This window comes from Planococcus citri, chromosome 4 (genome assembly GCF_950023065.1).
Source record: "Planococcus citri chromosome 4, ihPlaCitr1.1, whole genome shotgun sequence".
Lineage (NCBI taxonomy): Eukaryota > Metazoa > Arthropoda > Insecta > Hemiptera > Pseudococcidae > Planococcus > Planococcus citri.
Genome location: NC_088680.1, coordinates 49,427,476 through 49,715,833, shown reverse-complemented (window position 1 = coordinate 49,715,833; position 288,358 = coordinate 49,427,476). Strand labels below are relative to the sequence as shown.

Below are 288,358 nucleotides of genomic sequence, written 5' to 3'. Positions count from 1 at the left end.
AATTGCAAGACAGAAAAATCCCACGACGAAATCATGTTTTTGAACGACAGTGATTTAACGACAGTTTTGGCCATTAAAACGACAGCATTGCACGGCAGACCTAGAACGACAAGCATAGAAAATTCACGCCGCAAGAAAGGGAATGCACGACGAACATGGGAAAGCACGACAAAATTATTTCAATTGCCCAACAACGCAAATTTTTCATCTGTCGTTTGAATTAGTGAACATGAATGAGGCAGTATTTGTGAATAATGTTGGAGAGAGTCTTTTTGCAGGGTTGGTGATTCGAAATTGGCGAGTATTTACCTGATTAACATTAATTTTTAAAACTCAAAATTAAATTTGCAAGCTGAAAGTTTGACTTTTTGGGATGAAAATAAAATCGAAAGCTACAATTCAAGAATTTGAAAAAAATTGCAGCAAAAACAGTTTTTAATCCCATTTTTTACTTACAAGGTAAGACCTAATTATCAAATAGGAATTTTAATCAAAATTCAAAACAATTTCATATCAAAGTAGCACAATGTGGCTGAACTTATTTTAGTTATTGTAATGACGAAAATATCCGCAAATGATCCAATTGAACTTATTCCATAAACCGCCTAAACCATAAACTGACTGAGCCATAAACTGTCTGAACTATAAGCAATCCACTCATGCCTATACACCAAAGCCAACTCCAGTAAGACGTACATACAGCGCTTCAAATAGATTATATGTACTATAATCTAACTCTTTAATAACTTGCAACTTATGTATCAGCTCCGATCACTTATTGTCAACACTACTTGAAAGCCCTTCACCCAAAAGTTCCATATAAAGACTACCTAAACATTGGATCATTTAATCAGTCTTCCTAATAGTTTCACCTATGCTAATCTTATATACCTTTTTCATAAGTTTGTGCTTTGTTAATTAAAGTGTATTAATTGAAAGTGTTATTTATCAATTAATCTGGTAATCAAGTCATCATTACATTATATTGAAGTTTTAGAATTTTTGCACTATCACCACCCCCCCCCCCCCTGAATATGTTCAATTTTATCAGAAAATTGATACACATTTCTGCATATTTTTTTCAAAAAAAAAAAAAGAACAGTAACAACTACATATGTATAAAGGGGGTGAAAGCCAACAAAAATTGCAAAAAATTCTCAAATGTGAATAAAAGCTACATTAAGGACTCCTAGTGCCTCACATCTTGTTTTTTAATTTTCTAATTTAAAATAAAAAAATGATCGTTGGAGAAAATTTTGGATTTGAACCGGTTCAAAAAGAATTTAAAGATATGTACCTAATGTGCCTTTATGTGCTGAATTACATTTTTACCTTTAGGAAGTTTTTATTGGAAAATCCACTGGAGGCGGAGGCTTCAGATCAGTTCGAAACCATCACCAATTGTTTTTGAAAATTTCATTTTTGTGAATAAATTCGTCGCTTTTATCATTATGTCGACGTTCATTTCCTAAAGTCGTCAATGCATTTTTTCATTCAATTTGTTGGGCATATGCTGGCGTTCACTTGATTTTTTTGGCGTGCACTTGAATTTTTGTTGTTGTGCAATGGTTGAAAACTGTTTCCGTCGTTAAAAAAGTGGTTTTGGACGTTAGCATCTGTCATGCAAAACACTACACTGTTTTTTGGTCGTTCAAATCATTTAATCTGTCGTGCCGATAAATGGCACCCTACATTTAAATATTTAATGCTTTTATTCAGTTCTTGAACACTGAATAAAAATCATGCATCAATACAGTAGACTCCCGATTATCCAACCTCCGATTATCCGATGTATTGATTATCCGATCAAAAAAGTGCATCCGAAGTCTTCCGATTATCCGACCAAAAAAGTCAGATAGTGTTTTTTATCCGACTAATGCTGAATTTTTATCAAATTCATGTCAAATTACAGTTTTTGTCTTGTATAATACATGTACTCAGCATGAACAGTCATTTCTAATGCAAGTTACAGCGAGTGTCACCAAGAACGCACTCTTTTTGATGAAAAAATTGACAAATCTGATGTATTGAATTCTTTATTTTTTCATACCTAACAGGAGTATCCACTTTTTCTGTTACCTAGGTATGTAATTTTAAAGATTTAGTTGTACTCTTTTCATGTCCAGACTTTTATTCATTAAATTTCAGTAAAAAAGCAAAGATCGATTATCCGATCGGGAGTCTACTGTAAGTACATCAAAACTGCTGTTTAGTTTTGATGATACCACTGGAATGTGAACACTGCCCTTAGAAACGCTTGAATGTCTATCAAAAATAAGTTTCATGAAAATTGCTAGAAGCATGTATACATTGTATACCTATACCGTATACCTATCTACCACCTAACCGCCTACCTACATATGTTCACCTTGAAACGAAAATTTCATAGGCCCTAATTTTTTGTTTGAACACTCACTGCCACGTATTTTTCAACACCCACCTGCGAGGAAATTTCATTTTCCACAGCTTAAAAACTTTTAACAATAATCAACAAAAAAAAAATCATAGAAGGAAACCATTTGTTCATTACTACTAACGCAAGACAGAATCATGGCGGAAAATCGAGACCGCATGAATTGAATTAATTACAATAACAGGTGTGAAAAAAAAAATGTTCCAAGTATCTATCTGAACCTAGGTGTAGATGCTAATTCGCCAGCAGTTATGTTGAAAATCGTAACTCTAGTGGTCATATGCCTTGACTTGCTATTAAAATGATTTCGCTTTTACTTCTTTTATCAACTTGCTCATTAGTTTATGGATCTCCTTTTTTACCAGATGATGAAAATGGATGGTGGAGCACTTTAACAAGTAATTTTTCTTTGTGGCGTTCAGATGAAGGAGAAAGTCCCTCTGAGAGTTCTAAAGATGTGAGATATCAAAATTAGGATTTTTCAATATAAGTATTTCATTTTTAGGCAGGTGAGTGTTTGTTAAAATTGAAAATTAACATACATTTTGGTGCTAAATTCACAGAACGATGAAGAAATTAACAGCAGTGTTAAATTAGCGGAACTCTTTCCAACTTTAAAAGAACAGGTATACGAATGCTAAAGAATTTCTGCTTTTTGAAATCATCACGAAATTTTTAAATTTATGCGTTGAATTACCTACATAACATTTGGTATTTTTAATTTTCACGATGACTTGAATCTTTTTGAAAAATATAATTAAATGCCTACCTTTTTCGCGTTTACAGCTCGAATCGTCTGATGAAAAAGAACGAGAAGAAGCCAGAGAGTTTATTAAGGTGCCTATGAATAATTTACCTTAATTTTCTTCAATCATAGAGGGGAATCAATAATCATTGAATAACTTATTTACGCGTATCTTAGGTACCCACGTTGAATAATTTGTTACTTACTCGTATACTTGAATCTTCCATTTTCAGGGAATGGATACTCAAATAAAAGAAAAGAAAAGGTACGCTAATGTAAGTACAGAACTTAGGTATATATGGGTAATAAATTAATTGGAAAAGATGCATGTGTTTTCTTACGCAAAACTATGTATAACATACCTATTGAAAATTTGGTTATGATTACCTATTTAGATATTTTGGAAAGGTGTAAAGACGATCATTGACATGGGTCGATTGGAAAGCAACGAAAGAAGAAGTAATGTAAGTATGTATACCTACTAACCGTTGGAATGGACCGCGAAAAAAATCGGCGAATTTTAACCAAATTCAACAGAAGCCTTCGTTTTGAGTGTTGTAACTTACTCATAAAAAATTTTAGCTCCAGAAGTGCCTCTGGAGAAGAGATTTGGGTCTTCAATGAAGCAGGTATTTTCGAAAAAAATCGTGTTTTTCCGCTTCTGTTGCTACATAACCTGTTTTGGGAAATGGCCCAGTCTGAAATGAAAGTATTTGAGATCTTGTGGCGATCTATGCTGTTGCCGTCAAAATCCAAGACCACTTTTAGGGTTCTACTGATCGGTTGAAAATTGACAAATCGCTCATTTTTGAATAAATTTGTATTTTGAAAATTTTTTTATGGCAAATATTTCGCGTTAATTATGTCCAAATATTAAAAGATATCATTCCTGAAATCGAGGAAAAAATTTTGGAACGCAATGGCGTCGATTTTTTGATCACTTTTGGCAATGTCAAAAAATCGAAAACGCAGAATCTCATGCAAATACTTTCATTTGAGATTGGGTCATCTTTTCCAGGGGCATCTCCGGAGCTAAAATTTCTTATGGGTAAGTTTCAACTCAAAATGAAGGGTTCTGCAGAATTTGGCAGACTTTTTTTTCGCGTTCCTCCTCAATATACATATATGTAGGTACCTACCATAGTTACAAGTTGGCCCTAAAATTTAATGCAAACCTCAAATGTGTTTTGCTTGTTTGTTTTTTTTTCTAGGAGAAAGAAGTCGGCATACTCTGTCGAATAATAAGCATTATAATAAATTTTGTAAGGATGCGTATAAATGATATTACAAAAGTTATGCATAGTTTTCAATTCTTTCTGAGGCATAATATATCATATTTTTTAGTTCAAACGGATGCTCGGAATGAAAACTGACGATGATGATGACAACCACAAATTTAAAAAAAGTAGATCAACCGATGTAAGTGAAAATTAACCAGGAAGTTACCCTACATATTTTTATAAATACTACCTAGGTACATATTATTATAATTTGGTATTTCTACCTAAGTACTAAAGATATCTCACACGAATTTCAGAGTAAAAAAGAAGGCAACGACCATTCGGATCAACATTCGACATCGCAGCACTCCACTCTTTCTGATCGTAAGGCTGGCCTGAAAGATGATTTGGACCATTTCACCGAAAATACAGAAGAATTCATCGAGGGAGATGAACCAGTATGTTCGATAAAAATATGCTCTCTTAAAATGCGCATATATTTTTATTTTTTCAATTTGATACTTAACGTTTCGTTTACTACTGATTTTCCATAGAGTAACACAGGGTCTCATACTAAAGCTAATAACAAACCTCAACACTTTGATCCTAAAGCTGGCACGAAAGGGAAACTGGATGTCATTGATCCCCATAAACCTGTGGTAGAGTTTTTACACGATGAGGTAAGTAAATTCTTTAATTTTAATTTAAAAAATACTAATTTGTTCAGAGAAAATTATCGATTGTAAATCTTGTCGATTTTCTGATCATTTTTTTTTTACAGGAAAAGAAACCCGATGACGCAGCTAATTCTAAAAAAGATTAATTTTCAGCTCCTCCCCTTACTTTCAGAATTATTTAAGCTACTAGTTCATCCGCTCGTATAATTGAATTGATTATCTATCTATAAAGTTTAAACAAAGTTGAATAAATTGATGTATTTGGAATAGGGTGGTGTTTAAATTGGTACCACTTTAAAAATCAGATAAATGCGCATCCGGCACATTCTGAGAAAATGAGAAACAACGATTCATGTGGCAATAATAGCTAGCCCATGGATTAATTTTAAGTAGGTACCTTAATCTACCTATGTGTTCAACGGTTTTTGGGCGATGAAATACTGAGGCGAGAAGTTATTGGATTTGAATTTAAGATGGTTTTTGGTCAAGTAGGTATCAACAAAACACAAACGATCGATTTCATGAATCACGAGTATTTCAATGATGGGTAATGGTAATGCTCTCAATGAAAATACATTTTTTGTCAAAATGTATTATTACAATGACCACAAAAATATTTTTATATAAATAGGTGAACGAAATTCAAGTATTGCCATCCAAGTTTTTTGTTTGGTACCTACTCGTAGTTAAAAAGCATTTACTTGCCACGTTGCCACATAATTGAACTTTGAAAAATTCTCATGACATAAAACTGGATTTTTTTAGAATCTTATGGTGAAATTGAAATCTTTAATAATTTTATAATCACTTATCTTTCAGGAAAACAAATCCGATAAAAGTGATTACCCCCTTCCCCCATTTTATAGACTTTTGGAAATATAGGTAGGTCTATGTACATTCACTTATGATTAAATTTTGTTAAATGTTTTGAAGTTGAAATAAATTAAATATATGACTGTATATGTATTACCATTGAAATACGTGTTCACTTACCTCTCGGAAGGGTTGAAAAACTAGGTATAATTTTCATTCCACTCAGAAAATAAAAAAATAAAGAATAAAGACAGTTAAGAGCACCTAAAGTTATATGTACTGATCAGGAATTTTTTTTCTAGCTGTAAGCGTTAATACCATAGTTTGCAGCTGGTAAAACAAAACAATGTAACATCTGACGAGAAGTACCTAGTACCTACCTATAATATAATATTTTTCTATAATTATGAAGTTTAACTGCAATCATCCAGTAGGTAAAAATGATTTATCGAGAATGAAAACTTGATGAATTACGATTTGAAGTGACGAATAGGTATGCAGACAATTCAGGTAGGTAGGTACATATGTACATTTAAAAAGTTCTACAATAAATAATCATTAATCACTCAATTTTCACATACCTACTTACCTTACCTATCAGCCACGGTATAAGTTACCAATTTAGAAAGGATCAAGCTGAAATTTGGCTCACTGAAAGAGCACATCACCCCAACCTCAGAACTGAATTTTCAGTCACCGAAATTGATTTTTCGATTTTTAGCAAACTTTTAAAAATTGCAGAAATGGTCTATCTATTGGTAGTGGCTGGAGTTATAGCTGGTATACCACCTCTGCATTTACACATAGCTGAGCGCAGTGTATTTTGGCTTCTTAAAAATGGCTTCCTTGTGCATAATTTCTGCCACTTCCCTATAGTGGAGTGGCCCGGTGGTAAAGGCTCTAAGTTACGTTCTACTCTTAATGCTTGTATGCAAAACTCCTGGCAAAATATCTGGAATAAGGTTGAATGCAGTCAGTGGACTCATCATCTAATTTCAAATGTAACCAAAACTGTTCCGCTTTCGGAACGCAACTTCTACCTGGGACAGGCCCTTAGCGGCCATGGAAAGTTTTGTTATCTCCTCCATAAGTTTGGCTGATCAACTCATCCACATTGCGAATGCGGTGAACTGGAAAAACCTGAACACGTTTTTCAAACCTGTCCCCTTCATACTGCAGATCACCCATACTTACCTTCCGATTAACGTTTTGGATGAAAACCATCTAAAATACCGTCGCCAAACTGTAAAGAAAATGTGGAAAGTGGAAAGCTGAAAGCTCTTGACAAAGAGGCCCAACACCTCAAATAGACCGATTATAACATTCGACTTATTATCTACATACATCATGACACTAGTTGCTACTCATCATTCTGAACCTGTTACTGAGATATCGAACTCATCATTCTATCTTGATTATTGTTTTTATTCTCTTTATTCTACCCAAGCTATAATTGTTGTAAAAATTGTAGCCTATTCATTTTATTTTTTTCCCAAATGTTTTCAATGTTCACGTAATATGTTGTTTATATTGTCGAATTTATAAGGTCTTTTCCATCGGGGTTTTCTCCTAGCATTTATCTGTATTTATCATCGCATTTTGTATTATCAATATGTTAAGTTGTCTAGTTGCTTATACCCCCCCCCCAAAAGTAATTATTCAGCCAATATTGAATAATACAGTAAAACCTCGATAAGTGCAACCTCGATAACTGCAAATTCGCGTTAAGTGCAAAAAAAATGTAATCCCCGGTCCCTACAGTCAATTTACCATGTAAATTCGGCTGTAATAGGAAAGCGCACATGATGCTCGTTAATGGGAATTGCATTGTTAGGAATGCGCACATTGCATTGTAAGGAATGCGCACATTGCATTGTAAGGAATGCGCACATTGTATTGTTAGGAATGCGCACAACGTTGGTTTAGAGATATTCAGACAGAAATTTTAAAATTCAATCTAAATTATTGTTTCAGATGAAGGATTTGAAATCTTTTTATCCACATTTTTATCACAAAACTTCAATTTTCTGCCAAAAGCAACGGTCCAGCGAAAAAAATGAGGAGAATCAAAATTTTCATTTCTCTTTACCTACTTACTTACGTATTTCGTAGGTTCCTCAATTTTTCCTTAAAATACTGGGTTTCTTGGTGAAACAATTTTTAAAAATTCAAAATTTTCATCACGATCGATAAAATTTTTGAAGAAAAATTGACTAGGTGTTTGATGAGAAAAATGAAAGGAAACAGTAAGTAGAGCTGAGAATTTTTCATTTATTGATAAGATTTTTTTACTGGAGACGATGTTTTGAGGATATTTAGGGGGAAAAGTTTTCTTGTTCAACTGGAATTATTATTTGATATGAAGAATTTTAATTTTTTTCCAAAGTAGTTCGCCAAACTCCCATTTTTGTAGGAAATAAGTAAGTAGGTAGAGGTACATACATGATGAATTATTTATAATAAACGAAAGTTTTCCATTTTTTTTGGCAATTTCGGGAAAATGAATGGGGGGGGGGGGTCAGTACATTTTTAATTTAGAAAATGTCTTTCCAAAAGGCCCTTCCAAGGTCCTTATTTTTAGTTTTGAGTTGTTAGACATCCTGTTTAATCATTTCATGTTTTTTTCATTGTGCGCAATCCTAACAAGGTAATGTGCGCAATCCTTACAGGGTAATGTGCGCAATCCTTACTTGTGCGCAATCCTAACTTGTGCGCAGAACTAGCAGTTGTGCGCAAAACTGTTTCACCGGTAAATTCACCTTCATAAGTGCAAATAGTAACCTCGATAAGTGCAACAATTTTTTGGCAGTAGAAAGCACTTTCACCTCTATAAGTGCACGTTGCTGTATGTTTCACCTCTATAAGTGCAAAACTACCTAGACAATAGAAATTGCAGGTGAATCTAACCTCTATAAGTGCAAGTAGCTCTACGTTTTGCCTCTATAAGTGCAAAACTACCTAGACAATAGAAATTGCAGGTGAATCTAACCTCTATAAGTGCAAGTAGCTCTACGTTTTGCCTCTATAAGTGCAAAACTACCTAGACAATAGAAATTGTAGGTGAATCTAACCTCTATAAGTGCAAGTTGCTGAACGTTTCACCTCTATAAGTGCAAAATTGCGTAGGCAATGGAAATTGCAGGAGAATTAAACCTTTGTGAATTGCTTACCTCGATAAGTGCAAATTGTGGAAAAATAACCTTGCTAAGTGCAAACCTTTTTAAGTGAAAAACTCGATAAGTGCAATAATTTTTCCTGTCCCTTGAGTTTGCACTTATCGAGGTTTTACTGTATAACATTTTAAACAGAAAAAAAAAGGTATAGCTCATTGCTCATCAGTAGGTAGGTAAGTATCAAAAAATTAAAATTATGTTTCAAGATAGGAACCTATTTGGTTGTTATTATTTCAATTTTTGCGGAGAGCAGAACAACTGCAATGATTCATGAAGGTAGGGTAAATGTGCCTAAGTTTGCGCGCTTCCTAAGATTGCGCAGTAACGATTTCTCAGAACCAGTGAGAGTTACAACATTGATACCACCTTTACTTGAAAGAAGAATCAAAATGACCATACTTCACGTTTTTTGGTGATGGTAGCACCAAATGTCGCGAAATGACAAGCGAAAAACTTTTTTTTCAAATTTTTTTATAACTTTTCCAATAAAAGTCGCACGTGAAAATTTTTATGAAAATGGCAGTAGAAATCTAAATAAGCTATTTTTAGATTCGTCATTGTCTGGGGATTATAACAAGCACATATTTCAAGTACTTTCTGCTTTAATTAGGTTTCAATTTTTCAATTTTTTAAAAAAACACCCCTGTGCCTAAGATTGCGATTTTTATTTTTTGCTACTTTTTTAAGACTAATAATGATACTTTTCAAAATCATCATTAAGAATCCAATTTATTTGAATGAAATGACACCTTATACACGTAAGTATATCGAGTTTACTCCTTGTCAAAAGCTAGGGAGAAATGGGGGTAATGCTGGAAATACCAGATATGAGCGCATTTCAATTGTGGTTCACTCAAAAGTTTCAAATGCACATTCGTGTGAGACATTTTGTTTGCTTTCATCATTAATTAAACAATATTGACGAATTTCTGTTTTTCACTGATGCACAATCTTGAGAAGGTGAATGCGCAATCTTAGGAAGGCATATGCCTAAGTTTGCGCATTTGACTTTTTTTGGTTTTTGGTCAAAATATCAAAAACTAAATCGATTAAAAAATTTATTTCTGGGGCAAATCATAGCCAAATGTTTGAGGAACCTTCTGTACAAATTTCAATACTCTACCTGCTTTTCATAAAAAGTAGTGGCTGTTTGAAAATCAAGTGCGCAAACTTAGGCACATTTACCCTATTTGTAATTTATCAGAACTCATATAAGTAGACAATTTTTGATAATCTATCATTTTTGTCAGTTTGATGCATTTTCTCAACTGTTCATTTATTTCATAAAATTTCCTAACTTTGTCAGAGTGCGGGAGGGGGACAAATTACCCTCTTGCCTCGCCCTTTCGCTTTGTCCCTGATCATGATCAAAAGGTACATGTTTTTATTAGAGTTTACACGATTTTGTCCAACTTCTGATATGCTACTGAGGTGGGCAATTGGACATGTAATAGATATTTACATCCATATAATAAGTCTGAGCAATATACAATATACGTACATAAAATAAATACAAAACAAACTGTATCGGACTACTTACATAATTATTTCAATTACAAATGATTCAAGATTTTTCGAGCTGTTTTGATATGTCATTAAGAGGTCGTTATTAGGTCAGATTTATAACTTGATGGAAAACATATGTACACGAAGAAGTATCGAGAATTTATCTAGCACTTTTTCAGTTGCTCTCTGTTTGTTAAAAATGCAATATCTTGAGTTCCTACCTAGCTGGTATTGTTTCGGTGTAACAGCTGGTAAATTTTGAATTAAATGACTTCAATTTACTAATTTATAACGTACTGTTGTATGAGAAATAGGACAGTGTACAGAGAGTGAGCTAGTTGGATGAGTCAGAGTAAATTCGAGGAATAGCTTGAGGAATGAAAGAATTAAAGTAGGCCACTTAAACATGACGTTTTTATATCGTTTATAAATTTAGTATCAAGCTAGACCATAAATACATTACTGAGACAGTTACCCAGTGTACAAATTACTAAATACGTCGTTTTGATTGAACCTGCCAATATTTCATACAACAAATACTTACAAATGTTGAAGTGTTCATTTTCTAAAAGTGTCACAGTAGATGGATTATTCAAGGAATATTGGTAAGTAAATAATTATACCTAAAGTCATTTTTCAGTGCCTATTCAATAGTTATTTTCACTTATGCTAAATACTCAATATTGTTCGCTAATACTTCCCCCCCACACCACCATGATGGTTTTTATTTAATTCCATTATATGTTGCACTAATCTTGTTAAGTATAGAAAAATTCCATTCTTGTACAATTTCATAATTTTTGAAACAAAATAGACAGCCAAATAATTCAACGAAGAGGGAAAAATTAATCTTGTTGCGTGTCAGAAGAATCGAACTTCAAAGTTAATTTTTCCCTTATAAATTGAAAAATTTCATTCATTATTAATCGAAGATCGAGCAGCAAAGTAATTAACGTTTTGCTCTCTCTGTTAGGGCAACATAACTGAACACTGAATAAAAGAGTACCTAAATACATAATGTGAGCACTCGTTGTCACAGAACATTCAACTACGCAGGTGCCTGATAACAATAATGATAAGTTATAATAATAATTACACCTCTCACGACGTAGATATTATTAATCCGATTTTACAGCCTGCCTACCTATACCTACTTACTGAGTGACTTTAAAGTGCAAAACACAGACAGTTAGTATGATTTGTGGTGAATTATAAACATTTAACAGTATTATTATGATACCTGTATTTACAAAAAAAAGTCATCCGTATAGTTGCCTGAATCAGAATTTTTTTCCTGAATAGGCTTAAGCAGTTTCAAATTCAACATGTTGCAAAGAATACGGTCTATGAATGGAACAGCAAAACAAGTAAGCTGACTCTCAACACAGCTTTATTCATTTATGAACTTCTTTTTTTTTTCATTTGAATGGCATAATTGCATTTTTTTGAATAATTATTTTTGTTTAAAGATATGGTATGCACTCATAACATTACTGATTTACGTTTCGATGGGAGTCAATCGTAACTATGTGGCATTTCTAAGTCATCAATTGGATCAATCGGACTCCAAAATACGTCTGAGTAATAATGAGAAAACATGGATAGGTAAAGAAATGAATTACATTTCATTTTACATACCTACTTCTACTTACTTACCTGTTTCATTGAATGTTTTCTTTTCATTGTTGATGTACGATATTTCAAATTGATTCGATCAAATAAAGAAAAAAATCACTACCTATCCTATTTTAAACCATTACCTATAAAGATTGGAAAATTTATGTAGATATGTAGAGGTACCTAAATTTGTCCATAATACCTATAGAAATATTCCTAAATAATTATACGATGATTGTTTCAAGGTTCCAGTGGTACAATGCTGGCGCCTTTTGGATGTTTAGCATCAGGATTTTTAATGGATGTGATTGGAAGAAGATCCTGTCTCTTAATCATGTTTATTCCACTAGTAATTTCATGGGCTATGATAAGCATGGCTTCGTCTTACGAAATGATTTTTGTAGCCATGATAATCAGTAGTGGAGCTTTAGGTTTGTATCTATATCTAGTTCATTGCAGGCGAAGTTCCCTTGTTGTTCCTTAATCTTGATCCTTAACATTATATTTTTCTGTTCGTATTAGGAATAGGTGGATCGATTATCCCATACATTTCAGAAATATCAACAACGAAGTACAGAGGTGTGCTGCTCTCTTTGGTCGATGTAACTTTAAATTTTGGTGTAATAATATGCAGTTTTTTAATGTATTTCCTAAAATGGAACATCGTCGCTATAATTTTCACTGTAATGTGCTCAATTAGTCTATTAATAACATTTATTCTACCCGAATCTCCAGTTTGGTTATACTCAAAAGGTAAAAAAGATCAAGCTATAAAGGTACTCGTTGCTTTAAGGTCTAAAAGCCGAGACGAGTTGGAAGACGAGATCAAAGATATGGAACTTGCTCTAGAAGCAATCGATACGAAAAGAGGAGGAATGGTGAAGAAGTGTTTTCTAGCCTGGAGGCAATTTTTAATCGCCAATTTACTTTTTTTCTTGATCACTCTAGCCGGGCCTTCGATTTTCTTATCTTATACTGTTCTCATCATCGATGAATTAAAAACCCCTTACAATGGATCGGCGTTAGCGGTGATTTACTCCTTAGCTGGATTTTGTGGTAGTTTTCTGACGCCATTTTTCATGCATAATCTTAAACGAAAAGTGGCTTTGATTGTTTCTGCAGGTGGAATGACCATTAGTATGATGGGGGTTTCTTTGTATGATTTTTTTTTCTTGGAAAGCGAATACAAGCCGTGTGTTTGGATTGTACCTGTTTTGTTGTGTCTTTATAATCTTCTAGATAACATGGCAGTTTTCCCTTTATCATTTGTTATTGGAGGAGAAATTTTTCCTTTGGAGGTCAGAGGTACGTTGCAAGGACTTTTTGGTTTTGTAGGTTGGATTGCTTGGGCCGTGAGTTTGAAGTATTATCCCAATGTTATGTTTAGTTTTGGTGTTACTTAGAACGATGTTGTGGTGTTTTACGGTGGCTTGTGCGTTGCTAGTCGTGTTTGGAATTTTTATTTTACCAGAAACGTATGGTAAGACTTTGAACGAAGTGCAAGAAGAGTATTTTAGTAAAAAGAAAATCGAAGAATGATTGCAGGATTTAGAGCCGAATTTATATGAACGTTTCTAATTTTCGCGTAAGTTATTAAGTAATACTCATTGCTCAAGATAGGTATAATAGAAATTTGAAAAAAAAATGAATTAGGTACACAACGTATTTTTTTTCGCAATAATTTCTTGCTTCCTACATCAGTATTACCAGTATTTTACCTAACCAAGAGAAAAAGGCTGTGTAGTTTTGCAAAATTTTCTATTTTTGATGCTTTAAGGCATTGTTGTTAGTATAGGTAGGTACTTCGAATGAATTACAAATGTGAATAAATAATCATGTGTAACAATAAATATTTATACCATCTGACGAGAGGTACCAAGCTATACAATATTTTTGTATTATGAATTTTCACCGCAATCATCCAGTAGGTACCTAGGTAAAAATGATTTATTGGGAATGAAAACTTGATAAATTACGATTTGAAACGATGGATACCTAGCAGATAACTCTGGCAGGTAGATACCTACATAAATCATGAGCTTCAACAATTAGAAAAAAATTGATCAATTTTTAGGTAAAAAAAATGAATTTAATCACAAAAATGATCAATGTTCGAATTATATTACAAAACCAATTAAGCATAAAGTAAATTATATATTTTCTAAAAAATGTTATGTACCTAGACCTACCTGTTAAGAAAATTATGGGTAAAATATTTTTCTGTGAAACGACTGACGAGAGATGACTTTTGAGATTTTTCAAACTAAAGATGCTGAAATTTTGCAAGAAATTCAAACACTTCAAAAAAAGTACTTTTTGAACATTTTTCAAGAGTTTTAAGTCGAAAATTGTGCCATGATTTTTGAAAAAAAAGTCATGCAACATATCTGTGGGTAATTCTCAAAAAAAAGGTCAATTTTGATGTGCATAATTTTGAAAAATAAAAATCATTTTTTTGGAAAATTTCAAGTGGGAATCATTTGTATAGGTGTCCCAGATCCCTGTTCTAGTGTTGGCCTCAATTCAATTCCCTCCCACTGTGGACCCCGGCCCCCCCCAAAACAGCGATAATTAGGATTCGACCCTCATCGATGTGTAATATGTCGATTGATATGTTTTCGAGGTCGTAGAATTCGAATCTGGAGTTATTTTTTATGTAGAGGTGGAGGGTGAGGCGTGGGGAGGGGGAAAATGTCAAATTTTGCTTATATTATCGTGTAATATGTCGATTCATGTTTTTCAGGCCGCAAAGTTCGAATCTGGACTTATTTTTTTGGTAGGGGTAGAGATGCGGTGTGGGGAGGGAGAAAATGTCAAATTTTGCTTGTATTATCGTATAATATGTCGACTAGCGCGATAAAAGTACAGCTGTGTACCGGTAGGGGATGCGCCCGCAGCTTCCACCTAGAGGGAAGTTGTGTTCCTGTCGGAGTGGCAGCACTGCTTACGAGTAGTGCACTCTATCGAAGTAGTTCGAGATGCGCCACTCCGAGCTTCGAGCTTTGAAAGCTCGCTAGGTATATTTTCACTGGTGCTAGCGTAAGGTAGCAAGTTCAGAGCTTCCGCTTGTAGTCGATACTACAAGTGTATTTTATTCAATAATGTGTAGTGTGTTTTATTATAAGTCTTCGCGTGTGTTATACCAGAGAAGTGAATAAAACATTACGAACATTTAGCGGTCTTATGATCATTTATGAGGTGTCTCAACATCAATGCAATTTGATATCTTTCGCAAGGATATCGGGCAAGTTTAGGTTCCCTGGGCTTATTATATGCACGCTGGTCTTGGCGAGGTCTCCCTCAAAGTAAAGACCTCCCAAACCACCACAGCTGTCTGAAATTTGGCCAAGTCGAAGGACAAATGGGCGCTGGACAAGCCGAAGGACAATCTCAACGTTTTTTCGTTTCTAGCCTTACCTAATGGACATTATTCGAGTTTTAACACGTAATAAATGTGTACTTATCATGTAGAATAACTTCCCTTTCTTAATTATCGTTTTTGGCGGGCTCATCAGGGTAAATAAAAAGGCAAGCCGAAGGACACAGATTTTGCGAAATATCATATTTTCAGAGACAAGTACGATCAGAACGAGCCATTGCGTAGGTTATGAGAATAGACCTGTGGGAAATGTTACAAATAGTATTCGCTGCGCCGTACATCCATGTCAAATCACCACTAACAAACCACGGAGCACCTAACGAACTTGCAACTGAGTATGGTCGGAGCAAAATTCTGTTATTCGCCGGGCATCCGCTTGGAGCGCTACTGTCGGCACCCAATCAGCGCAGGACGAAGTGGTTTGTTGATGTTTATTTGACATGGACGTACGGCGCAGCGAATACTATTTGTAACATTTTTACAAAGGTCTATAACATTGCGGGGTAACATTTTTATGAGGACAGCGAACCAGTGTAGCCACTCGCCAGAAAAAAATGTTGGATTGGGAAGCTATCAAAAATAATTGAAAATTGCTCTAAAATTTGCGCAAAAAGTGTGTGACAGTTTTCAAATGTGAAATGTGAGCTTCCTATGGACTTATTCCAATTGCAATTTGCACAATAATGGACCTTCATGTTCTATGATAATGAGAATGTGTCAATTTTTCCCCAAAAAAATGAAGTTCATGGCACTTTATAACATTCATTTTCAAAAACATGGCGTGTGACAGCCAAGTCGAAGGACATTTGGGGTATAAAATCGAATGTACACCAATGAAAGGAGGGGCTAAAAATCACAATACCATATGTGAAATGTGTGGGAGATGATCCTTGAATGGACCAAAAAAATATATATAAAATTTCATGCTAAAACCTTTGAGAAATTTGCCATGTATACGATTTTTACCTTTTTTTGAGAATTACCCCTGAATTGCTGAAATTTGGCGAGAAAATTGAATATTCTGCAAAAGAAATAACATTTTGAGCAGTTTTGAGGACGTGCCTTGTTATAATTTCTAGGATTTTTGAAAATGGCTCATGCAAAGAATCTTTTATCTAAATCAGTAAAGTTGATATTATTTTGGAAACGAATTCAAATATTTTTGGGAAATGTTCTTCACACATTCTTGGAGAATTTCAAACCCAAAATTGAACAATAATTTTTGAAAAGGTGTTGTGCAAATTGCAATCTGCAACCTATCTAAGTTTATTAAATTTTCATTATAGAAATTTCAATGAAAATATTGTGTTTTGATTACCTTTGAGGAACTTTGTCTAGAATTGAGTATTGATTTTGATACATCCACCTACTTAATTTTCTGAGTTATTGTTTTAAATTCTCAAAATAAACTCATTTCTGAAATTGACTGTTACACTTGTTAAATGTTACTGCTTCATTATTCTTCTTTGTATCAAGCAGGTAAGTACCTATGTTAAAGAATGAAAAACTTTTCAAATGAAAAAAAAAAAAAAAAAAACATGGTTGAGAGTAAAACGAATAAGTACTTGTTCTTCAGATAAATTCCCATCGGATAAATTTTATTGAAAAAATGTGCAATAGTAATTAACATGTGACGAAAGAATGGCGGTTCATTTACCGAATACAGAAAGATATAAAACAAGAATATGCTGAAAATCACAAATTATATGTATATCTTTCTGACCTTTTTTTGCCAAAATATAACACATTAATGAATACATATTTCGTCAGCATAGGCTTACATAAGTCATAGCAATAGATACATACGTAGTTCCTTCATTCTTCACAGGAAAATCTAAAGAATTCTACGCTACATGTACGTGCAAGTTCTCGAAAATACCGTTTTGCTTTTGCCTTCTGGGATCAAAGCAGAAGGTTTACACCCAGTATTCGTACGTAGTAGTAGTGTGCAGGGTACAAAAACAATCTGAGGATCTTCATAGTTTCCTTCCAATTTTACACATGTGTCATATATACCCAGCTTCAGGTTCTCTTCTATGAGAAATTTTGGCGATGACACATCTTGTTTTTTATAAAAGGAGATGGTTGGTGGTTCGGCATACACATTTGATAACAATCCTTGTTTTGCTGTTTGAGATGGTAATATGTCGCGGGTAGACATGTCTGTGCCATAACGGAATTCCATGACAACAATAAACGCATTTCTTGTAGTATTATTTGCGACTTGAAGCGTAGAACTTCTAGTTCCATTGCATGTGTTTAAATAGCAGCCTATCAAAAATACAGAAAAAATTCCGAATGTCATTGTTTGTCGTTTAACTTATTAATAGGGCTGGAATTTTCATGTGATAAAAAACTAAAAATACCTATGCGCTACAAAACCCCATTACCAAGGGTATCAAAATTAAGGATTTTTAAGTACCTATAGGTATGTACCTACTACAAGAAGAGAATCTGTTTCAACTTTTTTTTCATCAATTAATAAAATAAGTGACAACATTTGAAGTGTGAAATAAAAAAAAATTCACACGCAAAAAGAATATACCTAAAGAATTTTTTTTATTTTTGAAGCTCGAAAAAGCCAACGTTTTTTTTTCTAGGTACTAATAACAAACTTGTTCAAAAATTTAGCAAAAATTTGTTGATGGAAGAAATTTTTGACCAGCTCTTGTAAAAATATGCGCAAATGATTTCATATAAAAAGCAAATACTTACTATACAGTTTTCAGCTATTTTTTGGCAAAAATTTGCATTTTGATGCATTTATAGACTTTATGGTCAAAATATGCAAAAATATGCGCTATAAACTTTTGCATATATGTAGATTCAGAATTTCAAAAATCACAAAGATAACTTGGATATGAGCTTTCTATTATAACAAGAAAAAATATTTTGAAGCTCAACAATTTTTGATTTGCTAAAAATTTCATTAAATTTACAACATTCGAGCTTCAAAAACTTTCCAAGTTTTAGAGTGTAAGAAAAAAATTGATCATAACAAAATTAATTTTACTGTTTGACAAAGTATTCATTTATTTTTTGCATTTTTTTCATCTTGACTTTTTGAAATTAAAAATCATTTGAGGAGCTCATTGCAAAAGTAGCCCTTGTCACATGAACTTTTAGACACGTTTTACTCGATTGCACCTATTGCCAACTGCGGAGATCATGTTGTAATGATGAAATGACCGTCAAGTTAGTCTACCCTGAGTAGCCCTGAGAGGAATTGCTTTATAGAGTTTACATTCATGATACTGGGTACGCTCAAGGGAGAGCTTTGGAGATTGCATAGGTTCATGTGACAAGGGCTACTTTTGCAATGAGCTCCTCATTTGTAGCCCCTTTGATTCGCAAGTTAGGCAAAAAGTTACAATTGGTGACTTTGTTCAATTTTTAAAGTAGGTACTATAACAACCCCAGAGGTCAAAATTGGATTTTGGTTCTTAGATTTTGAAAACGTATTTTGTCCTTTTAATTTTGAAGATATGCCACACCTTCATATGATGTATAACCTTTTTTCTTATAGTTGTACCCAGTTCTATCCATCACTGGACACCCTGTATAACTGTTCTTGTTCGCCTTTGTGACTATAATTTTTCAGACTCAAGGCCAATTTCAAATTCTTCATAATTTTTTAAAATTTCAAGATTTTTTCGAATTTTTGCTTTTTAAAAAAAAAAAAAATTCATTACTAAGTATGGCAATGTATGAAGTTGGTCCGTATAACTTTTTTTTGTACACCTCGTTGTCCAATTTTTTAGAACCTTTCCATTTCCCATGGAAAATGAATTCTATAAAATTCTAAGTATAAAAAAACATTGAAAAATTTTCTATAGAATTTTATGTCTAGAATGTACCTACTACCTACCTATAAAATTTTATCAAAGCTCATATAATTTAATTTACTTGGTTAAACTTTTATCAAACTTGTATTCTTTTGTTTTGAAAAGTGATATTTAATTAGTAAAAATAGTCTAATTAACGTTAAAATGTAATTTGCGCCTAAAATGTGAAGTAGGTGTAGTAAATTTCATGAAAAAAGCGAAAAATTTTTTTAAAAATTTGACTGCCTATGATCGGGTTTGAAGCTGTAACCTCCCACACCTCAATCAGTTACCTTCGTCACTATACCACCCAGTTTCATGAGAGAGGAGGTATTAAGAAAATTTATATTCTTTTTCCCAGGGTCTGGACTTGGAAAATTTTCAGGATTGTTTGATAAAATTTTATAAAATCTGGTAGGTAGAGTTTGATTAAATTTGATCAAACTTGATCAAGATGAATATCTTGTCATACAGACATTTTTTTCAGTGAAACAGAAGTTCATAACTTTTATCCAGTTTCATGCAATTCTATAAAATTAGATAAAATAATAGTAGAGGAGAAGGTACAAATATGGACCCCCTCTAGCTTTTTGGCTTTAAAGGGTAGAAAAAATCATCAATTTTTTTTTTTCGAATATACCATTCGAAAGGCCAAAGACTCTAGTATATTGTGTAAAAAAAAAATATTTTTTTTTGTTGAAAACTCACGGAGAAATTTGAAATTTAGAAAAGTGACATAAAATGGTACAAATATGGACCTCCTCAAAAAATGAATAAAAATTTCAGACAATTGAACAAAAATTTATTTGAAGATATTTTTCAATGCTTTGGACTTGTCTTCTTTATTAATAACACTTTTCTCGATATTCTAAAAACCATTGAATCAAAATTAGATGAAAAAAAATTTAGGGGTCCACATTTAAGTATACCCATGCAAAAAATTGGCCAAGTTTATGAAAAATGAAAAATCATGGTTCCATTTTCAACATTTTGGACTTGTCTTCTTTGCTAATAACACTTTTCTCGACATTCTAAAAAATATTGAATCAAAATTAGCTAAAAAAATTTAGGGGTCCATATTTATACCCATGAAAAAAATCGGCGCAGTTTAAGAAAAATGAAAAAAATTATGAAAATCAGTTAATGTAAAGACAAATATGAAAGTATATTTTGAAAGTACACATTGTAAGCTACTTACTTCGCTAATATTTTTTTTCCAAACTTTATTTGAAGTTGATGAATTACCGAATGAAAAACTTGTAAAATTTTCCATTGTGAAGAAAATAATGCGCAAACAAAAAGAATTGCTGATGAGAGACGCCCAAGTTTGCATGGATCCAAAATAAGTACTTGGATCATCCATACTACACTACTAGTATATTTTTTAGTACCCAGAATGACTGTAGCGCTAGTGGATGTACACTAAACCATGGGGGGGGGTCCATATTTGTACCTGGGTCCATAATTGTACCTTCTCCTCTACATATAACAAATTAACTGTGATACATACTTTGATCAATTTTGATATAGCTTTATAAAAGTTGATCAAACAATCATCACACTTTATATATGTACTTAGTTAACTTGCAAGAATACGTTAGGTACATCCAACTCTATAAAACTCTAAACTACTTCATCAACTTTTACAATTACAAATCTTTATGAAATCACATCAAACTTTTTGTATTGTACTACATCAAACTTCATCAAACGTTATCAACTTTCACCAATTATTATAAAATTTAATAAAACTTTGTGTGTTTACTACATCAAACTTTATCAATTTTTACCAATCTTTATAAATTGAATAAAACTTAGTACGTGTGTATACTTCATCAAATTTCATCAAACTTCATAAAACATTATCAATTTTTATGAATCTTTATGAAATTATAGAAAACTTCACATTCGCAGTTGAAATCCACTGGATCTAATTAGATATAATTTTATAAACTTTGATAGAATTCTACAAAACTTGTTCAAATTTTTCATCCCATTTGATCAAATTTGATACATTTTTATTGAATTTTATCGAATCATTTTCCCATTGGATTTCCTCATTGGTCAACTTTAAATTTTTAGAATTTTTTTAAATGCTGAGATTTTTCGAATTTTTGATTTTTTTAAACTAAAATTTCTCATTACTACCTACGGCAATGTACTAATAAGTTAGTATATATATCTAAGCTTTTTTGTTCAACTTGGTGACTACGATTTTTAGGGTCCTTCGATTTTCTTCCTACAGGTCACTTTAAACATTTTTTTTGATTTTTTTGAAATTTCAATTAGTACATATTTTCAAACTTGGCAAAACTGCTATGACAAAACTGGAGGTTTTGGGAGTCATGGGTGAGGCCAAGTTGAAAAACTAAGGCTATATTCGTGTTTAGCGATATCGAAAACATACTACTCGTAAGTATTTCACATTTCATACGAATAAAACCATTTTTTTCAGTTTACCTCCTTTGGGGAGGTGCTGAGGGTCTTGGATGGGTCCAATCAAAAATCTGACGTCATATTCGTGTTCAGCGTCATCAAAAACATACCATTCCATGTGACGCACGAACAAAACACCTTTTTGAACTTTTACCCCGTTTTGGGGAGGCGCTGGAGGCCGTGGATGGGGTCCAATCAAAAATCTGACATCATATTCGTGTTTAGCATCATCAAAAACATACAATTCGATATATCACATGACCTAGATTTTTTTTGAAAGTTTCACCCAAATTTGGGGGAAGGGGTGCTCCCTTTCCATTGAAAGATCCCATCTCGAAAATTGAATGTTTCGGAAAAGCATCAAAAGATACATATGTGGAATTTTTTTCTGAATTTTAATGGTTGCTACCACTTACAGCAGCATTTGAAAGTTCAACTTTCAACTTTTGAAAAGTTCAAAATGCTTAAAAAGTTCAGAATGCAATGCCCTTTGGAACTGTGAAATCAATTTTGGTCAAACTATCATAGCTTTGGAGGCAGGAGCTGCTGAAGTTGAGTACCTCGACACAATGTGAAACTAATGGAAGCCACCACACCCACCCCCTGAGTGGGCTGGGACCAAACTGATTGCGGGGTTCTTACTTACTGAGTGGGTAGATATTGTGAAAAAAATTTGAGCGAAATCGAAGGACATGACTCAAAAACGTTGATTGAGTTGAGATGGCATGACCCTGGTGTTTAATAAAATGTGGGCAGTAATTTCAAAATAGATGTAACTCGAGTAATCGAACAAAAAACGTTATTATGATAAGTTGCCTATCTTGTAAAATGAAGGCGCTATGTGCTCCGCAAAACCGGTAATTTACCAATAAAATAAAAAAATTCACCAAAAATGAAAAAATTTTTAAATCATTCAAATGATGCCCCTAACCCATAGTACTCGAGCGGACAAACAGAAAATATGTTGATATTCAATTGACTGTCTTCGAAATTCAAGGCCCATTTTTTCGTGTATTCCCACGCTTCCATTTTTCCCCTCGAAATCTCTCACAGTATCTCAACACTGGCCGCGGTATCAATGAACGAGGACTACAATCGCTATCATCGCGTCATTCAAACAAATACAAATATGTATAGGTATGTATACTTACTGGTAAAACAATTTGATATGACTACTTTTGGAGACGAATATTTTCCAATCACGTCAAACCCGAAACATTGATTCTTATGTTCAATCTTTTTCCTAAATATGACGGTTCCAGGATCCTGTGCATCGATGTGTTTAAAGATCGTAACATGTAAAACATCGCTAGTGTTCGGATAACGAAAGAAACTTGATTCTCCAGCATACACGATTGGCGATCTGTATAACTTGACATCCCCAGAACTGATGATATACGAAATGAAACACTGAGGGTCTTGACCGCATGCATTAAAAAAGGTTATCAGAGAACTTAAATACTTTATGAAGGGATTGATGGGTACACTCGCGGTCGCGGGACCAGCAATAACCTTCGTATTGACTGATTGTGAGAATGCAATGATTACATATACTACTGGAATTAACATCATGATAACAGCACTAATTACACCAAAATTCTGAATATACAATATACGTGTACATTCGATGCACTGATTACAACATCTAACATCATCGGCAGTTACAGCACTCTTTGGTGAATACTTAGATTCTAAGCTATGGTTGGTGACGGACGAGGGTGTCTTCTCGCGTCTACTTAACACTACTGGACCAGACATTCCAACAAAACCGGTTTGGTAAGGAGCTTGGTTCACGATGATTTGATAGGTATACAGTATGACACAAAAGTAGTGCTCGGTGGTTTTTATTTCCAAGTTGGTAGAGCTAAGGAGATGAACGACGCGGCGTTGAGTAGGGAAAAATAAGGGCTTTCAAAAACGACCTTGAAAATTTTTGGCCCATGCACAGGGTGTCCACAAATCGAAAAACCTGTTTGGTCAAAAAATTCAAACTGGTTTTTATTGGCGCAATGTATTCTACACACTAAGGCGACAAAAACATGATATGAATTTTTTGAAACCGGTTCATTAATTTGCAACCAGTTGACAAAAAATTCCCAAAAATTGTAGATAGAGAAAAAAGCTTGAAACAAAAGTTGTAGAGCATGAAAAATTACACAACTCTGTTCAATTACATTTTGAAACCGGTTTATTGGTTCGCAATTTAGCAGGCCCGTAGCCAGGATTTTTTTCAGTCAGGGCAGATGGAATTGTAACCAGGGCATGAAAATGTACCAAAATTTATGAGTTTAAGGGGGGGGGGTGTCGCAAATTTTGTATTTGGTTAATAATTCAGGCAGTCAGAGCTCTTGGAAATCAGTATTTTGAGAGGCATAAGAATGATGGTATTTGAATGATTTTTTTTTAGAAAAAACAAAAAAGAAAAGCAAATGGGCCCGAGCGAAGCGAGGGCAAAAGCTCTCGAAAATCAGTATTTCGAGAGGTATAAAACAACGTTTATAAAAGGTTTATTATTTTGCTTAAAAATTTTGAAATTTAAATTGTGATTTTTTTTGGAAAATTTAAAATCCAAAAAAGAAAAGCAAACGGACTCTAGCGAAGCGAGGGCGAATCCCGAAAATTAGTATTATGAAGGGTATGAAAACAATGTTTTCTTGTATTATAAAGAAGTTTATTATTTTTGTTTTAAAATTTTTAAAAATCCGAAATCCGAATGATTATTTTAGAAAAATTCAAACTTGAAAAAGAAAAGCGAACAATCCTAAATGAAGCGAGGCCAACAGGCAACAGCATTCAAAAATTCAATCATGTTTTGAGAAGTGAAAATAAAAAGTTTCTTTATAGAGAGAGGAGTTTATGTTTCTGATTCAAACTTTGAACATTTCTTGAATTTGAACAAAATACCCAAGTTTTCTATGCGAGAAAAGAAGATGCAAATAGCACGAGCGAAGCTAGGGCAAAATCTCTCAAAATGTGTAATTCAAAATCTAACAAAGTCGACAAATGAGCCCTTTTCTACAAAATTTGTTCAGAATTCCGGAAAAATTGAAAATTTGAAAAAAGTAGGACTTTTGGATAAAATTGTTGAAAAATAGGACTTTAGTAGGACTAAAAGAACTTTTGAGAGAAAAAAAGTAGGACTTCAGTAGGACCAGCAGCCAGCAGGACCTGTTAGACACCTTGAATTGAATAAGGTATGCAATTATTTTGAATTCAAAATTGCAAAAAATAGAAAAATTATTTCAAAATAAAATTTGTTTGAAAGAGGAGAAATTTGCGGATTCGTCCAGCCAGGGCAAAGCGTTTTGCCAGCCAGGGCGGCGCCCTGGCTGCCCTTATGCTGGCTACGGGCCTGCAATTTAGCAAACAGTTTTTGACAACTACCTAAAAATTAGAGATAGAGAAAAAAGCTTGAAATAAAGTTGTAGAGCGTGAAAAATTGAACCTTTTTTGCGGATCAGATTTTGAAACCGGTTCATAATTTGCAACCAGTTACCAAAAAATACCCAAACATTGTAGATAGAGAAAAAAGCTTGAAACAGAAGTTGTAGAACATGAAATATTACACAATTCTGTCTAATCAGTTACTTAATCACATTTTGAAACGGGTTCATTGGTTCGAATTCAGCAAGCAGTTTTTGACAATCACTTGAAAATTGAAGATAGAGAAAAAAACTTGAAACAAAAATTGTAGAGCGTGAAAAATTGAACCATTTTTGCTGATCATATTTTGAAAATGGCTAATTACTTTGCAACGAGGTAACTTTCGATGGCTTGTTCCGAATTAATGAACTGATTTCAAAATCTGATTAGCAAAAATGGTTCAATTTTTCACACTCTTACAACTTATGTTTCATCACAATCAAACTTTTGTCTTTATCTCCAATTTTTAGGTGATTGTCAACAACATGGTGGCTAAATACGAACCAATGAACCGGTTTCAAAATGTGATTGAACAGAGTTGTGTAATTTTTCATGGCCTACAACTTTTGTTTCAAGCTTTTTTCTTGATCTTCAATTTTTAGGTAACTTTTGGTAACTATTTGCAAATTAATGAATCGGTTTAAAAAAATTCATATCGCGTTTTTGTCGCCTGAGTGTGTTTGAATTTTTTGGCCAAACTGGTTTTTAATTTGTGGACACCCCGTGCATGGGCCAAAAATTTTCAAGGTCGCTTTTGAAAGCCCTTATTTTTCCCTACTCAACGCCGCTTCGTTCATCTCGTTAGCTCTTTCCACTTTAGAAATAATAGCCACCGATCACTACTTTTGTGTCATACTGTATAGGGCCGTGTAAGACTTCGAACGTCGACCTCTCTTTTCTTTTCAAATGGAAACACTTGTCATTCATCATAGATTTATTATAAAAATCATGCTGTCGAAAAGGACCATTCTAGGTACAAGTACTTTGATCACCTACCTACATACCTATACCTACTGATCTTTTAAACAACTTTGTGTAGAATATTTCTTCATGTAATTTTATTTTATTATCATGCTGAAGTAAATGAAACTCTTCATCTACCTAAATAAGTTCGATGTAAAAAATGGCAAAAACGTAGTTCTGTCCTCGTATATTCATACCAAATTAAAGTATAAAAACATACACACTATCAGTAGGGGCAATGATTCACATCCTAACTCATCATTACATGTGTTTTAGATAGGTACGTAATATTATATCAAGTAGATATGGTTTATGCATATGCACAAGCTCCTATGGTACTTCTCAACAGATAATTCGGCTGCGAGATTCAACTAAATAATTAAATTTTCAACTTTCAGTGGAATTAAAATGGGTGTCGCGAAATTTTGTGTCGTTTTCGATAAATCGGACCCGATTTATTATCCCGGAGAAACGATGACCGGAAGAGTGGAGTTGGTACTCAATTCTACAATGAAAATTGAAGGTAAAAATACCCATATTCAACTCTCGAGGAATTTTTATGATCTTAAGCAGATGGATTACAATCAATGATATGATGGTGCGATCACGATTTGCACACAGGAATCAAACTCAAGCTCAAAGGAAGAGCTAAATGCGAATGGAGCGAATCGCATTCCAAGTCCAGAGTTTTTCGATCATCTGAAACCTATCTCAAGAATGAACAGACTTTTGTCGAAGAAAGAGGTAAAGATCTACTTACCTTATTTGTTAAAATTTAAGTATGGATTCCGGGTGAAATGAAAATTTTAATATTAATTATAGAAGCAAAGATGCTACAAGCGAAAAAATATGTCTATCCATTTGCTGTAATGATACCATCTAAAGCGCCATCCTCTTTTAAAAGTCACTATGGTGAAATATCGTATTATGGAAAGGCGAAAATAATCATTCCACATGGTTTCGATTACAAAAAAAGAACCAGATTTACCATTATCAGTCCTCTGGATCTTAATTTATATCCGCAATTAAGAGTAAGTCATTCGTATTTTTCATCATACTATTCAAGTAGGTAAGTTGTACCTACCAAGGATGATTTTACCAACTCCTCATCTCCAATTCACGATATATATCTACAGACTACATACAAAGAAGAAAAAAGTAAGATGTTTTGCTGTCTGTGGTGTGCCAGTGGTCCTCTTACTATGGTTGTGAATTTACCCAAAACTGGCTTCGCTACATCAGAATGTATTCCAATTATTGTAGAAATTGACAACGCGAGTAATATCGCCGTAAATGCGATTTATATTTCTTTGAAACGGGTTGGTAGAATCCTATTATATTCCTAATCAGTAAGTAGGTACCTACCTATCGGTTTAAAATTTTTATGATGATAATGTGTTTAGAAAATTAAATGGATAGCGGAAGGACACCATAAAACCACAGAAGTTGAGCTTCAAAAATTACGCTCGGGTGGAGTTAGAGAAGGCCAGTCGCAAACGTGGAGCGAATATTTCACAATTCCACCCACTATTTTTCCGAACTTGGAGGATTGTTCCATCATCAGAATGAGTCACGTATTACATGTGAGTGACTTTACGTAGGTACCTACATTAGTTCTATGTATTTATGACACCCAACCCAATCATATCATATCTACAGTTTATCTATAGATCACCTAATATGTTACCTATTTCAGATTGAAGCTAGAGCCGCAGGAATGCATTTAAATTTGAATGCTCGAATTCCTATCATGATTGGCGATATTCAACTAAGTGAAGATACCAATGCTCCAATCTTTTCTCTGCAAGTGCCAAATAATCCAAATAATATGGCTCCTGTTCCTGCTTCTTCGTCTCAAGGATATCCTCAGTCGGAGTATCATTTTACTGAAATAACATCTTCAAAAAGTGTAGTTCAGAGTCATCAGTCTCAACCACAACCACAAATACCACCTTCAGCATTATCATCTCAGTTCGAGTGCTCTCATAGTGCACTACATTCTCCAGTAACCTGTGATAATATTATTGTCGACGGTTCAATTATTTCTTCTTCAAGAAACACTGCGCAATTGGAGTAATCACTTTTTTTGTATGATTGTTAAAAAATTACACTGAGAAGTAAATACTTGATTATCTAATTCAAATCAGACTATGTAGTTGTAACTTTGTGCATAAGTTCTAGTTCAAGAATGGAAAATAATGACCTCTCAAGCGCGATGGGGCCACAAGCATTTGCGCTAGAGGCAAAGCAAAAAAAAAAGTGAATTCAGGACGAAAAATCAAAAAATCGTTTTCTAGCGAAATCTGGTTGGTTGACATGTGTACTACACTGTCTCGAATTCACAAATTAAAATTCGTAGATATAGGTATGTGAGAATAATTCATTTATCAATAATTACAACTTCCCAAATTTTTTTCGAAACGAAAAAAATTAGTTTTTTGATTTTATCCAAGACTTTTGATGTTATACCTTTTTTTTTTTTGTGAATTTAACGAAAATTTTGATACTCGTAGATTTAATTTTAAATTAAGTACCTACCTAGATACCATTTTCAGCTAAAATCGACTTGGAATTCAAAACGTAACAATATCATTTTTTGATTTCATTTATAAGATTTTTGTTGTGACTTTTTTTTTATTAAGGTAATTTAACGAAAATTTTGATAAATTTAATTTTAAGGTATCATTTTCAGCTAAAATTAACTTGGTTGTACGTATTTTTTTTACATTTTCACTCATTAAAAAAATGTAAAATGCAGCGATTTCCTTACGTTCTCTTTACCTTGTTTTTCATGAAACCATATAGGAATCCATTCATTTTTGTCAGTCAGTTTTTTTTTCAATAGGAAAAAGCTTCCATCATTTTCACAGGTAAAAAAAAATCAATAATTATGATATTCTGAGTTGATATAGGTAAGTTTGTAGACGAATTTTGGTGGAATGGGTGACCTGGAGGCTGGAAGGCAGTACAAGAGTTCCCAAAATAGCGGGAATCATTTTTTTCTGTAAAAATTATAAAAGAAAAATTGACAAATTCGGTAAAATTTGGGTTAATGGTGTCATTGAGCTTCTTTCATGATACATTACGTGAAAAAATTTTTTCTGCAAAAATTGACCAATTCTGAGGGGAGGGGAGCATAAAAAAATAAATTTTTCGCATTTTTGAAGACCTTTCACCAGCATAAAAAATTCTGAAAATAGAGCCTGTCCAATAAAATAAGACAGTCACGTCAATCAAACTTCTAGACAATTCGGTATACCGAGGGGAAAGGCGATTACGTCGATTCACACTACGCAACAAAAAGGTTCGCGACAAATTACAGCCATCAAATGAACGATGTTCTGCGTGGTGATGAGCAAATGTGTGAACGACAAACTTCTCTTTGATTGACGAGACTGTCTTATTTTGGACGGAGTAGGTACCTAATACACATTGTTTTAAATAATTGCACCTCTGAAAGAAGTGACCAAAAGAATCATTAAAACCTAATTTGAGGTCAGAAATATGAAATGACGAGTGGTAACCAAATGCCAGGCTTTATCTGATCTCAATTATCTATTTGACAAAACGTATGAAGCTACTGTGAAAAAATAAATTTATGACATTTTGATTTCAGGAAGCTGCTAGTGCACTGATTCGTTCAAATACATCATAATATGTGTACGTATTTTAGGTGACATCGTGTATTTATCATGACCATCATCAACCTACCTAATCTGTTTCCTATTGGCGTAGTTGGGTAGATATAATTTTTCACGTTTTCTCTGATACATAACCACTGTGTTTGGAACTGAAATTTATGTCAAACTTTAAACGACTTTCATTTTCTCTTTTTTCGCTGTTGAAATGAGTGTCCTGAAATTTCTCGTCATTTTGGATAAATCTGATAGAGTTTATCGTCCTGGAGAAACGGTGACAGGAAGTGTGAAATTTGAACTCGATGGCAAAATGCGATTCAAAGGTGATTAATTCATTTTAATAATTATCTTGTAAAACTCTACCACTAAGCAGTATCCTAAGCTACTACCTACCTACTATCACTACAGACATACATACCTAGTACCTATCAATGATAATACCTACGTGTTCCAATTTTTTCTGCAGGAGTTGTTCTTGAAATTACGTTCAATGGAATAGCTGCCTGTGAATGGACTGCTCTAAAACCATACTGGATGAAAGGTGAAATTCGTTCCAAGAAATACTGGACGGTAGGTAACATTTGTTTCAAAAAGACAAAACATGGACCAACTGAAACGTATCTTGGAAGTAAACACAAATTCATCAAAGAAACTGGTAGGTACCTTAGGAATCGAAATGATTTATTGTTGTTGTTATAAGTATGTGGAACTATGTCAAGTTCATTATTCGAATTGATTTCATGTTTACAATTCAGAGAATTTTGAGTTGCCTGCAGGAGAACATAGTTATCCATTTGCAAAAAATATACCAAATAACGCTCCATCCTCTTTCATTTCTTCTTTTGGTGATATAAGCTATTTTATAAACGTGAATTTTGATATCCCGTTGAAATACCATAAAGAAGAGAGAATGAATTTCGCTGTAATTAATCCTTTGAATTTGAATTTGTGCCCCAATTTAAAAGTAAGAATACGTAGAATATCTAATTTCAAGTACCTAATTACGCAGATTTAATTTTGAATTCAATTCATCGTGCTTGTAGATAATCAAGACTTACTTACTTACCTATTATAGCTAATCTAATTTTATTTTGTACTCAAATCGTATCCAGAGTCCCTACGAAAATGAAACGAGGAAAACATCCTGTTTCAGTTGCTTTGCCGGAGACCCCGTTATTATGGTTGTGCATTTGCCTAAAACTGGCTTCGCCGCATCTGAATTGATTCCAATTCGTCTGGAAATGACCAACATCAGTAACGTTGATGTGTACGCGGTTAATATTTCTCTCAAGCGAGTGAGTAGCCTACATTTCTATGCTAAAAAGATATTGAAGCACGTCACCATGAATGAAAAATTGACATGTTTTCATTTTTTAAATCACGCATCAGGAGATTAAATATATTGCGGAGACATCCACCAGAAACCAAGACGTAACTCTACATAAATTACCTTTGGGTGCAGTGAAACCCAGACAGCCACATTATTTGTGGGAAGAAAATTTCCCGATTCCGTCCACCCCGTTCCCTTTTTTGGAGAATTGCTCAATCATGAAAATAAAGCACGAATTACAGGTATAACTATCTAGTCTTTTAATCTCAATTGATTGATTTTTTAGTTTGAATAACGTCGAGTAATTTCAGATTGAAGCTGACATCTCAGGATTTTGTGAAAACGTCATCGTTATGAATATACCTGTGACGATTTGTGACGTCCTACTTGGCGAAGATCCTAATGCTCCAATTCTTATACCACGACACATGACGGATGAAATTTTGACCAGGGGTGATTCAAATACTCGTTCAGGGATACCCGATGCATCATTCAATGTTGATGACTTTACTTCGTTGGCTTTAGACGCCACTTTAGAAATCGCTAGTGGGATGGTAATTACTGGTATGGGTGCCACTGCAGAAATCGTGATGGAAGAGCCTTATCCTCAACATGAATCTGAAAGACACGAGTCTTCATCAGGAGACCTGAAAAAGCTGCCTCCTTCTCCTTCCCCTATTGGTATGGGCGACTCTGCAGAAATTATGATAAAAGAGCCTTCTCCTGAACCTGATACAAATGAATCTGAAAAACACGAGTCTTCATCAGGGGATCCGGAAAAGCCGCCTCCTTCTCCTTCCACTACAGCTTCAGATGCCGGGGCTGTTCCCTCAGAATCATGAGAGTATTTTGATAAATGGAATACTTACTTCATTCTAGCTTACGACAATAATATGTTTAAGCTCGAGGCAAGATGTTAAAACTAATGAAAGAAAAACTACGAATAAAAATTAAATACGTACTTATGAGATTTCGGTTTTAGTAAGGTATTTTTTTTTGCATATTTACTTAAGGAAATTTTGATAAATTGGCCTAGGTAGGTACATGTTTGATTTTCTTGATGGCCTATCGCTCCTAATCTGAATAGTTTTGCGTCTAAAATGAAAATTTTTGAATGTAATTTCAAAATTGAAGCATCGGTATTGAGATCCAGAATGATGGATTAGTGTGATTAAAATCTGGTGTGCCGGTCCAGCGATGACTTGTTCATCATTCTGCTGTGGCATTATGGTGTAAATTTACTCTTCTTGGAGTTTTGAGTCTTCAATATAGTCAACTGTCAAGGTAAATGACTGACGTTTCGAATAATTTATATTCAATAGATAATTACCTGTATGTACATACCTACAAATTCCGGTATAAATTAATGAACTTATCGTTCGATATGATCAATGTGCTGATCAAAATGTTTAGAATATTTATAAATACCATCTTATGTTAGTTTCTTAATTAGATTTCTCTTTGTTATCAATTGGAATTTCGTAACTCTCAAATAGGGAACATTACTTACTCCCAACCTTGTGTTTTTTGATTAGTTAGGTTCCTACCTATTTCTGTACATACAGGATGCGCAAAAATATCGAGAACGCCCGAAGAAAGTTTTTCATTAAAACTATAGGTTGGCAACGTGAAATAGATGCATATGATTGGTGGAATGTTATCACTTCAGTCCAACAACCAATCATGTGCTATCACCATTTCCCTGAATCTCCACGTGTTTCCTATTTTGTTTTACCTATCCGATTCCTACATGTCAAATCTCATTAAAATTCCCCTTCTTAAAGTACTATTCTTAAAACCTATACTACACCTTCTCTCTGCCTATTCCATAATCCATTCTCAATAAAATCAAATCAAATAGAAGTTTTCGTTTTTTATTAACAAAATTCAAAAGTTAAAAACTCTAGATGGATGGGATTTGACAAAGTTTGACTGAAATTCGCAAAAAAAAAACTTGCCATGAAAAGCCAATAGGTAATTGAAGAAACGGAAACACTTTCAAAAATCATTCGTTTGGTTTGGTTATTTCGTTGTGTTTCGTTCAATTTTTTTATTCGTTCCGTTTCATTTTCACAGCCTGGTATAAAATTACCTAACCTACATACTAGGTACCAACCTACTGAATTATACATAAGTATATGTAGCTGGAAATTAAATACATACATATGTACTTCATCATTTTCAGTTATCTTTACATAAAAAGTTACAGAAAACACTGTCCTTATCACAATTATTCGATAAAAGTGCCTCATATGTAGTACAATGATTCATATTCTAAATCTCCATCATACAAGTCATTAAAAACCATACCATATGCTATGCTTATTCATACGTGGGAGAAGTTAGAATGCATTCTGCAGAATCAGAATGATTTTCTTGGAGAAATTCACACTCATTAGCAAAACCGAGCAGCTTTCTATCGAAACAAATAAAAACTATGCCGAGACCTTCCAAAACATCTCATAAACACTATACAACCGTTTTTCGAGTATTTCTCAAACTTAAACTATTCGAGTAAAGCTTTTTACATCAAAAGGCACCAGAAAATTTTTTTTCAAAAATATTCGAAGTTCTGTATTATTTTTTTTTTTTTTCACTCAAAGGCTATGACATATGTGACGGAATGAGGCAAACACCATCGTGTAGCCCATCTCAGAGGGGACATTTGATGAAATTTTCAAATGAATTATATGTTAAAAATTGGAGAAAAAAATGTTTATCTACTTGCGATTTTTTTCAAAAATATTCAAACTTCAACATTCTTTTTTTTCATTCAAAGGCTATGACATGTGACTGAATGAGGCAAACGCCATTGTGTAACCCATCTTCAAGGGGACCTTTGATGAAATTTTCATAGAGTTTGTATGTTAAATATTGCGTTGAAAAACTTTTAATCAACTTGTGGTTGATTTTCAAAAATATCCAAACTTCTAGTATATTCTTCTTTTTATCACTCAAAGTCCAAGACTTGTGACATGATGACGCATACGCCATGTGGTAGCCCATTTCAAAGGGGACCTTTGACAAAATTTCCAAAGGGATCGTATGTTAAGTATTGGGTTAAAAATTTTTAATCAACTTGTGAATAAAATATTCCATAAAAAATCCCAAAATATGCTTTTATGGTGAAATATGCCAAAATATGCTGTAACAAATTAGGCTCATTTTACTTGAAATTTCATGAATCGTGGTGATAATTGAAAAATTCCCTATCCTCTATGCATACAAAAAATATGCTCTAGCATAAAAATCCGAGCCCTGCTCATAAATCTCAAATAATTTTCCGAAAAAATTTGGTAGAATAACATCACAAAAAATTTCCTCTGAGAATATGTGATTACTGATTTTGACTGATTACCATCTAGTTCCGACCAAATCGTCGTCAATGGCCCCTCTTGAAACCCTTCACAATCCTGCTTATATGGTAGGTATTTTGTCACCTCCCGTTGCCTTTAAGTAAAAGAAAAAAAGAATGACATACTTAGAATGATTTTTTTTTCTTCAAAAATTATATAGGTCCTTTGACTACAAATTTTTTCATTTGAATACTTGACAAAGGATACTTGCCAAGAAATTGGTCAAAGGTTCCTATTGAAATAGTACCCTTTGATTAAAATTTTTTTACTCCAATATTTCACATAGAATCCATCTGAAAATGTCGTCAAAGGCCACCTTTTAGATGGGCTACACGATGGCGTTTGCCTCATTCCGTCACATGTCTTAGCTTCTGAGTGAAATAAAAAAGAATATACAAGTTTGAATATTTTGAAAAAAATCACAAGTTGATTAGAATTTTTTGAACCCAATATTTAACATACAATCTATTTGAAAATTTCATCAAAGGTCCCCTTTGAGATGGGCTACAATATGGCGTTGACCTCATTCTGTCACATGTCTTAGCTTTTGAGTGATAAAAAGAAAGAATAGGTATAGAAGTTTGAATAGTTTGAAGAAAATCAGAAATTGATTAAAAAATTTTCATTCCAACATTTAACATACGATCTATTTGAAAATTGCATCAAAGGTCTCCTTTGAGTTGCGCTACAATATGGCGTTGACCTCATTCTGTCACATGTCTTAGCTTTTGAGTGATAAAAAGAAAGAATAGGTATAGAAGTTTGGATATTTTTGAAAATCAAACACAGGTTGATTAAAAATTTTTTACTCCAATATTTAACATATGATCTATTTGAAAATTTCATCAATGGTCCCCTTTGAGACGGGAAACACGATGGCGTTTGCCTCATTCCATCACATGTCTTGGCTTTTGAATAATAAAAAAAAAGAATACAGAAGTTTGAATATTTTTGAAACAAAAACCACAAGTACCCTTTCATTTAAATTTTTTTACTTCAATATCTATACTATACAGCTGCAAGAAAAATAAATACCCAAAAAATACCCGAAAAATACTCGAAAAATCGGAAAAAAATTCCCAGCCCGATCTATGGCACCTAGAGAGCTAATTTTTTTTTTAATCGACAGCTTAACTTCTCTAGAATACAGGAAAAATACGCGAGGGCAAAAATTTTGGAATTAAAGGGCCCAAATTTTGAGTTGAAGTGGGCTGTTTTTGCCGTTTTTTCGATTATTCTCAAATATATCAAGAACGAAAAAAGCTAGGAAGGTTGTTAATATCTCATTTTAAAGAGCATTAAAATCTGAACATTTCCCTCGATTACATTACCTGTCCAGGGTTTTTAGTTTTTGAGCTATTTTGAATCCAAATTTGAATTCAATTGAATTAAATTATCTCGAAAACTAAAAATGCTAGATGGGTACTGTCAACGAGGGAAATGTTCGAAATTTCATGCTCTGTAAAATGGTGAAAACAGATTAGAAAAAAGTTGCTCAGATCGCGCGATTTTGATCGTTTTTTATGGAATCTTGAAACAAAAAACCGTTAAGATGATGCGTGTACTTATACACCCACACAAGCATACACACAACCACCAACGTACAACGCATCATCGATGCCATGTCGTTGTTATTCCAGACAGGATCACGCGACATGCGCGCGCATACAAACCTCCCACTCCTCCAACTATGGAATTCTTACATGCGAGGATTATGATTTGCAAATCGATCGAGCGTGAAATTGTCAACAGAAACAGATATTATTGCTAATGTTATAAAATGTTAATCCGTCTATCTTCGGTGCTTTCATGCTTTGCTTTTGCATTTATCATCTATCATTTTAATCAAAGTTTTAATCGAAGCATATCAGTATTTATGTATGTACTTATGTACCAAATTATGTATTATTGACATACCTACCCTTAAACATTGCAAAATCCAAAATTGCTTAAAATGCCATAAAAGACGTTCAAAAATTTTTTAAAAAAACGAGCTAAAATAACAAAATGACTTAAAAATGAATGAAATATTGTAAAAATTTTAAGTACCTAAAGTTTCAAAAATGGTTGCTTGAAAATTCATTAAAAGTATTGGAGGTTGAAAAAAATTGTTCAAAGTGCTGAAAGTCGTTGAAAGTGGTATGAAAATGAATGAAGTGTAGAAATATGTAGTTTTTAAGGAAAAGTACTCGGGAGCAAACCTCATCTGAGAGTGAGCGAAGGGGGGGGGGTTTGGGGGCGCAGCCCCCAAGAGCGAGTTCCAAGGGCGAAGCCCGAGGAACGAGTATGGGGGTTGGGCCGCTAATTTAATATAGAATCCATCTGAAAATGTCATCAAGGGTCCCCTTTGAGATGGGCTACACAATGGCGTTTGCCTCATTCTGTCACATGTCTTAGCTTTTGAGTGATAAAAAAAAGAATTGGTATAGAAGTTTGAATATTTTGAAAAAAATCACAAGTTGATAAAAAGTTTTTAATCCAATATTTATCATACAATTCATTTGAAAATTTCATCAAAGGTCCCCACTCAGATGGGCTACACAAAGGCGTTTGCCTCATTCTGTCACATTGTCTTAGCTTTTGAGTGAGAAAAAAATAATGTGGAAGTTTGAATATTTTTAAAAAAAATCACAAGTTGATTAAAAATTTTTTAACCCGATATTGAACATACAAACTCTTTGAAAATTTCATCAAAGGTCCTCTTCGAGATGGGCTACACAATGGCGTTTGCCTCATTCCGTCACAAGTCATAGCCTTTGGGTGAAAAAAAAAGAATGTTGAAGTTTGAATATTTTTGAAATAAATTTACAAGTTGATTACAAATTTTTTTAACCCAATATTTAACATACGAACTCTTTGAAAATTTCATCAAAGGTCCCCTTTGAAATGGGCTACCACATGGCGTATGTGTCATCATGTCACATGTCTTGGCCTTTGAGTGAGAAATTATGTAATATGAAAGTTTGAATATTTTCGTAAAAAATTCACATGTTCATAAACATTTTTTTAACCCGATATTGAACATACGAACTCTTTGAAAATTTCATCAAAGGTCCCCTTTGAGATGGGCTACACGATGGCGTTTGCCTCATTCCGTCACATGTCATAGCCTTTGAGTGAGAAAATAAAGAATATAGAAGTTTGAATATTTTTGAAATAAAGTCACTAGTACCCTTTGGTTATAATTTTCCTAGTCCCAATAATTATTTAACATAGGATCCATTTGAAAATTTCATCAAAGGTCCCCTTTGGGATGGGCTACCACATGGCGTATGCGTCATCACGTCACATGTCTTAACCTTTGAGTGAGACAAAAAATAATACGGAAGTTTGAATATTTTTGAAAAAACATATGATTACCCTCAGCTTGAATAGTCAGAAATACTTGAAAAGTGCTTGACCGGGGAAAAGAGTTCAAACTTGGCCATACATGATCATGTATGGTGGATGAACTCGAGCATACATGATCATACATAAACCGAAGTTTCCATACATGCTCATATTACAAAATTGTCCCCCACATGATCATACATGTCATATACATATGATCATGTATGATCAAGTATGATTTAGTGTAACCATGATCATGTGTAAATGCGGGGATTTTTTTTAACATGAACATGTATGATCATACTTAAAATTCGAGAATTTATGAATTTTTATAATAAAAATATTGTCAGTATAAAATATATGGGATGATTTGCTGAGTGGTATAAGTACATAAGATGTGCTAAGAATGCAAGACAAATGTGGATAAATAAATTTCAGACATTTTTCCAGATTATAGACACTTTTCTAGATTATAGAATAAAATGTATGATATAAAACATGCAATTTCATACAAATGATCCATACATGAGCATGTGGGGGACAATTTTTTAGTATGATCATGTATGAAGTCGTCATACATGATCATGTATGGCCAAGTTTGAACTTTTTTCCCCGGGTATATACTGTTAGAACAATGTTTCAGAATGACTGCGTACTGTTTTTATGAGTTCGGACAGAATGTTGCTCAGTTTGGCTGATGTGTGTGATTTTTTTTGAAAAAGTCATTCCAATGCTACAGAAAGAATTCTAACTTCTCCCACGTCGTATACATCTGTATCATTGCCCAATTTCTGTAGGGTTACCTTATAATACGTTTAGTCGTTTACGTTGACGCAATCGTTGCTCAATTTTGTTAAAGTAAAGTTGAATGTGCGTGTGTCTACTCGAAGTTTTCAATACCTATACTTTAAGATAGGTACTCAGTACTCACTGAGTTTAAAAGTTTAATTCTGGTCTTCAATTTGCTGAAATGAGATCCAAATCATTAACTATCGTTTTTGATAGTCCAGATCGCATTTATCTCCCTGGAGGAATTGTGAAAGGAAGAGTAGAAATTGTGCTCCATTCTGAACTGAATATTAGAGGTAAGTACCTGAAATGAAATTTTCGCAAATTATTGGGTACTAATTCCGCTAAATACGAATTTCATCCTTCTATGCTAAATGCTTTGCGCTTGTGCAGGAGTTAAACTCAAGATCATAGGAGAAGCTAAATGCGAATGGATGGCAGGCAAGACTCCCGTGCGGTCAAGAGAGATCTATCTCAATAGTGAACTGACTTTAGTCGGAGGAACTGGTGAGAATATAGACTAAATACCTACATAGTACTTACCTATAATTATTCGTTCGAATTTAAAATGGAATTTTAAATCAATTTGCTGTTTATTAAATTTAGGAACGAAATTAAAATTGCCCGTGGGACAATATTCTTATCCATTTACTGCATTGTTGCCATCTGAAATTCCATCCTCTCTTGGTAGTACATATGGTGAAATATTATATTATATGAAAGCGAAAATTGATATTCCATTTGCTTTCGATTACAAACATGAAGCCAAATTTTTTGTTTTGAATCTTGTAAATTTGAATTTATATCCGAGCTTGAGAGTGAGTGAATATTTTTCTTTTTAGAAGCTTAAGTAATATAATCAGGAGATCTTCAAATTTTAAATTTGTAACCCTACAGACTCCATACTCGGAAGAAAAAAGTAGAAAATTTTGGTTCCTGCGCTGGAAAAGTGGGCCTCTCACCATGGTTGTGCATTTACCTAAGACTGGCTTCTGTTCATCAGAACGCATTCCGTTTACTATAAAAATCGATAACGCAAGTGACGTCGCAGTGCGTGCGATTCATGTTCATTTGAAACGGGTGAGTTGAGTCGAGTTCTGTAATAAGGGTAAGGTGCCCGAATGTCGACCAGTACCCTAAATCCGACCACAAGCCTATCTCGCCCACTAATGCCTTGAAAATTCGGAAAAAAATATTTTCGTATGTATTTTTCACAGAAAAAACGATTAAGACCAAAATCACAACCCAAAAGCCAAAACTCGCGAAAATATAGCTTAAAAACGAAATTCAAAAAGTCAAAATTAACTTTTCCCGCAACTTCAATCGCCTGTTGCGCAAATGTGTGATTTCTCGTGAAAAAAGTTTTAATTATTTTTTAAAGTACAAAGTTCGACGAATAAAAGCTGATAATTATTTTTTGGATAAATTACAGGCAAGTTTGAAAAGTTTCCCATCAAATTTAATTTTATAGGGTGTCCTAATTCCGACCACCAATGATTTGGCTGTATACTTAAAATTTTTATTTTCCTGGATTTTCGAAAAAAACGTCAAAACGTAATAAATGGTGTGCTGATGCAATGAACAAAGCTGTAAAAGCTGTAAGAAACTGAGAATGTGGGTATCTAAAGGCGTCCAAACAATTTTCAAGTGTTTTAAATGGGGACATGAGATTTGTGATACGACGTCAGAAAAATGTAAAAAAAATTGAATATTTGTTCCCCTTTTGCTTAAATAATTAATTTCCTTTCTATTGGTGTCATTTTAATTCATAATCAACGATGTTGAGGTATTATTTACCTTCTTTTTTTCAATTTTTTTGGGGTGGTCGGAATTAGGACACCATTTTTGCAATTTTCAATTTTCTCACTTTTTGGAAAAAACGCCATGAAAAATCAGCGGGGGGGTTTTAGGTTTAGTGACTTTAGGGCATTAAACTAGAGGCATGTGGCTATCATTTGAGCCATTGTGCGCGAACCTAGGTCAATTACAGGTCTTTTTATTCCAAAAATAAACTAGGTGGTCGACATTCGGGCACCTTACCCTTATGCGCTTCGAAAACACACGTGACTGCTGAAAGATAGCTGATTTCAATTTTTGTTTTCCAGAAATTAAAATGGACAGCGGGCAAACATTATATAGAGGAAAAAACTGAACTCCAAAAATTACGTTTTGATGGCGTGAGAGAAGGCCAATCCAACATAGTCAGCGGATATTGCTCGATTCTCCATGATATTTCATTTCCTAACTTGGAGCATTGTTCGATCATTCATATAAGCCACGAATTACACGTAGGTACTTTTTTGTATGTCTACCAGATCACATTTAATGATAGGTACTCGTAGTATCTAGTTTAAAATGAATAATTTGAATCTGTAAAATTTCAGATTGTAGCTGAATCCACAGGAGCGCATTTAAACCTGCATATTCGAATTCCTATCACAATCGGCGATATTCCTCTATCTGAAGATCGCAACTTTTCCACCAGTCCTGAGAATACGGGTTCTGTTCCTTCAAATGACGATTCCCCTTCATCTACTTCGCTACATAATATTGAACAAATGCCTCAGATTTCTGCTGATGCTCAAAGATATCCTCGGCCGAATTATCCGGGTGTTGTGAATCCATCGCCAAAGAGGGTAGTCCGAGTACAGGAGCCTCAGACTCGGTCCAGAATTGCGCATAGTGCTACTTTTGTTTGCTCGGAAAGTACTGTGTACCTATGTAGAAAATCAACCAGGGTGATCAGGAGGTACAACCAAGACCTCCTCTAGTAAAATCAACATCAACTCAGCCATCAGCCACGAATCTCGAGCATTCCCAGCAGGAAAGTCTTCCTTTTGAGACTTGTTCCACTATCGCCGATAATGTTACTTTTCTTTGTTCGGAAAGTACTGTGTACCCAATGTGGAGAATCTAACGTTTGTAAATGACTGCGTACAAATCATGTTACTGGAAAATAGTGGACAAAACTGATATGCATTAAATTTTGTTCTAAACTCAAACATTGCGGTAATTCTTTTACTAAATTTTCAAGATTGAAATTTCGGACTCTAAAAGTGAAGTTTTCAGTTTCAGAAAATGGAAATTAGGTAGTATGTATGGTAAAAATTATCTTTGCAGAGGATCGAAGTGGACTAAAATTTTATTTTTAATGCAAAACTTACAAGATTTTCATATCGATCCTAAATTTGAAAATTTTTGCACTAAAAAAGAAAATTTTTGACTGAATAAATCTGAGACTTTAACAAATTATTATTATTTTTGCAGTCTTGTGTTGAAGTTGGAAGTGGAATAATTTTTATTTTGATATCAAAACTGAAATTTTTAGCTCGAAAAATAAAATTGAGGTTTTTTTTTCGTAGGTACTTAGATACAGGTTGTCAATGTTTTAGCAAAAGTTATCAATCTGAAATTTTGAATTTTTTAGAACAATTTTTGGGATCTTAATCAATTTTTATAATCTATTGAAATACTAGGTTCAAATTTTGTGCTAAACTCGAAAATGTTAATTTTCTTGCAATTAGCCTATGTACTTTTGTATGCTGCTAAAATTCGTCAGCTGACGATTCTTCTGCACATAAATGTGATTTTCTGTGAAATTAATTGGAATAAAATTTTTGTTGCACCTACTTCAGTAATTTTATGCATTAAAAATACTCATTTTTGCAACGAAAAAATTCCAGTATATTTTTTGTTGATTATAATATGACGAAAATTTATTGTCTAATTGTTGTTTTATGAAAATAGAAATTTAATTTTTGAAGCCGACGATGGAAAAATCCATTTAATTTTTGAGCTCACAAGGAAATCTCTCGAGGTACCCGCCTATGATTTGAACGATATGAGAATGCAATTTTTGGAAAGAGCATGGTTTGAAAACCTAAACAATATTTTTAGATTCTTGCTCACAATATTGATTTTTTCTCAAGGAAAAATAAATGAATTTGGTAAAAATAAAAATTATTTCTGAAACTGATACGTATCAATTCTCCGAACCAAATTTCGTCATTTTTGAGCATTCTGGAGCCTCTAACACAATTTTCAATTTCTCCACAAGGCTTAGGAATTAAATTGGGCTGTTAGAAATCGAGTTGTGACTCATTCTTGACCTGTTCAACGAGTTTATTCACATTTGAGCAGTTTTATTTTTTAGACGGACCCTCGACTGTGTTTATTGACCAGCATATTTAAAAAAAAAATTAAATCACAAATTCTTTATATCATACAATTTCGAAGCATTCTGAAGATTCCAACGCAATTTTAAATTTCTCCCGAAGACGTGGAAATTAATTTGAGCAGCTACAAATCGACCTATTCAACGAGTGCATCTGTTTTGATCAGTTTTCAGGAGATTTGGGGCGAACAGATCCCTCAAAAAAGTTTAATAATATAACCTGACCCTGGAGTCTGGAAGATTTGTCAGCCCCCACAGTTTTGGCTCATTAACTGTTTCGTTGTTTGTCTCATACCATTTGGTGAAGTGGTAGGTGTTTTTTCTTAAGAATAGTTTCTTAGTGAAATATTGTTACTTTTTGTTCATTAAGTAAGTACATTAGGAATCGGGGAGAGAGCGGGGTGTAATTCTTTTTTGAGGAGTTTTTTTTGGAGGATTTAAATTTATTGAAACACTCGAATTTCACCCATTTTTTCAAAATGTTCGGTACTTATATCGACTTTAATTTTTGCTCCAGACATGACAATTCTGACGTCACTCCAAAACAACTAATCATGCACTATCATTATTGGATATCATTCACTGTTACTAACCGAAACGTTTAGCAAAAACTTTTTTCGAGGTACTCGATATTTCTGCGCATCCTGTTATACTTAGCTGGAAATTAAATAGGTACCCACATTATCATTTTTCAGTTATCTTTACATTAAAAAATGACAGAAAATACAATGATTCATATTCCAAATTACCATTATATGTACAAGTCATTAAAAACCATATGCTATTGAGTTTAAAAGTTTATAATTTTGGTCTGCAATTTTTTGAAATGAGTGTGACAGCATTTACTATCGTTTTTGATAATCCAGATCAAGTTTATTACGCTGGAAAAACGGTGACAGGAAGAGTAGAATTTGTGGTCCATTCTGCACTGAGTATTAGAGGTAAGTGCCTAAAATGAAATGTTCGCAAATTATTGGGTATTCCACTAGGTAAATACGAAATTGATTCTTCAAATTGCTAAATGCTTTGTGCAGGAGTTGAACTCAAGATTAAAGGACGAGCTAAATGCGAATGGTATGACGGTAAAGTTTACGCGTGGTCAAGTCAGACCTATCTCAATAGTAAACTGATTTTAGTCGGAGGAACTGGTGAGAATATAGATTAAATATTTACTTACTTACCTATAATTATTCGTTCGAATTTGAAATGGAGTCTTAAATCAATTTGCTGTTCATTTAGGAACGAAATTGAAATTGCCCGCGGGACAATATTCTTATCCATTTGTGGTATTGTTACCATCTGAACTTCCATCCACTTTTGTTGGTAAATATGGTGGAATTTTATATTATGGGAAAGCGAAAATCGATATTCCATTCGCTTTCGATTACAAACATAAAGCCAGATTTATTGTTTCGAATCCTGTAAATCTGAATTTATATCCCAATTTGAGAGTGAGTTAATACGTACCTACTTGACTATAGTTTTAATTTGAGAAGCCTAATTAGAAGATTTTCTTCAAATTTCAAATTTATAATCCTACAGACTCCATACGCGAAAGAAAAAAGTAAAAAATTTTGGTTCCTGTGCTGGAAAAGTGAACCTCTCACCATGGTTGTGCATTTACCTAAGACAGGCTTTTGTTCATCAGAACGCATTCCGTTTACTATAGAAATCGATAACGCAAGTGACGTCGCAGTGCATTCGATTCATGTTTATTTGAAACAGGTGGGTTAGTTTGAGCTCTGCAATGCTTTGAAAACACACGCGATTGCTAAAAAATTACTGATTTCAATTTTTTCCCCAGAAATTATGCTGGAAAGTGGATTCAGAGTGTAAAGAGAAAAAAACTGAACTCCAAACATTACGTTTTGATGGCGTGAGAGAAGACCAATCCAATATAGTCAGTGGATATTGCACAATTCCCAATATTTCATTTCCTAACTTGCAGTATTGTTCTATCATTCAAATAAGCCACAAATTACACGTAGGTATATTTTTTACGATACGTACGATGTCTACCAGATCACATTCAACTATAGCTACTCGTAGTAGGTATCTAGTTTAAAATCAATAATTTGAATCTGCAATATTTCAGATCGTGGCTGAAGAATCCACAGGAGTCCATTCAAATCTCCATTTTCGAATTCCGATTACAATCGGCCATATTCCTCTGACTGAAGATCATAACTCTTCTACCTATCATGATAACATGGGTTTTGTTCCAACAAATGACGATTTCACTTCATCTACTTCGCATCATAACATTGAACAAATGCCTCAGATTTCTCCTGATGTTCAAAGATATCCTCAGCCAAGTTATCCAGGCGATGTGAATCCATCTCCAGGGAAGGTAGTCCGGGTGCAGCAGGCTGAACCACAACCTCCTCCAGCTATATTACGAGTATCAACAGATCTCGAGCGTTCCCAACACGAACTTCTTCCTTTTGAGACTTGTTCCAGTATCGCCGATAGTGTTACTTTTCTTTGTTCGGAAAGTACGGTGCAATTGGGAAAAACGACTTTTTTGGATGACCTTACAAAGTTACAAATCACGGTACCTAGTGGAAATAGTGGACAAAACTGATATGCATTAAATTTTGCGCTAAACTCAAAAATTTCGGTGATTTATTTACTAAATTTTCAAAATTGAAATAGATACCGGACTCTAAAAAGTGAAATTTTCAGTTTCAGAAAATGGAAATCAGAATTGATAAATGACACGTGTAGAAGTAGAAGGAATTCTATGTATTTCTTAACCATGTCATTTAGATTTCACTTGTTGTTTTTAATGACTCAACTCAAGTAGTTTGATAGGTAAATATATTTCTGCTTCTTTGCCAATTCTTTCACATTTGCTGATACTGTGTTCTGCCTACTGTCCGCTTATATATTACTGTTAGTTAACCATGAGTCCAATTACCAAGAATTAGAATCGTAAGAAGTGCGGCCGGCGGCACAATATACCTCCTCACCCTACCATTCCTTTTAAACAGTAATTCGTCAACTATCTTACAGCTTGCTCATGCTATCGGGGAGCCTCTTCATCATCTGGACTTCCGGCTAAACGTTTCTATGCTTCAGCTGATGTCATTCCTACATTGTCATTCGATTCCAGTGATGATGGACAAGATTGAAGATATTAAATGTGTAGTTGAATAAGATAGGCCAGATCGTCTACATATACTATATGTATGCACGAAGCTGAATCTACAAAACAATGTTACCTACCACTATTAAGAATAATATAACAAGCAGACGCAGAGTCTGCTGCACTCAACAACTGCAAGTTGGATAGCAATTTTATCATTTTGAAGTTATTTTTACATAAGAAATGGCAGGAAACGATATCCATACCTATCACAATTATTCGATAAGTGCCCCATATACAATGATTCATAAGTATAAATCACCATTGAAGAAGTCATTAAAAATAAAAACCACAGGTACGCTGTGAGTAACGATGCGAAGGGAGGAAGGGCTAGGGCGGGCAGCCTGCCCCTCCGATTTTGGGACTTGACACCTCAAGAGTGGTTTTTTTACCAGCTTTTTTCATAATACGAGTAGAAATACACATATCAACAAATCAGAAGTGTCCCGTTTGCGAGGAAATTTTTGAAACGTGCGCAAATCGCTGTGTATCGGGTTCAGAACCACTCCCCCAGTCCGAATTTCGCTGTTTCGAGCCGTTTTTGGAGCCTCCAGCACGATTTTCAGAATTTGTCATGTTTTATTGCCTATGTTAAAAGTACAATTCCCGAAATCGGCTCAAATGTGAATAAACTCGTTAAACAGGTTGAGTATAACACACAACTCGATTTTTAGCTGCCCAACTTCATATTCACGCCTTCTGGAGCAAATTCAAAATTCTGGAGAAATCGAAAATCGCGCCTGGAGGCTTCAGAATGGTTGGAAATGGTGAAATTTGGATTTCTGGGCTTAGTTTTGGACGAAATACAGCGATTCGCGTAAATGTCGAAAATTTTCTCGCAAATGGGAAACTTTTGATGTTTTTGATATTTCTTTAAAAGTTTTAAGTGTCACTTCTAAAATCGGCTCAAATGTGGATAAACTCGTTAAACAGGTCGAGTATAGGTAATACACAACTCGATTTTTAGCTGCCCGACTTCAAATTCACGCCTTCTGGAGCATATTCAGAATTCTGGAGAAATTGAAAATCACGCCGGAGGCTCCAGAATGGCTGGAAATGGTAAAATTTGGATTTGGAGAATTAATATCAGTTTCAGGACTTATTTGATCATTTTTATTGATCAAGTACGTACGTTTTAAAAAGCATAAATCACCAAAAACGGTCAATTTTGAATTTTTGAACTTCGCCAAAAATCGAAAAATGAAGTTGGACGGCTGAAAATTTGGTTGGGGGGGGGGGATTAGACCATGCTCTTTCAAAAAATCGCAGTCCCGTTCAAATCAAAGTGTGACACCTCAACAGATTCTCTTGTGACACCAGAAAAACTAAATTCTTTCATGAAAAATTGTTGTTCTATAATTTTTCAATTTCAAATCACATATTTTCCAAAACTTTTGCGTTCGCTTCACTCGGGCCAATTTTGTTCTCTTCTTCACATTTTAGATTTCACGAAACTAATTGATAACATTTTTTAAAAAGTTGAGATCAGAAAAGCCGAATTCTTTCATTAAAATTTATGTCATTCTACTTTTTGAGGCTCATTTATAATGGTAATAGAAATTCACAAAAAAAAAATAAATGAAAAAGTTGAATCTATGGTTTTTAATAGGAGAATTTCAATTACCATTATAAATGGTACTATTGAAAACCACAGATTCAACTTTTTCATTTATTTTTTAAATGAATTTCTATTACCATTATAAATGAGCCTTAAAATCATGAATCATTTTATAAATCATTTGCCCTCATTGCGCTCGAGCCATTCAAAATGCTGCTTTTTGTCAGAAAAATTTCGAGATAACACACCTCCCCCCCCCAATTACCTGTTACTAAAATATGTATCCCCTTTTTTCACCGAACATGGACATTTTCAGTCGAATAAATTGGGAATTCTCAGTTAAATCAGTTGGGAATTTTATTGTTTTTGTACTCCCTTCCCCTCCAGCAAAACCACTCCGCTACGTCTCGCTGTACGCATTGTCCAATTTCCTTAATATGTTTATGTTGGCAGTTGATACACACCTAGTCGTTGCTCAATTCGATTAAAGTAAAGTTACATAAATGCGCGTGTATCTAATCGAGATTTTCAATACCTCATTATTTTAAATACTCGCCGAGATTAAAAGTTTAATTCCTTGTCTTCAATTTGTTAAAATGAGTGCCAAAAAAATTACTATCGTTTTTGATAATCCAGATCGCATTTATCTCCCTGGAGAAATTGTGACAGGAAGAGTAGAATTTGTGCTCCATTCTGTACTGAGTATTAGAGGTAAGTACCTAAAATAAAATGTTCGCAAATTATTGGGTACCTGCCTATTATGCTAAATACGAATTTGATCCTTCAATGGTAAATGCTTTGCGCTTGTGCAGGAGTTGAACTGAAGATTATAGGAGAAGCTATAAAATGCGAATGGTGGGAAGACGATGTTCACGCGTGGTCAAGAGAGACCTATCTCAATAGTAAACTGATTTTAGTCGGAGGAACTGGTGAGAATATAGACTAAATACCTATTTACCTTATTCGTTCGAATTCAAGATGGAGTTTTAAATCAATTTGCTGTTTATTTAGGAACAAAATTGAAATTGCCCGTGGGACAACATTCTTATCCATTTTCGGTATTGTTGCCATCTGAAATTCCATCCACTTTTGTTGGTGAATATGGTGAAATATTATATTATATGAAAGCGAAAATTGATATTCCATTTGCTTTCGATTACGAACATATAGCCATATTTTTTGTTGTGAATCCTGTCGATTTGATTTTGAATTTAAACCCGAACTTGAGAGTGAGTGAATATTTTTCTTTTTAGAAGCTTAAGTACGATACGAGATCTTCAAATTTCAAATTTATAATCCTACAGACTCCATACATGAAAGAAAAAAGCAAAAAATTTTGGTTCCTGTGCTGGAAAAGTAGACCTCTCACCATGGTTGTGCATTTACCTATGACTGGCTACTGTTCATCAGAACGCATTCCGTTTACTATAGAAATCGATAACGCAAGTGATGTCGCGGTGCTTGCTATTTATGTTCATTTGAAACGGGTGAGTTGAGTTCTGTAATTTATGTACTTCGAAAACACACGTGACTGCTGAAAGAGAACTAATTTCAATTTATTTTTTTTTAGAAATTAAAATGGATATCGAAATTCCCATATACGAAGAAGGAAGACACTGAACTCGAAAAATTACGTTTTGATGGCGTGAGAGAAGGCAAATCCAACATAGTCAGCGGATATTGCACAATTCCCCGTAATATTTTATTTCCTAACTTGGAGTATTGTTCGATCATTCAAATAAGCCACGAATTACATGTAGATATTTTTCGTATATGTCTACCTGATCACATTTTTAATTATACTCGTAGTATCTAGTTTAAAATGAATAATTTGAATCTGTAATATTTCAGATTGTAGCTGAATCCACAGGAGCGCATTTAAACCTGCATATTCGAATTCCTATTAGAATTGGCGATATTCCTCTATCTGAAGATCACAACTCTTCCACCAATCCTGATAATACGGGTTCTGTTTCTTCAAACGACGATTTCCCTTCATCTACTTCGCGTGATAACATTGAACAAATGCCTGAGATTTCTGTTGATGATCAAAGATATCCTCGGCCGAATTATCCGGATGATGTGAATCCATCTCCAGGGAGGGTAGTCCAGGTACAGCAGGATGAACCACAACCTCCTCCAGCTCTATCATCAACAACTCAGCCAGCCACGGATCTCGAACGTTCCCAACACGAACTTCTTCCTTTTGAGACTTGTTCCAGTATCGCCGACGATAGTGTTCCTCTTCTTTGTTCGGAAAGTGCTGTGCAATTTGAAAAATCGTCTTTTTTGGATGACTATACAAATCACGGTACCTAATGAAAAATAGTGGAAAAAACTGATATGCATTAAATTTTGCGTCAAGCTCAAAAATTTCGGTGATTTTTTTTGTAAATAATCAAAGTAGACTAAAATTTGATTCTGAATTCGAAACTGATAAGATTTTCATGTTGATCCTATATTTAAAAATTTTTGCTCTAAAAATGAACACTTCCTATTGAATATCTGAGATATTTAATAAATTATTACTATTCTTGCAGGTTCGCTTGTTGAATTTGGAAGTAGCATAATTTTTATTATGATATCAAAACTGAAACTTTCAGCTCGAAAAATAAAAGTGATTGTGTTTTTTCGTAGGTAACTAATAGGTTGTCAATGCTTTTGCAAAAGTTATCACACTAAAATTTTGAATTTTTTAATATAATTTTTGTGATCTTAATCAATCCTTATAATCTATTGAAATAAGTTCAAATTTTGCGCTAAATTTGAAAATTTTAATTTTCTTGCAATTACCTACTTTTGCGCAAAATTTTTGTTGTAACTACTTCAGTAATTTTATAAAAAAGAAGTCTATGAATTTTGTTAGAAGGGAAATTTCGATTGGAGGATTGGTTTTAGACAGACTCTACAACCACAAAAAAAAACACGTTAGCGACCAAAAGGATTAATTTTAATTAGGATTTTAAAAAAATTTCCAAATTTCGAATAATGAAATTCAATATTTGAAATTTTATCTACTTTGTGTTGTATTTTTGGATGTCATTTTGATTCATTCTTATTTCAACCGTAATTTTTTGGCTGATTGGAATATCTATGATGCCTTACTTGTTGGTAGATACAATTAACGTGAATGTTTTTTTAAATTTATTTTTAATGAGAATTATCAAAATTTTACAATAAAAAATTACCTTTTAAAACCTGTCCAAGTTTTATTCATAAGGTTACCTAGTTAGGTACATAAGTATCTACACATTTTTTTAATTTTTAAATAGGTAAGTATTATACAAACATGTTTGTATAATTTATGAGTTTTTCACCTGCCTATAATATCCGATAATCGGAGCTTTTTTGAATAAGTAAGTAGGAAGTACTAATGGTAACTTAATTATTTATCAAACATTTTCTCATTTCCTCAACGTTTCAATAAAAGGTTCTTTCTTGAAGGGACACCCAGCCTCAAAAATATACCATTACATTCAGTTCTTAATAATAATATTTTAATGATTCATTAATCATTACACGTGAATAATAATTTACCTACCTAAACTAAAAATTGAAAAAAAAATCATTTGAAAACTGATCGAAACAACTGCGTCATATCCGAACACACCATCACCATCACAATATTTCAAATACTCTTCCATAAGTTTTATCAGTTCATCAACATCCTGGTTATGTTCACAATACGCACATCCAGCCTATTTGCTCACATAAACTTAATTTTTACAACTAGTCTTGGAATTTTCATAGCATTTTGTAGTGCCTATTTTCTTCGTTTGGTGTAAATTAATCCTCAATCTTTTCGTTGTTAAAATGAGTGTAGCAAGATTTCTTGTTGTGTTGGATAAATCAGATAAAGTGTATTATTCCGGAGAAATTCTGGAAGGCAGAGTAAAGTTGGTGCTTAATTATGCAACGCAATTTAAAGGTGATTAATAAATCATAATACATAGATATAAATTGTTATCACATACCTATTTGTAATAGATAATAAGTAGGTGTACTAGGTAGATGCTAGGTGATCGATGAGTGATGAACTGATGATAACTGAACTTATGAAGACTTATTGAACCAACACAATTGTTCTTGTACCTATTTTTTGCAGGAGCTATACTCAAGGTTACCATTAGAGGAAGAGCCAGTTGTGAATGGAATGAATCAAAAATGTACATGAGTACAAAATGTAAATACAATTTCAAGCCTGTTAATCGAAAATCAACAGAAACTTATCTCGAAAGTGAACAGGTTTTAATCGAGAAAAAAGGTATTTTTTTAATTTTTAAATTTTTTTTCATAAAATGAATTCAAGTTGAGTACGATGACCTGCCTATTTAAAATTACCCAACTTGTTGTTTTAATATTTTATTTAGAAAATTTTGAATTACCTATGGGAGAACATACCTTTCAGTTCGCTGTAATGATACCATCCCAAGCTCCATCCTCTTTCAACAGTTCTTATGGAGTAATATCGTATGATATAAAAGCAGAATTTAAAATTCCGATGGACTGCCATAAAGAAGAAAGAATCAACTTTATTGTAATCAATCCTCTGAATTTAGATTTATATCCAAATTTAAAAGTGAGTTGATTTTTCTCATTTTCCTTAACGTACCCATTTCATTTTTAATTCACAATTTTTTTTTCTGGTTTCTCAACTTCTTCAGATTCCTTACAGAAGAGAAAAAAGAAAAACTTTCTGTTATCTGTGGTGCGCTAGTGGTCCTCTTACCATGGTTGTTAATCTACCTAAAACTGCCTTCGTTTCATCCGAATCGATTCCAATCATCTTAGAAATCGATAATACCAGTAATAAAATTTACGTAGATGCAGTTGATATTTATTTGAAACGGGTTAGTAAATTTTTGTATTTTAATTATGAATTTACGAGCTTACCTACTTATTTCAATTCATTTATTGCAGGAAATAAATTGGATAGCAGATGGATTCCGCATAAGTCAAAACAGTACTCTTGAAAAATTACGCTTAGGATTGAATGGATTGGGAGAAGGCCAGTCACACTCGTGGAATGAAAATTTCACAGTTCCCGATGTTGTGTTTCCATTCTTGGGGCATTGCTCTGTCATGAAGATTAAACACGAGTTACATGTAGGGTATCTTACCTATGTAGTTCCTACCTACCTACGTAGAATTTTAAATCAGCTGAATAAATTTTCAATTTTAATAACTTGGAATAATTTCAGATCGAAGCTGTAGTCTCTGGATTTTTTTCGAACCTGAGTATGCATATTCCCATCACGATCGGTAATGTCCTTTCAGACGAAGATCCAAATGCTCCGAATGTTATACCGCAATGCATCAAGGATCAAATATTCACCAGGGGTGCTTCAAGTTGTAGCTCACGGCGATCTGTCGACTCGTCGGACAGTTCTCGTAATATTTCTGGCTCGTTCTGTGGCTCTGATGGTGGTGAAAGTACATCTGATGATGATTCCGATGATTCTAATGATTCTACAGAAACAGAATGCAATAGATGAACTGGGTAGGTATATATGTAGATTAATTCCACAGAGGATCAGTGAATATGAATCTACGTGATCCACAGGCATTACAACGTTAAAAAAGACTTCAAAATGTATGTGAATTTTCAGAAATTTGTCGTAATTTGAAAATTATTTCAATAAAGCATACGAAATTTGCTTTTATAGCGTATTTCTGCGTACAATTTCGATTCAATGTTATCTACATAGACCAAAAAAAAAAATGTTCACTTGTTGAGATATCTCACTTCGTTAGCATACGTCACTGTTATGAATACACGATAATATTTCTCAGAAATTGCATAAAACTGAAACAACTGCAAAATTCGTGAGTAAATTCCTACGTTTTTAATCAAATTGAAAAAAAAAAAAAAAAGATAGTAGAAAACATTTTGGTGATTCATATCCGAACACATCAATCACATAATTTAATTTTAACCAACTTTTATTTTTATTATTTTTATCAGCATCCATACTTATGCTTATTTCCTATTTACATACTCTCGTATATCTTTTCTGTTGGGTTTTTCTAAAATCAAAAAACTGAGTACAAATAATTAATTAATTATGTTCAGAATCAAAATTTTAATCAAATCTCATGGACCTCGTTTAATTATTCAATCCATGATTTTTCATAGTCCAAAATGGGTGTTGCAGATTTTTGTGTAATTTTGGATAAACGAAATTAAGTCCATTTCTTTAGAAAAATGCTCACAGCTACTTGCGAATGAAATGAATAGGTACCTATAAAATTTTACCCCGCCAAAAAATTCAATCCAATTGGACTTATTCATCGAAAATCCACTGAGACTTCTCTCAAAAAAAACGTTTTATCAGGTTATAGTAAAATTTCTATTGTTACTTTTACCTACTTACCTTTGTGGTTTTTTTTTATTCTTTAAACATCGTATTTCAAAATCTAAAAACTTTTTCTGATTAAAAAAGAGGTAAAAATATTTTTTTTGCAAGCAGAAGAAAATTTTTTAAGCTGAATAAAAAAAAGTTTTCATTAAAAGGTCTGTTTTCAACAAAAAAAAAAAAAAAAAAAAAAAAAACTCAAAATTTGATCAAATTATTTGCTTACTTATTAAAATTTAATTTATATCCCATTTTTGCCTTCTCAAATTGAATTGATGGCGGTTTTCTTTCGCCCTCCCCCCAGTTTTTGGATTTTTGTGCACGTTTTTAAAATGTATTCCTATCGATTAAAATTTAAAATTTTTCCCCAGCTCTTAGTACATCACAAAACTAGAAACATAAAAATAATTTTAGAATTCCAAACTCAATCAGTTTTTGTTTCAAGACGTTCTGGAGTCTTTAGCAGATTGTTAGGTTTTTCAGTTTTTGAGAAATTGCTTTTAAAAGAAGGCAAAATTAAATTCAGCACTCAACTTATGAACTTGGATTTAAAGTTTTCATGACACAAATTTAAAAAAATTATTTTTGCACCTTCAAGTTATTTTTATGGTAGATATTTTTTTCGAATTGAAAAATCTACAAAATACTTACGTTGGAGGCTCCCAAAAAGACTCGAGATTGCCATAAATTAATCCAGGCAGAGAGAGCATTTTTTTTCAAAAAAAAAAAAACAAGCAAAGAAATAAACGTACAAACAAACAAACGAACCAAATGCTAACTTTTGTCTAAAATTATTTTTCAATAATGAAACAATTATTGTTTCATATTTTAAAAATGGGCAAATTCAATAAAATTTAAAATTTTACAGTGCTTAGGTACTTGAATTTTGAATTGATTAGAGCTCAATGAACTTCTAGTGGTAGTTTGGGGTCCTTTTTCTGGTGATTATTTTGAGCAGTCTCCTAAAAGCGTGTTTTTTGAAATGAATTAATTACGATGTAACCAATAATCCCCTCTTTCTTCTCATAAACACAACATTTCAGTGAGGGTAACCTAGTTAAAAAGATTAGAAACATCGTTTAAAACATGATTTTTCTCTTGCCATAAAATGTCTTCTTCATTCTTTCATAAAAAATTAAAAGCACCTAGTATCAAAACATTTAAAATTTCTCAAAAAAAAAAAGAAAGAAAGGAAATACAAAATGCAATTTATTGAAATTAGCTACCGCATTGATTGTTTGTTTGTTTTTTTAAACACCGAATTTATGACATATTAGCTAGGCATTATTAATATTATCAACTTGACAATTAATTTTGAAAAATTAGTCATTCAATTAGATTTTTTTTGAATTTGTATACTTTAAATGATATTTTCACTATTTTTGATCTATACTAAATTTCAAATTACTCCTTTTTCAAGGCTCACCTATTTTTTTAAAACTTCAATTTCAGTTTCAGTTTCAATTCCAGTTTTAGTTTTTTCATCCCTCGTTCTGTTGAAAAAACAAAAAAAAAAAAACAGAAAATGCACAAAGAAACATTATTTTTTTGATGCATTTTTACTTCTGCAAAAAAAAATCATAAAAAATTGAATTGATATACCCATGTCAGTACCTAAGTATTTAACAACTTGACAATTGACTATTTGTACTTGAGTTTTGAGAGTTGAAGAAAGAGAAGTTCAAGTTCGAATTTGAAGTACTAATATAATAAATTCAAAATTGGCACAAAGAGGAGAAAAAAATGCCCAAAAAAGGATAGTAAAAACTGATCGTATGCAAGAATTTTTCTGAAAAAGTATTTTTTCAGTCCGAAAAATTTAATTTTCTCAATGATTGAAATTCAATATTCGAACAATCAACGAAATCAAATAATCTACCAAACACAATAAAAAGCTTGCAATAAAAAAAAGGAAGTAACAAATCGTTTATTCGATGAGTTTCACATTCTACAATTCCTGAGTTCATCCATCTAGTCATAAAACGATTAAAAATAACGTGTTAAATGCGCCGCACGTTAATCCGGCCGACACTGCGAATAAATACAATTTACATAACACACGTAAAAAACCCATCCATTTCAGCAACATAACCTATGTACTTATTCAATCTGATTAAAAATCTAAAACTTTTCAAGGTGTCAGTTGAAAAGAACGAAACAAAAAATGGAAGCCAATATAACAGGCATAATAATAAAAAAAAATTCGCCGAACATACTATAAACGCGATTATAAAAAAAATTCGTATGAAATATTTTTTTATAGGTATGTATATAAATCTAAAAATTGCGAATTCAGAGATCTACTCTTTAAAAAAAAAATACATACAGTACATAGTATAAATTACATTACACATATATTTGATATCGTGCCTAAAACAAATAAATAAACAAGTGTAGCATTATATAAAATAGGTACAAGGTGTAAATAACCGGGAAATACTTCACAGCATTAAAACGCAATAATACACACGTAGTCACAAACTTAAAATTAAAAGAAAAAAAATCAAATTGCACTTCGACCGCGCCAAATTTTATTGTCCCAAGCGCGCAAACTCTCCTTGTCTTCGAGGTATTATTTAGGTAGGTATAGCATCTAGCAGGTAGGTATCTACTATTACTACTACTCGTACGACGATATTACATATTTTCTCAGCAGAATTTCATTCGTTTACCTACACACATTTTATACGTTTCTCGCGAATATCGTTCCAGAATGTATAAGAATTAAAGCTTTGTATTTGTTTTTTTTTTTTTACTCTGAGCACGAACACGATTTACAACAACTATCACAGTCAACATTACGTCCGCGAGTGGAGCGATTACGATATTTGTAGCCATTCTTTGAACGGAAACTATAAGAGGGTGTGGGACAACTGGCGTTATCACTGGGCTCGGATGCTGTGCTCAGGGATGTCGTCGATAACTCCTCTAGGAAATCAAAGCTGGCCACTGCTTCGCGTTCTTTTTCGCCGTAACGATTGTAGAAGTTCTCTCGGCCGATGATCGATTGTCGGATGCCAGCGTTCGAGAATCGTAATGCGCCCATTATTGCTTGTCTGGAAGCTGAAGCTGAAAATAGAAATGAAAACAAAATTAATTAAATATACAAGTAAGAAACAAGTAACTAAATCAAAAGGAAGCAATAATCAGATATGGATAAAGATTTTTAAAATCATGGGCTAAGATTGAAAAATTCCATCCACTGTCAAACGATGCGTTATTTGTAATTTTTCAAGTTTTTGGTCCCTATTTATAAATTTCATATTTAAGGGATATAGGAGTAGGGATGAGGAAATTGGAAGGGTTGAATCGAAAAATTAAACAAATTTTCAAAATTAGCAACTTCAAATTTAACAATCAATATGTTACTCCACTTTTATTTTTTCCGACTTTTAATCTGTTGTAGGGTGGGGGGGGGGGACTTTTGCCCACAGTGGATTTTGAGATCCTATTTTGAAAATTATTTGTAAAATAGACAACAAAAATGCGTCTGTATTATTCACAATTTTGATAAATTTCTCAATAGTAGACCAGCTTCATCTTGAAAAGTTGGGCTTCCACTTTTCAAGTTCAGATATGAGTTTTTCAAGTTCAAATATAAATTTTGAAAATTGGAAAAAATTGAGAGATGAGAGAACAGCCAGAAATGGAATCCAAAAATGAATACCTAGATTCAAATTCAGCAACCTCAAATCATCAGGAATCGATATGGCAGAAAAAAAATCAAAATTGGCAGGAAAAGATTGGAAGGACAATTTGTGAAGAGGGTAGGGCTGGGGGGGGGGGTATTTGGAGAAGTTGGATCGAAAATGGGTCAATAAAAACGAACTCAGCAACTTAAATTTAATAACAAACGATATGCCACTTATTTTTCTTTAATAATTTGGGATTTTGATCAAAATTAAATATCTTTGTGCCCCTCTCCCATTGGTATTAAAATTCCATTTTTAAAACTAATTTGTTGAAAAAAAAAAAAAATTATCTTTGTCGTAATTTTTTAAAATATTTTTACGTATGTACCTAATAGTTTTTAATTTATGTAGGTACACATGAGAAGTTTTTCTTTCATCTTCAAAAGTAAATTTCGAGCTTTTTAGAGTCTAATGACATTAAATTTAAACATTTTTTTTTTCAAAATATCGCCAATATTTGCTCAAAGGTTAACCAGTCTTGAGATAAGAATAAACCTTCATTCATACCTGAGCAGTTTAGCGAGTAATTTGCTTAGAAAAATAGACGTTAATAAAATTGCCTACTCGGTTTGCCGTAAATAATGCCAGTGCACTGTATTTACGGCAAACCGGGTATGCAATTTTATTAACACCATATTAGATCGCTTTTAAACCGGTTTCGTATAAACTGGAACCGAAGGCAGATTATCTGATTTCGTTCAGATTTTTCATAAGTCCAATTCGATGGTCTGCCAGAATTTCCATCTTGGACACAATTTGATTTATTTTTGCCCGAATTAATTTTCGCACTTTTTAGAGAAATTTAAAAATTCTGGAAATATCAAAAATCACGCTAGAGGCTCCAGAATGGCTGAAGATGGTGAAATTTGGTTCAGAAGAGTTGATACGTTTTTGTTCTAGGACTAGTTTTATCTTTTTTACATAATAATAATTTTTTTTTGCCTTTGAAACAGCATAAATTACTGGATTGTGGTAAATTTTGGATTTTCAAAAACTCGAAAAAATTCCAAAAATCAATTTAGGCAGACAATTATGGGAGTTTAGAGATAATGTCAAGCAATGAAAAAATTAAATAAATCATGGAAAATTTTTTTAAAAATCAAAAAGTCCCTATTGCACTCTTTTTTTCAAATCGTTTTATGCTCATCAATCACTGTTTTTTTTTAAAAAATATTTTTATTCAACATTACTTTGAACATGTCTGACAAGAAATTCATCCCAACTGGTAGAAAAATTTTCGAATTGGACAAAGAAAAATCGAAAGAACATCCATTCAAGTAGTAAATTTCATTTTTCAATTTTTAGCAAATTTTCACAGATTAAAATCAAATTGATTTTTCAAAAAAAAAAAAAAAATCCATTCAGATAAAATCAAAATTAATTTGAGCCCAATCTTCAACCTTTTCGAATCAATTTCCAAGTTTCAAAAAATTATCCAAAAAAAGCTCAAAATAAAATCAAACCACAAGTACAAAAAATTGGATTAATTGTCTTTGTGGCATTTTCAATCGATTTAAATACAGATTTTCCAAATCTTATCGTATCAGTTCAATAAATTCCGACGACAATTAAAAATTCCTCGTTCACGAACACGCCAACGAGGAAATGCTCAAACTTGGCTTTTAATACATTTTTGATCGCCAAAATCGACTGATGGCCATTTTTTTAGCTATGTATGTATTTAAATGCTTGGTTTTATTTTGAGCTTTTTTAGGACAATTTTTTGAAACTTGGAAATTGGTTCGAAAAGATTGAAGATTGGGCTCAAATTGATTTTGATTTCATCTTATGGATTTTTTTTTGGAAAATGAACTCAATTTCAATCTTTGAAAATTTTCTAAAAATCGAGAAGTGAAATTTTTACCACTTAAAATTTGGTCTCTTTCGATTTTTCTTTGTTCAATCCAAATATTTTTATGCCAGTTGAAATGCTTCCTTATCAGACACGCTAAAGTGATATTACAAATATTAAAATAAAAACAAAAAATGCTTCAAAAAATGAAAAATTGAAGGATTTCATAAAATATAAATTTTAGGAGGATCTTTTTATTCAAAAGAAAGAGTGCAAGGTTCTTTAATTTTTTGTTTAAATTTTTCCATGTTTTATTTGATTTTTTTTTTTGAACAGAAAAACCTCTCGAGATGTTTATGTCCCCAATTTGAACGAGGTTGCGATTTTTGGAAAAAATTGTTCGAAAGCATTTTTCAGTTGGGTTTAAAAAAGCCTATTACGATTCCATTAAAATGGTTTTGAACTCATAGCCATGGATTTGAAAATTCCTGCCCAAATTGGACACAATAATGTACCTAGTTACAGAAATCGTAAAAATGAAAGATATTATTTCGTTATTCAGAACAAAACACGATGAAAAATCACCCCCCCCCCCCCAACCAAAAATCTCAAAGAATTAAAAAAATTAAATCTAAGAAGAAATTGAAAAGGCATAGAAAAATTAAGGATATGGTATTTTTAAACAAAACTTTCATAAGTATACCAAATCTACATTTCAAATATGTCTATAAATTACGTAGTTAAGATACTAACCTCTTTTTTGGCGTCGAAATCTATGCAGTCTATGTAAATGCTTGTAATCTCTATCATCTTCGCCGTTTTCGCTATCGCTATTATTTCGACTACTATCGCAACTACTACTCGAACTCGACGCTAACATAACATCTAAAAGATTCGCTCTAGCTTTAGGATCACTGAAATCGATATCTTGTTCAACATGCACCCATCCGGTCGTACATCCGAACGATTCATCTAGTTCTGTGACCGGAGTAGTACGATCGTGTTCGCTGAACTCGTCGCCTTTTCTAATCATTCTGTTCAATTCATCGATCACTTCTTTGGACGTGGCTCTTTCGTGAAAACTGACTAATTTCTGCTCAGACATGACGATGACTGCGGAATCTGCAGCAGGTGTGACGTTTTCGCCGGACGAGCTATGACCGGCTAGATCTTCTTGCTCTTCTAGAACGGTATCTAAACTAGATTTTTGTATAACAGGAACGGAAGCAGGATATCTAGTTAGTTTATCGACCGGCGGTGGTGGCTCATTGCGGCTATAATCGCATTGCTTTTCTTCTGGAAGGCATTCTATGTAACATTCGGCGCATTTGGCGCATATGTTGTTGGTCGCCGTGCTATCGGTTCCTTCGAGTACGCCGTCGTCGTCGTTGTTAATACTTTGAAAACACGTATCGCACGTTTTAAATAACGTTTTAAAATCGCTACTAGAATTTTGCTCACTATCACAGCACGTTTCACTGGCAGGGTCTGCGTCTTCGGTGCTAAAACACGCGGTACTCTTATTATCCGAAGTTTCGGTTACCGTTTCGGTGTTGGTCGCGTTACCGTTATTATCAAAGCTTAATTTACTAAAGTATCCGTCGTCGGTTTCGTCTTCGATGGGCATTTCTTCGAAACTGGCGTTTTCGCTGCCTTCTTCAGTCGTATTGTGTTCCAATAATCGGCCACTCTCCGATTCGAAACTATCGAAAGCCATCGCTTCGCCGGAAACGGTGCAGCAATTTTCGTCTTGCACTAGTCGAGAAATACAGTATCGTTGTTGTTCGGCGATGAATTTCAGTACACTTTGCAGCGCTTGCTCTCTATCGACTGCGTTCTCTTCGCGAGGTAACACATCACAATTTTGGTATTTTTGCTCGATACCGTTTTGACTTTTGGACGAAGACGACGCCAGACTCTTGGAGCTTTCGAATTTCACCAAACGATAGAAATCTCGAGTGAAATCCGTACCGACTTGAGCGCTTTCGCCGTTTTCGCTGCTTAATACTGAAGAAGAACGTTTCGAAAGGTTTTCAAACGGACTGGCGCAGCTGCCTTCCGAATTCGTGCCCGTGCTGCTCCACGATGAATCCGAAGATAATGAATTTTGATTCTCTTCCTCGTTCCACGAGTTTTTATTGTAGTCGGAATCCGGTTGCGAGGAAAAGTCCCATAGGTTTTTCACCGTGCATTTGTGCCCGTCGTTGAACAGACCGCCGTAGTCTTGAGATACTGGTAATTTACTGAATCTGTCAAAGGAAACAGAAGTTGAAATTAGAAAGTGAGAAAATGAACTCCAACATGTGAAATAAGTTGCCTAACTAGTTCGCCGTAAATACATATTACGAATCAAAAAAAAATCTAACGTAATTATTAGCTATTTAAACAAACACAAAATAAAATCACATACTTACAGAAGAAAAAAATACTGAAAAAATTGTGTGACTAATTTGAAAAAAAAAAAAAAGGAAAAGTTACGAAAAATTGATAATTTTTTTTTTTAATTTAAAAAACTGGAATTGAGAAAACAATTGAAAATAATTTTTTTAGAACAGAAAATAATGGAAAAAAGTGTAAAAAATATCATGGAATGTTACGTTTTGCTTGCAATAATTAGTAATGTTGAAACTTGAAAAAAAAAATCATAGAAATGCAAAATGAATAGGAAAATTGAAAATAATTTCAAATACCCAGATAAAATTATTAAAAAAGTAAAATCATTAAGAACAGAAAACATGGTTTAAATAAAAAAAAAAAATATCATACAAAAAGTCTTCATTGTTGATGCTAAAATTTGGAAAATATTTTAAAAAATTGAAAATTGAAAATGACTAATGTGAATTTAAAAAAATAAAAATAAAATAAAATTAAGATTGGAATAAAATGAAAATTAAAAAATAAAAAAATTTAGAGAATTAGAAAAGGACAAAAAAATACTCAAGAAAATAAGAAAAAATTCATCAGTATAAGACCAAAATCGGATAAAATAGACCACAAACTAGAATGAAGTACTCAATGAAAGAAGATAAATGAGAAAAAAATACCACGAAAAAGAAGCTTGAAATGATCAAAAATTTGAAAAAATGTCTAAGAATAAAAACCATTTTCCTGAAAAATTCAGAAATTTTTAAACGAAAAAAAAAAAAATATGAACGAATAAAAATATTATTCAGATGTGATTTCAAGTTGAAATTTCAAAATATAAATAAATAAATAAATAAATAAATAAATGAATAGAAACTGAAAAAAAAAAAAAAAAAAAAAACGAAATCAGGATAACTTGAAAAAAAGAAATGATTTGGCTTTAAAAAAATTGATCACATTCAAAATAATTTAAAATTCTCAGACGGATACGAAGCTTCTGAAATTTAGTTCAACAACAGGTGTTGATTTTTTTTTTCAAAAGTCGTCTTTCTGCTGAATTTAGAACCCAAATACATACATAATTAGATTAGTTCCTTCATAAAATGTAATATCGAACCTCACCTAGTTATTTTCTTCCAATTCTCCGTATCTTCCATACTCCAGTCTTCTACTTCGGCAGTATTGTACTCCATTTGTAAATGCTGCATCGCCGAACGTTTCTCATCCAGCAGCAGCCATTGCTGAATGTACTCCGAATCTAGTAAATCGCTGCTACAAAACGAAAACCCATCTTCGGTGTTTTCTTCTCTTAATGCCACCTCCAGTAAACTGGAAAATTTTGTCCTTAATAGTGGTAACGGTTGATTGTGGCATTTATTGCTGGAAGACTTGAACGGCGACAGTGCGCACGAACCGGTGGTTATTCTTAAACAGAGTTGAGAGTCTGAGAAACTTCTCATTATATGCTGGTACGGTAACAGGTGCGTGACAGGAGGAAAGCTATTCCTGGATCTGGGGAAAATACATACCAAATATTTAGAATAGTTAATCATAATCTAAGTAAAACATACGTACAACTACAGGAGAGGTATTTCAACAGGTTGGAAATTTTTCGGAGATGGATGAGAAAAAATCAAAAGAGAATTCAAAAATACACCAACAGGATTAATTTCGAGCACCGAGTTTCCATATTTGATTTTTGGCCCGAGGTGTTTATAAATTCAAATTTGGTCCATTCATCGTGAATAAAATAAAAACTCGAATAAATGAGGTAAAAGACTGAAATTCAGTTTACATGCAGGACTGATACTCAATTTCCTCCCTCCCAACCCTACCTCCCAACAAAAAAGTAACATTTCTAATTAAAAAAGTTACAGGTCGTGATCAAATCGTTTGAATGCAGAAAAAAATCACAAAAAAAGCCAGAATATCTCATTGAAAAAATATTTTAAAAAAATTTATTTTTTCAAAATTATGTATTGCCAGGAAAGTGAAATTATTTCGTAACTTTTCAATAATATGGAAATATTTTATGGTTAAGAATTTTTGGAAACTTTTGACAGAAAAGCAAGATTTTGACAATAGCAGCAGAGGGCATATCACTTGGTTTCGCAATTTATGATAAAAAAGCGTGACTTTTAATCAATTTTTGGAAAAAATCTAGATTATTTTGGAGATTTGTGGTAAAAAAGTGACAATTCTCAGCAATTTCTGGCAAAAAATACAATTTTTAATTTAAAAAAAAAAAAACTTTTAAAGCAATTTAGTAAAAAGCGAGAATATTTGTCAGTTTTTGGTAAAAATCCCAGCTTTTCGAAAATAACTGGCACAAAAGTGATACTTTTTTATAAGTTTTCAGTGAACGAGTGACTTTTTTTTTTGGGGGGGGGGGGAGGATGTTGACAATCAACTAGATTTCGACAATTTTAACAAAAAAAGCAAGGCTTTTGATAATTTTTGACAACAAAACGAATTTGGGGCAATTTTTGGAAAAAAATGATACATTTGGAATTTTTTGAAACAAGTGACAATTTTGAACGTTTTTTGGCAAGAAACAATAATTCTTAGCAATTTTGACAAAAACCGAGACTGTTTGAAATTTTTGGCAGAAAGCAAAACTTTTTCAAAATTCAGTCCAGTTTAAAAACCAAAATTTTCTCTGATTATTTTTCTGAAGAACAATGCCATTCCGACTTTTCAAACCAACATTGACATTGAGATGGTGGTTTTAATCTATTTTGAAGCTTTCAGTAGATTTTTGGATTTTACAGCACTGGAAAAAATTTCATAAAAAGGGTCAAAATAAAATTGAACGTCTATATAAGTCCACTTTTTCAAAATAAGAAATCCAAAAATCCACTAAAAGCTCCAGAACAGCTCGAAACCATCTCGAATCGATTCAGGAGGTCAAAAATATCGTATAAACCAAATTAAGTACAGTATTCTACCTCAATTTTATCAAATTTTGGATTTTCCATAAAAAATAGTCCAGCTTAAAATTTTCAAAAATTCAAAAAAAATCCAAAAATGAAAATTTCAGCGTTTGAAATGTGACTTGAAGATGTATTCTTAGATGCTTTTTCGATTTTTCTTCCTCTATGCTGAAAATTTTCCTTTTGCTTGGGATACCTCCCCTTTATTAATTAAGTATACCCAGGTTATTAATTAAATATACCAACCTTATCATTTTTGTATCTAATGAAAGTCTAAATGGTACGGAATCCGATTCATCGGTGACTTCTTTCAACTCTTCGAGAGTTTTGTGCGGAATTTCACTGGTTCCTTGAACATCGCTGGACATAGTGGAATAGCCTTCATCTCTGTTACCGCTTTCTGGACTTTCTTCTTCCGTTTCTTTCTTAATTTTGTCGTCTGTTCGAATTTAATACAAATTAATACACGATGAAGTACAGTTTTAGAAAAGGTAAAATCTAATTACGTTGACATGATATTTCTTCGTCACGTTGGATTTTCATCAGAAATAGATAAAGAAGGAAACAGTGTTCAAATTTCGATGCTTCGAGTAAATTAAAAGTATAGGTACGAAAAAACGTGAACTTCTCCATCTCCAAACTTTATTAATTATTAGTACATGACGCAGAAAAGGTGAAAAAGTTATCTAGGTATACGTATTCTTTTTAAAAAGAAGTGAGAGAAAAACAGAACTGACATCGTCAGTGACTTTTCCAGCGAAATACCAAAATTAATTTCACAAGATTTGATTTAATCAACCAATATCAGCGATACTCACTTGTAATATACGAGCTAGTTTCTAAATTAAGCGACTGCGGTCTTTGGAGAGGCAACCATACAAAACTATTGCTACCAGATTTGTTCCAGATTTTCTGAAGACGTCTTTCGTCCAAACTAACAGGTCTCTGTTGATCAGCTTTCTAAAAATTCAAAAAAAAAAAACACATTACAATAGATACTAATTAAAACCAAACGATCTCATCTAGAAGATCCAGCAAACGAAGTTGAAACAAACCTTGGCGAGTACGTCGAGTTGACTACATAGACTAGACTGAAGGCAAGCAAAAGTTTGGCAACAACGATTACCGGAATTATTACTATGAAAGGTATTAGTGTTACTGGTATTGCTATGACTTTGGTTATTTCGATGTATCCGTTGCAGTAGTAAACTAGACAAAGAACTATTGCTACTTTCCAACTCCTTGACTCGTTGTTGTAATCTATTTACATCTTCTTGTAAATTCTGCAACAAAACCATACCGCATTACGAACAAGTACAATACAAAACTTAAGTTAATCGATTACACCACTTTGAAGAATTTCATTTCGCTTTCGTCCCATCGCAGAGTACTAGGTACCTACCTAACAAGATAGACCTCTACAGAATGACTAATACTCGTTTCCGCGTAATTCGCGAAGCTGATTCATTGTACAGCCCCCCCTTTGGAAAAACGCAACAGTTAACACGATGCGACGAAAAATCCTCTCTCCAACACGCTATTTTACTTCAAACCCATATACGCTGTTTGCATTTAAATTGGGGAGCTGTGTGTGTGTTTTTTTTCCCTCAACCCCAAAAAAACCTATTCTGCCTACACCTACCCTACCTATCCATAGTGCTAAAGTAAACATCATAACCTATAATATAAAAGCATAATCTCGGCAATTTGTGACGTTGCAGAATCGTCCTAATACGTAGATTCACGACGACGACCACGTTGTAAGCTCCCAAAAAAATACACCTACCCTAAATAAACCTCGCATCAGTTACATATTAACGTAGTGCTATGCTGGAGGAAAAGGAGGAAAAAAATACCAGATAACATCTGCCAACGTAAACAACCATATTAAATCCTCCGAGTGTAATTTCCTAGCTGTACCAACGAGTATACGCGTACAAAAGAAAAAGCGCAAAAACTTAAATTACTAAATTCTAGAAATAAATCCTTTAATGTAGCCAACGATTCCTTATAGGATTTAGTTCTTATCCTTCTTGTATGTACGTGTGTAAGTTAGTAGAGCCAAGTCAAGACCAAAAACGAAGAACTGCATTCGTCGCATTTGCTGTAGCTATATAGCCTTACCCTCTACGAGTACAATGCTTATTCCCTTAGCGGTGCTTTTTACATGTCACACCATAGACGACTTTAAAGTACCTACATGGACGCCTTTGAAAATCTATAGGTACATGTATGTGGCGGAGTAACGTGAATTAAAATCGATATAATGATATACTTGTACCTTTACCTTTGACTATAAGTCTCGACGTAATCATTTTTTACCTCTTTAGATACGATACGTTATTACATACCTTTAGCAAGGTAATCTCTTTATAAGTACATCATCGGTGTCGTATGACAACGCCCCTTCACTTATAGGTAGGTCTAGGTACTATATTATACTTATAGGTATGTACTTTATCTTTACTTTACCCACCTTTTGAGTTAATAACGCTTTAACCACTTGATTGGCAACATCGTCTAGACACTTTTCGTATTGCTTTCGTTGCGATTCGCCTTCTTTCATCAATTTTGAGTTTTGATTTTGTAATATTTCTATCCGTTCCAGCAGCACGGATTGTACTTCGCTGTTTGCTTCCTGCTTCATAAAAAAATATATTAGTAGAATTAATTTCAAAGCTCAGGTATGGTAAGCTAATGTGTGCCTCAGATCAAGTAAGTATGTATTATTTATTAAATGAAAAAGGGTGATTCGAAGGGAGAAGGGGGGAGACAAATCCATGCAGATAGTAAGTAGGTTCCTAAAAGTTTCAAATGAATAGGCTACATACAGGGTGCCCAAAAATATCGTGAACCCCTAACAAAGTTTTCTATACTAAATATGTATTTTGATTGGTCACAGTGAATGATAATAATGATAGCACATGATTGGTTGTTAGACTGAGATGATAACATTCCACCAATCATATGCATCTATTTCACGTTGCCAACCTATATTTTTTATAAACAACTTTCTTTGGGGTTCACGATATTTCTGGGCACTCTGTAAATAGGTACCTATTTTTAGTGTGCGTAGCACACTATTGGTTTCGCTTTGAGAAATGAAATTTTATTGGAACTGAATGTTCTCTTAAGCTATCCAACCGTTTTTTGTACCTATTGGACACCATTTGAGAATCATTAAGGCGGAGGGAATAGATTAATTTTCATTCAATTCGGATGGGTAATTGCTGAGTAATTGCAATTTTAGTTCATTATTTTAATGCATTAAATCCTAAAAAAGGGAAAAGGGGACTTGTAGAACACCTGCCGCTCATTGTACCCTGCTATACCCCCAGTCTATTCCATCACCAGCTGTGTTTCATTGTACCCTGTTACACCCCCAGTCTGTTAGCTGTAAATTCCAAGTGGGCGTGGTTTGGTGGGGCGTTTACCAAACAAATATATTATTTTAATGCCCTAACCCTCGTAGCAATGTTGTGGCTGAGTGGTTAGGGCATGTAGGTAGGAATAGGAAATTTAGGGACCCAGGTTCGAATCCCCGTGAGGTAAGTAGGTAGGTGACGGATTTTTCGTAGGAAAATTGGATAGGTAAATGCTTTGGTGTTACTATGTAGTACATGGTAATGGGGCAAAAATAACGCTGAAACTGAGTTATGAATTATGATATCATTTGCTAACTAAAATTTCATTTCATTAATTTTTTGTCTACCTATAACCATAAGTATAAAGTAAGAATTACTTGACATGAATAATTTTTAACTTTTTACTTATAATTTAAAAATTACTTCAAAATGAGAAATTAAACTAATTTTTGTACAATTGAAACATGTAATTTTTATTATCATGATTTAGTAAAAATTATTAAAACAAAATGATTTTTACTATTGGTACCTATAGCAAAATTTATTAAAATGATAAGTTTTACTATACGATTACAGTAAAAATTATTGAATGGGATCTGGTACTTAATTGTGAGTATTTAGTTAAATTTTTTTGTAAAAATTACCCATATTTTTTTCGTGTAATAGGCAATGTAAATTCTTAACATAGGTATTTTATAAGATTTAATTCTTAATTTAGAATAAAAAGCAAGTTCTGAAAATTGGTTTGAAAATTTATAAATTTGAAGACAATGGAAATTCTAAAAAAAATAATATGAAAATTTGTATTTAGAGACACTGAGAATTCCAAAAATTGATTAAAAGTTCTGTAAGTTGCAGATAATGTGAACTTGAAAATTACCTATATGAAATAAGTATTGTAATATTTATGAAGAAGATGAGAATTCTGAAAAATTGGAGGCAATGTGAATTCCAAAAATTGAGTAAACGTTTTACAATTTGTGGACAATATGAACTTGAAAATTGAATTTGAAATTTTTTAATTTAAAGACAATAAGAATTCTGAAAAATTATTCAAAATTTGACTATTTAGAGGCAATGTGAATTCTAAAAATTGATTGCAAATTTCCTAACTCAGCAGCAATGCAAAATTCTGAAAATTTATTGAAAACTTTATGAAATTGTAGCGATGGGGAATTCGGGAAATCGATTTGAAATTTTGTAAATTTTAAAACAATGCAAACTATGAAAAACAACTAGAAATTTCTTAATTTAGAAGCAATACAAGCTTATAAATTATTCTGAAATACCTATTGTAATTTGGAAAATATGAAAACACTGAAAAACAATTATTATTTTGAAGCAGTGAGAGTTTCAAAAATTCTCATCACTGTGACATGGTTGATTCACTTATGCACTACCTAGATGTAATAACGGTTATAGCTGTAGAAAAGGCAGCTAGCTACGCACACTTTGCAGCTAAGCTTTGCTTAGCTGTCTAGTTTAATTTCAGAATAGATAAATAGGCATCATGTAGGAATTTTGGTAATTTTTTTGGCAAACTGATACTGTCTGTCTTTCATTTATACTTTATTCTCGTCTTTTCCCCTTCTTTCAGTTCTTTCCTTTCTTCGTTCCTCACAAGAAGCAAAAAACAAAAAATATTCAAAAATCATTATGTAGATATTTACTGAAAAAAGAAAAGTTGAAACCTTTTTCTGGTATACTAAATGATATACATAGAAGGGAAAAAATGAAAAAAAAACAACAACAAAAAACTATTAAACATGAAAAAAGTAAAATAAAAAGTAAAAAATGAAAAAAAGACAAATCTAAAAAAATTTTCAATAAATTTTTCTTGTAAAGAAAAAATTAAAAAGCATGACTGTATGTTCTAAAAATACTTTTAAATCATTAACATCATTAAAAATTATGTAAAATTGATGAAATTTTGGCAAAACTAAGTAAAATTTACTGAAAACTGGGTGGGAAAAACAATAAAAACATGTTGAAAGTGTCATGAAAATATTTCAAGTTTTCAAAAGTAGGAATTAAAATTACTTCAAATAATGATCAAAAATTTACAAAAATTTAGTAAAATTAAACAAAATTTGGCCAAAATTGTACGAAATGTAGTTAAAATTCCACTAAACCGATGAATAAAAACATAAAAATAATATCATTCAAATCATTCAAATTTATCAAAAATTGATGAAATTGCATTAGATAAATGTTGTTGAAATTGGTTTCGAATTCATAAAAATGCTTGAAAACCGTGAAAATAGTTACAAATTACGAAAATTTGCTAAAATTTTACCAACATTTTATAAAACCTGATGCTTTATCAAAACATGCTCAAAATGACGACATGAAAAATGCATTGAAAATCATAGTAAAATTTGGTAAAATTTCACAAAAATTGCATGAAACATATTAAAAAATATAAAAACCTAAAAATATAATCAAAAGTATTTAAAATCAGAAAAAACTGATGAAATCTCATAAAAATTTGCATAGGTAAAATCACTCACATAAATAACGTCGATAAAACATGATTAAAATGGCATAAAACCGTTTTAAAAAGGACCTATTGAAGTAATTTAAAATTACCAATACCTACTGTAATTGATAGATTTTCATTAAAATTTGCCCAAATTGACAGAAAAAATTGCATTCATAATGTCGTTAAAATGTCTTCAAATTTACATCAGAACATAAAAAAATACATCGGCTAACAAACTCGTAAAATTTCAGCAACATTTTTCAAAATTCAGCATTTAGGATTATACATTGGGAAATCATCTTTGTAAACGACATAAAAACACAAAAAATTCATTTTTTAAAAAAAGAACTGAAAAATTTAGCTCAAAATTTTAATAAAACAGGTTTGGTTAAAATGTGTTTAAAATGACATAAAAAAAAACATGCCTAAAAAGCACTAAAATTATATTCAAAATATGAACCAACGTTTCGAAAGCTTCCTTGCAATATTTTACGCAATTTTTTATGAAAAAAAGTTTCAATTTTGAAAATTTTTGAATTTTGAATGATTTTAGTATATTTTTAAGTAAGTTATTTTGCACCTGTTTTGGAACAGTTTTCACAGAATTTCGCAAAGTCGAGTCAAAACTTCATCCCTTTTTTTGTATCTAATTTTCCAATGATTTTATTGCTTTTTCAGTGTTTTAATCTCATTTTTGACACAGTTGATGACGTGTTATCCAATTTTTGCTACATTTTCGGTAGGTACAATTTTTTAAAAAAATTTTTTGAAGTCTTTGACAACATCAGTTTTTACTTTTTGGTAGTTCTAGCTGACTTTAGAGTTTTTTATGAGTTTTTATGACACCCATTTTTGAACACATTATTAAGAATATTTTAAGCAATTTTTACCATATTTTACCAAGTTTTACCAAGTTTCATCGGAATTAAATACTTTTTGATTGAAACAAGAGAGAGAGAAAAAAATTGTCAGAAAAAGAAACATAAAAATGGCAAAGACTACCCAAAAATTAAAGAATTTATTATTAAAAGTTTAGAAAATGAAAAACAAAAAAATTTGAAAAAATGTTCCTAAAAATGTAAAAATTGTGTTTTTGGAAATACAGCAGGAAAAAGTATTAATTAATTTATTTCTTGATGCAACCTCCCTCCTACCCCGAAATAATGCAGAAAATTTATGTTTTTTAAAAAACCAAAAACACAGAAAAGTCCCAAAACATGGGGAAAAATAATTATGAACATTTTGCTCAAAACAAAACGTTTTCCAATTTTCAGCAATTTCGTGAATTTTCAAACTTCTACCTTTTTTATCCATAACTTTACAACGACCATCACTCAACACCACATTTCACATCTCATTTTCAACCAACTGATTTAAATCGAATTTATTCAAAGAGAAAGGACTTTTATTTGCAAAAACAAGTCACAAGAAACAATCTTCTCAAAGTTTAAAATTATGTCAGATATTTTTTGTCTGAGCAGAGCCATAATTCATACAACATCCATACGGTCGATTCGTATCATTTCAATTTAGCTGAAAGGGTGTACTATATGCATTCAACCCACTCGTGCCCCGTGCCATTTATCATCGCATCCAATAAATAAAAACAGTGTCGCATACTGCATTAATACACATTAAGGCTACCCACCGAGCGTACGAGTAATTTCACCATTAACACGACTTAAATTATCTAAACACACCCTAAATCACGATAAACCACGAAAAATTCGCCGTCTCTCGAATTAGCAAAATTAAACTCATTAAAACGCGTATTTTAAAGACCACTTTTTCGATACAAACATAATGAAACTTTGTCCTAGTAACCTTATCACGAGTCGTCGAACAGTGCGGAAAAAATACACCACCAAAGTACGATTTCAGCGCCCATTAACCCTGAGAAGTGCCTATATAAAAATTCAACAAAAAAAGCCACACTGCGAAGGGCTAGTCGACCAACTCAAAAATATTAATCGCGTTAATTTGTATCACGCTTATGGCTATATAGAGAGTGAGGGACCGCGAACCCACGACAATAAAGGGTACAGTTGCTGATATCGGACATGTAAATTCAACATTTTTCATACTAAAAACTACACCGTCATAAAACGCGAGTCGAGTATGCGGATTAAAATCCATTTTCGAGGAGAAAAATTACACTCTTGTTTAGTGCCACCCATGCTACAATACGCATACATACATAATGTACATGTATACGAATGTACGAGTAGGTATACGCAGAAGTAGGAAACCGACCTATCTACCTTACCTACCACCACGTGATAATTTCAAAATGATACGAGTAAGAGTAAAAAACGAATGAACGGGTGGATTTTGTACATGTACGTCTACGTAAAGTAATAATATACCTAGTACATACGAAAAATCTGCAATCGTATGCGCTTTTTTGTAGACTAAATTACACCACAAGGTACTTACCGATGCGTTTAACGACTGCAGCTGTTTCTTCAATTCTTCATTTTCCTCTTTTATTTTGCATATTATGTTTTGAAAATGTTGTATGTGATTCTGCGAACATATAAAGAGACGAGATTTTTTACTCTTTCGTACTAACATATCATAAACATATATAGGGTGTTTCACAATTCAAGTCATTTTCATTCAATTTGGTGAGTATTGAGTAAGTTTTATAAATTCTAAAAATGCAAGTAGGTAAGTATAAAATTTTTCTCATTTAATACCGATGGGAATGAGAAACGAGCAACGAGAGGAGGGGAAGGGTGGCCAGGCTTGATAAAATTCTTCAATATAAGGTCCTTGAAAAAAATGAGCTTGTTCAAATTGATTATTCTTTGAATTTTTTAGCCACATTTGAATCAAACCACAGGGTTTCACAGAATAAGCACCCCCACTTGAAAATTCAAAGTGCTCAAGATACCTTTTTGGCTTTTTTTGCAGATGATTTGTAAACCTTGAAAAAAAAATTCAACTCACCAGGTATGTCGAAATGGTTTAATAGGGGCTGATTTGAGTGAATGGAGGGATGGAAGAGGAGGGGGGAGGTGAAAACAAGTGATTATTCGTGCTGGTTCTTAGAAGTACGAGTACATACCTCGTGAAAAATTTACAATTTGTAATTTTCTAAAATTGGGTATCATGTTTTCAAAAATTTGCTAAAAATCCGAAAATGAACATCAGCACCTAATATTTTTGTTACGAGGGTTCTAGCATATTTTCTTTTGAATTAGTTTGGTCTCATTTTAATTGGATTCGGTATGTCAACAAAAGTGGTTTCCAGTGCCAAAGTGAAAAACGAAGATTAATGAGGAAGGAGTCTCCAATTTGAAAAAATGTTAATAAATTCCAAAAAGTGTAAAAAGTGTTCTCGCAATAAAATAGCAACAAATAGAGCAATTTTTAAGTCCCGAAAGTCACTTTCAAAGCTCAAAGCCATACTAAGGATTGGAAAATTGAAAATATTATTTACAACAATCATCGAGAACCTTCATTTTCAAAGCAAGTTTGAAAAAAAAACTGCTAGAAAACTCACGGAGATATAAGATTCAAGGCATCGCGGTTTTCGTCCCCCCCCCCTCCACTCTCCCCCACAACCCGGAAGTAAGATGAAAAAACCACACACACAGCTCTAAAATTATATTTTTCTAGTAAGTACTTTGAAAACGCACTAGAAAAATTCAAATCTAAAAGTCAATGACCCAAGGAGGCAATCAGCAGGATAGACAGGTAAGTTAATGACCTTCAGAGTCTAGACACTCGGATAAATCGCCTTGAGAGGCCATACCATGTGGACAAACAATCTTGAGAAACCAGACAGATGGGTCAGTGACCTTAAGAGGACAGACAGACAGACATATGACCTTGGCAAACCAGACAGACGGATGGCTCAATGACCTTACAAGGGCAAGGCAGATGACCTTGAGAAGCAATACTAACAGGTAAATGACTTTAAGAAGACAGACAGGTAGACAGACGATCTTTGGAGGCTAGAAGGACAGGTCAGTGACCTTCAGAGGTCGGACAGCCGGGTCAATGGCCTGAGAAGATAGACAATTATAAACCCCCCTACCCCCAACACATGCAAAACGACGACATTTGCAAAGCCAGACAGATATGTCAATGACCCTAAGATGACACACAAACAAAACAGACGACCTTGGGAAGTCAGACCTACGGGTCAATGACCTTAAGTGACCCAATAGACAGACAAACGACCTGGAGAAGCCAGACATATGAGTCAATGAACTTATGAGAGCAGAACAGATGTCTTGAGAGGGCAGAAAGCTAGACAGACGATCTTGGGAGACTAAACAGGTAGATCAATGGCCTTCAGAGTTCAGACAGACAGGTCAATGACCTTCAGAGGCCAGATAGACGACCTTGAGAAGTCACACAGACATCAATAGACTGAAAACCTGGTCCGGATGATCATACAAGACCAGACCGGATCAGATCGAATTTCGGTTAGATCTGACCGGAGATGGAATTATTCAGCGGTGTCAGGATGATTAAATCTTTAAATATTAAAACACCTTCTAATTTATATTTTTGATGAAATTTTGGATCTTTAATTTCAATTTATATAATAATTCAAATGTCAACTTGACCAAAAAACATATCCATAATATAAAACTTTTCTAGAAGACTTCACCCCCATTTTTTCAAATATCCAAAAAGTTAATCAACCCAATGAGTTCAAATTGGCAAATAATAAATAAGACCCAAGGGAAAAAAACAAACAAAAAAGTGAACATTTTTAATAAAGTGGGAAATGCTTGAACAATTAAGAAAAATTTTCAACTACCTAACTTATTTTTTGATCAGAAAAAAAACACCCCCAAGTAGGTGCTAAGAAAAAAAAATTCAAAAATTTTTGAAAACTGAAAAATTAGCATTCTTTTTTCCAATAAAAAAGAAAAAGAATAAGATCAAAACATCAATTAAAATTTCGATAATTTATTCACGTTTTGCCCTCTGCCGGAGCCAAAAGAAACATCCTCAGTTCCTCACTTACGAATCACCCTGTATAATATAACTCCACCAGCACGCAGTACATCTACAATCTACATTTGCAAAATATGGGGTTTCGTTGCTGAAATCGCGAATAAAGAGAAATATTCGCATGGCTGAATGTCATCGCATTGCGACGTGTTTTTTTACCTATAGGTTCGCGTTATAATCGAACTACAGTACACCGAACTGTTTGCCGAAATTTCCAAAACGCTCTCTTGCTCTTGATAAAAGCGATACCTTTTATCGGACGCATTCGTGCTTCATTTCAAACGTAATATAATTTCGCGCAACAATACTCCATATTTATACCGTCTCTATACCCTCTACCCTTCTCTTTCACCTCTACTTCTTCATTTCTCATCATTCACCAATCCTCCACGTCTCTCGGGCAATATATACAGATACACGAGCACGATGAATCGAGTATCGCGTATTTTTTGATGCGAAAAAGGGTATGGTTGGAGGTAAATTATAAACCAATGCTACGCTATGATTTCGCTTTTCTATCGATTCCTTAAATTATTAAAATTCGCCAAAGAACGCGGAACTGTTTTCAACAACACGCACGTTGTCTCCGTTCAGCCGAGCGTAAATGATAAAATATTATTCCAACTTGCAACCACCTTGTCGACAGACATGGCACGCGTGCCTTCTCACCCCTCAACCCCTATCCCATTCCCAGCCCCCTCGAAAGATGCAGAACTGTACGATAATTCTTTCGAAATGTATACACTCTCTCTTGCCATGCCATTGGCACCACACAACAACGAACAACTAATTTTAATACGATAAACTTGCGGTAATAGTTTCGTCCAAAATTAACACACTCGATAGACGAAGCATATAGGCAAAGTGAGTCGTACCCCCGAAAACATCGACGTCAATTGTCATTGTACTTTGACAACGTGTAACGTACGCCTGTAAACGTAATCAATCACCGTTATTAGAACCCTTTTGCAAGAAGATTTTCCCTACTTTGGAATCGACCTCTTCCTCTCCCCCACTCATCCAACCCACCGGTTACCATTCAAATTGCCTTATAAGCATTTTCACGTCAAGGGTAATGGATAAAGGCTTCGGTATTCGAGCTGCTTTCTCCTTTTTTCTTCTTTTTCTTTCTACGATGCGCCTCACACTTACTACGTGAGTATTTTCAAACATGTGAGTATATACTGGGAAGGTTTTCATGTATAATCGCGCAGCCTTATAGCTGGGTGGTCGTACATTCGAGCTCGACAGCAAATATTTCCTCGCTGGTGAAAAAAAGTGTACGAGAAATATTTTAATTTGCTTCTTTATGCGAACAATCAGCCCCCTCAAGCTGCAGACTTGAATTCCGATAAGAATACGTTGCCTACGGAATTAAAAACTGCTGCGATCGAGAGAAAGAGAAAGAAGGTTCCTGTAAGATGGAAGAACTTGGTGAAGTTTAAGGGTGCAGATTGATCAACGGAGAATATAAAATTTATAGATTTCGAGGGTATTCCGGCTTAGTTTAATTTTGCGCGAAAATGCAAAAAAATGTATAATTAATTTTTTTCTGTAGAAAAAGTATTCGGGAATTTATTATTTTTATTTCGACTTATGACAGCGGGGTCGACTTTGGGATGGTGAGGCTGAAGCGTGAAACCGTTATGTTCCAAGTATTACAAATTATCGAGTTCAGCCCTCAGTTTTTAATTAGGCTTTTTTCGCCATAATAAATTTATAAGAAACGCAAACTTTTTGTAAGAATGTAAATAAAGGGGGTGTAAGTAGAGAAAACTCGCTCCTTCGATGAAATGCTCAGACAATCGATGCGGCAATACGAAAAATTTATGGCGTTTTGATGATGTTTGATAGTAATATACAAGGTGTCCCATTAAACGTCTGCCACGTGGATTTCAAGCGATATGTACTTATGAATATTTACTCCAGATCAGATAGAGTGAAAAAATCTTCAACCACTCACCTTCGGGATCATAAATTTCAATTATGACAGATTCAAATTTATTGGAATCATTAATGAAACAGGGGAGGAGAGAAGGGTAAATATGTACCTATTTTTAAAAAGTAGAAAAATCAGAAATCAAGTCATATTTGCACATTTGTTACCTTGTTGACTCTCTAATACTTATTTACTAAATAAAATTGCAAAAAAAAAAAACAGTTTTTCATCAAAATTATGAAAAAAGTTTCACCCACACTCCAATTTTAAATTTAAAATTATCTTGTTCTCTGCAACAATTGCAGAAATAATACGATTTTATCGATTTTTACAAAAAATATTTCAACGAAAAATTACTGCGAAGAATTAACTTTATTAGACCTTTATCGAAAAATTGAAAATTACAATATTTTTAAAATTGCAAAAAAATCAGTTTTTCATCAAAATTGAATAAAAATTTAACTTTTTTGTAAAAATTAGGCTATAAAAATGATTCATGCTCTGTCAACATAGCTAAAAATTTCAGTTTTTCGTCAAAATTTTCCCAAAAAAAGTTTGTCTTTTCAAGTCAAAATTTCCAAAAAGTCTTGATATTTTCAGAAAATCTTACTTTTTTAAAAATCAAAATTAACAAAAATTTTACTTTTTTGCCAAAATTGCAAAAAATGAACCTGACTGTTTTGTAAACATTATAAAATCGATTCATGTTTTGTCAAAGTAGCTAAAAAAATTTGGGGTTTTCATCAAAATTTCCAAAAGTTTTTTTTCTTTTATTTGACCAAAATTGCAAAAAAAAACTTTTTTTGAAACAAATTTACCAAAAAGTCTTTTTTTTTGTTAAGATAACAAAAAAAAATTATTCTTCTATCAAAATTGGCATCACTTTACTTTTTTTGTCAAAATTTTGAAAAATTTAACTTTTTCAGGGTGTCTACTGGATTTGAAAAATCAAAATCCTTGCTATTTCCTTGTTTTTCCTTGCCATTTTCCTTGCTTCAAATTTGAGTTTAAAAAGACAACCCCCCCCCCTTGTGTACAGGTACTCGTTTTGTAGGAAATTTCTTCACGTTTTTGGCGTCCAATAAACGGTAGAGCGAAATGTGTCTCTCTGATACCTACCACCACACTCCCTCCTCCCATTATTTTTTAATTGTCACATTAGCAGAAAATATGTATCAAAAGGGAAAATGAACAGAAATTTTTCTTGCTATAGGTACTGAAATCAAAAATTCGTTCTAAGACGAGAAGAGAAGGGCGAAGATTTCAACGATTTAGAGCAGTAAAATCTGTTAAGAAGAAGCTTCAACGCTAAGATTTCGTGCTGTTTGATGTTTTTGAAAGAAATTTCCCACCTTTCTTCGCTATTTTGTGCTGCATAATACAATTTTGCGTAAAGCGAAGTGAGTGCAAACGATTTTGAAAATTGATAATAATTCAAGAAATATAAGACCATTATTTAAATGGTTTTTTTTTTAAATTTTCACTTTTCTAACAAATTCTGAAAACTAAAAAGAAGGACCTTGGAAGGACATTCTCACAATTGAAAATGTACCTTTTGATTACACCCCCTCCCCCCAAACGTTCATTTGTACAAAATTGCCAAAAAAAACTTCAACCCTCGCTTACTTTTTAGACATAGAAATTGAGTAATTGGGAAACTATTTTGAAAAAAATTTTAATATTTGGGATTGTACATACTCAAATTTTTCTCAAAAAAGTAACTTTAGTAACCAAAAAAGCTGGAAAAAGTAACCAAAAAGTAATCAAAAAAGTGACAAAAAAATTTTTAATGCAAAAAAAAAGGAGTCGAGCAAAAAATTTTCCATACAAAACCATGACATTTTATTTTTCAGAGGCTGACGAAGCAATGTGTGGTTGGAGACGTGGGAGGAGGGGTGGGAGTGAGACTGAAAAATTCTCCCAACTTTTCTCACTAGATTTTCTGAATTTATTACTCCAGACTCTCCCCCCCCCCTCACAAATAACAATTTAGGAAAAATAAAACAATTCTGCCCGAATGAGCGAGGGCGAAAACTTTCGAAAATTTATGATTCAAAAAGTAGAAATCAAGTATTTTTAATGAGAAAAATTACAAGAAAAAAAAATGGAAAATGCATTATGAAATTGAAAATTCAAGAGGAACTTTTTTCAAAATTCCTTGCTATTACACAGAAATTGTCAAAATCCCTGCTATTTTCCTGCTTCCTTGCTACCTCGAGTGAAATCCCTGCTATTTCCTTGTTTTCCTTGTTTTCCTTGCCAGTAGACACCCTGTTTTTGTAAAACTACATAAATAAAAAAAAGTACATGTTTTGTTCACAGTTGCTAGAAAAGTCAAATTTTTTCATCACAATTTTCAAAAAAAGTACTTCTTTTCAAAAATTGCAAAAAGAAAAACGTTGTATCAAAATTACCAACAAATTTTTTTGGTCAAAATTGCGAAAAAATCTACTTTTTAGTAAAAATTTTCAAAAAAGAGCACATTTTCAGTCAAAATTGCCCAAAAGTTTGAATTTTTAAACAAAGTTACAAAAAAAACAATGAAAAAACTGTTTTTTTCTTGTCTTAATTTGCTTAGTAAATATAGGTATTTTGGTTTTTATTTAGAAAATTTTTTTAAAAAAATGCAGAAAAAATTCACTTTTTGTCAAAATTGCCTAAAAGTTTTTTTTCCCGCAAAAACTGCAGTAAAAACATTGCTTTGGTCAAAATTTTCAAGAAGTTTTATTTTTTTAAAAATCAAAATTGACAAAAAATTCTACTTTTTTTCCAAAGTTGCAAAAAAATGTAGCTTTTTTGATGATCCATGTTTTGTCAAAGTAGCAAAAAATTCAGTTTTTTCATCAAAATTTCCAAAATGTTTTTTTGTCTTACCTACCAAAATTGAAAAAAAAATAATTTTTTGAATTAAAGTTACTGATAAGTCTTTTTTGGTTAAAAAATTGCAAAAAAATCAACCTCCAAAAAAATTACTTTTTTTGCCAAAGCAATGAAAATCCAAGTTTTTTGTAAAAACTGCAAAGAAAATCCACGTTTTGTCAAATTGTTGCTAGAAAATTCAGTTTTTTCACCAAAATTTCCAAAAAGAAGGTAAGTATTTTTTTACGAAAATTCCAAAAAAAACTTTTTACCAAAATTACCAAAAATCTTTTTTTTTTTGCCAAAATAGAGAAAAATTCTACTTTGCAGTGGAAATTTTGAAAAAAGCAAATTTCTTGCCATAATTGCCAAAAAGATTGAATTTTTAAACAAAATTTTTAAAAAATTTGTTTTTTTTCTTATTGTTATAATTTACCAAGTAAATTTTGGTTATTAATAAGAAAAATTGCAGTACACACTCGTTTTTTGTCAAAAATTGCCAAAAAAGTTTTGATCTACATATTACTGAAATTGCGAGAAATTATTACTTTTGGAAATTAAGTTTTTGAGGAAAATTCATTCGAGTGAACGATCGTGTGGGAAATATTTATCGGAATCTTCGTAAAGAGAAGTGAATTTCAGAGCATAATTTTGACCCACCAAATGGGAAGTGCTCAAAAAATTTTGAAAAATATGAAAATCTGTCTAATTCAAACATGTTTTTAATTCGTAAATTGAAATATGATCACTGTGATTGTTTTTGGAGAATGAGACGTTTTGGAGCAATCAGTGGAGATTGGTTTTCACTTTTCACTTTTAATTATTTTTTTGATTGGAAGGAGCTCAACCGAAAATTATGGTTAAATCACCTCAACATAACAAAACCACTCATCGATTCGGGAGTTTAAAATAGGTTACTTATAAAACCAAATTTACAATTTCTACGTCAATGTTACCAAATTTTAGATTTTTTTAAAAAATTAGTCAAAAATCTAAAAATAAAATTTATATCCTAACATTTGGTCTCGTGATGTATGACTGAGCATTTGAATGTAAGGTAAAGTGCCCTAATTCCAACCACTTTTTTTTAAATGCATTTTCGGATATCTCAATTTGAATTTTTTTAAAAAGTTGTGTAACCATTTGATAAAGTAACTATTCAAAATTCATTTGGCATTGTCACCTTGTGGAAAAACCATCCCCAGAAAAAAAAAAATGAACTTTAGTGAAAAGTGTCAAATCGCAAATTTTCATTTTTGGGTCCCTAATTCCAACCACCTACTTTTACTATGAAAAAAAGTAGCGTAAATTGCAAAAAATACAAAGTTTATTGATTAAAATACAAAAGTAATTAAATCTTCATTTATTATTGAAGTGTCACATGCCGAGATTTGCAAATTTGAGGGCAGTAAAAAACAAAATTTCAAGATTCTCCATTATACCTGAATTTAAAGACTCAAAAATTCATTATGTAAAAAGAGGTGTATCTGACGTCATTTTTCCCCTCAGAGGCCTTAATTTCACTCAACAATGATGACGGCAGCTCTTTTCTCCTACCTACCACTAATTTACTGGGTATTAAAAATTTTTGAAAATGAATTATCATGTTGTACTTGCTGGTGGTTGGAATTAGGACCCCCACAGAGATTTGAAAATTGTGAAATTAATGGGCTTTCCGTGAGTGGTTCCTACAAATGAATACCGCACATATGTTGAAAACTATCTACTTTCAAGATATATTCATCAAACTTGACGAAAAACTTCATTAAAAAAATTCCATCGGTATTTTTCTCCGAGCTTCCTTGCAACCGGCAATTTTGAAATGTGGTTTTTCGGCGATGATTTTTTTCCATTTGGCTTTCAGGTGCTGGCGTTTTGTACGTAATCATTTAATCACTTTAGCAACATAATTTCACAAACACCCGCTAGGTAGCGTTATCAACGGACGAGAAATTGAAAGTGGTTGGAATTAGGCACTGGGTGGAATTTGGGCACTTTACCTTATACCACACGGTCCCATTTAAAATTTCCGTAGGTTGACAGAGCTTAGTAAAGTGGGGGGAGGGGATATTATGGGAGGGGGGATCTGATAAAAATACAATGAATTTGAACATGCTTACGAATAGGATACACTCAAACACATGTTGACATGATTTTGAAACCCCTGCATTATGAAGGTTAATACGTAAATATGTATAAGTGCCGAGTTCGCTGGAATATGTGACGTAATAGTGATACTCGACGAAGATGTTAATAAATTTGCATAATAAGTGCATGCGAACAAGGCGCTATATCCGATTACGCCGTGTATTCGATCGCATATGCAACTTTATTAACGCGTATTCCTGCAAACACGTACTAAGTACATAAAAGAAGCACTCGATTTGCTGACTAAAGCATAGAGAGAGACATTGGAAATTCGAATCGTCCAATTGAGATATTCTGCGGGGTCTTATGCTCGTACTATAGCGTCATCGTCGTCGTCGTAGGTAAAGTAAGATATATGGAAATTAAACGAGCAAAATACCAACCGGCGATGGATTTTTTTCTCCGGTAAGATTTTTATCGTCGTAAAAATAACAAAGTATCGAGATTTCTCTACGGAATGATCCAAAGCCATTTAAAAATTACGCGATTAAACAACCTTAAAAAATTTGAATAACAAATGTCCGCGACGCGGCCATGTACGTTGAACGAACTCACCATTCGTGAATACTCGCAGCAGCGTTCTCTTTAAATACCCCGGAGACCGTAGTAAAAAATTTTTGTTACCGATTTATCGCGCTTAAATAAGATAAACGAAATTCGAGTCTAGATAAAAAAAAAAAAACGAGAGAAGTGCCGAGTGACATCCGTTTATACGTTGGCAATATTGCCTCGATTTTTTTTTTTTTTAGTAAGAACGTCATTAAAAACTTTAGCTATACTTTTTTACGATTCGGTTATAAGTTCAACATCGAGTATCGCGTATAAAAAGTTTTTCGTCCCTTTTGCGTTGTTCTATACGAGTAGTACTCGTACCTGAGACGGTGAAGGGGTTTGCGAGTTTATTAAATATTGAAAATACCAACTGAGCAGTTCGTCTTCCCTCTATTGTTATTGTTTACCGTCCATCGATGGAAATATTGCCTAAAAAGTGCAACGTCTATAGTATCAAAAATTCACAATGCGATATTTTTTACGAGAAAAAGGGGACTTTGTGCATGTAACGATATACGATAATGTATACAGGGTGTCCTATTAAACATCTGCCACGACTTCAAGAAACATGGTGATTATTTGGCTTCTTCAAGAAAATATTGAATGCTTTCCTAATAGCTGTCAAAAAAAAGAATCGGAAAATGAACACTCTGTTTGTTAATGTGTTTGCTTTGCATACCAATGTGAAATGTTGCAAATTTCTGATGGGACACCCTGTATAATATCCACTTTAAAAGAAATCACCCACTTAAAAACTAAGTCACACTTGTGCCTATGCGATGGTACTTGCGAGTAAAATAACTCTTGCGGTCTCATTCTTATAATAGGTATAGTCGACGCATCGGTAAATTAATTTGTCAACTCGAATATTTCTTCGAGAATATCTGCGGATTAAATTTTTATCCTCTCAGTTTGACGTCGGCTTCATCGTCGGCGATAAGGAATTTAATTTCGATTTCAACTCTAGCTCCACGGTGTTTTAATTGGTATTTAAGATGCTAACTAGCTGACGCGCGAATTTTCCAACACGAAAGCAGAAAATGTCAGATAGTTAGTCGTTTGATTGCATAACAAAGTTTACTTTGGTCTTTGGTCTTGGAATCGTCGTTGCGGAATTTGTAGAATTTTGAATAGTTTAAAGTTTTCCATCCCACATGCTCCCGGCTCCACTGCTCCGGTGTGGTCCAAAAACGTGTGGTTTGAGCGAAACGATAATTCCAGGTTGAATATTTATGATGGCTTAAATCACTGCTCAGCCTAAAGCGAGGGAGTTTACGATCCATTTCGAAGTTTGGAGATTTCTTCGAGTGTTGCGAAAATTATTAAAATTTTAGAAAGGTACAGAAACTGAGGTAATTGTATGAACTTTATCTAATTTTTCGTATTAAATTTTTTTTGAATGTGATTTTATGTGGTTTGTGATCATTTTTCCATAAAGGATTAAGTATGTACCTGAACCTTTTGTATTTGATTTGAACATCTCTGCAAAAAAAAAAGTTGACAATGTTCTGAAAACATCGACCAAAAAAAAAAGAATATTTTGTCTTTTACTTTTTTTGATATATTTCACAAATTTTATCAGGTATTTTTTTTCGGAGGGGAGGGGGGGAGATATATGATTGAATGATAAAAAGTGGTTTAACAATGACAAAGGTGGCAAGCACAGAATTTTTAAGCGATAGAAAAATGTGTTACATTCTCGTAGCACGATATTCTCATTGATAAAAGAAAGCGTTGGCACTACAAATTTCTCTGTGACCACGATATCTAACCGATTTTTTTTTCAATCACTACGTTTCCACTACCTTTCTTCCAACCAAATTTTTAGAAAGCTATCCACTTGCGCCCCCCTTCCAGCATACATAAAAATGGACAAAGTCAAATTTTTCATGGAAAAATCTTCAAAAAAAAAAAAAAATGAAATTGGAAGAAAATTTGCATACAATGTTTTTTTAATTTCAATCAAAATTATTAAAAAAAAAAAAAAAAAAAACAAGAACGCATTACATAAGTTATAATAAGACAAGGTGTCTGGCAAAGTTTCAAAATAAAAAAGCAGGACTTTATCATTTTTCAAACACTCGAAATTTTATAAGAAAAAGGAGCTGGGGGAGGAAAAATTTTACATTACAATTTTTTGCTTTTCCAATGTCTTCAAAATTCCCAAGATTTTTTTCAAGCAAGCGGATTAGAAGGAGGGGGGTGGGGCGACAGAAAAAATGAAGGCAAAAAGTTGGGAATTTTTGGGAAAAGTTTGGAAATTTGGTAAATAGGAAGAAATTGTGTTACCTGAGAAAATCAAAGAATTTTACCAAAAACCATTCAAAATCTTTCAAAAATTCATGTTTTGAGAACCAAAAAAAAAGTTTCTTCATGCAGAGAAGAGTTCGTTTTTTGATTCAAACTTTGAACATTTCTTGAATTTGAACAATAAGTTTTTCATGTGGAAAAAGAGCAATTAGCCCGAGTGAAGTAATGGCAAAAGCTTGTTGTCCACATTGTGACGCAAGCACTGGAGAACAAGGAGTTTGCTCCAGCTGTATTTCTCGATGTAAGCAGTGCCTTTGATAGAGTGTGGCACGAGGGGCTCATTCACAAGCTCCAGGAAATGCTTCCTCCATGCCTATGTAGGTTACTGCAATCCTACTTGAGCAATTGCACCTTCAGCGTTCATATTGGTCAGTCGGCATCTCCATACACCTGTATAGCAGCTGGTGTTCCTCAGGGTAGCGTCCTGGGGCCTATTCTATTCCTACTATTCACCAGAGACTTCCCTGGAAAGTACCTATTTGCTGATGACTCCTGTGTGGTTGAAACAGATAAAGATTACAACCTGGCTGTTGCCAAACTTCAGACCAAGGTGGATGGCATTGCCAAGTGGGCTCGTAACTGGAAAATAAAGCTGAACGAAGTCAAGTCCGTCAGAGTGGATTTTGCTCTGCGAAAGCATAGCTACTGTCCTACAACTATTGAAGGAAACCCAGTTCCTCTCGCCTCTTGTGCGAGGTACCTTGGACTACATCTTGACTCCAAGCTAAACTGGCAGGAGCACGTCAGGAAAAAGAGAACTCAACTAAACCTACTTCTTAAGAACTTCCAGTGGCTTATTGGTAGGCGCTCCCCAGTGAGCCTAGCTAACAAGAAACTCATCTACACATCTACGTTCCTACCTATGTGGTCTTATGGATGGGAAATCTGGGGTACTACTAAGAAGTCCAACAGACTGATAATCGAAAGGTTCCAAAATAGAATAATGCGTGAAATTACAAGTGCCCCATGGTACATCACCAATGAAGATCTCCGTAGAGACCTACACCTGGACCCTGTGGTCAGAGTCATTGAGAGGAAAACCGAGGCATACTCCAGACGGCTGCATAAGCACCTCAATACAGAGGCCATTGTCCTGCTCAACGTGGCAGAAAACACCCGTCGCCTTAAAGGCAACATATTTTTGACACGTGAAATTATTTATAAAAAATTACTGTGATTAATTCGTTGCAAGCTTATATGTATTTGCGCAAGCCAGATAATATAATAAACTATTTGAAAAAAAAAGCTCTCAAAAATGTGTGATTCAAGCTCTAAACAAGTCGACAAATGAGCTCTTTCCTACGGAATAAAGATCGAGAAAAAGGAATGTACTTTTATTTATTTATTTCACTACTTTTTCACCACTTTCACCCTACGCATTTTTAAAATCACTACTTCTTCACTACTTTCACTATTTTCACTACCTGTTAGATACCCTGCTGTGCCAATAATATGACAAAAAACTTAATTGATGACTTCTGGTGAATCTGTCATCAAGAAGTCGCCAGAATTCAACGAGGAGCCACCAGATATTCAAACAATTTTCAAGGGCCATGAGGATATTCTGGCACTTTTATCACCAACAATTCGCTATAAATAAGAAAAAAAACAGCTTGGTGACTTCTGATGAATCTGTCATCAAGAAGTCACCAGATATTCAAAAAATTTCTAGGGTCATGAGGACATTCTGGTGATTTTTCACCAGCAATTCGCCATAAAAAAGACAAAAAAATCACATAGTGACTTCTGGTGAATCTGTCATCAGGAAATCACCAGAATTCCCCAAAATTCCCCAAGAAGTCACCAGACATTTAAAAGAAATTTCTAGGGTCAAATTGTCATAAAAAAGAAAAAAAACCATTTGATGACTTCTAATGAATCTGTCACCAGAAGTCACCAGAATTCGCCAAGCAGTCTCCAGACATTCAAAAAAAATTTCTAGGGTCATGAGGACATTCTGCTGATTTCTTTACCAACAATTCGCCATAAAAAGGCAAAAAATCCACTTGGTGACTTCTGGTGAATCCACCATGTAGTCACCAGACTTTCAGAAAAATTTCTAGGGTCATGAGGACATACTGTTGATTTTTAAAAACTACATACTTGGTGACTTCTGGTGAATCCGTCACTAAGAAGTCACCAGACATTCAAAAAAAATTCTAGGATCATGAGGCCATTTTTCACCAACATTCGCCATAAAAAAGACAAAAAACTCACTTTGTGACTTCTGGTGAATCTGTCACCAAGAAGTCACCAGAATTCACCAGAATTCACCAAAATTCACTAAGGAGTCACAATACATTCAAAAGAAATTTCTAGGATCATGAGGACATTCTGGTGATTTTTTCATCATAAATTCACTTTTAAAAAAGTCAAAAACTGACTTGGTGAAGTCACCAGAATTCGCCAAAGAGTCACTAGACATAAAATTTCAAGTGCTATGACTTATTTTTGCAATTTTGGTCGCTACATTGACTTTCTGAAATGAAAAGTATGGCTCCCCTCGCCCGTCATACTACAGATTCCTTATGCCCCAACTGTGTCCTGATAATTCATTCTAATTTTTGGGTGGGAAAAATTTGTTAAACAAGAGAATTTGCACTGTTTTTAAACATTTTCGAGGGCACAAATCCTTCAGATTGAGATTTTGAGGACAGCATCATTTTTTTAGGTTCTTTTTCAAATTTTCTTCTGGTTTGTAGTATCAAAAAAGTTACTACGATGGCAAAATGTGCAGAATTGATTGAAATGTTGATTTTCACAATTGAGTACCTTAGAGTCAAACCCAGAATTCTCCACTTTTCACCATTTTGAGAAAAACACAAAAAACTGATGAAAGGTGGGAATCAGTAATAGCAGGTTTCTGATCTCGCCTATATATAGTGCTTCGGGTAACAATCGAATTGACAAAAAAAAATTTTTTCAAGTCTTTCCATAGCAGTAATTCACGATACCATTTTGGAGAATTCTGGTTTTGACTCCTAGTCTGTAAAAAATATCGAAAATACACGAAAATGCATGATAAAATGAGGGATAATTCTAGATTCAAGTCCGTTGAAAGTATCTCAAGGTTGTTTATAGTCGACTAGAAAAAAAAATTTTTTTTTTTTGAAGTGTTTTTTTCCAAGTTTGACTCGAACCCGGTACTTTGGATCCCCTAACCATCATGGTATCGAATGGGGTAAAATGTTGAATGGCAATTGATGCGTACCTACTAACTGTACCCAAAACGACCATAATCTCATTTTTGAAAATTTTGGACATTTTTCGGAATTTGACTCTGACCCAGTACTTTGGACCCCCCTGACTGCGTCATTGTGTCAGATAGGTAAAAACGGAGAATGGCAATCGATGCGTACCTACTAACTGTACCCAAAACGATCATAACCTCATTTTTGAAAAATTTGGAGAATTCTGGGTTTGACTCTAAGGTACTCAATTTTGAGGACATTTTTGTATCCTCCATTCACGTTCCAAAAAAAAAATCAGAGAAGGTATTAATTCTTATTTACAAATAAAAATGTGGTTTTTGAAATTTTTGAAGCACATAGTTCCTCTCACTTCTTCATACCCTCTCAGTTTTCACTTCAAATCCTCAAATTTTGATATCAATTTATTTACACTTTATTTTATTTGTCGCCTCAAATTTTTGTTTCGAGTATTATTTACTTTTTGTTTTTCAAAATTATCCCGAAGTAATCATATTTCTACAGGAAAAGCGCCAATTTATCTCACTTTGAAGAACTTTGCTCTTAATATCGTCCAACTTGCGTAATTTGTTAAGCAACTTTGCAAACTGTTGAACCTACTTTCTCTCTTATTAGCTGAAAATTTCGACCATTTGTCAACGTTGACGTAGATAATGCTACAGCCCGTAAAATGGACACTAGTACTTAGTGAAAAAATACGCAATCTTGACCCATGGCCACACGATGTTGATGCTGATGCTGGGCAAACGGGCAACACGTATAAATGACGTGTATATTCCGCATGATAAAGCTAACCAACAACGCATAAATTCGCTAAAATAAATTAATTTAAATTAAAAGCATTGCCGAGTATATAGTAATTACTAGTAGAGCGGACACGTTTTCCATATTAGAGCATTATTTGCAGTATACAGTACACACTACACACAGAGCAAATTCTCACCATAGGGGAAAAGTCTTTTGGCGAATTATTACGTGTAATGCTGCATTCGAGGCTGTACATAGAGAGTAGGTACGCATTCGGCGTAAGATAATAAAACTCTGCTGCTACCGATGCTAGCGCAGTTGGTACTGCAGGGAAGCCTTAATAAATAGCCCAGACTGTTTTAAGGGTAAGCCCGACGACGACGATGAGAAGAATGCTGCGCGGTGGTGGGTTGCCGCAGATGCACCGATTTACCATACGTATTACGTACTACTACGTATATAGAAAGAAAGTTTTAATATTAAGCGAAATCCCTTAATTAGAAAGGGTCATTTTCGGCATCGTTTGTACACTGGCAAAGGCATCGCCCAACTTCAATAAAACGTCCCATTTAAAATTCTTCTTTTTTACGCTTTTATTCTTCGGTAATTTTAGAATTACAGGCGCGAAGTTCAAGGCCAGCTAAACTGATTATCGCAGCGTGGTCTTTGTTGTTTTGTTTACACACTTGGCGATGATGACGAGCACCCGTTAAAGTATTTTCTTTTAATTTCCAACGAGTACGTGGAAATTTGTTTAAGTTGTACAAATAAAAAGGGGGATTTTCGCCAGAGTACCCAGTCGGTATATATGGTTTCCTTTGCGAGGTTATTTACCATCGTACTCGTACCAGCCACCCTCTTCGTTATTGGAATTAGAATGACACCGTTGTTGTTGTTTATGAATAATATGCTACCGAATTACACAATTTTCGCTACAGTTTACGAGGTGCGATTCGAGTTATGATGTCGATGCAGCATGAGTGCTTTTTCACTTTTTTTTTTTTTTTTTTTTTTTTTGTTTAACGACGAAATCTGGACCCGGAATTAAAAAAGAAAAGGCGATGTTTTACGTTCGAGTATAAAAACGTACGCTTTTCGGCGTTGAAGATTATTTTATCAATCGACAATAAATCCAACGTTGACTTTTTATATCTGGTTGTAAAAGTTTTACGCCCTTGAGCTGTAAGACCAGCGTTGTTGCTGGCATGGAATTATGGAGCATGTAGTTGCGCTTTTTCCGAGGTACCGTATCGTGAAAAATTTCAATTATTATGAACGAATTTTTATCGTATATTGTACGATGATATGTGTAATATGTGCGAGAGTGTGGGGTGTACATTTCGTACGAGACATGGTGTCCCAAAATGATGTATTTTCAGAATGTTTTATTTCGAACTGATGCGAATTGAAGTTGTTCATTCACTAGGGAGTCCTTCAAATCTGTCTACCTCTATTAGACTAAAATTTGGGAATATCAACAAGTTAACCTCCCTCCCCCTCCCCCCCCCCCAACATCATTGATTCAGACTTCATTCAAGCTCATTTGAAGTCTGGAGCAAATTTCAACATTTTTTGACTTCCAAAATCAATTGATGTCAGTTTCCAGATGTTTTGGAGCCTCCGACAAAATTTACAGAGTGTCTAATTGCAGAGAAATTGTCATAAGAAGAATCAAAATGGGGTTCAGCACAGTAAACTACTAACAGTAAGTACTGATCATTTCTAATTTGGGTTCAAATTTTCAAAACTTAATTCTGCATAATGGTTCAAATTCATTCTTCATTTTTTTTTTGTTTTTTGAAAGAATTAAAAAATCAAAAATTTGCTGCAGACTTCAGATAGCTTAAAAGGACCACTATTCAATTGAGGAGCGATATTCCAAAACGCCCTTAGTCCACTTTTTGAAATTTTACAGGAGAAGGAAAAAACGTGGTACGTAAGAGGTTACGTTACATTTGGCATTGGTGATTGTTCTGTTACCTACCCAAACACTTCCCTGGTGCTATGCTTTAAACATTTTTACGCGATATGTTGATTAGTGCCTCTGAGCGTTCATGAAAGTGACCTATGTTGACAAAGGCCGTTTTGGAAAATTTTTTTCAAAATGTAAAGTGATTAATGTTTCAATAGCTATTTCTCAACTGTTCGTCGAGATTATTTTTTTTTAAGTTGTTTTTCATTTCATCGGGTGAAAGGGGGTTTTCAACTTTTCCGACAGATAGGTACGTAAAAATAGGGGTCAATGGGTCAACTTCACCTATAAAAACTTTTTTTCATGTTTTGAATAAAAAAATCGCGTTTTTTTGCAAACTTTGAATTTTTTAAAATCGACTTTGCAACATGTTACCATGCCACTTTTTTAATATTATGTTGTTCAGCATAAAAAGTTGTGCATAATATATTTTTTTCAGAATTTTTGAGAGTCCGAACGATATGAAAACTATGTTTTGAAACTTTTTGAGCTAATTTTTTGTACAATATAAAGTGGCAACACCAGGCATCGTAGCCGGTCACTTTTATAGTGACTTAAGTCACTTTTATCACGAAATGTAACTTTTGGTAACTTTTTTCATCAAAAAATCACCATTGGTCACTTTTCTTCCAAAAAAAGTCACTTTTTTGGTTTTTTTTCGTTTTTTAAACAAAATTTTCATCCAAATTATGGTTTTTTTACTCATTTTCAAAGGATTTTATGACAATTTTCTTTATTAAACAATTTCAGAATTTTAAGAACACAAATTTTTACTTTTCGAAACATCAATTTTCGAAAGCTTTTGCCCTCGCTTCGCTCGGGTTTGTTTTCTTTTCTTTTTCAAAATAAAGAGAATTTTTTTTAAAAATCAAGTTCTAAAGCCAAAAAATAAACTTCTTACAAAAAAACATGTTTTTTTGCCTCTCAAAATACAAATTTTCAAGAGCTTTCGCCCTTGATTAGGCCTATCTTTTTTCATTTTCAAAATCAACTTCCTTCAAAAAAACATCATTCGAATTCTAAAATTTTAAAAATAAAAAAATGAACTCCTCGTTCTTACATTTTTGTTTTTAAACGGATTTTCCGGTGGGGCCAGGCGGAAGAATAAAGTAATAATTTTTAGGTGAGATATTGAAAGTTTTTTTGCTTTTGTTTTTCGATTTTTTGCTCTCCTGAACGCTGAAATTTAAAAAAAAATGGTCACTTTTTTGGTCACTTTTTTCACTGATAAAAGTCACTAAAGTCACTTTTTTTAGAAAAATTTGGCTACGATGCCTGGGCAACACTGATTTTTAAGATATCACCAAAAAGCCTATCAAAACCCTAACTATGAGAAAAAGTTCCATTTCGATAGGTATCGCGGTTATATTGAGTAATCCACTGTTGAAATGGATGATATTTGAGGATCACTGAAACTGGCTACCTTTAAAAATGGGCTAGAGGGATGCGATTTGCACCATTGGTCATCCCTTCGGAAGGTCTTTCCACAGGAAAAATTTCAAAAAAATCGCCAAACCCCCTACCACTTCTTGGTCCAATTGACGTGGAATAGCCCTGCTCTTTAATTAAAACACATTTCCAACAATCACTGGATAAAGGCCGTTTTGGCGGGACTTTCATTTTTTAATTTTTTAAAAAATTGGCTTTTTAGATGGGATTCGCGCTGTATTTGGGTAGATTAGAAGTGTAGGTATGAAAGTCCATACATTATCCACCAGAAGGCGCCAAAAAACGCAATTCGAAAAAAATGGTCTTAAGTGCGTTTTGGAATATCGCTCCTCAATTGCAAAAGTAAAAAATAGAGCACAAACGAAATTACAGCTGCTCAAATGTCAAAGCATTCGTACACAAAAAATTTTCATAAATGGTCAATTTCTAATCAAGTAATCAAAATTTTATTGGATTAAATTTCATTATTATATTTTTCTCGTCATCTTGTTGTAATTTTTTCAAATTTTTATACTAAATTTAATTTTGTTCCCTTTTATGACAATTTTTCCAAAACCAGAAAATCCAAAAATCCATTGGAGGCTCAAGAATGACTTGAAACCATCACCAACTAATCAGAAGGTTGAAAATAAGAGTACAAAATCAAATTTCCACTCTGTACATCAATTTGACCAAATTTTGATTTTTCTATGGAAAATGAGCCAAATCTGTATCCTCCAAAAATTCATCAAAAATTGGATTTAGAATTTGAAATTTGGCCCAGTTACGCATTTTTGGATGATTTTTTGATTTTTCTCAGTCACCAGTCTAAAAAATCGTGAGAATAAACTTGGAAGAAAGAGAAGATTTTCATCTTTTATTTTTTTGATTTTTCCAAAATTTCAATTCGTTTTTTCTCGGTAGGATCAATTGGCTGAAAAAATTTCAACTGGACAAACACAAATCAAAAATTTACCATTAGCAACAATTTCAGGTGCAAATGCGGATTTTTTGATTTTTAGAAAATTTAAAAAAAATTTATTTGTGTCAAAAATTCTAAAAAATTGAAATTTTACCAATAGACTTGGAAAGCTGAAATTTGGTGCGTAGATAGGTACTAAATTTGGATTTTTACCATTTTGTGCAGTTTTGGAGACTGGCAGATTTTTGAATGCTGAAATTTTCTCAAAATTTCACCCAATGAAGTTGAGAAGCTAAAATTTTCTTTATATGTTGGGAGAAGTCGGGTAAGTTGGCGATTTTAAGGTTTGGATGACTGTACCTAATTTTTTATAATACACACACATTCAGCAGCAAATGGTACCTTGAACTTTTAGCTATTTCAATCCCACCAAAATATGCTATCTTAATATTAATTTTTTCACATAAAAATTTTCAAAATTGTAAAAGTACTCAAATTCGTCAACTTACCCGCGATGTCGGATAAGTTGACGAATGTTTGGGTGCAAGTTGGCGAAGGTGTATCATGTATGAAAATTTGTCAACGCTACCAAAAATATTTTGTGAGATATTTGTAATTCACCAACTTACCCCCTACCAAATTAATCAACTCTCCCCCAAATCCCACAATTTTTGAAATTACGTTACCCTATGTCAAAAAAGGGCCTACTGCGGAGATATCACCATCATTACATACTTACAAGTGGTAGGTAGTTTGTTTAACTAGCGAAATGATGAAACTGAAAAATTTACTGAAGAAATTCATTGATAAGAATTCGCCAACTTACCCAACATGTAAAAAAAATTTGTGACGCTATCTACAATATTTTGGGAGATATTTGCGATTCGCCAACTTACCCCCAGTCGCCAACTTACCCCCAATCGCCAACTTACCCGACTTTTCCAATAATTTCAAAATGCTGAGTCGACTGGAAATGGTTTCAACACGTTTTAGAGCCTCCAGTCATACATATTTTGGAATTATTCCAGTTTCCTCCAAAAATGTCAGAAAATTTTGGTTCTCTTTGAAAACCCGGAATCCCCAAAATATAGCTGGAGACTTTACAATAGCTTGAAACCATCTTCAATGGACTCAGAATTTTAAAATTAGGGTACCTATAATAGAGTAAATTTTTACTTTACACCTTGTTGGGTAAAATTTTGTAGAAATTTCAACTTTCAAAAATTTTCTGAAGACTTCAATGAACTACCTAACGCGGTTCAAAACCATTTTCAATCGTCTGTAGAGGAGAAGGGAGGATAAAAGTATGATATCAGCTCTCTGGGTCAGTTTGGTGAGATTTTTGATTTTTTTGCATTTTTTGCCCTTGAATCAGATTTTTGAAAAAATGGGCTGAATCGGTCTCCATGCTCCACAAAAGTTCTAAATTTTGGCTGTATGTAGGGTTAAGATTTTAAACTAGGGCCTTACATGCCCCCCTCCCCCAGAAATAATATTTGAAGATGATTACAAAGAACAACGACTCACCTCGCAAGCAATAGTCAACGATGTTTTGTCCTGTTTCAGTTGTTCATATTTCGTTTTATACTGAAGCATCGAACGAACAGTGTCTTCCATTCTGAAACAGATCAACATTGAATATAAATAACACGTCACCTTTCATCGAATTAAATATCCAAAATTTCTGTTCTCTCGCAAGAACACTTCAATACAAGACCAAAAAAATAGAAAAAGAAGTATAAAATCAACACAAATCGAGTACATCATTATATCGGTTTGAAAAGGAACCCGACGACGCTCGTTAATTCCTTTTTCTCAAACTTATCACCACAGCGTTACCAAAATCTCTTCTCGTGTTTACGTAAATAATCAAAAGCCGTTAAATTAAAAAAGCACGAAAAAAATACCATCGACATTTGCAATTCAAAACTAGTATACGCGAAAAAATTGCCAAAAAAAAAAAAACAAACAGTTCGGAAAAACTTCCCCTTAACGATTCCAGTCGTTTTTTTCCCTCCTCGCGCGACCATATTCGACGTAACAAGATCCGGTTCTAGGGGGAAAAGTTATTTAATATATAAAAAATGCGCATTATTCGCGAAACCGATATCTCAAAGGATTTCTATATACCAAAGAAAGATACTACGTACAAGCTTCCTAAACACAGGACAGATAAAGGTAACCCTCTTATTTTACTTCTTATGAAGTTAACCACCCTCTAGCTAACATTTCGCCTTCGCGTCCTCTTCCTGTTGTTTCGTGAGCTGTGTAATATTATAAGAAAAGGGACTTGCAAATAAACGTAGGCCCGATTAGATACCTCATACTTTCTCCTCTTGTACTCGTTATAGAGTTATTAAATATTCCGTCGAGTGTATTTTTTATCCGTTTAAGCTGTTTTTTAATACTCTCCCCCTACCCTATTTTCATTCTTATTGTACAAGGCTTACAAATAGTCTCATCTCTATTTCGATCTTAAGTATTTAGTACAGGTTACGATTTATTCTCCATACTTACATGCGAACTATACCTACATACAAGGTAAGTATGATGGGGGAATTATTTTATAAAACATCCCTCGTACCCAGCCTAGCACCTGATCACCCTCGTATAAGGTAAAAAAAATTTACCCCGATCGTAGCACACAAGAATATAGGAGATTTTCTCGTTAACGAAATAAAAACCTATAAATCACTTTGGTACTACACGTTGACCAATTCATCCGGGCACAGCGACCACTGGTCAACCAACCCACCTCTCCAACTGATGATCTCTTTTTATTACGGTTATAAAACATTCTTAGCTGTACGACGACTTATACGTAAAAGTACATACAATTTATAAAAAACCCATCAAAATCGGCCCAGTATCGTTGCCAAAAAAGGAAGTGCTTTTTCGGCCGCCACTCGCGCCACTCCAAGACACTCAGCAGCGCCACACTCCACGACGAACTAATCTGCATCGAAAATGGCTTTTTCAGCGTCATTACGAGCACATTTGTCAAATCCGTGTCCGCCTATTTTTCATTTTTTTTCCACCGCGTATTTCCCATTCACGTCGAACAATCTGAGTCATTTTTTGCCCGCTGGAAACTTCTCTTCGGCGTGATCGTTTTTCCGCCATTTCTTCGTTCGCAGCATCGTCATTTTTGAAAGAAGGGTACGCGATAGACGCTATCTCGTTGTATGTAAATTACCATATCGCTCGTTCTAAAAGTCTAAAATCGAGATCCCCGAATAGTAATTTAAGAGATAATTTAACCGCATTAATATACGCGTATGTATGCGAACACAGCTAACTGAAGAGTTCGATTTCAATTTGCTGATGGTCGATTTTCGTTTTATGTGGTGTAAGGAAGCGTCGAAGCTCGAGATACGAGTATTGTGTGCTCATGTGCTTGGTATAGGATGGGTGATTTGGGAGAAGCCTACCACTGCTTGCTACTGGCGGAATGCCCTCTTTATGTACGTACGAGCGGCGCGTGTACGCTACTTTAAAAGAGGTTTAATTACGTTAATGAGATGAAATATAAGCCCATTCGAGAGAAACACGATCTGTCGACTAATTAGGCGATCGTATACGAAATTCGAATTTCGCGTAGCAGTTATACCTTCCTACATATACAACCTTATACAGTGGTACCGTACGTTCAACACGATGTAATCTGTGGTAGCTTGCTGCCTCATATCGAAGTTCTTAATAGAATTTACATGACGAAAAATGCTCCTATTGGAGAAGATCCAATTGGGGGAGGGAGGAGAAGAAATAATTTGATGGTGGGTTATCAAAATCTTGAGAAATTGAGACAATTTCTTACATTTCAGAGTTATTCTTATTTGAAAACAAAAACAAAAGAGCAGAAAAAATTAAAAAATTCACCGAAAAAAATTCTTTTAAAATAAAAAAGCACCGAAGAAATTGAAAATAAAAAATCTAAAAAATGAAAAAAACTATCAAACCAAAAAAAGCAAAAAAAAAAAGAATTGAAACAAAAAAAGTCATAAAACTGAACAAATAATTCCATTTAATGGAATAAGTATTATATTTTTTTGAATTTAAAAAAAAAACAGAATTAATTTTCTGAAGATGAAGTTTGAGAAATTTGAAATTCAAATCTTCCTCCCCCCCCCAAGAGCATGAGAAATGTCGTGAAAGTTACACCAATTAAAACTAAAAAAACCACGGTTCCATTTCACTAAACAAGCCAATGCATTTTCCCAATACAAAAAAAAGCACCAAAGAAATCGAAGAGAACCATCAAAATACTGGAAAAAAGAAAATAATGATACAAAGTGTAATTTTTGAGAAATTTCTAAAAATTTAATTTTGACTCATTCGAAAAATGCCAAAAAATTATAATTTTACCAAATTGGCGAAGAAATCAGAAATTTGGCGAGTTCTCACCCTATTTTTGAACCCTTTTTCCGAATCCATAGGAAACGCGGTTTCGAATCGTTTTGAGCAGTTCTGAAGCCTCCAGTAGATTTTTGAAAGTTGAATTTTACAATATTTTACTCAATTGTACAAAAAAAGCTAAAATTTACTGTATATAGGTTCTCTAATTTCAACGTTTTGAGTCGAACAGAAGTGCATGGTCTCAAGCAGTTGTTGAGCCTCCGGCCATATTTGAAAAATTTTAGATTTTCAAAAAGAAGTCATAAAAACAATCAAAATTAATACATTATGAACTATTACACAATATTTTTCTAAAAATCGTTCCCTGTTAGTTTAGAAGTTTATTTCTTGAGCAATTTTTGTGGTTAAAATGTGAAAAATTCAAATTTCGAAATCTGAAATTTTCAAAAAGATTGATGAAGGCTCCAGAACAGCTTGAAACTACAATCTCCAATAATTGAAATTAGGGCATGGACTCGACCTTAATTTTCAACTTCATGAGGTTAAATTCTATGGAAATTTCAACTTTCCAAAATCTGCTGGAAACTTTTGTATTACCTACTGGAAATGATTTGAACCTATTTTGAACCCATTTGGGGGGGGGGTCGAAAATAAGGAGCATGCCGAATTTCAATTTTCTAGCTTATTATAGTCCAAGAACTATACCTACCTATTGCGATTGCCCCGAAATAACTGAACGCTGACACTGGTCTCAAAAGTTGGTATTCATTTTAAAAGCACTCGGTCTGCCAATCCGAAGCTGCTGCTTTAAAGCTTAGCGAAAGCTCAAAAGTTCACAATTTTTCTGAACTTTTGGCCGAGAAAACTGATGGCTCAAATTGGTGCCAAATTACAGCATTTTTCGCGCTAGTGCTGCCAAAGCCCTGCCAGACTGGTTCAAAGGGGGGTCAAATCTCGCAAATTTCTCTTTTTGGGCTAAATTTTCATAAAAAGCTTTAAAATCAGTTTAAAAATGATTTTCAAGCAGTTTATAACGAAATGCTCTAAGGGTAAAATGATTTTTAGGCGCCAAAATTTTTCAAAATTTTCATTGGGGGTATAAGGGGGGGGGGGGGTCCGAGAAATTCACCAAATATGGCCTTGTGATACATCAAAATATATGTTTTTTGGGCAGCAGAATTGTAAAGCGTTTTTTGAAGGAAAAAAAAAGGAGAAATCAAAAAATGAAAACCCTGAAAAATTATTTTTTTGCAAAAAGTGAAACCTTACCCAATCTATTCGACAAAATAATACGTCATTGAGTTTTCAAAAAATGGATCATTTTCAATATATTTTCAAGCCTACAAATAATTAGAAAGAAAAGATGAAAAAAGTCTAAAATATTGTTAATTTAAATGTAGGAAAACATTTTTGAAAAAAAACGTTTTACTCAATCAGACTGAAAAAATAATTTTCATTCGTCAAATTATTCTTTCACATGAATTCTAAAAGTAATTATTTTTTTCTGATTTTGGAAAAAGCTTTACAAAACAGAAGAATATCTCCCAAAAATTTTTGAAAAGAAACCTGATGCAACGTCACTAAGTGAAAAAATAAAAATGAAAAAACACTGAAAACCATTTTCAAAAACAAAAATTAAATGGGTGCATAAAAAAATGTCAAAAATAATGAATCATTTTTTCAAAAAAAATGAGTAAAACAGTGTTGAAAAATTGCAGTTCACAAAAAAATAGAATAAAATAAAAACCTAAAAATCTGAAACATAATTTATAGTCTAACAAAGCATTAGAAATATTTTCTAAAATTGAAAAAAAAACACTGGAGTGAAAAATATGGAAAAACCATTTCAATGAAAAGTGTTGATTAGAAGTATTAAAATTATCAAAAAACATATTAAAAAGTCTCGAGTGATTTTTTTTACAAATTTTTACACCTCCACATACGAGTAAGTCTCAACTTTAATCGTGGGATTTTTAAATACTATACCTAAATAATGAGTTACAGATGATGAGAGAGAGGGAGGAAGAAATCTGGTAGGTACCTATTACCTAATGTATCACGAATATTAATATTCCACGATGAAAATAATTCAGAATTAAACCCATTTAAATGATAAATTTACCTCTAGATGAAATTCAGCCCACGATTGCACCCGCTACACCATAATTTTCCTTCAATCTTATTATACCTACCTATTCTTTTGATATCAAAATAAAAACGCAATTTGTTTGTCGACCGGGTTTCTTTCCATCCACTTTATGGAAAAATTTCAGTCACGTTAAAAGCATTTTGTTAGAATTTCAAAATATCCACCTACCTATAATACTTCGCTTCGCGGAAACAAAACAGAGAAAAAAGAGACTGTAAAAATTCTATAGTCGAGCTGAATATCGCGTCATCTCGAATAAGTGTAACCTCAATTGTACGATATTTTTTGCGTGAACGCCGAATTTAATGGCATATTTTCGAGACACACAAAAAAAAGGCAGCTCGATAAAACGATCCGAATTACGTGAAATAATCCCTAAGCTAAGCTTCGGTTACCGTATTACTAAAAGTGGAACGAATTTTTTTTTCTAGAAATTTCACAAAGCTTTAAAATTGTAAGTGCGATTACTTTTGAATAAAATTTCTAGTTTTCGTTTCTTTTTATACGTACGATTTACATTTAAATTAAAATCGAAAAAAAAAATCACCGTGGGGTAAAAAGTTGCGAAAAAATTCGCAGATTTCAATTTTGTTGAAATTACAAATCGTGAAAAAAGAGTGGCAAAATCACTCCAAAGCTCTCTGATAATTAAGAAAAATGTTCTAATGTATTTAAGTAAAATTGAAATCGAAGTTCTTCGCAATGAGGTTTTCTTAACACTAAAAAATTTCAAAACAAAGTCGATCATCTCCCAAACCGTCGAGTGTTTTAGATGAATTCCCCAAGATATCGACTCAATTTCGAATTTTCTCCCTCAATGAAGAGTTTCTTCCGAGAAAACCCCTACATGATCTCAAGACTTACACATACTCGAGAAGAAAAAAATTCCCAGAAAAAAAAACAATCTACGTCCAAAACACAAAAACCTTTTGATTAAAACAAATGGTAAAATGATAAATGGCTTCGACAATCGTAGTACGAGGGCTTGGAAGTGAAAAAAAATTCACCAAGATATACTGCTGGTGAAACTAAACTGAGATAAAAACAACTCGGCAACCAAATCAGACAAAGATGCTCGTAAAGAATATCGACTTACGAGCTGGGTATTGTAAGAAAGCACCGCACCGGTGATAAAGAGGCAGCATGTTGGAGCAGAGGAAAATTTCTAAACGCCAAAATACATTTCCGTTTATATTTGGGAGAGAGAGAGTCTATGACTCGGGTCCATTTAGTCTTTTGATTTATAGCCGACGAAAATGTTTTTCGATACGACGTCCTTATCTTCACTTCACCTGCAGCAGTGGTGACTGGTCCCATGGTCAGACACGAAGAGAAAGCGGATCGCATCTTTTAAATTATATAAAAAAATCTCCCAAGTTTTTCCGTACCAACTGTTAGCACAAGGGTAGAATGCACACGGACAGGACACGGTGTACGCAATCCGTTCGGCATTAATAAAAAGTAGCTAAATTGTCAAAAAAATATAGGAAACTTTTCCTTTTCGGTGGTCTTTTTTTTTTATCAAAACGAACGCCAAAATACTACGAAATTATCGTAATGAAAAGTTACCCAAGAAAAAAGAGGGGAAAAAGTGGTGATATGCAAAAATCTGCATCGCCATCAAGCGCACCCTGCTCCTGCCCATGTCTAACAGAGCGGAACTTTTATCCACAGATGAAAGTTCTTCTGTACACTACACGTTCACGTCCGTCTGAGAAAGTTCCAAAATATAGTAGTTTTTCTTTCGACGACGTTAATTAATTCATTAACCATTTGAAAGAGTTTTCTTGTTCGGCTGTGCCGCTTAAATAAATGGCCTTTTAACTCTTTCCACGTTGATAATTACTTTATGAATGGATTACATTAACCGCTAAATTATTCTATTTAATTGTATACCGAGAACTTTGATTCGCATTTACTCGTATTTCGAAACGAAATGGCGCGAAAGGCACCGTAATGTATTTCTTAAAAATTTATAACTCGCCAGAGATACCCGAGTGGGTGTTACTCGTATTTAAAACGACGAATACCATCGCATTAGCTTAAACACAAGGTAGATATTGCAAAATTTTCGTCCATGTTCTCTGGGTTTCATGTACAGTAAGGTTATATCCTTACGGATAAACTAAAACCACTATAAACGCATAGTTTCTGTTACATGCATACCTATAGGGTGTTTCATAAGTGGAGTGTTCCTAGACAAAGTACTATTCTCATGAATTTTCGGACTACTTCTAGAAAATTTAGAAATATGGTAGATTAAATTTTCTAACAATTACAGAATTTTCATAACTTTTAAAAAAATTTTCCAATTTCAATGAATTTTTAGATTTTGAACCTTGTTTTTGGAATTGAATGAGTTTTTATTGATATTACCTATTTCAAGGGCACTCTTTAGAATTCAAAACCACTACTAAATTTCTTGGATTAACTTTTGATAGAAAACTAAATTGGACTCCTCATTTCCTAAAAGTAAAATCAGATCTCATGAAACGCCTAAATCTGTTGAAAATAATCAAAAATTCTAAGTATAATCCATCTCGCAAACTCCTACTTCACTTGTATAAATCTCTAATTCGCAGTAAAATTGAGTATGGAAGCCCATGTTTTGCAAATATCTCAAATAAGACTTCAAATATCCTAAAAACAATTCAAAATTCAGCCCTAAGGATCTGTATAGGAGCCCTCTATTCCTCTCCAATAGATAGCATTTATTGTGAAGCAGCAGAATTACCCCCTGATTTTAGAAGAACTCTCATAACAAACAAATTCATCTCAAATGCATCCACCAACCCTTCCCATCCACTCCAAAACTCAATTAACCCACCAAACCCCCAACATTTTTACCATATAGAAGGACCCATTTCTAATTTCATCACAATGTTGAACGATCTTCAAATCAATCCTAAAACTCTCATCCAAAAACCAATATTATACCCCCCTTGGCTTCTAAAGCCTCCTCAAGTCAATCTACAGCTTATTAACTACTCAAAAAATAGCCACTCTCCATTAATAATAAAACAGAACTATCTTGAACTCTTATCACAATACAAAAAATTCAGTCTTTGCTTTACAGATGGATCAAAAATACCAACGCTTCATACAGGATATGCCTATTCTATAAATGATAGAATTTCAAATTATAAAATCCATAACTGTTCTTCAATCTACACTGCCGAACTCACGGCTATTTTCCATTGTCTCTGTGATATACTCACTTATGAATCAGAAAATAAGTCCTTCTTAATTCAAAGCGATTCCCTCAGCTCACTAACTGCTATCCAAAATCTTTTTTCCGATCACCTTCTAATTCAAAATATTCATAAAACTCTATTTGACTTACAAAATTCAAACTTCTTTATACAGTTTATGTATGTACCCAGCCACGTTGGAATCTTAGGAAATGAAATTGTAGATATTAATGCAAAATCTGCCACCACCCTTTCTCCCCTTACACTTATCACAGCTGACGACCTCAAATCTATCTTCACCCAAAGCACACTTGAAAAATGGCAAAACTTTTGGTCCCTCCAAACCACAAACAAGCTCTTTCAACATAAAAAATTAGTCCATCCTTGGAAAAACCTCTCCCACTTAAACAGGCTTGAAGAAATCATTATAACCAGACTGAGAATTGGCCACACAAAAATCACACACAATCACCTCTATGAAAAGGCCCCAAAACCCACATGTCAGTTCTGCCTGTCAGAACTTATATCTGTCCAACACTTACTATTTCACTGTCCCTCCTTACATCAACACAGACTATCCCTACAAATAGACGAAAGATCCCCATTCATACCAGACGACCCTTCCGAAATTAAAAAATTCTTAGATCTAATTAAAAAACTTGACCTTACCAACTCGATTTAAATCCCATACGACGGGTGTAATAATCAAGTAATTACAAACACCCAAAAAAAAAAAAAAAAAAAAAAAAAGAAGTATTCGATTTTTTATGAATTCTCAGTGAGTGATTTTGAAAAGATTTACAAACTGAATTAGATTTCTACACAATTTGGTCAGGATTTTTTTGGTTTTAAATGAATATTTTTGAAAGATTTCTAAACTAAATTAAACTTTTGGACAATCTTAAAAGAATTTTTTTTGAGTACAAATATGAGTTTCTTGACGACTTTAAAAATGACCAGTAATAAAAAATTTACCAAACATTACAAGTAATTTACCAAAAATAACCAGTAGTTTACCAGAAATTACCAGTAATTAACCGGAAATCACCAGTAATTTACCAGAAATTTACTAGAAATCACCAATAGGTTACCAAAAATTACCTGTAATTTACCAAAAAAATTACCAGTAATTTACCGAAAAATTACCAGTAATTTACCAAAAAAATTACCAGTAATTTACCAAAAAAATTACCAGTAATTTGTCAGAAATTCATCAGAAATCACCAGAAATTTACAAGAAATTTACCAGAAATTTTCCAGAAATCACCAATAAGTTACCAAAAATTACCTGTAATTTATCAGAAATTACCAGTAATTTACCAGAAATTACCAGTAATTTACCAGAAATTACCAGTAATTTACCAGAAATTACCAGTAATTTACCAGAAATTACCAGTAATTTACCAGAAATTACCAGTAATTTACCAGAAATTACCAGTAATTTACCAGAAATTACCAGTAATTTACCAGAAATTACCAGTAATTTACCAGAAATTACCAGTAATTTACCAGAAATTACCAGTAATTTACCAGAAATTACCAGTAATTTACCAGAAATTACCAGTAATTTACCAGAAATTACCAGTAATTTACCAGAAATTACCAGTAATTTACCAGTAATTTACCAGAAATTACCAGTAATTTACCAGAAATTACCAGTAATTTACCAGAAATTACCAGTAATTTACCAGAAATTACCAGTAATTTACCAGAAATTACCAGTAATTTACCAAAAAATCACCAGTAATTCACCAGAAATTACCAATAATTTATCAGAAATTACCAATAATTCATCAGAAATTACCAGTAATTTACCAGAAATTCATCAGAAATTACCAGTAGTTTACCAGTGATTCGCCAGAAATCACCAGTAATTTACCAAAAATTACAGGAATTTATCGAAGAGTGCAATTTGCCAAAAATTAACCATGGCATTAATTTAAACCAAGAATTTCCAGTAATTTATGAGGAACAGTCAGCAGTTCTGCAAAAATTCACCAGTAATTCTTCAAAGTGACCAAATTAAGAGTAATTTATCAAAAGTATGGCCAAATCATGTCAAATTATCTAACTGATAGAAATTTTACAGAATTTTTCCACGTTTTTAAAAGTTTGAAAAAATGTCAGAAACCCATTTTTAAAATTTCAACATAGTAATTCATCAATTTTTTTACAAGTTCTTGAAAATCAGAATTATTGAGATCAAAAAGTCTACTTCAATGTTACTCTTAGAATGTCAGAATTTTTTCAAAGTTCTTGAAAGAAGAATTTATTGCAATTTTTGGTCCAGTTCTTGAGAGTTAGATAAAATATGAAGTTGGTTTAAAAGTAACTTCCAAAAAAAACAGAGAAAGATCTTAAAATTTGAAAAAAAGAAAGGTAACTCTGAGATTTTCATTAAGTAAAAAAGACAGAATCCATAATTTTGAAGAAAAACCCTTATAATTTTTGAAAATTTTAATAAAAATGTTGTGTATTTTATTCAAAGTTGAACTGACGAACGACAAATACTTCCTAAAACGTTTTACGCTTCTCCCCTCCCTCCTCGACCACCATATAATTTCAGCATAACCTGCTGTAAATGCAATTTTTTGGAAATTTTCAGCAATTTTTCAGCGATTTTATGATTTTTATTTTTTATTTTTTTAGCAAGATCTCAAATCTTATCCATGATTAAAATCTCCCCCTACCAAGTAATTTTTATTTTGAGCCAATCATTCTCATTTTTCTTCAAATCCAGGAGTGGAAAAAAGCTTCGAAAGGACATACGTACATTCGCCTCGACCATTCTAATTGACCAACTACTATATTATATTTATTTATATGTGAAATTTTACGACTGCTTTCCGACTGAATTACAGGAGAGCCAAATTTATGCAACATACTGTACTAGCACACTAAATTCTTCGTCAACTCGAAGAATTTCATACCTCCACGATGCACACCGATGACCATTTTTTTTTTGCTACAAAAAAGCAAACAGTTTTACGTTCTCGATAAACGACACGACAGCTTCGGTACACAAATCCTTTCGTATATCACCATCTCGCAAACTCAATTTCGCAAAAGAAAAACCTCACTGGTACCTATAGCTTTAGCTCTACGCACGTAAGATGAAATTTAGTAAAACTCATAAAGCGTAAAATACGTCAAATAAAGCGCGTTAAATGATGATAAAAGCCGACAACCACGATGGCATTTTATTCGCTCGTTATTTAAAAATAATATTCCGTACGATATATTCGACTGCATCGAATCGCATCTCCCTCGGTGTGCCTCGCGTCTTCCGGTCTCGATGTTTTTTCACCTCTTCCCCTTCGACTCTGGACTTATTCTTAGCGTCCTTGGCCTGGACCAACAACCCTGGAAGGTTTTTCCGATTCATAAAACACTGAAGAGGAAAAACACCCCCGAATGGTCTTTTCTTCATTTTCAAATCGTCGATAAATTCGGTTTACGTTCCTTGGAAATTTAGTAACAACAACAACAACGACAACAACAAGCAGACGTCGTAAAATAGTGTACGTAGGTAGAGTACGAGTATATGTGCATTCGTCCTCATAATTCGAGCATCGGGTAATAAAACTGGACATTGTTATAGCTCCAGTTCTACATTTCAATGGCCAATGGGGTAATGAAGAAATAGATCATAGGAAACTATTGTTGTATGTACTTGCATACAGAGGTTTATTATTGACCGACAAAAGGTATTGGAAAGAAAGAAAGAATGAATGAAAAAAACAGTCGCTGTACTAAACTTATTCCTATAGGTACCTAATACTTATAACAATGGATAATTGATAAAAAAAAAAAGAGAGAACGAAAGTAGGTGCTGTACTTGTTAAACTCACCTAATGAATTCACGTTGTAAAACTGCCAATTTGGCTCGACATCTTTCCGTATCCGATTCCGAACGTCTGAGTCTAGCCTCTGAATCCAATCGAAGTCTACGTTCTCTGTCCACATCTCTTTGTATTAATTCTCTCTGTAATTAAAAAGAAAGAGAAAAATTAAAAAGGGAAATCGAACATTCGATATAGGTACCTGTATAAAAAATTAAAATAGAAAAAAAAACACATCACAACGGAACGTAATCGAGATCAAATGTGTATGTATAACTTATTGGCGAATGAAATATTAATTTCTCTATTAATAAGGCGCCCTCTCAAACGTACCGTAATTTCCGACGTAGAGTTAGCGAACCGTTTGATTTCTCATCAGCCAACGTTGAGTAACTACAATTTTACCAGCAGCGAATTACCTTCTGTCTAATGCATTTTACCTGACTAACGTTAACGTTTGCACATCAAATAGTAATAACAAGGGAAACGATGAAGATGTGCTTTTTAATAATGCAAAAGGTGCTATACGACTAGGGGTATTTTAACGTTTCACCACGTTGCTATAAATACCTACCTACAACGTTTGCGTAGAACAGCTGATTCTAAATGCTGACAAACGTGGATGAATTTACTTACTGACAAAAGGTGTAGCTGAATTCGAGGACTGGCAGAAAAATTTAGAGTTTGAACTAAACTAGATTTAAAAAGTTTGAGAAAATTTTCATCAGTCATTATTGAAGCTGTAAAGTCTACTATTTATTTTTAAACCCCAAATTGGAACAAATTGTGAAAAAAATCGAGATTTTTTAGATTTGAAGTATAAAACTAAAGTTTGGAATGAGCCCAATAGCCCATCGATCATAAATCAGTTGAAAGCAGTTTCAAACCATTTTCAGCAGTTCTTGTGTTCCCTCGGCAAATTTACATTTTCAACCCCCCCCCCCTCCGAATTGATTGAAAGTGGTTTCGAAAAGTTTTGGAACTGCTAGAACATCTTTGAGAGTTTCAGTTTGCTTATCAAAAATCTTCTCAATTTTGTTCAAATACATTTCAGCACACACAATGAACACTAAAAAGTAAATTTTGAGGACCCAATGTCACCGCGATTTTCATCGAATTTCGAATAAATTTTGAAAATGAAGGGGTATAAATTAATTATTATTAACTTGAGGACGCTGAGTTCAAATTCTAATTTGATCAAAATACCAAAAAGTTGAAAATGTCAGGATTTTGAAGGTGCTGTTTTTTTTTTTTTTTTGAAATTGGCAATAATGGGCCAAAAAATTTCCACTACTGTATTACAAAATATTTCCCCAGTTTCAGGAATGATTTCTTTAAATATTTTGGCAAAATTAATGTGAAATATCTACGAGTGAAACATTTTCAGAAGATTAATTTTTCCAAAAATAAGCGATTTGCAAATTTCTAACTACTCAGTAGCATTTTAAAAATAGTACTGGATTTTGACGCCAGCAGCATATACCTATCGTCGCAGAATCTCAAATACCTACTATAATTAGAAACTGGACCATTTTTCCCAAAACAGGTTGTATAGCGACAGGAGCGAAAAAAACATGATTATTTTCAAAAATGCACCCTCTTTGAGACCCATTTCTTCCCCTTCAAGGGTATATTCGAAGCTAAAACTTTTTCTGCAAAAAAATTGAACAAAACGAGGGTAAAATGAATCAATGTTTTCATTTAAGAAAAGCACATTGAAAAACCATGGGCAGATCTACCGGGTCTAGGTACCTTATCAACTTGCTGAAATCAAAAAATGATTTCTTTTGGTTTTTTGGGGGCGGGGGGGGGGGAATTCAGGAAAAACTGAAGAATCAAAAATGAATAATATCGTTACGGAAAAACTGGAAAAACATTTCAATGGCGAAACAAAGTTATACGGAAATCTCAAAAAATGGAAAATTGGAAATGGAGATCGAAATTGATTGATGAGAACACTTGATTACTTTCTAAATGAAAATTGATTTTTTTACTCAAGCTAACCTTTTTTATTCCCCTTATATAGATCATTTTTACCAACTTCAAAAAATTGAAAAAATTCAAAAGCTTTTGATTATTTTTTTAAATTTTTTGAAGTTAATAAAAACGATTAAAAATTGGCACCACTGCGTTCCAAAATATTTCCTCAGTTTCAGGAATAATATCTTTTAATACTTTGACATGATTATTGATTACTTGATACGAAATATTTGGCAAGAAAAAATTTTCGAAACACGAATTTATCCAAAAATACGCGATTTGCTAATTTTCAACTGCTCAGTGGAATCCTAAAAGTGGTCTTGGATTTTGCCTAGATCGACCCAGCATTTCAAATACTTTTACTCGGGACTGGGCCTTTCTTTCCAAAACAGGTTGTGCATTGACAGGAGCGATAAAACTACGATTTTTTTCAAAAATGCACCCTCTTTGAGAACCATTTCTCCCGTCCAAGGGCAATTTCGAAGCTAAAAATTTTTCTGGGTAACTTTCAACTCAAAAAGATTGTTTTTGCTGAATTTGGACAAAATCCGCCAACTTTATTTTGGGCCCATATGCCCTAATTATGTACATACATTATAATTGCCCCTACTCCTAAACTCTCAAAAAAATACGTGAATTTACAAAATATAAGATACCAATTTACCTATCTTCTCCATCGCTATGGCCCCCCGAACTTTCATAGAACAATAAACATAAAAGTAAAAAAAATACACACAAACTTTTCATTTAAAAATATCTCGCATTAATTTTTCCCCCTTATATTTATATAGGCTAAAATCATATTCAGCGTCGTAATATTTTTTACAGCTTTTCTACACTTTCTCTTTCATTTTATGGATTGTTATACTTAGGTACATGTAGCCTTATTTTTAGTGAATTTTTTATAGCCTTTAGTCAAATAACTCGACCATTTTTAATGTGTATTTCACCTAATGAACCTAAAGCCAGAAAAAAATTTCATTTTTCCAGATACCTACGTACGTCTAGTGTTTTTTATTATTTCCTTTCAAAGCTTGGTTTTAAAAAAAAAAAGAAAGAATAGGTTGACGAGTTCCCTGTAGCAATAATCTAGCAGACATTCAGATGCACAGATTGATTCAGAGATTCAGAACTATACCGCATAGTACGAGTACAACGTACTATGGCTTCGTCATTGTAACTCGTATACGATGGCGTAATACGTTTCTTATCGTTTTGGGAATACTCGTAAGCGAAGGGATTTTCCGGCGAAATGATTTCCGTCGAGTTTTCCAACCTTAACATTCGACAACAAATCGCCGAAAATTCAAACTAACAAGCATTCGACACTTTCTTATACACAATAACGACTCCGGTCATTGTTAAATTTCCCTACGAGTACGAGTGAAAATCACGACGCATAACACACACAAAGTACATATATACGTATAGGAAGAATAAGAAAAAGAAGGAAAAACGCAACCGTAACGTTTCAAATTCGTCATTTGAGATAATGTCTTTTTCTCGCGCTCCTGGGGTTACACTAGTTGGGAAATTTCTTCTTTCGTATATAGATAGGGGAATATTTGGCCAACCACAATAATTCATACCACGAGTTAGAATTTTTATCGACTTGCAGAAAAAATACTCTGATTCAATTCGCCGCTGTTTTTTCTGTACAAAATATTCGATTCATTTTCTTGAAATAAGTAAACGAATAAGAAAATAATTTTATTTGAATCCTACTCCCTTCTTTGGATAAGTAGGTTCGGTGTTCCGCATCAATATACCTGAAATTTATCGCTTTTCAACAACTGCGAAAAATTTTCCGCTAATTGGCTCTAAACGTTTTTGAGTTAGTTAACGACCTCGATGAAGCGACAAGTTGCAAAAGCAAAACGAAGAATTTCCACGAGCGAAATCGTAAACAAAAAGATAAAAAAAAAAGGCCACCTCTCAGTAGGTACGAATTTTCGTCTAATGGAGATATTTTATAGAAAGCAAGAAAACTCGCCCTGGGTGAAAAATCGTTAGCTGGAAATGGAAACGCGCTGCTGAAGGCGAGTTGAATAGGTGTATTTGGAATTAATTAAAAGCAGCGATGTACTAATTAACATTTCGCTCGTTGTTAAGATTACCCGTTTAATGTCTTTACTTAAATCCTCTCCTTCTCTCATTCGAAGATACTGTACTATCTTTACTGTCTTTCTGCGTATAACCGGAAGACTAAAAAGGGAGATTTTCACGCGTACGCCTCTTCCTATTAATACCGATAAATATAGTTCAGATTAATTTTAAATTTCATCCTCTGTTAACCGAATTTCAGCCAGTCACAGTCAGTTTAGCCCTTAACAGCAGCCAAACCAAGCTTTTTGTTTGTTTATACGAGTATAGTATACAATTTTCTCGCGACGACTGCTCAAAAATTATATTAGCTCAACGGCGAACAGAAATCCGTGTACGAAAAAGTTGAAAGAAAAAGCTATTAAAATTTTTAATCGCTTTGTTACGTACACAGAATGTAGACTGCGGAATTTAGACGAAGAGTTAATGGAAATTGCTTTTCTTTACGCTCGATTCGTCCTGAGAACGAGCGATATTCCGTTTGAACGAGGAAATGGAAAACGCATCCATCACCAGAGTTGACGTAATTAAACTAAAATGTCGTTAAAGATATCGTCGTTCGTTGTCGAATCGTTTTATGTAATAATAATAAAACATCCATCAGAGTAAATAAAACATATGATTGAATATATACAATTTACAAGTAATGTTACTCTATTCATTATAAAAAAAAAACTTTCAAAAATTCTTATACCCAACGATAAAATTCAACGTTTTTTAAGAAAAAAACATAATGTTTTCCTACGTTAAAGTTTGAAATCAGCACCTCTAAAAACCCACAAACCATGTACTTAGGTCTCGGATTTTTAAAATTTTGTGGAAAATTTAGAGGCTTATTGTGAGGTTATACAGATTCTTGAATTCTTATCAAAAATCCAACAAGGGAACTTCTCCAGATATGTCTACCTTCGATTTGAACATAACTGTGATTTTTTGGAAAGAACATGGTTCCAAAATTTCAGAAGCCCGAATTGATTTTTCAATTTTTGGACAGTTTCTGAAAATTCAAAAATGACATTTTTTGGTAATTTTATGCATTTTTTCAAAAGAAAAAAAAATGTGTATTCAAGCACATATTTAGTGAAACATTGAAAATAGTCCTGCAACTACGTAATACTGACCATCTCGAACCAAATTTCATCATTTTTGGTCATTCTGGAGCGTCCAGCGGAATTTTAGGTTTCTTCAGAAACCGTGGAATTAAATTTGGGCTGCTAAAAATGGACATGTGGTTTATTCTCGAACTGTTTAAGGAGCTGATTCACAATTTTGTTGATTCAATTTCCAGGAGGATATGTACCTCTGATGAGTTTTTTAACCAGCCGTATAAGTAAAGGAAAAAAATGTTCTGTTTGTCAGGAAATTTTTTTAATGAGATCTGACTGTTGCCACAGAAAGACTGCAAAGTGCCATTGATAAAATTCACTCCTGGACAGAAAGATGACGTGTGAAAATTATAACAATGACAAATCTGAACATGTACTTGATATTTTCTAATTGAAACATCAGTTACACACCTGTGTTCCTAAAGGGGTAAATAATACCAGAAAAACCAAGCGCAAAGTATGTACATTTGGGATGCCCCTGGACCAGGGCTGTTAAATTACCGTAATGTATTCGCTGGTAAAATACGGCGGTAAAATACGGTAAAATACGATATTTATGGTATTTAACTAATTTGGATATGAAGAGTTATTTTTTGTAGTTTGACTTCAAAGTTCTGAACTTCTGACCTGCCTCTGAAGTAAATTTTCATCTGTTTTAGGTGTTATTAAAGATTATAGAAAATTTTCCATGAACATTTTTTGGAAATTTATGGGGAACATTTTTGGTAACTTTCAAATCATAAATTTCCATGGAAATTTGGAAATTTATGAAGAAAAGATGGGAAAAAAAGTGTTAATTTGGCTTTTTGGTAAATTATGGTAAAATACGGTAATAAACTTTTGGTAAAATACAGTAAAATACTGCCGTAATTTACCAACATAAATTACCTCACAGCCCTACCCAGGACAGAAAACTTTCATGGAGAACCGTCGACCACATATAATGGACGAATATTTCAAATTGGTGTATATGAAGCCAACTTTTTGGATGCAGAATCCAGGAAACCTTCTGCTCATGCGCCAAACATGATGCTTACAGCACTGGTGGAGAGAGAGAGACAGTTCAACTGTTCAACCAGTGAACCGTCTCTCTCTCCACCAGCACCATAAGCATCATGTTTTGCGCATGAGCAGAAGGTTTCCTGGATTCTGCATCCAAAAAGTCAGCTTCAACTTTGGCCGTTTTTTTAACGTTAAAATATTTCTTCATTATATATACGGTCGACGTGGAGATTGGAGAACCCATATTGAAAAGAAATGAGATGATGTCAACCTAAAGCTGCGTAATATGTTATGGCTACTGAGTAAGAAAACGTCGCTTCAGAATAAGCTGTTGATTTATAAAACTATCATTAAACCAATTTGGGGGAGCAGCTAAAAAAAGTCAGCGATGTCAGAATAAATGGCTGGATAAAGTCACCTGTGTACCCTGGTAGGTCTGCAATAGAGTTGGCGCGATTCAAATCGTGTGAAAGAATCGAGAAAGAATCCAATTCTCACAATTTGAATTGGATTTGAACCACAAAATGAATTGTAAAACGCAGGAATCTGATTCCCTTTTAATGGAGAATCGGACCTTCTCGATTCCCTGCGATTCCTGGCAGGTATGCAGGTGTTATTCACTAATTGACACATGTTAAAACAGTAAAATGCACTGTTTTTAGTGGCTTATAGTGATGCACTTTGTAGTTTAGGACTGATGGCATTTCTAACAAGGGAACCCTCCCACATGATAATCTCCAATTTGAATGAAACTTAGACTGGTGGAAAGAGGATCTCAAAAAACCCCCATCCCCCAATTTTCAGCTGCTGAAGCTGATTTTTCGATTTTTGACGAGCGTTTGAAGTTTTGTATACACAGGTAAAGCTGTTCAACTCAGAAAACGGGGAAAAATTACGATCTATCCCCGGTATCTACTTTCAGAGCTCAAATTTTGGCCAAATAAGGCAGTCCTCTATTGTGCAAAATTTACTCAAAAAAGAAAGAGTATCTAGATAGGGCAGCCAACTCAGAATGTTATTTTTGGTTGCGGATGGTCATACTACAAACCCCAAAAGTGCAAAAATGTCAGAATAGATTTTTTTCGAGATGTAACCTTACTACTCCCAAGGTGCGATATACGATAAGAAGCAACACGTAAACACTGCAAGGCATGATGGTACCTCACAGTGTAAAAGTTCTTCTTTGAGTAAATTCATTCATTGATTTGTTCACTCAATGAAAACTCATGAGATGCCATACAGAAATACCAAATGCGATCATATATATTGATGTAAAGCTGTAGAATAAATGAAATTATGGCACCATAAATGTTTCTATGATAGACTACACAATGTAATGTGGAGATCCCACTGAACCAAACACGGACATTAGTTTGTTAACACAAAATTCATAATTTAAAAAAAAGCAATTGAAACCCCATTTGTTTGTACATCAATGTTAATTACACTTGGTACCTACCACGAAGCATGTAGATACCTGCCCATATGTATTATGATGATGTGAAAATTTGAAAATTAATTTTGTACAAAAACGTTCTGCTCGCAGAAACATTGCAGTAGGTACCATCAGGCTCATCTCATTTCGTTACACTCTTTTAGAAGTAGATTTGGATAAAATGTCTACAAAGTGTTTATATCAATTGTGCATGCATATTATAATACTAGAATTATTAACCACACATCCTGTCCGCAGCTTGACTTTTGATCAATTCAACGCTTTTCAAGGGTAAGAATAGGCATTTTTTTATGATGTGAATCTTTATACAATGTTCTTAATTTTATACATGACAAAATTTTTTGCAGTAAACCTGTTGAAAAGATGAGCAAAGACGAGCGTGACAGAATATGCAATAACGCGAGTGAAAAGATTTGTACACCCTTTTCATCTGAGCTTATGGACTGCAAGATTTTCTATGGAAAGGGGAAAAACGACTTTGTCAATGGTAAAGTTTGCATTTGTAAAGGAAACAACCGTAATTTTGCTTTTGGTAGAGGACAAACTGCAAATGGTGTCTGGCGTTATTTAGTTGATCATAAACTTAATGCTTGCCACCATGGTTTCAATATCGACGGACCTTTATAAATAAAATGTATGTTGTACCTACTTTTAAATAATAAAATACAAGTTATTTCATTTTATCCTGTGAGTAGGTACTTATGTACATAGGTACCCTTTTTTTTATATGCATATATTCACCAAGGTTTATTAAAATCTTGAAGAGACCTTAAATATTTGTAAATAAGTAATATATCTGACTTTAAACAAGTTAGTTACATGACATGTGCAGGGTTCTCTCCAGTGAGAGTAATTCTTTTATTCATTTTTTTAAAAAGCCGTTCCCAAATGTCACTCAAGCTTGACTGCTCTTCTAGTTCCACTGGTTCATCTAATTCCTTGGTGTTATTCTTTGGAAGGTTTGTTTTGCCAATTTTGACTTGTTCAGGTTTCTGAGTTATCTGCTCCTGGCTATGAGTGGTCCTTTGCTTGACACAATCAGTTACTGTCATCTTTGGTTTAGATATAGCAAGAATTTTTGCTTGATATACTGGACACCCTTTCCAGTTAGCTGCATGATCACCATCACAATTAGCACACTTGGCTGGGTCTTCTTTCTTCTTCCTACATTGCTTTGTATCATGGTCTAATCCACACTTAACACATCTGGGTTTCCTTGCACAGTATCTTTTGGTATGACCAACTTGCTGGCAGTTTTTACATTGAGGTAGCTCCCTCTTTTTTGCTGAAAGTTCTACCTTCACTTTAGTGTGCAACAAGCACCCCACTTCATAAATGGTCTTGTTTTCTTTTGGGCTAACAAGGAAACCCTCCTACATGATGATCTCCGATTTGAATGAAACTTGGACTGGTGGCAAGAGGACCTCAAAAAACCCCTATCCTTCAATTTTCAGCAGCTGAAGTTGATTTTTCGATTTTTGACGAGCGTTTGAAGTTTTGTGTACACAGGTAAAGTTGTTCTGTAAATTTGAAAAATGGCCATTCTCCTCACCACATGAACTTCAGCAGCTGAAATTTTGGCCAAAGGGTCTATGCTGGATACCTAATTGACTAATACTACCACCGGTCGGATTTCCATCTATATTAGCCGGTTTCTAGCGTACCTGATAGTTTATTTCAGGGTCTTACTTGGCCGGTGAGTTAGTTGTTAACAGCTCCGACCGTTTCCTCCCTCTCGTCATTCTTCCTGGGATTTTCCCCTGTCTGGTACCTTATCAAAAATTTAGCTTCTGTGTGGAGCCCAATATTGATTTTAAGGTCCAAAATTTGATACCCACATCATCTTATTCAATGAGTTGAAATTTTTTCACTCCTTTCTCCCTTCTTTAGAGCTCAATTTTCAAAAAATTGCAAGGGTGAAAATGTTGAATCCCAATTTTCTAATATGATTTCAAAAATCCAAATTTCCAGTCAAACCCGGAAGGAAAATGGTTATTCTACACAGTATTACCAAAGCACCACTAATATGAAATTAGGCCCTCATTACACATTCGTACCTACTCGTACATCAATTCGCATAGACCCTGGTAATAAATCACCATAACATGAAGAGAAAAAAAGCCCGCCCAGCCGTTTGATTTCGCAGCAACACGCATCAACACGCTGAATTACAGTCGGACATGGAAACATGGGTCAAAAATCCTCTTCATTCCACAACCGAGCCGCCTTTTCCCACCGGACATCTTCAACGACGACACTTTACTTTCTAACACGCATCAACTCGTCAATAAAACCCCTCCATTTTATAAGCTGCATTAAAAGCTGGACCATATACTTATCGATGTGGACAGGGTGAGGTATATGATGCAGTATACTGATGGTGGCATCTTTTGAAAAACACCACGAAGCTACATAGTACGTATTCAGTGCTTGAAAGAAAACTTGCTATATATCTGAGTAGTACGTAAGTACGTAGTAATGATAATAAAACCCCGTTTAAAAGTCTAAAACGACGTTTAATAAAAACGAAACGTATGCAATAACCTAACGTCTATGTAACGAGCACCAATGAAAGTGAAGATAGCACACAGGGAGACGCTTAAATTTATCTTTATTTCGTGGAGAAGAATTTTTCAAATTTTTTTGGCGCCCTGTTTTTCTCCCTCTCTTTCAATCCAGAGTATTTTGGAGTTTAATCGACTTGGAAAATATGAAAACTTGTTTTAACTGCCCGAGGGCTTCATTCTAAAAACAAAATTTCAAAAAATAGAATTATTTCAGTCCAGATGGTACATTTTGTAAACACGTATTTTCAAACGATATACAGTCGAAGTGAGTTGATCAGTTCATCCAGACCCTGGAGTATTACGCGAATTAGCTCGATACTGGCAAATTCGAAAAATAAACGACATTGATTTAAGCATTTGATAAAGGGTGTGCAGAGGTGATTTAATAAACGGCTCTATTAAAGCAGCACGGTCCAATATCCGACGTCTAGGTAACATAATTCGTCCCACCGCGTGTTGCTTTGCTTGTTGCCAATGAGAAGTCCAATTTACACTCGTACCACGACAAGGCAGACGATGGATTAGCCGCAGAGATACATGCGTTATACGTACTCGTAAGGTAGACAATAAATCATTCGGGTGTTGGTTAGCTGGTCGGTAAGTTAAGTAAGGTGTACAATTGTACATACATATAGTATACTCTGTACATTACATGTAACCTACGTGCGCCCACTGCCCAGGCTAGTGACCGCGCCACCAGGACCACCACCACCAACCACACGTTAAATAGTAAAAGGTTACAGTGGCAGTTTGTTTGGACAATGAAAAGTGGCTGATTTCCATCTATATAATATGGGTAAGCTAATTCGTGTGCTGTGCACTGTGTAGTGCACCTGGGGGATAATACCTACCAACGTCGTCGGGGCTGAGCACGAGAGAGTAGCGCGATAGCATGGAGCTGGAGCTGGAATAAAGGAATATATTTTGGTTAACGTTGCGACGACAAGTCGTTAACTCTAAATACACTCTCACTCTCTTTCTGCTCGAGGTACAGGGTACAACAGGGTACTTAATACGCTGCTGTAGATGTATATATGTACGTTCAAGTCGCATGTGTCATACCAACGAGCATATATTTTTATTATTTACGAACGTTTTTACAAAGTGACGTACAAATTTCCTTCTACATGTTTATAAGAGCACCGCAGAGTTAAGTTTTGTATACGAAGAGCAAATATACGTATACCAAAACGAGATCTCAAGACAAGCAACGAGAATACATACGAGCGAGGGAGCTAAGATGTCGTTTTTTGCTCTTATATAAATGTGAACATGATGCGATGTAAATGACATTTTAACGTTTGGTTTTACGCCTATAAGTTAGTACATATTAGTGGATCCCCTTTTACGAGTACGATTTACTGATAACAGTTTCCATATGTTGTGTTTCGTTCGAGCTTTTGACATTGTTTGACGTTTCTATCTTCATTAGAACTGTCTTCGACAGATTTTTTTTTTGAGATTTTTTTCAAGGGGCTCTGTGGTCTGGATTTTGACCCTCTGGTTAGTGCTTTTCGAGAAAAAAAAATGCGTAAAATTTTACTATATGTTTTTTGAAAAGGCCAAGGGTCTCAAATTTTGAGATCAGAGAGAAAAAAAATATGCATAATTTATAGAACTATTCATTATCTACAAAAAAAGTTGAGCTCTAGTTTTGCCTATGTCCAAAATTTAAGGCGCTGGAGTACTTTGAAAATTTCATTCGTGAATCGATCAATAGCCCATTCAATTTTGAAACTGAACGTGAACTAAAAGGGAGAAGGGACCTTTCTTGAACTCCTTCATCAAAAATCTGTAATTTCACACAATCCCATCAGATCTTTCTGCAATACATTACGTAAATATGCAACTTTGGAGAATCAATCACTATAAATACGTTATATTTTTGCATCGTCAACTTCTAGGGTCGTTGAACCGAATTACTTTTGGGGTATTTTGGGTTGCTGGATCAACAGGCAAATCATTCGACATTCATAATGAAATTCCCTTTGCATCAAGGTGGATAAAAAAACGTATCCTGAATTCTGACAAAAATTGAAGAGGAAGATCACCTTGATTTAAAAAAATTTTGAACTTTTTGACCGAACTGTAGACTAAATTAGGAGTCCTCAAAATATGGTTATTTTTGAAAAACTGACCATCCCACTCCTTTGTAATTTTACCCAAAAAAATGTAACATTGATTAATGATTACCAAGCACCAAAAAATTTACAAAATGTGAGCAAAACACTTTTCAACTGAATTTAATGTAGGTACGTTTGAAAAAAATTACGAAATAAAAGCATTCTAATTAAAATATGATAATGAAACTCGATCGAGATTCTGGCAATTTTAACAAGAAGAAGAACTTTTTGGCAATTATGGGGAAAAATGATACATTTTTGTATTTTTTTTTTCAAAAAAGTGAGATCAAGTTTTTGTCAACTTTTTGAGAAAAAGTGAGACTTTTGGTGTTTGGGGGAAAAAAGAGAATTTTTGGCAATTTCTGGCAAAAATCAAAACTTTTGGGATACCCAAGTCCAACTTTTTGGTTTTTTTATCGAAGAAGCGAAAATTTTTAGCAAATTTTTGGCAAAAAACATGACATAACAATTTTTGGCAAAGAAGTATTTTGGATGATTATTTTAAAAAAAAAAGTTATACTTTTTCGCAACTTTTGTTGAAAGAACATGACTTTTGACAACTTTTTGTAAAAAAAAGATGACTTACCCTACTCGCACTAACTGATTTTGGCAAAACAGAGAGAATTTTTGGAATTTTTTGCCAAAAAAAACAATTTTGAGCATTTTTTTTAGAAAGAAACAATGTTTTTGGACAAGTTTGATTTCACTTTTCGATTTTTGGCGAATTTTTGAAAATTCAAATCTGATCTATTTGCCAAAAAAAATCAGAATTCAATAAAGTTGACACTGAAAACTGGGTTTTTACCAATTTTTCATTTTCAAAATAATTAATTGCAATTTAGAGCCATTTTATGAAGCCACCGGCAGATTTTTGAACTTTCCTGTTTTAGAAAAGTTGCTGTAAAACACGTATAAGCTCAAATTTATGGTGTTTTTGTGACTCTTGAGATCAATGCAGACACAAATTTTGAGAATTCGTTTCTACAGATGATTCAAATTCCAAATTTTTCCAACGATTGTGCAATCAAAAATGTTCTGGAGGCTCCTGAATAGCTCAAAAAGTTCACCAATCAATTTCGGAGGTCAAAAATGAGATATAAATCAAATTTCCGCCTTTTGCTCGAATTTGATCAGATTTTTGATTTTTTTTTTCATGGAAAATAAGCCAAATTTGAGTTTTTAAAAATTCGTCAAAAAATTGAAAAATGATGAAATTCAGTTCATGGGCTTTGTAGTATATTTTCCAATTATTTTTTAATTTTTTTTTTTTTTTGGTCAGTTTAAACATTTTTTTGCAGGTTGAAATACTTTAGAGGGTGCAGGTGGTGAAAATGAGGTTTAATTTCTGGGTGAATGAATAATTTATTTTCCTGTCATCAGCATTTTTACAGTTGATTTCTAAAAAATAAAGACCATTTTGGTTTGACTTTTAGCATAAGGGTGGAGGTGAATCACAAGCCTCAAATTGTTTGAAAAAATTTCAACCCAAATTTGAGGAGATTTTTCTGAGAGTGTCCATTTTCAAAATTTTAATGAAACGTTGCCCTACTCAAATTTTGAGTTTTCGAACCACAAAATCAGTTTCACTTCTGAAATCGAGTCATTTCGAAAGAGAACACAGCTCCTTCAGTGTTCTCCTCTCCCAGGAATGAGAATAAAAAATTGTATTTTTTGGGTGTATTGAGAAAGTACTCCATTTCATGACAAAAATTGAGAAAAACTTCCTGAAATATGCAATAAAATTCATTCCAAATCGAAATGCAAACACCTCAAACAGAAAATACTCCCTTACAGTATTTTTATCCTACGTAAATAAATTATTTCCACGTTTATAATTCATCACTACCCCTTTCCCTTGCCATACGAGTCACATTTCCAAATTTCTGCCTTTGACACTACACAGAGTAAGTAAGCAAACTATTCAACTCGAGTCGACATTTGTACCACCAAACGCATCGTTTCGTGTACACAGTCGAGGTAATTCTTCATGCCTACTGCCATTTGAATAGAAATGAAGTAGAAAAGTGGAAATGGCTCGAGAGAGTCACCACGTTTTGTCGTAAAATTTTGACATAAATATAATAAACGCGTTAGCCGAAAAATACTACCATTTGTCACGATATCGGGTTCGTACTCGTATACTTTTCAAAAGCACACCAGCAGTACCAGCATTGTACGTATACTCGTAAGTTGTAACAATTCCGGGGTAAAAAGGGCGAAAACCTCAACCACTAAATTCTTCCATAAACAAACTTTCATCGTAATAATGGTATTGATTGAGAGTGAGACGGATTTTTTCCTCGCAAACATCTTCTTCGTCGTCAGATCCACGATACGACGATGAGAAAATTTCCAGACATTTATACACAACTGTGGGAGCTTTTTGCAACCTTTTTCGAGAAACTTTTATAAGACGAATCAATTTCTTCGTCGAGGGTACTACGTTTTTCACCTTTGACGTGTAAATCTTCCGGTTGTTTGCTCGTTTAATTATCGCCTGCTTCGTGCTCGACGACTCAACGTCGGCTTGTCATTTCCAGCGCGATGGTAAACAACGTAATCGAGATTTTTCCAGCGAGCACCTCGCAAATTGTAATCTTTGCTTCGAGAGTGTTACGACGACGACGACGACTACGACAACCCAAGTGAAATGTAAACGTTTCGCGTTCTTCTCTATTCAATCACAATGAACCGGAAATAACATGCTATCGGTTTAAATAACTTTGGCCCATCGCGACATCGATATACCCAGCTATAGCTATACTTTCATTGTTCGTTGTGAAATTAATCTGTCATTTGTTTTCCACTCGTTGAAAGAGTATATATTTTTTTCCCTCGCGTATATTACAATTCAAACACAACGTTGCAATTGCGCTATTTGCTACGTACATACGCGAGTAAATGCTAAATAAGTACGGTATCGCGATGCCAACTCCCGACCCAACCTCTCTTTCTCCAGCTCCAGCGCTAAGAAAGGTTCGTTGAACTGAAGACGAAAATATTTTCGTTAAAATATATCACCATCTTCTAACGAGAAGGTACCTAGATACGTGTCAAAATCTCGAATGAAATTTGAAATACGAGCTTTTCGACGATCGAAGAAAAAAAGAAAGAAAAAGAAAAAAAACTCGGTAAAATACACCGAATTTGAAATTCGACGTACGCGAAATTACACCTAATATTTATACTTCGGCGTGTAGATAAAATTATTGGCATGTTTACCTCATATTTTAGAATATTTACCTCGCACTTTATCTACGTCACCGAGGCGAATAACTTATCAACATCTGCATTTCAAATTTCTAGCATAAGTACCTATCTACCTGGCACCTACTTTACCTATCGAAGCTATACTGCGAGAGAAAAACAGAGAATGTAGCACGTATGTTACCAGAAGAACTGAAATATTGTCTGCGGTTTCGGTACGTAAAGTAAGCAAGAGACGTAATAAGAATCGTATTTCATTTATTTAAGAAACTAAATCCTGGAATGCTTAATTCTGTCGTTAGGAGAAACGTGTACCTAACATATTTTAGACAATGTTGAGCCAAAAAATCTCGGTTTCAAAAGAATAAAAAATGTACAAGATATTTTACTCAGATAACACTGATTTGAGTTATTTTTCTCACAAATTGAGCAAAAAATATTCAAAAACCCAAAAATTCGCACAAAAAAATAATAGATGTAAAAACCAAACTTCAAGAATTTGAACAAAACATGCAGATTTGTTGAGAAGAGGGATAGGAAATGATTCAAAAAAATATTATTTCATTTACCTTTTCCGCGGAAATTGAATCAATACTCAAAATGCTTACCCCCCCCCACTCCTTTCTCTCACCTTGTCACCAGCATTCCTTCGAATGTGACAAAGTAAACATTCACATGGCTTCATACACAGGGAGGAAAAATTGAAATTGAAACACATTAAAATGATTCCAGGCTTTCAGCTCACTCTTCAACATTCTTATTTTCCAATTTTTTGATTTTAGATGGTATGAAAATCTAATGGAAAAATTAAAAATGAAACTACCCCCCACCACCTCCTCACCCCTCGTATTTCAATTTAAAAAACTATAAAAAAGATATGAACATCTTTAAAAAATCATCAATTTTTTTTGGACCATAATGAACCTTTATTAGAGATATACAGACATTCTATGTACTCTCGTTTTGTTCACCCAGAAATGATTTCAGGTGAGGGGGAGGGAAAGGAAACTGAATAGGGACCAGAACTGACGATGATTCGAATAATCTTTTCGACTTTTTGTGATCAAACGAATCTACCTATTTAAATACAGAAGGAATCGTGGATTTTTTGAGATGGTTCAAATTCAAAAAAGGTGCATAGGATATCAAAATTTTATACCAAAGATTTTAAAATTTCAAATTTTCCTAAATTCTCTTCATTTGTATTAATTTGTACATTATTGCGAGGAACTTTTTTTTCTTAAGGGAAAAATTAAAATTGAATGAAGAGTTTTTTTATTACAATCTTGGAAAATGAAGTAGAATGAAAAAAATACAGTAAAATTCTTTTTAAAAAAACAACGTTTTTACAACAATTGGATTGGATTCACAGATTATTGTAATCCGGATTTCAATCCATAAAATCCTAATAGGTAACTAATCCCCCTTCCGATTTTTGCATAATTTTAGTGGATTTGCGGAAAATTTTGAGAGAAACTGTCAAAAGTATATAGCTTTAAAATCTCGTCACTTTTTCCCCAAATTCACCTCACCAAACAGTAACAATTATTCTTTTTGACACATAATTCATCCACTCTACCCTTATTCTTTCCACAAATAACGTCCAAATTCTTTTATCAGCACTTTGACTTTGTTTCTTTTGCTTTTCAGGACTTTGAGAATCTCTTCACTGCGAGATGTCTGATTGGAAGAAAATTTGAATGAGTCGAAAAGAGATCTAACCCCCCTCCCCTTCAATTTTTATCTGCTGAAGTTGATTATTCCATTTTTGGCGAACTTTAAAATTTTTTTTTACTTTGAATTTAGGTACTGATCACATAAAAAAGCAAGCAAAAAAATTTGGTTTCTAACCTAAAACCCGGATCCGGCTAGTGGTTAGTCGATCAGGTAAGTATCAACCTAGGTATACATATGTTTTGGTTCATATTGAGAGATATGTGAATATATCAACTTCTGCAGCCAAAAATTGGGGGTTTCTTGGAGTCGTCTTTTCGATCAATTCAGAGTTTTGTTCCAATTCGAGATCCAGGGAGTCGAAGAATTCCCTTGTAAGAAATCATTTTTAGAAAAATTGAAAAATGAATTGTTTGATGGGAAAAGTGCTTTTCGTATTTTTAAGCCCAAAATCTTTCCTTTCAAAGAATCATGTAAATTAAAAGATCTCGAGTTACCACGAATGTCTCCAAAATTTGATAATTTTTGCATTTTACCATCAGATATTCCAAGATTCTGTAAATTGGAGTTGAAAATTGCCTCAAAATGTATTTAAATCGAAGGAAATTCAATTTGAGTGGGAATGAGATTCTTTCAAAGGTTCTAGAAATGGAAATTAAGTTCAAGATACTATAAAACAAAATGTCAAATCTTAATCAGCGGTGTCAAAAGTAGATCATTCTTTCAGCTAAAAATAAGCAGTCAATTATTCAAAAAAATGCACTTGGAAAAAATCTTCACAGGAAAGAAACAAAAATATACAAAAAAAATCAACGATTGCGACTCAAACCCTTCGAATGGACAACTAACTTAATTTCTTTCGTATCTACTCATTTTCTTAAAATAACAGTATTATTGCCATAAACAAGCAAACATCATCGCACCAAAATCACATCTCTCTGCATCTTACCCATCGTGAAAAAAATCCTCCATAACCCATAAAATACACTCGGCCATCTAAAACGCCGGTTAAAGACGCAACCACGCACTATACAAAGGCTATCAAATATTAAATTAAAAAACTTTAATTAAATTATTTCCATTTACAAAAGGATGGCCGTTCGTCGAACTCGTCGCGAAACACAGCAAAACAAACAAACATCAAACGAAAGTAACATCGACGTACCTAAAACGTAAGTAACGAAAAAATGCCAAACGTTTCCATTCGAGTGTTTTCATCGTCAATTTATCACCCATTACTTTAATTAGAAAAATTCGTTAGAAAAATACCACATCTACAGTACACAACTTACGTATTGAACTTTCGATACACCGGAACCCATTCCATTTGGCGCGAAAAATTGCGCGCTTTGAGGATATAGTTCATTGAAAAAAAATTACCGAACCACTTTACACAATGAAAATGAAAAAAAACCGACCACCAAAAACAACTCACTTTGAAAAAATTTTACCCGGGGTACGTTTTAATTACAAACACAGAGAATCGAATACGAACAGAAAAAAGAAAGAAAAAACGTAACGAAAATACGAGTACGAAAATTCGTAAACAACGCGAAAAATTGCTCGCAGCCTTCAAAGTCACTACCGCGTAATGTACAACTTCCTTCTGAGCATCGATGGGTTTATATTTTGAGAACGCTATAAAGACCCTTTATAGTAGTATACGTTGCTACAGTCGCGATTCACTTCCTAGGTCGTAAAAGGCTGCCGAATAACGTTCCTTTTTGCACGGTAGCGTGAAATCGTGCACGTGGTAATGATATAATTTACTTTGTTTTTAAAATGATGCATAAAAGCAGCATCTATTTGATTACGATTTGTCTTAAATAATTTGTTGTTATAGGGATCGTAAAACTGGAGCTTTTTTTCCGGCGATTTCTTCATTTTTACTGGACCAAAAATGGTTTTTGGGGCATGAGGTCTAGGAGGAGAACAATTTAGATGAAAAAATATATAAAAAGTACAACAATGGGAGAAAAGAGGAGAGAAGGTGAAAAATCCCCTCGAAGGAAAGAACTTTTCTATTGGTTTCAAAAATGTCAGAGTTTGAAGACAGAAGTACTCGTAAATAAAAACCATCACACGTGATTTCATGCCAAAATGTTGGAAAAATTGTTTAAAAACTATCAAAAAATATTTAATGAATTTTAATGATTTTTATGCAAAATGAATGAAAGAAGCAAACAAAATTGGAAATAAAATTATTCTCATTTTTCAGAACATAACGAAATAGAAAAAAAAATGAAAAAATAATTCAATAAGGAAATATGAACATAATATGTACCTACATATCAACATCTCAAATTTTTTGATATTGAAAAATGTTTAATATTTTTTGGCTCAGTAAAAAAAAACTTCAAAAAATCGGAGGAAAACGTTGAAAAACAAAGAAAAAACGAAGAATGAAAAAATAAGCTAATCTGATCAAATAAATACTTAGACAATTCACCTATTCTTTTTTTTTCAAAATTTCAGGAAAAAATTGAAGAATTGAAAAAAAAATCAGCCAAGCATTTGCCTACATGAAAAGAACAAAAAATTTTTCCAAAAACAGAAGAAACAAAAAAATTTGAACAAAATGAGAGTAAAATAAATCAATGTTTCCATTTTAAAAAAAACACACACTTTGGAGAAATATAGGCAGGTCTGGTACTTTACCTACCTGCTGGATTCAGAAAATGAAAAAAGTCAAACCAATCAAAGCTTTATACCTATTCATTTTTTTGGGTGGGGGGGATTTCAGGAAAAAATGGAGAATTAAAAATGAATATCGGTACAGAAAACTGGAAAAAACATTTAAATGGCAAAATAAGTCATAAATTTTGAATTTTTTTGTTTATGAAAAAAGAATTAAAAACAAAAAAAATGAAAATTTGAAGATTCAAATTGATGGATGATAATACTATTGATTACTCTCTAAATGAAAATTGATTTGTTTTCTGAAGCCAACTTCTTTCCTTCCCCTTCCCTCATCCTTTGAGACTACTTTCAAACCACTTCAATAGTTGAAAATTCAATATTATTGTTATCAGTTCAACGACTGTGAGTCGATTAAATCAGATAAATTAAAAGTTCGAGGCGAAGGGATGAAAAATGTGTTGTCTTTTCAGATACAAAATTTTTGAACGCATCAGTGGTGCCAACTTTTTAATCATTTTTGCCAACTTCAAAAAATCGAAAAATAAAAGATTCAAAAGTTTTTGGCTACCATATTTTTTTTTATTTTTTAGAGTTGGTATAACTGATCAAAAAATTGGCACCACTGCGCTCCAAAATGTTTCCTCAGTTTCAGAAATGATATCTTTCAATATTTTGACATAATTAAAGCGAAAAATTTGTCAAGAAAAAGTTTTAAAAACACGAATTTATTCAAAAATGAGAGATTTGCAAATTTTCAGTCACTCAGTAACGCAGAATCTCAAATACTTTCATTTGAGACTGGACCATTTTTCCCGAAACAGATTTGTGCAGCGACAAAAGCGAAAAAACACGATTTTTTCGAAAATGTCCTGTCATTGAGACCCAAATTTCCCCTCCAGGAGCACCTCTGGAGCTCAAATTCTTTGTGGGGTAACTTTCAACTTGAAATGAAAATTTTTGCTGAATTTGATCAAAATCTGCCAATTTTCATATTGACGATTCACCCTAATGAACATTCAAGTTCTTCCCGTTTCAAGATTTAAAATTTCAAAAGGCCCCAGGTCACCCCCGAAAATTGATTGTGAATCATCTTTACTACCCTAAATTGATTCTACATTTCAAAATTGATAGAGAAAATCCAACTTCTGCTAGAGGCTCCAGATCACTTCAAAACTGATCGCAATCATTTTGGAAAGGGAGAGGATCGATCGATCGACTTTAGTATGCAACTGATTTTTTGAATTCATCTCCAGATTCATTTGCAAAAATTTATGTCAATAAGCCATTTCAACAATTTTCAAAAATTTGCCAAAAATCGAAAAATTAATTTTGACAGCTCAAAATTATGTTTCCAACATTTGCTTGAGAATAAGATCACTTATCTGTACTTACTCATTTTCATAAATACATTTGTGTCAGTTCATTTATATTTTCATACAATCACATCGAAAATTTGTACTCACCTGAAACAAAAAGCAATAAAATGGTGGATTAGTTAATTTCAATAATTAATTCTCTCGCGATTAAACATTAAATCTCTAATTATTCTAAAAAATAATACCCCTACCCAGACTTAAAAGCATTTTCCTCTGAAAAAATACTCGTTTCAACTTTTTTTTCCCAGTATGATGGCGCCGATGATTTTACGTAAATGTGTAAAAATCTGTGTACGCGCCATTTAATCGATAATTACGAACGGATTATTCACCTTGCAGCACTATGCAAATTCGATTTTATGCAGCCAGGGTCAGATCTCATAAATCATTCGAACAAATGGGGTTGGAGTGATCCCTATTTTTATGCATTTACTCTAATGCTTACACCAGCGTAGGTACTTCATTAACTCACTGGGTAGTGGGTACGTTCACGTACTTACATATTTATTTTGTATTTCGGGGGAAATCATACGCTATATTACATTTCACACATTTCCATCGAAATAAAACAAATCGTCGTCAAATTCGTAGCTACTCGCACCAAAATCACACTCGAAATACACAACCCGATAAAAACAACTCGAAAACTCGTATTAGAAAAAATATTCGCACGTGTCGAAATAAAAACATAATTCCAATTTCCATTACGAGTGCGATATTTTGTAGTGAATTTTTTCCAATTATTCTTTCCATCATTCAATATAAAAAGTACAGCTTTGTTGTTTTTTCTCCTCAGCTTTCCATCTTTTATTCCCCGAATGCTTTTCGCAGTTTTTCATTTTCTATGTGTTTTTATTACAAGCACACACAGTACGGTACGTTTACCGAGATGACGAGAGGATACCTTCACTATGAGACTTCATACGCTGCGAAGAAAATTCGAAAATTGCTCGCCCGTCGTTTCCGTTCTAATAGAAAAATACTAGTAAGTTTTTCATATCCGTTTTTCCCACATCCGAATACACGACATACTTCCTTTATTTGGTTTACACGACTCAAAATACATATAACTCACTTTCTCGTTGAATCAACGTCGACACACGACGACCATAAAATTCCACCGCCAAGATTCTCCTTCTCAGCGTCGAGTTTTAATTTCATACTTGAAAATTTATTGTATTCGAATTAAAACTACCGCAGGGTTCGTTCTTCATTTTATACAGTGAAACCAAACAAAATCGTATTCGCGGGGTATTCAAATTCGCAAGCTTTTTATTCGAAGATTTATTTGAATAGCTTAGGCAGGAGGTGGTTTTGTGGTGGAAAAATATAAAATTTCAACCAGAATAGCGCCGATTTTCTTCTCGGTTCGTAATTAAATTAGTAAGCTGGCTTTTCAAACTTTGGCTGCGGAATGAAACACCAAAGGAATCAAGTGGGTGGTATTTCGAGAGATCGAATTCTTTTGAATTGTGTGTAGATAGGTAGGTAACTACCTACTTCAGGTATAAAAATATCATGTAATGCATTATCACTGCAACCCAGCTTCATTGACTGGAGGGAATATAGCTCATACAGTTGGAAGGGTACTCTAAATATTTTTTAAGGATTCCCACCTTTTATCTTTCCAAACTTTGCTCAAATTCTAAAAATCAAGTCGGCCACAAAGGTCGATTTTTTTCAATGGAAAATTCATCCAAAAACAATCTTGATCTCCAATCTGCTTATAAAGTTTTTAAAAAAACATACGTTATGAATCACGTACAGAAAAGTTGAATTATTCAAATAAAAACTGGAACATTTTACAACGAGCTTTTGTTCCCTATCATTTAATATTTTTTTCTTCTGTCATTTTACGATAACTGCCCACTATTTCAACTTTTTTTTGGTAGAATTTGGACAGTGGTCGAACTCACGTCTGCCAAAAAGTAATTTCCTTTTCAAGGTACCAAACTACCATATACGAATCTGCTTTGACTTTAAATTGAAAAGAGTTTAACGAAATTGAATTTTTATGTCTTGCGAACGAATGGCGTTCGGTGCTTTGATGATGAGCACATATTTGCTGATAAAACGGGTGTTTCGAGCAATTTTTACTTTACTTCTACTATTTCCTCCCTCACTGATAAAAAGGACCAACAACCAAAAAAACCAAAAAAAAAAGATCCGCTTTTATTTAATCCTTTTGTAATTTGCGAGGAAAAAAACCGTTCCGTTGTTATTTGATCTTTGTTTTTGTGTGAGATCCCCTTTAAAAAAATAAACTCGACGTTTATTTTTGTTAAAAGGGAAAAACTTGTACGTTTCTTTATAATTCGGTTTTTTTGGGTGTATTCGAGTTATAATATCGATTAAATGCGAGATGCTATTTTCAAGTTGATAATATATTTTTTCGGCAATCTTTTCTTTTTTAATGTTTTCATTGCAGTTGGAAAGTTTTTAACCAGTTTTTTAGGTGTCGTAAAATTCATTGTGTGTGGAGAGTTTCGCTTTCTATGATAAACACGCGATTCGTATCGGTTACGTGGTAGTTTTCGTTTCTTATTTTTAGCTAAACTTTTCTACAACGAAGGGTTGCAATTTTTATATGATTTGGGTAATTGAGATCGTGATTTATTGAGATTTTCATATTTTTGTAGCTCAAAAAGATAGTGCTCCGTAAAAAAAAACTAAGACCGACTTTTCTTCAAAAAAATCTGATTTCTAGGTGAATCATTCGCGAACGAGTTGATCAATAGTTACTGAATCATTCGCGAACGAATTGATTCGTATAAGTGACTCGTTCGGAATGAATCGATTCATTTACTCAATTTTTGATGAATGTGACTCATTCGCGAACGAATCGATTAAGTTACTCAATTTTTGATGAATCATTCGCAAACGAATTGATTTGTTTAAGCGACTTGTTTGCGAACAAATCGATTCAGTTACTCAATTTTTAATGAATCATTCGCGAACGAATCGATTCATTTACTCAATTTTAGGTGATTCATTCACGAACGAATTGAATAATTTTTATTGACTCGTTCGCGAACGAATTAATTCATATAAGTGACTCATTTGCGAACGAATTGATTCGTATAAGTGACTCATTTGCGAACGAATTGATTCAGTTACTCAATTTTTGATGAATCATTCGCGAACAAATTGATTCGTATAAGTAACTCATTCGCGAACGAATTGATTCGTAAATTAAAGAATTGATCGATTCATTAGCGAATGGTTCTTTCAAAAAATTGATTAATTCGTTCATGAATAATTCGCCAAAAATTGAGGGTCGTGTTAGTACTTTTGAGCAGGGCTGGTGGAACGGAACAGAACGGAACAAATAAACGGAACAATAAACAAATCACGAAAAAATCTTATTCAGAACGGAACAGAACGGAACGGAACGGAACAGAACAAAATGAACAAAACCACAACAGAACAAATAAGATAACGAAGTGTTCTTGAACAGAACAGAACAGAACAAAACAGAAAAAAAAGTGGAACGGAACAGAACAGAACAAATTTCAGCTTTCCAAATTCCATCTTCATTTGGTAAAATTTAGTGGAAATTTCGATTCTCAAAAGGTCAATAATCTGCTGGAAGGTTGCAGAAAATGCAGAATTGCTCAAAATGGCTGAAAATCATTTTCAATTGATTCGGCGGGACAAGATTACCTATAAGTAGCTCATTCCAAATCCAAATTCTGGTTTTCTAGACAAATTTTCATTTTTCAGAATTTTGTAAAATTTTAATTTTTTTCTCATTTTGGGACCAAATTTGAGTTTAAAAAAATTAAATTCATCTAAAAATGAGAAACAAAATGCACTTCAGTTTTTGAAATTTTCAGAATTTCGGATGGTGTAAAATTTTGCATGTTAATTTGTTCATTCAATGATTTGATCTAGCTTTGTCTAGTTCAATTCAAAAAAATTTCTGCCAGGTAGGATCCCCCTCCCCCTTTGTTAAAACGGAACGGAACAGAACAAAGCGGAACGGAACAGAACAGAACAAATGGAACGGAACGGAACAGAACAGAACAGAATGGAACAAAAAAATTATGAGCAAAACGGAACAGAACAGTAAAAATGCGAAGTGATTTGTTCAGGAACGGAACGGAACAAAACGATCATTTCGGTCACCAGCCCTGCTTTTGAGGAATCGTGCAGGCCTAGTGAGATTTCAAGTTTCATCGAAATCGGTTCAGTGGTTTTCTGTGTAGGTAAGATCATTCAAAATGGTAATTTTTGCAGTTTTTTCACTATCAAAAAAATGTCACTTTGATTTTGTAAATTACTGGTAATTTTCAGTAAATTCCTGGAAATTTTTGGTAAATTTTTGGTAACTTTTGGTAATTACTGGTGAGTAAATTTTGGGAAATTACAGGTATTTGCTGGTAAATTTCTGGTAATTTTTGGCAAACTACTGGTGAGTAAATTTTGGAAAATTACAATAATTACATGTGATTTCCGGTAAATTACAGATAATTTTTGGTAAACTACCCGAAGGTTTCAATTTTTTGGTAAATTACTGGTGAATAAATTTTAGGAAATTACAGGTATTTTCTGGAAATTTTGGGCAAATTACTAGTCATTACTGGTGAGTAATTTTTGGAAAATTACCGGCAATTTTTGGTAAATACTGGTAATTTATGGTAAATTACTGATAATTTATGGTAAATTACTGATAATTTATGGTAAATTACTGGTAATTTCTGGTAAATTACTGGTAATTTCTGGTGAAATACTGGTAATTTCTGGTAAATTACTGGTAATTTCTGGTAAATTACTGGTAATTTCCGGTGAAATACTGGTCATTTCTGGTAAATTACTGGTCATTTCTGGTAAATTACTGGTAATTTCTGGTAAATTACTGGTAATTTCTGATAAATTACTGGTAAATTACTGGTAATTTTTTATCAATTACAGGGTAAATTATTTCTGGTACACTTCTGTTAACTTGACCATTTTTGGAATGCATCGTGTAATTTGGTAATTTTTGGGAAGTTGTATTGTTGATTTGGTGGTTATCGATAAAAAAAAATGACCAGATTCTGACATTTCAAAGAACATCGAAGTACAGTCTTGAATCTCAAGTTTGACTTTCACGAACTTGACATCGAGCCAGACTTTGAAAATTTTAAAAAAAGTGGCCAATTCTTGACATTTTGATCTTTCTGCGCAGCTATTTGAATTTTTCAAAATGAATTTCAAGGCAGTAATTTTGTAAGAAAAAATTGAAAAAAAAAGTTCTAGGTCTATACTCTCATGTATCTTTATCTTTATACCAAATTTCAAGACAATCAGTACTGAAAATTGCATTTTTGGAAAGTAAGTAAGATGAAATCATCCAATAGAATTAAATAAAAAATAGTTAGCTTGAAAAGCGCAAGCTCAGGTAGGAACCGTTTCACCTTTCACCGTGTATATTAGAAGCTAGAGCTTTCCTCTGTTTCCGAGTACTGGAAAAAAGTGACTTTTTGAATAAGTCTGCCAACTTTCCCACCATATTATGCTGGAAATTCACGACACAGAGCAGCCGAGCAGTTTGAAAATATAATATACGAGGTGGGTATAAATGTAGGCGCTTGTGCAGTCAAAGTTTCCCAACTCGTGATAGTCGTAATTTTTGTTTTGGTAAAAGTTGTCGCGCGTTAATTGCTACCGTATTCTGTGGCGTGAAATTTCGCTGACTTTTAACTCTTCCTCTCTCGGACACATAGTTCTCCTTCATCGCCAATACGTACACAAGGTGGTGTTGGCTGCGTTTGTTGAAATGCAAAAGGATGGGAAATGGCTGTTGTACGATTCGTGAACTCGTATTCATATTTTGTGCAATGGTGATGGCGGGGGTGAGGATAGTGGTGGCAGAATGCTCGTCTCGTTTGTACAAAAGAAGAAATAGGGGAGAGAAGGTGGTGTTAGCAAATCGTGTTTCCTACAGTTTAGGGTGTTTGCACCTTTTTGGAAATTAAGTAAATAAAGGGAATAATGTTTCAAAGCGTTTATTATTAATGCAACACGCGCAACGTCGTTTATAGTTATTTTGATTTTCGTCTCGGAGAAGACGCAGCGCGTGTACCTTATTTTATCTCGATGTTGCATTGCTGCATCCCCTTCTCGAGTTGGTTATTTGTATACCTACACGTTTCCTCCTCGTTCGGGGGACACGCCAAAAAACCAAAATCTCATTTTGTATTAAAAATTTACACCTGTTTGCTCTATTTTGCCTCAGCCATAGCTCAACTACCAGATCCCCCTTTAATGTGTATCTATGTTATGTGGTTCGTGAGCAAAACTGCATCAGGAAGACTTCTTTTCTCGATGATACGTAACGCAGATAACCTAAAACGATTAATTTTGTCGGAAATGGCCAACCGACTAATTTGTCATGTCATTTTGAATTCGGGTTCTTCAAACTAAGATGCTTATTGATGTTTGCGGCTGATTTAGTTATCTGCTAAACGTTAAGAATTGATGCGTTAAAAGGGGGATACTTTACAAGATACCTTGTTATATGTTCAACTCTAGCAAAATGTTGAACAGGGTAAGCACCATGCCCTACCTCCAGTTCAAGATGCTTCTGGTCAAATGGCTAATATCGTGTTTTCGTGTACCAAATTAACGCTCTTTCTCGGTGAAAAATTACCACCTAAAGAAGGGATGATTCGAAGTAATGAAAAATGAAATTATCTCACGGCTGCTAATTTCAAAGGTGTCGCTCCTCTAATGGAAATCTAGCGTCAAATTCACTCGTGTAAAATAAATGAACCAAAGCGACGACGAAATAATGGAACCGGAGAAATAAAAAATTCCTTTCGTGTGTCATTTAGTATTTTAGAATTTTTATCCGTTTGGTAAATGAAGCCAGCAGCATAGCTCTGTTGAAATCGTATACTACGAGAATAAAGCGACAGTATAATATTTTCTTTCGAAAGCGGAAAAAAAGCGTCGAGTTGTCGGACAAACTATTTCATCTGTTTTTCAAGTGACAACTTGAGAAAAAAAAGCAACCAGAATAAAAAAGGAATCGCAAAAATTCGTAAAATTGAAAAATTCTAAAAGAGTACAGTGAATCAATTTTGGCTTTTTGTATTTTAAGCAACTTTTCGTGTTCGTTTTTCCGTTTTTTTCCTTTCATTTCTTTTTTTCTTCAGCCAAGAATCAAACGATTTTTCAACTTGTTTATTTTTCAATTACTTATTGAGTTGTTGGTTTCTCCCTTCTTTTGGTCGACGTTTTATACTGCAGTGTTTTCCTGGTCTCTGGTTGTTTATGTTTGCCCTGCAGCTTGATATAATTTTACCAAATGTTTCATATGGTATTTGATTCTTTTAGACCTTCGATGTATCATTTTCTTTAAAGAGTGCTTCGATGACTCCAAATGCTGCGGAGATGAGTAAGGAAAACGTCATCGGGTAAGAAATGTGGAGTAAATTGGATTTATATTAAACTGGATGGAGGAAGGAGCCATAATGTGATTAGGAATATTGATTGTTTGGATGTGTAATGTCGTTCCTACGATAAAATGAACATGTATTAATAAAAATAACTCCCAGCATAAAATGCTCTCAATTTTTTTTTTTTCATCATCTCCAAATCACTTTATTGTCAGTTGAATTTTTCAATTATTTTCCAGCCAAGTACTTGTGATCTAAAAATACAAGGTAACAGCTGAACATCGCAACCCTGCAACTCTCTGGAAGTAGAAGGGGTGTCTTCAAAAAGTAAGCAGAAGTTGATTTTTCTGCATCAACTTCAAATTGCTCCAGATGGCGTTGTAATCAACTTCGGCTGCTGAAAGTTTGGTTCTAAGCTCTTGGAGACATACTCTTTCAGTGAGCAAAATTTCAGCTCGATCGAAGTTGACGAGTTGCAGAGGTTTCCTTATGAGGAATTTAACTTGTCAAATTTGGACGAATGAAATGCCCCTGTCCTCGGATTTTTGAAATTTTGATTGAACATTGTTGGGCACCTCCAGAAAAATATTGTAGACCCGAAAATTTTCTTCCACCCCACTCCTTTTGTCTGCAATGACGAAAAAACGCATTTTCCGAGGAAAAAAATCACATTTCAGCTAGTTTTGAATTAAAAAATTTGATTTTGAATTTTTTCAAAAGTTTTGCACCCCCGCGAAGAAAACTTAAACCGACGTATCCCAAAACCTAATTTAAGCACACAAAATTTTTTTCTTTCCAAAAATATGTTCAGATGAGTACCTACTATTTTTTCAAATTTTTGGGCCATCTTCGAAAACTTAAATAACCAAAAAACTTTTTAAAATGTATTTTTTGGTGATAGCATTGCCAGAAAAAAATATTCGTAACGAAGTTCTGAAATTTTGCACATGAACCTTAAAAAACCGTAGAAAATCTAACAAGTCATCAAAATGCTCATTTTGGGTCTATGGGCACCTCCCCACCCAATTTTGGGTCTGAAAAAGGTGGACAATATGGGTGTCGTTTTCACATGAATCGAACCAAGGTTGGACAATCCTATTAGTCCACAATTGATCCTTGGTAAACACTTTGCTGATACTGAAAACCAAAATGTGGCATGTAACAATGTAACATAGTCGACAAGTCGATGGATCAGTTGACCACTGATGGTGAAGTGGACCATCCCTACTCTCTGATATTTTCATATCACATATACCAACCCTCAATGCAGTACCTTGTACTGAGAGGGATAAATGAGAGATTCTACTGCCGAGTGTAGTTGGGCTAGCTGCTGTGGGTTGTCTACTCCCCTACAGTGATTACCTACAGATGGGCCAAATAATACCGGCTGGTGTGGAGAAAGTTCTCAAACTAGCTGAGAAGGAACTAGAAAAGAAAATCCAACATTCCAACTGGGGAAAGATAGAGACCAAATCAAATGAGATCTTCACCCTGGAGGAACTGGAGGATGATCTGTTTAGACAACACCCACAGTTTGCCCTGGCCCATTGTGTCAGTCGAGACTTTAGTGGTGCCAAGTATCGTTGAAAAAATGTATCAATTAGTATCGAATGATTCTCCAAAAGTATCGATAAGTATCGATATTATCGTTACTCCCAATTTTCCACACTTTTGCCGGTGTTTTTTTTTTTCACCATGGGCTATAGCCCAGAGGAAAAAACGAAAAATACAGTGACAATTTGACAACAGCTGGAATTTCACAAAAATTTGAACAGTTTTTGGTACCTATTTTTGTTTTTTTCATGCTTTTACTCGCATTTTGAGGAAGTTTAAACGATATTTTGCACCATTTTTGCTAAATTTTAACGAAATTTTGTATTCGATACTCGCTCAAAAAGTATCGATAAGTATCAAATACAGCCAAGTATTGATACTATCGATATTTTTTGACACCACTACAAGACTTCAGGATGTCCAAGGGCATCACACTCCTGTTCAAACGAGCCTTCGGCAACCAGGACAATCTGAGGTCAATGGGTGCTAAGGTTAGTGAAGCAGTTGAACTCAGAAAAGATGGAAATTACATCCTTTATGCCATTACCAAAGAACATCACAATGATAAGCCATTAATCAAGGACTTTGTATCAATGATGAAAGCACTTGCTGCCAAATGTGACCAACTCAAGATCAAAAAGATAGCAGTACCAAGACTAGGGTGTGGTCTGGATAAACTGGAGTGGCCAACAGTGAAACAATCCATCATCAAATGCTTCAGGGACCACCCATTACTGTCAAGAGTATGCACCCAGAAGGAGGAACAGCTTCAATCCTGATCTACTAACCAAACATCGACTGGAAGAAGCCCTGTTTTTAGCTATAAATAAATGAAGGGCGGTTTTCCAAAAAGCGATAAGTCAAAAATCACGATTTCGAGATAAATGACGTTTTTAGTGCCCATTTGAAGCCATGATGCATTTGGAGTCTGCAACCTGTCCTGCATGTTGCATTAGGTCTTCCTCAACACGTACGTGTGAGTTTTGCGATGTAACTCGAGCTCGCAGCGCTTCTGCGACAGAAAAAGTAAACTGACTTATCGTTGCCTTAGTTGCAAAGCAGCGTACGTCCATCTGTTCACTTGATACCTAGTGTAAAAGTGCTTTCAATCTGGAGCGCCATCTATTGTAGTCCGGGAGCCCACATGAAAAAAATGTACGAGGGGGGTTGAAATTTGGGACCCGGCCCAAAAGTTACTATATGTGTCCCACTTTTCAGAAATGTCACTCTGGCAATTCACAGCTGGGGCTTTTAAGCACATCGAAAGCTCAAAGTTCACAATTTTTATGAACTTTCAACTTGGAAAGTTTTATGGTTAAAACAGGTGGATTCTTATAGGATTTTTCACGCTGAATCCGAATATGCCGGTCTGTCGACCCCTAAATGCCCCCAAAGGGATGCCAGACTGAGTTAAAGGGGTAAAAATCGCAAAAAATGCTGTATTTTTTCAATAAATTTTCGTAAAAATCGTATAGCTAACAAAAAGTGCTGAATTCTTGAAGCATTTTTTGCACTGCATCCAAATATGCCAGGCTGCTAGCCCCCAAGTGCCCCAAAAAGGGTGCCAGCCTACTTTGAAGGGGTGAAAATTCAAAATATTTAAGTTTTTCACATCTTATTCGCATAAACATACCTAGCATTATTCTGTAATTATGTATTTTATTCGAAGGCGGTTTGCATGTATTCTAAAATCAAATGTATCACTACCTACCTCTAAATGCTGCCCAACTGCCTCAATATGTTGAAGAGGAAAAAATATCATTGTTCTAGAGACACTGAAAATGTTTATGATGTTCCTACATATTTCGAAAAATTTTGACAAACAGTAAGGTACACGTAGATTAGGGTGTCCCTTAAAATGCAAAAGTGAATATTTTTTTGATCTGACCCCCCTAATTTTTTAATTTCATCACATAGTTCTCAAATCCAAAATATTAGCCCATTTGAAGGTCATTAACCCGTGCCGAGTTGGCCTAGAAGGTTTAAATGGGATTTAACATAGGTTTGTAAGTGAAAATTGCATTTAAATTCCTCTTATGAGCTTAAAAAATAGTTCCGAGAGTTTTTTTGCAATAAAATGTTGCAAAAGCATGTCAAAGACCTTGTAAAATAATAATGGGGTCATGGGGACCCCCTGCCCCTTCCCCACCCTGGAAGTATGTAGTGCAAAATGACAATTTGGTAAATTAAAGATTTTTCCCGCAGTTAGCTGGCAATTATACGTTTTGATCTCCCCTCCACCTCGCTCAACCATTTCCCCTCTTGCTATGTTACCATGAGACACTCTCCAACCCCTCTCCCCGAAACCCTTAAAAGTGATAATATAAAATTCGGCAAATTGAAGTCTTTTTTTAGCGGTTTTGATTATTACTTGTCGGACTTTCTATTTTTCGCAATAAAATCCTGCAAAAGCATATCATACAACAATAACAGGATTATGGAGGACCCCTACCCCTCCCCCTCCCCGCCCTGAAAAAGATGGAAAATTGATGGCTATGAATAGGTCGACCCAAGATATGCTCTTTTTTGGCATAAAACAATGAATATGGGTACCATTTTACTCGTCTTGACCAGCCCTACACAAAAATTGTTATATCATTGAGTTGTATTTTCTGAAATATGTAGATTATTCGCAAAATAGAATAAAGCTTCAACGGCATATTTTATCAAAAGAATTTTATGCTGTTTTCAAAAATGTGCTTGCAAACCGCCGTCGAAAAAAATAAATACAGAATAATGCTAGGTATGTTTATGCGAATAAGATGTGAAAAACTTAAATATTTTGAATTTTCACCCCTTCAAAGTAGGCTGGCACCCTTTTTGGGGCACTTGGGGGCTAGCAGCCTGGCATATTTGGATGCAGTGCAAAAAATGCTTCAAGAATTCAGCACTTTTTGTTAGCTATACGATTTTTACGAAAATTTATTGAAAAAATACAGCATTTTTTGCGATTTTTACCCCTTTAACTCAGTCTGGCATCCCTTTGGGGGCATTTAGGGGTCGACAGACCGGCATATTCGGATTCAGCGTGAAAAATCCTATAAGAATCCACCTGTTTTAACCATAAAACTTTCCAAGTTGAAAGTTCATAAAAATTGTGAACTTTGAGCTTTCGCTGTGCTTAAAAGCCCCAGCTGTGAATTGCCAGAGTGACATTTCTGAAAAGTGGGACACATATAGTAACTTTTGGGCCGGTTCCCAAATTTCAACCCCCCTCGTACATTTTTTTCATGTGGGCTCCCTGACTATTGGGTTTTAGTGGTACCCATTGGGTAGGTATGCTGGCGGGACATGTCCTCGACATACGTACCCAAAGGGTACCACTAAAACCCAATAGATGGCGCTCCAGATTGAAAGCACTTTTACACTAGGTATCAAGTGAACAGATGGACATACGCTACTTTGCAACTAAGGCAACGTTATCGCCTTTTGGAAAAACGATTTTTCAGTTTTTCATTTATATGATAAAACCAGTGGTGCAAATCGATGTAAGTCAACTGTAACTCACGATACAAAAGAAGAAGACCAAAAAAAATGGATTACAAAAAAATTAACCTGTATTTTTAACAAAAATGATCCATTTTGGCAATCAAATAAAAACAACAAGTACCTATATTACGGTACTATCTAAGTATTGAAAAAAAAAACATTTTTCACAGCTCTACTTCAACGAACCCGAAGTATTATAGTAGGTACAAAAAATTTAACCCATATTTTTGACACCGAATTCAAAGGTTCACTGGATAAATTGTGACTTATCGCGTTTTGGAAAAACGATTGCGACCTGCGACCTACGGAAAAGCTGAATTGTGAGTAAATAAATAGGTATTTTGGGTAGGTTAAGCATTAAATAGGTGAGATACGACCTATAGAACACAATGGCGTAAAAAACTCAATTTTCAAAAAAATTGACTTATCCACTTTTGGAAAACCGCCCTTCAAATATAGTTAGATTTTTCAAAACCAATGCATGTCCTACTTACAAATTTAGTGTGGGTTTCTTTCATGTTTATTTCTTGTAAGTATGACAATGCTGTACACATTTACAAAATAGACCAAGTTAACTAATCATACCTATTTTCTTAAATGTTTCAGCTTAATTAATTAGTCATATCTAGTATTGTACTCTTAAGTCCTATGTGAGAGGCTGGTGTGAAGCCCTTAGCAGATGCACAGGCCTCCTCTCAAAAGTTCCCCATATCCAAAACTCGTGTAATGTAAAGGGGAGACCAACAATTGTTGACCCCCCCTAGGCACCAAATTCTCCTCCCTAAAATCCTTTTCCCAAGACGGGTTGGGGGACTCAGTCTACCTGATGAGCATGCGTGAATAACAAAGCCTGGTAGGGTGATTGAGCCCTTGGCAACCGCCTAGGGGGTATGGGTTGTGGTGGACAACCCGTCTTTCCCCCTCCCCCTCTCCCTGCATCTTAGATCTGGGATTAGCGATAAATCAGGAAATTACATTCTGTTTAGATTTAGTCTTAGATTTAAGATGTAAATAAATATGTTTATTTGAAAAAAACCTCGGCACCTTGTGTGTCGGGGGAACCAAAAAAATAAAAAAAAAACGGAACATGATTATGAAGTTGGATTTACAGTCAGACCCTTTCAGGGACTCCATCTGTGGGTGTGGGAGGGGGGGGCGGTTAAATTGCCCGAAAATTCGGTTCACTGCGACAAATGTTTTAATACTGGCTGAAGTGTGATTTATCCCCCCAAAAATGTGTTTTTTCGGTATTGTTGACAAGAGGGATTGGGGGGAGGGGGATTTCAAGACTACAATTTTTGTTAGAGGCACCCAACAATGTTCAATCAAAATTTCAAAATTCCGAGGACATGGACATTTTACCTATTTTACTCGGCAATACCCATCGCAGGTTTTGGTAATTTTGGTTTATTTTGGTATGCAGCTGGAGGAAATTGAAATTAAGACAAAACTTTTTCCAAGTTGTTGTAATTGGTTATGTATGATCCGAATAACCAACATTTTTGTGGATCAATATTCAATAATAGGTTTTGGAAACGAGTGAATATTCGATGTAGATCTTATTTTTCCCTGAAAAAATCCTTTCTTTTTTACAGTAAATTGATTCATTGTGCAGCACTTTAGCGTGGGCTGCCTCGTTATCCTAATGCAAATCAGGCAGGATCGTTCTCCGGGGACATTTTCTAATAATATGGCAAATCGATGGCAGCTGATAAAATGAAAACCGCACACAAATGTTGCGCGACGTTTAACCGGTAATTAATACGCGCCAAATTATCGAGGCGAAATAGAAAATTAATTTATTCCCGATACCACCGAAGTGAACATTAGAACGCAACACGTCCCTTTCGATATCTGGTAATTTTCGTATCGTATCTCCATTTCGCCAAATACGCTTATCGTTTCAAAGGCAAATGCAAGCTTGGCGCCGGAAGTACGATAAGCATAAGCAAGTTCGCGGTTCTGCAACCATCAGCAACGAGAAGCTCGCGCCCTGGCCCCTGCACATTGCCAGCCATCCTATACTTTCGCTTCGAACGCGTTTATACTATACATAACGTAGGTACCTAGAACTGCAAATACCAGAATCAAATTCGCCGGAAAATTATCTTCTGTATTCCTTCACACGGATGAAAACACAATCCGTTAACGACACTAGATAATATGGTTAGACAAAATTCGAGCAGACGGACGCGGCCACGGCCACGCAGGGGGTGCGGTAGCAGCCCAAGCTCAAGCCCAAGGCGAAAGTTAATTGTAATTTGCAAAGGAGTATCGTATAGTCGTTACACTCTAGTCAGGGGTACGCAACACACGCCGTGTCCACAAACAGGGCATACGACCAATCGGATAATTCCCATGGAAACGTAACCCATTCCCATACCGAGGCGAAAAACGTGCCTAACCATCGCCTAGTTATCAAAGGAGTCATTCTGTTGAAATTTCCAACCAACCTTTTGTCTTTTTCTCCTCCAAAACTTCCTCATTGAACCATTTATACCAAAAAAACGAAAAAAAACAACACGCGAGCTCGCGACGCTAGTCGCGTATTTTCGCGAACTAATAGCGTAGAAAATTTATTTAAATTTCGGATATTTGTATGAATTTCGACCTAGCAACACGCCTCATTTACGACTGAAGATGTTCAACTTGATTTTGGTGGGTCGGCCTATCGTCGTCGTCGTCGTCGTTGGTTTATTTTTTTCTCTGTCTTCTTCATCTTCGGCTTTTTCTGGTTTATTCTTATTGCGGATTCTGCTCTTATCCATGGTGGGACTTGTGTACCCTACGACCATGTCGTATAATAGTGTAACGACAATGAACTCGTATCACCAGATTTAGACTGTAAAGAAAGGGATTATTGCGATAATACTTTGACAGAGTTTACTTTTTTTTACGCTTTCTATTCTTTTTTCAGTCTCCAAAAATTAAGATTACGATTGTATCGCGTTAAGAGAAGACCAAAAAAAAGGGATTACTAATTTACTAAATTTCTGGTGATCTGAGAAAACGTCGTTGAAGGATTTTTTTGCGGTTTCGTACTGTCCATTCCCCCCAAGTTTTATTTTTATCGCCAGCTCTCATCCTTTTGCTGAAAAAACACACGTTTTGGTATTATAAATACCTATTCGCCTTCGGGCTGTGAAAGATAATAATCTTGTAAATTATTTTTATGGTGTTTTCCGGCGTTGCTGATTAACCAGAGGTTTCTCCAAATGATTCGAGATTACTCGAGAAAATAAAAATCGCCCAGCAAAAAGTACAATAGAGAAAGATTTCCATGAAACACTATAAATGTCCAAAAATTGCGGCAATCGATTCTGTGGAGGGGAGGGGGGTAACTTTAGAGGGTAGGAGACGTTTTGAGCAATTTATCCCAAAAATGTACTATTTTGATATTTTTTGAAAATTGAAATTTTTTAACATGTAAAAAAATTCTTTTTTTGGCTGGTCACTATCGGATTTTTGATCTATCGACCCTAATCGATTTGGAATACCGAACTTAATGAAAGAATTGAATTTTCAGCTGCCGAATTCGATTACAACGCCTTCTGGAGCGGTTTGAAATTACTCGAGAAAAGTCAACTTTCGCTGGAGACTCCTGCAGATCGGCTGGAAAATAGTGGAAATCGATTTGGGAAGTCGAATCATATATATAAAGCTACAAGAAAAAAAGTTCAGCGATTTTTCATTCCGCCCCTATTATAGCTAGAAATCTGATTTTTTTTTTAATAGAAAGCTCTTGACGAGTAGATGATGCCAAAAATATAGAGAAGGGTCAATTTTGATTTTAGGACCCCCAATTTTGGGGGAGGAGGTGCTAAATTTGAGATATCAAAATTTCGAGAAAATTGTTTCTTTTAAATCTTATTTGAACCTCAAATCCAAAATTTGAACTTTTTTGGACCCATAGAAGGAAAGTTATGCCCCAAAAAGTGGATTTTGAAAATTTTTGGACCCCCCTCTCCCCCTAATTTTTTTCGTAATTGAATTACAACTACAACATCTTTCATCATATGTTACTCGCACTTCCTAGCCCAGCTTTAAACTACTTTGGACCATTAGGGGGGGAGGTACAGCATAAAAACCAAAATTGGACAATCACAAGTTTCCATTATCCGATTTCAATTTTGAAAAAACGTATGATTGTATTTTCACAACAGAAAATTTGTGTAAAAATTTCAAAAAGATTGATCTATAAATAGGCGCGCAAGAGAGAGTTATTTTTTTGAAAAATACGGGATTTTGGAAATGTTTTGGAACGTTTCAGTGCCGAGATTCCGCGGTAGCGCAGCCGTGTTGTTGTAGTATGTAGGTGTATGGACGAGGGTTGTTGCGGGAAGGGATGACGTGTACGTTGGAAAGAAAGCGGTTTGGTGAGACTGTACTGTTGGTGGAGAGAAGAGAAAGGGGTTGCGACGTCTCCGTACTGTAACCGTGTCTTCTCACCTATTCATTTATCTCGAGTTAATTTTTTCTTTTTTTTCATCGTAAATTTTATTATATCTATAGTACAAAAGCTACAAGCAAAAAACGAGCAAAAAAGTTCAGCAGGCTCTCATTCAGCCCCAATTACACCTAGGAAGCTAATTTTTTTTTCAATAGAAAGCTCTCGACGAGTACTTGATGTGAAAACTATAGCGAGGTCCAAATTTTGATTTTTAGGGCCCCAAATTTAGGGAAAGAGACCCTAAAATCAATTTTAAAAAATTTTGGAAATACGTTTTCTTCCAAATTGCATTTTGAACCGAATCCCAAAATTTGAATCGATTTGGTCTCATACAGGGGGAGATATGACCCAAAAACCAATTTTTGCGTCCCCTCCTCTAAATCTATGAAAACTGAACCGATTTTGCTCATTTTTGTTTTAAAATCTTCCTTATAACGTGTAGATTTGTTATAAAACATTTTGAATTCAAAATTTTTTAGTTTAAGCATGTTATATTAAAAATCAAAAAAACATTATTTTGAACAATTTCAACTTTGAACTTCAAATTTCTCGGCCGAATATTTCTAATTTGCTAAGCATTTTATTTATTATCAAAATAATAGTAAACAAAAAATCCAACTTATAATCCTCAGCGAGTATTTCTGTTTTTATTTATTCATTTTGCTTAGTAAGTTGTAAGGAAAGGGATTTGGGGTCAAGATTGAAAAAGCGAGTTCTGAGAGAGAAAAGGGCGAGGGAAGGGGGGTTTGGGGGTGCAGCCCCCAAGAGCGAGTTCCGAGGGCGAAGCCCGAGGAACGAGTACGGGGGTTGGGCCGCGAAGCGGCCAGGGGGCGGAGCCCCCTAGTTTAGTATACAAACCGAGTTTCGGATTTGTATTCCAATGTTTGCTCTTTTTGTAGAAAATTAATAAATATACCAATAGACTATTTGGCAATTTTCAAAAATTCACCAAAAATCAAAAACTCAACTTCAGCAGCTGAAAATTTGGTTCTGAGGTCTGAATGACATGATCTTTTGATGAACCAAATTTCAGCTCGATTGGACGAGTTGACGAGTTGTAAAAATTCATTGTCAGCAAATCAGCAACTGACACTCAGCTTCAATAATTCTCATAATTCCGTAAAATTTTTATTAAAAAAAAAAAAAAAAAAAAAAAAAACAGTTGGATAATCTAAGAAAACACTCGGCGTATGAAAAATTACTTTTTTCAGACTGAGATCGTGTATAGTGTGCGACGTTTATCATCAACTGTCGTAAAAACAGTTACAAATTGCTAATTAAATTAATGACAACGAACACATAAATCGTCCACAGTCGTATATAAAACTGATAAAGTGATAACAGAATGAAACGCGCACGATATCCCAGCAAGATTTTTCAATGTAACAAAATCCTCTATAAAAGTACTCTCTGCCCCTGCATCTTTTTACATTACTTACACGCTTCCGTGTTTAATTTTTACTCTGTACAAATTCTCGACGTAATTCACACAGCTCCACGGGGCGACAAAGTGACACGAATTAAAAAACTTCGCTCGCAAATGACGATGAGAGAGGCTTGCATGATCATAAGAGAAGAGAAGAAGTATACGAGTAGGAAGTCTGCTGGTGGTTTACTTGAAGTTGGTGAGGTGGTGAAGTAATCAAAAATTCCAAAGGAATTAGTTGAGAGTGAGAGAGAGAGTAGGGGAGGATTAGAAAAATTCACCAGTCAAATTTCAGGTTTCTCAGTTTTTTTTTGAGGAGATTATTTTTCATGGTTCAAAAATTGATGCAATTTTTCCGACTAAAAAGCAAAAGGAAGAAGTTGTGGAGTCAAAATTCTCAAGACGCATATCTGAGGATTCTATGAGGGTGGTGGGTCATTCCGTGTGAAGTGGGGGCCAATTCTCGCTTTGGGTCTTCCCATAAATTTTTAGAAAATTTCAATACAGCCCAAAAAACGAAATGAAAACAACAAATTTTTGAGAAGAAAATTCGGCACTCGAATAAAAACACATCTGCTGCGCCATTATTTCATTTTTTGTGAAAGAAGCATGCAATTTTTCTGTACAACTTTTACCCTATTTTCAAATCAAACAAAGGAATAGAGATTGCATTATTGTCGAGCATATTGCCCAAAGCTCGAAGATTTTGATAAAAGTAATCAAACGATGGTAACCTAACCTATTTACGTGACTATGATTTGAAATAATTACTTTGATCGTTTGAAATATTTTCGATAGATACTCGATATTACGAGTATAATTTCCGGGTAGGTACGAGTATTAAGAGAGGGATCATAGCATCTTTCAATATATAAAACCCACCCTAATATGCTCATCAACGTAAAGGCAATTAAATGGACGCATTATCAACATTAATACCCTTTGTAGTTACTTCGAAACATGCGAATCGTGCTGAAAGCCAACGAATTAAGGATTCTTCGGGTCTGGTTGGGTTGGTAGATTCGCCTCATCGTCTATAGTTTTTCACGCTGGTTACATTTATTACAGATAAGGGACTACTCTTCTCGGCAAAAATATATAGTAAACAAATATGCTTACTCGACTCTGGAGAAGAGAATGAACAAGGAAGGCGTGTAATAATTTCAAAAATGAGCAACGCGTACGCTGTACAGTGTACATGTACATACATACTACAACACATAACGCTGTATGGAAAACGAAAACAACGAAATTCCAATTGCGTCGCTCTCGTTTTCCAACATTTAACCCTTTTCTCATCGTGCATTTCGTGAAAGTTTCTCTCTTCCATCAACGCGAAAACGCTAAAAACGAAGTGGAAAAAAACTGTAACCTAAGGAAGAGAAAAAGGAGCATATAAAGTTGGTACACAGTGCGAGAGAGAGAGAGGAGGGAAGGGAGGAAAAAAAGACGAACACCGAGAACAATAGACGACGATGCTTTTAGCCACCAGCTATATACGTTCAGATTTCTCAAAACACTTATACGAGGCTCCCTGCCCCGGTATCCCAGCCCCTTCAAAATAGCTCGCTGCGTTATCCTGCTCTTTTGTGAAATTTTAAAGTATTCATGCATTTAGCTCGAGTATACTATTTATTATTACGATGCTCCTCATTATTCCTCTATCGTTGGCTGTTTTTATATACCGGCGCAGGGCGACGCAGTTCCCTGCTCTCTTACTCTTTTCTTCGCATATAATACCAGGCAGGCGAAAAGTTTCTCTCATTTAGAACCATATACTGTAGATATAGGTACCTACATAATGTGTACAGCTCATATCCACATCACTATAGGGGGAGAGGTGGAAAGGGGGCGATAAACCGAGTACTGTCTCATTAGCGCGATTATGTATAATACGCGACGAACGACGATACAAGGTATAATTTGAGGTTGCTGTCGTTCGCGTCTTATCGCAGAATTAATACGAACCCGCTACATGCACTAACCTAACCTAACCAACCTATCCAGCCATGATAATGGATCCGGGCTTTGCATAGATATCACCGACGACAATACCTACCACAAAGCATGGACACCGAAAGCGAGGTAATATTTTATATAATTATCACTGGTCAATTATTTAGCATCATTTTGCGCGAATTTACCTTCCTCCGTCATCCCTCAGTTCAACATGCTGTATTATGAACACTATCAGCTATGAATTAGGTCAATGTTATTATTAGACTATAAGAATTATCTTTTTCTTTTTCAACTTTTTAATCTAATTATTTGTGCATTTTTTTATATTTTTTAGTATGAATTTCACGCATTAACGAGCACGATATGCGAAACGATAAGGTACCATGGTCACAGCGAAGTAATTGCAATTGTAATTGGTAATGTGGCTTACGAGACGAAAAAATAGGTAAATCGTTACAAGCAGGTAAACTTGAGTTTAAATGATTGTGTATGTTTATTTTTCGGAGTCACAGAAATGTTGGGGAAATTTTTATCCAATTTTTGAAATTCCTCGTTTAATTAAGTTTTGGAGAAGTGTTTGAATCGGGAATGCTAGAGAAATTAATCTATAGTCTTAGTCTATCTATAGTATACAGCTACAAGCAAAAAAGTTCACCAGGCTCTCATTTAGCCCCAATTATACCTAGGAAGCTCATTTTTTTTTAATAGAAAGCCCTCGACGAGTACTTGATGCGAAAAATATAGCGAAGCCCAAATTTTGAATTTAAGGGCCCCAAATTTGGGGAAAAGGGGGCTAAAATCAACATAAAAATTTTTTGGAAATACACTTTCTTACAAATTGTATTTTGAATCGAATTCCAAAATTTGAACCAATTTGGTCCCATAGAGGGGGAGATATGCTCCAAAAACCAACTTTTGGGCCCCCTCCTCTAAATTATAATGAAAACTGGACCGATTTTGCTCATTTTTGTTATAAAATCTTCCTTATGACGTGTAGATATGTTATAAAACATTTTGAATTCAAAATTTTTTAGTTTAAGCATGAAAAATTAAAAATCAAAAAACATTATTTTGAACAATTTTAATTTTGAACTTCAAATTTCTCGGCCGAATATTTCTAATTTGCTAAGCATTTTATTCATCATGAAGATAATAGTAAACAAAAAATCCAACTTATAATTCTCAGCCGAGTATTTTTCTTTTTAATTATTCGTTTTGCTTAGTAAGTTGTAAGGAAAGGGACTTTAGGTCAACTTTGAAGAAGCGAGTTCTGAGAGAGAAAAGGGCCAAGAGGGAAGGGGGTTTGGGGGCACAGTCCCCAAGAGCGAAGCCCGAGGAACGAGTATGGGGGTTGGGTGGGGGCAGAGCCCCCTAGTATCTTATACTTACTTAATTGAGGGGAAAAAATCATCACAGAATTTCGGTTAAGTAATTAACACCAATGACTGAAATAAATCCAGCAATTTCTCACAAAAATTGAGCAGAAATTATTTTAACTTTTTTGTAGCGATGGTGATTTTTTGAATTTCAATTTTTTTGCAATTCAGAATTTTTTTGAGGATTTTAAATAATTGTTAGTGTCGATTTTTAAGCGAATCTTTATTGATTGAAGGTGATTCCTGTGATTCCAAATAAATTTTCGATTTCAAATGGTGTAAAAATGTTTAATTTAAGAATATTCTAATGCTTCTTCTTGTTATTCATTTTGGGGGGAGGGGGGAGAATAAATGAATGATTTTGATTTGTGATTTTAAATACATTTTTTTCGTGGTACCTACCTAAGTAATTTAGGTAGATAAAGAAAGATTTACTCATTTATAATAATACACTTTTTGGTAGTAATGCAATTTGGAATTTTTTTTGTGATGACTTGAAATCAGTTTTTTGGAGTAGGTAGGTAGGTAGGTAGGTAGGTAGGTATATTTTGGTAATTTTTTTTTGTAATTTTTAAAATAAATTTTTCAAAAAACAAGAACAATGCATTTTTAAATCGTTTGAGATTTTCATAATGCATTTTTGACTTTCCAAAGGGTTTCTAAAAAATTAAGTACGAATAAATTAATTAACACATTGTACCGATTTTGATTAAATTTGAAATTTCACATCTATGCTACCATCAAGTTCCAAAAGCTCAAAGCTTCCAAGTTTATCGAGCGAATTTTTTTTCAATTTTAAAACTCAATACCTAGAAAACGGCGACGGGCTGAATCGATTTCGATGAAACTTGATATCTCACAAAGCCTCCACCATTCCTAACGTATCGTTTATTAACAACAACAAGTACGTGAATCTATTTTCAAACGAATTATTTACGTATAAATTGATTCAATTCTCGGTGAATTGTTCTTGAGAGTATAAATTTATTCAAGGGAATCATTCATGAACAAATTGATTAATTTTTTGAAAGAGCCATTCACGAACGAATTGACAAATCCTTCAATTTATGAATCAAATCGTTCATGAATGATTCACCAAAAATTATTCAATTCGTTCGCGAATGCTTCACCGATTAGGCAAATGAATCGATTCGTTCGCGAACGAGTCACTTATACGAATCAATTCGGTCGCGAATGATTCACCAAAAATTATTCAATTCGTTCGCGAATGATTCGCCTAAAATTAGGCAAATGAATCGATTCGTTCGCGAATGAGTCACTTATACGAATTAATTCGTTTGCGAACAAGTCATTTATACGAATATATTCGTTCGCGAACGAGTCACTTATACGAATCAATTCGGTCGCGAATGATTCATCAAAAATTATTCAATTTGTTCGCGAATGATTCACCAAAAATCAAGTAAATAAATCGATTCATTCGCGAACGAGTCACTCATACGAATCAATTCGGTCGCGAATGATTCGCCAAAAATTATTCAATTCGTTCGCGAATGGTTAACTAAAAATCAAGTAAATACAGGGTGTCTAACAAAATTTCAAAATGAAAAAATAGGACTTTTATAGGACTTTTAGCAGGACTTTCAGCAGGTCATTTTTCCAGCATTACTGTGGAATTTTGTAATGTATTGGGGGGGGGGGGGTCAAAATTTTTATTCAAGTTTTTAGCGACAGGAATTTTAGCGGGACTTTTAACAGGACAGTTTTTGAACACTTGGTATTTTTCAAGAGGGGGAGAGGCATGCAGTGGGCGAGGCAAAACTTTACATTCAAATTTTTCGCTTATCCAATGCCTTCAAACATCCCAAGATTATTTTCAAGCAAGCGTACGTCGAAAAGGTAAATTTATCATTACAATTTTTGATGTACATATTTAGGTTCTTGTCAATGTAATGAAATTTGGTGAATAAAAAACTTGTTTCAAACTAACAAATTTTTAAAAAATGTAAAAAAATTAATGGAAAATTTGAAAAAAACACAAATTTTTCAAATGTTTTGCTTCAAAATTTTAAAATTTGAATTATGATTTTTTCTGAAAATGTAAAGCTAACGGGCCCGAGCGAAGCGAGGGCAAAAGCTTTAGAAATTCAGTATTTTGAGAGGTATAAAAACGATGTTTTTTTGAGTGATAAGTTACCTATATTTTGCTACAAAATCTTAAAATTTAAAAATGATGATTCAACACCCCAATTCAACAAAAAGAAAAGAAAAGCAAATAAACCTGTGAAACAAGGCTAAAAGTTTTCAAAAATTCATGTTTTGCTGAGAAGTAAAAAGAAATCGGTAATTTGGTAAAGAAGGAGGAGTTTATCTTTCTGATTCAAACTTTGAACATTTCTTGAATTTGAACAATAATTTACATATTGGGAAAAGGAAAAGCAAATAGCCCGAGCGAAGCGAGGGCAGAAGCTCTCAAAAATGTGTGATTCAAGTTCTACAAAAGTCGACAAATCAGCTCTTTTCTACAAGTTCAAAATTCCGGAAAGAAAGTGGGAAATATTGAAAATTTGAAAAAGTCATATTGGAAAAAAATAGGACTTTTGGATACAATTGTTGAAAAATAGGACACTAAAAGGACAAAAAGGTGTCATAGGCAAATAAAAGGACTTTTATAGGATATATAGGATAAATAGGAGTGTTAGACACCCTGAAATAATTTATAAATCGATTCGTTCGCGAACGAGTCATTCATACGAATCAATTCGTTCGCGAACGAGTCACTTATATGAATCAATTCGTTCAAGAACGAGTCACTCATACGAATCAATTCGTTCGCGAATGATTCACCGAAAATTATTCAATTTGTTCACGAATGATTCACCTAAAAATCAGTCAATTAGTGCAATCTCCAATCGGTTGTGAATGATTCGATTCGATTCGATTCACTTCGCTTGAAAACAGATCAATTCTCTTTCAATATTAGTAGGTTCACAAAAACCGAATCAATCAACAATTGTAAATTAATTGATTCGTTTGAATCACCAATCGTTTGTAAATGATTCGATTCGATTGTAAACAGATCAATTGCTATACAAATGTTTCAAAAAAAATGACTAAATTTGTTCGTAAAAGATTTGTATTTGAAGAAAAATCTATCTTCATGCGTGAGTGTTTTTTTCTATCTAAATATGTACTTAAGCTCACTTACATATAACATGAGTTTTGAGAAACAGTGATGAAACGAATGAAGACGAACCAAGACGCGCGAAGACCAATGCAATACGATGCAACGCTTCATTATGTGGTTCATTTAGCTGACTCGACGCAATTCATTAATTTATATTAAAAAATTAATAAGTCATAGGCTCGGTTTCCAGCAGCCAAGAAAAATCTATTAAATAATTCAAACGAGGAAATCCCCACCGCGCCTTATCGCGTTTAAACTGCAGTCTCCAGTATTACACCCACGCTCTCTAATACAACCGATTCCTTTAAATTATACGACACTAAACTCTTTACTATACCCGTAGCATAAGTTGCAGAGATGCGAGAGGGAAAAAACCTGATAAATTCGATCATCCATATGCACCGTTTAATTTCCAAATGACCCTAATAACCGCAAAACAAAACCACCACTATCAGTCGCGAACACGCCGTCGAGTTCTCGCGTCTCTCTGCCCCTCTTCGTGGGCAGACCAATTTGAATTTCTCATTAATTCATCGTCAAATTATAGACTCTATCGACGAACGTTGAACGCATATTTAAAATTTACGAGTACGACTAGCTCTCGTATCATAAATTTCAAACTGGCGGACTTTGTTTGTAATAAATATCATCTTATATTTGAGCTCGAGACAAGTGAGGTGTTCGAGGGGGTAATTCAATTTGAAATTAATTTTCTCCACCTTGGCGCGTGCGCTCGTCTTCGTCTTCGTCACCATTTCACCAATGCAAATGAAAATAATCGTTGGCAAAAAGATTTAAATAGCTAATTCAGCTTCATCGAGAGAGTCGTCGAATTAGCTGATGAAATTCATCGCCGCATATTTCAAGCGTTAAATAAGAAATTAATAACACGAAATTCGTCGACGATGCGAAGACCGCGGACGAAAAACTAAACCCGGAAAAAGACTCCATAGTGGTGGTTTTTAATATTATTATGGTAAAAGGTAATCAGCGAAATTTAATTCGGTCACTTACCCTCGATAATTGCCTTTGCAACCTCGCCACTGTTAGCTTCTCCCTTTGAACTAGTTTCCTTTCAGCTTCCAGCGATTTTTCCAATTCTGCTATACGTGATTCCAAACATTCCTGCGCAGAAAAATCAAAAGAAAAATGTAGAATACTCGATCATCGATGAATTTCATCAATATTATTTATATATATATTGTGTTTACCCTTTTACAGGCTTAACATGAGAAAAAAAACGAGCATACCATTAGGTAAATTAAAGTTTTTTAGCCCTCGAAAGCGTTCCCTTTGCGATTTTATCTGTTTCCTTTTTTCTAGATTTTTTCTTTCTTTTTTTTTTACCAGCACGATAATAAATTCTCGTGTATTTTCGAGTGAAACTTTTCATTCGGGGCAAGAATACAAAGAAAAAAGTAGTAAAATCTTCCGTTTTTCTATAAATGATGGATTGTTTCCATTTCCGTTTTAGTTCGCTTCTATTCGCTCAGCGCTTTACTTTTTATACTATCAAATGTATATTTCATTCGTTAACGAACCAATACACCTACCTAGGTCTCTACATAGCTCAACGCATACAACACTCGTTCTATAAAAGCAATCATGCAGTATACTTATGCAATGCAATTGCGATAGAATTTGCGAAATGAGATCTAACAAATTGCTCTGGAAATTTTTTTTTTAGGAGGATGGATTCATTTAGTACTCGTAGGTAAAAAGAGGTGTTTCTAAATCACAACTGGTAAATTTACCCTAAAAATTACCAAAAAAAAAATGCTACTAAAAATTGGGTAGATATTGTACGAAAAAATTAATTCAAAATCGCAAACGAAAAGTTCCTCATTAAATTGAAAATTGAAATACAAATCTCCGCCAAATAAATGCTTTCTAAAAATCACTATTAAAAAAAATTCATTAAAAATTACTGAAACAAATGCATTCGAGATCATCACAAAAAAATTCCCAAGTGGGTAAATCAGCAAAATCACCACGAAAAAATGTACTTGAAATCGCGAAAACAATCATTAATATCCCCCTCCCCTCCCCCCCAGAGAAAAAATCAGACGAATTCGCCGTTAAAAACTCATTTGAAATCCGAAATTATCGAGGAAAAATTTGTTGAAAAATATTATGAAAAAAATTCATTACTTAGCAATCACAATAAAAAAAAATTCAAATCAGATCACCACCGAAGAATTCATTCTATAAATCACCACAAAATATGCATTTGAAGTTATCACGAGAAAATTCATTGAATCATAATCACCCTTTCCCCCTTCTAAAAAACGAAAAATTTAATTATCTATATAAAATTCAACTTACAAACAAACAATTCACGAATTTCCTGCATTCAAGAAAACACATCGCTATAATTTGTGTTAATAGAATTGCATAGCCAGTTTGCCGTGAAAAGAATAGACATTTTTTTGAGGGAAAATAAAAAAGTCAAGTCGCGAATCGATTCGAAATTTCGGCTGGCGAAGAAAGGGGTTGGCACAGCAAAATTTTTCAAATAATGCAATATTTGACAATTTTTTCACATTTTTGATAATTTCTTGAAAATAAAATTCAACATTTTTATACTTAACATCAAATAGGAAGATTTTCATTCAGTTTTCATTTTTTTTTTTCAAATAAAAAAATTTATGCTTGAAAATTTTAAAAAATTTTAAAATCGTCAAACTTTGTGCCCTTATTGCATGAGCACTATTATTATTATCTTATTTTTTCAAAGTCTCTCCTCAACAATTTTTTCTTAATGCCATGAAATTTCAGAAAAAAAGTTTAAAATTAGGTTTCTGGAAGTGAGAGAAGCGTCAAAAAGCCTAAAAAATTGATGAATTTTTAAAAATGTTTAAGTAGGCACATAGTATATGATTAAAAGTTGAATATCTTCATCAAATTATTTGATTTACAAGAGAACCATATAAACTTGTACTCTTCGATTTGAACAAAATTAGAGCCGATGAAGTTAATTTTTAGATTTTTGGCGGATTTTTGACAATTAGAAAATTTGTTAAAAAACTCAATAAGAAACGATTTCTAAACTTTTTCATCAAGAAAATGTTTTATGAGAAAATTGAAGCGATGTGAATACCTAACTCCTTCAATTCCTCGTTTTTTTCTACAAATTTTTGAAATCAACCTCCCCCCCCCTCCAAAAAAGCTTCTAAACATGAAAATTTTTTTGAAAAACATTTCACACACGCATCTATCTAGAGACTATTTTCTGTAAAAGTTTCAAAAATTTTGGACCCCCTCCGGAGAACGAGGATTTTGAATTTTGAGCACATGTGGACACATTTCTCAAGTTGGGGTGGGGAGGGGGGTCTACTCAAAAAAAATTTGAGATGGTTTTACATACAAACTAACATTTTAGGTAAGTTTCGTCAAAATTGGAGAAAGTACGGATTTCACTTATCTTATCCTGAAAGGCTCGTTGGCCCGTTTTTGGAACCTCCAGTAATTTCTCAATTTTCTCTAGAAACTCCAAATCACTCTGTAAAGGCTAAAAATGAACCTTGACGTCTTTAATTTTGGTAGCAGAAGTTTCAGAACATTCTCTTTCGATCTAGCTTCGTTTATAGTTCATATCAAAGAATGCAAGTTCAAGAGATTCCCATCTGAAAATACGCTGGAGGCTCTAGAGAGATTCTAAACCAGCATCAATCAATGTGTACGTCAAAAATATGATAGATATATACAAACTTCCATTTCGGTTTGGTCGATTTTTGATTTTTGATTTTTTTTATAAAGGAAAATCCAAATTTTAAATTTTTTAAAATTCGTTAAAAATTTCGAAATTTTGAAGTTTTAGCTTATGGCGTATTTTTGGACGTTTTTTCAAAATTTCTGTGAATTCTCTATCGATTGTGTTGGTAGATGTATTTTTGCCAGTAAAACAGAAAAAAACGTAAACTAAACTCATAAGGTACGTTCATATGTTTTTACAAAGCAGAAAATGTTGACAATTTTGAAAATGGTTGTCCATATTAGTCAACTCTTCCCCTCTCCTACTACTTATCGATATACCAGACTCATTGAACTCTCGGACATATTGCCTTGTCGAGTAGGTAAACCCGATGGAATTTATGTATGTTTAAGATGACAAGTACGCGGCAATGGCGACCTGCGATAATTTCTCAAGTCGTCGCATCGTGATGAGTTGCAAAACGAGATATCAATGGAAATGGCAACTTTGTAAAATCGCCAACTCTACCTTTAACACCACGCTGTCAAGTACCGGTAAAGACGACATCGACGAGTAGATTTTCAAACTTCGTAATAATAACGGTACCTCGTCGTTGATATAACAGTAGCCATCGTGTCGGAAACGTATTGTCTCGCTGCGCTGATGATGTATAATTCACCACGTACCTATAACCATGTACATAGTAGTACCGACATATTGATTACTACGTGCGATATGCAGTCTGCGAAATAAGGATAATGAAAAACACCGAGAGATTTTTTTCCATTATTTTTAAAGGATATTTAATCCGGATTAAGTAGACTGTGCGATGCTAGAGTATAATATGACGTTGACGAGCTAGGCAATCACCACGTATAATAATAAAGATATCAGGAAATACTGCGATGAATACAGTTCACCTATATATTTTTCGTATTCGAAAGATGATGCCCTATTTTGTGAGTTTTTGTTCGACTCTTTAGTCATCTATTTTGTATTTCAAAAGCGTGTAATTATTAATACCGAAGCTATAAGACGTAGAATTTTAACGAAAACACTCCTCCAGTTTCCACCATACCTGAAATATTTGTAAATTTATCTAGATCTGGGTACTTTTTGGACCAAAAGGCCGAAGCAAAAGTATAGCCTTGCTTACGTGTGTATACAATAAACGTCAAATTGAACCTTTTTTTTTCTCTCGCTCGGTTTCTTGTAACTGATATAAGAGCCCCGTAAAAGGCGCACGAAATGAAAACCTTGCGAAATATCTACTAAATTTACTCATTTATTTTTCTCGTTTCATTCCCTTCCTATTGCTATGTACGTTGTCTTAAAAACACCGCTACGCAGAAGTTCTTAAAAGGCATTTACGATGTGAAAATTCACTGATAACGGCATCCAGTCAAGAGAAAATAAACGAAACGATGTAAGCTAAACGAACTTTTTAAGATATAAACGTTTCACCATTAATCACCAAACGATGCCAAATGCCTACCTGTCTTTCGGTACTGAGTATTTTTTAAGCTGGCGAAGGGTTTCACTTTTTTTTACGATTGAGTTACCTACGCGTATTCCTTTTCCCTTGATACGTTTAGAGAGGGTGCTGCGAGGTACTTTGAGATGAATTTAAGTTTGCGCTGACTGCTGATGATGTTACAGTTCCGGTTAACTTGGGTTTCTCGCTGAGATGTCCTGGTGGTTGAGTAATTTGGTTCTGTGGCAATTATTGCACCTATTTCAATTTTGAGGATTGTTAATGACCCAAAAACTTTGTTAGTACCTAGCTAAAATTTCGAAAATTCCTGTGAAAAACACGTATTTTTCTGTTTTTTTTTTTGCAAATAAGCCTTTTGTAGACAAAATTTTAATTTTATGGATTGGTAGGAAGAAAGTACTTGTAACAAGACACATTTTAGCGGAATCAGTTTTTGTGCCCAACCCTTCAATCCGGAGCTGTGACGGTTCAAAGTTTTCTTTTGTCAATTTTACCCCCACCACTACGATAAATTTTTTGAAAAAATCGAGTTGAGAGGACCATGCTTTCCCTCTATATTCCCCGTGGTACCAGCATTTTCTCCCCACTACTCATCGATATCGATTTTTTTTACAAAAAACACGTTTTCTGGCTATTCTGTCCAAGGAGAGTGGGTAGAAGGATGGAAATTACGCTGGAAAATTTTTTTTGGAGGTACCCAGCAATAATCCATCATAATTTTCCAAATCTGGGAACAGGGCCATTTCGCCTATTTTCCCTGGGAATACTATTTCTGCGTTTTCCACTCAATTTCAACAACTTCAAAATTGCCTCATCGATCTCACATTATACCTACTTATTTATTCAAAATTGACGGGTCCATTTTACCCAGCAATTCATCCAATTCAATGGGGGTCGCTTCTTATCTCCAATTTCTACTCCGAATCCGGAATTCGTCGCAATAACTATTACACTAATTGGTTCCCAAACTGTATGTATTAATCGTCCATTAAATTGTTACATAATCAGTTTACCAACAATGTACTGGAAACATGGCCGGACGAGCTATTAAAATGGAAATAAAATTCTCGACGACTAATTGAAAGGATACGAGAGAGGCTTTTAAAACGACTCGTAAAATCTAACGCCACACTATCCTCCTATGTCCTCATCCCATATCGAGTACGAAAAAATGAACCCTATACTGTTACACTTCTTGCAAACGGTTTTGCAGCACTCTTACGTCTCCAGGGAGATACCAAACAACAATATTGTCTTTGGGTATGCGGCATCAAGTCCGGGCACAACACGAGTCGATGAGGGGAAGAAGTGCATAAGGGAAGATAATTGTATAGTATTCAATTACGATGTGTAGTTTCAATCTACGCACTGGACGTGGACGCGTCTGTTCGACTACCTTTTATAAGCTCGTCTGTATGGTACAGACGAGTGTAAAATTTTATAATTACTTTCGCAAGTGTACCAACTAACTATACAAAATACACCATTTTATCATGCGTTAGGTTAAGCGAAGTTTAAAACGGTTTTTTTTCTTTCTTTCAAGCACGCCTCCGAGTACGTTAATCTTTTTCTCAATTTAGTTAAGGAAACCGTGAGCGTCTTTATTTTGGAAAATTCAAAGCGGGTGAAATCGATTTATTTATGTAGCTTCGTTGATATTCCGCCAACGTTTCGAGTTCCAATGAGTTCTCTCCTCAAAGACTATACGACTACGACGACGACGTCGTTCGTTTACCATCGTTTTTATACGATGTGTACACTTCAGCGACTCAAATCGTTTTTAATGCGACGCTTAATTGAATTAATTATTTTTAATGGTTAATTAAATTGCAAAAAATTATTTTCCAGATATTTTCATTTCATCTTAACGACGTAAGTACAGTTTGGTAACACGTTCGGAAAGGTGTGGGGTACCACAGATTGACGAAATTTGTTTCGAGCCGAGAGGGAAATATTTTTTTACAGAAAATAATGTTGGTCTGGTGCTAAAAAAAATCACAGATTTGAGATAATAAATAATGCTCTATGTCTCCTTCGAACTGCTAAGTGGGCAAAAATTCTCCCAACTGATAATAATTTATTATAATTTGATTCCCCAGGTTTTCCAAATTACTTTTTTTTCAAAAATATCAAGTTCAGTTTTCAACTTCATTTAATTGAACTGTTTTCCAATTCAATTTGAAAAATTTTTAATTTCAAAAACTCATTTGAAACAAATATAAATTTTTTGAAAAATCATGAGAGCTTAAATTGAAAATTTTCAAGATGTGTCTAAAAAACAGAACAACATGAAGAAACAGGACCTAAGTAGGTACAGCACTTCAGCAGAATATTCTTTTGATATTTAATTTTTGGTAGAAAGGAGTTGGGTGAATCAATTTTTTCAAATTTTTTCAATACCTAGACACTTGAAAAAAAAAATTAAAAAAATTAAATCAATTGAAAAATCAAAATTTTTTAGATTTTCCCTCCATTTTATTAGAAAAAACAAGAAATTTTCACATTTTTTCGAGTGGAGGGGGGGGGAGAAAAGAGGTGGTGAAATTTTTGTTGTTGTTTTCTTTCGATTCCACATCAAAGAAATAATTTAAAATCCGCAAGAAGGATAGAATGAATGGAAAATTACAGAATTTGACTAAAAACAACACCACATTTTTTCAAATGTTAGGTAAGTATATAATTTAGGAGAGAGCGTCAACATTTTTTCTAATTTCTGTTTTTTTTCTTTCAATTTTACGTTACTGGTGCTCTAGAAATAATTTTTAAAAAAATAAAAAAAATTCTGTACAAGAAGAGGATAAAAATAAATAAAAAATTTAATAATGCATAATGGTTCTGGCAAGCAAGATAATGATAGAACTTTCAAAATTCATTTTTTCATAAAATATAATATTTGAGTAGGAGTAGGGGGGGTGACCTTCAAAATCGTTGACCCTGCCTTCCCTCCAACTTGAACATTGAAATTTTTGAAAAAATGTACCTAATGCCATTTGTCAATCATAAAAAGGAGAGAGTCAACAGAAAATTTCCAAGTACGAGTATGACAGAAAAATGATAACCAAGCATAAAAAAGCAATTTAAGCTAATTTAAAATTCTTCAAATCATTTCAGGACAAGGCATAACTTTCAAAATATGTACATTTTTTCACAAAATTCAATATTTGAGTAGGGGGGGGGGTTAACCGACATAATTGTTGAGCATGCCTTCCCTCCAACTTAAATTCTGAAAAAATGGAATGCCAAAATTTGTCAATCATAAGAAGGCGAGAATCAATAGAAAAAAATTTGACAGAAAGATGATAAGAAGCATTAAAAGGAATTTAAGTAAGCTAATTTTAATATTTTTCAAACCATTTCGATTTTTTTCAAATTTTATTTTATATATATTTTTTTTAATTTTCAACTCATCACTTTTTTAAAGACGAATTAAAATTTTTTCAAAAATAAAATTTTGATTTTTCAGTATACGAGAAAATATTGCATAAAAATTCTGAACAATTTTCAAGTTGATCAACTTTGAACGCTGATTGAGCCATAAGGAGCGATGAAAAATGATAGGAAGAAGGGAGGAGGGGAGGGGGTTGAAATATTGATTCAAAGAACCAGATATTTCTACCCTGTCTTCTTGAGAGCTATTTACAAATTTTTTCATCGTCATACAATTTTGAAAAAAAGTTGAAAATTAACCTATTCCACAAATAAGTTTAATTTTTGATTTCCGAACTCAGAATTTTTTTAGAGACACTCAAAGTATTCCTCAAATTGTTAGCTAGTCTCGCACAATAATTACCTACCGAAACAATTCTTATGTCCAGTCCTCTCTGAAAAGACCCAATTCCTAGTTTGAGGCTGAAAACCTTAATGCAGAAACTTTTTTTCGAATTTGTCAAATAATGTAACAATTTGAATTTGTCTTTCACTGTAAAAATTTTCAAACTCCCTCCATCAAATTTTTCCTCACCCTGAAATACTTAAAAATGCAACTTGAAAGGATTTCATTCCGAAAAAAAATGCAAAAATAAACAAACTCGGGCACATTTCAACTTCAAAACAACTCTCGAATTATCCGGTATCTTCAGATTAAGCGTACCAAACAAGAACGCACTTTTTTTTGTAGTTTCGGAAACAATCGTGTCGTCGACTCTTATTAGCAGAGGCTTTTCAGAAAGGGTCATCTTTTCAGTACTACAGTACGACTGAGAGACGAACACGCTATTAATTTCTGCAGCCCTTTTCATTTTGCTAATTACAAAGCGCAAGCGTCTGATTTGTGTGAAAGAATTCGCCGACATTTGGAATTTAATTCAGCCCAACATGACAGCGAGAAACACTCGAAAACTCTTCGTCACTTTGGCTTTTGTAAAAATTTTCTCCTACTCTTGTTACACCGGTTCAGCTTTTAGCCTTTGCCTTTGTTATACTCGCATTGGTACGTATCTTTTGCAAATAGGATATTAAAACTGTCGTTTTTCGTTTTTTTTTCACTTCGAATTTACTGGCAAGAATTTTCTCGTCCGTTTTACGAGTTAATTTTCGGCGAGTCGAGTTCCCCCTTTTTTTTACAGCGCTGAAAATAGCTCTCCTTTTTTTTATTAAGAGTGTATCGCAACGTGGATTAATTTCATTCTTTTGGAAAAGAACACCCTTATTTGGTTAATTTAACTGAGATTTTTTTTCATTGTGCGGATCGTCTTTCGTCATATTAAGCTTATATACGATGATTACAACTTGACACAATCTATTCGTAAGATCTACTCGTACACATGTGTATGTGTAAGTCTAGTTTGGTATTTGACAGGCGTAACTAAATTGATGAAAAAAAACTCGCGATGTAGGGGTCGTTCCTCCCTCGCTTTATCAGTGTGGTCGTCGTTTGATAAAAGAAATTAAAAAATAGGGAGGTAAACATCTCGAAAGTTGTCAATTGCGTTTAATATCGAAGCTTTGAACGGTCACGGTTGTTTTTTCAGAATTTAAGACCTACGATGAAGGGGAGAAGGGAAGAGAATCGACGAAGATACCATAGCGGCTTTTTCACTCGCGGCGAGTGTAATTAACACAATTAAATTACACGGCGGTAAATGAAAATATTACGAGTATTTTAAAAGCGAGCACGCAACAGTACCTACATTTGCGAATTAATAGGAAAAACGTGTCGAGTTTCAGTTTCTCACGATTACACCGTTAAAATAGTTTCCTGGTTTAGAGAGGAGAAAAAAAAGCCCAAGCTGGAGAAAAAATTCAACATGTAGCCCGTCATAGGTTGCGGTATAAATCAGCACATTTTTCGACTTAAACTTTGTACCTTGTCACAATATATACGTAGACACGATACGAATACCAAATGCATTCTACATACCTACTGAAGGTATTGTAGCTAGGCACATATATCGAAGCGCTTATGTACGAGTATGTATCTTCGTCAGAACGTGAGAACGGGTTCATGGTTGATGCGTACGTTATCAAATTATCAACCATTATTTTAATATTTCGTCGCTGCGTTTGTTTCATTTTATTTTATTTCTTCTAAAATCCCTCGCAAGTTCGTTCAAAGTGTCGAATGTAGATCGTATTTGTGTCTGTGGGTATGATTTGGCCTCGTGTTTCCGCTCAAATGAGAAAGAATGTAGGTGGCGTTGATGTAGGTCTGTGTGAGATGTTTGTTAATTAGTAAACGATGATTCGAGCGTTTTTTTGGCCATTAGTCCACTAAGTGAACGAACACCAATGAACTTTGGATGAATTGTACAAAAGAAGATGGAATCGAAGCCCAAATTGCTTAAGGAAGTAAAATATCAGCGGTAGGAGGAAGGGGGTAGCAAATCGCACATAAATAAAAATAAAAGTAGATATCATTTCACTGGTTATATGTATGTATTTCGTTGAGAAACATGCCTGAAAAGATCAATTCTGATAATGCTGCACAATTTAAAGAATTTAAATCATTCATTTGATAACGTTTGAAGAGAAAATTCAAGAAGGAACAATGAATTTGTTTCTTTCCTGCTCGAAAACAATATCGAATGTAAGTTTATTCCTGAAAATGCTCCCTGAGTAGGAGGTGTCTACAAACATTTGATTTTGTCAGTGAAGATATGTATCAAAAAGTCTGTCTTTGGCATGCTCAATTTTGAAAATAGGAAAACAACTTTAAAAGAAATTGAAAATGTATTTAACTCAAGGCTGCTCACTTGTGTGTCTGGTGATCTCGAGGATGTCATTTCTCCAGCTCATTTGATTTGTAATCAAAGTAACATTTCAGTTGACAATGAATTGGATGTTGTTAATACAACAATCGTCGTCGTCGTGGTTCCGTGTCCTTTACAGGACATTGGAAATCGCATTTTTGTGCCTAACAGGGTGAGGCGAATGCCTATTGCCACTGTGATTATTCTGGGGAATCGACGTTGTTTCGAGCTTCCACTAGTAGTTTCCTGTTGCTTTCTAGTGACATCTACACAAGCACCTTGGAGCTAGCCGGGTAGTTTAGAGACCCTGAGCTCCTCAGTGTTGACCTCTATAGACGCTCGAACCAGTTTCAGCTTTTTGATTCTGCTAACAGATGGCGTGCATTATCTGTTAGCTCGGCTAAGCTGGTAGTCCCTGGGTACTTGGCGTGTAATGTTGATAATTGCACGAAAGATTTTTAATTACACGCACAAGCTTGCCTCTGTAGCTGGGTTTGAACCGGGTACCTCGTGAACGGAGGTCCGCGGCTCTACCTACTACACCACCGAGGGAACCAATACAACAATACAAGATCTGAATTATTCAACATTTGGAATTCATGTAAAAAGGTTCTACAATAGGAATTTGACAGAGGTGCTCTGCGCTAGTGTTGCTTTGTTTCTGATTGGCTGATAAAAGGTCTCGGGATAAACATTGGAATGTAGGATCGTATTTACAGACATTACAGCAAGTAGCACAATGCAGGTTAAAACCAGAGTTGTAGGTTCAGACATTACAGCAAGTAGCACAATGCAGGTTAAAACCAGAGTTGTAGGTTAACTCTTGTTTAACTAAAATGCAGTGTAGCGTAATGGATGATTAAACTGTTTTTACAGTTTAAACTAGGTTTTACTTAACTCGACAATTTGTGGAGGTTAACCTAGGATTAACAAATTGGTGTGTGTTCATTGGTTGTTTTAAGTTGTGTGATTACTGATTATTTTGCAAATGTAAAGTGATAACTTCAAATAATACCAACTTAGAATGTAAAATCTCAAATCACAGCACCACCATACTGAAAAATTTGATGACTCGGTATTGTTCAAAATTGGACATTTTACCTCAAACAAATTAATTTCCTGCAGCAAAAAAATTAAATCTAGTCAACTATTCCTTCAGAAATATTTATTTTTTTTAAATTACGTAATTCAAAAATTAGAACTTTGTTTCCAATTGTAAGATATTTCTAATCATTAAAAATGTGCAATCAAAAATCACTCCAAAACATTGATATCACAGACATAACCAACAAATTATTTGCGACAAAATTTGGTTAAATGATGCGAAATCAAAGGATTAGTTAATCTAAACCTGAACTAATGTTGTGCAAAGCTACAGAAGTTGAACCTGGTTCAAGATTTAAACTAGTGGTGTCAAGTATCTTCGAAAAAATGTATCAATTAGTATCAAATGATTCTCCAAAAGTATTGATAAGTATCGATACTATCGAAACTCCCAATTTTTCACACTTTTGCTGGTGTTTTTTTTATCACCATGGGCCATGGCCCAGAGGAAAAAATGAAAACTGCAGTGACAGTTTGACAACAGCTGGAATTTCGCAAAAATTTGAACAGTTTTTGGTATTTTTGTTTTTTTATGCTTTTACTTGCATTTTGAGGAAGTTTAAACGATATTTTGCACCATTTTTGCTAAATTTTAACGAAATTTTGTATTTGATACTCGCTCAAAAAGTATCGATAAGTATCGAATACAGCCAAGTATCGATACTATCGATATTTTTGACACCACTAATTTAAACTAAGTTCAGCTAAACCAAAATTTAAACCATGCATTGTGCTACTGGCTCTAAGGAATTGCTTGGCTAAGTAATGATTTTTAAAGTTAATTTTCCAGTCATGATTGAATTTTTGAACGTGGATCTATCATTAAATTGAGAGACTGGATCCTAAAGTATTCATAGGTATATTATTTCATTTATTATTTTTAAAATATGAAATTTTTAATTTCTTAGCTAGAAAAATTGAAAAGAAATCTGCTACTTAGCTGAGCAGTTCCTAAGTAACATTTATAAATATGGCCCATAATGTTGTCAAAATTGCAGATAATAACATGACCTTTTGTTAGTTCTATTGAATTTGACTACTATTTCCTAGTGCGACGGTTGCCTTGTTGAATCCCTATTGTTTTGGACTATGTGGTATAAAGATTAGGTACTTATCAGAGCACGGAACAATGACGTTAGTGATGTACTTAGTTATAACAAGCCACTGCATCACTTGAAATCAATACTGGTTGGCAATCAGTATCGCAAAATGAATCCGAAACTTGTTAGTTGTTACAGTTGGTTTTTATAAAACGGTTATTTTTATTTTTAGTATCATTTACGCATCAGCAAAGAAATCTGTATCTGTTGTATGAATACATGAATGGTTGCGCACACAAATATATGAGCACGGGGGTGTGTGTGTGAGTCGGTATCCAAAAGCAATACCAATACCAACAGTTTTAACAACGACATCGTTTCAGAAAACAATGTGAATAATTTTCTGATAATAAAAACCTGTTACTAACAGTATCATTAACAGTTTTCGGCTATGTCATTGTAACAGCTAACAACCTTGTTTTGGGCTTTAGTACTTATCCAACTTATGTAAAAAGTATTAATAGAAGAAGATGCCTCAAGGGGAAAATGGAGATTGGGTGTTATTGATCAACTCAATGTTAGTAAAGATGGGAATATTTATTCACCCAATGTTGGAATTAAAACAGGTACGAGTATTATTACCTACTAGACCCATTAAAAAGTTGTATCCTCTGGAACTTAATTGAAGTAAAATATTTCATCTCTTGTTGGAGTTGTTACTTGTTGGGATGTCATGAATTGCGAATAAAAATGAAGATATTATTTTGCCTGTTATATATTTGGTTACTTTGAAAGTTAAAATGTGCTCAGTATTTTTCTGTTAGTTATTGTTAGGCCACTTGTGCCTTTCTCTCTAAATTGACTCAACTTATTGTTTTGGTTAGATAAGTTATTCCACTGTAAATATTGATGAAATGAACCACTCAATTATAATTATTCAACTAAGTATATGAATTTTCTTTCAGAATTATTCTAGTCTTTTCTCAAGGGCAGGGAGGGCGGGTTGTGGAGGTGCCTAACATTTCAAATTTTTGGTCATTTCCAGAATGGAAAAACAAATTAAAAATTGTATTCTTTCTTTCTCTCACTTGAAATATAATTTTCTACGGTGAAATTACGTTCTACAAATTTTGGTAGAAATCTTCTCCTGACATCGTAATACGAGTAATTTCTCTTACGTTGACACTTTTCGTTTACTAATTTGACATCTTCGCTATATATACGAACACGACACGAGTACGTATGGTAAACCTCACAAACCTTTGAAAGGAGAATCCAAAAGTTCCTTGAACTTTTCAGTTTTCTCTTAAAAACATTTCAATTTCCCAGCAACGTACTCGTACGAAAATACAAACATACGAATGCTTTCTTTACACCCATTGCCATTTTCGATAATTTGTCACCATTCAATACCCACGAATAAAGACCTCTTCACACATACGCAAATTCTTCACCAATCGTTGTTCTTATACTGTATAAGCAAGTGCCAAGCCAAATCTCGAAAGAAACCCACCGTATTGAGAATATAAGACGAGATTTTCGGTCTTAGAAGTAAAAAAAAATAAGCTGTTTTGGGCGCGAGAAAAAAAATCGAATTTGCAGCCTTAACAATAAAACCTTAACGAGGGGTGAAAGTTTTTCATTTATTTCTTTCATCGGGGCTTATTGCTTCGTTGACGATTTCATTGCATTAGCAAGGCTGCTGCACACGCACGTCACACAAGAGGTGTGATGAAAATTGCGCCAAAATATTTGTGAAAAATATTTTTTAAAAGGGGATCGCGACTTGTTTATGTCGTTTAATGAACAATATTTTTATTTCGGATTACCTTAGCGTGGCTCGAAATGCTTATCGGTAAGTTTACGCAGTGAATTGCAAATTGTTTGTATTTTTATCGAATCGTTCAACTGGAAATTTCCAAAGTGCTCGAGCTATGGTAAGTAGGTATAACGCAATCGAGTCGTGTTTAATTAACGATAAATTTCGTACTAGCAATTTGCAGCTGGTGGTTCTTTCATCAATATTGCCTATTTCAGCTAATATAAACAAATTAAATTCTGTAAATAGGTAGGTACTCAAGTACAAACATTCATGCTTAAAATTTCTGTTTGGCATTGAATTTTAATTGCACGCTTCCCAAGAGGACGAAGATGAGAACAAAAATTTGGTTTTGTTAGCTTAAACTTTAAAAATGAAATGCCAAACTGAAAATGAAATTGAGAATTCTTAGAATTAAATCGAAAACTGATCATGAAATTTAAAATTGAAAGTAAAATTGGAAATTTTGGAGATTGAACTGAAAACTTAGAAAACAATTGAAAACCAAGAATTCAAAAACTGAAAGTAAAACCATAAACTCAGGAAATGCAACTGAAATACACTCTGTAAAAAAAATAAAAAATCTGAAAAGAGATTGAAAATACTGAAAGTTAAATAGAAAGCTCTAAAAATAAAACCAAAAACTGCGAAATTGAAATTAAAAACTGAAAATAAAATCAAAAACCAAAAATTAAATTGAAAATTATGAGAATTTACAGTAGACTGAAAACTAAAAATGAAACCAAAAAGTAAAATTTCAGCATGCAATTAAAATTGAAACAAAAAATTGAAATTAAATGAGAAGCTGAAAATGAAACTGAAAACTGTGAAAGTAAAAATTTAAAAACTAACACCAAGAATTGAAAAATAAAATGAAAAAATAAAACTGAAACTGAAAACAATGAAAGTAAAATTGAAAACCAAAAGTCGAAAAACTGAAAACTCAGTGAAAAACAAGAATTGAAATCAAAAACAGAAAATAAAATGAGAAACTGAAATCTGTGAAAGTGAAATTGAAAACTGGAAATAAAGTTGAAAACCAAAAGCCAAAAACTGAAAACTCAATGAAAAACAAAAATTGAAATCAAAAACTGAAAATTAGACTAAAAACTAAAAATGTAACCAAAAACAGTGAAAATAAAATCTAAATTGGAAATTGAATTAAAAAACAGAAATAAAATTATAAATTCTAAAAATTGGATCAAAAATTAAAAATGCATTGAAAAATTTTAAAAATTAGATCAACAGTTTGAAAATTAAATCAAAAAATGAAAACTTAATAAAAATACAAAAACTAAAATTAAAATTAAAAACTGTTCAAGTGAACGGAAAACTGAAAATAAAATTAAAAACTAAAATTGAAACCAAAAACTGTGAAAGAAAAATTGAAACCTGAAAATAAAATTGAATATTTTGAAAATTATTATCTATTATACGTACAAAATTTATAAAGCTGAAACTGAAATAAAAATGAAATTGAAATTCTGAAAATTAGATCAAAAATTGAAAATAAAATTGAAAACCGGAAATGAAACTGAAATTCTAAAATTAGATCAAAAACTAAAAACTCAATAAAAACACTGAAAAAATGAATAATTGAAAAGAAAATTGAAGAAAGTGAAACCAGAAACTGTGAAAGTGAAATTGAAAACAGAAAATGAAGTCAAAAACTGAAAATTCTAAAAATTAGAAACTAAAAACGCAATTAAAAAAACTACAATTGAAATGAAAAACTGAAAATGAAACCGAAAATTGTGAAAGTAAAATTTAAAACTGGAAATGAAATCAAAAACCGAAAATGAAATTGAAAATTCTGAAAATTTTATCAAAAAAATGAGAATGAAACCAAAAATTCTGATCGAATTTAAAATTGAAAACTTCATCTTGGACATTGCCAACTGAAAGTGAAATTACGTTTGGTTGAGTTTAGCGATAATGCCAAAAATCAAAATCTTACCAAATTGATCTAGAAAACTTAAATTTGGTATGCATCCCATTTTCAACCTCCCCCCCCCCCCGAATAAAATCGATTGGAAACGATTCCGAACCGTTTTGAGCACTTTTTGAGCCCCCAGCTGATTTTTGAAAGTTGAAAGTTGCTTTCATTTCAGTAATCAACTTAGTTGAGAGTTCTTTTACTAACTTTATCGTTTCAACGAGTCTATTCGAAATTAATTTGTATACGACCAAAAAAATCAATCTTTAAAGCTTTTTATTCGCTGCAGTGTTACTTAAAAATGATTTCCTTATTTCATCGTTATAAGAAGAAACCCTCCCTCTCCAGTCCCCGATTTCATTGTTGAAAAAAAATTATATCTACAAAATACGAACGTACCGCCTTCGATCCCTTCATTTTTTTCTCCATAACTCGGCGCAATGATGGTCGTAATGATAACGACGTCCATGATAACGCTTTATCATCATCATTATCGTTACCATTTTCGTATAAGGCCTATAGCTGCCGAAATGTACCAGCAAAGGGCCGACCATAGGATCAGCGGAGGCGCTGCAGTCGTCGGTCTCGGTATTATTATCGTTAAAATAAAATACATTTCCATTTTCGTCTTTCATCTCGCGCTCTATACACCTCTAACCTACTCACTGCTACTCCCCTTCCTCCCCTCGTATATATTTTATTAAATCAAGATCATTATTCTCGTCTATGATCCTGCTTTTAGCATCGACTGTGTAATAAATTTCTATCTAACGTCCACCGTTTTACAACGCAAATTACCCGTCCAAAGGTGTGAAGCTTGAATATCGACTTTAGATTGCGCGTTTTCACCATTAAACCAGCTTTGATATTCTTTTTGATGGCCAGTCCGCGCGCCGTGCGGCCTATGAATGGCGTTATTTTTCGACGCTATATAATAAAGGTATTACGGATTAGGAGTCCGGCTTGTATTCGTACTACCCAGTTGACCACATGCTAGCAAAAAGCTAACGTTTTATTCGCGTTTTGATAAGTTGCTAGCAATTTACTCGCTTTTTGTGGCCAGCAATAATTATCTCGCTAAAAGTAAGCGATTTTCTTGCAGTTTTTCGCTAGCAAATTCAATTCTAGCAATTTTCGAGCTGTTTTCCAGCGACTCTCAGCTAGCTTTTACTTCACTTTAACTTGCTCGCCTTATGCTAGCGTATTACTGGCGGATACTTGCTCGCAATTCTATGCTAGGACAGTTCAAGCAATATTCTCGCATATCTCAGCTAGCTTTTACTTCACTTCATACATGCTCGCCTGATGCTAGCGTATCACTGATGGATACTTGCTTGCAATTCTATGCCAAGAAAGTTCAAGCAATAATCTCGCATATCTCAGCTAGCTTTTGCCTCACTCTATACCTGCTCGCTTAATGCCAGCGTATCACTGACTAATATGTACCTGCTCACAGTTTTATGATAGGAAACTTCAGGTAATATTCTTGCATCTCTGAGCTAGCATTTACTTAGCCATCTGGCTCTAGAAAAATGTAAGCATATCTCTAGTTTCTGCATCTGGTGACTTGGCGTTTTCTTTGTAGTCAAATGATAGGAACGTGATACCAGATCTTACGCATTTCTCACCAATAAACCTTTTTCTGCGTTATTTATTGTAGCAAAATGCGAGCAAGTATCTTTTCCATCCCTCAGCGCGCATACAAAAATCATTAAAAATATTCCTGCATATGACAATAAGAGTAATTGCACCCCCCCCCCGCCGATCTTCCGGGGCAACTTTTTTCTTAAAGGGGATAACAAAATTTCATCAAATGGACATGGAAAGCTGTAGTTTACTCTACACTCCAATTTTAACACCCTCTGAAGACGACTTCAGGTGGGGTGGGTTCAAGTCATTTTAGAGCCTCCAGTAGGCTTTTGAAACTTGAAATTCCCACAACATTAATTTATCAATTGGAGTTGGCAGTTGGCAAGCTGAAATTTACTTCGCAGGTTTCAAATGGTTTTGAAGCTTCCAGCTACTTTTAGGAAATTCCAATTTTCCAAAAAATGCCATACAACCTTCGAAAATTCGCTGGAGGCTCCAAAAGAACTTGAAATCCACAAGCAGTCGACTTCGTAGCGTATTAAAATTAGTTTGCAGAATGAATTTCGACTCTCCATCTCAGTTTGATGAAATTTTGTGAAAATTTAAAGTTTCAAAAATCTGCTGGAGGCTTCAGGAATTTTCAAAGAGTCGCTGGAGGCTCCAAAACGACTTGAAATTCACCTGCAGTACTTCGTAGCGTATTGAAATTTGTTTTCAGAATAAATTTGAGCTTTACAACTTCAATTTGAGTTTCAAAAATCTGCTGGAGGCTCCAGAACTGCTCAAAACAAGTTGAAACCGTTGCCCATCGATTTGGCATGTCGAAAATAGGGTATATCCCAAATTTCAGGTTTCTTGGTCAATTTGGTAAAATTTTGATTTTTTCTCACATTTTGGCCAAAATTTAATTTTTGAAAATTCACCAAAAATCGAAAAAGGTACTTTACCACTTGAAATTTTGACAGGTGATGAATTTTTGCATGATCTTTCGATCTACGTTTGTAAGGTTTGAAAAAATTCGTGCACGTCCTATGTTGAAACGCGAAATCTGCTATTTCGGCTGACCTTTCAATCAAAATTGCCGCCATTTTGTAAGTAAGGCCAATTTTTTTCAGCAAGTTTGCTTTAAAATGTTCCTTAGGATGTCCCCTTTAAGGAAAAAGTTATCCTGGAGGATCGGCAGGGGATTACTCCCATTGCCGTGGACTAAAATGTTGTTCAAATGTTTTTGAAATTTTTCATTTTCATGGTTTGTTTGATACTTTATTTTCAAATTTTAAATTTTGACAATTTTTCTATTTAAAAAAAAAACTTCATTTTTTATTTAATAAAGAGATTTTTCAACCTAAGCGCTAGCATAATGCTAGCAAATTGCTAGCATCAATCTCTCTCATGGTATAGTTTGCTACTCTTAGATAAAGTGTGTCATCAAGTTGAATATAAGCTCAAGGTGGTATCTTGTTGAAAAGTAAGAAGAGTGACATCACTCTTCTTATACTATCCCAAGATGCTAGCGTTATGCTAGCTCTGAGCTGGGACAGTCGCCTAATTTTTGAAATTTCCTGGAAAACTATCACCTGTTACAGGTAAACACCAAGAATTTAAAAAAATTAATTAATAGTAATTACTTTACTGATCAAAGTTTTTCTACGCTAGCAAAATGCTAGCTTCTTGCTAGCATAATTTGCGCTAGCGTAAATGGTGCCGGAATATGAGACACTTTTTGCAAAAATTGCTAGCAAATCAGTCGCGATTTAGTCGCATGTACGTAGCAGAATGCAGAGCAAAGTGCCAACAAAATGCTAGCTTTTTGCTAGCTTTGTGCCAGCTACGTGCTAGCTATTTGTGCGCAATTCTGCTACTCTAATGCGACCTAATCGCAACTGATTTGCTAGAATTTTTTTAAAAAAGTGTCTCAAATTCCGGCACCATTTACGCTAGCACAAAATTTGCTAGCATTTGGTCAACTGGGTACGAGTGTATACCAACACATATACTCTAATGGGTATAAATCATTAATGATTATCCCGGCTTGGCCAGACCAGACGTAGCAGAACGTATTACAAATCCCTTATTATAAGATAATTACACAGCCTTGTGTCGTTTCGTGTTCATAGATACACACAAGTTATCTCGGTGATCGAGCCGAATGAAGGGTTGTGTATGGTGATTAATTGTTCGTGTTATCGAAATATCATTATACACGAAATGGACTTTGATGGTATTTTCAGCGGATATATTGCGTTATTTTGTATTTAATTTTTGCGGGGAATTTTTGTGCTTATATATACCTCTTTGAACACCCAGTGCTAGTGCTCATAATTATCATTTTATTCATTTATGAAAAATTCTCAGTTGTTTCACGTTTGTAAGCATGTAGTAGGCACCTCTACCTATCTTCAATGAGCAAACACCGAATAGGATATTGCTAATTCACTTCTACCTCCATAACCTCCATAGTAAGTACATACAACAGCTTGCTGGTATCTTTCTGCACCATAACTACACCGGTAGCGTGGCATTCCAAGCAGATATTTCAAAAAGATAAACCAAAAGAACCCCCGAATAAAACAGTCAGTAACAAACGTCTCTACCGAAAACTGCATCTTGCACCCTTACTCCAGCAACTCCAACTTGGAATGCATATTCCAAACTCCAAAGTAAACAATCTTTATCAAACGACCACTTAGTCGGAAACCTACGTTGGGTACTGTTTAACCAATAAATTACTTGCGCGAAACGTAGCTATATAGGTAGGTATGAGAAGGTTGCAACGTCAAAAATAATTTCTTATCCGGTACCATCCCCTAAACCGTTGCGTTTTCCATTTAAATGCACCTTCTTTCTCGGATTCCATTTATTTAAAAACCTCTCGACTAATATATGTCCGGGCTTTTGTTTTATCTCTCCTGAACCGTCGTCGTCCCTTTTTCCTGCTACCTTAGCTTGGCTTGGCTGCACATAGAGAAATCTGCTATCCGGCAGATTCGTACGTCCGAACGTATTTTAAAATATTAGCTCGTTGTTTCCCTTCCTCATTTGATACTGTATGGTATGTTCTTCCTTGCCTTTTTTTTTTCAAACTCATATACAAGATTACAACTTACACGACTTCCAGACTTTCATCTTTTATTCTTCTTTTTTTTTCCAGTTCGAAAGAATGCGAAAATTACTCATCCAATTGTTATACGTCGATGACGATAGCGTGTTTAAGGAGGAGTCGTTGGGCCTAGTTTCTTAAATGATTTTTGGTTATGCCAAAAGACCCCTTCTTTCGAGATATTGTAAATATAATTGAAAATCCGATCGCATTATTGCGGCTTTATGGCGACGCCGACAATTTCCCTAGTCGTAGTAAGGTACTTCAAAAGTCTTACTGTTCAGAGTGTTACATTTAATACGAGCTAAAGCAGATTACCTTATTGAAAATTTCTGCAAGTACGATTATAGAGCTAGAGATTCTTAGAGAGTCGTGAGGATTTTTTTTTCAGTATCGTATTAATTCGAATAGTTTGTACAAAAGCCATATTTTGATTAAATGAGGCGTCTCTATTTTTTTTTTTAGCAGATAGAATACCTATCACTTGTTTCGGAATCTCTATGTGCGTGTAGTAAAAATCCTTCATCAGACGATCGAAGTTTTGAGAAACCCCTACTGTGTTGGTTTCCATCTTATACGTAATTAGATGTTGATTGATGTTCACTTCAGCCGCGAACACATGCTGTCATCGGCTCTGTGCTTCTTTTTAGAGAAAAAAAAGGCAGTAATTTTTTGTTAAAATTAGCTCCTTATGTACTACGTTAACACCGAGCACTAATAGGGCTGTAATTTATTTACAAAGAACGTGACTTTTTTTGAAGTAGAAAAAAGCACCTACAGATACGAGTATAATGCTGAGGATAAATAAATAAAAACTAAGCCATATATACCCATTATCGTACTAATAACTAGTCGAACAACTAATCCAAGTTCGACAGTTGTTTTTACATAAACAAAGAATAAAATGACAAGAAGAAAGGCGCTATAGTCGTTAACATTCGTTTATGCCTTCTTATGAAATATCGATCATCTCTCGTAGGAGGAACTGGTTTTTCATCGAGGCATTTTCGAACACCCTGTACAAGACTCTACATCACTGTAGTAGTAGTATTCCCTTTTGGTGAAACTTTTATACTTTCTTTAAACGGCCTTCGAGTCCGACTCGTTAAAACTTATATATACGCGCATACGACACGATCATGTCGCAAAGGACGCGAACTCGAAGCTTTTAGACGCCTCGACGGAAACTGTTCATTTCCGACGCTCATGGCTGGGTCGTTTTTGCGAATATATAATACACAACTCTGCTGACTCGTGTATTGTATAACAGTTTGTAAGTTTTTGTCTAACTTGAATCATGCGTTAGAAACTTTCAAAGCTTCCATCGAGATCGACGAGTTCGCTATTTAATTAAAACGTCGTTTAACCGCGACTTCGTCAACTCGCTTTCCCCAATTTTTGATTTTTTTTTATGATACTATAGTCTCTCACACGATAGCATAAATTAGCGTAGTTTGTAGCTTTGTCTTTTTTGACGTGCGTTTCTTCTTCCTTTTTTTTCTCTAATGTACGAACATCAATAAAGAGTTTTTTTTTGTGGATCGTCGTGCAATGACATCTTTGTACTGCGCGAATTGGATCGTAGTATACCTTGGAAAAAACGTTACTCGAAGCACGTGTCTTTGGCTCGGCGCCATAAACGTTTATGTCGAAATGTCGTCGTCGTTTTTTTCTCCCCTTGCTCTCTTTTATGTTATTTTGATCGAATATTAAATTTAATATATACTTTTTTTTTCGAGAGTTGTTGCTTCATACGCGTACCTTCTACCTGCATATTCGAAAACTATATTAACTTTTCGAGGGTCTTTTAACTCGTAAACTCGATATTTAGCAATGCAGCGCAGATATTAGTATTTTTAGTACCATTGAAAACGTAGGTAATATCTCGATGTTTAAAAAAAGGCCTACTTTAGATGGAAGGGAGAAGTAGGGATTTGAGAAACATCAGTTCTGAGAACAAAAAATTTGTTTGCTGAAAAAAAACAAGAAAATAAGGATTATGGAATCTGTACAAAAAATATATCATTTTTGATGAAATATTTTTTTAGTTCTTATTCTAATTATACCTATTTCACTGAAATTTCTAAAAAATAAGTTCATTTTTTCATCATAAAAATAGGAAAAAAATTTGTAGAAAAATGAAAATTGAACCAGTTTTCTGAATTACAATGGTTGTGAAAATTACAAGTAATATGCAATACCTGGTTCAAACAGCATGCTAGAAGATTATATACGTGGGTCAGTCCTGGAGATCGAGTCAGAAACCAGATAGACTACATACCCATAAAAAAAAGATTCAAGAAACTGTCATACATATCCTGGTGCTGACTATAACTCTGACCACAAGCTATTGGCTGCAAAATGCCAGATAGTCTTAAAGAGCCAGAAGAAGAGCAACAAACAATACCAACAACTTGACATCGCAAAAAAAACACAAACTATGGATGACTCAAGATATACTAGATCTGATGGAAGAACAAAGAAAAACAAACAGACCGAGTAGTGAATACACAGCGCTAAAACAAGATCGTGGGAATGTGCAGAATGGCCAAAAATAAGTGGTATGAGGAGAAGTAGTGCCAAGAAATAAAAGATCTGGAGAAAAGGCACAACTCTAGAGAAATGCATACCAAAGTGAAGCAGATGATGGCCGCACACAAGAAAAGAAGTGGAATAGCTATATGTATCATTCCGCAGGTAATGGGCCCATTTGGTCGATAATTGAGTTGTGGGGGGGGGGGGTGAAGTAGACCTCCGGAGCAATCATATGAGCTGGATAAAAGCCCAAAAAGTGCAAAAAAAAACTCCAAAAAATCCATAATTGAAGATTTGAAAAGCTTAACTTTTCAGAAAATTGCCTTCAAAGTTTTTTTTCTGAAAAAAGCTGAAATTTTGTGTAATTCTCAATCTTTTTATGTTTATGAACATTTTAAGCCTGAAAAACAATGATATAATGAATTAAAATTTTGCATAAAAATTCATTACTCTGTTCAAAAGCAAAAAAAAAATGATGAAATTACATTTTCTGTCAAAATTCAACTTATAAAAATGAAAATTGTAAAAAAAAATTTCAAAAATTTCTTCCTGTGGCACGATTTGAACCCATACCTCCGGTTCAGTAAACCATTACTAATGCCACATGGCTACCGCTGCAGCTAGCAAAATTGTGTTTTTGAGTGGTGTGGTATACATGTTGCCACTGGCGACTAAGTGCAGTATAATTTGGAGGGTATTTTTTTGGAAGTGAATTTACAGTGAAAAAACAAAATCGACCAAATGGGCCCTTCTTAGAAAAACTTGAGTTCCATTTTTCTCTGCTTGGGACACACCTGTGACCTTGATACTTAAACACGCGATAGTCGGATATGATCTACATAAAAATCCATCAAAACCTCAATTATAGATTCTCTCGACTTTTTCACTAAAAACACAATTATCTTGATAAATAGAAGCGACCAAATGGGCCCATTACCTGCGGAATGACACATCATCATCATCGAGTTGTATAACCGCTCGTGGTGGTATCGCGTATATGCGAAGAAAAGATGGAAAGTATTGTGTTAACAATTAATAAACAGAAGAGGTCTGGATCAACTACATACAAGAATTGTAAGGAGATGACACACGCCAGGCTCAAATGGAAGTTTCATCCACAGAGGAGGCACCATGAATTGAAAATGTGGGAGCTGAGGAATGCAGTGAAGAGAGCCAGAAACCACAAAGCAGTGGGGGAAGCTCTTAATTATACCAGTAGACTTGTGACTTGATCAAACATCTAACACAGGAGTACAAAAAGGAGCTGTTGAAGATAATAAATGGAATATACGACAAAGGTATGCTGCCTAAGGACTTTAAAGCGGTAAATTTTGTACCAATACCAGAAAAGAATAACTTGCAAAATAGTACATTACGTGACAGGAGCGGAAAGTATGCGATTAATGAGTGCAAAGTTTAAGGAGCGAGGTGAAGCCAAGCGAATTAAATCGCACAAGTTAATCGCGTTACTGTCCAATCCTGTTGCATATACTATTTTAATTTCATATGAGAAGAAAATAAATGCTGAAATTTTAAAAAATTGTTACCTAACTTAGAATTTGTAAACATGTGCGGAAAACAGTTACTGTAACTGCTTTCTGTGCATGTTTAGATAGATGTGTTAAAGACGTATTTTCCAACCACAAAACTGTCTAGGAAACTACCCATTTTCCAATCATATGAAATTAAATGAGCCACACACTGAAGCTACTCGACGACAACGACTAAAAGACTAGAAAGAATGGAAAAATGCTCAAAATTGTTTTCCAATGTGACAATAAATTTTACTAAAATAAAATTTCAAATTATTTCGGATTTGAATATATTAAATTTCATTCCTACTTTATGCTCACCTACCATGCTCATTGTCTTATAGAAATCCACTAAAATGAACAGTTTTGTAGCCCATAAGTATGGTAAACTGCCTGCCTACGCTTACATTGATACACGGTGGATACTCGTATTTTCGCATAATCATTTCATTATTGTATAATCTGCGAATTACACGTATCAAGTTTCTCGCTCAAATACTCGTACCTACTACGTTGAAAATGGCAATATTACTCACGTGGTAACTGTAGAAGGACAGTTTTTAAAAGCACGTTTTACCTTCAAACGTTATAATATTATGTTAATTTCAACATCGTCGTGAAAGTTTTCAAAATGGATCGACATAAAAGTTCTTAGATTACGAATTGGCGTAACTTTTCGAATGCCAAGGTACTCGTAGTACTCGTAAGTACCTAACTATATCAAACGATCGTACTCGAGCATTGAATTTAACGTACCTATGTACCTATTTAATATTTCCTTTGGTTTGCTTTCGGTAGCGAGAGTTTAAGATTTTACGATTCAAACGGCTACTGAATTACTTAATGGCGCTAAATTAAACGATTAAAATTTTTATTACGTTTCAATAAGAAATATTTACGAGCGAATTATCGCACGTATAAGATTTTAAAACCGAATCATTCATCGTACGCGAGTATTAAAACTATACTCACATATGGTATACGTGCAAGTAACTGGATTAAAGTTTGAAATTTTTTCTCCATTGGTAGGTAAAGTGACCTATCGTATGATTCGATTAATTTCTTTGGGTCACATTTTTATGATCATACCAATATTCATCAACAAAAGTAAGTACAGCATAGACTATAGATAAAGATTTCTTGTCCGATTTTTGAAGGATACTTCCAATAAAAATTAAGTGCTGTGGAATAGTGAATAAATCCGAGCAAAACTTGAGTTTTTCGACTTCACTAACACCAAAATTTCCATCTTCATTTCAATTGTTTTCACAAAGACTAAAAACCGCAATACAAATGCAAAAATTGTACAAAGGCAATTAAGAGCACGTGCAGCATAGAAAACAACAGCTCTGTAATTAGTTAACACGTCGATAAGCCAGGCTGGTGGTTGTCGACCATGTTTAATTAATCGGTGCGGATAAGCTGGTAAGAAAATGAGAATTTCAACGTGTGCTTAGCTATAGGTAACAGCCTAGCCATGCAGCCAGTCAGCCAGAGTCACTGTCTTCAAGAAGAGCACTATATGGTATAGTGGTACAAGGAGCTGTATCTTATCAAAGAATTAAATGTAGCGTAAAAGAATTGCAAGAAAATGAGCCTCATACTTCGTATATATGTAGTAACACTGGAGAGGATATGGATGAGAGTAGAAACCGCAGCAAACAATGCTGTAATGGTGAAGATGAGGCTTATATGTCTACATATACATAGTATACTGCACACAAGATGCCAAATTCTGCCAGTAATGTTATAAAGCAAAAGTTCGCTTTATTTTTCGACTCTCGAATATGCTTTTTCTTCTTAGAGCAGAGGAGCAGAGCGAGAGAACGATGAAGACGACGACGTGTAATTTGTTCGCTACATTACGTTCATTATTTCGACAATGTGCATATAAGAAAATACGAGAGTCTCGTCGGTTATAGAGAAGAGCTACACCAAGCAAGACCAACTACATAACGCCTTTTCTTCCACTCATCGTAAGCGGTGTTTTTTTTCCACGGATGGTACACTTGCGAGCATTGCGCTGCACAATATCAAGTGGAAAAACAGTCGTCGTCGTCGTCTCGGATAGTACCGAAGAATATTCATAACCGTCGTGACGTTTATATTCCATTAAATAGATAAACTTTCCCATTTATGGAGCGTAGATAAATATGTCAAAAAATCTCGACACGCCATTTAAACGCTTCATTTCGAAATTAAAGCGTCGTCATTTGGCCCGAGTCGTTTTGTCGTCGTAAGATTATTCGCTAAAATGACGTATGTCAGATGTGTTACACGAGCAGAAGAGAAGAAAAAAAGTCTCGACACGAATAAATTTCCAAACGAATTGAGAGTAAAGAGACAAAAAAATGAATCATTTTGTTGCGATAATATTCGAACTTTTTGAACGCTTCATTGACAGTTGGTTTATTATTTTACCTGTCGAAGAATCGACAGCTTTGGATTCGTCATAATGTAAAAAAAAATTTCTATTGTCGACCAAGTTCGCTGATCATTTGGTTATGTTTCTTCGATAGAACTTTCGTAATCCGGATTTTGTCTTTGGGTTTCTTGCCCTATCTGTTTTTTGATTTCATCTTATACGATTGAGAGAACGAAATTCGTTGACGTTATATCGAATACGAATGCGATTTCAAAGGCTTAGCGATGACGTAAATACGAATTTTACAAAGAAATATTTCGACAGGTTTCAAAGTCTTTTGACAGACTGTCGTCGAAATGACTTTTGTGGTTTCGAAATTGGTGAAAGAATCAATGAAAGAAAATAATCCTATGGCAGAAGGCTTTGAATGAAGCAAATTAACAAGATATTTCGAACTGACTCTGAATCTTGGCAAAAGGTTTTTCAGGACAAAATTATAAATTCATACCCCTTCTTTCCTTTTCCCTCACGCTGAACATCAAATATTTTGAGAAAAAAAGAATCCTCTATTTTTCCACTACCTAATGATAACTTATATTACTTTTTCAGCCCACAATTTGGAAAAACCGAAAGCATGATGAAGATTTTGAGCTTTCACCTGAGTCATTCCATGTCAATTCGACCAAAAAAATTCCATTTACATCCCCCAGCACCTCCCCAAAGGCAGTAAAAGTCAAAAAAAATGTTTTATTCGTGTGACACATGAAATAGTATGTTTAAGATATCGCTGAACACGAATATAGCCTTAAAACTCCAACTGGGGGCCGTGGATAGGGTCCAATCAAAAATCTGACGTCATATTCGTGCTCAGCGCCACCAAAAACAAACAATTCGATGTATCGCATGCCCCAGATTTTTTTTTTTGAAAGTTTTGCCCAAATTTGGGGGTGGGGGTGCTTCTTTTCCATTAAAAGATCCCATCTCGAAAATTGAATGTTTCGAAAAAGCATCAAAAGGTACATCTATGGAAATTTTTTCAGAAAGTTCAACTTTCAACTTTTGAAAATTTTAAAATACTTGAAAAGTTAAGAGTGCATTGCTCTTTTGAACTGTGAAATCAGTTTTGTTTGATCAAAATATTATAGCTTTGTTGTAATTTCTAGACAATGAGAAAATAATTGAAGCCCTCTCACCCGCCCCCTGAGGGGGCTGGGACCAAACTGAATGCGAGTTTCTTACTTATTGGGTGGGTAGACTTGTAAAAAAAATTAAGCTAAATCGAAGGACATGAATCAAAAATGTTGGTCGAATTTAGGTGAAATAACCCACCTAACTAATCTCTTCCAGTGTGACTACCAAAATTCTTTTTTCGCAATATCTTTTTTCGCGATCTTTTTCGCGATTTTTTTTGCGATCTTTTTCCCCGATTTTTTTCTTAAGACACCTCATCGCTCTTTTTTTTTTGGAGAAAAAAAGACATTTTAAAGAAATAAAATTGCCTAAAATTTACCCAGCAAAAAAATGTCATCCCGGAATGAAAATTTCCAAGAGTTCCCAAATTGTTAATGAACCATTTGAAGGATTCCTCATAAAATCAAATCTTTAAGCAGTCAAACTTATAATCACGACGAGTTCAAAATCACCTCATGCATCAAGAAGGTACTTTTCTTTCCGAAAATTGTGAAATTATCGCACTCGAAACCCTATAGCAACAAGTCATCCAATTATTTTCACGCATCATTAAACCATAAAAATGCCTACGCCACGATTCTGGCACCTGAAACGACATTTCGCTCGTAAAATAAATTATGCATTGAAAAAATCAGCTGAAAAAAAATTGATACCAATTTAGCTCGCTTTACAACCTAAAAATTTCTCGCAATCTCTCACCTAAATCCGTATCACTTGCGGTGAGATACCTCTCTCTACGTCCTATAGTACAATTTTACCCAATTTAAAAACCGGATAAGGCTCGTCGTCTCCATAAACATTTCCACCTACTTACTCGTCGGCGTAAAAAATATAAGTAAAAAAAAACTCTTCATTTCTGCGGCACATTTTTTTTATCGTCGTGTGAAGACGACAATCTCGTCATAAAACACGTTGATCTAAGAGTAAGCTACACGACGTGAACCGTGTATTCATGCTTCATTAATGATAACGCCGCAACAGCGACGCGTTTTTTTCAATGATAATGAAACCTTTTTATCTCGCTACAGTCGCCGCCGCTTTCCGTCCAGTCAGTCGTACGGTATACAGATTAAACCGACGAACGTAAACAGAAAGCTTTCGGGGGAGAATAGCAACGTAGACTGGGCACTGGGATTCGGGGCATTGTTGATGCAAAATAAATAACACGTACGAAAATACGACCGGACATTTGCATAATCACGAATATAGCAGGCGTTGGAATGTTTGAAATTACTATACGATTTCGTTAGTTTAAAATGAGAAAAATATTTAAAAATACTGTTCGAATTGGATGCTGCAGCCTGCAAAAAGAGGGTTGACGCTACTTCGTTTACATGTTAAACACTACCGGTAGCATGGCACCTCTACCTATCTGCTACCTATACTCGTATAGCCAGCTACGTGTAAACTTATACGAAGGGGTTACTATACGAACGTATGTGTGGTCTCTGGACGATAAATCGGTACGTGCGTAGGTATTTTCAAGAGATAGACGGATGCGGAGGATGGAGGATGGAAATTAGACGATAAATAAAACTCATCAAATTCGCCGTCAAGTGGTGCTGGAGACCGAGTCCAGAGACAAATTTACTCGTTGTGGACCGCGTTGATGAAATATAATCAGGTTGGACAGCTATTAGTGAGCTTTGATGTAGCTATTCGAACTTTGGAGCTTTTATTCGATGCTAAAAGACGATGAACTCGAGCTTTTCAACGAACTTTTCTTCGTATTCGGAAAATTGACGCATTAAATTTGTTGAAACGTAATTTTGCAAAAATATAAAAATTTCATTTTTGTAATGGGCAATTTTTTTTTCAAATTTAAAAAATTACGAATTGAAAATAAATTGCTTAAATAAAACAGAATAAAACCAGACAGAACAAAACTATAGTGACTCAAGAAAGGATGATTGGATATGATCAGATTTGGTGAGATCAAAGTTTTGATTGGATAAGAGCTGTTCAGACCTGATAAGATCCACTATTGAAAAGACGTGATTCGATCTAACCAGATCTGGACAAAGCTGATCAGAAGTGATTGGCCAGACCTTATCACATCGAATCATTCTCATCCCTTGAGGCGCGAATCCAGAATAAGTAGACAAAATAAGAAAGATAATTTTACTCAAGAACAAAAAGTAATCCAGTCATTGAGCAAAAACATTGAAAAATAATTTTTAAACAAAATAGCCGAACGTATTAGAATAGAATGGCAGCAATTATTGGGTCATTATTAAAATTCCAAGAACTTACCAAAAACATTTGAGAAATGTTGGGGTATTTTTTTTTCATAAATTAGCATTTTATATAGCGTGATTCTCATTGAAAATTTAAGTTATACCAACCTATTTTAATGCATTCAAAATAATTTTTGAAATTTTTGAAATTATTCATTACGTTTTAGGTACTAATTTTAAACATTTTTTTTACCCATTTTACTAGGTTCTTGATTATTTTGATTTAGATTTTCAAACCTTCTGCCTGTTTACCAGCATTTGAACTAAGATTTCATTACCTATTAATGTTTTTCATGCAAATTTTGCTAATTTTCTGTATGGTTTTAACTTTTTTGTTTTCTTGCCCTTTTTTGTCTTTTTTTTAATAGAAGGGAGATTTGTAAAAAAAAGCTGATTATTTTTTAAATTTTCAAAATTCATTTTTTCAACTTTCTAAAATTTGTTTTTGAAAAGTTGAAAAAAAATTTTTAATCAGAAAAAATTGAAATATCTACTTACATTGTTTGTACATATATTAGGCGTTACCTAGAGAACATATTTAATGGAAATATTGGTTTTTAATATTCTGAAGGCGAGAGAAGAGGAAGTCGGAAAATTAAGAGATTCTACATACCAGATACTTTCCCCTTCATTCCTTCATTCTCTATTTCAAAGTTAAAAATGTTTTTGAAAATTTTCTGTCTTATTGCTCCCACTTGTAATTTAAAGGCAGTCACCAGTAATTTATGTACACACCAGAAATCATTTGAAATCTAAACCACCAATAATTCACCAAAAATTACAAAATTCACAAAAAATTACCAGTCACCTAATATACAGGGTGTTCCAGAATAACCTTTCACTTTTGTTTTATTAGTAGCTCTGAGAGAAAAATGGTTACGGAAATTTTTTTATAACCAAAATGAAGTAGAAATGTGCCGTTTTTAGACCATATATTTGAGTTTTCATTATAAATTAAGTTTTAAAAATTATTCCACCAAGATGTTTTCCATCATTTTTGACACAATCGACCAAACGTTTTTTAAAATTATTGAACACTTTGTTGAGCATTTCTCTTCTAATCAGTCTTGATTCACGAATAATATTATCTAGGAGCTGTTTCAGAGTCCTAGGATCATCTTGATATACTTTTGACTTGAGGTAACCCCATAAAAAAAAATCACATACTGAAAAATCAGGGGATCGAGGTGGCCATGAAATTTCTGTGTTCAGCGAAATTATTCGATGACCAAAATGCTCACGCAATAAAGAAATCGTGTCCGTTGCGGAATGACAGGTAGCGCCATCCTGTTGGAACCAAGTAACTCTATACTTGTGTCTGCGTTTCAATTCAGGAATGAGAAACTCGTTTAACATTTTGCGATACCTCTCACCGTTCACCGTTTCATCAAACACATACGGTCCCACTATACCGAATTTAGCCACGCCCATCCAAACAGTCAACTTAGCGGAGTGTAGAGGTTTCTCGTGTATTATCATCGGATTCTCTGTCGACCAGTAGCGCATATTTTGTTTATTCACATCACCGTTTAGATAAAAATGAGCTTCATCAGTAAAGAGTAACGAGTTCAATGGAATCTCACCAGTATCAATTCTTGTAAGCATATCCTCGGCAAATGATTTTCTTCTCACAAAATCAGTTTTTTGTAACTTTTGAATGATTAAAATCTTATATGGATGGAAACTGAGGTCTTCAGATAAAATTCGTTGCAGAGAAGTTGGTTTGATTTTTAAATTTAACGCTCGTTTACGTATTGAAGTGGTAGGGGTAGTCTGTACTGAATGCCTTACTCGGTCCGTTGTTTCTGGCGTTCTTACTGATCTTTTCCGACCTGTAGGCTTATTTTTACAAGCATGAGCGGTTTTCTCGAAGTTTTTTACCCATAATTTCACTGTTGGCCTCGATGGCACTTCACTTTTACCGGTAAGTTTAAAATGTTTGCGGAAGGCACGAATTGCACTAATGTAAGAGTCATTATTTTTGAAAAAGGCCTTTACAATAAAAGCGCGCTGCACAGCCGTCCACTTCTCCATGGTAAAAAATTAATACTGAAACATAATTCGGCATGTGTTGGCTACCTGGAACCGCTTTTACCATTCCCCTAACACCATTTGAACGCAGATCAGTGCTCACCAAAATGTGAAAGGTTATTCTGGAACACCCTGTACTAAAAATTACCAGTAATTTACCAAAAATTATCCGCATTTTACCTAAAAAAAAATACCAGTAATTTACCAAAAATTACAATAATTTACCAAAAATTTCCAGTTATTTACCAGGAATCACCAGTAATTTACTAAGAATTACCAGTAATTTACCAAGAATTGCCAGTGATTTACCAAGAATCACTAGTAATTTACCAAAAATTACGACTTTCACCAAAAATGACCACTGACCAGTAATTTACCGAAAATTGCTAGTAATTTACCAAAACTGAACCACATTTTACCAAAAATTACCAATATTTTACCAAAAATTACCAGTAATTTACCAAAAATTACCAGTAATTTACCAAAAATTACCAGTAATTTACCAAAAATTACCAGTAATTTACCAAAAATTACCAGTAATTTATCAAAAATTACCAGTAATTTGCCAAAAATTACCAGTAATTTACCAAAAACTACCAATATTTTACCAAAAAGTTTTCAGAAAAAATTGGAAAAAATTACCAGTAATTTACCAAAAGTCACCAGTAATCTACCATAAGGTACCAGAAATTCACGAAAAAAATTACCAATAATTTACCAAAAAGTTTCCAGTAAATTGCAAAAAATTACCAGTGATTTACCAAAAATTTCGTATCATAATTCAGCAAAAATTACCGAGTAGCAATTTTATAAAAATGTTTAGTAATTTACTGAAAATTACCGATTTACTAAAGGTTATCAGTATTTTACAAAGAGTTATCAATGTTATCATCAATTTACGAAAAATTACCAGTAACAATGGCAATTACATGTATCAGGAACGCAATTGGGACTTAGAATAGGTATGGAGCGCTAGTGTGCATATTGTTGAGTAGGTAACGAAAAGGTGAACAACAAACGTCGACAACCAATCACAACATTGTTTCGTTCAGATATAAATGGTTCCGTTTGTTCTTGAGGAGGGCAGATAGGATAGCGGAGGGTTTGTTGTTCACCTTTTCGCACCTTTTCAATTTTGTCACCAGAGTTCAGCCACTCTGTGCGTTACGTCCGAATATTGTAAAACTTTCATCATGAACCGGTTTACCAAGAAAATTTTCTATGAGTAAAAAAGGTACCTGGATCTACTACGAATTTCCTTCCCTCCCTCAGGTCTCATCCATTTTTCTAGTATTTTCCCAGAATCATCAGCTGGTTTTCCAAGCTGATTAATATCCACAACAAATGAGAAATGCATTCCTACATCTCAACATTACATTCATTTTTATTTTAACCATTGTGCATCAAAAACCAAGCTAAACAAACATTAGATACCCGTAATCAACTATTGAAAAATTGCCACGAAATGCATAATTAGTCACATTTTCTCTACATATTTACTCGAAGAACAACGTCATTCACCGAACGAACCACAAAAATGAAATTTTACATCATCGATTACACATCACTCATAGATCATCGTACGAGGTAAAATGAAGATAATACATATTTTATTATTTATGCATAATACGATATAGTGGAAATTTTCATCGATACAAATTACTCATAAAAATTCCTCGCAGGTATATCTCTATACCTACCTAGTTAAAGACTCATTATCGACTGCATCATGTGGTGAAAAAAAAAACCTTCGACGTAAAACCAGGATGCGTTCATTCTCACCATTATTAATACCATTAGATAGAATCGATTTGCTAATACCACTTTCACCCTTTTTTTTTTCCATCAAAATGCACGTCGAATTAGCGATTTTAACATCACATCACACATCGATGCCATTCAAAATTCAAAAGGAAAGAGACCCGAGGACCCGTCGAGAGTGATACCGGTATAAGTGATGTTTTCGCACAGGGAAAATGGTATCATTCTCTTAAATCGAAACGGTTACGTGCCAAAAGAGTTAAAAATCGCTATCATTAGGATTGAAAATGGATTTTGGTTCGATTTAACAAATGTACCTGGCTCGAATTCCGTTACGGTTAATTTTTCGTAGCATTTCGCCGAAAATGGCGAGTCATTAATTCGTTCATTCGTTGAAATGATACGGTGGCGAACTGATTTTTTTTTTTAAAGCATTAGGAAGATGAGAAAAAAATGCATCCCTGTAGCGAATGGTAAAAAATCAAAGGTCGTTTACCTTAGCGTTATCTATCTTTTCATCCCTGGAATGACGACGAGTATCCCTCTGGATATGGTTATTATTGTTGTTCGCGTGCACGCTATCTATATTTTCCTTTACAAATTCTATTCTTCCGTCTTCTACGCAAATGTTGGCCGTTCTGTTTACAGATAGCGTGGGGCTTTCGTTTTCCGAAATTACCGGTGACGAGGGTACGTTCAGCGTGTACGAATGTATAGTCGACGTCGGGGGCAGAGGTGGAGGAGCACTTGGAGTATGAGATGCGGGTAATGACTTTATCGTTTCGTAAGTAACAGCCAATTGAGCTTTTTCTTCGCATAGTGAATGTATTTGTCTGTAAGAAAGAAAATCAAAATCTCGAATGAGTAATTCAATCCTACACATAATAAAAAACATAGGCTATAATTATGTACAGTAAGTTCTAATAATGAAGGAGTAAAAACTTTCTGAAACCATATCGCGAATGTACCTATTTTATATCAAAACTTGAATAATCGATTACTTATACCAACAGTTTGCAGTTAGCACTTACAAAGAGTAATTGTTTAACCATGTTAGACTGTAAATAGGCTTGTAATACGACATTTCGACAAATTGAAATTATTAAGGCATTATTATTACGACTCGGCTGTTCTGCTGTTTTTGTTGTTGTTATATCTTCGGGTATATAAACCGAGTAAATTACCAATCCCGTTGTTGTAGGCGATTAGTAACCGTTTATTTGTTTCATATACGTGTATAAAAGCAGCGCGCCAATTTTAAAGAACGCTATATGTATACTAATTTGTTTGATTTATTAAATCGTTTTCAGCTTCTCGGTACTTCGATTGAAATAATTTCCCTTTTCTACCGCTCCGAGCACCCCCCATAAATTACGTGAATCGATACAATTTATATTAGTACGTATAGCGTGGAATAGGGTGGGATGCGATACCACACAATATTCGTCGAGACTCGGAGTAATAAATTTTTTCCTTAAGGTATCGTATCATATGGCACCGCCACAGACAAGAAGAAAGAGAACAAAGAGGTTACACCGAATGTATAAATTTTTTCACCAACTTTAATACGTAGTAGGTAATAACCGAATAGAATACAAATTACCTCGAAATTGTGTTTTTCCCTTTTCATTTAAGTATTGTGAAATTGAATTTACGTGCAGGCGAGAGTTTTTCAATCGAAAAGTACGCTCTTAATACATATAAACAAGTTGTGAAACAAACTCTCGAAATCACAACCGAGGGGCACTTTTTCCAACTCTTTTAATATTGCAAAGGTGTAAAGGAGAATATTTTGATCTGAATAAATTATAGTACGAAAAAAGTTACGTATTTTGTCAGAAATTTTTCTGTAATAATTTCTTAAAGAAAAAAAGAGGAGGCACTCAGCACACGTAATTCGAAATATTGTACATTCTTTATCTTTACTTATTTGAAATTGAAATGTATTTTCAAGAACATGAAGAATTGAAGATAGGATATAGTCTAAGTACATATTTATTTTTAATCTGATTTTGAGCACCTATTTCAATTTTTCAAATACAGAAATAATATGGCTGCAGTAAGTAATTGAATCAAAAAATTCAGGAAAAGGCAATAAATACCTCTCGACGTAATAATAATCGCAATTCTAAAAACGTAATTTATACAATGAAAATGAAACTAGGAGAAAGTTATGAAAAATAGATCAAGTAAGAAAAATCACAAAAAATCCTTCTTATACTTAAATTGTAAAAAATTATTACCAAAAAAAAATTAAAAAAAAACAAGCAAGGGGAAACCGAGGTAGAATTGAATTACATAAAACAACCAATTTTTTAATGTACCTCTACCTATGTAGTTCAATGAAAATATAATTTGTAGAAAAGGGAAAAATTAGTTTAGCACCAACAAATAAATTTAAAACGACGGTATGGTTTGAAGAAAAATGAACATTACTCAAAAAAAATGTCAAAAATCTGAAAAAATATAAAATAAACTAAAAAACAATTTTACTAAAAGATAAAACTGCATAAAAAAGTGAAATTTTTTGAAACTTCGTCAAATTAAAAGCACTTTTTTTACATCTCGTTTTTGAAAAGAGGGGAATTGAAAAAATAAAAAAATGAAGAACGAATAATTTGAAAAAACTATTACTTACATACTTATTTAAAAATATCTAAGTAAATATGGATGCATATGACTGCAGTTTCTTCTCCCCTCCCCCCCCATAAAAACCAAACCCTCAAGTTACACAATATTTTACCGGTATATTTTTTTAGCATCAAGAAATCCCTGAAGTTTTGAACACCAACAAAAAATGAAAATATTTTGTAAGACAATTTTTTTATTCATAGACCTCATCTTCATCTACTTAAGTACGTCTTATTTCAAAACATTATTCAGTGTTCCTAAATTTTTAAATTTTTTCCAACATAAATGACAATATTTTAAAGACAATCATGGGGTGTGTATCCTCTAAGGGTCATTGGCCCATCTGTCAGGCTTCTCAAGGTCGTCTGCATACCAGTGTGGTTTCAAAAGGCCATTGACCTGTCTGTCTAACCTTTTATGCCCATCCGTCTGTCCTCCTAAGATCATTGATCCGTCTATCTGGTCTTTCAAGGTCATTGACCAGTTTGTCTGGCTTCTCAAGGTCATTGGTCCATCCGTCTGACTTTTCAAGGTCATTGACTCATCTAGCTGGCCTCTAAGAATCATTGACCCATCTGTCTGGCTTCTCAAGATCGCCTGTCTGACCTCTCAAGGTCATTTACCCGTATTCCGGTTGTTTAAGGTGGTCTGTCTGTCTGCCTGTCTGGCCATCTATCTGGCTTCTCAAGGTCGTCTGTTTTCCCGTCCGATCCATCAAGGTCATTGACTCATTTGTCTAGCCTCCAAAGGTCATTGGCCCATCTGTCTGGCATCTCATGGTTGTCTGTCTGCCCGTCTGCTCCATCAAGGTCATCAACCCGTCTGTCTGGCTTCTTAAGAGAGTTTGTCTACCTGTCTGGCCTTTCAAAGTCATTGACCCGTCTGTCTGTCTGTCTGTCTGTCTGTCTGTCTGTCTGTCGGTCTCTTAAGGTCATTAACCCGTCTGTCTGGCCTATCATGGTTATGTGTCCACTTGTCTGGGCTCTTTGGGACTCTAGTTTTTCAAGATCATCTCTACTTGTCGGGCCTCTCAGAAATGTAGTACTTTTGTTTTATTAAGTTCTTATAAGTCAGATTTGGTATTTAAAAATTCACTTTAATACAAGAGAAAAGGTCAAAAATTATGTAATCATTTTTTTAAAGTTTTCAAAAGTCCAACATAATGTTTGGAATTCAATGCAATTTTTTCCAAACTTCTAAAAGTCAGATTAAATTTTGTAAAATCAGAAAAACGCTCTACACATTGTAAATTATTGATCTATTTTTTTCGTTTTTAAAAATGTGATATTATATAAAAATGTCAAATATGACATAGACCTAATATCAAAATGCCAGAAATTGGTCATTTTTGTATCTAAAAGTGTAAGTAACATACCTAATAACAAAGATTATCGCGTACCTATTTTTTCAAACTTTGAAGATCAAACACTATGAAACATTGAACAAATTGTGAGTCAGTGTAATAAAAATTTTTGACAGACACCCCCCCCCCTCCCGCCCAGAAAAATATTCATGTTGAAAAGTAGTTGCTTGAAAAGTAACCGTGCACGACCGAGCCCTGGACATAATAAAGCATATTTAGGCTGGTTCCCGTTAAAAATGTCATCAACCTTTTTGATTTTTTTATCCCTTGATGTTTTAAAAAAATTATCAAAGTCCAATTTTTGGCTAAAAATGAGAAAATCCGCTGCTCATTTTCAAAAATTTTGATGGTAATGATCGTGTAAGTATTTGTTTATAATTAGTTGAGCAGACTGAAAAGTTTTGTAAATAGCGAAAGAAAAAAATTGAGTCAATCTTAAGGATGGTTAAAAATAAATATGCCTAAAATGGTTAGTCTGTAGGTTCAATAATGTTTCATTATTCCAAAACTAGGTCAAGAATTCAGTTTTAAAAACCTACACAATCTCATTTTTTTTCTTTTTCCAACAAAATTTTGATCAACCAATATGTTCTACGTTGACAACAGCAAAAAAAAAAAAAAAAAAAACTGTTTTTACGAGATTTGTTCTTGAAACTTACATGTTACAAGAATATCCCTACCGATTAATTCAACGGCGTTTTCCCACAGAAATGCAAGAAAACGGAACTACACAGTACACATGTTCAACTATTCCATTTTTTCCATGTTTACACGATTTAAAAGGTTGAAATAACAAGCAAGCTAATCCTCGATTAATATTCCTCGATAAACCTAACAAAGACTCATGTATACCTATTTATTACTTCAAAATTACATCTACCTGCAGTACATACACATGTACCTACTAAACTGAACGTTGAAGTAATTTATCAACCATATTACCATATTATCTAATAAAAACTAACAAGCGAGGTCCGGGGGACCTGGCAAGAGGGTTCCCCAAATTTGATAAAAGTATCCTCTTTTTTCTAAAATTCTCTACATGTATAGGTAACCAAAGTGATTAATTTTTGCCATTTCTCTGTTCTGTTTTACACTACACTGAAATGAATTATGAAATAAATCCAAGTCCAAAATCATCAATAAGATTTTTTCCAAAATTAAAAAATTCAAATATTCAAAAATCCGAAAGCAAAAATTGAAAAATCAATATTCAATTCGGACAAGAGTTTTTTGGTTATAGGATACACTAGTTTTATTAAAATATCGGATTAAATAAATTTGACATACACAAAGCATTAAATCATTAATAATAAATTATAAGTACCTCGGTACTGATGAAGTGATGATAAAAAATAAAAAATAGAATTCTTAAATCAGTCTCGGATTTGGTATTGAAAATAATAATCGCTGATTGGTCGAGTGTTGACATTTCATTTTCATGTACAATGTACATTCATAGTAGAAATATTTGGCCATGTTTATATTATTCTCTAAAGTATTCGAAATTAATTTCGATTTTTGATAGCAATCTTTGGGAATTAATTGATAATTTCCAAAAAAGAGTATAGGTTTTATTGAAATGAAGTCGGATCAATTTCTTTCAGATTTAAACATTCAAATTTATAAAAGCATTGATAGGTATGTAAACAAATTAAAAATTGAATTCTAAATCAGTCTCGGATTTGACATTGGTACTCCAGATAGCGCTAGTATCGAAGTGTTGAAAAACTGAAAAACTGAAAACCTGAAAAACTGAGCGATTTTAATAGGGTTCCCCTTGGTGGGGGAACCCTAAAAACCAACACAAATCCATTAATAGGAAAAACAAGACGAGCATTTACCAGGGAGAAAAAAACATCACACATCACGCGAACAAATAATGGACACTAGTAAATGATATTTCAATGATCAGAGATGCGGTAAAAGTAACATGACGCGTTTAATATCGATATACGACTACAAATAGGTATGTCACGTTTCGAGGTTTTTAATCACTAGGGCATCATCGAGGTATAAAATTTCATCGAAATACGTATCAACTCGTATCTTACACAAGGTCACCTTCGGTTTCACGCCACAAAACACCCTTTCAAGTATAAAATGAAAAAATGATTCAATTTCCTTTCGAGTCGAGTCTAAGTATATATAGACGAAATTATACGGCGGACCCGTTAGTTATAGTAGGTACCTTGCGAAACCCGAAACAATGAAGATTTACGAAGATACGCTCTCGCCAAGAAGGATGAGATAAATTTCCACGCGAAATTCAGCTCAGAGACGGTTGATTGATGAAAACGCTTTAAATTTCGTTAAAAATTAATGGATGCTCGTTTACTTTACCTATAGCAATTTAGGACTTTTACTTTGGATTAAAAACACACCGTCAAAAGTGATTTTGCACGGCTTAATTTGAGCCCAGATCCTACTAAAGCCCAAACCGGGTGCCGGTGAAACGACATTGTAGGTATCTGAAAAGCTACACCCAAGGTAGTTTTGCGCGCCAGAAGCATGGAAAAAATTAATTTCAAAACCCGCATCGGCTAACGGGTTATTTATGCACGTTTACAACTAATTATCTCACTTTTTTTTTCACTTTACAATGCGGGATGTTCGCTCGATTACGCGTGCGATTCGTTAAAATGTCTTCTTCGTTTCTTTTTTTTTTTTTGAGGCTCACGAGCTGGATTAATTAGAATACCAACTCTTTCGGTATTTATTTTTTATTTGTGATATTTTAATAATGGATTAATTTTTTTGCTGTCTTTGGAGCTCTCGTTACAAAATTATCGAAGTTGTGCTGATCAATTAGAACACAGGGTGTTCAATCAAATATTCGCCGAACTTGGGATACGGGTATTATCGAGCAAGAAATAAATAAATAATGGTGAGAATGACCACTTAAATTGAAATTTGAAGGAACAGGAAAAAATTTATATTTCTTCATTTTCATTTTTTATTCAAAATTATGTCTAAATACCTTAATTTCCATTAAAATTTAAAAAAAAAAAAAAACGAAGCCTAGTTATACATGACGTTTATTAGGACACCCTGTATTATCAGTGTCAATTAACGTAGGATATTTTTCACGAGCCTAAATTAAACAATCCCCTCCCTTCCTACTGCTTCACTGAACGAGAAAATGATCAACATTTCATAGACTTGAAACGCTGAATTTTTCACTAACACGAATCCTCCTTCAACCTCTAAACAGCGCTGTCAATCAAACGACAGCATTTTTTCTTGTTTTAAATTAATTATTCGCAAAAAAAGCAAGTATACGAGTGAAGAAACGATAGAAATTACGCTTAAATGACGTTTTGACACATTTTGCAATACATCTAGACGAATTATTAATGGAGTGAAATTTCTAAATTTATTGGACACACGCCAGCTAATTAGTACAGGAATACATTTGTAAAATAGAAAAGTTTTTTTTTTACCTATTAGAGGTAGAGATGATTTTATCAAACTGTCCGTCAATCGATAAAACTGGCTCAGAGTACAGATTATAATTTGTGACTAGGTGATTGTTTTTGGTATGTATGCCATTGTTATTCTTCGCAGCACTGAAACAAAAGGCAAAAAATACACATTAGTGTCATCAAAAAGCACATTAGTCACTTTCTTATGTTGGCTTATGGTATCAATATTCGACGCGAGTATGATGATACTCGTCGTGTAGTATTTTCCCTTCGAAAGATACGTACATATGTATCCGAATAACCAGGCCAGAGGACAAATGCCCACCAGCCCAGCACAGCGTAATATACAATACAAAAAATTAAGGCGTATCCTTCTCCTTTGGTATATCGGTTCTCGAATTTAAGCGATACTTTCAGCGAGGCTTAAAAAGTACTAAATTGAGAAAATTTAAGTACTTTTCAATGTCATCGTACGGACGAGAGTACAAAAACAAGAGACGACATTGAAACCAGCCACTATTCCAATTGGTGGCTTTCGAATCAATATCTTTCGATTTATGTTTACGTTTAATAGTGGAATTTTATTTCGTCCTCTATTACGTACAAAAAACGGATGCGACCAACACCCCCGGTCTATCATGTATTTTCACTTCTCGACGACCCTGGTGAGCGATGAGACGGTGAGACGGTAACGAAATTACCATTTTAGATACGCGAAATAACACGCCGATTTCAATATGCTAAATTCTATACTTGGGTACATAAGAAATAAGGATTATAAAAGAAATTCGATTCTGTACTCTTCTTTGCCTCGTCGTTTGAAAGCTGATAAAATGAACGAAATACTTACGAAGAAATTTTTGAAATAAGTTTCCAATCGATGTGAAATCTTTGAATGTTGAAAAAAAATGAAATAAATTGGTATTTTTAATATTCCAATATAAGACGTATTTAGCTGAGAATAGAAGCAATCTTTCAGAAGAATGAAACGTTCGAAAGTGGTTTCCAAAATAAGTAGCAAAATTTGGCTTATACGTTCGTATTTCGACATAAAAACTTATGAGATGTTGGGTTGATTTTTTTTCAGCTGATTTGGAACCTCAAACGAGATTTCTAAAGTTTGGTAGAGTAAAAAACAACAACGACAAAAATACCAAAAATGGTCAAACCGTTAATTTGTCTTGGACATGGTGAAATTCAAATTTTGTAAATGTTGAGTGAAAATAATTTTCTGGATTGACAGATTTCTGCAGAACTGAAATATTTCACTGGTTACATCTTTGGTAGAACTTCGAAAATTTATGAAGAAAATAAAAATCTTTCCAAAGAGTTCAATTTGATTAGAAATTCTGAAATGTGATAAAAGTTCACCAAAAATTGAAAAATTGATTTCAGCACTTGAGCAGGTATCATGAATTCTTTTCTGAAAATAAACCAGAATGTTGAGAAAATGTTCCACACGGAAAAAAAAATTATGGATAATTTTTACTATTTCATACAGTAACCGGATCCCATTCAAAAATATTGCGATTTTTACTATGAGATTTAGTAAATTTTACTATGAGATTAGTAAATTTTACTATGAGATTAGTAAATTTTACTATGAGAGTAATAAATTTTACCTAATTCTATAGTAAAATGTATTTTTTGGCTGAGTAAAAATCACTATTATTTTTGGATTGGATCCGGTTACTATACTGAAATAGTAATTTTTATTGTTTTTTTTTTTCAGTGCATGAATTGTAGTTGAAGAGCGCAGCACTTTAGCCCAAGAAAATCTCATTTATCAAATAAAATTTTGTAAGATAGAAATGGTAAAAAAAAAACGAAAAAAAACTTGAAAATGATTTCTCATAAATTATGCATTATTTTTCAACCGTTTCACAATTTTTTTGTTTTTGAAAAGATATCGAAGCAGACAAGAAAAAATTGGAAGAGTATTTAATAATACACCATTAAATAAAATTTCAGGATCTAAATTTCTTTTTTGAATTTTTTTGTGAATTTTTAAAAATTTAATTTTTGATGAAAAATTCAAATTTTGGTCAAATTGAGTGAAAGGCTGAGTCTGGTTTATGCTTGGTCTATTTTTGACCTTCCAAATCAGTTGGCAGTGGTCTCAAGTCATTCCGTTCGTAACCTCTCGCAAATTTTGAAATTGTCTAATTTTAACAAAACTGTTATAAAATGAGTCAAACTGAAATTCAGATATTATTTTTGTAGCCTTTTGGATCGATTTAAGCACATATTCACTTTAAACATCAGTTTTTGCTAACGTTCAAAATTCTCATCTGCAACTTTGGGGGGGGATGGGAAAATACCTCGAAAAAGCAATAAAATGTACAGCATAGGTTCTCTATTTTGGATAACATAAATTTTTTGGTAGTATTTTGAGGTAATTCTGGAGCATTTTGCATTTTTAGGAAGGGGGGTATTTTTTCGATTTTAGAAAAATCTCATAAAATACGCCAAAATGGTGGATAATCAGCACAATAAGCTCAGATTAGCTGTCCTAAGACCCTACCAAGTTTCAACGGATTTAGACATTGTTTTTTGTTTTTTTTTTTTTTGAGAACGGGAAAAGTTGAAAATCCGCTGAAGGCCCCAGAATAGCTCAAAAAGGCCACCGAATGATTTTGGAGTTTGAAAATTGTGTATACTTGGATCAAATTTTAGCTTCCATTGCAGATAGTTTTGAATTTGAGTCAGCAGAAATGGATTTTGGGAATTTGTGCCAAAATCGATTGAAAATGTCAGAAAAATTACATAATTGAGTTTATGAGAAGTGAATTTTGGTTATTTTCCTTTCATTTTTTCCAAGGTGATAATTTTTCTTAAACTATAAAATCCAAAAATTTGCTGAAAGAGACTTTGAAAACCATCAGCAATTAATTCGTGAGATTGAAAATATGGTACGAGCTATACTAGGTAAGTTGAAGCTTTCAGCTTTATATCTCCATTCGATAAAATTTTGAGTTTTTAATAAAAACTTGAATTTTTTGGATGTTCATAAATTAGCGAAAAATCGAAAAATGAAATTCAGCACTTTACATTTTCATATGGTGGATTATTTTTCGATGCTCCTTCAATTTTTTTTAGTTTAGTTCAACATTTTTTCTGTTGGTTATTTTTCGGGCATATGCTTTTTAAAAAATGTATAATTCTTAAACCAAAGAAGTGGAAATTTTTTTAATATTTTAAAAATAAAAAATCGTAATTAGGTAGGTAAGTATTATTCAACTTGACGATACCGTCTAACCAAACTGCTCAATTTTTCAACTTTTATTCCGAAAAAAATCCTTCAGTTAATGCAAATGTAAATGCAAATGAAAAAATGCTGCGTCGCAGTATACATCGAGCTTTTCCCTTAATTCTTTTCCAATTTTTCCGCAAAATTATAATAATAATATTGTTTTTGGAATATTACCAGAGAAAACGCGTAATAGCGAAAAATTTGCATAGCTTATGCATATAATAAACCCTACAGAATAAATTTCTTCAATTTCAAAAAGGAAAGCTCGTTTTGCTTGGTCACAGAATTAGAAGAGAAAAACTTGATAAAATATATTATATACTATAAGCTTTATAATACACTCCCTACAGGTATATATAGAAGTATCGAGAACCTACCTACCCGTTTAATACGTAGGTACCTACCAATGTAAAATCCAACTCGACAAAATTACGTATTCATTTCCAAACAAAAGTATTATACGATAATTTTCAAATTTTGTCCGCCCTTCGGGTAAATGGAAAATAAAATTGCTTCAGAAAGTCGCCCATATTGAATTTATTCAATGAACCCTAGCAACGGTTAATTTCCTCAAAATCTGCCAACAAGCGACCTTCGTTCATTCACCTAACATCATGAGTTTTCATCTCTTCCCACTGGATATAAAATTACAACACGATTTCTATCCTCATATATGTACCTACGTTGAAATTTTAAACGTTAGTCTGTTATCACATTTATACACGTACCATAATATCAACCTCATCTTCTCTATAGCCCATAACATCCTTTGTGTAATAAGTAGAAGAAACATACCGAGCAGAATATAGGAAAAAATATATATCATAAAACCTATGGTAGTAGGTAAAGTACATAGTATGCAATGTAATGTACCTCAACCTACAATAAATGCTCGGACTCGGAGCCATAGCGAAGAAAAACAATGTAATAGGTCACGCAACGTTCGTCGAACCGGTTACAATTCACGTTCCAATAAACGTCCCTTTGGAATGAATGAAAAAGAAAAACTACTTTTATAACAATTAATAAAATGAGAAATGAGAATGTGATGCAACGAAACAAAAAACAACAACAACAACAACAACAACAACAACAGCCACAGCAAAACCAGTTTCTTAAAGTTGTCATATTATAGAGTAAATATTATAAGTAATATTCAGCGTATTTAATTCTGGATTTTTATTCGTTATAAACATAGCATATTAGACGTGAATTTGAACTGGTCATATAAAAGTAATAATTACGAATTTCCTTTGAGGAGCAAACGTTATGTGAGAATTCTCCAAAAATTAAACAATACCTACCTTGTACAGAATGTAAGTAACAATTTTCAAATTCGAATGCATAATATGTATCTATCCAAGTTTGTAAAATACCTATGCATGTACTTACATTAAATTTCATGCCTTTTGGCTTGTTTACAAAACACCTATTAAATTACACAATCGTGTATTCTTCGTGCTACACAAAGTACAAACGTCCTGCACGCAAAAAAAAAAAAAAAACTGAGAAAAAATGCCTCGAACCAGCATACCAATTGTAATATTTTTCAACACACACCTGCGACCTGCGTATACTCGTATGTATAGAAATAGAATGACACCATCGAAACAAAAACTTTTATAGAGATGTTTATCTCGAGATGATCGTTATAGGTACCCTTAAAATTCGCGCCTGTTTCTCTTACTACAAGACGTTCTGTTTCATCATAAATCGCTTACGAAGCAGGTTTTTATCGCGAAAAAGTAAACCGCCTATGTTTACAGCCTCGGTCGCGAGCGCATCGCATCTCAAGAGTCGATCTTCACATACTTCTCTCGCAGATGCATTGTCCAGATAAACGTTTTAAATTACGTTTTAGCTAATAGCAAACATTACGCTAACCGGTTTGCTATTCTATAATTTGCATCTCGATCTTCGACGATGCGGTACGTTACAGGGCTCGTTTTATTATGATAAACAGCAACCTACCTACGAGTACGTTCAATTTGAACATCCGAATCCGAAACGAGAACGGCTTAATTTTTCAGCGGAGGGAAAAAATCCCAAAGCGATTTTTAATCCGCGATACGAAGCCTTTGCCGAGGCAATTTGTCGTCGCGTCGAACTTGAGTCCAAGTCTAATTTGATAATAATCTCTTTACGAACTATTAATCAAGTGGAACCACTCTTGTACATAGGTAGGTACTGCAAAGACGAAGCTAACAAAGCGTTACTCGAGTTACAAGACGTATAACCGCATATCGTTCCGTAACGGTTATAATACGCTTTTCGCGTTTTTCTTCAACTTTTAATACCTATGTAAGTATTATGTATTGGTTGGAAAAACATTTTTTTTGAACGTGCATTTCAAACGAGTGTACCCTTTACGCCAACTTGAACAAGATGTTCGTTGAGCGAACAGGTAAGTATCTCTACAGTAGCACGATACGATCAGCAGACCGAAAATAATGAAAGGTTACGTTTATGTGACAATTAATTTGGACTTGGCAATTGAAAAAAAAAACGATCAGAATGACACAATGTAAGTACAGATAATATTGCTAGAATAAATTCAGTGACAAGAAAATTGTAACATCAGAATGAATACCTATACCAGCGATTAGATGTCACTTGATAAGGAACGAAGCTCTCGGTCACTCTGTCATCAATTTCGTTCATATTTCTATTGATAGAGACTCAACGTTAAACTTATAGAAATTACCCAAAAATTACCTAATTCAGCATCAAAAATGCACGGAAATAATAAAAAATGCATGAAAAAGTGTTTAACATATGAGTGGAATTGTGGAAATGATGTGAAAACAGTGAAAACACTCCAAAATTGGCATGATGCAAAGTGTTCAAAAAAGGATGCGATTATGTTGAAGATGATTCACACTTTCCATTCTCAATAATGATCCAGTCAATGGTAAAATACTCATGATTTTTTTCTGTTCTTGACTCGTTAACGTTACAAATAAAATTGTAGAAAATTCCCAGTTCCAAAAATGGTCCATTAAAGTTTCCATTTTCTTCAACATCTCTTTGGCACGTTAACGTTACAGAAAAAATGATAGAAAATTTTCATTCTCAAATATGATCCATTCAATAGTCAACCTTTCATAATTTTTCTCTTTTCAGCTCATTAACGTTACAAATAAAATCGGAGATGATTTTTTATCATCAGAAATGGTCAATTCAAGGACTCATTTTATTTTTTCAATGTTTAGTATATCTTTGGCACGTCAACAATACTGAACAAAATATTAAAGATTTTCGTTTCCAAAAATAGTCCATCCAAATGCCAAATTTTCCATAATTTTTCACTTTTTGGCGCGTTAATGTTACAAATAAAATTATAGAAATTTCCAATTTTCAAAAATGGTTCATTAAAAATGCTCATTCTCAATGATCTTATTTCCCTCTCTTTTTCGCTTGTTAAATGTTAATGTAAGAGAAAATTTTTATTCACAAAAATGATCCATTTTCAATTATTTGTATCTTTTTGGCACGTTAACATTACAAAAAAAAGTTGAAATGTTTATTTTCAAAAAAAAAAAATGGGGAGCAACCCCTCCTCCTTTGGGCAAAACTTTAAAAAAATCTGGGGCATGTGATATATCGAATTGCATGTTTTTGGTGACGCTGAACACGAATATGACGTCAGATTTTTGATTGGACCCCATCTACGACCCCCAGAACCTCCTTAAATGGGGAAAAAGTTGAAAAAGTGTTTTGTTTGTGCGACACATGAAATAGTATGTTTTTGATGACGCTGTACACGAATATGACGTCAGATCAAAGGGGGTAAAAATCAAAAAAATGGTTTCATTCGTGTGGCACATGAAATAGTATGTTTTCGACACCTTTGAGCACGAATAATATAGCCTTAGTTTTTCAAATTGACCTCACTCATGGTCCCCGAAGCCTCCCCAAATAGGTAATGATTTCCATATATGAGGTCCAATCAAAAATCTGACGTCATATTTGTGTTTAGCGTCAACAAAAACACACTACTTCATGTGTCGCACAAACAAAACACGTTTTTAAACTTTTACCTCATGGGGGGCGTGGGTGGGGTCCAATCAAAAATCTGACATAATATTCGTGTTCAGCGTCACCAAAAACATACAACTCAATATATCACATGCCCCAGATTTTTTTGAAAGTTTTGCCCAAATTTGGAGGAGGGGGGCTTCCTCTCAAAAAGATCTCATCTCGAAAATTAAATATTTCGAAAAGGCATCAAAAGGTACATCTATGGAAATTTTTTCAGAATTTTAAATGGTATCTCCCACTTTCAGCGCCATTTTGAAATTTGAACTTTCTATTTGAAAGTTCAACTTTCAACTTTTGAACATTTCAAAATGCTTGAAAAGTTCTAAATGCAATGCCCTTTCGAACTGTGATATCAGTTTTGATCAAAGTATCATAGTTTTGGAGCAATGGGCTGCTGAAGTTGAGTAGCTCGAAACAATGTGAAAATAATTGAAGCCCTCCCACTCGCCCCCTGAGGGGGCTGGGACCAAACTGGTTGCGGGTTTCTAACTTATTGGGTGAGTAGATATTGCAAAAAAAAATTGAGCGAAATCGAAGGACATGATTCAAAAACGTTGGTCGAATTGGCACTGCGACGCAAAGCGGCTGACATCTAGCGGCGAACGCTCGAAATGCTGAAAACGGGTCCAGTTGTACAGAGAGCATAGGGAGAAATCGCGTTTTTTAATTTTTACGCAAAAACAGTAGGGTTTTTCACCAATTGTATAGGGCATTATTTGAAGGGAATTTAATTTCCGATTTTTTGGTGTAAAAAAAAATTAATTTCGACCATTTCCAACGCGACAAATTCAATTTTCGTGTAGCAATTTTCACCCGTTTTCAGAATTTCACAAAAAAATATATCGGTAAATCCAATTTTTTTAATTTTCTCAGTAATCAGCATTTTCTCCTCTTTACATTAATATAATCACCAGATTTTTAGCTTCAATACTCGCGGAGAAATTCAATTAAAAAGTTGTGAAATGCTGAAAAGGAATGAAAGAAATTATCAAAATTCAATTTTTTTTACACCAAAAAATCGGAAATTAAATTCCCTTTAAATAATGCCCTATGCAATTGGTAAAAAACCCTATCGTTTTTGCGTAAAAATTAAAAAACGCGATTTCTTCCTATGCTCTCTGTACAAGTGGACCCGTTTTCAACTTTACGTTTCGGCGCGTAGCAGCGCGCTCTATGTATGCGTCGCACAGCCAATTGAGGTGGAATGACCCGAAAGTCATTTTTGTGAAAACATCCAAAAATCACCAAAACTTGAAAAAAATTCATGCAAAAGTCACCTCAATGAACCCGATTTAAAATTTTCAAAATATTCTCAAAATTACAAGAAAATATGTCAAAGTTGTAAAAGGTATCATAAAATTTATCAAACTAATATTTCACTCACTGAAAATTACTAAACTGATAAAAAATTAGCACAATGAACAAACTTTGCTAAAATTGCTTCAAAATTTTTTGAAAATGTCATGAAGAGAACAAGGAGCAAAAAATGATTTGTGAAATTGATTCATGACTCATAAGTAATTGTTATAAATCATCAAATCAAAAATAAGAACTGAGAAATTATTATTAAAAAAAAAAAAAAAAAAAAAAAAAAAGATTTTATATGTACTTACAATATTTTACGAGATGATGAGAATAGAAACGTTTACAATATTTTTAAAAATTCCTTACGTCCGTTTCGACATAATGTAACGACTGAAAAAAAACACATACTTTCAATGCAATATGTAGAATATTGTATCGTAGATTTTATCGATCAAAAAATCAGCGTACTTGTAGGCCTATTACCTATCGATAACATGCGGTTAATATATCTCTAGGTACATGGAAAATTGAGATATCTTGGTCGATAGAACCTAACCACTTTTTCCATAACTTTTCATCTGTCAGTTTATCAAATTTGCCACAGTCGATTTCAACTTTCGATAATTTATCGATCATACCATTCAGAGAGCGAAACACGATTTCCATAAAATTATCGTAAAAGTTCATGTAATTCATGTACCTCGTTTCCTATCAAAAGTTGATAGAACGAATGCCATTTAAAATAGATACCTATGAGTAAGTTAAACACGTATGCTTTTAAATTAATAAAATATCTCTTCATTTTGTAGGTAAAAAAAAAGATTTTACGAGCCTAAAAAACGTAAACGAATACCTACGTAGACATAAGCATAGGTCGTAAACGCACTGACCGTTATAGCTTCGCTATCTTCAACGACGACTTCATTACACGACAGAAAAAAAACACACAAGTACACAGCAGATAGTACCTACGAGTAATTCCAACATTTATCTAACTGGTTACTTTGTTCCGATAGATACGATTCTGTTAATGTTAAAATAATGGGTTTCGTCTACCGACCACGTAATTTCCGTCACATGTGATAATTACATAATTTATTCGTACAGGTATTTCGGGGTCAATATCCGTACCTTTTCTAAGTTCTAATCAGCTATACATAGTCTAAGCAAATTCCAGTACACGAACGACCATCCTATTCCTATATGTAAGAACAAGAACACTGAAGCTCGTGACGAAATTTTCCCTTTTAACCAACATACTAAAGTACAACATGTAATTTGCGTAGATAAAATGTAGGTACGAGTAGGTTGGTATAGGAGGTGATCCAAAAGTTTACTCGAAACTAAAGGAAAAGTACTACGTGTGTAGGTAGGTATAAGTAAGTAAGTATCCAACAACTAAGGCAACTGGAAGTCGAAGAAATTCTTCAAATACTGTTTTATCGACAATCGTATTTCGTTACCGCATTCGCATAATGTTCTCGTGGGAACGAAACCAGTTTTATGTTACAATTTGCGAATTTTTTCCCTTTTCTCGTTCTTCTTCGGCGTGTTGTCCGCGACGAGTGATACGCAGAAAATCAACAAAAGCGTGTTTCAAATTTACGCAAAATCCTTCCTCATTATTGATGTCTCGTCGAAAGATTTACTTAAGATACGACTGGCGGATTGTAATTGCCAACAATCACGCGAGATTTCAATGCATGAGATAGGAAAGTGCATTGAGAATTTTACACAAAGAAATCTTGACTCTTGGCCTACTGACTTGGAAACGATATTATTATTATTGGCGACAAAATTTCCCTACTTTTGAACATTCAAAAATGAGTAATTTTTTTCCAGTTACGAGTATAAAATTGAAGACGATTATGAAATTTATGAATAGGATAGGTACCTACTTCAAAAATCAATCAAAAAGCATCTTTTCACGTTTCACACTACACATATAGTGATCTTGATAGCCAGAATTGAAAGGTTTCAAATCATACTTTTTCAACGATGTTTTATGCAAATGTATAGCGGAATTTTACCAATACTGAAATTTCGTAACTTTTCGGTAATTATAAACGATTTTTCCACCATTTTGTTTCCTTACTTTTAAAGCTGACGTTTCTTCTGTTTAAGGCAATTTTTATTGATTTTTGTTTAAATGCTTTGAAGATGATTTTCATGATATTTTATGAAATTATTGCTCAATTTCATCAACTTTTACTAACACTTCAACTTCAAAAAAAATTATTTTAACATGTTTGTACTTTTTTTGAGCGTTTATAATTCACGCTTCTGAATTTTGAAAAAAAAAAAAAACTTCTGAATCATTCATGATTCAAACAGTGTCTGTCACAAACACAGGTTTTGAACAGTGTCACAAACACCAGTTTTGGACAGTGTCTGTCACAAACACTGGTTTTAAACCGTGTCTGTCACAAACATGGGTTTTGAACAATGTCTGTCACAAACACTGGTTTTAAACTGTGTCTGTCACAAACACTGGTTTTGAACAGTGTCTGTTTCAAGCATTGGTTTTAAGCAGTGTCTGTCACAAACACTGATTTCAAACAGCATCTGTCATATCTGTCTCAAGCACTGGTTTTAAACAGTGTCATTCACAAACATTGGATTCAAACAGTGTCTGTCACAAACACTGGTTTTAAAACAGTGTCTGTCAAAAACACGGGTTTTAAACAGTGTCTGTCACAAACACTGGTTTTAAAGCAGTGTCTGTCACAAACACGGGTTTTAAACAGTTTTTATTGGAAACACTGGTTTTAAAGCAGTGTCTGTCACAAACACCGGTTTTAAACAGTGTCTGTCGCAAACACAGGTTTCAAACAGTGTCTGTCACAAACACTGGTTTCAAACAGTGTCTGTCACAAACACTGGTTACAAACAGTGTCTCTCACAATCACTGGTTTTGAACAATGTCTGTCACAAACACTGGTTTTGAACAGTGTCACAAACACCAGTTTTGAACAGTGTCTGTCACAAATACTGGTTTTAAACAGTGGCTGTCACAAACACTGGTTTTAAGCAGTGTCTGTCACAAAAACTGGTTTTAAACAGTGTCTGTCACAAACACCAGTCTTGAACAGTGTCTGTCACAAACACTGGTTTCAAACAGTGTCTGTCACAAACACCAGTTTTGAACAGTGTCTGTCACAAATACTGGTTTTAAACAGTGTCTGTCACAAACACTGGTTTTAAGCAGTGTCTGTCACAAAAACTGGTTTTAAACAGTGTCTGTCGCAAACACAGGTTTCAAACAGTGTCTGTCACAAACACTGGTTTCAAACAGTGTCTGTCACAAACACTGGTTACAAACAGTGTCTCTCACAATCACTGGTTTTGAACAATGTCTGTCACAAACACTGGTTTTGAACAGTGTCTGTTACAAACACTGGTTTTAAACAGTGTCTGTCACAAACACCAGTTTTGAACAGTGTCTGTCACAAACACCAGTTTTGAACAGTGTCTGTCACAAATACTGGTTTTAAACAGTGTCTGTCACAAACACTGGTTTTAAGCAGTGTCTGTCACAAAAACTGGTTTTAAACAGTGTCTGTCACAAACACTGGTTACAAACAGTGTCTCTCACAATCACTGGTTTTGAACAATGTCTGTCACAAACACTGGTTTTGAACAGTGTCTGTTACAAACACTGGTTTTGAACAGTGTCTGTCACAAACCCCAGTCATGAACAGTGTCTGTCACAAACACTGGCTTTGAACAGTGTCTGTCACAAACACTGGTTTTAAAGCAGTGTCTGTCACAAACACGGGTTTTAAACAGTGTCTGTCGCAAACACAGGTTTCAAACAGTGTCTGTCACAAACACTGGTTTCAAACAGTGTCTGTCACAAACACTGGTTACAAACAGTGTCTCTCACCATCACTGGTTTTGAACAATGTCTGTCACAAAAACTGGTTTTAAACAGTGTCTGTCACAAACACTGGTTTTAAGCAGTGTCTGTCACAAAAACTGGTTTTAAACAGTGTCTGTCACAAACACCAGTCTTGAACAGTGTCTGTCACAAACACTGGTTTTGAACAGTGTCTGTCACAAACACTGGTTTTAAAGCAGTGTCTGTCACAAACACGGGTTTTAAACAGTTTCTATTGGAAACACTGGTTTTAAAGCAGTGTCTGTCACAAACACCGGTTTTAAACAGTATCTGTTGCAAACACAGGTTTCAAACAGTGTCTGTCGCAAACACTGGTTTCAAACAATGTCTGTCACAAACACTGGTTACAAACAGTGTCTCTCACAAACACTGATTTCAAACAGTGACAGTTTCAAACACTGGTTTTCAAACAGTGTCTGACACAAACACTGGTTTTAACCAGTGTCTGTCTCAAGCATTGGTTTTAAACAGTGTCTGTCACAAACACGGGTTTTGAACAGTGTCTGTCACAAACATTGGATTCAAACAGTGTCTGTCACAAACACTGGTTTTAAACAGTGTCTGTCACAAGCACTGGTTGTAAACAGTGCCTGTCACTTTCAAAAGAAAAAGCTTGTTTTTAATTCGGCTGTCACCTTTTCTCCAGTTTGATTTATTTTAGTACATAATACTTATAGCGATTCAGGCAAAATCTCATTGTGAAGAGTCTAGCCGAATAAGAACTGAAATCGGGTCACTTTTCAGATATTCCTCTACCCTCAAATGAGATGCTACGATGAAAGAAATTCAACAGGAAATTTTTATTTCCCCTCTCCACTTGAAATTTTAGCAATTTTATTGCGCCATCTATAATATCTTCTTAAGTTACAAACAAGAATAAATGGTACGGAAAAAAAACTTTCAAGTTTTCTCATTTTTATGCAGAGATTAAGTAGAATGTAAGATGCCTGTCTTTATCCCCTCTACTACCTCCCAAAAAATTCCATCAATGTTTGAAATTTGAAATTACAGAATATCATTCGCCGAACTATTCTCAGGCCTCAAAGCTAGAGCATAAAAACGCTCTGTTTTCTACAGATTTTTTTTTTTTGAATTGACTATCTCACCTTCTACTCGAACACACTCGATTTGAAATACTACAATTTATCTATTTTACTGACCATATTGTTTCATAGGTACATACCTATAAGTACTTATTCCAAAAATTTCAACAACGGTTTTCAGTTATCTCGTATGAAATTGGGCAAGGGGGTGGGAAAATACTTATTCTAAAATTTAAATTCCTTCTGACCCGACCAAGGTGGATTCGTAAATGTTACAACTCACATACCTCAATTCATGCCACAATTAAAACTACATTTTAGACTCACGCAGTCAATTCGACGTACCACATAGGTACCTAAATAAGTCAAATTCCATTAAAAAAATCTACCGTAGATATCTGAGAATCGTTCGAAACTAAATCCTTGCTTATTCGTCGAATAAGAAATGTTGAAATGCTTAGGAAAATACTCGTACATATCTATACGACCTTCAAAACGAATAAATATCTCGACTCGAAAAATTGCAAGAATTCGAACCATCTCTTTTACACAATATTCGAAACGAGAACCGACAAATCAAGTTGAAAATTTACAAAACCTCGACCATAATACCATTAAGAGTGAAAAATTGCACGCCATTCGAGTCGAGATAACAATACACTTTATAAAACCGGGGATAAAATTTATTCGAAAAATTTTCAAAATAAATAGCGACTCGTAAATTGATGGTAAAACGGTACAGCATCGCGACGAGATAATACAATTTCAATAATTTACACCCATTTTAGAGTAAAAGCGTTCAACCCCCGAGTACTCGTAGTACAGCGCATCTTGAGACTTTTTAGAACCTCCTCCTTCTCGTGCTTTTAAGGCACTATGGAAATATTCGCTCGGGAGAGATGATAAATTTTTATATTTAAATTACCGCAGTACCGCAACAGCAGCAGTTTGAGTCTAGAGCACAGGAAGACGAATGAAAAAATACTAGAACGATTAATGACACCGGTAGGTATACCTACTTTTAGCGTGATGGAAATGCTCGATGAAATGAATAGGAATAAAGAAAGCATTAAAAAGTCGTCGCGGTAAATTACACAGCAGCGTATCTTTGCTTTAAGAAAAGAAATGAAGCGTGACTGCTGACTGAGGTAAGATAATTCTAGATTAAAACGAAGAAGAAGATGAAAAAAAAAAGGTAACACTCGAGTAGTATAGGACACGAGTACATACATAAGTAGGAAAAAAAACTAATACTCGTATTTAGTATTAAAAGCGTACGAAAAAAGAGGAGAAAGATGCCAACACCGTCGTCGTCAACTTGTCTGTCATTGTTGGTTAATTTTTAGAAAACTGACATATCGCAGAGGCACAGATGCACCTGCATTTGGGCTACAAGATGCTGCGATCTTAATCTTATTGTCGGTCGTGTCGTGTGTCGCCAACAACAACAACAACAACAGAGGCGGAATCGATTCGGCATTTTTCTACGAATTATTTCCACCAAATGAAGACATTGTAATTTTATGTTTTGTAGTAGTATAATAAAAATAGGATATTTATGGACACCGCTTTGCCGAGATAGAGCTCAATTTACATATAAATATAGTAAATCGGGTATATTTTTTCATGCTGTACAAAAATTGACATCGATAAATGAATAACGAACGAAATTAAAACTAAACCAAACATCCATAAATATCACTGGGTCAGATGGAACATCTGGGGAGCCGGCCAATTTCTCGGATCATGGCTGCGAATAAAATGGCCAATTCGTGAATTTCTATAAACTTATTGGTCGTTAATATTTCATCGTATTACGATAAATTAATTCTCCTCATCAAAGCGAGATCGATTGATCTTCGCTCGGTTGGACGATAACCGCGTGCGTGCATTGCCACAACACAGCACGCACGAAAAATTACAATAAACAAACGCCACCGGCGTCTTTAACATTGTGCAATGTACAGTGTGTTCGAAAAGGGTGGGGTCGTATATGTATTTATAAGATTGTACTGTATGAAAGAAAAATGTAATAAATCTATCTATCTATCTATATTGAAGTCAGAAAATTTTTAAAATTAGTAGGCACCTAACTATTTTAAATTTATTTTGGACATTTTGGCATCGTAAATCAGCAGGTACTTCTTTCATTTTCAAATTTCAAATAAAATCAATTTATTTATTTGCTCATAGATCCCTAATTTTTTTTTTAAATTCAGGAGCATTCAAACTCTCTTCTCAAGCCTATTTCAAGTCTCTTGGGCCCAAAATCAGACTATTTTGAATTGATAAATTGAATACTTATTTTGGAATCAGGTGAATTTTTTTATACCAGTCCAAAGGAGATACAAAAATTTTGAGACACATTATTTCCTATCCAGATCTAGAGCTAAAATAAAATGTTTCAAAAATAGAGGAAATACTGAAAGTTGTGGAGCATATTTATCTTCCTCTTTCAAGTGTGTACCTTTCAAGACCCTTACACCACAAAATTCCAATATTTATCTACCATATTTGGATGTTTTTTTGTCCAAAAATCCGTTAGTAGAGAATTTAAAAAAAAGAAAATACCCCACTAAAGAAAGAGGCATTCCAAATGACAGAAAAATTTTTGAACTTCACAAAGCTAGGTAACCTAAATCGAGATAGAATGCAAAAATATCCTGGGCTAATTTTTGAAAAACCTCGAGGCCAAAAACGCTGAAAAATCAAATTTTTACCATACTGACCTCGAAAGTTGGAATTTGACGTGTACCTCATTTCCAAACCCCTGAATCGATATTAAAAAATTGTGCTAAAGTCAATTTTTATGACACTTTTTGAAAATACAGAATACCATAAAAACTGAGCTAAAAGCTCCAGAACGCTTGAAACCACTATCAATTGACTCAGCATTTTAAAATGAGGGCATGTAGCAAATTATAAGGTAAAATTTTGTGGAAACAACTTGCAAAAATCTACTAGAAGCTCCAAAACTCAGGGCTCGTATTCAAATTTTATTCAAAAAAAAAAAAAAAAAACAAAACCAAAAAAGATTGAAAAAGTAACCAAAAAAGTGACAAAACGTACCCATGCCAAAAATTTCAATGCAGAAAAAAATCACCAAAAAAATCAAACAAATAAAAACAGTCTGCTTCCTAATTTTAAAAAATGAACTATTAATAAAAATGATACTTTTTGGAAATTATTGGAAACAAAATGAGAATTTTTGCAATTTCTGGCAAAGAATTATATTTTTGGCAAAAAAAACGATTTTGACAATTTTAACAGAATGAAGTGTTTTTTTGGAAAGGAGGAGTCCCGATAAGGCCGTTTTTTGGGCCCCGGACAGTTATCAACTCAAGCACTCTTAAAATGTTGTAATAAATGTCCCAAATACGAATCCATCGTTAGTTAACCCAAAATGACCATTTTTGGGCTCCAGGGGTTCCCAAAGTTGTGAATAAGAAAAGAACATTGGGAACCATTGACAATTATTTTCAAAAACTTTTTAATCGTAAAATATCTGTTTGAACCCAATAAACGTTATGTGAGGTGATTCTTTTATTTTCGACCCTCGGGAGCAGAAATTGGGGGGTTTTGATTTTTGGAAAATTTTGGAGCCACAATTTTGAACCTACCCCTTTGAACCCCGCCAAACAGCTTTCTACAGTTTATTAGTATCTGAAAGACCTCCATCCTACCAAATTTTGAGCTCAATAGAATTTTCCGCTGGTACTCAAAAATCCAATTTTCCAATTTTTCGTAATTTCGATATTTTGGGAACCCCTGGAAAGCTAGAAACCTACGATTTGCGCCAAACGCAACGTTTTGAGGTATATAATCAATTATCTAGATGAAAAAGTTTAATTAGGCTTCCTGCATATTCGTAATTTTGAACCCTTTTTTTTGGAGCCCCCCACTTTAGGCACCCCTAAAAAAGGAGTTTATGCATATTTTTTCAAATAAATTGAAGAATTTACATTTGGAACACACTAGGAAGAGATCGATAATTTTTCATTCGATTTTATCTGTAACTTCCAAAATTAAGCTTTTTTGGGTCAAATTCTGAGATTTTACTTCGTTTAAATCGTGAAAACGTCAATTAAACGTTTTTTCAAAGTGTAAAATCCCAGAATTTGGCCCAAAAAAGCTTAATTTTGAAAGTTACAGATGAAATCGAATGAAAAATTATCTACCTCTTCCTACTGTGTTTCTAATGTAAATTATTCAATTTATTTAAAAAAATATGCATAAACACTGTTTTTAGGGGTGCCTAAGCTGGGGGCCTCTAAAAAAGGGGTTCAAAATTACATACATAAAGGGAGCTCAGTTGAACTTTTTCATCTAGATAATGGAATATACACCTCAAAACATTACGTTTGGCGCAAATCGCAGATTTTCAGCTTTCCAGGGGTTCCCAAAATATTGAAATTACAAAAAATTCGAAAATTGGATTTTTGAGTACCTAAATTTGGTGAGATGAAGCTCTTTCGAATACTAATAAACTGTAAAAAGCTTTTTAGCGGGGTTCAAAGAGGTAAGGTCAAAATGGCGATTCCAAAATTTTCCAAAAATTGAAATCCTCCAATTTCTGCCCCTGAGGGTCGAAAATGGCAAAATCACCTCGCATAACGTTTATCGGGCTCAAACAGAAATTTAAGCGCTTAAAAAGGTTTTGAAAATAATACTCAGTGGTTCCTAAAATTCCTTTTTTATTCACAACTTTGGGAACCCCTGGAGCCCAAAAATGGTCATTTTGGGGTTAACTAATCACGGATTCGTATTTGGGACATTTATTACAACATTTTAAGAGTAGTCGAGTCGATAACTTTGGGGGGCCCAAAAAGTGGCCTTATCGGGACTCCTCCTTTCTGGCACAAAAGTGTGACTTTTTGAAATTTTTTGGAAGAAACCAACAATTTGTGGTAATTTAGCTAAAAAGCAAAAATTTGAAAATTTTAACAAGAAACAGAAATTTTTGAAAATTATAGACAAAAAATATACGTACTTATTTTTGAATAATTTTTTTTCAAAAAACGAGACATTTCTGTAAAAAATTAGACTTTCCAATTTTGCCAGGAAGCTAGAATTTTTGGCAACAAACAAGACAACTTGGGAAAAAAGCAAAAATTTTTGGATTTTTTTAAACAATTTTGATAAATATCAATTTTTGAAAAAGTGTTCTAATCGATTAAATGAAGTCAAACTTGGTGAATAGAATTCTTTTAGGAGCTAGAGTTGACCTCTGAAGTGGGGAGGCTCAAAGTTGAAAATTACAGAAAAAGGTCATTTCTTTGGAGGAGCATAAATAATATGGCCCCAGATAGATGAAAAAGGTTCAAAATGATACCATTGGTCAGAACTCCTATTGTAATCAACATATCCAAATTTTAGCTTCCTAAGTCATCCCAAACTCCATTTAAGGCGGAATTAAGGCGGAAAATCCTTTATTTTACCCCTATTTTCGGTTTTTTCTACCTTGAAAAGAGTGAGGATGACCTACAGGAAGCTGAAATTTGGATATGTTGATCATAATGGGGGTACTGACCAATGTAGTATGATTTTGGACCTTTTTCATCCATTTTAGGGCTATATTATGCCCCTACAAAAAGATGATCTTTCTGTAATTTTCAACTTTCACCCTCCCTACTCCAGAGGCCAATTCTAGCTCCCAAAAGAATCCCATTCCCCAAGTTTGACTTTACTTAATCTATTGGAACAGGTTCCAAGCCCCAAGTCATAAATCTAAAATTATTAAAATCACGTCACATTGAGTTTGTCGATAGCTCATTTGATAGGCATTGGAGAGGAGATGAAATAATCACTAGATACGTAGATCTAAATACCTGTAAAATTTACTCACACACTATCCGGAATTTACAGAACACACTGTGTGTTTAAATTTGTAGTCGACATAACATCAAGTTTCCTTCCACAGTAATTTAACATTATCAGGGCGAATGGGAACAAGGGATTAAAACAGACATAAATAACGCAAGTCTACCTTGCACCCTACCGTACGGTTTCAAGGAATAGACCATCACATCACAGCTTGAAAAATTTCCCTATTACGCCTAAACCACCTACCATGGTCGTTCGTCGTCGTCGTCAACGTACAACTCAAATACCTATCAGAACAATAAAGGAGAAAAAAATCGATTAATTTCGCACGCTTTTCGAAAAATTTCCTTATACTCCGACTCCGGTGACCTTGAGTACGCAACGGAATGGTTTTCCGAAACGTTCCCGTCATTTGCACACAAGCTAAACGAATAAATGACGACGAGACGCGACTCACTATACCACGAATCTAACGCAATATGATATATCTTCCTTTTCTTATGCTAAGCTGCGCGTAAATTTCGAAACAACGAGATCGCGCGTTAAAAGGGTAAAGAAAAAAAATACAGAATGTAGTCGAGCTGGCGCTATAAATTTGAGCAAAGAAGTTTTGCTGTAGCTAAATTATATATCCGAAACACGCGTCTCAATCGACGATAAAAATCCATTCGATTAAATTCATTAATCTAATACAGTGTCGTTTCGCTTCAAACGTTCCATAAAATATTAACCGACGTCCAACGTACAGTACCTACTCGTACTATATGCGATGAAAAATTACTGTAAAGCACGGCCCGGCAAAGACCTTGCATTAAGGGCAAGGTTAAGAAATGGCCGTTTATCGAACACCAATAGCGCAGAGAGCATTTACCATACGAGCTTGGAACTTTATACTTTGTTTACATTTATACTATAACGAGAAAGGCTTCGAGTTTGTTTTCTCTGTGTCGCTTTTTCTTCTTTTTTTTATGCACATCTACTTATTTGTAAATCGAGAGTAATTTTTCAATCGCACGGGCGCCTTTCGACAATACGAATGGCAGCAGTTGTTACTCGACTACGAGTACTTATTACACTCATGGCAACAAACTGTAAAGTTTTGTCAATTTTTTTTTTTCAAGTCTGAAGCTTTCTATTTAATTTTGTAGAAACCTCCATTTTGAGTTGAAAGTCACCCGAAAAAATCTTAATTTTTGAACTGGGCAAAAAAAAATTGAAAAACAAATTTCAGGTACCGAATTTGACTTATCGGTTTTTGGTGAATTTTTTAAAAACTCAACGCGCTGCTTTCTTATTAAAATTTCATCAAATTCAAATTGAGGTGAAAAACTGAAATTTGATTTACAGCCTTGCATTATTTTCAACGTCTTGAATTGATTAATGGTAGTTTCAAATCGCTCTGGATCCTTTGGTGGATTTTTAGAATTTTTTAGTTTTGAAAAAAATGTTATAAAAAGGCGAATATGAAATTCAACTCTTAAAAACTCAGATACTTATACGACCTGTGTGTTCCAAAAAGATTGTACCGCCACTTTTGAAATTCAAGCAATTTATTCACATGAATCGTACTAGATTCAAAATTCTGGAAAGTGTCTTATTTTCGATGGATTATGCACAAGATTAAAATTCAAAATCCGTTTTTAGAAGCTAGCTAGGTACTCGTGTGGGTAGTAAATCGAGGATAATCCAGAATCCGCACCTTAAATAATTCAAAATTTGATGAAACGAACCAGTGCATTTTCAAAAACCGATTTTTCATTAGCCAAAAAAGGAAAATTACGTCACTTAATCGATGATTGGAAGATCCATTCAGCATAACTCGTAAAATTACGCAGGTACTCCAGACATGGGCACGAGTTTTATCATTCTTACTATACGACGAATATTTTTGCACTCACCTGAAACAAAGAAAAATACAAATCGATTAAATTAATTCAATTGCCAGTTTTCCTTTTGATTTTTTAAAATTTTATTATACAATAGGCCTCTCTTCACACTGTAATTTGACTTTGTCTACCTCGTTTTGAGCTCAACAAATTACTTTTTGGTAATTTTTTAAGATTTTACTTCTGTTTTGAGTGTTTCACATAAATTTAACAAAGTTTCCTACACTTTTTCATGCATTTTTGAAAAATGTTTTACTTTTATTAATTTTTGCTAATTTTTTATGATCTTGATGTTTGTTTTTTTTAGCATTTTTTTCTACATCTTTTTAACGTGTTTTTATTATTTTTTTATGTACACTTCAAATTTGACTGAAATTCCATCATTTTTTGAAGATTACCTAATATTGTGTTTATGAAAAATTTAGGTACTTGTGTTTAGAAGAGTTTTAAACAATGTTTTATACAATTTTTTTAAAATTAAATTATTAAAACGTGGGTGAACTTTTTTTTGGTAATATTTTGTAATTTTAGTGTGTTATCCGAGTTTTTGAGTCATTTTAGCAATGTTTAATGGACTTTATCCTATATTTTGCGTATTTTACTTTTCTGGTCATTTTGACATTATTTTCAACATTTTTTAACCAAACTTTTGACAAATTTTATTAGAATGTCTCAATGTTTTCATGCGGTTTTAATAACGATATTTTTGTAAAATGTGAGCTACATTTTATTGAAATTTCATTTTTTTTTCAATTTTTGTTTCAGATAATGTTGCCACTTTTTAGCAATTTTTTGCTCCTTTTATTAAATTCTCTTTATTTTTGGTGATTTTACTTTACAGTGTTTTCAAAACTTTTACCTGCTTGCGTAAACTTATGCTAGCATTTTCCAAGGCCAGAAAGTTTTTAGTTTGTTGAAGAACATTTGTTTTGATTTCTTGGTTTGATTTACTTCAATTTCAACTTTTTTAAAACCATTTCCATTATCTCGAAGTCGTCTTGAAAAATTAGAACGGATCTGAATCATGATCCAAGGCCATCTTTTCTTCAATCAAATTCAATTTACTATCTGTACACCAAAACTAATTATCTACTCAGTTTTAGTTGATTTCATTAATATCGCCTCAACTGAGACGTTCGTGAAGCAGCAGTAAAAAATCAGACATATCTGAAAACGGTAAGAGAATGGACTTCTTGAACCATGAAACGGATTTTGTGCATACTTCCTTCCCCCCCCTCCTCCCCTCATTTGTTGCTTCCATCTACGTTGGTCGTTGATGGACCATTATAGCCGATGCGATGAAGAAAAGTCAAACATCGTTATCGATCAATTAATTTATTTATCTTCGGAAAATTCGCATCGTTCGTGCAGGTATCGTCTTTGTTTTCACGGTCTTCTGCCTGAGTATAAAAGGCATTCGGCTATTCTACGTAATTTTAGCTGGCGAAATTCAAATCTCCGTATGGTAGCTTACCTACGTTTTAACGGCACATAATTTGAAAATCGAAACATTTCACGCATGAACGATGTCCGCCGTTCATGTCAAGGTGTTGTGTGAACTCGACTTGCGAGTGACGAAAATGGTGGAGCGGTGCTTTAATCCGCGAACAATAAGATAAGCCTTATCGCGCGAATTTGTCACACTATTCTATATTTAAATATCTCGTAAAATTTTCATTTCCCGTTAAACGTCAAATTAACCGAGAAATTACGACTCGTTTTGCTCACAATAACGTACACTAATTACGAGCAGGAATATTCGTTCTTCAACGACTCGACTCGATCGTTCATTCATCGTCATCGTAGCGAAAAAATATGTTACGCAATTTTGATAGAGGCGAGTGCGCGATTTTTATTATTTTTTGAAAAAATCTATTGCAAAAAGAGGAAACATCGATGCCGGATGCCGGATGGTTTCATTTGTGACGACTAAATTATTAAAACTAGTTTCGTCTGGTCTTATAAATGATTTTTTTTTCGCTCGGGATCGGTGCTTCTAACTCATATAAATGTACAAGTTCGGTATATTACGTTAGTGTTGTACACATAGCCTATGTACTCGGTGTATTCAAATAAGTAGGTACCTAATATTAAACGCGTATAGAGTAGTAGATATAACTAAATTTTACAATACGTATGACTCGCGTTCGCAAGGTTCATTGCATAAGGTTATCAAAGAGATATAAAAAATAAACTTTCAAACGACAATTTTACAACGTTATAACGGCGTTGATTAATTAAACGATCGATTAAGAGAAGCTAATCGACGAATTGTTGAAAATTGGATAAGAGGCGTTGGTCGTCGTCGCGCGAACACCAGAGTGACGCGGGCGCGAGTATCATATTCAACAACGAGCTTAATTAGTTTTTCGCACGTTTCATTTCCTTTGGTGATTACCGATTGTTTCTTGTTTTGTTTTCACATTTACGCTCCTTTAGGTTAATTATGTACGCCGCCGGATCTTCTGGCACTGGCGGATCTGAAGTGGTAGGTGACGTTAGTCCTATGGTGTATAATTTCGTCACCGAATGTGATTTTTTTCGCAATTGACGTAATAATGCCTATCTTTTTTTTGTGTTGAAATGATCATAAACTTACTATACAATGTAAGAAAATGGAAAAGGGCATGAAAAAGTGTTAAAAACACGATGATGTGTATAACGTAAAAACAGTGAAAAAAGCAAGAAATACTATTGAAAATTATCATAAAAAGTAATTAAAATTCAGTGTCATTTGCCAAAAATGCATTAAATAGTGTTAAAATTATGTAAAACACTCAAAAAAAGAATTAAAATCTTGAAAAATTACCAAAAAAAGTATTGAAAATAGAATGAAATTTGCCATAAGTTCATGAAAAAATGTTGAAAAACGCCTTAAAATTACGTACAACACTCAAAAAAGCATTAATATTTTGAAAAATGAACAAAAAGTAATGACAATTTGGTAACATTTTTCAAAAATAAATAAGAAAGTTCTAAGAACGTGTTAAAATTATGTAAATACCCTCAAAACGGCATTAGATTAACATGACTGAAAATTACCACATAATGAATTTAGAACGAAATTCGCCAAAAATGCATGAAAAACTGCTGAAAAAAATCGCGAAAAAAAAACATTTAAAACTGTTGTTTTGTACTTATTTGAATTGACATGGGGGAAAACTGAAAAGCGAAAACCTAAAACTTGAATTCAAATGAAAACATCGTTTTCAAAAGATGCTTGATAGCTCCCAAATCCCTCAAATATACTCATAATCAATATTATTTAGGTATCTACCTACCATTAAAGATTTCTATTTTCAGTTTAAATACCTACCATTGAAAACAAGAACAAAATCCTCCTTGATCCCTTCACCTCTTTGGTAAAGCACAAATGTATTAATAATTCACGAGCTATGATGTATGTACCTGGTCTACTCTCAGAATTTGCAGAATCTTTACACACCCTCTTTTTAGAGAGGAAAGGTACAAATTTTTTAGCACAAAAATTCTCAATTTTAAATCATCTCATTATGATACATTTGACAATGATATCTACCTTTAATAACGTCAAAAAATAATGATTAATCTACAATTACCAGCAAATTTTCAATTTACTTCATCACTATAAATATTGAGGAAGGGGGCAACTAATTCTTACCGTACAGGTCAAGGCAACAGACCACGCTACACCATCAAGATCGACCTCCATTCAAAAGGAAATTTATAGCTCCTTTATCGGATTTCATGCTCTGAACCAACAATCGATAGAAAATTTAGAACTCAGATTACCTACCAACTCGTAAAAGCATCGAGCAACCGCCCTTTAACACTGATGTAGGTAGATACCCAGAAGACATCAATTTCTCCACGGTTTCATTTACTCGTACTTTACACAAACAGAGGTTAAACAAACGTGCACAAAGTTTAACAAAACATATTCTAAATATGTACTTCATCGATACTGCCCCAGGATCGAATGGATTCAGATACGCGAATAATACCGCAAAATTTATACCTCACACGCAATTTCGCGATTTACTTCGAAACACAAAATGCAGTGTAGTATATAGGCGTTGAAGGAATAAAAATCACGTGCATTGGTGTAAGAAAATTTCATTCGAGCGTAACAATTTAGCTAATAATATTGAAAAATTTTCAATTAAATTTCTCGTTTGTGTAAAACATGGCGGGAAAACACGCCTAATCGATGTACCTACTAATAAAATAATAATTTATTTACGTACGAATTTGAATCCATAATGAACCATCACAGCAGATGGACCATTGTCCCGAACATCTTAATTACTACACAGTTATAGGTATGGTACATCCTACTTAATTTTTCATTTAGCTTATATTCGTTCAAACACTATAAAGTTTACATTTCGGCGGCACAAAACATAATTCCGTAATGTACGATTGATATTAGTACATATCTAGATCCCCACAAATACCATAAGCTTTCATCGGAGTCCGGAGGAAATAATTTCATAGCGTAATAATGTGGGACAGCGTTGAAGCGATGAACCGAAACGGTATTTGTCATCAGTAATTTCCTTAAATCGACTCCGTACGCAATTACGCATCTCGTATAACATCCGAGTATCCTGTTCCGTTTTTTTTTTCATTCGACGCGATTTCACCCTGTTCTCTGAATCATTATTCATCTCAGCTCGTTCGAGCTCCCTATTCTCATCAGAGAGCATCACCAAGCTCAGTCAGACAGACACGAAATTTAATACGGAGGATTCTAGTACCTATATATACTCGTCCGGCTCAGTACTACTCTTTAGTCTTTAGAGAAAGAAAGAGTGAAAGAGGTACCTATAACCGCATTTCTGTAATTGATATTTAAACTGTGGTTGGCACGATTACAATACGTGTACGTACACTTATAAATTACACGTGAAACCCAATCAGTGCTAATAAAACTCGTACGAGTAACTGTTTATATATCAATTGAATCGAACAAACAACTCAAATCGTCTGGTTAAAATATACATCATGGGTATAGTACGAGTATAGGTAAGGTAATAGGTATAGATTTGCGTAATTTTCTATAATATTCACTTTCGACAAATTGAAATGGTATCATTTGGATATGCCTTGATCTTATAATCACCTATCTGTATCTACCTACGTATAGATATTTCGCGGTCTGGAAAATTTAATACTTCGTTGTAATGTATTATATGCGGCCGCGAGTGAGATCTACTTTTACATAATCGTCTGCAATAGCAACGTTGTCGCGTTTACCGAAGCTATACTATTACTGTATTATAGAGTGAGAATGAGAAATACAGCTAGAGAGAAATCATTCGAAGAATAAGTACTAATACCTACATATACGTACAATTTAGCGAAAAATGATTATGCATCTGGTTTTTGCTAAAGTGTTCTGTAATTTGTTATACTATGGGTACGATAATAGGTACTACAGTATTAATGTGTGGAGACTATAGAATGATTTTAAGAGTTGGTAATGTATCTGGGTATGTGCAGGTGCATGCAATATATCTACACGTAGCTATGGACTGTAGACGTTATTCAATGTAACCTTATCGAAGGTATAATATTACTCTAGGTCTGCATTTCTCACTTCTGAGTCTTCGGTTACCATATCGTGTCGGTGGGTACCTGTAAGTAAAGATCGAAACATGCTGAAGAAAATGCATCTCCGTCTTTTTTAATGACCGAAGATTCGGTATTCTCACATCTCACCTATACGATAGACTACCAGCAGAAATTACTATGTAATTACTCGCACCTGAGAATAAAATCACCTTCGATATCATACAAAAAAAATATATACCTAAAGATAGGTAAAACGAGAAGTTTAAGCTGCCGAACGTTTGTGGCCGAATTTCCCGATCGTAAGAAGCAGGCAACTTTTTTGAATGTTGGCATCCTGAATAGGGAGCTTTCGAGGGAAAGGTTAAAAAGTCATGGTCACCGATGGGTCATTCCACGTCAATTGGACCAAGAAGTGGTAGGGGGGTTCGGTTATTTTTTTGAAATGTTTCCTATGGAAAGACCTTCCGAAGGGATGACCAATAGCGCAAATCGCAGCCCTCTAGCCCATTTTTAAAGGCAGCCAGTGGGTGTCAAAGTTTTCAGTGAACCTAAAACATTAAACATCATCCATCTCAGCAGTGAATTACTCGATAACCACGATACCTACCGAAATGGAACATTTTCCCATAGTTAGGGGTTTTGAAGGCTTTTTAGTGATATCATAAAAATCAGTGTTGCCACTTTTTTTCGTACATAAAATTAGCTCAAAAAGTTTCGAAACGTAGTTTTCATATCGTTCCGACTCTCAAAAATTCTGAAAAAAATATATTATGGGCAACTTTTCATGCTGAACAACATATTAAAAAATTGAGATGGTAACATGTTGCAAAGTTGATTTAAAAAAATTTTAAGTTTGCGAAAAATTCAATTTTTTGATTTAAAACATGAAAAAAAGTTATGATAGGTGAAGTTAAACCCGTTTGACACCTATTTTTACGTAAGTATCTGTTGAAAAAGTTGAAAAACCCCTTTTACTCGATGAAATAAAAAAAAAACAAAATTCAAAAAAATTAAATTTTCAATTTCAAACATCAAAATAAGTTTAAATTTATTCAGTTGTCTTATTTTGACCTCTTTCTTACGATTACACTCACAACAAAAAAATAAAAGTTCGTTCACTTTTTGAATCTTTTCAAATTTTGATTTTTTTTTAATTCTGGAAAACAAAAAAGGGGTCTAACCATTTATCAAAATTGCCAATTGCCAAAACTGAAGGAAGATGATTGAAAATCATAAAAAAAGCTTGAAAATTAGGTATCAACTTAATCAGAGAAGACAAACGAGGAAATTTTCAGAATTGGAGAAATCAAACGCCATAAAGTTACCAGCTAAAATTTGTTCTTATAAGACTTCTGCTGTAAATCTTTAAAAATGTCGAGTTGAGTGGTATCTAAAGCTTAACTGCTAAAAAAAAAGCTGCGGATACACCATACAAGAAAAATCCAAACATTCTTTCGTCCAAAAATGACGAATGATTCATTTACGAACGAGTGATTTACTCAGAGAAGAAAAAATCCTTCACGAATGAACGAATCATTGGAAAATCGTTCGCGAACAATATGCTCAAAATGAATAAATCATTCGAGAACGATCGAAATCGAATCATTATTGAATTAAATTCGTCAAAAAAAAGACATGTTATGTTGACATTTTCATATTCATCAATACGAATTGAAGATGATTCGATTCTCGAATGATTTCTTGAGAGGCAAAAAAAATCGTTCACGAATGAATCAAATCAATCATCAATGAACCAATCCAGATAAAATACGAGTGTTATACGTACCATTCATAAAAACTTGACATATTTATTAATTCAACAGAAATTTGAGTAGATTCGTTCGCGAACGATTCGATCATTTGGAAATCTGAACAGATAATACACTAAGAGGGGGAAAAAATAGACATACTTTCGTCCATCACTGAAAACTGTGAATGATTCGTTTGCGAACGATTGATATAAAAATGAAATGATGAAATCATGACAGTTTTTATTCTGTCGTCAAAAACTGGACTCAATTTATTCGCAAATGATTTGCTCAAAATGAACAAATCAGTCGAGAACGTCTGAATCACTACAAAATCAAATCCTGTAAAAAAAGAACGTGGCAAAATTACAAAATGTTCAGCTAATTTCAAATTTTTAAAACTTGAAAGTTGGACTTTTCAATTTTAAATCTGAGACTAGGAACTATGATCTGAAATTTTGAAAAAATCGTACCTACAAGATAAACTTTTTATGACGGTTCTAAATTTAGTGTTTTAAAAATAGGTGGGCACTTAGAATTGACGGGGGCATTGGCACCTCCTTCCTGCAATTTGGAGTCAATTTTTTTTTTTATGTCAACATAAACACATATAAGTTCTCATTTTTTTTCGATTTAATGCCTTCCATATCTTCAGGAAATCCCCCCCCCCCTTCAATTAGGGGCAAATTATGAAAATATTGTCAAAGTCATGCAAAATATCGAATTAGTACATGTTTTTAAAAGTGCTGAACACGAAGATGACCTTATTTTTTAATCCAGCCTTTTCCAGCTCCTCAGATTTCTCACTGAAAACCTCTGGAGGCATTGTGAGACACAATACAGGAATAGTACCCCCTCTCCCCCAAAAAAATCATATTTGTATGCAATGTCGAGAATGCAAGAAGAAATTAGAGTTAATTCAAAACCTTCATCAATTCTTGAACTGAGAAAACTCTAGACCCCCAAGAGCAAAAAATGGCCGGATTGACCCCGATCTCGAAATTAAATAGACGACTGTTGCATCGTACTCGTATATATGTTATGTACTTCTTACTTTAGGTAACGTACATCTCACCTATGCACAAGTATCGTTTTTACGAGCTTGCATTTTTCGCACGCACATTATTTTCACCTTCGAATGAACGTGCTCGTAAATATGGTGATAAAAATGAAAGGTCGAATCTATACAATTCACCAGGTTTTAAATATGGATGAAAACGAGCGATAAAAAAATGTTTAAAAATGTGCATACGTAGACATTTAGTTACTCGTACATGAATATAAGTGGTTTATTGTTACTGTTTTTTTTTTTTTTTTTTTTTTTCATTTCTCTAAAAGGAATTTTAAGTGTGTTTGGGTTGTCGAAATGGAAAAAAATCGACGCCTCGACAGATTGTTAACGGATCACCTGGCCATGGGTATTTTAACGTTGTGATTGGTGAAATTTTATGTATTTTAGTCCAGTTATTCGAAATCGTGTAATGATCATGGATTATTGGAAATAAACGGATACTTTGATTCTCGAAAGAATGAGGATCTTGAAGAATTTTCATCGATCGAAAAAGTTTTACAAGACGTAGCAAAAATTCTTTTAAAATGACAGATTTTGGTTATTATTACTATATCTGTGCAAATGAAATTAGGCATGCCTCTGGTCAACATTCAACACTCGAATTTACCAGCTCTGTCAATTTTTTCGATTGATTCGATCATTATTATACGAAAGAATTGTTCTAAGAATAAAAATCAATCGCAAAAGAAGTAGGCCATTTAATCATTAATAAAACCGTTCGTTTCGTTTGAAACTATCGATAATATTCTGGCTTCGATGTTGCATGTGCCTAAATGATCATTTTTAAACTCGTAAATATAATCACTTTTCGTAGAAAATCCTTGTACCCAGATGTGTGTTTACAAAGTAACACGTAAATTAACATTTGTGTGTACTGTGTGTGTTGTACAGTAAAGTACTTACTCGTATTTACGAGAATTTGAAATCGTTTAAAGGATGACCTTGTATGTTGGCACTTCACGTGAACTTGGTGTTTAGAAAATGTCATTTTACTCGAAAATTGAAGTTTCTATAATTACATCGCGTTCATCTCGTTCATTACGAAAATAATCCGTCTTCGTCGTTGTCGTTTTCCTTCACCCTAGGAGTATGGAGACGAGATAGATGATGTGCTGTGGCGATAATTTAACTAAAAGCTCGAGAGATAAGTCGAAATTTTCCGAAATTAACGTTCAAGAGTCGCGATGTGGAATAATGTATGGAAAAAGGTAGATACCTACCTACACAGACAGTAGTATCTACATTTAAACGCATCGATGCTTCTGTCCGTGTTACCCGATGAGGTAAACGACTCGAACCCGAAATCATTCACACTTCGCACGTGAGTATTCTTACAACAGCGTGTATTTCCATTACCATTTTCGCTCCAATCGACACTCTGAACATCGAATACGTACAGTCGGATTCGGTATACGTATAGTTTTCTTAACGTATCGTATACGAATACGAACGAGCGTTAATTTCCTTAATTAATCCGACTATAAGTCGTAAAGTTTGATACGAGAATCACGAACCGCGGTAACGTATAAGAAAAGAGAGCAGGGCAAGGCGAGGCGAGGCGAAAGTAATTAGAAATTTGAAAGAGAGCTCGGTCTCGCAGCGGAGACCGCACGCGAAGATTTCCTCGCGTTCGTCTGATCGCGGAGTGCGGACTGCGGAACCGGCAACTTAGCACGATGATGGTGATTCATTGTGTATGTGTGCGATGTGTACATAATACGAGTATATCTACATCTACGGATTCGAAAACCAACGACGATGACGACGCCAGCACGTCTGCTTCTACCGTCTAGGTCTGCCGAGAGTTGAGAGAGGCGAACAGAACAGTTCATCTCTTCATCATTTTTCTTATTCTGGCTTCCACAGCCGTGTGTCTGTGTATCATCGAGCCTGTCGGCCTGGCTTGGCCTATGCTGTAATATTTGTACTCGCTCTCCTTCATTAATGACATATTATACAGCGACCATTTCAACGCTACCACCCGCATTCTGGCATCGAACAATGTTACACGAAATCACTCTAATTCTTGCGGTATTTCAACCTATAGTCTCAGCCTATCCATCGTCGTCGTAGACGTCGGTGTCGTGGTTTTCGGTTTTGTTTTTGTTGAAAGGATTTCTTCTCATTCTGGAAAAATTACTATTGAAAGGAACCGAATACCAGCCGACGAAACGATGATCCAGTCATTTCTCGAAATTAGCTCTTTGAGATGGTGCTGTGGTAAAAGTGACTCAGTTTCCTCAGAAATCCAATTTTTAGCCCTTTAACAGATCAATTCACCTTGTTCCTATTCTCAGATTTTCCATCTGTTTGGCACGTGAATTCGTAGCCAGAGCCTATGTTTCTCAATAGTCGATACTAAGTCATCACCTATAGCGACAAAATTTAAAGGTTCGGAAGAATTTTTGGGGGGGAAAATAATGTAAATTTTGGATCATTTTGAGGGAATTTTTTTCCAAAAAATGAATGTACAGCGTTCGGAATTTCTGAAGTAAAACAAAGAAGTATCCAAAAATACCTCACTAGACCAAATTCCATGCGTTGAATTTCATTTATCCATTTTTGACGCATTTTTGAAAATTCAAAGATTGAAAGTTGATGAAATCTAAATAGTAAGCTAAAATTTGATTCATGCCCTATTTTTGATCTCCCAAATCGATTGGTTATGGGTTTGGGCCCTTTTGAAGCCCTTTGTAAATTTTTAGATTTTTCAGTTTGTTTGGAAAAATTGGTACCTAAAATAAAATTCCAAAATAAAATGCAGAGGGAAATCAAAAACCTGCTGAAAGCTCTTAGAGAGCTAGAAACTCACATCAGTTGATTTGAGGTCTCAAAAATTTATCAAATTTCGTTTTTTCCAAGGAAATTAGACCAAAATCAAGTGTTTGAAAATTCACCAAAAATTGAAAAATGAATAACAGGGCATGAATTTTTGTTGGCTCGTGATGCATTTGTACCTATATTTTGTTGTTCATTGAAAAAATTTGCTGCCAGTTGCGATACCTTTTTTTTAAGAGGGGGGGGGGCGTTCAGTTCTGGCAATAAAACGCAAGTTCTTGAAAAATTGGAACTTTTGACAATTTCTACAAAAAACAGAATTTTTACAACTTTTCTACAATTTTGATAAAAATCTTGATTTTTTTACAATTTTGGCGGGAACTAAACTTCTACTTTTGGAAAAAAAATTTTAAAAAACTTTCATTTTGAAGTTTTGAAAAAAAATGTGACCTATTCACAATTTAACAAAGAGTTTGACTTTTTTGACGATTTTAGAAAAAATCGTGATTTTTTACAATTTTAACTAAAAATGAAACTTTTTGAAACTTCTGAAAAAATTGGAACTTTTCAACTGGACTTTCCATAACAGTCTACACACAATAAGTCTTTTAATGAACTTTAGGTAAGAAACGGTGCTTTTCAACAATTCTGGCACAAAATGAACCTTTTCGGCAATTTTGGCAAAAGCCAAAACCTTAAGTAGGCAATTTTGAAAACCAAGACTTTTCTCTCTGAATTGATTCTCCCCAAAGTGTCCTTAAACTGGTCAAGTTATCTAACGACTGCATTTATTTATTATTGGAATTTTATTTTTAAAGAATTTCAACATTGAAATTACGATATGTTTACAATTCTTTTCGATCTTCAAATTCGAAAATAAAGTTTCAAAAAAACAAAATTTTTCCTCCTTTACTCCTGACAAAAAATTTTTAAATTCAGATATGTTCAAATTTTGTTAATTGTTAAACATTTCCACAAATTTTAGCTTTTTACAATTTTTTTCAGAATTTTAAAATTCAAAATAATTTTTAAAAAAAATTAAAAATGAACCATTTTTCACATCTGACCACCTACATGTATTTCATTCTAACTTTCTTTTGTGACCTGTCGAAGTTGTCAAAAAATGAATAAAACGAATGAAATGTTTTGTTCAAGTTTTTTCTTTATTGTGGGCCATGGGCCTTGAAAATATTGAATGGGAAGTAATTGAAAAGGGTGGAAATCTTATTGCAAATTTTCATCCAGTTAGCTTTTTATTCCTCTCTGCATCTGCAAATTTTGATTCAGAAATCAACATGAATTCTAATCGTTTTCAGGAAATTGGGTTGATCCTTTGATTTCCAAAGTGAGTGAATGATTTAAATTCGATTTTTTTTTCTATTCACTACCTTAATTTTTCAATCTATCTCATACCTATAAAAATTTTTGAAATATGAAAACACGAATTTTCAAGTGAACCACAAGTATGTACAAATTGAAAAGATAAAATGAACCCATTTTCAGTCATATTCAAGTAGGTACCTATCAGTTTATTTTATACCATTTTAAAATTCATACACGGTTTAAATTTTTCATGTCGAGAATTTTCGAGTATTTTGCATTATTTAAAATGACTAAACAATTTTCAAAAATTTTCATTTTTTTAAAATCTGAAATTCTGTGAAATTAATATTTTTCTGTTACTTTTAGTTCGTTGGGTTGTTTTTTAATGGTAGAATAGAGCTAGACAACGTGAACATTTGACCCCCCTCTCCCACCACCACAATTCTGTTCGTATTACAAACTTGGGAATTGTATTTTCAAATTTAATGAAATTTTTATTTTCCCATAAATCATTACTGAAAGTTCAAAGTCATTTAATCCTTTCATCCTCGGCTCTCCTTCCTTTTGCATCGAACATGTTCTCATATTTTTTCAATATTTGAGAACGAACTTCATTTTGCAAACAAAGCTGCAAAATTGCAATCTACGAAAATACGAGTAATACTCTTGCTTCAGCAAAAATTCGATTTTTTTCACGACATGACAGATTTTTCACTTTTAAAAATTTTCAAAATGAAGATTGATTCAGTCCTGTTCCTTTCCTTATAATTTAATATTATTACGAGTAAAAGGGAGAAGAACAATAAAATGAAAAAAATCTATTTAAGAAACCCAGAGCATATCCTTATAACTTTCATTTTCTCCAGTAACCCTTCCATCTCGCATAAATCTTCCCATATACCGCGAAAATCTCTCTAAATTGTAATTGATTACCGCGATTTTTTTCCTTTTCAAAAAAGAAAAAAAAACTACTCGTATTAATGCCACGAAAATCAAGCTGTCGAAATGTTCACGAATGCGAAACAAACGCGATGAAAGTGAAATTTGATTCACCCACATCCACATCTCCTCCTAAGGCTATACCGCGAACATAAGAATCTACTCGAGGTAAGTATATGTTTCTTTCTCGAGTATACCCTCGTTCCATCGTTTTCTTCGTATAAATATCGAATTTTCATTGACGTTACAGTGTGAATTTATAAAAACAGAGTTTTGTCGAACACACTTGACGTCATTACAATTTCACAAGCATACACGATACATGGAAAAAAAATTTTCGAAACACAGAAAAGCTATAGCATGTGTCAACCACAGAACACACATCGGAGTGATTTGGTTTTGAGAATTTGCGCTGGCGTTGACAGGCGAAGTGTTTTATGTATTTTTTATTTGTATTTTTATTTTTTTTTTCACGGATTATTTCAACATCTCTTATATGATACCCGGAAGACTACTTTATCGCGATAAAATTTATCATCGGGATTGAAACTAGGCCTGATACCGAAGACTCTTCGCTCTCGCTCAAAGCGTATAAAAGAGATATAAAATATAAGAGATGCCATGCGATGCTCTAAATCTCTTTATTCTTTGTTGTGTCGCTGGTACATATGAGTTTTTATCGAAACTACTCGTCGATTTTTGTTTACTCTTTTGGTTATGTTTGCTATGTTGTTTTTACTCGTATTTGTCTTAGGAATATTTATCTAGCAGAGTAGATGGAATGCCGGCTGTCTTATGAATCTTCAGGCGAGGTTTTATAGTACATATTTCTTAAATGGCTGAATAACTTACGGATACCTACTTTTCATGGTGAAAATAAAAACAAAAAAACGTTTTGTATTGAAAATGGGAAATATAGAAGCTCGAATCTATTACCTAATGGGTATAAATTTAAACGCCAAAAACGTGTTTTGGTGTTGGCTTTTACCATGCCTAGGTATATTATGGTACTTGTGCTTGGCGTAAATGAGAAATGGTGTCTCGTATACGAGATTTGCATTTGAATGGCGACGTTTACTAAAGGTAGACTTGTTAGTTATGTATAAGTACACCGAATATATACGACTAGAGTAGATGGAGAAACGTAGGTAATGTCTTCTTTAAAGCATACTTTTTGAAAGAGGTACCTAAAAAAAACTTTCATTGTTTTAAAATATTAAAAGAATAGCTTATTTGATCGGTCAGTTTAAAAGCGACATAAGCGTGAAAAGGAAAACAAAACAAAACGTGGAATAAAATTATACTCGCGTCGGGGATCTTGAATGTGAGAAACAGTATTTCCAAAACGCCTCGCTGCTGCCGGGTCGTCGACGTGATTAATTATCGTGCGACGACTTCGTTATAAATTCGAAATGGATAGTTGGATTTTTGCGCTCGTACACACTTGTTCCAAAATAGTTTAATGTATAGGTTCGACGATGGTGCTTTTTTCAAGCGATTTACGTCCCCCCTCCCAACTCCCCCGGCCAGTCGAATACATGTGTATAGTACGAGTAGATGAATTGGCCACGCTGGAGTGGCCTGAAGTCGTGCACAGCCTTATAAAGTGTCTCTTGCTACCTTACGTACTACGTTGGCCAAATCGTGTTGGTTTTTACGATTTTGTCGAACGGACCCATTTGGAGTACTTCCAACTGGAATTTTTCCGGTGCTTTTTTTTCAAGTGGTCGTCTAATTATAATCACCGTCGTTGATCGCAATTTGTACATGTTGTACGCGGAAGTTGAGAATTAGGTTAGGTGGTGACATAGACGAATGTGTACGTAAACGAGGCAGCGACCTGAGAATAACTAATTTTCTCAATAATGTTGCTTCGTTTTTTATCTTTTTTTTTTCTTCTCCTGAAAAAGCTCGTTTTTCGTGTTTCTTTGGGCGTTTTTTTGTGTTCCAAGTCGACGAGGAAAATGTGAAGGGAGGTGAAGAGGAGGTGTTAGTACATTTTGTGCGAAAAAAATTTGGCAAAAATTTAGCAAATTGCTGTGTATATGGAAAATTAGTGAAATTTCGTACTAGCAAATTTGGAAAAAGTAACCAAATTTCGCCAAAAAAATCTCAAAAAATGACAGGTTGAATTTTGAAAAATTAGGGATTTCAATGGAGGCGAAAGGGCTTAATGAATGACCCAGAAATTTTAGACATCCCAGCGGTTGGAATTCACAGCTTCCAAAATTGTCATTTCTGGCAGCTACTTTTCAACATAGTATGTCCTTTTTAATTTTTTAAATTATGCTCGTAATTTCGGAAAATCATTCACAATTTCAAAAATTGAAAAAAAAAACTGAAGAATGTATCAAAGATGACCTCCTTTTCTAAATTTGAAAGCTGCGGATCCAAGACGACTTTTTAGGGTAAATAATCTGAAGAATTTTTGTTATTTTTATTGCTTTCATTAGAGAATCAGTAGCATAAAAGAATTTAGACGCAATATATCGTCTGTTTGATGCGTTTTTACACCAAGATAACCTCAAATTCGTAATCTACGACCTCTAAAACCGAGATTTCGATATATCACACAACTATAGTTGGAAAAATTTCATCTTTACTCCACCTAGATTTTTGATCTGCCCTCTTAACCACTCTACGCGAAATGTATCGTCTCTTCAATGAGTTTATCCTTCAAAATGACCCTGGATTCGTAATCTACGACCTTGAAAACCTAGATTTTGATATATTACATGACCATAGTTGAAAAAATGTCAAATTAGCCCCCCCCACAGGTCCTTGACCGAACCCCCCTTCCCACAATTTTGTTTAGTGATCCAAGTTCTCGTGACTTCCCTTCTGGGAATTATTGCTCATCGGATCGAGGGTGATTCGAGGTTCATCAAACGTTGAACGGGTTTCTAAAGGCATGATTGCGCATTTTGTATCAATTTAGGAAGGGATGGAGGGGATGGAGGGGGTTTAAAAGGGGGATTGGAAAATGAAGTTTTCCGAACATAGTCGTGTGATATATCGATTGTTAGGTTTTCTGGGGTGTAGATTACGAATCTGGAATCAATTGGTGCCCTAATAAAGGCCTAATACCAATCTCACCATACTAGGCAATCTGCAGAGACCCAAAAAAGGACGGAGATGGAGGTTTGGTCACATGTAGAGATTTGAAGATGACGTGGGGTCACAACCATAAAAAAAGGCCCCGAAACCCGAAACTGAAAGAGTGGCTGAGCGAGTTCAATGGATTTATTTACGAATCTAATATTTTTATTCTGTTTTTTATGGGAAAAAAACTCACTTCTGAGTTGAATAATTCGAAATAGAAAATAATCTATTTTAAAACACGCCAGAATTAAAGACTTTTCTACTTACAGGACAGTACACAACATTATGGAAACCCAAACTGTCACTAAAATGGTAAAAACTTTTTTTTACTAAGCATTGTGATGTACGGTTACCTACTTCAACTGTCCAAAACCACAATCTTCTATGATGAGCGTGTAAACCGAATGTATTATTGTATCAAACACTTTCAACCATCAATTCTTTCTCGAACAAACTCTAATCCATGTACTCACCTGCAACAAAAAACCAAATCCGAAGTTAGTGAAAACTGACAACAATAGTTTTTTACATGTATTAGTAAGTTGGTATACATTTCAAAGTTCAACTCCCATAGTCAGTTGCTGGAATAAGTTCTAGTTAATAGGATTAAAAAACACAGAGCCGGTTATAATCAAACGTGAACATTGTACCTATTCAATATTTTTAGTTGAAAATTAGTCCAGCCTCTTTAAATGATTATTGGCAATGTATTTTTTTTCTATTGCCTTCGAGAATTATCTTTTTTAGAACTTGGTACATTCAGTCAGACTTGATGGAATAGGTAGCTTAGTAATTGAATACCTATATAATACTCGTATGGCATGGTCGATAAACCTTAAATGAATTTATTCTTCCTCATTCGTCAGCCAAATCCTCATTATCGCCATTATTCAGCTTGAATGAATCATTCACAATTCCTCGATCCAAGACATCATTTTCTCAATAGATTCTCATATCACGACCTACTTTTCAGATTTAGATTTGACCATATTAAAAGTTTCCCAAAATTCATAAAAAGTATGTTATTGAATCATTTCAACTTCAACCACTCTAAATACCCAAAAAATCGGCATGCAAGGCTCCACTGTGAGGGGGGGGGAGGGGTCCAATTGAAAATTTTCTGAAATTCACCCATTTAAAATTGTATTTCAGAATGTACGTAAGTTTTGGATCCTTATTCGAGTTGATTTTTGACACATACTTCAGCTAGAAAATGGAAACAAACATTTCAAACCTCTTCCAAATTTTATATTCAAAATAGTCTTCGAAATATTGCAAAAGGTAAATTTTCCTTCTCATCTTTAATCCCTCTTTTTGCCCTTCCCATTCCCAATAAAATTCTCTATTCATTATTATTGGAAAAGTTGGAAACAAAAATGTCAAAATCCGCGACAAATTGCCACAATATCGCAAACTATCATATCAAAACATCCCGAACAAGAGAAAAGTATTCAATCTGAGCTTTATTTTCAAGCCGTCGAAAAAGAAAACGAGCCTCACAACGACGTCGACGCGTTAAAAACACGCATCTACAATGCAAATTTAAAGTAATAAATTTCAAACCGCCTCCGCTTCGTGTTTTCTATTATGCTACTTTGTAGAAACCCTTTCAAAATACTTGAAAAGGTCGATTACAAAAGAATATCTCGTCAGCACGTACCTATATACGTATAAACGTACAGCCTAAGAAACACTACAAGGTGTACAGTACAGCACACAATATGAAGCCAGCAACTTAATAGTCGAGACCAAGACTGAGGATAAGGCCAACCATAAGAATTTCTTATCGAATCGAGAAACCAAAGGCGTGGTTGTAAATATACGTTTTCAAGACTTCTCACTTCGCCTATCCGTGTTGAAAAATCCATTTACGGCCGTTTCGCTCTAAATAGCACATTAATATATTTTCAACTGCTGCCATATATAAATTAAAATACATAATTCGTCGAGCCATCTCGTTGCATGAGATTTTATTAATTTGAAACAAAAAAAAAACACAAGCATATCTTCTCCGACATCGAGGTTCCATTCTAGTATAAAATCAAAGTCAATCTGTCTGAATATTAATTTTATCAAAATCCGGAACAAATAAACCGTACATATTTGTCATGGAGGTTTAGTACTACACATCTCGATTAAAATAACTGTGACCAAAAAAAAAAAAATGTCATTGTATAAGCATATGCGGGTATTCAATTAAATAATTTTCATTTCATCTGCTCGGAGCCTCGAAAAAATTGATCACTTTCGACCTTAAAAATAGCAATACGAGTTCTGCGGTAGATTTATCGATAAAATCAGCATACACGTTATACACAAATCAATTTAACGAAGAATAAAGAAGTTGAAAAAAAAATCAGCTTAATCGATATATCCCTCGCAGATACACGCGACAAGGATGACTTTCGATTCATCTGTCTGTCAAATAGCGGATAAACCTTGACTACGGATTAATAAGTAATATCTGAGGGTATACGATCGTCGATTACATAGTCTGCTCTTATAATATGTGATCTGGGTCAACACCTAATTTGGCTTTTTTCACATTTTTTAAAACATTGATCGAGGCGACTCGAGTAAAAAAATCAAAAGTAGACATTTACGAAAGACGAGATGATGCGAGAGGCATAGGCAGAGTTGCATGGGGTCGACGTATCGAAATGAAAAACAACGAGTTAATTATATTGTTTCTTTAACGAGTTCGTTGTAAACAATATAATTTTTATCGTACGAATAAAAGCCGCGTATTACGATTACGACGATTTCACGGACAACAAAACACACATGTATGAGTATGTTTCGAGCATGATATCGAGTACATATTACACAGTCATTTATATAAGTTGCTCCACCTCCGCAATTAATTCATTGTCGATGGGAGAGAAAAGGTTAGAGAGCAAAAGAGACAGACAGAGAGGGCATTAGTACCTACTTGAATATACCTACAAAATTCAAAAAATTAGATTTCGATTACCTATGTCAATTTCAAGAACTTTTTTCAAAGTCTCATAATTTGCCATTTTTTTTTGCATTTTTTGCTCGTTCGACTATTCAAATGAGTTGTTGCAGCTTACCTATGCGAAATTAGCAACTTGAAATATTGGTTTCACTCTGTTCAACAGGTAGGTACCATACCTATACATTGTACACATAAGGATAGATACCTTTATACGAGGGAAAACACCCTTTAATTTGTAACTACGAGTATATCAACATCGAAGTCGAAGCAGCACATAAGGTAAAGGTAGGTATATATGGCATGGCACACGCACAGATTTACATATACAGAGAGCAACAGAACAGCAAATCGACGACAAATATAGCGGACAGGGCCGTTTACACATATTGTTCCATAAATTACAAATTTATCTCGTTGCATTAATCTTGCCGTTTGCGGTGTTGAAAAATTCATTCACATTCGCGTCTTGTAATCCACCCAGTATTATTTCGACCGGCAAGTTTAGTCGAGTTACTCTGATTAAAATCACCAGCCGTCGCGTACTAATGAAGTCCACCGAGTGTCGCAAATGAATTCAATTTCAACTCGCATAAAATTTCAATATAATCTACGAGTAGTCTGTTGTGTTGTGTAGTCTAGGTACAGTGATGTACAGGGTGGTTCGGGATGTTTTCGTTTTCCAATGATATTCCACCAGTTGGTTGAATTGACTGACAGGCTGAGAGAAAAAGAAGACGTTCGTGGGTTATACTTTTGCTGCCTTGAATGAATATTTTTTATTATTTTAAACTGAAAAACAAAATTTTTGAACTTTAATTTCATTTATATTTTTTTAAGGAAGTTTTTTGTTCTTTTCAATTTCATTTTTTTTTTTTTTTTGTAAATTACTGGTGATTTTTGGTATTGGTAACCTACTGGTAATTTTCGGTAATTTTTGGTATTATATGATAAATTGCAACTAGTAATTTTTGGTAAATTACAGGTAATTTCTGGTAAATTACTGGTAATTTTTGGTAAATTACTGGTAATTTTTGGAAAATTAAATTACTGGTAATTTTTGGAAAATTAAATTACTGGTAATTTTTTGTAAAATACCGGCAATTTATGGTAACTTTTGGTAAATTACTGGTAATTTTTGGTAAATTACCGGCAATTTTTGGTAAATTACCGGCAATTTTTGGTAAATTACTGGTAATTTTTGGTAACTTGGTAAATTACGGGTATTTTTTGGTAAATTACCGGTAATTTTTGGTAAATTACCGGTAATTTGTGGTAAATTACCGGTAATTTTTTGTAAAATACAGGCAATTTTTGATAACTTTTGGTAAATTACTGGTAATTTTTGGTAACTTGGTAAATTAGGGGTAATTTCTGGTAAATTACGGGTAATTTTTTGTAAAATACCGGTAATTTTTGGTAACTTTTGGTAACTTACGGGTAATTTTTGGTAAATTGCTGGTAATTTTTGATAAATTGCTGGTAATTTTTGGTGAATTACTAGTAATTTTTGATAAATTGCAGGTAATTTTTGGTATTGGTAAATTACTGGTAATTTTTGGCATTTTTTTTGATAAATTGCAGGTAATTTTTGGTAAGTAATGGTAAATTACTTGTGATTTTTTGGTATTAGTGAATTGCTGGTGATTTTTGGTATTGGTAAACTACTGGTCATTTTTAGTAAATGGCTCACAATTTTCGGTTAATTACTACACACACTAACTTTTTGTAAATTGCTGGATTTTTTTTCAACATGTACTCAAATTTTGATGATTTTAAGCTAGAGATGTGCAGTGTGAAAAGTGAAAAGTGAAAAGTACTTTTCTTTCAATGAAAAGTTGAAAAGAAAAGTTCCTACTTTTCATTTCACTTTTCAGTTTTTACTTCAAAAAAAAGCGAGTGACCAATCAATTTACTCATCAGAGATCGCTGACCTCATTGATGAAGTCAAATATCAAGTTTCACTCTCTCCACTCCTCCCCCTTCGCAATTCAGCACCCATTTTTGATATTTTTCACAACATTTTTTTCAAAACTGAAAACTCCAAAAATGTTAGAAGCTGTAGAAAGGCTCAAAACTGCCACTATTCGATTAAGTAGGTCAAAAAAATTATTTGTTTTTTTTGTGTGTTTTAGATAGGCAAAAAATACATCAATTTGGAGCTCTTACAGAGAGCTTTAAAATGAGGCTAACACGATTTACTTTTCACACTTTTCACAACTTTTCACACTTTTCAATGAACTTTTCACTTTTCATTTCACCAAAATTACTTTTCTGAAAAGTGCACATCTCTATTTTAAGCATATTTTTTGTCGTCTTTTTCTAAAATTCAATCTCTCGATTTCCTCAATAATCGTTAGACAGCAAAATACTTATCTTGAAACTTTATGAACTTTCTTACAATGAAGACACTCTTCTAGGAATGAAAAAGTCAAAATTTGAGATATTTTTTGAAAATCTTCATTATATAAAGTAATACCCATTACCTACTCACTACTAAATTGCAGCTCGAGCAACGCGAAAGTAATACTTTTTGGAAAAAATGAGTTCAAATTTTTTGCGCGTTTCATGTAAAGTGTAAATTCTCCGAAGCCACTGGAGATTAATCACCCATTTTGCTCCCCCTTTATGACTACATAGACACTCTTCTCTTCCTCGAAAAAACAAAGCATTTCTTGATACAAATTAGATCTCAGTAAGAAATAAATTGAGAATGGTGCACTAAAAGTTGAAAAAAAAATTCTCAAGTCAGTCAAGAGAAACAAAAATGAAATAAAATAAAGACAAAAAACTTTTTTGTTCGCTTAGTTAAGCCATCTATAACACTGGTCAGCATCAATCCAAAAACATACAAAAAATCAATATCTTACGAACGAACCTACAATATACACACCTCAATTCAATGACAAAAAAATCGAATAATTTTTCACAAATCCCTCAGCGAATTCAGTATAGCCTACACGAGAATTCTCACGAATTTCCAGAAATATCAACGTCAAAGTTGACGTCAATTCGAACGATTTTACAATTCACAAAGGGACCGTGTACTTCGCTATAGCTTTCATTAGAATTGGCCATGTCAAATTAGGCGAGCGAGCGATATGAATTCGAATGCGGGAAAAAACCTACAGCATAGCTACTTTTACAACGTTAAAGTATAATAAAAAGGTATATTACCCTTACCCATCATCATTATAACAAAATATATACGAAAAACGTGGCACTATAGCGTTATTAAGTTTAAAATCAACATTTTTTATTCAGTCGGTCCAATTAGAAAACGTCAAAATTTCACGAATCTTTTACTCTTGAAATTAATGAAAAACATTAATTTAGAACTAATTTGAATAAAATCGTTTGTTCCAAGTTCTTTTTAATTCGAGTAAAAAAATTTTCAAGGTTGGTTTATTCGTTCATCAAGGAGACAACTTTAATAGGAATATTTTTTTCGTAAGATTAAAGCAAAATAAAGCTCGATAAAAAAAATATAGGCTATCCCTAGAGTGAGCTACAGAAAACGGTTGGAAAGTCCGAAAAATTAATTTGGCAAAATTTCAAAATTATTCTCAATTTTATGTAACTATACGAGTACGTTAAATAGAACACTGAAAAAGCTACGACGTACAAAGCAGATAATCTGTTCGTAAAAATGAAATATTCGTGAATTTTTCAACTGAAAATAACCGCTAATAATTCAAGAAAAAATTTGATCGATGATACAAATTTTACGATAATTTTGAAAAACGCGCCACTTCTTGAATTTTGGTGAAACTTTACCTTACGTAATTTCAATGAGGTAAAAACCATCGTAGAATTCCAAAGAGGTAAAATTTATTGTCAGTCTAAAAACCAATGAACTCTCTTGAACTGAAACTTTCAAGTGCTCGAAACTTGAAACGTAATTTCGAAAAAATTTTCCATTGAAAGTTCGAGTCCATAAAAACGTGCGTAGCCTGACAAGTTCAATTCGTGAGAAAAATTTCGTCAAAATACATCAAATTTATCAAGTGTATTTGATGGGCAAAGGGGAATATACCTTTAAAGAATTTTTTTCCAATTCAATTTGTCAGGTGTCCACTTTCTGAAGTGGAATTGAAACAACGAAAAGCTTTTTAAACATTCGAGAGAGAAAATCGAATGGAATTTTACTTGAAATGGTTTCGATTTCGAATAAATTCATCTTTTTAAATGTTTTCTATCGAAGAACTGGGAAGAAAGTAGGGGGTTAAAAGGTTAATAACTCATTTTTTACTCGGTGTTTCCATCTTTTACTAAGCACGACTATGAAATTAATGAATTTTGTATTTTTTACAATAATTTGGTTCTTAAATCACCCCTTCTGTCCACCTTGAGAAATTCCTTTCATCGTGAACAATTTTAAAACATCTTCATTCAATTGGTATACAAAAAGGATACACGATAAAAAAGAAGGAAAAAATTTCAAGTTTTCCTATTTCTAAACCACAAAAAAAAATTGTCATCAAGCTTACCTAATCCTAACAAGAAATGAAAAACGTAGGCCAAGTTTCTTCGAATGAAAACCCATACAATGAAAATAATTCTGCAAAAAATACCCAATGAAGCGTAATTTAATACAGAGGCAGGCGCGGACTGGCCCTACCGGGATACCGGGAGTTTCCCGGTGGGCCCCTCCAAAAAAATGGGCCGTCAGTATAGATGACGGGCCCTTTGGTGAAAGAAAGGCCCTTTCATATTTTGAAATTAGTTTATCTACTTTAAATGTGAGGATCGAAATCACTACTGTCTATAGCGATTAATTTGTAATTTATATCTAAAACAACGCGGCCCGAACGTGTTGACACGCGACCCACTGTGGTTTCGTCGATTTAATATTGTTATGTGACGCTGAGGCCTGAGCGTGCTGACGTGGTACTAGGGGTGGTTTCGAGATAAACTCGTGGCAGGTGAGAGTGATCTCGGGCCTTTGGGCCCGCGAGAATAATCTCTGGCCCTGGGCCCCATGAGAGTAGCCTCGGGCCTGTACGCTTCGCAAGAGTAATCTCAGGCCCTTGTGCCCTGCGAGAGTAACATCAGTGCTCGGGCCTTTACACCTCGTGAGAGTAATTTCAAGCCCCTGGGCAACGCGAGATTGATCTGGGGTCCTTGGGGCCTGCAACAGTGAGAGGCCCAGAGCGAAAATCTCTATGGGCTCGTTTCAAAAGAAAAATCTTGATGTGCTAATTGTAAGCAGCAATGGGACAATTCGAATCGCGGGGCTGAATCGGGGGAGCATCGCGATTCACCGATTTTTTTCTCTTTCAGTAGCATTTTTGTGATACATAAGTATAAAATAAATGTTTTCATCAATTTTTCTGACCTCTGTTCCTCTTGAAAATAGAAAACACTAATTTTCAGCTATACTACAGCCATCAAAGTCGACTGCACGTAGATTTTAAGTTCAAGTCGCTTCGTAGCCTCCAGCGACTTATTGAAAATTGTTAGAGCCTTCAGCAGATTTTTGAAACATGAAATTGGTGCTGAAGAAATTGTAGATCGGTTATGTCAAAACAGTGATGAATTCAGGGACGAAGCGAAGGAGGACTAGGGAGGCAGCCTGCCCCCCCAAGTGTTCCGCGAAAGTTGGGAAAAGTTGGAAAATTGTGAGAAGTACAAGAAAGTTGGGAAAATATAAAAATTCCGACAATAATTATTTTAATTTTGGAGTTTTCAAATGTTAAAATTTTTTACAATCATCAAAGTTAAAACTTTCCCAACTTTTGAAGCCAACCCAGTTTCTAAATCTATGATTGTCTCAACTAAAATTCACATTTTTTTCAAAAATTTTTGCCCTCGCTTTGCTCGGGCAAAATTGTTGTGCCTTTTTACGTCAACATTACAACTGTTTTGCTTCTTGAAATTACAAATTTTGAAAATCTTTTACCCTCGCTTCGCTCGGGCCAATTTATTTTTTTTCAGGCTTGAACATTTCAAGAAACTATTGATAAATTTCTTAAAAAGTTGAGATCAGAAAAACAGAATTTTTTCATTAAATTTTATATTGTTCTACTTTTTGAATTACAATTTTTCCAAAGCTTTTAGCCTCGATTCTCTCGACCCAATTTGATTCTCTTCTACCTACTAAGTTACAATTTCAAGAAACGTATGATTGAATTTGAAAAATATTGAGACCAGAAAAACTGGATTTTTTAAATTAAAATTGATGTTCTACTTTTCCATTTCAAGTCACATATTTTCCAAAACTTTTGCCATTGCTTCACTCGGGCCAATTTAGTTTTTTTTTTCACTCTGAAGAATTTTACAAAACCACTGATAAAATTAAAAGAAAGTTGAGATCAGAAAAACCGAATTCTTACATTAAAATTGATGTTATTCTACTTTGCGAACTACAAACTTTTCAAAGCTTTCGGCCTCACTTCGCTCGGCCCAAATTGGTTCTCATCTACAAAGTTACAATATTTTTAAAAATCTATGATTGAATTTGAAAAATGTTGAGATTAGAAAACCGAATTCTTTCATTAAAATACATTTTCCAAAACTTTTGCCCGAGCGAATAAAAAATTTTAAGAAAGGTAGAGTGGGGTAATTGCAAAATTGTGACCTCATGCAAAAAAATATCAATTTTCTGGTTGTGCCAACTAAGGGGTGTCGAAGCAACAACCTTCACCGACCTATTCACCTGGTCACAACTTGCAGGGTTCAACTTGTCGCTCCGTAGCAAACACTATTGTCAAAGCATGTTGAAACCACTCATAAGTAAAGTGAGAGGTGTTTTTTTAAAAAATGCATGTAAAATAGAAAAAACGGTCGATTTATCTGGAATTTTCACGATTAGGGTCATGAAGGATTGAAGTTTAAGGTAGGATATCGCAATTTGAAATTTTGTTTTTATTTTGGCCGTAAATCGCGTTTTTGCAATCACCCCCAAAAAAATCGACTCCGGGTAATTGCAAAAACAATTTTTTTTTTTCATTTTTGCACTTACCACAAATATTTTTTTGCCCTAAATAACTTGAAAATGGTTCGAAATTACAAAAAAAATAAACTTCCACGGTCACATGATGAGTTACACGTTAGAGAAATGATCAACAGTTTTACTGAATTTTAAAATTATTGCTCCTTTTTAATGTTTTACTAATATATTTGACGAAAAATGTATTTCTATGACGAGTTTTTTACATAAAAAACATCAGAAATGATCAATAGTTGATTTTTTGTTCGTTTTAGCGAGTTTAAAAAAAAATAATTTTTCAACATTTTTTCACTCCCCTAAAAATTTGTTTGGGAAGTGGAAAAGTTTTCGAATTTTTTTACCGAATCAAGACCACGAATACATCAAAAGTTAGCAAATGACACGTAGAATACACTGAGTGTGTTGAAAATGCAAAAAAATATAAAAATAAAAAATATATCGCCCACTTTTGCATTTACCCCAACATGGGGTAAATGCAAAAGTCGATTTTCAAATTTTCAAATTGCAATTTTCTCCACGATTTGTGGACCAAATTGTACCAAAATTTTACCATTGATAGAGAACCCCCTGAAGTATAAGTGGTACAAATTTCAGCTTCATCCATGCAATAGTCTTCTCACAGCGCCCTCTCAAAGGGTCACTAATCAAAAAGTGCTTTGCAATTACCCCACTCTACCTAATACGAAAATTAAACAGAAAAATTTCAGAAGTACTCATAATATTCAAAGCTTATAAAAAATGCAAATTTTTCATTTCTTTCGGAACAGAACCACTTGCTTTTCAAAATTTTTTAATATCAGAGTGTTCACCACGTTAAAATTTTGATTATAGTCGGCAAAGTTACAATTTTTGGCTACAAAATGTCGTGATACAATCCCCTCACTACTTGTAACTGAAATACCCTCTTTTTTCATCCAACTTGGGAATTTTCAGTCGAATTAGTTGGGAATCTTAGATCTTTGCCCCCCAGCAAAACCACTTCGCTACGTCCCTGGATGAATTCGTACGAATTTTAGTATTATAATAATCATAGTACTTACGTTAGTATTGAGTGTTGTTCAAATTATTTTATTTTATTTTTTTATTTTTTTTAAATACCTACAGAACAAACACGTTTTTTTGTTGTTATTTTATTATGAAAAGCGCAATTTATCTAGAATCAAATTTTTGACATTTTTTCACCTAATATGTACATCTGCATACGGCCACACAACATTAATTAAAAAAACGGACCCTCAATTCTGGATTGGGCCCTAATTTTCATGATTTCCCGGTAGGCCTTTTTGACCCAGTCCGCGCCTGTACAGAGGTATAAATCTGCGATTGCGAATATACGTTTATTTATCCATAAATGACGTATCTTTCATAACGTTCGCCTACACCACATCTCACAAGCATAGAGACATTTCCGAAAAAGAATTACGTAGCGTAGTAATGTTTATATGTGGTTTACCATACTTATACTAACCAAGGTACCAGAAAAAACAAACGGACACAAATAGATAATATTACCTGTAGAAAATCGAGCTTTTTTTTTACGTGGGCGATTCAGTACGTATAAAGTAAAGAAAAATATTTTTCTGAAAAATTCAGCGAGATTTCGATAAGTTTCGTTCGTAGAATAAGTATTGTTTTCTTAGTCGTGAGTTTTTACAAAAACATGAAACCAGGAAAAGATACTGTAAAAACATTGGATTTTGAAAAAAAATATTGATTGCACCATGCAACAGAGTCAGAGATTCGAAATTGAACCAAAAACAATATTTTTCAACGTGTTTTTTCCATTTTTATCGAGAATATTCAATTAAATCAACAGTGAAGAGGTCGATGACCCCATATTAGAGTTTTATTGTGAATTGAATCATACACCTTATGAAAAACTACATTCAAAATATACTGAAGCTCCCCTCGAATTTCATTCATCATTTCCCTCGTTCCCTCTCTCCCTCCCTCTCATCCATCAACGACCAGGAGGGCAAACAAATCTTCCAAAGGGTCATCAAACACGGTAGCTGTAAACACAATTCAATGAACCGTTTGCGGTATGAAATATGGCTCGGATCGGTTGCTGTTTGGAGAAGGAAAGAAAAGAATCGGCGAGATGATCTTCGTGTTTGCGAACTCCGCCACTGCACTGTCGGTCGTTTAAAAAAAATGGCAATCGTTTAAAACGGAATCTGCGATCGTTATTCAAACGTCAACCGGTTTTCTATAATTTTGACGGGCAGCAAAGACACTGATGACGTAGCAGTAGCAACATCGACGTCAGGGGCAATTAAAACTTCAAACCGTAACGAAGACGAATGTTGACTCGGAAGTGTATTACATTGTACATAAAATCGGATTAATTAGTAATTTGAAAAATTGTATCATCGGAGTATACTATAAGCCAGCTTATCCGAGTCGAGATTTTCCACCGCGACTCCGGTCAACGTTATTTGTCGTGCCAACGCGGTATAAAAATGTTAAAAATCTTTCCACGCTATTATTTTAATTTTATCCCTTGTAACATCTGTAATGTAAAGTTGTCGGCTATTAAAGTAGTAACGTTATCTATTTTTAGATGCATATAAAAGGATGCACCTTGGTAAAAAGCGACGCGGCCGCCGCGCCGCACGCCGCATCCACCGTTTCTTGTTTAATATTAAAACAGGTGCATCTGCAGTGGATTGGATTGGATATGCACTCTGTATAGTCGCGTATACGCCTGCGAGGGTCGAGTTTTTCTGATTTATTACATAAAATGCTTCTCTTCTCTTCGATTGGCGTGTAATTGATAATTAATCCTCTACATATCGCCGAACAAAAAAAAGCTGGAAAGATAGTACCGACTGTAATTATTGTTCTCGGGAAGATAAAACAAAAGGTTACCATTACCATACTGCAGAGCTATCTATTCTACTCGTATATATACAGATCGACCTGACCAGACCAGGCCGGACCAGCTAGGCAAACAAATGGAATGGTAAATGTAATTACGACGTTTTAACGTGCTATGTCAATATTGACTCATTGAACGTGTACTTAGACTCTATGGGTATTTAAAATTCACACGTAGTTCGTTAAGTAGGGTTTTTTCTCTCTCTTTCTCCCAACAATATTCTCCAAATTGAAAATAAAACAAAAAATTATGTACTTGTAGTATGTACTTGTACCGGAAAAATGGATAAAGTGTGACGCATAAGTCTATGAGTGGATATCTTCTATAGCTTAAGTCTAGGTATAGGTGTCTGTTCCTATAGACCAACCGACGTGACGTCCTTATCGTCCTTTAATAATATTATTTATGATGAAAGATGCATAGCTAAACGTGTAAAAAAACCAAAATTTCTCCTCATTTCCGTATTATATTAAAGAACAGTTCGACGAAGTCGCAAAGTTCCGTCTCATGTTGTAACTGTCTGTCGTTATAGCACATCCAGAACCCAGAACACCTGTTAAGTACCTACGCCTGCCTTAGGTCGACCGATATTTCCGTTACTGTTCTTTTCCTGTGCCGTTGTAGATTCGTCGATGCTTCCTGTCGAGAATTTTTATTCGCCAGTAAAAAGCAAAATTGCAGCCGTGATTTAGATGTCCGGTGTTTTGTGGAGAAAAAATAGTACAAGGTATAGCTCAAAGTATAAGGGTCCGATGGAAAATCGTTCAAATAAAATTAAACGAGCAACAGCCTGATTTTTATACTTGAAAATCCCCAAAAACAAAGATTCTCAAAGAAAACCAACAAATTAAAAAAAATGAAAAATTTGTAATTTGTTTGAAAAAAAAATAATTTTTAGAATCCATGATAAAAATGCAGAAGTAAACAGTACTGCGGAAAATTTTTCCTGGGCCAAATTTGATGCAAATTTCTAAAAAATGTGCTTATCACTCAAAAAGTTTCCTGTTCTCCCTCCCAAAATGTGGAATAAATTAGAATTCTTAGTCAGAATCTACTCTTACAGAAGTGACCAAATAATAATTATTTCTTTCTTTGTTACGCTTTTAATTTTTTATTTCATTTATTTATTTATTTATTTTATCGGTGCCATTGCTGAAATTTGGTGAACTTGATAACGAAGCAAGTGATGAGAAGAATGGACTCTTTGGTGAAAAAGTTTTCAAAATCCGGTGGTCAGTTTGAATTTTGTAGTTGCAGAAAAATTATCGAAGTCTCGCAAGAGAACCTTTATTCATGAAGAGGCCATGATTTTTGAAAGGAGCATGGTCTGAAACCTCAATAACCTGCACAATTTCAGCTGCTTAAACTAATTTTTCGATTCAGGGTGAATTTTTAAAAATTCAAAATTGACCATATTTCCACGATCTCTCGTGCTACTTTTTAATTTATCTAGTAAAAATGATGAAAAAAAATTCTGAAATTGTTATCAACTCCCCCAACTCGAATTTTGTAATTTCCGGTTATTTTAGAGCCTTTGGCGCGATTTTTTGTATCTGAGAATTTTTTAAATTTCTCTCAGAAGGCTTAGAAATCGAGTTGGTCAGCTAAAAATCGAGTTGTGGCTAATTTTTTATTTACTTATCAATTTTATCCGAATTTGAACTAATGGATATTTCAAATGTGAAAAATTCAAAAAATCAAATCCCTAGTATTCGCCTGAAAATTGCTTCAAATGTGAATTAAATTGTTAAATAGGTCGAGAATAAGCCAAAACTCGATTTTTAGCTGTCCAAGTTGATTTCCACGTCTTCTGGAGGAATTGAAAATCACGCTGGAGGCTCCTAAAATGACGGGAAATGCCAAAATTAGGTTCGATGAAGTTAACAATTTTAGTTTCAGAACTTTTTCATTTTTTACAAAAAAGCATAAGACTGAAAAATCGTCAATTTTGGATTTTTAAAATTAAAAAAAAAATCGAAAAATTAATTTGGGCTCTGAAATTTTGGTTATGAGAGTTTCAGACCACGCTCTTGGTAAAAAAATGTGGTCTCGTTCCAATAGATATCTACTTAGGAGACAAGTTTCTCAAGTACGAGATCAAAAAAAAAAAAAAAAAAAAAAAAACAGAAACAAAAAGATAATTATAGTTATCAACCAAATTTTAGGTTTAATTTCAAACGGAACTCGTGCGATGAGGTTTTGAATTTTATAATCATGAAATTCGGAAAATAAGAATTTCTGAAAAGTATGCTGGAGGGTCCAGAATGATTTGAAAGTCCCTCAAATCGATCTATAAGGTTGAATGTGTGGTGCACAGATGAATACTAAATTTCAGTTTTCTATAACTCGATTAGCATAGAGTTTTGTAGAACGAGTATTTTCCAACAATTTGCTGGTGGCTCCAGAACTGCACTCAAAACGGCTCAATATCGCTTCATAATCGAGATAAAATTTTCATTTCCGTTCCCCTTTAATCAGAATTTAAATTCTTTGAGATTTGGAAAATAAACTTCAATTTCTGAAATTTTGACTAAAGACCAGCGAGGTATTTTTACATGTAATTTCGATTTAACCTTATTTGGATGAAGAATTTTTTCTGTAGATCAATAACTTCCATTTTCGGGCCATTTCAAGATTTCTAATAAAAGTTCGACGTTTTTCGATAATTTTCTGTTTTTTTAGAAAAAAATATTTCATCAAAATATTATGAAGAAATTGAAAATAAGATAATTTGTTATTTATCTGCCCTATAATTATTGATTCACAACGTCAAACTTATGATTGGGTTCAATTTTTAGATACCGAATTTTTTTACTCGCAGCACATTTTGGGGCGTTTTGAAATTGCACAAAGAAAAGTCAATAATTTTCTAGAGGCTCCAGATCGATTCAAAAGCGGTCGCAGATGATGTAAAGATCGGGGGAGGTAGACTTCGGAGTACATGTAAATCGATTTTCACATTTTCATCTTTAGACTGACTCTTTCTGTAAATGTAAGAAAATAATAGTCTACCAATGCTCTATTTCTGCCTATTCAAGAATTCGCCAAAAATCGAAAAATTATAACTGCGATAAGGTAGCTCAAAATTTGATCCTGAGATGTGAGTGCCAAGTGAGCCAAATTCAACTCGAAAAGATCTCCTCGTTAGAGTAAATTGAAAACTAGCCATTTTAAGCAGAAAAAACAGGAAAATTTTATTCTCAACATTTCGAAGTTTCGAGAAGTTTCACTTTTTGAACCAAAAACCCAGCACATTTATTCAAAGTACCTATCAACAAAATTACTTCAATTTTATCCGTCACTTCTGCGTGGCCTCGTGTTATAATAACAAAAGAGTTGATATATCTCTTATAATAAATTCAGGGGAATAATTTGCATGAAAATTAAGACATAATTTTTCGCACCACGTAGGTAGGTATATGTGACAATGTGCGTATTCACACGCGTAGGTACCATGAATAGGACGTAAAATAAGGCAAAATGAGCTGTTTCGCGCCGATGTGTTTTCTTTTTCATAACACCATAGGCGTAGAAAGAAACCTCACGAGTCGCGTTAAAAAGTTTTAAATTAATTTTTAAACGAAAAACACGTCACTGGTACGATGTGAAATTACACACCTTTACCTTTTTAATAATCGGATAAAATAGGTGCCTTAATTGCATGTCTTGTTCGATATGAAATCTACTCGTTAACTGGCCCTATATATAAAAGACTACGTAATCAATCTTACTATTAGGTAGGTATTAGATGAATACCTGATTGGGTAGCTTTATGACTATGAGTGGTCCTCTCGATATTTTTGAGATGATTTACTCGAGATTTCGACTTCGTTTTCAAGAAGATACGAAGAAGGCTTCGTAGCATAAGCCGGCGCGTAAATATGTACTTACGTGAGTATAATTCAACACGGTATTCTAAATTCTTATTGTTGATAGGAAAACCTTTTGTTCCGACTCACCTGTAAACAAAAACCAACACAACGGACGTTTTAGTTTCTAAGAATCATGGTCATTGTTATTTAAATACAAATTAACCGCGGCATGAATAAAATAAAAGTTGAGTTACGTTTTAGCGTATCAATGTATTTAAATTCAAGGAACTGTATCTATCGTGGCGTCCGTCGTCGTCGTCGACACGGGCATTTCGAATTAAGAATTCGTTCGCGTATCGGAAACTGCTGATGATTGAATCATTTATTGCTTGATTGATAAGGTTTCCGAATCAGAATCGATTTTACACGACGATGTTAAAATTAGCTATATTGCGGTCTGGTTTGACTCTTAACATAAAAAAAATCAATTGAGATGGATAAGTTTTCCATTCCAAGTAGAATTTCAAAACGTAAATTCACGTAACTTTCTGGTTCAAATTTTCAACAAAAAAAATCCAGAAAGTGAGTGAATTTTCAAAATTTGCAGAGAAGGCGGAATAAAATTAGATTTTGGGGGACCATTTTTCATTGATTTAGGAGGCATCTCAACTGGCAGAAATTTTTTAAATAAGACAAAGCTAAATCGAAAGAACATGCTAAAATATTGATATCACCAGCCACAAGTGCTTCAGTGCATTTTTCGATTTTTGGTGAATTTTTAAAATATTTGGGCAAAAAACAGGGAAAAAATCAAAATTTCACTTAATTGACCTAGAAAGCTAGAATTTGGCATGTGACCTATTTTAGACCCTCAAAATGGATTAGAAACGGTTTAGAACCGTTTTGAGCCATTCTGGAGCCTCCAGCTGATTTTTGAAAGTTGGAATTTCCACAAAATTTTACCAAATTGAAGTTGGAAAGCTAAAATTTTCTCAGTACCTTAATTTCAACATGCTAAGTTTACTGAAGTTGGTTTCAAGCCGTTCTGGAGCCTCCAGCGATATTTTGGAAATTCCAGTTTTTCTCATAACTCCCTAAAATTGCCATTTAAATTAACATTAACACGTATACTCGTGATTAGTGCTTGTTGGTTCTCAATTCTCAAAATTGGCGTTTGGCAGTTCAAAAGAATATTTTTCTTCAGCGAATTCATCAGTGAAAATTTGAAGAATTCACTATTTTCCCTGCCGTTTGAGAAAAAAAGTGTAAATTTAGTCTTCACTTCATTTTTGACACGTCGAGCCTTCGGATTTTTTTTTGGAACTTTCAGCTCAAAAAAAAATCTGTACACATATTAAATTTTAGATTTTTCATGTGTCAAACGATATGAAAAAAGTGATTTTTTTCAAATTTTCAATTTTGAAATTGTTGGAGGGAAATATGGTATCGAACTAGCAAACGCCGATCTTGGAAAAATTACGAATAATTGGTCAAGTTGGTCACTAAAAAAACCAATTGTGAGAATTCGTGCTAAAAAGTTTATATGGACAGATTTTATGTGGTTTTGTGGAAAACTGGAACTTTCAGAATATCGCTGGAGGCTCCAGAACGGCTTGAAACCAGCTCCAGTCGAACTTAGTGAATTGAAATCAGATATCTAGGGACAATTTTAGCTTTTCAATTTCATTTGGTAAAATTTTGTGAAAATTTAAATTTTCAAAAATCTGGCTGAGGCTTCAATTTTGTGGAAAACTGGAACTTTCAGAATTTCGCTGGAGGCTCCAGAACGGCTTGAAACCAGCTCCAGTCGATTTAGTGAATTGAAATTAGATATCTAGGGACAATTTTAGCTTTTCAATTTTATTTGGTAAAATTCTGTGAAAATGTAAATTTTCAAAAATTTTCCAAAGGCTTCAAAACTGTTCAAAATGGCTTGAAATTGTTTCCATTCGATTTTATTGATCAAAAATAGTGAATTATACTAAATTTCAGTGTTTTTGGTCAATTTGGAAAAATTTTGATTTTTTTATCATTTTTGACCCAAATTTGATTTTCAAAAATTCGCCAAAAATCAAAAAATGCAGGTGATATATTTATTTTTTAGATGCTCATTCGATCTATCTTTATTCTCTTCAAAAATGTTTGATTTTTCTGCCAGTCTCAGTCGGAATATCCATTCGTGAGAATGAAGAAAGATTAGTAATCCCAGAGAAATGGGATCTTAGAAAATTAAAACACTTTCAGATGAGGAAAAAATTTGAAAAATTTAGAATAGAAATGATTTTGAAAAAAAATATAAAAGTAAAGTAGAGAAAATAAATACCAACGTAATAAGCATTTTACATTAAAAACTCCCACTAAATGCCTCCATTACACGTACTGCACTTGTTCTACGCAACAATTTAAAAAAATTAAACGAAAAATAAAATAAAAATTTTAAATGTACCATTTTAAAAATCGCATAAACGAAAAAAAAATCCATTTTAAATTCTCCATGCACTTTTATTCAAAAAAACAGAAAATAAACCGAATGAAAAATAGATCCCACGTCCGAATAAATTTGCCTATTTCCTCCGCAATAAAAAAAAAAAAAAGGAACACATTTTACGTTAATGCCCTTCTTTATTTCCTCTAGCCGAAGTCAGTCATTAAAACCATTACCATCGCAATAAATAGACGACTATTTTGGCAACATTGTACAATATGCATAGTACGAATAGTACGTGAATGTATTCGTACTACTTGTACGAGTAATAAGCTCACTGTAGTGCGATAATAATTCCAACGTACGCGAAAAATTCGCGACAAAAGTTGAAGAAAAATTTAAAATATCGTACTTAACGGTGCCAAGTTCGTGTTAAATAAATTATTCGAATAGCGCACATAAGTTATTATTAACTCATGCTTGTGCAATGATGTATTTTGTTTGAAAGGGACCACCTTCAATATACCCTATCTGTACGAGCAAATCGTACAGCACTATACGTAAACATCGTTGATCTTGAAACTTGTACATAATTCATTTTCCACTCGTTTAACCAAAATAAAGGTACAGAAGTCTTACGCAATAGCCAGAGAGCCACATAGTCTCAACGAACAATGCATTTTTATTTAATTACCACTTAGGTGATGACACGATGGTCAATTGCAACCTATAAGTATTAATTATCGTATTAATTAATAATAGGTACCGGTATTTGTATTCGGTTTTCTCTCTCGAGAACCCATGGACAATTAGACAAGTCCATCTGCACCTGGTTAATTCATTATCGTTTCTCTTTTACGACGAGTAATATACACAAAGCTCTCTACTACGCGTAATGTACAGTACGATTTTCGTCGCCTGCTGCGAACAAAACTTTATACCAGCTTATAGAGAGCTTATACAACGTTGAAATTCGCCAAACCGCACTGTAAACAATACTGTGACGTAGTTTCATTCAAAATAACAAAAAGTAAAAATCGCTTTAATTAGCCGCACACGTTAAGTACTACCACACCACGTGCGTTCGCCTTGTATAATTGTTTAAAATGAAACGTCGCAGTTTCGCGATACCAGTACAAGTACAAGATACGTTATGTAAACAGAGAAAAGTTTATATTTCCCAATTACGCAATCGACTTTTTCTTAAAACAAACTAAAAACTAAAAAAGAGATGAAAATTAGCCAGGGACTTTATTTTATGTAGGGCTACCTTCGTTTGCAATATTTCCAAGACTCGTACAGGATGGATAGAATATTGTATGGTAATGTTTTCAAGAAATGTCTGCTTGAAATATTTGTAGTTATAGGATAATACAAGTACCTACGTTAACCACGCAAAGACGTCTTTGTTTTTTTTTCGACGCTATACGGGTATTTTAACTGGTTTGAAAAAGTACTAATTTTATCCCCGTAGTCGAACAAATTATTTGATATGAAAATTAAATGCGAGACCATGTCTAGACTCGTGCATATATGAAGTTGAAGGTAGACCTAAGGTACAAATAGAATATGTGCAGAGTGCATTGCTTACGATATGGTGTAGTGTACAAAAGGTTATAACTGAGGCCTACGCATTAACATCAGCTATACAATTGTACATTACGTAGCGAGTAATTGTGCTCGAATCGAATATGCTGGTACAGAATAGTATAATTATTACTGTGGTTCATCATTACATAAAGATACGTTCAACTTTTTCATCAATCTTTGCATGACGTGAAAAATAAATTCATCAGTTCGTTTATGACTGACTAAGAGACCGTGATCTCCCTATACTTGTTAGGTACCTCCCCCTACCAATCCTTGATAATGAAATTAGACATTAATGTTTTTATATGTAAATTGATTAGTAATTTTTTTCTTGTTTTTTTTTCTTCAATTTTGGAGGGAAATTGCTTCATTTTTTGTCTTTTTAACATTCTGGGTCACCTCATCATCCTCATTTTCGTTTTGTCACAAAAAATCATAATTATTTTTGTTTTTTAGAAAAAAGATTTTCCCAACTTTTTTTATTTTTTAAGTATTAAAAGTAGATATTAAATTGTTTATTTAAAATACATTAAAATTAATATACATATTTTTTTAGATGATTTGTTTTGAAAAGAAAAATCGTTGTTTTTCATCTATATTTATTTGTCCTCTCAAGCTCTCAACGTATCACCAGCCTTGCTAGCCACCACTCCCCCAGATCGATTTTTCTTTTCTTTTTTTGCAGGTTGTCTATAACGAAATTTCAAAATAAAAAATCAAGACTTCAGCAGGACTTTTAGGAGGATGTTTTTTAAACACTTGGGATTTTTCAAAAGGGGGAGGGGGTGGGCGAGGCAAAATCGGATGTCGAAAATATAATTTTATTATTTCAATTTTTGATTTCATTTTTACCTTTAAGGTTCTTTGCTAAATGTAATGAAATTAGGCGAATAAAATCAAAAAAATGAATCTGCTCAAGAAACTTTCACACACTTCTTATGGTTCTGATCGTCATACCTTACTCAAACTATACCGCACACTCATCAGACCAGTTTTAGATTATGGATGTTCTGTCTATACTTATGCCCCTGATAGTCGCCTATGCAGGCTAAACACTATTCAAAATACAGCTGTCCGAATTTCCACTGGAGCCTTTAGAACTACCCCCACTGTAAGCCTTCTTAATGATGCTTCTGAATGCCCACTTGACATACGTAGACAATATATTTCCACATCAACATACTTGAGCATAAAATCAAACCCTAACTTCAACTTGAAGTTGGAATATATAATTCCTATACATTCACTATCTGTAAAATTCCAATCTTTTCTCCAACAAATTGAAGAAAATATCATTAAAATACACCACTTGTTAGTAAACCCTATCCCACCTTGGCAATCTTTTAACCCTATTATTGACCTATCCTTGACAGAATTTAACAAAAATCACACCAACTCCATCATACTTAAAAGACATTTTCTTCTCCTTCTTGACAAGTATGAAGAATTCAGTCATGTATACTCGTATACTGATGGTTCAAAAACTCAACAATTCACTGGATGTGCAATCATTCATGGTGATGTATCTATCCCCATTGCTCTCCCCTCCCTTTGCACTATCCTTACTGCTGAACTACATATATGCAATTAAATCTGCAATTTCATATTCCCTTGATTTTTCTTTAAATAATGTCATAATTTTTACTGACTCTTTATCTGCTCTTTTATCAATAAAAAACTATAGGTCAAAATATTCACATCCTATATCACTTGAGATCATTGAACTCCTTCAACTCTTCCAAAATAACACACCCATACTATGTTGGATACCTTCACACTCCCAGATTCAAGGAAATGAGCTAGCAGACAAAACAGCTAAACAGGCACACCTCCACCTCCCCCTTGCCAACATACCAATCCCACTATCTGATTTGAAACTCCATTCCAAAAGACTAATGCATGAAGTATTTCAATCTTCATGGTCTCAGGCCCCAAGTTCAAATAAGCTCAAAAGCATTAAAAACACCACATCTTTATGGAAAACTTCTGAGCAACATCAACGTAAATCTGAGGTTCTTCTCACCAACATCCCCCTAAACATTGCTCATTTACTAATAGAGTGCCCTTCCTACCAGAATGAATGCTCCAGACACCTAAGTTCTAACCAACTATAGGTCCTCCTCTCTGACAACCCTTCTCGCACAGACGAAGTAATTAAATTTCTAATCTCAACAAAATTAGATAAAAAAATTTAAAATTGTATGTACATACTTATCTTTATTTCCTGTATAACCTAATTTTAAGCTTTTCACTCATAAATACGAGCCTCTAGCCGATAAGTTGCTGTATATGGCTCATTAAATAAAATAAAAAAAAATAAAAATAAATAAAAAAAAACTTTTTTCAACATAAGAAATTTTTAAAAAATATACAAAGTGCAAAATTTTAACGATTCTTGTGAAAAAATTTTCCAATTTTTCAAAATAAAACGGCGAGTTTATTTTGGTTCAAAATTTTGAAATTCAAATGATGATTTTTCAAAAAAAAAAAACAAAAATTGAGCTTGAAAAAGAAAAGCAAACGAGCCCATGTGAAGCAAAGCCAAATTCTTTCAAAACTAAATGTTTTCAGAAGTAAAAAAAAAAGTTTCTTTATGCAAGGAGGAGTTTATTTTTCTTATTTAAATTTTGAACATTTCTTGAATTTGAATAATAAGTTTTTCATTTGGAAAAATAACAGCAAATAGCCCGAGCGAAGCGAGTGCAAAAGCTCTCATTCAAATGTGTAATTCAAATTCTAACAAATTCGATAAATGAGCCTTTTTCTACAAAGTATTTTTTTTTCATTTTTTCTACCTTTTAAGGAAAATTGCTGAAAATCACTACTTTCACTACCGACTTTCAAAATCACTACCTTACAGACACTCTGCAGCTGAAAAAGTGAGGGAGCTCTGAGAGATCTAAATCTAAAATGGAAATTTTAAAAACAATTTTTCGTAGTGAAATATGAAAAATACCCGAATTTATTTTTTTTAGTAAGTTTTAGATTTAAGGAACGATTTTGAGAGTAATGGGAAATTTAGCTTCAAATAGGGAGCTAAATAAGTATGTTTTTGAAATACTGTGAATAAGAATTAAGAAGTCCAAACTAGATTGAACGATTTTTTTATTATGTTCTGAATGGATTCGAACCAGAACCACTCTTCAGAATCTTGAGTTGTGATTTATGAGTAATTGATTAGAATGAGAACATGCTGAATCTATTCCAAATCGTTTTTTCAGACATTTTTTTTCTGGAAAATTGGCTTATTGATTCTGAACATGAGTTTTGTCTTTGCTAATGATTTTCTTTTTTCGTTGACGATGTTTACTCAATTTTAGATGATGTTTATCAACATTTTAAATACCAACCCAAAACAAAGGAATATATGTGTATTTTTTAGGAATTGTTGACAATTGGAAGTTTTGTCTCCAAATGCAACCATTGATCAATTCAATTTTCAAGGTACCTAGACTCATTTAACTTTTCAATACAGAATAGTATAGAAATCCCCCCCAAAAATCAACGAAGTCAAAATACCTAAAAACGATGTTTTTTTTGGCATTTGAAATTTTTCATTCCATTACTGCTTGCCTAAATTACAACTTTCATCGCAAAAAAAAACACAACAACATAACAATCAACCTACCAAACACACGCGTAAATATTTCCCAAATATTTCGATGAAAGTATCATTTCACAACAACGCATCGAGTTCCGGTGTCGCCGCAGCCCGGCCGGTCCTTGTGTAAATGATAAATACCCAATTAAGGATGTTTTTTTCCTGCGTACACACGATATTTACCCGTCGAAAATGTAAATATCTACGCAGTTTACGTGTTTACAGAAATTTCGCTCTTACAATTTTATCCTCGTAATCAGGGGCGGATGGGGCACTTCAAAGTTACCGGGATTTGGCGCCGGTACCGATGCGACTCCAGTTTTTTTGAGCTGATGATTGGAGAGGGGGGGGTTGTGACGAAAGAATAAAATCATGTATACTTTTTTTTGATTTTTAAACCTTCAATATCGATTTTATCCAATGTTGTGAGTTTGAAGGGGAATAAAAATTACAAATTTGTCAACTTTTGAGGGGGGAAAAAACTCAAAAAGTTGCTGATTACCTACTTTTAAAATTTGATTATTTGAACAATTTGATTTTGACAAAATTGAGATGAGTGTAATACTATTTATTGAATTGAATTAAAATTTATAATTATGCTCAATTAAGTCAACCTAAGTATGTATTCGTAAAAAGATAAACAAAATTTTGAAAAATTCAAGAGTTTTATAACTAAAAAATAATGTACTTACAGTCTTACATCTACACTAAATTGAGCCAAAAAAGTTGAATAAAATTGTATGAGACTGTGAACATTTTACCAGAGTGGAGCGAGGGCGAAAATTTTTGGAAAATCCAAATTCCAAATTATAAAGTTGTAAACAATGTTATTTTCGTTACTGAACGTGCAAATTTTGGAGCAGATATAATCTTGGGGCTTGGGGCTCATTTTCGAAAGAAAAATAAATTTGCCCGAGCGAAGCGAGGGCGAAAGCTTTTGAAAATTTTCATTTCGAGATGCCTAACAACGAGGTTTTTTAAATGCAAGGAGTTTAATTTTTTGGTTTTTCAAATTTTAGGATTAGAATTCTTTTTAGGAAGTTGATTTTGAAAAAGAAAAGAGAGCAAGCTCGAGTAAGAGCGAAAGCTCTTGCAAATTTATATTTCGAGGAGAGGCATAAAAACGATGTTTTTTAATACGAGGATGAAGAGTTTATTTTTCAGCTTTGAAACTCAATTTTTTTATAAAAATTTTCATCTTGATTTTGATTAAGAAAATTAAACAAGCCCGAGCGTAGCGAGGGCAAAAGCTTTCGAAAATTTGTGTTTCAAGAAGTAAAAAATAATGTTTTTCTTTCATCAGAGCTACACTTTCGGCGCTGCTGAGGCGCCGAATTCGAGTCAAAATCAGCGTCAAAATTGGCGCCGAAATCCAATTTTTACCGGGATTTTTCCCGGTTCCCCTTATGGCCCATCCGCCCCTGCTCGTAATACTCGCATTTCACGACGTAAACAAATTTACCGCCTTCGATTTCATGAATGGAATTGGTGCACGGTACGCGTCGTCGCCATGCCAACCGATCGTAAACCTACTCTCAAATCTTTACGCATTAGGAATCTCCTTTTGCACAAATGAAACACGTATCGATTTCGTCAAGTTTTGCTCTGATGTTCTAGGTCACACGTACACCACGACGACTCACTCAGCCTTTAACGGACTAAACAAATTGCGGGTGGATTTTGGGACGAGAAAGGCAGAAGGGAGGAGAGAAAAAATGGGTTATTACGTCTTCATTTCATCCAATGATGACCTAGTTTTTCGAATGTTTGGATTACCATTTTCCGAAATTTTGCTACAGCGAGCGGTTCACTATAGAGAGCTTTTTCAAGGAGAAAAGTCAGCTACGAGCACTTGACAGAAGAAAACGATTCTTGTTCTATTTTTGATTTAATGAACGAATCTTATCGGGCATAGACTCGTTATAATGTAATAATGACGTACAGATGTAGTAAGTTATAGGTAGGTACGTGAAACTACACTATTAAAAAGAAGTGCAGACTGATAAGATTATGATTTTTATCTCGGTTTGAAATTGACTCATCCTGCATTCATCGACCATTCTCAAGGGAATTCTATGCACCGAGTAATATTTCCAGAGAAATTGATAACCAAATATTATAATTTTTTTTGCTTAGAAACTGTAACAGGATGTGCGTCGCGTCGTTATCAAAATTATGTTTTTTGCGATGTCATAAATTATAATAAGTGCATGAATATGAAACGAAAAAACATTCGAGGAATAGATAACTGTGCCACTTTAGTAGTCCCCATGAACGATGCTCTACTAAAAAAATAGCCAAGTCGGTGACTAAACGATTGAATGTGGTTCTCTCTTGAGATCATATTAAAAGTAAACTACAAAATATTGAACCATTTTCAAAGTCAAAATTGTACTTTTACCATGAAATTTCCCTGCAGTTGACCTGATTTGGAAAAAAGAAACACACTTCTCAACTCAATTTGGAAACATTCGATGGAATCTTTTCAAAATACGAGATATCTTCAGCCACGTCGAGTTTACCTATTTCTTCACTCTATAAACCTGCACAATCACCTACACACGTAAAACCTCTTCAAATGCTCTCGATGCTTTCAAACCACATCCACACTAGAAACACGAGCATTTTTCAAGCTCGCTACCACATTTAGCCGAGTAAACCCGCTTATCTAATTGAATTAGAAACCCGAGTCATTTCCTTTTAATATCAGCGCATTTATTAAGGTGAAATATGAAAGCCACACAGCGAAGACGCGTTAATCCGAGAAACGCTCAGACAAAACATTACACAAAATGGATTCCATTGTTCCAGCTCACACATCTCTGCGTATCGTATGAATATTCGTACCATGTACACATACGCAGAACTAAAACTAAAACTTAAGTCGTGTACATGGTCGTATATTTCCGCTGCTAACGCCATCGCCTTCGCCATCAGGATCAGGCCACGTACCCAGAGATATGTAAGTTAAGTATACTTATTCGCATATTACTCAACAAACCATAAGTATAGTTTAATAGTACACTGCCTCGAAGCATCGTCGTCGTAAGATCATATGCTAGTGACACTTTCTTCTTACGTTAGCTGCTCCATTAGGGCGCTTTTAACTTTACTCGGATAGTTATAATTTGTTGTACTACGAGTTGAAAACTCATCAATAACCTACAACACCCCTCGACAGTCGACACTCGGTCAATACGTAATTCAACGGTAATTACTTCGCGCCTGTGTTTAGTCATCATCTCACTCTCTCGCTATACTAGTCGCTTCTATTGACGAGATACGACCGACGACGACGACGTCAGATACACATCATCTATATACAGATCTGCTTTTATAATACTACGAGTCTGTATCTATCCATCTACCGGTACACCGAAGCCTATAATCATAATACCTTAATTAGTGTACAATTTATATGACCCATATCCCTTTAACGACCGCTACAGCTACACATATGCAACTACCTGTCGTTCGTATCGTATATGTATAGTCTATGCTATGGTGTTATAGTGATACACAAAAGCTGTCATGCCGAATAGTTGCTCGTTATTAATGATACGTACGGTTTTATTATTCGCCAAATCGTATCAAATCCTTAGTGATAATTTTTTTATTTTTTTCATAATCTGACACGCCAGCAACGAGGTCATTATCGTCGTTCAATGTTTCGCATCACGTTCGGCATAGACGTGCGTCTGCGTTTGATTTGAAATTGTGCTCGTTTGACCCATGTCCATGTCTTTAGTCATCCGATGGTACTACGTAATAATTTTTTTTTCTTTTCTATACACATTCAAGGTTCTCTTAGTAAGTCAAATTTTGAATTCGGACAGTTCAAAATCAATTTTTTTAGTTCCCTGTCTTCAAGAACATCCTTCCACGCCTATTTTTTTTCAAAAAGAATTAGGAAAATAATAAACTTTCGTTTCCTTTTTAGGCAAAATCAAATAAAAATTGAAAAGGGCCAAAATTTCCTTAAATTTATTATTTCAAAAAAAAAGACCAAGTATTATAAAAATAAAATGTAAGTCCATAGAAATTTCAGAAAATGCCACAAAAATACTTCAAAGATAACTCAAAGTTGATGAAAGGTCACAATTTTTTTTTAAAATCTTATAACAATACATGAAATAACAACAGAAATGTTGGAAATTGCTGATTAAAACTGCTGAAGTGTCATGAATGTATCTCAAAAATTCCTAAACTAGATTTAAAAATTGGTTAAAATGTCATGAAATGGTTGAAAACGAATCAAATGTTATAAAACAGGGCAAATTTTGAAAAAATTTTGTAAAAATGCACAAATAAACCCAAAGTTGTTGAAAATGGTAAAAAATTAACATAATTAATCATGATTAAAATTAAATAAAATTTAGAAAAAATAGCGTAAAGTACTCTGAAAACCACAGAATCTGCTTTAAAAACACTGAAATTTTCGACAAAATTAATGAAAAAACGTTTAAAATTGAGAAACATCAAACGAGAACAGCTGAAAATTTTGTTGAAATCCAATAAAACTGATAAAATTGACCATGAGTTTATGAAACACCACAAATTTTTGATAAAATCAAGCAAAAATTCTTAAAATAGCAGAACTGTTGTTGAAAATTACCAACAAAAAAATATCAATTATTGCCAAAATAGCACGAAACCCCTCAAAAATACAGTAAGTATGTACCATAAAACTTGCAAAATCGACATAAAAATTGCTGAAAAATACGAAAAATTGATGAAATTTCAGCAAAATGGAGCAGAAATTATGAAATTAGTACAACAAATCATTGAAACTTGATTAAATAACATAAAAACAGTTTAAAAGGTCTAAAAACCGGTAAATTATTCAAGAATTTGAGCAAAAAACACATAGAATGTATATGAAAACCACTTTCAGAGTAACTATTTTTCATCTAGCTAACGTTGTTTACAGAAAAATCACCCCAAATAGAATGGAAATTTTGAAACCTCCTTAGAGGTAACGATTCTTCATTTAGCTAACGTCGTTTTCCAATAACTTCCCCTAATACAATGTAGTATATATTCTGAAAACCACTTTAAGAGTAACAATTCTCTATCTAACTAACGTTGTTTTCCAAAACAACAACTCCAAATAGAATGTACATAAATATATGAAAACCACCTTCAGAGTAACAATTTTTCATCTAGCTAACGTTGTTTGCAGAAAAAACCACCCCAAATAGAATGGAAATTTTGAAACCTCCTTAGAGGTAACGATTCTTCATTTAGCTAACATCGTTTTCCAATAACCTCCCCTAATACAATGTAGTATATATTCTGATACCACTTTAAGAGTAACAATTCTCTATCTAACTAACGTTGTTTTCCAAAACAACTACTCCAAATAGAATGTACATAAATATATGAAAACCACCTTCAGAGTAACAATTTTTCATCCAGCCAACGTTGTTTGCAGAAAAAATCACTCCAAATAGAATGGAAATTTTGAAACCTCCTTAGAGGTAACGATTCTTTATTTAGCTAACGTTGTTTTCCAAAACAAGTACCCCAAATAGAATGTATATGAAAACCACTTTCAGAGTAACTATTTTTCATCTAGCTAACGTTGTTTACAGAAAAATCACCCCAAATAGAATGGAAATTTTGAAACCTTCTTAGAGGTAACGATTCTTCATTTAGCTAACATCGTTTTCCAATAACCTCCCCTAATACAATGTAGTATATATTCTGAAAACCACTTTAAGAGTAACAATTCTCTATCTAACTAACGTTGTTTTCCAAAACAACTACTCCAAATAGAATGTACATAAATATATGAAAACCACCTTCAGAGTAACAATTTTTCATCCAGCCAACGTTGTTTGCAGAAAAAATCACTCCAAATAGAATGGAAATTTTGAAACCTCCTTAGAGGTAACGATTCTTTATTTAGCTAACGTTGTTTTCCAAAACAAGTACCCCAAACCCCAAATAGAATGTATATGAAAACCACTTTCAGAGTAACTATTTTTCATCTAGCTAACGTTGTTTACAGAAAAATCACCCCAAATAGAATGGAAATTTTGAAACCTCCTTAGAGGTAACGATTCTTTATTTAGCTAACGTCGTTTTCCAATAACCTCCCCTAATACAATGTAGTATATTCTGAAAACCACATTAAGAGCAACAATTCTCTATTTAGCTAACGTTATTTTCCAAAAAACTAGCCCTAATAGCATTTCTATTCCAAAAACTACGTTGAAAATATTGATTTTACATCTAGTTGACGTAGCTTTCCAAAAAAGTACCTCAAATAAAATGTACCCATATTTTAAAAACCACCTTAGCAGCAATGATTTTTCGTCTACCTAACGTTGTTTTTCAAAAAACTACGTCAAATACATAGAATGTATAATGCTAAAAATTACGTCAAGAGTGACGATTCTACATTAAGCTAACATTGGTTTTCAAAAAATATCTCAAAAATTGGGAACCAAATTACTAGAAATGTACAGAAAAATACTAAATAATTTCACAAATATCACAAACCAAAATTGCTTGTAGTTTATCAAGAAATACCACCGAATAATGTATTTACTAAAAATTGCCAGTTATTCACCAGAAATTATCAAAAGTTTACCAAAAATATCGGTAATCTACCAAAAATTACCGTAGTAATTCATCAAAAAATACCAAAATTTACTACAAATTAGAAATTACCAGTGATAATTTGACAAAATAATTCCAAAAGCCCAAAATTGGTCAATTTTTTTCAAAGTTTTTAAATTGGAAGTCTGGCATAATTAGGAACTCAGTAAGTATTCACAATTTGTTCTAGAGTATCTACTACGTAGGTTGTGTTATTTTACGTGTACCTATAATAATCTAAAAATTTGAATTTAAAAGTTTCCGCGTGCAATGTTTACTATGATTAAATATTCTTCGAACAAAGAAACGATCAAATTCCCCCATAAATGTACGAGGCAGAGGCTCAAGCCTCGAGAACAATTTTCCATAAATGTATTCCTAACATAATAATCTCAGAATTTGTATATTTAGCGGATTAAGTAGGAATACCTAATTAAGATGTGAAAACATTCATACAGTATGCTACAATAAAGACACTCGATGATACCTACCTACCTTTCTTTAAAATCATCTTATATAATCGCAAAAGATATTACGAAAGATGAACCCGCGTTACACATATTTCCATAACTATTGAAATAAACGCCAGAATGCATATAAACGACGTATTACGAGATTTTATTTACCTCCACGAATGTCTCTTTATATAGTCTTTATATATTTCGATAATTATATTTCGGTAAAACAATTGCGGAATTTTCCTTCAAATACGAGTAAAAAAAATTCGCTCGTTTTGGCAATTTCTGTATTACGATTACGTAAAACATACCAATTTAATTTCAATCCTATAGACCGAATATGAAACGGGGGGAAAAATGCAAGAAAATTTATTCCTTTCTTCCACACTCTACTGATGGACCGTCTCATCGCGATGAAACCTATTGAAATTCATCCGTCGATATCGATACACAGTTGCTCATCTTATACGTAGTATTTGAACTATCATCATTACTCACGTATTCATCAATGTACAATAAACAGCCAGCTAGGCAGCCGCAGCAACAAAAGAAAGAAAAGCCTATCTGATCGAGCATACCATGATCACAATCATACCGAATACACGAACGATGCGACGACTAAATCATTAAAGGAAATATTTTCCGTCTACAGTCATTATGCAACATCTATTACTTTCACTTTAAATTAGCGCACTTTTTCAAACTCTTCTGCTAAGGCCATAATGGTATGTATTACAGTCAAACTATACGAGGTAGGTTATAGGAAAATTGCTTCGGAATCAATCCCCTTTTTCTTTCTTCCTTCTTCGAGTTGGAGTTTCCTTTTGTGTATCGAGTGTTATAAAATGTGTACCTATAGCTGCAGATTGCACACGTACACGTACTTTTTGGCGCGTTAATTAAGGAACTATTCATCGATTTTTACGAAAATCAAACACTTCAAAACCTATACGAAACACGAACAAATAAAGGCTATATGCTGTGCAATAAACAAAATTAATTTTCCCGATAAAATACGCCGTATTTTTCCCAACAACAAAATCTAATATCTGTATGTACATTTCATTTCAAAACCTATACGTACAATATGGTACACGTTGTCGTGAATAATTCACTACTGACAATAAAGAGTGATGGTTGAAATTGAAATACGCGTACAGGATGTTTGAAAAATTCTAAATCATATGAGATATAGGCAGAGGCACTTAGACAGGTGATACAGGAAATAAGTTTCCGTAGAGTGTTTAATTTTTTCATGTAATAATTGAGAAATTGCATTACCTATCTACCTACCTAGTACCTACATAATTTGATAAGCACGAGGCATGAGGCGAAAATGAGTCATTACAGCAAGATAATTTCAAGTTGCTTACCATACATTTACATTAACAAACATTAAGAGAGGAATCGATCAATGGTTTTGGGTACTTTTTAATATTGCTTCAATGAATTTGAAAATTTTATAAGGTGCAAAGATCCCTTTGAAAAATAACTTTATAAAATAACAAGGTGCACATTCAAAATAAATACTAGGTACACTCATTTTTCTTTTAAAAAACAATAATAAAATAATATCTACTAAACTTTTTAAAAAATTTTCATTTTTTAAATTAAAAAAACTGAAAAAACAATGATTTATATCGCCTTATGGCTGAAAAAATTATTATAAAATAATATGACACTTCGCTGTTAAAAAGATGAAGAATAAAAAATAAATTAAAAAAACAAAAAAAATAACAACACTCAAGATATTTTGGTACATATTTTCCTCAATCAGGAAAGCAATTGAAATATTTTTCCAACTTCCAAAAAAATGAGCCCCCGTCCTTTCCCACAAAAGATTTGAAAAATTAAAAATTGGTCAAAAAATGGAAACTTTTTCAATGAAATACTCGTACTTCACAAAACCTTAAAAAACCAAAAAAATCACAAAAAACCAGAAGCATTTCTCCAGTCCTAAACAATGACCTCCTCCTCTCGTCCTAAAAAAATTATTAAAACAGAAAAAATAAAATAAACGGCAACATGAATATTTTCCCGTAGTTTTCCAAAACCATTAGAAAGATGAAGCGTTTTTTTAACGATAATAATTTCCTGTGCTCCTCCCTTCTACATTATATTTTGCGATTGAAATATTTTTCTAATTTCCAAAAAAAATGAACCCCCGTCCTTTCCCACAAGAGAAAGCTTAAAAAATTAAAAATTAGGTAATGAAAAAATAGAAACTTTTTTATGAAGTGGGTACCTAACAAAACTTGAAAAAACACAAGAAAATCACCCCCCCCCCCCAAAAAAAACACAGAAAAACAGTAGCATTCTTATGGTTAAAAAGTTATGTCCCCTTCTCAACATGAAAAAAATTATCTACATAAATATGAAAAGAATTTTGATTCGCAAGCCTCTCCCACTGAACTGATTTTGCTCAGTTTTGTTCTAAAATGTTCCTCATGACGTGTAGATATGTTATGGAACATTTAGAATTCAAAATTTTTTAGTTTGAGTCCAAAAAATTAAAAATTCATTGTTTTGAACAATCGTAAGTTTAGTCAGGCATATGCCCATAGGAATAATAATTGCACTCCCCCCTTCACGCTGATCCCCTGAGACAACTTTTTTTCTTGAAGGGAACTTCCTAAGAATATTTTAAAGCAAACTTGCCAAAAAAAAAGTTGGCTTTACTAACAAAATGGCGGACATTTTTGATTGACAGGTCAACCAAAATCGCATATTTTGCTTTCCAACAAAGGACTGGCACGATATTTTTTGAACTGGACAAATCTAGATCGAAAAAGCTAGCAAAAATGTATTCCTCCCAAAATTTCAAGCGCTAAAGTACATTTTTTGATTTTTAGTGAATTTTTGAAAATCAAATTTAACCCAAAAATGAGAAAAAAATCAAAATTTTACCAAATTGATCTAGAAAGCTAAATCTTAGAATAACCCCTATTTTGTACCTGCCAAATCGATTGGAAACGGCTTCAACCCGTTTTGAGCAGTTCTGGAGCCTCCAGCAGATTTTTGAAACTTGAAACTTCCACAAAAAATTTTCAAAGCAGTTGGAAAGCCGAAATTCATTCTTTAAATTAATTTCAATACGCTATGAAGTCGACTGCAGGTAGGTTCAAGTCATTTTGGAGCCTCCGGCAACTTTTTGGAAATTACTGGAGCCTCCAGTGAATTTTTGAAACTTGAAATTTCTAGATAAAGCTCGATCTAGGAAATTTTTTATCGAATTGTACGAAATTGAGCATGTCAGCGATGGTTTCCAGTGCGAAATCCATCAATTTTCTTTAAAATTTTCTCTTCACAATGGTTTAGCTAAATGTTTCACCTTAAAATTTGTCAATTTCTCATGAGAAATCACAATTTTAAAAAATTGAGCAAAATTATCAAGAACAGAAACCTCAGTTCATTTTAGAGCAGCTTAGCTCACTAAACACGGAAAATGAACTGGGTAAAAAGTCACTTTTCTAGTGAAAAGAAAAGTTTGGTAAATAATTATTTTAATGTAAAAAAATTGTAGTAATTTTTTTCTGTTAGTAAAAAACATGATAAAAGAGGGAAGAAATGATCCTCATCTGGGCCTTACATTAATGATATTTTGATGAAATGGGAACATGGGTCCGAGACTCATTTTAAAATAGAAATCAAATTCACACATACCTACTCAATTTAATTTTTCCATACTAAATTTAGAACCGAAAGTTAGTCAACTTTTGTGGCCAAGCATCCACTTCAAACTAAAACCATTTTTCTAAATCATAATTTTTTTTATCTTTCGAATTCGACAAGCCAAAGTTCAAGAATCCTGTCAGGCTGTCACTCATGTTGAGCAGAGCACCTGAAAATAATGGATTCGCATTTTGCTTTCAAAGTACTGACACCGTACGAAATACGAATTCACAATCAGCTGCTTCGTAATTGACATGTTTTTTGGGACACCTAATGACGCGAAAATCTGGCACCACCATAAAGCAATGCACACACAGTTATTAGTTACAGTTAATACGTGTACTCACTACTCAGTGCAGGTACACAGACACACGAACACATACTTAAAATATTATGTGATAACCTTAGGAATGAATTTTTCGTATATTTCCCTACACTTTTCATCTACGAGTACATGGGGCCATACAAATCGGTATCGAATTGATGAATAAAGAGAAGAAAAAATAAAAACGTGCGGATACGGCGCCAACGGCCGTATTAAAATGTAACGAGGTCACTGTCAAATAAAAAAGCACGTATGTATACAAGTAGCGTCACATTAGGTACCTGCGGCTCGACTTATGCATACACATTTATACGTATACACATCTACTTACATGAGAGAAAGTAGAGAGAAAATTCGTATTGAAATTTTCCTCAGATGGCCTCGCTTTCGTAGTCGCATATAGCCTATCTCTACTCGTATTATAGTCATATTCCCATTTCCAACCCACTATTATCGTCTGAAAATCTAGATTATACACATAGTCTCGCTCGCTACACATAGCACATATAAGGGTTGCCAAATATCAAACCTTTAGTTCGCGCAAAGGTGACCTCTTCACACGCGTGGGTGTGCTGTACTGTTCAGTAAGGCGCGAACAGCTGTTCGATAAGAGCCCTTGGCGAAAAATCGCTCGTATATATTCTTTTATCGTATATGTACAATTACATGTCGCGTTTTTGCTCTATGGTCCGTTCACCACTCATGACGTCATCTTCCTTCGCTTACACTTTATTGGCGCGCGTGATGTTTTCCTGACAACCCTTGCCTTTTTTCCTTTTCTCCTCCACTTCCACTACCGCGATCACGTCGTCGTATACTATGCACGATAACCGTACACGAGAGAGCGAGCTTTTAAATTCGCTATCGCTGGTCGATGATGATGACTATGCTTTAGAACGTATATATGATTAGCAATTGCAACCCCAACCCCTTTGCCTGCCAACCCTAACACACGTACGTGTTTTTTATTAAGTTTCCTCCAGCAGCTCTGTCAACGACCCGTAAGACCAAAGAGTAAGCTCTTATGTACGTATTTACCAATTTAGACGTGATACGGTTACCATCATTGCTGCATAGTGCATAGTGCATTCGCGACCTACTACATATCAATGTGCATCTACTGCAATAAGTATATTGATTTTTTTTAGCAGGTCGTTCGACAACCATAAAGACGACGAAGGAGACGCATCTACCAAAATATACTGCAATGCGCGTCAAAATAAGATAAAATATTATGTAGTTTGTCTCTATACAGTTGAAATTATGCATCGAGATAGAATTTATTATAGGAAGGGAATTTTTGCCAAGTTTTAAAATGCAGAAATTCAATCCAGACAATTTATATGAGTTCGGCTTCCACACGAGGTTTTTCTTAATAACCTAGTTTCCTGCTGAGATGTCAAAAAAAAAAAAAAAAAAAAAAAAAAAAAAAAAAAAAAAAAAAAAAAGGTTGAAATTTAATAAGAAATTACGAAAACATTGAGTAATACCTACCATGATGACAGGGCTTACTTACAGGGAAACTGAAATCCAGTTCTTATAAATATGGGTGATTTATGCATAAATAAACCACATAGCAGTCATAATCGATGACCGAAAAAATTGATCTAACGTATCATTTTACTGGTATTTGGGTTGAAATTCTACATTTTTACTGTTGTTAAATCGACCACAGAAAATCTCAAATTGACAAATTATCACTTCGAATCAAATTCAACATTATGAAAATACAGATACAGGCTACTTTGTAAATCAAAATCATCTGTTTTATTCCCAATAAGTAGATATGATATGCCTAATAAAATTCGAAAATTTAATTTTCAAGACTCCATTTGCCTTCTTATCAATAATATCATTTCAGGTCAGTGATTAATGATTATAGCGGAGGGTGGGGAGAGAAAAATGTACAAATCCGTCGGTTGTTTAAATAGATTGTAATGCTTTTAGAGTTTTATTAATAAGTAGAAGTAAATTACTCACCAATTTCTATAAATAATCGTTGATCTACTCTAATAGGTAGGTATTTAATGACTAAAATTTGAGACTCACCTGAAACATAGAAAAAGAAATAGTCGATTAGTTTATTAGGACAGACATTCGTCTCATATTAATAATTACATATGAAATATATACATAACTTTGTCACATTTTAAAATATTTTTACAACTTTTTTTTGTTGATTTCTTCTTTAAGTATTTTTATAAAAAAAAAGTACTTTAAAAATTCAAATCAATGAAATTCTAATCCTTGTATTTTGTTTTCTTCAAAAAAAGTCGAAGCATTCAGAAATCGAGCTTCTTGACCCTATTAAATTTTGGAATTTTTACACCTTTCTACTTAAATAATGATACGACTTACTTAATTAATTTCCAATTCTTTTAAATTTGAATACTTATAGTTGAATTGGTTATTTATTATTTAATGAAAAACATTGAGTAGATAAATTTAACTGTTGAGAAACTTTTTTTTTTTTTAGAATGGTCATGAATTTTTTCACAATTATTATTGATGTGATGGTTCAAAAGGTTTTTCTCATAAGATCTTTTTTACTTAGTTTATTTTGAATGTGCAATTTTTTCTGAATATTAGAGATGGGAAGTACCCACCTAGAATTTTCTTTCTAAAAGTTATCTTTGGCATTTTTACAAAAATTAACATAATTTTTTTTTGTCAAATTGTTTGTTTCGTTTGAAAATATTTTTCACAAATTTTTGAGTGTTTCTATTTGCTTATTTTTTTCAAACATTGGAAAAATTCTTGGATTCTTTGAAATTTTTTTAAAACATTTATTTTGTTGAGTACCTATTATTTTTGAATTTATTAGTTTTTTTTTTGTTTTCTTGACATTTTTAGAACATATGTATTCATGATATTTCCTTATTTAAAAACAATTTTTATGGTTATTTTTGCTTGGCATTCTTTTCTCTTTTGATGCAAATAAACTGCAAAAAAATGTTACTTTTTTATTTTTTGAGATCTTTTTAAAAAAAATTTTATGTTTTTTATTAGGTTTTTTAAAAAATACCCTGATTTTTGGAGATTTTTTCTAAAGTTTTTCTTTGTATTTTTAATTAGGTTTTTAATAAATACCCCAATTTTTTGATATTTTCCAAGTGTATTGCCAGATTTTGCGTACCCGTCATTTTCGACAACTTTTCGTGTTTTTTAAAAGTTTTATTCTCATTTTGTTGAGTTTTTTCATTTTTTTTTTTTTGACGAGAAAAATTTTTCAACTTGTTAATATTTTTGTGAGATTCCTTTTTTTTTTGTTTCCCAGAAATATGTTTTTAGTTATTTTATGAGTTGACATCATTTTCTTAATAAAAAAAAACGTATATTTTATGACTTTTTTGCCAAATTTCCTTCGGTTTATTTTCATTTTTTTAATAGCAGTGTCAAAAAAAACGTGGGTTTTTGAGTTGAAAAAGTGATTTCAACTCTCAAAGTTATTATTATCTTGTCGTCTGGCACAACAGAAAATTCAAGCACGTTTTTGAAAAATAGGAAAAATAATCTGCAAAAAAATCAAAACAAATGGGAAACATATTTTCAAATGATGGAAATTAAAAAAAAATTACAAAAATGACAACAAATCAATGCATTTTTCTGATTAAGGTTAAAAAAATTAAATCGAATGAAAAAATCAGAAAAAATAAATCAATGTTATAAAATTGAAGAACTGATACTTTCAATTTGACAACATAACTAATAAGTACCAATTGGGCTATTTTGAGAAAAAATGTCAACAAATCAATGTATTTTCCCAAAAATTAAAGAAAGTACCAAAAAAATGCAATAAATGCTAAAAAAAAAAAGTAAAAAAAAAATGATAATATTGCTTAGAAATGCCTGTCTATGTTTTGAAACATTAAAGATTTTTTCCACCAATTTTAAATGATGGGGGAGGGGATAAAGAGTAAACATCAAACTTCAATTTCATTCAATTTCAAAACCCCCATGAGGTAAAATTTCGTCACAATTCTTCAAACAGGCTTATATTCTCAGTCAAACAGGTAGGTATAGTTCATCCAATACAAACTATCATACCACATATTAGGAAACGCTCATCATCATCTCACCTAAAATTACACAACACCCGAAATATTTTTCTCGTGTAAAACTTTGAACCTGGACTAGCAAATACACCACATTACACAATATTTACTCAACTCGACAGATTTACCAAGGTATTTTTTCCTTTTCATTTATCTGTCATATACGATATATTCTCGGAGTCGTTAAAATATACCTTTAATACCTACGTAAGTATACCTCAACGAGTACCTATATGCATGTATACTTATCGGGTATCTGAACGATGTGCATATGTACGTACGACTATAAATGCATGTATAATGTAATGTACGAGTAGGTAAGTGTATACAATGTTACAGTTATTTTCTAAGGTGTGGTACAAGAGCTTCGTATATGCATAAAATTTACTCCCAACACGCACAAATCTCTCTAATAATCCTTCCAAAAGAGTTAACATTGTCCGGAACTTGGATGGTCGTGTAAACCGCGACTGCCATACCATGCCATGCCATGCCGCTTCTACTTTTATAATCCCGATTCGACGATATGTATACCGCTGTTTTATCCATACTTCTACATAGGTTAGCCGCCTTTACATGGAATAAATTATTAACTCTTGGCTTCGCCCATCCCAAATCTATGAATTTTTAACATTTGATAAGCGTCGTCGTCGTACGAGTACGAGTACAATATCTACGTAGGTCTATAGCCGCAATCCAGCAACCGAAAAGAACACCCGTTATCGATGTAATTGTCCTCAATGGTCGCGTGACTACGAAAATAAAATACCTATATGCAATATGCATATTGTAATCATGCCATAGAGCAAGGTATAAACGATCAAAGATGAGGCATATACACAGGTACCTCATACCTAAACCCGAATCAAAAGACTATCAACCAATCAACCATTACACTTTACTCAATCCTCGAGCAATATCGAAAACATTTCAAGATCTCTTTTCGTACAATAAGTGGAAATAGTCGAACTTCGAAGCAAATACCTTATCTAGTGAACCTTTATAATACTCGTATGTACATAACTTTTTAGCTAAACGAGCATGAAATCAAGATATTCACGCTAGAATAATCGAGTTCTTCACCATCGAGGCATCGGCTCTCTCTCTCTCTGTTTCGTTCGTTCATTCGTTCAAAGCGCGAAAATATCTCATTAAAATTTTCTGCCGAATTGTTCACCTTCGTCGAGTAGGTATTACAGCATGTTTTCGACGTCCAAAAACACACCGAAGTAATTCATCGAAAGCGACGACGACGTGTACTCGTATTTTACAAAAAGAAACTCAAACACCTTCGTAGAAATACTTTTCAAACGTAAAAAAAGTAACAAGAGTTGAATGACTTTTAATTTTTTTTAGTTTTGAATGGAAACTATCGTCGAGTAGGTAAATACATAATGAGTCGAATTTTTTTCCAAATTTAAAATCGAGGTTTTCTTTTTAAAAGAGTGGGTGTGTTCCTTGGGGAGAACTTTGCGTGTTTGTAGTAATTTTGGTAGGTAAATGACTCAATTCAATGTAGAGAATTTTCAAATTCGACCGAAGTCAGCCCACCTACGTACGAATTACGATTTGTATACGTGACATTTCAATTACATATTTATTTTTGATGATAAATAAGCTGCAGATGTAATATCTATTTTGTAGTTGATAGTTATTCTTATTATCTTTGTATTTTCATCGTGTGAACTTCTTGCTGTAGTACATTTTAATTTTTATCATTTCAAGGATTTAATCATCGCTACATTATACCTATTTATCAGTTGTTTAGTAGATTACATTTATCATCTCTTTTCATTTCAAGTGAGAAATATTTTCGGATAGAAACGTTCAACAATAAATTGAATGGGAGGTAGATGCTGTTAGGGTACATTCTGAAGGAAAAACTCACAGTATATAACGTGGTTTTCAGAAGAAAGGAAGGGAGGGGGTAAAATAAAAATCTGAAGAATTTTGCACACATGGTTTCGTAATCGTGACTCTTGAGGTGAGTTTCTGAACAAATTTTGCGACGTTTTCTAATGGAATTTCAATTAGAAGAAAATCGCTAAAACTTGCACAAAATATCGCCAAGTCCTCTTAAAAATACGAGTAGGTACGAGAAAAATCATTAAAATCACTGCAAATGACCCAAAATTAATAAATTCTGCGAAAAACAAACATGGAATAACGTGTAAAACTTCCAACAAAACATTAAAAAAATAAATGTTAAAATCGTGTAAAACATGAAAAATTGCTGAGAAGTATCAATATTATAAATTTTTAATGAAATTTGCCAAACAAAAAGAAGCAAGGCGTTAAAATGGTGTAAATGCTGAAAAAAAAAAACATTAAAACTGCTAAAACAAAAAATTGGGACACCCAAAAACTTATTGAAAATTAGGTGTCATAATAGACTCTTGACTTGAAATGGAATATCCAAGTGGATCATTTAATCAAAAAACTCTCCACCTATACCTACTTAATAAGACAACTCCGTGAAATTACACACTCACATACTCTAAAACTTGCATATTTCGGCCTATTTCATTCTAATCTGAGCTATGGAATAGCACTTTGGGGTGGTAATCACAGTCAACTCCAACGCGTACTTCTAATACAAAAAAGGGTTTTAAGAATAATGTTTCAAAAACATCCAAGAGAATCCTGTAAATCTGTCTTCATTGATTAATAACATACTGCCAGCTCCATGCGAGTACATACCTACTTCAACTGTGTATTATTATAAAGAATGGAATAATTAACCTAAACGTACCTTCCCACTCCTATGAAACACGATTTAAAAATTTGGCAATTGGTGAAAATTTAAGAACAAAAATCATGCAAAACAACGTTGATTTTATGGCCTCAAAAATTTAAATAAACTTAAAAATTGGTTACAGAGATATGGGTTCTACAGTGTTGAAGAAATGCTGCAGCTAGATGGATAGCAGTTCTTCAAGTTTATTTTGTATTGTTTTTCTATATTTTTTATTTTTATTTTTTTACCTAAATCTTACTTGTAACATATTTCCAAATAGCATGTACAGTAAAACCTCCACTAACGGACACCCCTCAAGAGCGGACACTCCCCAACAGCGGACAATTTTCTCAGTCCCAACGAGTGTTATGGGATAAATGCATTGTAGCCTCTAAATTACGGACGTTCCGAACAACGGACGGTAAATCACAAATTTTCAATGTAAAATTGTGCCAAAATACGAGTTTTATGTTCATTTTTCACTCGTTATCGAACTGATTAGATAATGAAAATACGCATTTCATGGGTTTCTTGAAAAAAAGATTATTCAGAAAGGCTTTGACTAACTCCCCATTTTTTTGATTCACCAAATTATTCAAATTTAATAATTTTTTTGAGAGAGGAACTCCATACAAAGGAACCAAAATTATTGGGGGCAGGTTTCTTGAAAAGAGAATTATTCAGGAAACTCAGAAAGCAGAAATCGAAAATGTTTGAATAAATTGTTTGTATTCTTTCCAACTTTGGAAGCGGGAGAGGGAGGCTTCCAGCACAACTTTTTGTAAATTTGAGAAAAAGTCAAAAAATATGCAGTAATTTTGCACCTGAACGAAGCCCGTGCTCTTATTGATCAAAAGATTATTATGGAAAAGCTTCAAGGAGTGCACACAAAAATTACAGATTTTTTTTAATTTAATAAAACTATGAATGCATTTATGTATGTAAACTATTGAAATAAATTGACCTTCGTACAACGGACATTTCCTTATTTGAACCTCTCAACACTGGCCATTCTGAAGAGCGGACACCTCCAAACAGCGGACATTTTGCTCGGTCCCGTGAAGTGTCCGCTATTAGAGGTTTTACTGTACTTTGTTTATTTGTATCTATTAATACCTACCTAAATTTTTGTTTGTACTACTGCCCTGACATTGTAATACAGCGAAAGCTGTCGACTACAATAAAGAATTTGAATTTGAATGTTAAAAAGATGTAAAGTTCCTGAAAAAAACATAAAAATCACAAAAAACTTACCAAAAAAAGAGATGAATTTTCGGTGAAATTATTTGACCAAAAAAAAAAATGTAAAATAACCTTAAAATTATGTAAAAATACTGAAAAAAAAAACATGAAAATATTCTTCGAAAGTACCAAAAAGTACCTACTAATTTTTTAGTAAATCCCCCCCCCCCCGCCTGCCTTCAGAAAAATTGTGCAGTCTTAAAATGATGTGAAAACACTAGAAAAAGCATGAAAATCGCTGAAAAATACCATAATGGTGCCGAATTTTCAATAAAATTACCTCTCCCCCGACCCCCCCCCCAAAATATAAAAGTATTAAAATAATGTTAAAATTCTGAAAAAATCACTAAAAAATTACCAAAAATGCAATGAGATTTCAGTGAGCCAAAAAAGCTTGAAAAAATTGTAAAAACACTGAAAAATGACATAAAGTTTACTGAAAAGTACCAAAAAGTACTGACTTAAAAAAGTTAAAATGAAGTAAAAACACTGGGAAAAAGCATGAAAATTGTTGAAAAATACAATAATGGTGCTGAATTTTCAATAAAGTTACCCCTCCCTTCTACCTCCCAAAAAAAACATATATGTAAAAGTACTAAAATAATGTAAAAATTCTGAAAAAAAATAATCACTAAAAAATTGCCAAAAATGTACTGAGTTTTCAATGAGCAAAAAAAGCTTGAAAAAATTGTAAAAACACTGAAAAATGACATAAAATTTACTGGAAAGTACCAAAAAGTACTGACTGAAAAACGTTAAAATGAAGTAAAAACACTGGCAAAAGTATTCAAATTTCTGAAAAATACAAAAAGTACTAAATTTCTAATGAAATTTCAATGAAATTTAAAATTTGCTGAAAATTGTATCAAGCATCTTTGAAAACCTCTTGAAAATTAAAGTAAAGCGTTACAAACATTATAAGTCTCCAAAAAAACGTTGAATTTTTTAGTGAAATTTGGCGAAAATTCATGACAAAATATTAAAAACGAGTTGAAATGACTTGAAAACACTTTTAAAAGTATGAAAATCTCTGAAAATTACCAAAAAAAATTATGAAATTTCAGTGAAATTTGCCAGAAGTGCATTTAAGGTGTTTAAAAACATGTTAAAATGAAGTAGGTACGTAAAGACTTTAAAAATATCATTAAAATTACTGAAAATCACAAAAAAATTATGAAATTTTGAATTAGTAAAAAGTAATGCATTTTCAAAATTAAAGCGAATTTCATCAAGTATTTCTTTTTTTTTTTCTTTTGAGTTTGGAGTAATTTAATTTATCACAATGAAGTCTTTTCTCCAAATTAAAAACAAAAGAAAAAAAATCATTCATTTTTGAAATTTTTTTTTTTTTTTTTTCAAAAAGCCCCCTCCCCCAAAAAAAACAAAACGCTTGAACCCAATTTTTTGTACAGAATCAGATTTGGAAAAAAAATGTTGAAAATCAAAAAACTGTTTACAACTCAATTTTGTTCAGACACTGTCTGTTTTTTTCTCAGCGTCTAAAAAATTGTTTCAAGTAAAAGTTTTACAGTTTGATGCTTAAACAGCCTGAATCAATTTCAATTCGATCTAATCCCCCATTTATATATTTAAAAAAAAAACACTCAAAAAATCACGGAAAAAACCTATTCCATTAATAATTCAAAACTCGTACATAAAATTTTCATAAATTCGCAACTGTACCTACTTCTAAACACTTCGCTGTCCTCGAAGATAGCGATGCGAGGGCGGTTCTAAACAACTTCCCACGTAATGTAAAAATTTCGCGATATTCGACGGCCTTAACCTCTCCCACGTGCCCATTTGAAATACTCTTAAGGCGAAAGTTTGTACAGGAAAATTAAAGGAACGAGGATTAGGAAGGTTATAGGAGCATTTAATGCGTTTCTCCGCAGTTTAATTGCTTAATCGTTTCAACATGTACGTTTTCGAGTTGCTTATTCTTCCAAAGGCTATTTTTCATTTCCAACGACGACGAAAAAATATTGAAAAAGTTTTCTTTTTCGAACATTTTTTTCCGTTTGGTAGAATTTTTCGTCGTTAAAATACTAACTCCCCGGTCGTTAGGACGAATACGAAAGCTTGTATATAATGAATAGGGATGGAATCCTGTATAGTATACTACGATAATCACTTGGTATCTCGTCAAACAGTACGAGTATTAAATACAGAGTTCATTAAAACGACTAAGTATATACCTTTCAACTCGTCGTCGGTCGTTTGAAAATTAAAACCATCGTTGTTTTAAATACTCTTCATTTTTCAGCAGCCGTGTTCCTCAAACGGTGAAATTGGAAAATGCGAAAAATTGCTTCTCGACGGTCTTTTATACTTACGTAGTATAGGAGGCTTTGAACTTGAAAGTAAAGGGTAGAAACGACCCTATCTCCAAGACGTGATTAAAAACAAACAACCCAAAGCGAGCGTATCGAACAAGGTTTGAACAAATGACTCCCTTTGTACAAATTTTAAAACCCAACCAAAAGCACTGGGACGTCTGGGACGAGTAAAAATGGCAGGTTGGCATTTAAAATCGTAAAACCCTAAAACTATCAAGTCTGATAGACTATAGTTACATCTACGTCTTCTTGTACAACAGATAACACGTAATTACGGCAGTAAAAGAAGATAGGTAATTTTAAAATCACGACCAAGACGACGCAGCAGAAGAAGAACAAGTCGACGACGACGACAACAACAACGGCAGCATTTTCACTAATAACGTAAAAGATCAACGACCCGCAGTTAAAATCCTTGACTGAAAAATACGAGTAAAATACGCGCTCCACTAGCTCGCTATCGGTGCATGCAAAATTAACAAGCTGTAATACCTCACGAGTCATTTTATACTTATACGTAAAGGTAATAAAGTATTTCAACGTATAAAATCGAATAAACTATTCCAATGATCAAAGGACAAAATATCACCACCAGCTACGAGTATTCGTCTTTCGACGTCAAAAACTTGATCAATTATTTCTCTCGTACTTTGTAAAGCTTCCCGACAAAATACCAGCGAAATATTTCCCGCCAAAATGAGAAACCATATACGTGATCGGATCCCCCTCATCTCCGCTTCATCTGTGTAGAAAAACGCAGTATGGAATCCGTCGACGCAGCACAATTTATGTAGGTACAATTCGTTCGTCCATCGACTCTTCTGAATTCTGGTACAGTAACATATTCTCGATAAGATTCATTGACCGATGAAGAACGAGTAGGAAAAAAATAGTCCGACGACGACAACCAGTCTATGAGCGATCATCTTCACCCCCTTCCTTCTTCGCAACCTCTTCCTCTTCCGTCAACTTCATTGATGCGCGAAAATATTATTTTTAAACGGGCCGGCGGCAGCGTGGCTCTTCCTTACACCATTTCGACTTCGAGGCAAAAAAAAAAAAAATGGGAAAAATACACGAGCTAAACCAGTTTATTGCATAATGTACAACGAGTTTCATCGACCTGATTGCCATACAGCCAATTAACACTTTTATAAACGCCAATTTTTATTTTACAGTACCTACTATAGGTAAAAATTGACAACTTTAATGTCTATCTTTTTACCTATACAGCTTGCGAGATGATGGCGCACGTGGTACTGCGTTTTATGATGACAACCATATGCATCAATGTATCTACTCGTAGATGGAGTTTAACGAGGAAGGACTTTTTTTTTGGCTGTTTGACAACACAAATAATATAAAACTTGATACGTATACTTATAAGAACGAATATAATGGTTTTAAAAAAAAGAAGCCTTTAAAATATTTTTATTAATAAAAAAAATAAATAAAAAGTAAAAAGGATATAGAAAAAACGCGAAGGCGGTCGTATCGGTCGCCAATTTTAACCGAGATATAAATAAATTTTGTATTTCCAACATGTCAGGTCAGCTATAATGACGAAAATCTATACAACGTGCCCATAAAGTGATGCTCGAATTGCTTGATTTTTTTTCTTTTTTGAACGCTTGTCATTCCGAGACAATTTATTTTAATCAAGTGTTTTTGCAGTAGTAAAGTGAAATTCAGTGAATGGAATTTTTTAGTAAACTTGTTTACGTTGGGACACATTTTCTTGGGAAAAAAATTTAGACGAATGATGATAAGGTTCAAAAAATGACCGGATGTGATTTCATTTTTAAAAAATCGCATGTAAAAGTTGAATCAATTCGCACCTATTTGTTTACGAAAAATAAATTCCGATAAAATAATTATTCAGAATTTGCTCAATTACGCGGATGAGTAATTTCGCATCGAGTCATTTTTTAAATTTTATTAAATCACATAAAAATCAATAAAACTCAACATTTATACGTGCAAAATCTAATCTGAAATATTTTCTGTGATGCAAACCATTCGACAAAATTATCATCGGATTTTTCCATGAATATTGATGACAAACTTTCATTTGAATTTTATAATGACGTTATTTCTAATTTGAGTAACCTAATAAAATCAGGAATTTGTTTTCTTTCAATGAAATCAACACTTTTGAGCATAAATGTTTGATGACAAAATGAATTATCGTATTTTGTTTTTTTATACCCTATATCTTTTAGAAATTACTTTTCACTCGAATAATTATTCTTGGATTATTAAAAAGTTTATTTCATGTGCACAAGATTTTTTGCAACTCGAGATCTGAGAAGTTATTTTTTGATTTCAACAATTTACTCATTTTATTCGACGTATTTACACAGAAAATTTTTAACGAATACCTAACCTAACGCCTAAGTAGGTAACTTAATTCAATTCTATAGTTCGTGAATCGTGAACATGTCAACGAAAGTCATTTCCGATGATTTGGACAATCATTTAACTGAAAACCTAATTTCATTAAAATTTCAAAATTATATTTAAGTTTTCAATTTTCTGCTCATTTTTCTAAAACAGGGTGAACTATGTATTTTTTGCCACATTAAAATGTGCCCCAAATAGCAAACAATTTTCGAATCAAACAAAAAAAAAAAAATCGAAAAAGCATACAAAAGTGAACCGCCAGAACAAATTTCAGACACTGAATTTTATTTTTTCATTTTTGCTGAATTTTCGGAAATTCAAAATGGTTTTCATTTTCTTGAAAAATTCGAAGCTTGACCAAATCATAATAGAAAGCTGTAATTTGGTTCATATATCATATCATTCTTGAATTTTCAAATTGATTAGTGGCGATTTTGAGTCCTGAAAGATTTTACTGTGTTTAAAACATTCTGAATTTCATTTTGGTTCTGTTTATGACAATTTCTCCAAAACTGGGCAATCTAAAGATCTGCTGAAGTACGCTAAAAAAATTTATATACTGTCATCAATCAATTAAATCAAGCTATAAGTAAACCACACTGCAATTTTATCAAATCTATGATCATCTTCACAGAAAATAAATCATTTTGAATTTTTAAAATTTTACCAGAAATTGAAAAATGAAATTCAACACTTAAAATTTGGCTTGGTGCTAAAAACACAAAGTCGCAAATTCATTGCATATAATTATTGAAAAGAGATAACACTTGTACATAAAAAAAATTTTCAATTTGTCAAAATTGATTTTTTTAAATTTTTATTTTATTTTTTTTATTTTTATTTTTATTTTTTATTGATTGTACCTAATTGTAATATTTATTTCAAAATAATATTATGTAGAATAAACACAAATTTATGGGAAAACACGAACTTTCGTGGTTGCTGAACAGACATCTACTCGTGGAACGTTTTTTCATTTTCTTTTCATTTTTTAGGCAAAAAATCCTCAAATCATTTTCATCATTTTTTTATTCTCTCTTGAGAAATCGGACGTTGTTTCCCAAGGGAAAAAAGTCATCACTTTGAAAAAATATTCAACCACCTAAGCCCATTCTACACAAAAAAGTAATTTCATTGGAAAAATCGAATATTGTTTTCTACAGGGGAAAGAATCCTTCTCTTTCCACCAGCGAAGAAATTATATTTTTTTTATGTACCTAACAAAGAGAATTCAACGCGTTTCAAGTTGTAATTATTTTGCTTTTTTAAATAAAAAAATTGTTGATTTTAGGTTGAAAAGATGAAGAGTTTCAACATTAGATGAGCTGTATCATCGCAAAAAGGGAGAAAATTGAGTCAAATGGACTCTCTGATGCCAAATATAAGTAGATTTCACGCCCACGAAATGTTCAAAACACTGATCTAACAAGGGAACCCTCCCACAAGATAATCTCCGATTTGAATGAAACTTGGACTGGTGGAAAGAGGACCTCAAAAAAACCCCATCCCCCAATTTTCAGCTGCTGAAGTTGATTTTTCGATTTTTGACGAGCATTTGAAATTTTGTGTACACAGTTAAAGTTGTCTGTTGTTCTGTAAATTCGAAAAATGACCGTTTCTCCCCACCACATGAACTTCAGCAGCTGAAATTTTGGCCGAAGGGTCTATGCTTGATACCTAATCGACTGATACTACCGCCGGCCGAATCTGGAATTATCATCAGAAATCAAAATAATTTTGTCCATCTGGTGGTTTATAAATGCCATTGGAAAATTTGAAAAACCAGCAAATTAAGCTCATCTAATGAACTTCAAGGACTCAAATTTTGGTCAAATAGTCTGTGCTGAATACCAAATCGACTCATACCATCATTGGCCGGATCCAGCCGTCCGTTCAGAAAACAGGATTTTTCACTGTTTTTTTCCATGTTAAGCGTGAATTCGAAAAATGACCGTTCTCCCCACCACATGAACTTCAGCAGCTGAAATTTTCGCCAAATGGTCTATGCTTGATACCTAATTGATAATTACTACCGTCGGTCAAATCTGGAATTATCATCAGAAATCGAATTTTTTCACATAACACGAGAAAAAGTATGAAAAATACACAAAACTTCAAACGCTCCCCAAAAATCGAAAAATCTATTTCAGCAGCTGAAAATTGGGGGATGGGGTTTTTTTGAGGTCCTATTTCCAGTCTAAGTTTCATTCAAATCGGAGATTATCATGTGGGAGGGTTCCCTTGTAAGAAGAGGAGGTGGTGGGGAAAGGGGGTCGATAAGTTCGGAAATACCAAAAAAATGGTAATTCGTTATCGGAAGCTTGAGAAGGTATTTCCAAAATTTTAAAACCAATTTTGGGGATCAAACCGGCTGAAAAATTTTAAATCGCCGAATTTTTACTGGAAGAAATAATTTGTACGCCAAATTCTGTACTATTTAATCAAAAACTTTTCAAGAAGCGTGAACGTGAATAAATTCACCGCTGCAATTGAGATTTGGAAAAAAAATTGAGAAAATTGATTAATTTCTACCTTATAGTAATCAGACCTCAACTTCCTCACGAAGGAATTCATTTTCTGCCCCAAAGTAGTTTCGTTCTACAAATTAATCTAGGCCCTCATGGGCGGAAATTTAAATTACATCGCGAAACCAGACATCAAAAAAAAATTTTTACGATCGTCAAAGAGAAAGAGATACCCTTAGACGACTGCATTTCACCGCAAATCGCACAGAATGCAGCTGTTAAATATGTACAATGCCGGATCTTTAAATCACGTGCTATGCAGGTGTGCTCCAGAGCATATACCTAAACCTATATCTTACACATATCATCGAACCGCCCATCATATTTTGAAAGCACGAGCTCCTCTGCGGGTGATATGGTTCGATAAAGTCAACGTGGTTTACGTAACAATACAACCAAAAGCATTGCATCCATCTCGAGAATCATGTACAATATCTACACGAGATACTGATACAGCAGACGTGAAGAAAAAAAAACAGATCAAGGCCATTGAAAATTAGGAAAAAATGTTAGGAAGACGCTAAATGAGCTCACAAGGGATGATTTCGAGTAAATGAAGGAAATTTCTCGAACACTCTACCTACTGGTATTTCTCTTGCATCATCTTCGAGTTCGACCTTTTGTATGTGAAAATCTATATACCTATTACCTATACCTACCTACCTCTTTACCTGCCTCATGCCTGACCCAGGATTATAAAATAATAAAAACCACAATCGGAGTGATTTTTTATTCACCCTGTGGGTCGCTGAGCTCAAAGTCTTGGAGCAGGTAAGAGAGTCTTTCGTTGACATATGTGTTATAACAGCAGAGAGAAAAAAAATAATAACACACGTTCTGCTTTCATTTGTCACTCCTTCTTCTTTGGCAACATGTTTATTTATTTGATACGAGCCACATACTCGTATTTTGCTATAGACGATTATTTCACGTGCGTAGGTAAATTTAGTCTCTCTCTCAAAAAAAATACATACACGACGAGTCTTTTCCCAGGAGATGGAGTGAAAGAGGAAGAGGGAGTTCCATACGTCGATATTTTCTTGAATCAGATGGACTCGGAGCAACACCACGTGAAAGCACTAAATTATTCAACGAGGAATTTAATTCATCAACTTGGCTGACTGGTCATTTATATTAAAATACGAAGCTCCATCTTTGAAGATGCTATCGCGCATAGAATAAGTAAAGTAAATATTTGCCAATGTGTAACCATTGCAGGTAGGTAGGTAGGTAGGTAGTGAGGCACTTCAAAGGAACGATGAGGTGAAAAATCGCCGAATTTATTTAGTATTACGCCTACAAAATAATTTATATGAAAGTGTGTACTTTGGGAGAATAATTACAAAACTGGGTCAAACATCACATCGACAAAATTTATAGAAGGAAAAGTACGAAATATCGAACAGCTGATGCACGATAATAAAACAATAATGCATCGTTATAGGTAGTTTCGTTCGAATTCAGGTAGGTAGGTAATACCTGCCTAAATGATCCCTTCGCGAGCAAAGAATTATTAGTACGAAAATTACAATCATTAATGAAAAATGAAAAAACAAAAAAAAGGAAATCGACTCGATAAAAACAACCTGCTATATTTTTTACCTCATAACTCTCATAAGCCAACGAGAAAGAATACGAATATTAAGAGGTTTCCTCAAGAGACTATTCAACATTGATGGAATTTTTCGTTCGAGTGTTCGATGATAAAATGGGTATACTTTTTATTAGTACGATAATATAACTCGAAATTAATCTCTTAATGAAATAGAAAACTTCACACTCGAAACAAGATAGGTAAGTAAGTAAATATAGCTCTATATTTATATTTCAATTGAAAAGTAAATTTCTCCGCTTCGGCCGATGAAATTTTCGACTGAAATAATCGTACCTACTCGATAAATAGGTACATAAAATCATAGCACTTTATGGTTCGTTTGAATTTTCAAGTGTTAACATTTTCGACTACACAAATCGATAATTTCAACCTTCCGTTTACCTCGTGTTTAACATACATTTCTAGATTCTAGAGCATATTTCAGGACAGCTTTGATAATAAATCTTACAAAAAAAAGGGCTTAATGTTTCGAGGGGGTTTCCCACTTAATTTTACAAAGTTTCATCAAACTCTGATTGGTATCTGTTTCTACGAGTAATCTACTTATCAAAAAAGTTTAAATCGAGTTCGTCATGTAGAAGAAATTCCAATTAGGAAAGCATAAATTATCACTATACGTATATTTCAACGCATCGTAACTAGTTTATCATTCTATTTGATTGAAATCAATATCAACACGAGTAAAGTAAACACACGAGCTTGAGCAATAATGATAATATTTCGTAAACAATCCTATACCTAATTCAGATTAGTTATACTATAGTAAAGCTCGCAATGACATAATGAATGACAATTCACACGTACCTTTTCGGTCTCCACCGACGTTTGAATACCCCAAGCATAATGTCTTCGAATCAACGACGATGATCATCCATACTCGTATATATTTTGAAAACGTGGTGGTTCAAAATTCGAAACAACTTTACAGACACATGTACACTATTGTAAAAAAAACAATTATATTTCTGCTTCAATGGTACACGAAACGTTTTCACAACACTTCTTGGTTTACGTTACAATATTATATTAGTAATACAACACCGAGTAATCGATAAAAATAAAAAAATTACCGAGCAGAAATTAATAAAATATCGAACGACACCGCGAAATACGAACTGAAAATCGAAATCGTAACAGATGACGAATAACAATACGATCAGCTGACTTAACGGCTAACACGACACGAACCGCGATTCCACATTACTTCACTTTAGCTCATAACGTAGCGAATGGGAAACAAGCTGATGCCGAAAACGTGAACGTTGTAAAACGACTCGACGTCGGTTCTGTTCGGATATGTTCGAGTTATTTCGGGGTTTTAAAAAGTTGAAATCTGTTGTATATGTACGAGAATTTTCGGATGAAAGTTGCAAATTAAATTTGATTTGGTCGAAAATATTGAATGGCAATTGGGTGCCAAAAAAAGAGTAAAGTTTAGCAGGTAAATGAAAACAGAAATGTTGATTATTATTAATTATTGGGATTACAAATGGTTATTTACTAACTTACTACTGCCATGATTTTGGCTTGCATTTATAGGGAAGTTTCGTGAATACGAGTATGTTTGATGTTATATACGACAGACGACATTCTAATGCAATGATGCACTTGAATGCGTTTTTGGGTGCAAAAAATTCGTGTAGGCATTTGTTTTTGTTATGCTCAAAGGATCATTTATTATAAGCTAGGTACTGTAGAGCTGAAAACGGTACTCGCTGACAGCGGGTAACTATCGTATCCGTATCGTAAATTCTCGCTACTCACTAGTAGCGAGTAGCTAGTTGAAAAAATGTCGCACCGGTTCACGATATAACTAGTAGCGCATTGAATGCGTAGCTGGTGTACCGGCATGACATCATCATTTTCATCAATCATGCCAAACGTCAATCACACATACAAATGACAGGTGTCGAAGCGTAACTCCTCCCACTTACGCATTATCAAATTTTGGGGTGCGTGCGCAGACCAAGTGCGAAAACATTCGGGTTGTACTCGCTATACGCTACTTATCTATATCCGAATCAACCCGATACAACCACTAGCGGGTTTAGCCGGTATTTTAACCAGATACCGGTAAGCGGGTAGCGTAACCGTTTTCAGCTCTACTAGGTAGATAAGGTACACAGGGTGCCCAGAAATATCGAGTACCCCTAAGAAAGTTTTTCATTTAAAAAATAGGTTGGCAACGTGAAATAGATGCATATGATTGGTGGAATGTTATCTCTCCAGTCCAACAACC

At 33.8% G+C, this 288,358-nt stretch overlaps 10 protein-coding genes across 13 annotated transcripts; 8 read left to right on the top strand and 2 right to left on the bottom strand.

Annotated features, from left to right (window-relative positions):
- The first annotated feature begins 2,614 nt into the window (after positions 1–2,614).
- On the top strand, positions 2,615–5,316 carry LOC135844004 (uncharacterized). Its single transcript, XM_065362074.1, has 10 exons — positions 2,615–2,870; positions 2,977–3,039; positions 3,200–3,250; positions 3,392–3,433; positions 3,554–3,622; positions 4,370–4,420; positions 4,503–4,577; positions 4,696–4,836; positions 4,933–5,058; positions 5,160–5,316. The coding sequence occupies exons 1-10, from the start codon at positions 2,715–2,717 to the stop codon at positions 5,199–5,201; spliced, it is 816 nt and encodes a 271-aa protein (XP_065218146.1). The 5' UTR covers positions 2,615–2,714; the 3' UTR covers positions 5,202–5,316.
- A 5,425-nt stretch (positions 5,317–10,741) lies between these two features.
- On the top strand, positions 10,742–15,339 carry LOC135843039 (facilitated trehalose transporter Tret1-like). Its single transcript, XM_065360772.1, has 5 exons — positions 10,742–11,152; positions 11,850–11,914; positions 12,017–12,152; positions 12,410–12,595; positions 12,687–15,339. Exons 1-5 carry the CDS (start codon positions 11,131–11,133, stop codon positions 13,565–13,567), a joined length of 1,290 nt encoding a protein of 429 aa, XP_065216844.1. The 5' UTR covers positions 10,742–11,130; the 3' UTR covers positions 13,568–15,339.
- A 1,171-nt stretch (positions 15,340–16,510) lies between these two features.
- On the bottom strand, positions 16,511–23,592 carry LOC135843040 (uncharacterized). Its single transcript, XM_065360773.1, has 2 exons — positions 22,955–23,592; positions 16,511–17,814 (listed from the first exon to the last, which is right to left on the bottom strand). The coding sequence occupies exons 1-2, from the start codon at positions 23,559–23,561 to the stop codon at positions 17,393–17,395; spliced, it is 1,029 nt and encodes a 342-aa protein (XP_065216845.1). The 5' UTR covers positions 23,562–23,592; the 3' UTR covers positions 16,511–17,392.
- A 2,946-nt stretch (positions 23,593–26,538) lies between these two features.
- On the top strand, positions 26,539–28,937 carry LOC135845108 (arrestin domain-containing protein 3-like). The gene is made up of 6 exons (XM_065363573.1): positions 26,539–26,712; positions 26,811–26,933; positions 27,012–27,220; positions 27,326–27,508; positions 27,593–27,772; positions 27,886–28,937. Exons 1-6 carry the CDS (start codon positions 26,598–26,600, stop codon positions 28,264–28,266), a joined length of 1,191 nt encoding a protein of 396 aa, XP_065219645.1. The 5' UTR covers positions 26,539–26,597; the 3' UTR covers positions 28,267–28,937.
- A 1,050-nt stretch (positions 28,938–29,987) lies between these two features.
- On the top strand, positions 29,988–32,111 carry LOC135843988 (arrestin domain-containing protein 17-like). The gene is made up of 6 exons (XM_065362060.1): positions 29,988–30,150; positions 30,294–30,482; positions 30,583–30,791; positions 30,940–31,122; positions 31,217–31,399; positions 31,469–32,111. Exons 1-6 carry the CDS (start codon positions 30,036–30,038, stop codon positions 31,997–31,999), a joined length of 1,410 nt encoding a protein of 469 aa, XP_065218132.1. The 5' UTR covers positions 29,988–30,035; the 3' UTR covers positions 32,000–32,111.
- A 6,537-nt stretch (positions 32,112–38,648) lies between these two features.
- Positions 38,649–41,634, top strand: LOC135844333 (arrestin domain-containing protein 4-like). Its single transcript, XM_065362497.1, has 6 exons — positions 38,649–38,928; positions 39,026–39,139; positions 39,239–39,450; positions 39,530–39,712; positions 40,738–40,920; positions 41,017–41,634. Exons 1-6 carry the CDS (start codon positions 38,814–38,816, stop codon positions 41,401–41,403), a joined length of 1,194 nt encoding a protein of 397 aa, XP_065218569.1. The 5' UTR covers positions 38,649–38,813; the 3' UTR covers positions 41,404–41,634.
- Positions 41,635–43,591: 1,957 nt separating this feature from the next.
- On the top strand, positions 43,592–44,540 carry LOC135845194 (arrestin domain-containing protein 17-like). Its single transcript, XM_065363661.1, has 4 exons — positions 43,592–43,747; positions 43,841–43,954; positions 44,046–44,257; positions 44,349–44,540. The coding sequence occupies exons 1-4, from the start codon at positions 43,633–43,635 to the stop codon at positions 44,538–44,540; spliced, it is 633 nt and encodes a 210-aa protein (XP_065219733.1). The 5' UTR covers positions 43,592–43,632.
- A 3,410-nt stretch (positions 44,541–47,950) lies between these two features.
- LOC135844399 (arrestin domain-containing protein 1-like) lies at positions 47,951–50,709 on the top strand. Of its 2 annotated transcripts, none has more exons than XM_065362595.1 (6): positions 47,951–48,223; positions 48,325–48,441; positions 48,524–48,741; positions 48,817–48,999; positions 49,083–49,206; positions 49,364–49,501. In XM_065362595.1, exons 1-6 carry the CDS (start codon positions 48,109–48,111, stop codon positions 49,372–49,374), a joined length of 768 nt encoding a protein of 255 aa, XP_065218667.1. In that variant the 5' UTR covers positions 47,951–48,108; the 3' UTR covers positions 49,375–49,501. The 2 variants fall into 2 exon arrangements, with proteins under 2 accessions (XP_065218667.1, XP_065218666.1); XM_065362594.1 differs by having other exon boundaries at positions 47,952–48,223; positions 49,083–49,268; positions 49,364–50,709.
- Positions 50,710–50,847: 138 nt separating this feature from the next.
- Positions 50,848–53,140, top strand: LOC135843913 (arrestin domain-containing protein 3-like). Its single transcript, XM_065361959.1, has 6 exons — positions 50,848–51,440; positions 51,618–51,776; positions 51,883–52,091; positions 52,177–52,362; positions 52,433–52,618; positions 52,714–53,140. Exons 1-6 carry the CDS (start codon positions 51,326–51,328, stop codon positions 53,005–53,007), a joined length of 1,149 nt encoding a protein of 382 aa, XP_065218031.1. The 5' UTR covers positions 50,848–51,325; the 3' UTR covers positions 53,008–53,140.
- A 2,630-nt stretch (positions 53,141–55,770) lies between these two features.
- Positions 55,771–287,363, bottom strand: LOC135846022 (uncharacterized). Of its 3 annotated transcripts, none has more exons than XM_065364970.1 (14): positions 286,924–287,363; positions 196,174–196,299; positions 189,233–189,569; positions 154,133–154,243; positions 107,107–107,240; positions 95,087–95,177; positions 72,933–73,022; positions 67,126–67,290; positions 65,705–65,932; positions 65,468–65,609; positions 64,896–65,088; positions 62,839–63,228; positions 60,106–61,601; positions 55,771–56,937 (listed from the first exon to the last, which is right to left on the bottom strand). In XM_065364970.1, the coding sequence occupies exons 1-14, from the start codon at positions 286,959–286,961 to the stop codon at positions 56,621–56,623; spliced, it is 3,858 nt and encodes a 1,285-aa protein (XP_065221042.1). In that variant the 5' UTR covers positions 286,962–287,363; the 3' UTR covers positions 55,771–56,620. The 3 variants fall into 3 exon arrangements, with proteins under 3 accessions (XP_065221042.1, XP_065221043.1, XP_065221044.1); XM_065364971.1 differs by having other exon boundaries at positions 67,126–67,287; XM_065364972.1 differs by lacking the exons at positions 154,133–154,243; positions 189,233–189,569; positions 196,174–196,299; positions 286,924–287,363 and adding an exon at positions 125,608–125,909.
- Positions 287,364–288,358: the final 995 nt, after the last annotated feature.

Excerpts from the sequence above, each read along its gene's own strand:
- LOC135843039 (XM_065360772.1), top strand. The coding sequence starts at position 11,131 with ATGGATTATTCAAGGAATATTG. Across the intron at positions 11,153-11,849 it reads GGATTATTCAAGGAATATTG|GCTTAAGCAGTTTCAAATTC; the intron begins GTAAGTAAATAA and ends TTTCCTGAATAG. Across the intron at positions 11,915-12,016 it reads TGAATGGAACAGCAAAACAA|ATATGGTATGCACTCATAAC; the intron begins GTAAGCTGACTC and ends TTTTGTTTAAAG.
- LOC135843040 (XM_065360773.1), bottom strand. The coding sequence starts at position 23,561 with ATGTCTGGTCCAGTAGTGTTAAGTAGACGCGAGAAGACACCCTCGTCC. Across the intron at positions 17,815-22,954 it reads CATATCAAATTGTTTTACCA|GCTGCTATTTAAACACATGC; the intron begins GTAAGTATACAT and ends TATTTTTGATAG.
- LOC135844004 (XM_065362074.1), top strand. The coding sequence starts at position 2,715 with ATGATTTCGCTTTTACTTCTTTTATCAACTTGCTCATTAGTTTATGGA. Across the intron at positions 3,434-3,553 it reads AAAAGAAAAGGTACGCTAAT|ATATTTTGGAAAGGTGTAAA; the intron begins GTAAGTACAGAA and ends TTACCTATTTAG. Across the intron at positions 4,578-4,695 it reads AAAAAAGTAGATCAACCGAT|AGTAAAAAAGAAGGCAACGA; the intron begins GTAAGTGAAAAT and ends CACGAATTTCAG.
- LOC135845194 (XM_065363661.1), top strand. The coding sequence starts at position 43,633 with ATGAGTGTGACAGCATTTACTATCGTTTTTGATAATCCAGATCAAGTT. Across the intron at positions 43,955-44,045 it reads GATTTTAGTCGGAGGAACTG|GAACGAAATTGAAATTGCCC; the intron begins GTGAGAATATAG and ends CTGTTCATTTAG. Across the intron at positions 44,258-44,348 it reads ATTTATATCCCAATTTGAGA|ACTCCATACGCGAAAGAAAA; the intron begins GTGAGTTAATAC and ends ATAATCCTACAG.
- LOC135844333 (XM_065362497.1), top strand. The coding sequence starts at position 38,814 with ATGAGATCCAAATCATTAACTATCGTTTTTGATAGTCCAGATCGCATT. Across the intron at positions 38,929-39,025 it reads TTCTGAACTGAATATTAGAG|GAGTTAAACTCAAGATCATA; the intron begins GTAAGTACCTGA and ends GCGCTTGTGCAG. Across the intron at positions 39,451-39,529 it reads ATTTATATCCGAGCTTGAGA|ACTCCATACTCGGAAGAAAA; the intron begins GTGAGTGAATAT and ends GTAACCCTACAG.
- LOC135843913 (XM_065361959.1), top strand. The coding sequence starts at position 51,326 with ATGAGTGTAGCAAGATTTCTTGTTGTGTTGGATAAATCAGATAAAGTG. Across the intron at positions 51,777-51,882 it reads GGTTTTAATCGAGAAAAAAG|AAAATTTTGAATTACCTATG; the intron begins GTATTTTTTTAA and ends TATTTTATTTAG. Across the intron at positions 52,363-52,432 it reads TTGATATTTATTTGAAACGG|GAAATAAATTGGATAGCAGA; the intron begins GTTAGTAAATTT and ends CATTTATTGCAG.
- LOC135846022 (XM_065364970.1), bottom strand. The coding sequence starts at position 286,961 with ATGCTTGGGGTATTCAAACGTCGGTGGAGACCGAAAAG. Across the intron at positions 67,291-72,932 it reads TGCAGTCGTTAAACGCATCG|CAGGAAGCAAACAGCGAAGT; the intron begins GTAAGTACCTTG and ends TTTTTTATGAAG. Across the intron at positions 65,089-65,467 it reads AACTAGCTCGTATATTACAA|ACGACAAAATTAAGAAAGAA; the intron begins GTGAGTATCGCT and ends AAATTCGAACAG.
- LOC135843988 (XM_065362060.1), top strand. The coding sequence starts at position 30,036 with ATGAGTGTCCTGAAATTTCTCGTCATTTTGGATAAATCTGATAGAGTT. Across the intron at positions 30,792-30,939 it reads ATTTGTGCCCCAATTTAAAA|AGTCCCTACGAAAATGAAAC; the intron begins GTAAGAATACGT and ends AATCGTATCCAG. Across the intron at positions 31,400-31,468 it reads AAATAAAGCACGAATTACAG|ATTGAAGCTGACATCTCAGG; the intron begins GTATAACTATCT and ends GAGTAATTTCAG.
- LOC135845108 (XM_065363573.1), top strand. The coding sequence starts at position 26,598 with ATGGGTGTCGCGAAATTTTGTGTCGTTTTCGATAAATCGGACCCGATT. Across the intron at positions 26,713-26,810 it reads TTCTACAATGAAAATTGAAG|GAATCAAACTCAAGCTCAAA; the intron begins GTAAAAATACCC and ends ATTTGCACACAG. Across the intron at positions 26,934-27,011 it reads GACTTTTGTCGAAGAAAGAG|AAGCAAAGATGCTACAAGCG; the intron begins GTAAAGATCTAC and ends TATTAATTATAG.
- LOC135844399 (XM_065362594.1), top strand. The coding sequence starts at position 48,109 with ATGAGTGCCAAAAAAATTACTATCGTTTTTGATAATCCAGATCGCATT. Across the intron at positions 48,224-48,324 it reads TTCTGTACTGAGTATTAGAG|GAGTTGAACTGAAGATTATA; the intron begins GTAAGTACCTAA and ends GCGCTTGTGCAG. Across the intron at positions 48,742-48,816 it reads ATTTAAACCCGAACTTGAGA|ACTCCATACATGAAAGAAAA; the intron begins GTGAGTGAATAT and ends ATAATCCTACAG.